This window comes from Phyllostomus hastatus, unplaced genomic scaffold (genome assembly GCF_019186645.2).
Source record: "Phyllostomus hastatus isolate PE091 unplaced genomic scaffold, TTU_PhHast_1.1 phas_contig_948, whole genome shotgun sequence".
In the NCBI taxonomy this organism is placed as follows: Eukaryota; Metazoa; Chordata; class Mammalia; order Chiroptera; family Phyllostomidae; genus Phyllostomus; species Phyllostomus hastatus.
The window spans coordinates 1-226,271 of record NW_025333993.1 but is presented as its reverse complement, the minus strand read 5'-3'; the positions used below and the strand labels follow the sequence as shown (position 1 = coordinate 226,271).

At 46.9% G+C, this 226,271-nt stretch overlaps 5 protein-coding genes, 1 long non-coding RNA gene and 2 pseudogenes across 13 annotated transcripts; 4 read left to right on the top strand and 4 right to left on the bottom strand.

The window, feature by feature from the left end:
* The first annotated feature begins 245 nt into the window (after positions 1-245).
* On the top strand, positions 246-104,462 carry DIP2A (disco interacting protein 2 homolog A). Of its 6 annotated transcripts, XM_045852468.1 has the most exons (39): positions 246-639; positions 27,145-27,216; positions 32,583-32,702; positions 42,285-42,404; positions 43,804-44,013; positions 47,205-47,336; positions 53,059-53,178; positions 55,179-55,376; positions 61,892-61,983; positions 65,203-65,313; positions 66,730-66,853; positions 67,117-67,226; positions 67,658-67,760; positions 69,275-69,339; positions 69,589-69,682; positions 70,872-70,991; positions 72,614-72,728; positions 73,727-73,866; positions 76,308-76,444; positions 76,944-77,024; positions 77,492-77,619; positions 80,018-80,132; positions 85,673-85,874; positions 86,811-86,920; positions 87,002-87,082; positions 87,187-87,310; positions 89,784-89,905; positions 90,080-90,191; positions 91,236-91,345; positions 91,833-91,963; positions 92,954-93,122; positions 93,800-93,970; positions 95,262-95,291; positions 96,036-96,097; positions 96,768-96,825; positions 98,953-99,027; positions 100,513-100,687; positions 101,383-101,506; positions 102,130-104,462. In XM_045852468.1, exons 1-39 carry the CDS (start codon positions 549-551, stop codon positions 102,380-102,382), a joined length of 4,707 nt encoding a protein of 1,568 aa, XP_045708424.1. In that variant the 5' UTR covers positions 246-548; the 3' UTR covers positions 102,383-104,462. The 6 variants fall into 6 exon arrangements, 5 of the variants coding, with proteins under 5 accessions (XP_045708424.1, XP_045708420.1, XP_045708422.1 ...); XM_045852464.1 differs by lacking the exon at positions 95,262-95,291; XM_045852466.1 differs by lacking the exons at positions 32,583-32,702; positions 95,262-95,291.
* Positions 104,463-111,598: 7,136 nt separating this feature from the next.
* LOC123828070 lies at positions 111,599-114,065 on the top strand. The gene is made up of 2 exons (XR_006787413.1): positions 111,599-111,775; positions 113,601-114,065. It is a non-coding gene; the product is annotated as an uncharacterized LOC123828070 (long non-coding RNA).
* On the bottom strand, positions 111,816-118,630 carry S100B (S100 calcium binding protein B). 2 transcript variants are annotated; one of them, XM_045852637.1, is made up of 3 exons: positions 118,475-118,630; positions 115,492-115,630; positions 111,816-113,074 (listed from the first exon to the last, which is right to left on the bottom strand). In XM_045852637.1, exons 2-3 carry the CDS (start codon positions 115,627-115,629, stop codon positions 112,934-112,936), a joined length of 279 nt encoding a protein of 92 aa, XP_045708593.1. In that variant the 5' UTR covers position 115,630; positions 118,475-118,630; the 3' UTR covers positions 111,816-112,933. The 2 variants fall into 2 exon arrangements, with proteins under 2 accessions (XP_045708593.1, XP_045708595.1); XM_045852639.1 differs by having other exon boundaries at positions 115,492-115,672; positions 118,475-118,544.
* A 10,351-nt stretch (positions 118,631-128,981) lies between these two features.
* On the top strand, positions 128,982-153,406 carry PRMT2 (protein arginine methyltransferase 2). 2 transcript variants are annotated; one of them, XM_045852741.1, is made up of 11 exons: positions 128,982-129,107; positions 130,568-130,669; positions 136,194-136,298; positions 136,968-137,150; positions 140,933-141,094; positions 142,018-142,182; positions 146,469-146,644; positions 148,891-149,020; positions 150,101-150,237; positions 151,764-151,935; positions 152,829-153,406. In XM_045852741.1, exons 2-11 carry the CDS (start codon positions 130,631-130,633, stop codon positions 152,859-152,861), a joined length of 1,302 nt encoding a protein of 433 aa, XP_045708697.1. In that variant the 5' UTR covers positions 128,982-129,107; positions 130,568-130,630; the 3' UTR covers positions 152,862-153,406. The 2 variants fall into 2 exon arrangements, with proteins under 2 accessions (XP_045708697.1, XP_045708698.1); XM_045852742.1 differs by having other exon boundaries at positions 129,015-129,184.
* Positions 153,407-163,819: 10,413 nt separating this feature from the next.
* LOC123827929 (vomeronasal type-1 receptor 3-like) lies at positions 163,820-173,299 on the bottom strand. The gene is made up of 5 exons (XM_045852374.1): positions 172,342-173,299; positions 166,912-167,009; positions 166,705-166,854; positions 165,413-165,595; positions 163,820-163,867 (listed from the first exon to the last, which is right to left on the bottom strand). Exons 1-5 carry the CDS (start codon positions 173,267-173,269, stop codon positions 163,820-163,822), a joined length of 1,407 nt encoding a protein of 468 aa, XP_045708330.1. The 5' UTR covers positions 173,270-173,299.
* Positions 173,300-184,799: 11,500 nt separating this feature from the next.
* On the top strand, positions 184,800-185,743 carry LOC123828124 (annotated as a pseudogene).
* A 14,339-nt stretch (positions 185,744-200,082) lies between these two features.
* Positions 200,083-200,177, bottom strand: LOC123828129 (annotated as a pseudogene).
* A 10,163-nt stretch (positions 200,178-210,340) lies between these two features.
* On the bottom strand, positions 210,341-219,748 carry LOC123827927 (vomeronasal type-1 receptor 3-like). The gene is given in 3 exon segments (XM_045852373.1): positions 210,341-210,366; positions 218,898-219,457; positions 219,459-219,748. Coding segments are annotated over 3 exon segments (846 nt in total). The 5' UTR covers positions 219,719-219,748.
* Between the last annotated feature and the right edge of the window lie 6,523 nt (positions 219,749-226,271).

The following is a 226,271-nucleotide window of genomic DNA, read 5'->3' as shown; positions in this document are numbered from 1 at the left end:
AAGATGCCCCGACCAGGACCTTTTGAGGAATCAGAACCCTAAGCAAACCGCACACGAGCGTAGAGCCTCTCGGAAGTGACGTTCTCCCGTTTCTCCAATGGGAGCTCGGAGCGACCTCGCCGCGATCTCTAGGCCAATGAGAGTGAGCCATCGGTGTTGCTGGGCGGTGCCGGGACTCCCAGCCCCGCCCGCGATCCGATGCGCACGCGCGCTCCCCTACCTCCCCTAAACCGCGCACGCGGGCCCTGTGTAGGGCTCTCGGAGCTGTCGGGGGCGCGCGGGCGGCGGTGGCGCTAGAGGAGCTGCCTGTGAACGTGCCAGTGCTCGTGCTCGCGGCCGCGCCGGTGCCGAGCCCCTCGGGCCGCGCCCCTACTTTGCCGTCTCTGCTGCCCGACGGCCCAATGCTGGTTCCCCAGGTGAGGGGAGCGACATAGCCGCTCCCCGCAACGCTGCTCGGACCCGGCCCCGCCCCTGACCCGGGACCCCGCCCGGGCTCGAGCCGGCCTGGCAGTAGCGGGGCGCGGCCCGAGCGAGCGAGCGAGCGGGCCATGGCGGCCCGCGGGTGCCCGCTGGAGCCGGTGTCACTGCCCGCCGAGGTGCGAGAGAGCCTGGCGGAGCTGGAGCTGGAGCTGTCGGAAGGTGAGCGGCCCGGCCTCGGGGCCCCGCCCGGCCCTCACCCCGGACCCGGGACCCCCGCCATGCTTCTCACACTCGGGAATCCTGCCCCGCCCCTCTCTTGGGACCCCCGCCTTGCCCGGCAGTCACCCGGGGAGCTAGCCTGGTCCCCCCTGCCAGGACCATTGGACCCTCGGGGCCCTTGCCGGCTTGCCGCAACCGCAGCGCTTTGGGTGCCCTGCCGGTTGACTGGGTGGGTAGTTCGACCTCAGGCGCGCAAACCCGGACGCGAGTGACCGCGTTGTCTCAGCTGTAGGCGGTGGTTGTCCCAGCCCGCGGCCGCAGGTATGGGCTTCACGAGTGTGGCTGTACCCAGGCAGCTGCCACCCACCTGGGGTGCGCATCTGTGAGCCCATCTTCGTCTGTGTGCCTCAGTTTCCCCCCCTGTGTGCGCAGTTTCCTTCCCTGTAAAACCGGGTTAAAACGGCACCTCCCTCTCTGGAGGCACTTAAAACGAGGTTGTTTAGCGCCTTGACGGAATTTTTAAAAATTAAAAATAAGTTCAATGAATGGTTCTTTGCTTGTTAGAAAATAGACGGGAGGGAGTCCGCTTGAGCGGTGGTGGGCGGCATGACCCATCTGGAGGTTATTGCTTCCGGAACCTGTGTCCTAATGCGCTGTTTGATGTCCTTGCTTGAAGAGAAAGTTCTTGCGCAGTATCCAGAAAAGCGTCTAATGTCTAACTTTGTGTCTGAAACTTAAGTGCATTTTCAGCTTTTACAATCCATCTTTTATAGTCTTCTTTAGGTTTCAGGTTGATATGTTTCGCTGTGATTGGAGTAGTGAATTCTTAACACCCATCTAATAAATATGCACTGGCTTGTACTAACTCATTTAATTCTCACCAGACTTGGGGACGTAGGTGCTGTTGTCTGTTTCACAGATAATGCATCTACTTGAAATTGTTTTGAATTCAACATGCAGATTTTTTTTAAATGTTCTGTGATAGGTGGCAAATTTTTTTTAAATGGAAGTGCGATAAGAAATGGGTGGATTTGAGAATTCTTGGTGATTAAATGCTTTTGGGAAGTCTAAAAACTCAAATTAGAAATGGTTCTAACAGGAACCACTGTCCTGAATTTGTTACAGCTTTTCATCCAGGGAAAATAATGCATTGCAGTTTTGATTTTATGCATTGAAATATGTTTTTGCAGATTGCTCCTAATTTCGGTGCCAGTGTATTTGTTATTCTCTATAGTTCTTGTTTCTTTGTGCTTGTATGTTTGAGTGCTTTCTAGGAGTTGATGGTTAAGGAAGATTAGATCCTTTCCTCAAAGCACTTCATAATTTGCATGACAGAACAAACACAAAGTCAAGTACTTCAGTGAAAGAAATACCTCTTATCTATTGAATGTTTATACTATCGTCATTTTAGACATATATGGAGGATTTACACATGAGATAAGGATATAAGATTATATGTAAGTGAAGAAGAACCTGGAAATGTAGCTTAAGCTGAGAAAGGGGGAGAACAATGTGTTAAAGGGAAGGGACAGCAGGGTGCAGCTGCCACCAAGGAGACAGAAGCCCTGGCTTCTGTCCCGGCCCTTAGGCTGACCTAAATAGGTCAGTGATTCCTTGGGCACAGTCACCCTTGGCCTTGCTCCCAGGGTGCTTCCACACCTTTGGTGCCGGCTTCTTCAGTTCAGGTTGTGATTCTTGTTGACGTGAGGCCTCCCCATTGTCCTGAGAGATGCTTTGAGATAGGGGCTGTGTCTTTGGCAGATTTTTGGCATCTTCACAGTGTCCCTGAATCTCCACTGAATCACAGCATCTCTGAACTTGGGTTTGGCCCGCTGTGAAAGGAGGTGAACACCTGCCTTATTGATGCCCTACCGTTCCAATGAAGATTCAGTCAGATAGCCTATGTGGAAGTGCTTTGAAAGCGCTTTTTATGTATATGATTAAAGAAGGACATTAACAAATCACAGCCCTAAGCAACTGAAGTTAGTTTCATTGTCATTATTTTAATATTTTGGTTAAGTAGAAGTAAAAGTGGAATTCCCTGTGTCCTGTGCCACTCCCTCCCCTCAATTTTGGAGGGGAGATAGATTTCCAATTCAGAATAAAGTAATGTTAAATAGGATGACTTCATAGTATTCACACTTGTCTGAATGAGACATTGCTTAAGAGTTAGAGTTGACACTATGCTAGGCAGGTTGGAGAAAGAGGAAACTTAACAGGCAAAATGCCGTTTTTATGGAAGGTGGTAGTAAGTGACAGGTCCCTGACCAGTCTGGAGAATCCTGCACTGTTTCTCCTCAGCCTGAACACCAGCAGTGGCTAGTTGCGAGTAGGCTCCTGCCTGTATTATAATTCATGTGTGGCCTTGTTCTCCAGCATCCTTTCTAGATTCTTGTCATCCACTGTTGTTAGTGGGGTTCGCCCTCAGGGAAGTGTCTGGTCTTAGAACGCACTGATGTCTACCAGTAGGGTGGCTTTGCTGACTTTTTGTTGTGGATTCTGGAGAAATGAAGCACAGCTGTGGTCTTACTCCCTAACCTTTTTGGCTGATTCACCCTTCTTGACTTAGGGGTCACCTTCAAATTAAGATGAGGATGAAGGGTGGGGCTGCACAGAACCCCCCTCAGCTCAGCCTCCCACCCCACTCCCACGCTCAGAAGAATTCACACATGCGGCTCTTCCAAGTGTGTCATAATGTCCCTGGGTGAAAATGAGGTATTAGAAGTATAACCTGGACTTAAAAAAAAAAAAAAAAGACTTCCCAGACACTGTGCTTTATCTATTATTGTATCAAGTTACCTTGGATATACCACAGCTGATTTGGGTACTGTACCATGTCTTGGGGCAATTGCTTCTGAACTGCTTTAAAAACGTGAACAATGGTGTAAGATTTGTTCTTTGTTTTAGTGGCCTGCACTGGTTTAGAGAGGAAATCCCACACAATAGGCTACATTTGTCCCATTCCTGTTTCTTTATTCTGATTAATACAGTTCTCCCCTAGCTTTAACTTTAGTTTTTTGTTTTCCTGCATTCTGATAATACAGGGGCCCCAGGATGGACGGTGTCAAAGGAAAAGGGGAAAAGCTCTGTTTGTGGGAAAGAAGGAAAGGGCTTCTTTCACAAAGTGTTCCGCCTGCCCCCCCATTTAAATCTTTTTTAAAAGATTATTTATTTTAGGGAGGGAGAGAGAGAAACAGAAACATCTATCCGTTATTATTCCACTCACCCATGCATTCACTGGTTGCTTCCCTTACGTGTCCAGCCGGAGATGCACCCACAGCCCTGGTGTACGGGCACTGTGCTCTGACCAGCTGAGCTGTCCTGCCAGGGCCTAATGTCTTCAGTTTCTAAAATCTGGGGTATAATTCTTAGTTTTCAAAATGACAGACTGATACTACCTTCACATCAGTAAACTTTTGTTGTTCTTCCTAAATATATTGTGGTAAATTAAAGTTTTCACGTCTAAATTCTATTCATCTGTAAAAACGATTAGCCCAAATGCCTTCTTTATATATTTTGAGCCTTTCCTGATCATCTCTGATGTGGCTACTTTCTTGAAATATTTCCCCACACTTGCATCCTCTCTTGGACTTTTTGCCACTTTCTTTTTTTTTTGCATTTTTTATTTATTCAGTGTATCTATTCATTCAGTAATGATTGTGTGCCTACTGGGTGCTAGGTAATGTTTTGGCTCGCAAAGGTCTGGTTTAGCTCTGTTTCTCCACTGATCATAAAGCTTTGCAAAATGTATTAAAAAAATAATGCAAGCCCTGGCTGGTGTGGCTCAGTGGATTGAGCTCCAGCCTGTGAACCAAAGGGTCACCAGTTCGATTCCTGGTCAGGGCATGTGCCTGGGTTGCAGGCCAGCTCCCTGGTAGCAGGCATGTGAGAGGCAACCACACATTGGTGTTTCTTTCCCTCTCTTTCTCCTTCCCTTCCCCTCTCTCTAAAAATAAATAAATAAAATCTAAAAAAAATAATACAGATATACATTGCAGAGAAATGAAACAATTTTAAGGAAAGGTAGGGAGGGTCCAGTGAGTCTACCCCTGGCCTCTCCCCGGAGGCGGCTTTTGGTATCCATTTCTTGTGTTTCTTTCCAGAAGTAATCTGTAGCAGTTCCCAGACCATAGTTCACAGACCTCTGGTGGCACCTGAGACCCTTTCTGGGGGCCTGTGAGGGAAGACTATTTTTGTAATAATTCTAAGATGTCATTTGTGTTTTCCCTGTGTTTGTGCTGATGGTGAAAAAGCAGTGATGGGTAAAGCTGCTGGTGCCTTAGCACAAACTGAAACAAGGGCCCGCAATCATACCGACAGTCACTGCCTTCTTAGACCCTTTCCACTTGCAGTAAAAATCAAAGGAGGGCGGTCCTTTTCACTTAAACATGTCCTACCTTGATGAAGCAATAAAAATTAATTTTCTTAAGTCTTGGCCCTTGAGTACTTACCCTTCTAATGCTGGGCTTGAGGAAACGGGCAGAGCGTTCCCGCCACACAGAGGCGCAGGGCTTGCGTACGGAGCAGCGGGTGTGCTGCTGGGGCTGCAAAGTGAACGAGCCCTTCTGTGGAGGAGTGCCGTTTCTACCTGAAAGATGGGTGGCAGAGAGACCGCAGTTATTCATACTAGGGTGTTTGGTGGATAGTGTCTGTAAAATAAGTGGAGAGCAACTGTCAGAATTTACGGGCAATGATAATATTTGTGCTTTTAAGCAAAAATTAAAAACTTGAAAACTTTGGTCTGCTACCATGAGCACGACAGCTTTCCAGTACTTAAAGATTTTCGGTGAGATCAGTGGCAATATTAATGAATGTGAGTTTTTTACATTATATAATGAAATGTGCCAGCATTTGGGAGATGTGCATAATTCTGTGAGCCACTGTTTTCCAAATGATCAGTGCATCCTGTTAAAAATTCTGGCATGGGTAAAAGATCCATTCCAAAGATAGACCATGCAACAGTGTAAACAATGCATTGCTGTGGTTTTGGAGTCTACCTTGCAGCTCTTTCTTAAGAAACTACTACTTAGAAACAATAACAACAACAACAACAAACTACCACTTACCTAATGTTGTTGCAGTAGCAAAGAACGTCCACAGTGATCCGAAGAAGCTATTGAAGTGCTATTGAAATACTCCTCCCTTCTCCAGCACATGTCTCTGTGAGGTTGGCTTTGCTTCATAAATTTTAACCAAAGCCACATATTGCAACATACCGAATGCTGAAGCAGATAAGAGAATCTAATTGTCCTCTATGAAGCCAGATATTAAAGACATTTGCAAAAGTAAAACAATACTGGTACTCAGCAGATGTTTTTGGCTTTGGAAATCTATTATTTTTTTTTTATAAAGAACATTTACCTTAACATGTAGATTTATTATTAAAATTTTTAAGTGAATTAAATATTTTACAAATTTCACAGCTCTAATTTTTAATGTGGTAAACATTGATAGATACAACACACTCAAAGAAAAGCTCTTTGGGGTCTTAGTAACTTTTAAGAGTGTGAAGGGGTCCTGAGTCCAGAACCTTTGAGAACTATGTGAAACAATAGCCTTTGCAACTAAAAGTTTTTCTGAAAGAAAGGGCTTATTGAGCCACATGCTGGCCAGAAAAAGGACCAGGTCCTGGGGCATGCGATCTGAACCCTCAGCAGCAGGGCAGGAAGCATGTTCACCGCCCTGGGGTTGATGGGCCTCTTAGTGAGGTGGGGAAGAAGGATGTAAGTTGTTCTGAGAGCATTTACATTGGCTGTAGGTAAAGGGGGTGCATAGTCTGGAACCACTACAGATTACTTCTGGGATAGGTGCGTAGTCTGGAAGGAAGTCTTTGCTCTTTTGGATTGGTCATGGGCAATTGTGCAGGAAGTTCTTGCTTAACGGTGGTCAGCTATTCAGTTAGTCTCTCTAGATTTTGGTGGAAATAGCTATCTGGAAGTTAATTCAAAGTTTCAACATACATTCAAGGATGTAAGCATCTTTTTTCCAACTGATGAACCTCTCGAGTCTCTTCCTCCTACCCTGTGGCTGCTGTGATTTGATGTAGGACATCTCAGATTTTTCTTGTCAGCCGCTAGGCCATGCAACTGCAGCAGAACTCTTTAAAGTTTTGTGGCATATACTTTGGTGTAATAAGGATTTTTGTTTACATATGTGAGGACAATCAGATGTTTCAATTTATAAAACATGTTTGAAAATCTTTAGCCCTGGCTGGTGTGGCTCAGTGGATTGAGCGCTGGCCTGCGAACTGAAAGGCTACTGGTTCAATTCCCAGTTAGGCCGCATGTGTGGGTTGCCGGCCAGGTCTCCAGTTGGGGGTGTGTGAGAGGCAACCACACTGATGTCTTTCTCCCTCCCTTCTCCTCTCTCTGAAAATAAATAAATACAGTTTTTAAAAAAAGGAAAATCTTTAAAATGTATTCTTACTGCTCGTTGCTTATATGTCCCACTTTAGCAAAATGCATCATTCATGATTGAAGAATATTCCCTTTACGCTGCCCCAGTAGCTCAGTTGACCATTTCACTTGAGTGAGGGGCCACTAGTTTTCCCGTTTCATGGGTTAAATGTTTTGGTTGCCTGCTATTCTGCTGTGGCATCTCATGGAAGATCCCACGGAAGCAAAACATAGGACAGACAGATCCTTTGTGCTGCTACTGGATACAAGTTTCTGTCCCCCAGATTGAAAGTGTTTCAAGGAAGTAGGAATCTTTCTTTGAATGTTACGGGCAGCCCGCTTACTGTACCTGGAGAAACTTGGAGTGACCATACTTACATTAAAAAGTTGGAGAAGCCAGTAAAATAGAAGCAGTGCAGTGGGTTGATTTCATCTCCCCAGTTATGTACTTCCCAGTGGCACACCCAGTGTTCTTGACGTCAGAGAGCATCATTTTTTTTTAGCAGCCCCTTCCTCTATGAGAGTTATTTTATTCGTAATCATTATATGACATGGACACTAAAAATAATGGAAGAAAAGATTCCCTTTAGATTTTTTCTTTTCACAGTGAATCGTCCTAGTGCAATTGTCTCTTCACAAAATTTTGATTTGTAAGTTTTTAAAAATAATTAATACTATGATTTCAATTTTAATGTACTAAAATTTGCATACTGTTCATTGCTACTAATTTTGTACATGCTGAATTCCTGCTTTTGTTGTAAGACTTAAGTTTAAGCTTCACTTTATCTTTGGAGCTGCACCTTTTATTAAGAATATCCCACTCCCCAGAGCTGGGTGCCGTCAGTTCCGGGTCCCTTTAGTGCTCATTGTGTCACTTTTGTAGGATTTATCACAATATTGTATATGTTTGCTTGTCTGCTTTGCCATTTCATAGGAAGCATTTTATTCTTTATTTTTTAAAGATTTTATTTCTTTATATTTAGAGAGACAGGAAGGGAGGGAGAAAGAGAGGGAGAGAAACATTGATGGTAGAAACATCCATCGGTTGCCTCTCATACATGCCCTGACCCTACGGGGCCCTGACCTGGGATGGAACCTGCAACCCAGGCACGTGCCCTGACCAGGAATCCAACTGGTGACCTTTTGCTTTGTGGAGTGATGCCCAGCCAACAGAGCCACGCCAGTCAAGGCCACAGGAAACATTTTAAAAGGAAATGTTGATCTGTTCCTTTTTATAGCCTCAATATGTAGTACATTTGAGGCATTTTAATGAATGTTTATTGAATGAATAAAAGTAAAAATTACATGCGGTGTTTATTCTCAGTTTTAAATCAAGAATTCTCTGTAATTGGTTGGTACTTAGCCTTTTGACAACACTTTTTCAAACTCAGTGAAGCCATCCACACGGCAGATCTGTGCCTCGGAGCTACTGAACCAGGAGGTGGTGGTTGTTGCTTTACGTTACCAGGGAAAACAGACTGAGATGCGTGTGCTGCGGAGTCTCAGCTGAGTGGGAGAGGGCCCACTGGGTGAGCTCGAAGATCACGTCTAGTCTAGCGGGTGGTTCTGATCCCGCGTGGTTGTGATCTGCCTGTGGCCTTCCCTGCCGGGCTCTGGGCCCACACCGCCTTCACCCTGAGGCCATGCTTCCTACTGCAGGGATGCAAAAGCAGGCTTGTTCCGTGGAGGCTGTGACTCTGGAGGGGACTTTGGCTCAGGGACTCCACATGGGCTTGAAAGTTCCTTAGAGCTGCCCTGAGTTTGGGGCTTTCTGCCCTGCCTGCCTTCCCTTCCCCTCCTTTCCACAAGAATCCACCTGTATCACCTCACACGGCTCTCCAGCCTCCTCTGCCTCCCTCCACACTGTTCCCATGTGAATCTCTCACGGGCCTAACTTTGTCATAGCATCTGCTTCTCAGAGGCCCTGAATGTGGGGTCTGTGGTTTAGATGCACGTTGGAAGGGCCGTTTTATCTGTGCTGTTGGTTTAAGCGTCTTCTCCCTTATCGATGACCTGCTCACTGAGGTGGTACCTGACACAGAGTTTTTGGTCATGTGCACTGAACTGCTTATTTGCTCTCCTCCGGACACTGGCGGTGGCTGACTCTGGTTTGGCTGTCCACTGTGATGCTGTATGAGAGCAGGGGCCTAGGCAGTGCGTGTGTCGTCCGTGTCCACTGACCTGTTACATACACCCCCAGGCTCTGCAGTAAAGAAAGGCACTGTTTGCTCTGTCCACCTGCTTTCTTTTAACAGCTGCTCAAGGGAGGGAGGTTGGGACTGTGGGGAGGTGACTTGAGGCTGGTGGTCAGAAAATACCTGTGAGCAGGTGAACTACCCAGTGACAAGAGGAGCCTTTTATGTGCTTTGGGAACGAACAGCCCAAGCAGTTGGGCTAGCTGGGCCAGGGCCACAGGAGGAGTGGGCTTGGCGAGTCTGGTGATGAGAGAGGGTGGGCGAGTTGTAGGAGACAGGCTGGAAGGCCACCTGAGCTGGGTTAGGCGTGGAGGATCTTTGGTTCTATTTTAAGTGTGAAGAGGATCTGTTGGAGCTTTTGCTGGTTTGACCATTTATGTCCTTAAAGACTCTCTAGTTGGTGTGAAGAATGGATGGGAGGAAGACAGGAGTGAACCCAGCAAGACCAGTCAGCAGGCAGACGCCGCTGGGTGAGAAGTGGTGGCTGGATCTAGGGTGGTGGTGGGGGCGGGGGTGAGAGGGATGGCTTTGAGGGGGTCTGAGGGACCCCAGGGAATGCCGATGGCCTCGATGCCTTGAGAGGAAGACGTGGAGAGATGCACGTGTGCGGGGGTGGGATGGGGAAGAGAAGGGGATGGCGCGGTACGTTTATTCAAGGAAGGGCTTGTCTGAACACTTTGTGATATGTATGCGGTCACCGTGTGGAGGTGCTGAGTCAGCGATGTGAGATGCAAGTCTGGAATTTGGGGGCGATAGAGATGGACAGTTCATTCATCGTCGCTTTCAAATATGTGTTGAGGAATTGTAGTTGTACACAGAAATGTCTGCTGCCACAGACACGCATTCTAGTGGGGGAATTAGATTAGATGAACTAAAATACATGGAATATTAGGCTGTGACAAGTACTACTAAGAAGAATAAAGAGGGGAGAGGAATAGGAAGCACGCACGTGTACATTTGGGTGGTGAGGCTGCCATGCTCACGAGGGTGACCGAGGAAGGCCTCCCTGAGAGGGGACATTGGCATCTAAGACGAGAAACTGGATTTCTGGAGGTTCATCTGGGTGGAGGGCCCTGCAGGTGGAGAGGCCCCAGGTAGATGACTCCTATACGAGGAGCCTCATAGAGGTCTGTGTTGGCGGGGCACAGGGGCCAAAGGGGGGTGGGGGTGGACCAGATCCCATAGGGCCATATACGCCTTCCCAGAATCCAAGTTTGTGTCTGCGGAGAGGGAGCCACGGGGGAGGGCCGTGGCCTGACAGGCGTAGGTGCTGGGTACAGGTGCTGTATCCCCATAATGAGACGGTGTGCAGGGCTAGGCCGGAGGTAGACAGTGAGGTGATGAGCACGGATGGCGGTACCAGCGAGTTGCCTCAGTCATTAGCTGTTTCGGGATGACTTTGAGGAATGCATCTTCTGTACTTAGTAAAGGCTTATTAGATGCTTCGTGTATGTAACAGGTACCATGAACATCATGAATTTACTATCCTAATGTTATGTCACCTTCCCGGTTAGTTTAACAGGTTTTTATGGCCTAACCTGAGTCCTGACTGCTTATTTCAGAGCTATTTCTATTGAGAATGACTTGTGTACTAAAACTGACCCCCTCCCCCCGACTTCCCCAGCCCACCGGAGCTCCCTCATGTGACTCATTTTCCTTTAGGAACACTTAGTGTAAGGAGGTACTTTGAGACAGTCTTATCTCATGTTTGTCTCCCCTACCCAGCAGCCATGAGGACCTTGAGGAGAGTGATACTGTCATCCAGCTTGGCACTGGCCGGGTCTGAAGTGGCCCCTTCCTCGGCTGGGCAGCTGGCTCCTGTAAACTGCCTTGAGTTCTCACACTAGGCCCTTTTGGCAGCAAGTAAGGAATGTGCTGTCTCAAGGGCTCCCTTCTTGAGGGAGAGCCACCTGGCCCTTATCCCCTGGGCAGGCGCTCTGCCATGGTGTAGGTCAGAGTCCTGCACTCTGAGGCAGCTGCTAGTGGCCCTTCAGTTCCCTTCTCTCCTTTGACCTTCCGTCTCACAAGGAGGGGTGAATAGACATCCAGGACTTAGATGTTTGAGAGAGACGCAGGGGTGGGACGCTGGTCTCCGGAGTGAAGAGCTTCTGTCCGGTGAAGCATCCTCATGGAGTGGAGGCAGGCGCACGCCCGACGCCTGGATGTCAGCTGGTGTGTGGTTGCCGTGGCCCTTCTCTCATCGTCAGGTGCAGGATGGATGCTCCATCTTTTTGTTTTTTTTATTTAAGTTTTTTTAAATTGAAAAGTACTAACGTGATGTAATTTTTGAAAACACGTAAACACATTTTAATTTCACCTTTTAGTACATTTATTTTCCCTGACGTGATATACAACATTGAATATAAAAATGAGTTCATATGAAGTACCTGATCACTACGCAATGATATAACTAAAGAAATGGTGAAAATGAAATAAGGTTAACGGGAAACGTACTTTGTTCCTGTTCTGCCAGTAAATCTTTTAAAACTAATTCTTGGTGTAACATTTTGTTTGCAGCAGGCTTGTTCTGAGTAAGACTAACATAACCCTTGTGGATCAGTCTTTGGATCCTTATATTGTCTAACATTTGTATATTGTACTTATGAGGTCTGTCTGGAAAAACTCCAGCCGTTGTTAATATAATGAGAATGGTTTGCCTGACATCAGTGTAACCTGGCAGCCAAGGAGAGTGGACTGGAATGTGCACGTGTGAACAAGGACAACTTCACTGTACTCGTCAGTGGTGGCGGTAGGTGCCATTGAGTGAGCATGTGTGCTGTGTGGCCATCACATTCAAAGTGACTGAGTGAGTAGAGCAGTGAATCTGCATCATATTTTGTGTTAAGCTTGAACATTCCTCTGTGGAAACTATTTGGATGATTCAGAAGGCTGCAGTTATGGGCAGCCAGTGATTGGCAGCTTCATCACATCAATGTGCCCGCTCATGCATGATGTCTCCTGCAAAGTTTTTGGTGAAACATCAAACCACCCAGGTGACTCAGCCCCGCTGCAGCCCAGATTTGGTGCCCTGTGACTTCTGGCTTTTCCCGAAACTAAAATCACCTTTGAAAGGGAAGAGATTTCAGACCATCAGTGAGATTTAGGAAAATATGATGGGGCAGCTGATGGTGATTGGGAGAACTGTGTGAGGACCCAAGGTGCCTACTTTGAAGGAGACTGAGGTGTCATTGTCCTGTGTGCAGTGTTTCTTGTATCGTCTTCAGTAAATGTCTCTGTTTTTTATATTACATGGCTGGATGCCTTCTGGACAGACCTTGTATATATTTAAAAGACTGGGAAATTATACACTACTTGGCAAAGAAAAGCCAGTATAGTGTAGTATGTGAAAGATACAGTATCTAAAAATAGTTACTGCTATCATTTTTTTGTTGATAAAATGTTACTGGGAGTGATGTACCCAAGGGCCCCTTTCCCTTTCTCACGTAGGAAGTGAGTGGTCTCTGTTCTTAAGATTTCCTGGATTCTTGAGGCAGCGCCTCAGGTAGTCCCTGAGGGACAGTCATCATCCAGGGGTCTCATTTCAGACTTGGGCTTTGTGTTACTCAGCTCTAAGGAAAAGACAGATATCCTGTTTCTTCAGTATGCACTGATTTCATTATTTGAGAGCACCATTTGGAAGTAGCAGAGATAGAACTTTTATTCCAGTTCTGGTTTAAGAACTTTTTCTATAGGATCTTTGGTAAAGAGCCTTTAAATTGAGTATCTGAAACTTAAAAGGGGTCACTGTTGCTTGTCGAAAGCAGGTGAATAACTCCAAAGAACATGTCACAGTAAGTTCCCACATGACTTTGTTTCCTGATGTTATCTCCGAAGATGAAGCAGACTCAGGATTAGCCTTTTCAGGAAACAACTGGGAAACACTAAAATTAGGAACATTTTGAGGTAAAGATTATAGAAATGAGAGATTCTAGTCTTGTTATTAGATAATTTTGGTGTTAGGGACTGAATTGTGTCCTCCCCAGATTCATATGTTGAAACTCTCACCCCTCTCCACACCCCCTCCCATGTGACTGAATATATTTAGAGGTAGGTCATTTAAGGGGGTGATTAAGGTTAAATGAGGTCCTAAGGGTGGGGTCCTAATGCAGGAGGACGGGCAGTGAGAGGAAGAAGCACCAGGAGTGCCAGCAGAGGGACCGCGTGCAGACCAGAGAGAATGAAGCCCTGTGCAAGCAAACCAGCGAGAGAGGTCAGCAGAAGCCAGGCCTGCAGACGCCTCCTCTCAGACTCCTTGCCTCCAGAGCTGAGAGAAGATACATTTCTGTTGTTTAAACTGCTCGCGGTATTTTGCTAGGACAGACTGAGCAGACTGAGACACTTGATGTGTCATTCTGTCATTTGGCAACATTCAACAGACAAGAAGCCTAGTGTGGGGGCTGAAAAACATGTCAACAGTGACAGTCTCGTGTAGCACCCCGTCGGCCCAAGGAGGGGGCAGTACTGGGCAAGTGGGGCCAGTAGAAGAAATGAATTTTTCTCCCAGCTGTGTTTGGAAAGCATATGCTTCAGGGTGGAGTGGGAGTGTAAGGAAGAGCATGCTAGACTAAGGAAGACGAGCCAGTGTTGAGTGGGTTGCAGGATTCTAGTGTTCCCCAGCAGACGGGTGGAGAGGACAGGTTTGGGACGGCAGGGGCCAGCTTATGGGAGGATTTACACATCCTAGTGAGGGCTTTGGACTGGAGTCTCCGGAGTTTAGACCAGTGTCAGAACCCACACAGATGCCTCCTGGCAGTCACGTGGATGTTGTGGATGTTCGAAGTGACTGGGAGTGAAGCAGGTACCTTTTGGCTCTAGAGAGGTACAGTCCACCTTTCTGTCCAGTAGAACTCTCCGTGGTGATAGAAATGTTTTGTGCTGTGCAGTATGGTAGCCACTAGCTAGCCACATGTGGCTATTAAACACTTGAATGTAGCTGGTGGGACTGGGGAACTGAATATTCAATTTAATTTCCTTTTAATTAATTGAAATTTAGTGGCTACTATATTGGACAACGTAGCATAATGTATGCTCTGCTTAAAGGCATTCTATTAAAAACAATAATGCCATTAAAATATATCTTATGCAATTTTCTTTTTTTCCCCTTTTTTAAAATTGTCATCTGAGTATATGTTTATTGATTTGAGGGGGGGGAGAAAGAGAGAGAGAAACATTAATTGGTTGCCTCCCTTATGTGCTCCGACCTGGGATCAAACCTACAACCTAGGTATGTGTCCTAACCAAGAATCGAACCCACAGCCTTTTGGTGTACAGGACGACGCTCCAACCAGCTGAGCCACCCAGCCAGGGCTCTTACACAGTTTTCTACCCATGCTCTTGACAGTGGGGAGGAAAAGGGAAGGATTTAAAATATGGTTCATGTGTGCATTCAACATTGGCCAATTTTCTGTTTTTAATAAAGGACTAGGGGGTGGTTATTCTTGGGTGCTTTATTTTAAGCAGATCTTCCTTAGTAAATGATGGAGCCAGCGGTTACTTTTTTTAAGGTATTAAGCAGCAGCTGAAATATTCCTGTCTCTGTTTTTCCTCTCTCTCTGATTTAGAATGAATTTTCTGGCAGCATGTAGAGAGTGCGTTGGAGGCGTATGAAATTGGGGGCACAAAATGAGATGAGAGAGCACATTGCAAGTAACGGGGGGCAGGAGAGGGCGATGGTCTGCATGGAAGCTGAGCCAGTGGGGGGGAGAGCGCGGTCTGAAATGGTATCGGCAGGCTTTGGGGTGGAGAGCTGGACATCGAAGGAGGGCTGCCAGGTTCCTGGGACGAGTGGGAGGTGACGGGGCTGTTAGTGAATGTGCGGGACACAGAAGAGCTCGTCTGCTTTGTCTGTCGAGTGTGCGGTGTCTCTGGGGGGGGTCTGAGTGCTGGGTCCAGGGACATGTGGTTCTGTAAGACATAATTCCTAGAAAGGGCTAGTGTAGAAATCGGAAGTTATTGGCACATAAATTGTAACTGAAGTAAGTACAATGATCCCATATGGAGAACTGAATAATGCAGAGAGGGCCTAGGACAAACCCTGAGGAACGGAAGCCCGTGAGGAATAGGCAGAGAAGGGTGACCACAGGGAGGACTGAGAGGGAGCAGCAAGAGAAACGAGTGAGGGCATCTGTGCAGCTGAGGCAGGAGAGGGTTCAGGACAAAAGGCATTTTAGGCAGTAGAGGATTTCTGGTTGATATTCATGACCAGTCATCAGATGAAGATGACTCTCCCTCCCCAGATCTCATTAAACTGATGGAAGTTTTAACAATTGAAATGAAATTCATAGCAGTCTAGATTTGAAGAACCAGAAAGGCAGATCAGAACCGCAAGCACTATCTAGGCAGGGAAGACAGAACCCAGCAATCAGTACAGAGGGACAGTGTACCCTTTGAACTGAGTTGGGGGAGAATAGGAGTGGGAGGCGGTGGTGAGGAGAGGATGTCGTTTTCACTGGTTTTCCAGAGCTGGCCTCGCCACTCTGGTAGAAGGGGTCTCCAGTTGTACGTGGGAGGCCGTGCCCAGGGGCAGGCCCCACCTCTGCCTTAGCCGGAGCAGCTTCTCCACTTTGACTCCTCAGAAGTTTACTTACGTGGAGGGTATGCAGCTGAAGAGTTGGAAAAACACTGGGTTGGATGGTGCTTGACCTCTCCTTCCAGCTTCAAGAGCTTTCTGAGTTCTAATCAGGAGTGTCTCATAAGAATCACACCATAGTGTGGCTTTATATCTCTCCAAGTGATGTGTGAAAGCATTCTTTCATTAAATGTCTGCTATTTTTAAAATGTTTATTCTCTATTTACACATTTATGTAATACAAATTTGTTAGCCAAGAGCCATATTTTATGGAAGAATCTTATTATCCTTCTCTTGTATATCCTAAGTGTATGCTCGGGCTCTTACTTAGTTAAGTGGGATAATTTAAATAAGCTCATGAGGATTGTAGAAAATATGGCAGATATTTGCATCAAGCAAGGACTCTCTCTCGTCCTTGAGAAGCACAACCTAGCCAGCTCCAGAATTCATTTAGAAACTGTCGCATGTGGATGCTTGCTCACTTAAAAGTTTTTTCTAATTGTGAAATGTTTCAAACACAGAAAACTTCTGAGAATCATTTGACACACACCCATGTACCTACCATTCAACTTTTTGAAAAAATAAAGAACTTTGCCACATTAGCTTCAGGTCTTTTTTCATAGAACCTTTACCAAGGGAGTTGAAACCACACTCACTCTGGGTCCCTTCCCCTTTTCCCAGCTTCCCTTCTGAACTTGGTGTTTTATCATTTTATTGCATATTCTTATATCCTTTATCTATAGTGCCATTTTGCATGTTTTAAAACAACATAAATGACCTACTCTATGACTCCTTCTGAAACTTGCTTTTTATCCTAACATTATGTTTTTTAATGTTAATACATGTAGCTCTGGCTTATTCTAACTGCTTTGCATATTGTCTCATATGATTATACCACAATGTATTAATTTTTTTCTCTGTGGAGTGTCTATTTTTTTAAATAAATAAACTACTTTATAGAGCAATTTTAGATTAACAGCAGAAATGAGTGTAAAGTACAGAGTTCCCATAAATCCTTGTTCCCAAACATGCCCAGCCTCCCCCACTGTGGGTAACCCCACAAAGCAGTATGAGTTACAGCCAGTGACCTACGCACGGACACTTCGTTGTCACCCAGGGCCCATAGATTGCCTCATGGTGCTATGCCTTCCGTGGGTTTTGACATGTCTGTAATGACATTTATCCACCATTTATTATACGGTCCAAAATGTGTTTTTTGAAACAAGTGGAGGATGAGCAACCCGCAGGGTTGGCACCAGCATCGCTCCACAGTCTGCTTGAAGAAGGTTGCAGCGGGTGGGGGAGGCGTCAGGGCCTCAGCCTGGGAGCTCAGGCACAAACTGGCATCGGAGGCGGGCTCAGGAAGAGAGGGAGGTGGAGAGAGCCTTCCTGCCCAGACGGTGGCTGATGGTAGGGAGCGGAGCGCCGGAGTCACGGTGGGCTCAGTATTGGAGGAAGCAGATCCACGGTGGGTCAAGGAAGGTTTGGGATGAATCTCACCAATGGCATATTCTGGCCACAGTTTCTCTCTTATTCTTTGGACTGATGTGACCTTGCTCGATCGTGGACATAACTAAAAACAGTCATTCCATTTATCTGTATAGCTGCTCTGTTAGGGTAAATCTGGCATAGTTGACCTGGAGGCGTTTGCCCTTCCTAACTAAGGTAACTCAAGGAATCGCATGTTCCTTTTCTGATAGTATAACAGTTGAAACTTTTAATGTCTAACTTTTATTAGTTGTCCACTGTAGTATACTTCTTGATAATCTCAAAGAAATCAGGCCCGAATCCAGGGAGGCTTTGAATGTTACCTTATTTGGAAAAAGGGTCTTTGCAGATGTGATTAAGTTATACATCTATTTTTTTTGTGTGTGTGAAAAGGAAAGGAAATGTTTATTTAAAGCTATACAGACTTAAAGTAGTGACCCAATGTTTTCATTAAAATATCAAAGTCCTTTAGGATATCCACAGACGCACACAGTCCTTCCTTCTCCCTCTGCCCTAATCTGGGGTACCGTATCTCAGGAAAAGAAGTAATTCAGGCTCCCGGCACCATCAGCTGTGTTGTTGGCCAGGATCAAGCCACGTGGTTCTCCTTGGCAAAGATGCGAGGGGGTCTCCACTCTGGCCAAAGCTACATGGTTCTCCCCTTAATGGCTGCCGTGTCTAAGTTATACATCTTGAGATGAGTTACCTGGATTTTTGGAGTGGACCTTCCATGCCATCTGCAGTGTCTCTGTAAGAGAGAAACAGACAAAGATGGGGGAGAGGCTGTGCTCATCAAGGCAGGGGTGGGAAGGATGGGCCACAGGCTGAGGAATGTTGCAGTTGTGAGCCACTAGAAGAGGCAAGGAGGGGACTCCCCCCAGGGCCCTCAGAGGGAGTGTGGCTCTGCCACCGTGATTTTGGTTCAGTGAAACTGATTTTGGATTTCTGGCTTCCAGAACTGCGTGAGAATAAATTTCTCTTGTTTTAAGACACCAAGTTTGTGATAATTTGTTATAGCAGCCACAGGAAACTAATCCACCTACCTCAAGATCTGCAACATGCTTAGAGGAGAAGGTATTTTTCTTTTCATTATTTGTTCTTTATTATCACTTTGTGAATTATATTGAAGGTCTGAAGTATTTTTGTTTTTTCCTTTATGCTTAGGGATCTTTGTATCCTGTTAAAGAGCTCTTTTCTTATTTCATGGTTGTGAAGATGTTCTGTATTGCTTTAAAAAATCTTTTATTGGCCTATTCTTTGCATTTAGATGCATAATCCACCTTGAGTTGAATTTTGTGCCCGTTGTGACAAAAAGTCGCTTCACTTCTATTTCATCCCCCAAGACTGGAGACACAGGTGAGTGGCTACAGGGAGCCACCGGAGAGACCCGTGCACAGAGATCACTGTGGGAACCAGTGCTGCGGCAGGGGGCAGGGAAGCCTGATTCCAGTAACCGAGGCATCGCTGGAGGTTCGCTGTGGACAACGCAGGCAGTTAGAAACTCCAGGAGGAGCCAGTCCTGAGGGAGGCCCCGCCAGTATTGTCAGATTTCCCTCTGGGAGCTTGACCCGGTTCCCACAGTAGATACGCAGAAAAATCCGCTGGGGTTTCTGGGGAGAAGGAACCATTTTGAGAAGGAACCATTTCTAATACTTTAGAGCAGGGGTGTCAACCTCATTTTCACCGGGGGCCACATCAGCCTGGCGGTTGCCTTCAAAGGGCCAAATGTAACTTTAGGACTCTATAAATGTAACTACTCCTTAACAGTTAAGCAAGAGCTTGGTGCTGCTGTTGGGTAGAAACAAGGTGCTGGGCTGGATGAAACAAGGTGGAGGGCCGGACTCGGCCTGCATTCGGCCTGCGGGCCTTGTGTTTGCCACCTGCGCTCAGGAGTGCTCTGTTTTCCTTATCAAGGCCTGCCCTCAGGGCCAGACTAGTTAACCAGAGGCAAACCTGCTAGGGTATTATCAGAATCTAACTGCGGTGGGAGAAAGGAAATACCAGCTCCAGCCCACTCTAGACATCCTGTGTCACCAAAAGGTGGGGGTGGCGGAGAAACCTTGTGAAGTCCCAGTTCAGAAATGGAGAATGCCTTTGATGAACTTACTGTTAGAATAGATACAGCGGAGGAAAGGATCTCTGAACTATAGGATATCAATAGAATCTTTGGAAACTGAACAGTAAGAGATCAAAGGCTGAAAAAGAAAACCAGAAGAGAATATTGTGGGACAAGCAGTCCTTGTATAACATACTGTAATGGGAATATGGAAGGATGAAAGAGAGGAACAGAAGAAATAATTGAAACAATAATGACTGAGAATTTATCAGTGTCAGGCACCAACCCACAGACCTAGGAAGCTCAGAGCATACCAAGCAAGATAGATAGCAAAAAAGGTATACCTGAAATTAATATCATGTTATATGTCAATTATATCCCAATAAAAAAAATTACCTAAGTTTCCGCCTTTGAAAACTAGGAAAGGAAGAGCAAATTAAATGCAAACTAAGTAGATTAGAGCAGAAATCAGTGACATTGAAACCCAAAAAGTAATGGTCCATGAAACCAAAAACTGGTTCTTTGAAAAGATTGGTAAAATTGATAAGCCTCTCACCAGGCTAAGAAAAGAAGACAGGACACAAATTACTTGCATCAAAAAATGAAAGGGGAAATCATACAGATCTTTTGGACATTAGAAAGGGTAATGAAGGAATACTGTGAACAACTCAGTGTCCCCAATTTTTAAAAATATTTTATTTACTTTTAGAGAGATGGGAAGGGAGGGAGAAAGGGAAGGAGAGAAGCATCTATCTGCTGTCTCTGGTCCCCTGATGGGGACTCAGCCCACAACCCAGACACGTGCCCTGACTGGGAATCTGACTGATGACTGTTCACTTTTGCAGGATGATGCCCAACCAGCTGAGCCACACCGGTCAGGGCTGTGCCCCCAAGTCTGATGAACTAGATGAAATGGGCCAATTCCTTGAAAGAGACAATTTGTCAAAACTTTGCCAACACGGGAAGAAACAGACAATCTGAATAGGCCTGTCTATCTAATAAATTGAATCCATAATTAATTACCTTCTAAAACAGAAAACTCCAGGCCCGCATAGGTTCACTGGTTAATTCTACCACAAGTTTGGGAAAGAAATTCCAATTCTCTACAGTCTCTTTCATAGAATAAATGCCGAAGGAATGTCTCCTAACTCACTTTGAGGCCTGCATTCTCCTGACACCAAAATCAGACAGCAACATTACAAGAAATCTGTAAACCACTGCTTCTCATAAACATAGATGCAAAGATCCTCAACAGTTTGGTGGTTTCTCATGAAACTAAACATGAGTACAGTCTTATCATAGAGTCCAGCAATCATGTTCCTTGGTATTTACCCAAAGGAGTTGAAAACATATGTCTACGCAAAAACCTGCACACAGATGTGACCTTTATTCATAATTGCCAACACTTGGAAACAACCAAGAGATCCTTGGTTAAATAAATTGTTCCATCCAGACAATGGAATGTTATTCAGCACTGAAAAGAATTAAGTTATCAGCCTAGGCTGGTTTTGCTCAGTTGGTTGGAATTTTGTCCTGTAATTGAAAGGTTGCAGGTTCCATTCTTGGTCAGGGCGCGATCCCTGGTCCAGGCCAGGTGTGTGCGGTCCTGGTGCGTTCGGTTTGGATGCGTAGGATCTGGGTCCAGGCAACATAGGATTCCTTGATCCAGGAGCGTATGGAAGGCAACCAGCCAATTGCTTCTCTCTCATATGGTTGTTTTTTTCTCTCTCCCTTCCTCTTTCCCTTCTTCTCTCTCTCTCTAAAAGGAATGGGGGAAAAAAAGTCCTTGAACGAGGATTTAAAAAATTGAGTTATCGACCCAAGAAAAGATGCGGAATAACCTTAAATACATATTACTAAGTGGCAGAAGTCAACCTGAAAAGGCCACTTTTCCAGCTACATGACATTCTGGAAAACCATGGATACAGAAAAAAGAAAAGTGATTGCCAGGGGCTGGGGTGTGGCGGGGGTGGGAATGGTTAAATAGGCAGAGCACAGAGGGTTTTTAGGGCAGTGGAACACTGTATGATGTCCTAATGATTGAGACATATCATATATTTGTCCAAACCCATAGAACGTACAGCACCAGGAGTGAGCCATATGGACTATGGGTGATTTTGATGTGTCATTTTAGTTCATCAATTATAACAAGTGTACGACTCCCGTGGGGAATGTTGATAATGGGCGAGACTATGCATGTTTAGTGGGAGGAGGTACATGGGAACTCTCTGTACCTTGCCCTCAATTTTGTTGTGAACTTTAAATCTCCCTTGTAAAGTCTTGATTTAAAAAAGTAAAGTAAAGCAAAAGAAAAAACTATCAACCTTCTGGAAAACCTGTAAGCCCAGATGGTTTCACTGACCAATTTTATCAAACATTTAAAAAAGAAATAAAGCTAATTTTATTTAGTCTTGCCTTTTTATTTTTTAACTTTCAATTTAGAATAATTTTAGTCTCATAGTTACAGAAATAGTGCATGGAATTCATTCAGTTTTCTGCAATAACATCTTATCTAACCATAGTACATTATCAAACCATCTTCCATCTTTTTCCTTTTTTTTTTTAAGTTGTTGTTCAAGTACAATTGTCTCAATTTTCCCCTCCTCACTCCCCCCTACCCCAGCCACCACCACCTCCCACCCTTTGGCTTTGTCCATGTGTCCCTTATGCGTGTTCATTGACACCCCTCCCCCCTTACCTCCTCCCACCTCCCCACTGGTTACTGTCAGTTTGTTCTTAATTTCAATGTCTCTGATTATATTTTGCCTGTTTGTTTGTTTTGTTGATTAGGTTCCACTTATAGATGAGATCATATGGTATTTGTCTTTCACTGCCTGGCTTTTTTCACTTAGCATAATGCTCTCCAGTTCCATCCATGTTGTCTCGAAGGGTAGGAGCTCCTTCTTTCTCTCTGCTGCAAAGTATTCCATTGTGTAAATGTAGCACAGTTTTTCATCCACTCATTTACTGATAGGCACTTAGGTTGAGCACTTGGCTATTGTAAATTGTGCTTCTATGAACATTGGGGTGCATAGGTTCTTTTGAGTTGGTGTTTCAGGATTTTTAGGGTATAATCCCAGCAGTGGAATTGCCAGGTCAAAAGTCAGTTGCATTTTTACTTTTCTGAGGAAGTTCCATACTGTTTTCTACAGTAGCTGTACCAGTCAGTCCGAAAATCCACCAACAGTGCACTAGGGTTCCCTTTTCTCCACAACCTCTCCAACACTTGTTGTTTGTTGATTTGATTAGGATGTCCATTCCGACCGGTGTGAGGTGATATCTCATTGTGGTTTTAATTTGCATCTCTCTGATAGCTAGTGATATTGAGCATCTTTTCATGTGTTTCTGGATCCTCTGTATGTCCTTCACTTTTCTTAATTACGAAGAATTACATAATTATTGTGCCAAAAATTTTAAAGAGTTCAGAAGTGTTTGAAGTAAAAACTGAAATCTGTCTCACACCCACCCAAAACCAGATAAACCACTCTCTGGGGTAACCACTATTAGTGATTTGTTGGGCATCCTTCCAGAATATTTTTTGCATACACAGATATACATACCTACATGCATGTAAATACAGTTTTATTTATTTTCACCGGTTAGATCATTGGTATATATATTGTTTTTCAACTTGTTTTTACTCAGTAGAATATCAATCCATGTGATACCCACATTCCCACTCCTCAGATACCATGGTATTTTTTTTTAGGGCCAACAGAATTCTGTATTAATCAGCATCTTCACTCCTTCCTTCCCTTTTTCCTTCCTATTATGGACAAAAGTTGTCTCCCCTGTTTGCTGTTACATACAATAGGTCCTTGTTTCTGTGAACCCGAGGAGTTGTTCAGTGCTGTCAAGAGTGGGTTTTTAGAAATTAGAATATGCTGCTGAGTTAGGGACTTGGTGATATTACAGTTGCCCCTTGGTATCCGTGGGGTACTGGACCCTTGAGGATAGCAGAAATCCCCAGTTGCTCAAGTCCGTTGTATAAAATGGTGCAGGATTTGCGTATAACCTATGCACATCCTCCCATATACTTGCAATCGTCTCTGGATTACTTGTAATACCTAATGCGATATAGATGCCGTGTACATACCTGCTACACTGTATCGTGTAAGGAATACTGACAAGGTGAAAAAAGTGTACATGTCCAGTACCGAGGCAACCGTCGTAGCCCTAACTACGCAGTGCACAGTAGCACCCACGTAGCTTTTTCTCTGATTATTTTCTGTCAGCTGCTGGTTGAATCTGCAGGTGTGGAATCTGTGGATGTGGAGGGCTGGCTGTATTTGGCATTTTGCATCTGTGGTCCTGAGCAACTTCGGTTTGTGGCAGTCGCTGCACATGGTACCCCTATCTGGAGCAGCGATTTTGAGCCTTTTTCATCTCATGGCACACATAAACTAATTACTGACATCCTGCAGCATGCCACAAAAATAAATTTTTGCAAATCTGACAGAAATTAGGTATACTTTTGATTCATTCACACCAGACCTCTATCGTGGTGTTGGCTGTTGTCATTTTTTTAATTTGACAGTCTAAGGAAGAAGAGGTATGTGCCTCGACCTCCTTCTTGTGGCACACCAGTGGAAAATCACTGACCTAGAGAGCTGGTGAGGACAGCTGCTATCTTTCAGACCACAAGAGAAGCTAGTTTTGGTTAACAAACTGTGATACATTTTTCCAAAGTTCCCCGTGTTCCTGGGTGCTCAGCCAAGGGGAGAGCTCCTCTCTGTCTGAGATTCCCTGGGGCTTTCAAGTCAGGGTTACCCCAGTTCCGTGCAGTATATGGGGGAGCTTGGCTCTCCTGAACTTGGGGTCAGAAAACTGAGATTCAAGTCCCTTTTCTATTCGCTCATCACAGTCATGTGCCGCTTAGCGGTGGGGACCCATTCCGAGCAGCGTTTGGTTAGGTGCTTCTCGTCCTTGCACAGTCATTACAGAGGGCACTAGCCCCGCCGCACCGAGGCTGTGTGTGCGGCTCCCTGCTCCTGGACTGTGCGCCCGTACAGCCCGTTAAACTCACACAAAGCATGCGGTTAGACACAAGAGAACATGATGCAGTTACGAGATGGTGGACACAAGATGTATGAGGCTGCTGTTGGTGTGACAAACTACTGCTTACAGCAAATTTTTTGTCAGTAGAAAGAGTACACTCAATGATAAAATGTATAGTATAGTAAACACGTAAACCAGTAACATCGTTATTTACTATCAGGTATTCTGTACTGTACATACTTGTATGTGCTGTACTTCTGTAAGACCAGCAGTGCAGATTTACTCACACGGGCATCATCACAAACATGGAAGTGTTGCCCTACGATGTCGTGATGTCACTCAGCGATAGGATTCTTTAAGCTCCATAGTAATCACTCACTGAAATGTCATTCTGCAGCCGTGACTGTAGTCTTGTGTCTGGGTTCTATGTTGGAATTCTAGTTTGCTCTTTGTGTGGGTGGAAGCTTTGCATTCAGTGGTGTGTTGAGTGAGTGTCTAAGTTGGATAATGAGAACGTGTGACTGGCTATGGTCAGTTGGTTCAGTAAAAAAAATGAGCCAGCTTTTGGGATATCACGAACATCCACCGGGGAGTTACAGCACGTTTTGCTTCTGAATGCTCTTTGGGTACATTCGTCATATAAATGTTCATTTGAAATGGGAATGTAAGCTATTTTTAGAAAGCGAATACTTAATTTTTAAATATCCTGGAAAAGCAAGTGCTCTGATTTTAAATAGTGATTTATCTGTTTTAGTTTGTGTAGCAATATTTAGTGTTCATGTAAAGTTATCTTAATTATATAAATACTTTTATATGTTCCAGAGGAAGCAATATTTTAGTAGATTGCTTTAAAAAATACTTGTGCTTTAAACTTGTTCACAACTTGAAACATAGTGAGATTACACAATTACATTCTGAATCCTATCAGGGTCTGTTAGTATCAAATGAGTGGGCAGGACAGGACGATGCACCCCAAGGGCCACCGCCGTCAGCAGTGGACGGTGTGCCCGTCGCACTGTGAATGGGTTGATGTTAAAATGGAGTGCTTGGAGAAAAATGCTGTAGGCAGTAGGGTGAGATTTATAATGTAATGCCATTTGGGTGAAAGTACATGGACACAAGGCAGTGTATATTCTGCAGAACATACTAAAATTAAAAGACACTAACTGCGATAGAATAGTTTCCTGTGGCAGGGACAGAATAGTGGGAGCAGAAGGATAAATAAAGGGAAGGATAGGTGAGACAACCGGAGGGACTGTCTGGGGAGGGCTGACGGAATGAATGAGCCGTTGTCAAAGCAGAGGATCTGTGTGAGATCGGTGGGGCCCAGCTGGCCCATCCCAGAGGAACTGCCTGCGCGGTGGGCAGGACCTGGTGCTTCCCTGACCTCAGACTCATCTTCTTGTAGGGCGGTGTATTAATGTCTGCCCAGAGGCTTTCAGTGAGGCTTAATAGATTGGCAGATGTTTAAAGGTGTCGGTCTTTTGATACAACAGATCCTATAGTCAAAAGTTTATGTAGCCCTGGCTGGGTGGCTCCGTTGGTTGGAGCGTCGTCCCATACACCAAAAGGTTGCAGGTTCGAAGCTTTGTCAGGACACATACCTAGGTTGCTGGTTTGGTCCCCAGGGGCTTTTACGGGAGGCAACTTATTGTTTCTTTCTCTCTCCCTCTCCCCCCCCTTCCCTCTCTCTCTAAAAATCAATAAACACATCCTTAGGTGAGGATTAAAAATAAAAGTTTACTTAAAGGAAATACTTGTAAAGCACTCAGTAAGTGATAGCAGCCTGGCAGCTTTGCTTGTTTGTTTGGAGTGAAGGGAGTGGAGCGCGGGGGCAAAGAGGGGGTGAGAGGAGGGCTTGCAGAACATAAAAGCTTTCTTTTCAAGATAGTTCACCCAAAGAACAAGCCACTAGTGGAAATTGTAACTTATATTTCTGGTCTAAATAAAGTCTCCCAAACATGACAGATCCGCTTTGAACACCCACTTCTGTCTGACAAAACATGTGGTGGTATTCTTAGATTGAAAAGTGTGTTTCCTCTCTTGTTCCTAGATGTTAATTCATTTTTAGGATGTTCTTCTTTATGACGTTATCAGAACAGCAGTTTTTTCCCCTGAATCCTCACGAGGAACCTTCCTGTGGTTGGGAAGGCTTGTTTCCTCTGAGTCCTTCACACCAGCGCTTCCACAGCTCGAGCCTGTGCAGCAATCTCTGGGCGAGGGGAGGGGCGGGAGGTGTTGGAGTGTCTTGGTAAAATGCAAGTTCGGATTCTGTTGGTCTGGGGCATGGCCTCTGCATTTCTGACCATCTGCTGGGGAGTGTTGAGTTATTATTTACATGCTGTAAAACTCACCCTTTCTTGTGAGCAGTTCTGTAAGTTGTTAATGAGCAAGGTCGTGGAACCACCACCATAATCAAAACAGAACAGTGGCATTGTCCCCCCAAATTCCCTAGTCCCTCTTCGTAGTCAGTCTTCCCCTCGCGCCATCCCCTGGCAACCACGGTCTGTTCTCTGTCTTTTTATAGTTTTATCTTTTCCAGAATGTCATGTAAATGGAAGAATTCTCTTACTTAGCAGAAGGTTTAGAGGAGCTATCTAAATTATTCTATGTATCAGTAACTTTTTCCTTTTTACTGCTGAATTTCATTCACTGCACATTTCATTGTGTGAATCATAGCTTGTTTACCAGTCACTAGTTGAAGGACATTTGTATTTCCAGTTTTTTCATTATGAATTAATCTTTAATTAAAAATTTTAGTAACTTTAGAAGAAACATAATTCTCTTTTACCGTTGTTGTTTTAGGTGACATCACTCAAAAAGGATATGAAAAGAAGAGGGCGAAGCTGCTTGCGCGCTACATACCGCTCCTTCAAGGTGAGGGCAGCACTCTGGAGTGCTCTGTAACAATTGTGTCATCCCATAGAACTTGATTGAAAAATTGATTTTAGAGCTTAACATGGGTATGTTTCCTGTTTTTCCTTTGTTTCCTATTAAGAAGGACTGGGCAAATAATGTCTCCAATGTTAAATAATAAAGTCCAAAGGCATAGATTATAATTTACAGCTCTGGTTTGGTATAGCTCTCATTCCCAAGTACAATTTATTGTATTTTAATTGACTATTGAACATGATTATTTTTATCATTATCGTAAGGAACGTTTTCTTACTTAGGTTTGAAACAAATATTGTAAAGACGCAGTTCTTCCCACCTGAGACTGATCTGTAGAGTCAGCACACTCGTCATCCCAGCAGGTTTTGTGTGTGTATGTGGCGTTTCACAATCTAATTGTAAATTCTATGTATAAGTTTAAGGGGCCAAGGGATTCAAAATATGCTCAAAAAAGAAGAATGAGATGGGAAGATTTGCCTTATCAGGGCATGAGGAACGAATGTCACGCTGTCATCAGTGAGGCAGCATGGCTTGACACGAGGGCGGGCTGCTGGGTGAGAGAGCAGAGCAGAGCGCGGGGCCCAGGCACAGGTGCGTGTCTGGCGGGGACTTGGCTTGTGGTGGAGACGGCGCTGCGGGTCGTGGTGCTGGCCCGCTTCCTCGCTCGCTTGTAAGACAGATGACGTTAGTCTAAATGTGAAGGGCAAATCCTGTAGCACCTTTAGAAGGTCATATAGGAAGTTGTCATCATCTTGAGAGAGGAAGGGTTTCTTAAGTCACTAAAGGCACAGAAAGCAGCAACTTTAAAGGAAAAGGTTAGTAAAATGGACTCTGTTAAAATTAAGAATTTTATGTCATCAGAAGTCACCAGGAAGAGAAAATATGGACAAGCTCCTGAGTGGGAGAAGAGAGTTGTAACAAAAATAACTAAGAGCATCACCATTCAGCAGAACTCTCTGGGATAATGAAAGTGCCCTGAGGGTGTAGTGTCCAGTGAACCACACACTAGCCACGTAGAGCTTTGAGCACTTGAAATAATGGCAAGTAGTGAAAGACCGAATCTTTAATTTAATTCAAATTAATTTAAACTCATAGCCAGAAAGCTTCCCAACATGGTTAAAACAGAAAAAGCCCAGAAGAAAAGTGAGCTGAACAGTTGAGGAAGCATTTCCTAAGAGGAAGCCCTCATGGCCAGCATGCAAATGGAAGGTGCCAAAGCTCAGCAGTGATCAGAGAAATGCTGATTACAGCCTACCCTGCCCCCGGTGGTTGGAGAGCGTTGGACGGTGCAGGTGAGGACAGTTAGTGTTACCTGATAAAGCTGAAGAGGTTAGAGGTGACCAGCAGTTCTCCTTCAGGTACACGGGGGCCCTCGAGAAACTTCGAATGTTTGCACTTGTGTTTGCTCCCACACAAGAGTGTGTATTGTATCCTTCAACTGTCAGTAACTGGAACACCAACCGACAGAGTTCATACAGGGGAGAGCCGAAGACCTGCATGTGTCAGCAAGGATGAAGCCCGTAAACATGTGGGTAGTGAAAGAAATAGTTGCAAAGGAATGGAGGTGGTTTAAGTGAAAAACATGCCACACTGTGCTATCTAGGAACCCTTATGTAGTCGGTAAAGAAAGACAGGGGAGTGGTCTTCACTCAAGTCAGCACAGCATTTTATCATGGAGCGAGACTGAGGGACCGCAGGGGGCTCCTGCAGCACTTGAGTCTTTGTTTTCTTAACCAGTATTGTTTTTACTTCCTTATAATAATTCTTAAACTGAAAACATGCTTTATGCTGCTTATATCAATGTGATATATTTTACAGTAGGCGACAGAAACAATAGTGAAGAGTCTCTTTATAGACTGACATTCATTCCTCCAAAATAAAGCAGCATCAACCTCTGAGTAAAACTGGAATTTAAGGAAATGACGGAAACATCTGGCAGCCCGTTTGCAAACATCCACAGCCAGCGGCACACTGTACGATCACACACGGCGGCATTTCCGTCCTGTGCAGGGGGAGACGGAGTGCTCGCTGTGCCCGCTCTTAGGTGGCCACTGTCAGTGTGATGTGATGGGAGACAAAGCAGGATGAACATCTTTAGTTACAGATGGTGTTATTTTATACCTTAAAAACCCAGGTGGCTACTTATTAACTATTAGAATTAGAGGTTTTGGTTTGATGTAAGACAAATATGCAAGCATCTATAGCTTTTCTATGGCAGAATTTATGTTAATGAAAAAACATTTATAGGGGCAGTAAACTGTCAGTTGCTTATTATATTTAGCAAGAAAGCCACAGAACTTTATTAGATTCATAAAATCGATTTGAAAGAAATAGCCAACACCCTAAAATAGAAGAAACTCCAAATTTCTAAATGGAAAAACATTGTATATAAAGAACTCACATGACTCCATACCAAGAAAACAAACAATCCAATTAAAAATGGACACAGGACCCGAACAGACACTTCTCCAAGGAGGACATACAGCTGGCCCAGAGACTTATGAAAGGATGCTCAGCATCACTAGCTGTCAGAGAGATACAAATTAAAACCACAATGAGATACCACCTTACACCTGTCAGAATGGCTATCATAACTAAATCAACAAATAACAAGTGCTGACAATGTTGTGAAGAAAAGGGAACCCAAGTCCACTGTTGGGAATGCAGACTGGTGCAGCCACTGTGGAAAACAGTATGGAATTTCCTCAAAAAACAAAAAAAATGGAACTGCCTTTTGATCTAGTAATTTCCACTGATGGGATGATGGAATTATATCCTAAGAATCCTGAAACACCAATTCAAAAGAACCTATGCACCCAATGTTCATAGCAGCGTTATTTATGATAGCCAGGTGCCTGGAAACAGCCTAAGTGCCCATCAGTAAATGAGTGGATCAAAAAACTGTGGTACATTTACACAATGAATTCTGTGCAGCAGAAAGAAAGAAGGAGCTCCTACCCTTCACGACAGCATGAATGGAACTGGAGAGCATTTTGCTAAGTGAAGTAAGCCAGGCAGTGAAAGATAAATACCATATGATCTCACCTATTAGTGTAACCTAATCAATATAACAAACAAATGAGCAAAATAGAACCAGAAACATAGAAATAAAGAACTGAGAGTAACCAGAGGGGAGGGGGAGGGGGATAACAGGTAAAAGAAGAGAAAGGGCCAAGTCAGGGATATGTATAAAGGACCCATGGACATGGACAATGGGGTGGAAATGGACTGTGGGAGTTGGGGGGTGGGGCAGAGGAGAGCAATGGGGAAAATTAGGATAACTAATTGAATAGCAACAGAAAAATTATTATAAAATAGGCAGTTTCAACATTAATGTGTGAACATAATATAATTCAGTCTGAATACCAGTGGCTGATTCTGCGCCCCACCCCCAAACTGGGATTGGAAAAAAATAACCCACTTGAAGGAGGCAAGATCTGAGAGTAGCCAATACAGTTTTGAAAAAGAATACTAGTGAGAAAGAGCTGGCCCTCAAGATGCTCAACCTGGCTGTGTACACTTGGTTGTTAGTCACAACAGGGGGTCTTGCATAGGGAATGGAAGAAAATGAGTGGAAGAGAAAGGGGTCTGGCAGTGACTGAGGAGCATTCAAAGGGCGGAGACAGAGCTGGGATCCTCTTCCTCTCCACTGTTAGTGAACAGAGACTTAAGGATCACAGCTCTAAAAAGGTTTGTAATTAAGAGATACTATGAAATTCAGGAGTACCTTTGAGTAACTCGTGAGTGGAGGTTACAAGATAGGAGACCCAGAAGTTAGGAAGGAAAAGAAAAACTGGTATTGGTTCCCTGGAAATGAACAGTTTTCAGAATGACTGAGCTGCCGGGCTGTACGGGCTGTACGTGAGGGACGCACCGGCCGGGCTGCAGATTAGGGAGGTGTGCTCAGTGCGGGGTCGTGTCCCCAGCAGACAAGGGCTTCCTGCAGTTGTTTTCGGGGGCTTATTTGCTTGGTAAAATGAATAAGCATTTGGAGAAGAAGAAATATGGATGGGCCATAAACATTATGTTCAACCCTAATGGTAGATGGGGAAACTCAAATTAAAGTGAACTATTTTTCTCCTATCAGCTTGGCAAAATTCTGAAACTTTATAACATCCTGTAACATCCAGTGCTGACAGGATGTGGGGAAATGGTACTTTTATACATGGCTTGTGAGTGCGAATTGCTGTAATCTTTTTGGAAAGTTACCCTTTGGTATGTGTTAAAGTTAAAAATATACCTTCTCTTTTATCCAGTAATTTCAAAATGGGGTTTGTGTCTTTGTTGAGTAAATGAATCTATCTCAAAGAATCAGAGTGCCCATATTTTGGAATGTGGGTATAGGGATGTCCATTGGTATGTACATCAGTTTGCATCACACCTATTTATAGTCCAAGGCACATCACATTGAGTACCAGGGTCCAAGGCAGGGATAAGCTGCCTTTTTTCCGGGACCGTTGAAGGCCAGAGGAGCAGTGGGTCTGGAGTCCTGCTGGCGATTTTTATGAGACGTTTTGAACCAAAGGCTAAATTAAGCCGATTATTTTGATGATGCACAACTGAAGGCTTTGCTTTATGCTGTTCCCAAATGTTAGCACATGGGGACTCAGACAACATCAGAGGCTTCGTTTAATGACCCCATTCCTTACTCACCACCCTGTATCCTGAGGGCCTGTGTGGTCAGGGTGGAGGACGTGAGCGCTGTGGGCCTGGCCACGAGTGTGGACAGGCATCAGTGGGTTGGGTGTGGAGACAGTGAGCAGTTGTCTCAGGTCAAGGCAGTTGGGCCCGAGTCTGAGCGTGGTAGTCTGCTGTCATCCTTACCGTCTGTGCTTTTCTCTGCTCTTTCTCCACCAGTCCACTCCTTTCCTGCCTGTGTCTGAGGGCGACTGGTGATGCCCTTGGGGTTGCTTAGAGGGCTGCTTCTCACTGCGTATGCCGACACCATGGGCAGTGCCAGAAAAAGTGACTCAGCTCCTTTCAGACTCAGGAAATGTTTATGGTGCAGAAACGCGCTTTCAGAGGACCTTCTCGGGAGAGTCTGCTTGAGCACCTGCGTGTGTGCTGCTCACAGGGCTCAGGCCTGGGCTCTGTGATGGTCGTCTTTCTTGCGAACAGTGGATGCCAGATGCAGGGTTGGGCTGGGGGCACTGTGGGGAGAGAGCTGGAAGTGGACATCGACAGCTCCCCCTTGACCTCCAGACTCGGGTCTTCGGGGTGCAAGGGCCAGCACAGGGCGCATGTGCTCAGATCATTGATTTTGGTACAGTGCGTGCTGTTTAAAGTGGGGTTTTCCACAGTTGGAAAAGTAAGTGTCTGACACAAGACATACCTATAAAATTGTGTTTCAGGAGTGGACCCATCCCTCCAAACAGAGCCTAGGACCCCCGGGCCCTCACAAACCACAGCTGCAGTGCCTAAGCAGCAGAAGGCGCGGCCCACCAACTCGCGGGACGAGCGCTTCCGGTCAGGTAGGGACCAGAGGCAGCAGGCCTCCACTCCTGGACTCTAAGTCTTTGGGTATTTTTTCCTTGCTAGAAATGTCTGCTGAAGAAATTATTTTCTTACTTGAATGATAATTTACCACATCATCATATTTTTTATTGATTTTTTTATTGTTGGAACTATTAGAGATATCCCCCATTTACTCCCCCCCTTTGCCCCCATCACCCAGCCCCCTCCCTGCCTTCCCTGTATTGTTGTCTGTGTCCATGCATATATGGATATGTGTCCTTTGGCTGATCTCTTCCAGTTCCCCCCACCTGCTCCCCTCTGAGATCTGCCAGTCTGTTCCATGTATCTGTACCTCTGGTTTTATATTGTTCATGAGAATCCACAGATGAGTGAGATCATATCGTATTTGTCTTTCTCTGGCTGACTGACTTATTTTGCTTAGCATAATTTAACCTTCACATAACTGCAGTATGTTTTAGGGTAGATAGTAGTATAAGTGCTCTCTTCTTAGTAGATGTTTCTAAAACTTACCCATTTGAAAAAATTCTTTAAACATTTTGTTGAGAAATCAAGTTAAAGGGAAGTCTGACAACTACAGAATTAAACCACATCCATTAAGACTGATAGGAGGGGCACAGTCACAGAATAAGCTGGTCCCATATCCACGTGCAGTGGATAAAAATTCAAGAGGGATATCTTGGAAGTGAAGAGTCCCACTCCCACAGCAGGGACCCCAGCAGGCCCCCAGCCCAGAGTTCCAGTGGTGGGAAAATAAGTCCCTATAACCTCTCTGCAAAAACCAGTGTGGATTGAGTTGGTGGAAGAAATTGCTGGAGTCCCAAACAGTTCTCTTAAAGAATCTACACACAGACTCACCTTCTCAGACTTACTTCTGAGTTGCAGCCCTGGGGTAGCAGCTTGAAATGCATCAGTGGCATACAGGGAGGAACTGAAGTGTCTGGCATCAGAGAGAGAGCTGGGGGACAGCTTTCTCCCAGACAGAACAGCAGGAAGAGGCCATTGCCTCCTTTCTGAGCCCTCTCACCACAGAACCGCAGAGCCTGCAGGCAAGTGTCATATTTGAGACTCCATCAACCTGGCTGACACTGTTTGCCCCACGCTGGAGATCCTGAGACTACATCCCAACCAACTTACGGGCCCACCCAAACTGTTGGGGTCGTGCAAGGGACAACCAATCCATGTTCCTCTCACACATCAGTGTTTCTCTCCCTCTCTTTGTCCTTCCCTTCCCCTCTTTCTGAAAATAAATAAAATTTTGAAAAAAGAAAGTATTTAAAAAGTAAATAAAAACTACTAGAACTGATAACTGAATTCATTACAGTAGCAGTATACAAAATACATATTCAGAAATTGTTTGCATTTTAATTTCTTTTTAATTTAACTTTATTTTTAAAAATTTTATTGATTTTAGAGTGAGGGAGAGAGAAATGTTGATTCATTGTTTCACTTCATTATGCATTTATTGATTGATTCTTGCATGTGCCCTGACTGGTGATTGAACTCGCAACCTTGGCACATTGGAACGATGCTCTTAACCAACTGAGCTACTTCGCCAGGGCTCAGTTGCAGTTTTATACACCAGTAATGAACTATCAGAAAGGGGAAAAAAAATCCCATTTACAATTGCACCAAAAAATAAAATACCCAGGAAAAAATTTAACCAAGGAGGTAAAATTGTAAGATACTGAGGAAAGAAATGGAAGAAGGTACAAATAAATGGAAGCATATACTGTGCTCATGAGTAGGAGGAATTAGCATCATTAAAATGTCCATCGTACCCAAAGCAGTTTGTAGATGCAACATGATTCCTATCAAAACACCAATGGCATATTTCACAGAAATAGAACAAATAATCCACAAATTTAAATGTAACCACAAAAGGCCTCAAATAGCTACAGCAATCTTAAGAAAAAAGAACAAAGTTAGAGGTGTCATGCTGCCTGAATAAAAATATTCTAAAAGGCCATGATAAACAAAACAGCATGGTACTGGCATAAAAACAGACATATAGATTAATGGAACAGAATAGCTAGCCCAGAAATAAACCCAGAAATACCCCCCCCCCCCCGATGGTCAATTAATATTTGACAAAGGGGACAAAAACAATGTGGTAAAAACAATCTATTCAATAAGTGGTATTGGGAAAATTGGACAGATACATACAAAAAATGAAACTAGACCAATTTCTTATATACAAGAATAAACTCAAAATGGATTAAAGACTTTAAATATAAGACTTGAAACCATAAAACTTTTAGAAGGAAACATAGGCAGTAAAATCTTGGACATTTCTTATAGCAACATTTTTTTCTGATCTATCTCCTGGGGCAAAGGAAAGAAAAGAAAAAATAAATGTGACTACGTGAAACGAGAAAGTTTTTGTGCCACAAAGGAAATCATTAACAAACGAAAAGACAACCTACTGAAAGGAAGATAAAACGGTTAATATCCATAATTTATAAAGAACTCATACAACTCAGTACTAAAAAAAAAAGTCCAATTTAAGAAATGGGTAGAGCCCTGGCTAGTGTGGTTCAGTGGATTGAATGCCAGCTTGCGACCTGAAAGTTCACTGGTTTGATTCCCAGTTGGGGCACATGCCTGGGTTGCAGGCCAGGTTCCTGGTTTGGGGTATGTGAGAAGCAACCACACATTGATGTTTCCTTCTTCCTCCTTTCCTTCCACTCTCTCTAAAAGCAAATAAATAAAATCTTAAAAACATAGAAAAGTTAAAAATGGGCAGAGGGCCCTGGCCAGTGTGGCTCAACCAGTTGGAGTGTCGTCCTATAAATGGAAAGGTCAAGGGTTCTATTCCTGGTTAGGGCACGTGCGTGGTTTTCGGGTTTGGTCCCAGTCGGGGTGTGTGCAAGATGCAACTTAGCAGTATTTCTCTCTCATTTCGGTGTTTCTCTCCCTCTTTCTCTCCCTCCCTTCCTTTTTCTCTAAAATCAATAAGCATGTCCTCATGTGAGGATGAAAAAAAATGGGCAGGGGACCTGTATAGAACCTTCTTCGAAGAGAGCATACAGGTGGTAAATATATGAAAAGATGCTCAATAGCACTGATTGTTAGAGAAGTGCAAATTAAAACCACAATGAGATATCCATTCACATCTGTCAAAATGGCCATCAATAAATCCACAAACAACAAGTGCTGGTGAGGATGTGGAGAAAAGGGAACTGTTGTGCATTTTTGGTAGGAATGCAGACTGGTGCAGCCACTGTGGAAAACAGTATGGAAGTTCCTCAAAAAATTAAAAATGGAATTTACCTTTTGACCCAATGATTCCACTCCTGGGTATATATCTGAAGAAACTCAAAATACTATTTCAACAGAATATATGCACCCTCGTGTTTGTGGTGGCGTTATTTACAATATCCAAGATGTGGAAGCAGTCCAAGTGCCCATTGATAAATGAGTGGATAAAGAAGTAGTAGTACATACAGGGTGGGGCAAAAGTGGATTTACAGATGTTCGTATGGAAATTAATATGGTAATTAATAAATAATAATACAGGAATAAACTGTTATGTGTACTCACAACTATAAATCTACTTTTGCCCCACCCTGTGTATACAAATGGACTATTGCTCAGCCATAAAAAAAGAATAAAATGTTACCACTTACAACAGTATGTTTGGACCTAGAGAGTATTATGCCAAGTGAAAGAAGCCAGAGAAAGAAAAATACCATATGATTTCACTTAATGTGGACTCTTAAGAACAGAATAAATTAACAAACACAATTGAAACAGACTAATAGACACAGAAACATAGTGATGATTGCTGGGGTGTGGCAGGACTGGGTGAAAAAGGTGAAGGAAGTAAGAAGTACAAATTGGTAGTTGTAAAGCAGTCACGGAGGTGTAAAGTACAGCATAGGGCATGTAGTCAGCATTGCTGTAATAACTATGTGTGGTGCCAGGTGGGTACTGGGAACACTCTGTAAAGTACGTTATTGTCTAACCAATATGCTGCACCCCTGAAACTAATGCAAAATAGTATTGAATGTAAATTGTAATGGAAAAATAAAATGTAAATTAAAAATAAAGAAATGGCCATTTTTGTTTTAAGAATACCTAGAAAAAACATCAAGATTTTAAATGTTATATCAACAGTGGATTGTGATGAAGAGATTTGAGAAATTTTCGATCAGGTAATTTCTTACCAATTTAATACACATTTAAAAAAACTTCATCACACTGATGATTTTTTTCTGTAATATAATTAATACATATAGTATAAAGTATTAAACCAAGTTTAAGACCAATAGTAAAAATCACCTGAAGTCCCTGAATCCCAAGCCAACCACCTTTAGTGTTTCGCTGAACACCTCTTCTTCAGCCCTGGAGGCTAATGCACACAGACACGTACGTGTCCCCAGTCCGTAAATGGGATCCCGTAAAGGGTCTCCTTCCTCTTCCCACCTTCCTTATTTCTCTGCCTCCATCCTCCTCACCATCCACTTCCATGTAACTGATATTAATAAATGGTTTTCTGTCCTTGTGAACTTTATTTTAGTTCTAATTCTTCTTTTTCCTGAATATAAGACCTTTATCATAAATGTGGTTTGCCAATATTTTCTCCTAGGCTTTGTCTTGTCTTTGCATTCTCTTAAAGTGTCTTTTGAAGAGCACAGATTTTTAATGTTAATGAAGTCCAACTTATCAATTCTTTTAAGTCAATAGTGCCTTTGTTCTTGTATCTTGTATCTTGTGCCTCAGTGTAGTTTTATGTTTCTTGTGCTTTGTTGAACTTCTTTGATCTGTTGGTTAATCTGTTTTTGTTTGTTTCTCAGACACCAAACAAGATTTTAAAGTGTTTCAGGGTATCTTGTTTTCTTCTTTGATCTCATTATTGACCCATTCATTATTTAATAACATGTAATTTAGCTTCCATGTCTTTGTGTGTTTTCAGTGTTCTTGCAACTGATTTCTAGTTTCATAGCATTGTGGTCAGAGAAGATGCTTGGTATGGTTTCAGTCTTCTTAAATTTATTGAGACTTGTTTTGTGTCCTAACATGTAGTCTATGCTAGAAAGCATTCCTCATGCACTTGAAAAGTATGCATATTCTGCTGCTTTGGATTGAAATGCTCTGAAGACATCAATTAAATCCATTTGACCTAGTGTGTCATTCAAGGCCGCTGTCTCCTTATTGATTTTCTGCCTGGAAGATCTATCCATCAAAATCAATAGGATGTTAAAGTCCCCAACTATGACTGTATTTCTGTTGTTCTCTCTCTTTATGTCCATTAAGATTTGCTTCACATATTTAGGTGCCCCTATGTTGGGTGTGTAAACGTTTACCAGGGTTATGTCCTCTCATTGGATTGTTCCCTTTGTCATTATCTAGTGTTGTTCCTTGTCTCTTACTATAGCTTTGGTTTTAAAGTCTGTTTTGTTGGATATGAGTATTGCTACCCCAGATTTCTTTTCCTTTCCATTTGCATGAAATATCTTTTCCGAATCCTTTACTTTTAGTCTGTGTATATCTTTCAACCACAAGTGGGTTTCTTGGAGGTAGCACTGAAAAACACACAAAGTCATGGAAGCTAAATAACATGTTATTAAACAGAGAATGGGTCAACAACAAGATCAAGGATGAAATCAAAAGCTACCTTTAAACAAATGAAAATGAGAACACAGCAATCCAAAATCTGTGAGACACAGGGAAAGCAATCCTAAGAGGGAAATTCATAGCATTACAGGCCTATCCCCCCAAAAACAAGAAGTTTAACTTCTTGTTTTAATTTAATCTAACTTTACACTTAAAGGAACTTGAAAAGAACAACAAGCAAAGCCCAAAGCGAATAGAAGGAAGGAAATAAAAAAGATTAGAGCAGAAATAAATGAAATAGTCTTAAAAAATGATACAAAAGATCAATGAATCCAAGACCTGGTTCTTTGAAAAGATAAACAAGATTGACAAACCTTTAACCAGACTCATCAAGAAAAAAAGAGAGAGGACCCAAATAAATGGAATCAGAAATGAAAGAGGAGAAATAACAACTGACACCAAAGAAATACAAAGGATTGTAAGAAAATATTGTGAACAACTAAATGCCAACAAACTGGACAACATGGACAAAATAGACAAATTCCTAGAAACACACAATTTTCCAAAACTAAATTTGGAAGAATCAGAGAGTCTGAATAGACAGATTACACCTAGTGAAATTGAAGCAGCAATCAAAACACTCCCAACAAACAAAAGCTCTGCACCGGATGGATTCATAGGTGAATTTTACCAAACATTGCTCCAAGAATTAACACTTCAAAGTATTTCAAAAAGTTCAAGGGTAGGAAGGACTTCCAAGTTCATTTTATGAAGCCAGCATTATCCTAATTCCAAAACCCAGTAAACACACTTCAAAAAAAAAAGAGAAGAAAATTATAGGCCAATATCCCTGATGAACATAGACACTCAAATTCTCAACAAAATATTAGCAAACTGAATACAGCAATGCATCAAAAGATTATACACCATGATCAAGTGGGATTTATTCCTGGAATGCAAGGTTGGTACAATATTTGCAAATCAATAAATGTGATTCACCACATAAACAAAATGAAGAATAAAAATCACATGCTCATATCAGTAGATATAGGAAAAACATTTAATAAATGTTTTTATTTTATTTTAGATTTATTTTAATAAATCTAATATTCATTTATGAGAAAAACTCAGAAAAGTAGGAATAGAGGGAACACACCTAAACATAATAAAGGCCATATATGACAAACCTACTGCCAGCATCCTACTCAATGGGTAAAAACTATAAGCGTCCCCCTTAAGAACAGGATCAAAACATGGATGTCCGCTTCCACCTCTCATATTTAACATAGTACTGGAAGTCCTAGCCACAGCAATTAGACAAGAAGAAATAAAAGGCATCCAAATTGGAAAGGAAGAAGTAAAACTCTCTTTTTGCAGATAACATGATACTGTACATAGAGAACCCCAAAGATCCCACTAAGAAAATACTAGAACTGATAAATGAATTCAGCAAAGTAGCAGGACACAAAATTAATATCTAGAAATCAGTTACATTTTTACATGCCAATAATGAACTAACAGAAAGGGAAATTAAGACACCACTCCCATTTATAATTGCTTCAAAAAGAATAAAATACCTAGGAATAGCTCTAACCAAGAATGTAAAAGACCTGTACTTGGAAAATTGTAAGGCACTGAGGAAAGAAAGTGAAGAAGATCCAAAAAAGTGGAAGCACATACCATGTTCATGGATAGGAAGAATTAACATCGTTAAAATTTCCATACCAGCCAAAGCAATCTATAGAGTCAGTGCAATTCCTATCAAGATTCCAATGATATATTTCACAAAGTAGAACAGATATTTCAAAAATGTATGTGGACCCACAAAAGGCCCCACATAGCAACAGTGGTCCTGAGAAAAGAAGAACCTTGGAGGTTGAAGGAATGAATCATGCTACCTAATACCAAACTATACTACAAGTCCACTGTAATCAAAACAGTCTGGTAGTGGCATAAGAATAGACATATACATCAGTGGAACAGAATGGAGAGCCCAGAAATAAAGCTACACCTTTATAGTCAATTAATATTAGACAGAGGGAGCAAGCACCTACAGTGGGCTAAAGATAGCTCATTCAGTTAATGGTGCTGGGGAAATTGGACAGATGTGTATAACAATGAAACTAGACTACCTTTTTACACCACACACGAATAAATTCAAAATATATTAAAGCCTTAAATGTTTGACCCGAAACCCTAAAAATAGTAGAGGAAAACATAGGCAGCAAAATCTTAGACATTTCTGGTAGCAATATTTTATTGGATATATTTCCCTAGGCAAGGGGGGCGGGGAAGGAACAAATGGGACTACATCAAACTAAAAAGGTTTTGCACAGCAAAGCCTTTGCCCAAAATCAAAAACAAAATAAAAAGCCTACAGATTGGGACAACATACTCACCAGTATATCTAATAAGGGGTTAATATCCAAAATTTATAAAAAAGTTTTATACAAAATCTTCTTTATACAAAAACTTACAGAAGTTTTTTACAAAACTCAACACCAAAAAACCAAACAACCCAATTAAGAAGATAGACAAAGGACCTGAATACACACTTCTTTAAAGAGGACATACAGATGGCCAACAGTCATTTGAAAAGATGCTTAGTATCACTAATCATCAAAGAAATGTGAATTAAAACCACAATGAGACATCATGTCACATCTGTTAGAATGGCTATAATAATAAATCAATATATAACAAGTGCTAGTGAGAATGTGGAAAAAAGAGAACCCCTTTGCACTGTTGGTGGGAATGCAGATTGGTGCAGCCGCTGTGGAAAGCAGTATGGAGATACCTCAAACAATTAAAAATTAGGTCAGCCTTGTGCCCCAGTGATCCCGCTCCTGGGAGTATATTTGAAGGAACCCGAACCACTAATTCAAGAGAACATAAGCACCCCTATGTTCATTGCAGCATTATTTACAATTGCTAAGTTATGGAAGCAGCTCTAGTGTCCACCAATAGATGAGTGGATAAAACAACTATGGGACATTTACAGAATGGAATACTACTTGGTTGGAAAAAAAGAAGAAAATTTTACCCTTTGTGACAGTATGGATGGACCTGGAAAACAATTATGCTAAGTCAAATAAGCCAGTCAGAGAAGCACAAATACTATATGATTTCAGTCATATGTGGAATCTCATGAACAAACTGAACTAACACACAAAATAGAGACAGACTCCTGCATAGAGAGCAGGATGACAGCTAAGGTGGGACGGAAGATTGACATGTGTACTTAGAGTCACTGCTCTATCTGTTGAAGGGGCTCCTGGGTTTGTCTCTCCTTTAAGCAGCTTCTTCCAAGAGTATTTCACTTCTATGTCTGGGTATATTTTTATTAGATCCTGGTGTTTAAATGATAATTTGGCTGGATATAAATTGTAGGTTCAAAACTTTTTCTTTGTTACTATGTTTCCTTCTTGCAGCTGGGTGGTTACTGTTGGGTCATGTTCCTCTATTTCTTGATCCTTCAAGATGGTTTACTCGCTCTCTGGAAGCTTTTAGAATTGTCTTGTTGCCTTTGATGTTTGTAAATTTTATTTCAGTACATGTAAGTGTGAATTTTTTATTTTTGTTGATTAGCAGTTTATCTGCCATTTCCTTGTAAGGTTTTTAAATGTTTTAAAAACATCTTGTTGGAGAAAAACTTTAATTGTACAGAAGTGGTCTTGTGCAATTTTTTTGTCCTTAGTAGGTTTTGCTAGAGGAGCAGGTTCAAGTCATTTGGAGTGGTTTATGATGACTGTTGGAGACACATTTATTTGTTTTATCTTATCTTCAATTTGGGGATTTTTAAAAATTTAGTTTTCATTTATGACTGTGAAAATATTCATGGTTCCAAAGTCAAATCTACAAACAAAGGAATATTTAAAGAAATCTTAGGGCCAAAATGTGGGATACGCAAGTAGGCACAGGGTGTGCTTGTGTTGCTTTTACACTCAATGAAAGCCATGAACCTTAATTTTGGTACTTCATAAACAATATTTTAAAGACTTTTTATTGATGTTCCTATGTAGATGTTCACACTGAAGCCGTGCAAGCAGCGTTGGCCAAATACAAAGAGAGGAAGGTGCCTCTGCCCTCGAAAAGGCGGTCTGTTCTCGTGCATTCATCTCTGGAAACCTGCACCCCCCCAGGTACTGGTGAAACTGGGTCAGGAATGTCCCAGAGGTGTTTCAGACGCTTGGTGTCGTAACTTTCTTTCCCGCTGGGTTGGAATATCCTTCTGACTTGTAGTAAAGAGTTGGAAAATGGAGATTGAAAATGTTTGTGTATGTGCAGTAGTGCTTACCTGAAAATTTGTGGTGCACACAGTATGCTTCTTACCCAAACAGATAATTGCTTTTTACAGACTTATTGTGTAAATTTTAGGTTTTTGTTTTTTCATTACCAAGATGCTATCTATGTGTTTTAAAGAAGAAAAGAACCTAAAATGAAAATTTAGTGGTATGCAAGTGTTCCCTGGATTAAAATTTGTTAAATTATTCGCTTATTTACTGTGTTGTTACCAGGCCTTAAATGGGAGAGGAGAAGGCTATCTAGAGGATTTTAAATTTTTACTTTGTTGTTTGTTGTTATTGTAATTAGAAATGAAACCTTTAAATGGAGTTTCTCTTTGTCAGTGATGTTTTGTAAGCTTCCTATTAAATTATCCCACGTGTTGGTTTAATGACTTTGTGTCCATGCACATCTGTTGCCTATCTTGTTATGTAAGTCATGAGACTGGCGACTGCAAGCCCGACACCAGATTCACAAAATAATTTAGTGTCCTGGTCATGCTTTCTTGCTAAAAAAGAAGAAAGTTCATACTATTGAAAAAAATCCAAGAAATGGCCTTCAAATTACTCTTTCTACCCAATTTTTAAGTACTCTAAAATAATTGTGAAACCTGTAATAAAATGCACAGTCATACAGACTTGATAGAACCTTAATCACAGTTAATTTTACTGACAGAAGCAGTTTTCTTGGGGAAGGAATTCTTTCCAGAGTCCATTCCTACATCCCCGAGGGAGAGGCAGGTGAATGGGGTGAGGGAGGCACATAGGCTACAGCCCCTGCAGCCCATGTGCTTTCTCGGGGGGCGAGCTGCTCCTTCCCTGCAGGGTTCTCAGCCACATGAAGGTGGTGTAGGGGTCGGAGTGAATGTTCTGTAGCAACACTGGACGTTCACAGAGCGTTCCCCAGTTGGAGTCTCCTTTGATATTTGGGGCCCCGCCAAGCAATGTTCCGCAGCCACGTTGGGAGCCTGTCTTCGCTCCCAGTGTGTAGTGTCCCAGGACTAAGGCCTCTGGGGGAAGCTGGGGTCATAGAGCCAGTTTTCCCGGCTAGGGTCCTTTGGATCTTCCAGTTGGTTGATGCAGGCCCTTCTAGATTGAGTGTGACCTTTGCCGTGACTCCTCAGCCACGTGCGGGTGCGGCTGTGCAGGCATACAGGGCAGCGCGGTGCAGGCTGGGAGGCCCGGGTGCCAGTGTGGGAATGGCCTTCCTCAGTGACCCATCCCTACATCACGCCTGTCGTCGTTATTTTAACCACAGACACGTCGTCTGCCTCAGAAGATGAGGGCTCTTTACGGCGACCCGGGCGACTCGCCTCCACTCCGCTCCAGAGCCATTCCAGCGTCGAGCCCTGGCTCGACCGGGTCATTCAGGGCTCGTCCACCTCATCCTCCGCATCTTCCACCTCATCTCACCCGGGAGGGAGACCTGCCGCCGCGCTCGCAGGCCCCGCGGCCCGCGCCCACATAGGTCAGTAACGGTTTCCGTGGCCTTTGTAGGACAGGGGTGCCTCTGCGCCCGTCGGAGCCTGTCTTCTCTTCTTCATCTGGAAAATGGCTTTTTGGGGACAAAAGTAGTCCTTGCTACTTCTGTGGTTTGACGATTCCGGGCGCTCTGGCATGTGGGCCTTCCCCGTGGGCAGAGAGAAGTGCGTGGTGTCTCTCGACGTGTGCTGCCCCTGCTCTGGAGGGCGGGCTGGCACAGGTGGCAGGTGCCGAGTGGGGTTCAGTTAGATGTGCCCGTAGTTGCCCCTGCTGGTCACCCTTGGCCCGCGGCCACGACATTGTCTCCGCCTTCGCTCGTGTGCACAGCTGTGGGTCCATCACTTTGCTCGGGAGGTCCAGGTTAAAGAGCTCCTCAGCCTGGGTGGGGATGACAGTCAGAGCTAAGTGCAGAGAAGCACAGACCTCTTCCAAATCATCCGATCTTTAAATTACATTACTGTTAGGGGAAAAGTACAAACCTTTTCATTACTTGAAATCACATTGTAAAAACAAACGGTAGCATCGTTAGCTGTGTGTAGCTAGCACACAGCACCCACATGGATTCTTGCATGAACACCTTAGAGTGTGATTGTGACCCCTCTGTTTTCTAGATGTGGAGGGAGGACAGAAAGGTCGATTGTCACTGACCTGAGATTGCACGCCTGGCTTAGCATCGAAGCCAGCCTGACGGTGTTCTTGCTTCCTGTTCGTTCTCTTTGCTGTTAGTTGCTGTTCTGCTCGCACTGAAGCCGTGCGTGGCTGGCGTTTTCCGTGGGGTCACAGCAGGCAGCCTCTGGGCTTGGGTGCTGAGCTGCGTCATGTAAAATCTTTGTCATTTGGCCGGGCTGGGACTATGGGTGTTTTAAGTGGCCAACGGCTTTAGTCTCACCATCCTCTGTGGGCACAGCACTGAGGTTCTTCGTTTTAAGTTTATTGCCTCAGTGCATGAAGCCCGTTTCTGTTGAGCACGTGTCTTCTACTGCGACGTGAGTCGTAGGTGAGAACTCCCGATGCTGTGCTCTGCTTCAGCGCCCAGAGACCATGGGTGGTGGGGGCAGCTCACCGTCGGGGCTCCCGAGGATAGCATGTTTCACAACAAAAGGCCCCTTTGGAAAAGAGCCCACCCAGATCACTTTGGTAGCTTTTCTGCATGTCCTGTGAATGGGCAGTGGTTAATGTCCCCCTTTCCTCAAGCAGGCTGACAGTGGATAGCTCGAAAAACAGTTTCTCCACTGATTTATTGAAAAACTGCCCACAGGTCAGAATGTTTAACCAGGTAGCCTTCGGCTTCCAGTGGTTGTGGGTCTTTTAACAAAGCACTTAACTGTAAGTGTGTTTGGGGAAGGGAAGGTGTTTTCATTCTCCGAAAGGCCCTGACAGTGAGGATTCACGAGTCGGGTGCATGACCTTTCGGTGAGGACTCTTGGTCTCCACGGGCGTAGCTGAGCCTGTCTGTCTCCCACCCCACTCGCCTGGCCTCACACACGCACTGTAATTAATTCCAGTAACGTCTAAAAACTTAACCTGGGCTCCGTGTGGTGCCCTACCGTGGGCTACCGTGGATGGTAGCCTTTGTGTACTCAGTGTTTGCTGAACACAGTGGCTTGAATTTCTGAACGTGAGAATACTCAATTTCTCTCTCTTCATTATAAAAACCATCCTTTGTCTTAGTTTTTAACAGTAGAGAGTTCCTCTGTTTGGGTTAAGAAAAGAAATACCAAAGAACAAGAATATTTAGGTAAAAATTTAGAGGTAGAACATATTATTAGGTAAAGGTCATCTTAAAAATTTATCATTTTCAACTTTAGATTAAGGAAATCAAATACATAAACATTTGCACACAAATATAAATATGTACATTTAAAAGTGGTACTTTTAGTTATAGTAATTAATTTTTATTTTGAAGGTGGTTTGCTTATTTTATTCAACTATTTTAAAAACTACTTTTAGTTATGATTACATTTATACCTTTTTCATGAATACTGTTAAAATCATTTATTCTTTTTGCTGAATTTGGAAAGATGGGCTATTTCTTTTTAAACTGAAAGAACGTTATGATGGGCCTACTTTAAAATGCTAATTTCATCAATGTCCAGCTTTTCCAGGGTTATGAAAACTCTGTAATTAAAGTTAGATTTTTCCAAATGGTATTTTCTGCTGTGTAGATAGTGAGTTTGTGTTTTGCTTCCATGTAATTTCATCTTTCTGTGTATTTTAAGTTTCTGCCTAGGTTGTGAAATAAATGATAGCCAAAAGTTCGGAGTGCAAGATACGAGTGTGCCGTCTGCGAGGGCAGGAGCATTCGTTAGACAATAAAACGGATTATAGTTGCCACTGACATAGGCTAATGTCCATCTCACAAGTGGATCAGTATCTGCCCTAGTGTCAGGGCAGGGCCCAGTTTCTGGTACTTGTACAGACAACGGTGCTTGTCCTAGTGGAAGACCCACCGTAACGATAATGTGAGAGCAGTTCACAGTCAGCCACGTTCCCAGCAGATCAGTGTGCCATATGATGAAAATCAACACAAAGATGGACATTTCAGACAGTGGAAGCGGGGGGAGTCTCTAAACATTTTCTGTCTCTAACTAGTTTGTCTTTAAAGGAATACATTCTGTTCTAGGAACTTGGTTGTAGTCTCTTAACAGTGAGTTGTGTTGAACTGGCCACAAGGGTAGTTTTCATCTTTGTAGGTTTATTCTGTGAAGACTGTATAGGTCTGGGTCTTCGGGATATCCAACATACTCTTTAGGAGAATACGGGGTAGTCTGTTTTTTGTTTTTTGTTTTTTTTCTCATAATATAATGAAAAGTGGTCCAATAATAATTGATTTAAAATGTGTTTCGGCTTCATTGAGGGAGATTTCTGAGTAAAATCTCATTGGGAGGCGAGTCTGCTTGTGCCTGTGTGTGTGCTGTGGTCAGTGGGGCTGGTCTGGGTCCCTGTGGGCACTGGACAGCCTTCCTGCACACAGGTCTGCATGCCGTGTTTGGGAGCTGAGGGTTCACTGGGTCCTTGGGGGCCTCGGTTGATCGGAAAAACAACGTTATCGGAATGCCATGCTCCTTGCTTAGAAAGCGCAGCTAGAGCAACTTGACTCAAATGGGTTTTAAACAGCAACGTAATGATCTTTTGAATTAACAACACTTTTGTTTTGGGTTTGTTTTTCAAAAGCAGATCTGCACTCTGCCCCTCCTGATGTCACCACTGGCCTTGTTGTGGAGCATTCGCACTGTGAGGGTCCACAGCCAGCCTCTGTGAGAGGCGTCCCTCGGGGGTGCGGTGGGCGCCTCCTGGACACAGCGGGTGGTGAGCATGTCTTCCTTTCTCCTTTTGCCACGGCCGAGCACAGGTGCTTCACAGGTACTGAGCATCCCTTAGTGTGCCCGTTATAGCAAACCTGAGCCAATCAGCAGTTACGACCCTTTAGTGCATGTTATCACAGAAAGCACCCTGTGCAGAAAAGATCAGAAATACCTGTGGAATTGGTCCAGTGGACCAAGGGGAATAGGGTGGAGAAAGCCTCCAAGTTTGAATTGGATGCAAAAGGAATTTGGATCTGCAATAGTGTAGGAAAATGAGGAGCGTGTAAGGTTTTTATTTGGTCGTAGTGTGGCCCGCACAGCAGGTCCCGCCTGACGCACAGCAGCCTTGTGCCTGCACGCCGTCCTCGGCAGCCTGTTGTGGAAGGGGCGCAGCAGCTGGCACGGTTCCTGATGTGCGAGCCCCGTGCTGCGAGTGCGACTTCAGTGTCCTGCTTAGTACCGTTTCCTCTTGAAACAGCTCTCTAAGTTCTGTCAAAGTCTCGTGACGTTTTCTTTCCCACGTGCCAGGTTTGAATGGCAGAAAACTCCAGAGGATCTCCTGTCTACGCTTTTAACATGTGTTTTGATCCTTCTAAGCAGTGGGTCAGATTTGTCGAAGTCTTTTAGTTCTTTGTCCAAATGCAAAAGGAAAATACTGACTTCACATGAAGCAGCCTTTCTATTCATGAGGTAGATTTGTGTCTGACTTATTACTCTTTATATTTGAACAAATTGAAGAACTTAGTTGAGCAATGATTGACATGTAATCAACCTCAATATTCAAAGTACGCAATTTTATATTTTCAGATGTGTGTCAACCCATGAAACCATCCATGCAGTCACGACAGTGAACACATCTGTTCTTCATAAAATTTTTTGTGCCCCTTTATCAGACCTCCTGTTGCCTTTTTTGACTCCTCCTCAGGAAACCACTGATTTACTTCTGACACTGTAGTTAGTTTGCATTTTCTAGAATTTTATATAAAAATAATCGTACTGTACTTACTTTTTATTGTCTGGGTTCTGCCACTCTACATACTTATTTTGAGGTTCATGTTCTCGCATGTATCATTAGTTTATTCCTTTTATTGGGGAGTAGATTTCATTGTGTGGCTGCACCAGTTTGTTTATCTGCTTCCCTGTCGATGTATGTTTTGTTTTTTTTTCTAGTTTTTGGCTATTCCAAATAGAGCTGCTTATTCATGTTTTTGTGTGGTCATGTACTTTCATTCCTTTTGGGTCAATCAGTACCAGGAGTGGAATGGTAGGTCTGCGATTTCCTTAGGAAATCGCCAGCTCATTCTCCTGGTGCCTGTATCTAATTTCCCATTCCCACCGTTAGTGGTGTGAGTTCGGTTCCTCCGCAGCCTTACCAGCCGTTGGTATCGTTGGTTTTTAAATGTGAACTGTCCTAATAGGTGTGTCAAGGTGTCTCATAGTTTGAATTTGCATCTCCCTAGTGATGGATGGTGTTGAGCATCTTCTAATGTGCTTATTTGCCATCTGCATGTCTTTTCAGAGGAGTCTGTTCGAACCTTCTGCTAATTTTTTAATGTGCTGATTGTTGTCTTACTAAGATTGAAGAGTTCTTTATGCATTCTGGATACAAGTTTTTTTAAAAAAATCGGGCTTATAATTTATATTTTTTCCCAGTCCGTGACTTGTGTTTTCATTCTCTTAATGCCTTTCAAAGAGTAGAAGTTAAATTTTTTTTCTAATTTTATTTTAATCATTGTTCAAGTACACAAGTTAAATTTTTGATGATGTCCAGTTTACCAAATTTTTCTTTTATGGATCCTACTTTTGTGTCCTAAGATATATTTTCCTAACTCAAGGTCATAAAGGTTTCCTATATTTTCTACTAAAATTTTATAGTTTTAGGTTTTACATTTAGGTGTATGATTCATCTGAGTTAATTTTAACATAGTGCAAGAAGTGCATCACACTTCATTTTCTTACATATGAATATCCAGTTGTTACAGCATCATCTATTTTAAAGACCATTCTGTCCCCACCAATCTTCTTTGGCATCTTGAATGACAGTCAGTGGGTCATGTGTGGGAGGAGTCTGTTCCCGGGCGCTGCGTGCGGTTCAGTTGCCGTATTTGTTCATCCTTATGCCGGTAGCGCTCTGTCATGATGATTGTGGTTTTATCTTGAAATTGCGTAGCTTGTCCTCAACTCTGCTTTCGATTTAAATTTTGCTTTGACTATTTCAGTTCTTCTGTGTTGTAACATTTTAAAATTAGCTTGTTAATTTTTACCAAAATTCCTGTCAGATGTTGATTGGTATTTCACTGACTCTCCAGATCAATTTGGAAATAATTGGCATCTTAACTATTGTATATTTCAGTTGATGAATACGGTATATTTTTTATTTAATTTTTATAAAAAATTTTAGCACTGTTTTATAGTTTTCAGTGCACAGGTATTGCACATATTTTGTTAAAATTATCCCAACATATGTTACATTTTTTTATACTAATGTAAATGATACTTAAATTTTTTTTCCAATCGTTTGTTGCTAGTCTATAGAAATATGGTTGATTTCTTTGATATGGACCTTATATTAGTTCTAGTAGTTTTTTTGATAGACTCCTTAAGATTTTCTGCATACATGCACGGTTGTATTATCTGTGAACAGAGTTTTACTTCTCTTTCCGAATTGTTTGTCTGCAGGGACGTCAGTATTTCCGGCTTCACTGCAGTGGATGGGACTTGCAGTTTTCGTTAGAAATGTTGAGAGGGGACATAACTTGTCTTATTGTTAATTGTTGGGGGAGAGTGTTCACTTTTTCATTTTTAATTGTGATGTTAGCTGTGGGTTTTTTATAGATGCTTATAATCAGGTTGAGGAAGTTCTCTTTTTTCCTCATTTCCTGAACATTTTTATCATGACTTTTGTTTCATGATCTTTTTGACCTGTCAAGCTCGTCATGTACCGTTTTTCTCTCATAGTTTGTTAAACACAGCTCAGGTGTGCGGCAGGCTGTGCCATACAGGTGCATGTGGTGCACTGTTACACCGCCGCACAGCAAAACCGCCTGATCATGCGTTTCTCAGAATGGATCCTCGTTGTTCTGTGATGTGTGACTGTGATTTTGAGATTTAGAGGTTTGTTAATGTTCTACATAATCAAAACATAAAATATGGGAAGAGTGGGGAGAATCTTAAAACTGAAATCAAGCAGAAATAATAAACAAACACGATTGTATTTCCAAGAAATACCATAGCCACACTCAAGGGGGTGATGGGGAGAGAGCAAATACAGGTAAGTTCTTAACACAGTATTGGATGGCACACCCTCCACTTTGGACACAGTTGGGTTGGAAGCACAGCAGATAAACTTTGAACTCTTGTTAGTAGGTTGTTTTTGTAGCGCTGTGCATGAAGCAATTTGAAATTATCCTACACACTTGATAGTGTTGAGCAAAGGCGTTGATGCTGTTGGGGGCAAGGTTCTCACTGTGGAAGAGGGACATCCAGCGGATAAGCTATAAAAGGCAAGAGAGAACTCTGTGGGGGAGACTGGGATTGAAGGTGTTGGTGTGGACTCACGATTTCTAAGATGCGAATCTGTCAGTTTACACTCATCTGTGCACACATGTGCATTGTCCTTGTAGGTGTGCATGTGTGTCTGTGAATACATGAATGTGTGTACACAGTGTACCTTTTAGCCCTGTCTGTTGAAAGGAGCATGGACACTGAGCACACCTGGTGACTAGATCTTGGTCTTTACTCCCTTCCCACTGAGGACAGCCTGGGCTGCTTGGGAAGATGTGTGATTTCAGGGCAGGGGAGTACAAGTGACTGAAATATCTCATAATGGAATGTAAGGAAGTGCTTAAAACACGGTGGGGCATGTCACAAGTCAACTTGTCAAGGGTCCTGCTGGCTAACTCAGGGACAGTTTGTGCATCAGATACAACCGTGATGATCTGTAACAACTGAGAAAATAGCCATCCATTAGTCCTCTGATAGTATTGTAGAGAGACAGACAGACAGATGGTAGATGACAGACAGACAGGTGATAGACAGGTGACAGACAGGATGCCAGGTGTGGACTGCTCAGTGTGAACTGAGTTGGGGAAGAACTGCAACCAGTGCCGTAAAAACCACTGCTGGCAGGAGGGATGCGTGACCGTCAAATGCAGGGAGAAGGTTCAGTGACGGTCAGCATATTCGTGTGTTGCTGAAGTGTCTCCTCACAGTCGCGTGTTAGCTGCACAAGAAACAACAGTAACGATGTAGCGGAGAGGCCGGGCAGTACCTTGGGTGATGAAGTCAGCCTCTCCGCGAGGGTGGGTGGGTGTCCATCCCAGGAATCTGGATGTGCTATCACGTAGCACTTCAGCCAGGAATGCAGCACTTGAATCGAATCACGAAAAACCTCATAAAACTCAAATTGAGGTATGTTCTACTTAAGAAAAAGAAAGGACTGCACTCTTTCAAAATGTCAGTGTTATAAAGGACAAAGAAATATTCCAGACTAGAGGAGACTGAAGAGACGTGATGGGTACATGCATTTCTTGGTGCTAGTTGGCCCCGGTGTTGGAGGCGGGGACGCGCTGCAGACAGGCACTGCGGTGTCAGCGGCCCTACTTGTGGTCAGGGGTGGGAGGTCGGGGCGTGCCGAGGCCGGGCCCTGCTTACTCCTGCTCTCAGCCATCTTTCCACGTGGGTTCTCCTTGGAGCGCCCACCGCCGTGTCAGGTGTCCGTGTCTGTTTGCAGGGGCACGTGTTGTTATCCAGCGGATGGTGGGCTGTTTAAGGGCAGGCTCTTCCTTACGTTTTTGCCCCCGGAACTGAGAACACCAAAGAGCTTTTAGTTTATTTGGATTGTAGCTCTCGATATTTTATAATTAGAAATTAAAACTAAAAATTTAAAAAAATATTTAAAAACAATAAACTGATTATAGCTTAACATAAATAACTCATATTTGAAAAATTTGCACAGTGAAATGAAAACTTAGAGGGGAAATGGGCTTGTTTTCTATTGTTGCCACTGGTCTCACGGTAGCATAATAGCGTCATCTGGTTCTGTGTCTCGTCCCCGTTCAGTCTGTTCTGCTCTGACATGACGTGTGGCCTCTGGGAGACCCCCCTGTGCTCTTGTGACAGGAGGAAAGTGCTAAGGGAAATGGTGTCTCAACATGACTGGGGAAGGCAGCTGGCCCGTGAATGGCGCGGGTGCTGACAGTCGAAAGTCAGTGTGTAACTGACTCCCTGAGAACGTCGTTGTCCCTTGGTGCCTGCAGGGGGTCGGTTGCAGGGCCTTCCCGCAGGTACCAGAGCGTGCAGTACTCAAGTTCCCCGTGTAAAATGGCACAGGGTGGTGCATATGTTGGGCCCGCCACGTCCACGGACTCCCAGCCTCAGACTGGAAAACAGTGCAGGTGTTGATTTCGAAGTCTGTGTACAGTGGACTTGTGCAGTGCGAACCTGTGTTGTTCAAGGGCCAGCTGTAGTTTGACCTCATGAACCTCCTGAAAGAGTCTCAGGCACTCCCAGGGGTCCCTGGACCACTTTGAAAACCACTAGCTTAGAACAAATTCTACTTCCTAAAAGGCATTCAGTAAGATTTTTTAATGACTTAATTCCAGAATGCCTGCCTGATGGGGCCAGCACTTTTTATTCATGTGGCCGGTCACTGGACCTCGTTTCCGCGTCCTGTTCTCCATAGGATGTGGCGTGTTCTAGCCTTAGCGCTCCTCTTCCCGTGACAGGTGTCCCTGTGAACAGCAGAGTGTCCTCCAAAATCCAGCAACTTCTGAACACCCTGAAGAGGCCAAAGCGCCCTCCGCTGAAGGAGTTCTTCGTGGACGACATTGAGGAGCTGTTGGAAGGTGGGCATCCTCAGACGTGGGTTTGCGTGTGGGGACTGGGTGGCCGTCACGTTTAAAGACTCAGGCAGATGTACACCCTCTGTGGGCTACTGCTGTGCTGTAACACAGTGAAGTGACGTTCTCTCTGCTGGCAGCCTCTGTGGTTCCCGTGTGTGGTGGTGAATTCAGCATCACCTGTGACTGCTGACTTTATCTGAACAGGTGGAAAATTCATTGCTTCATAGTTGAGATACTTAACATTTCTCTGTGCCTAGGATCCAGTGGCTAGTACTTTATAAGACTACTTCTAGGGTTGCATTTTACTTACATTATTAAAAATTTGTTTTTTATTTACCGATTTTAGGGAGAGAGAGAAAAACATCAATTTGTTGCTCTGTCTATTAATGCATTCATTGGAGTTTTTCTTGTGCGTACCCTGACCGGGAATCAAACCCGCAAATGTGTTGTAGCAGGACGGTGTTCCAGCCAACTGAGCTGCCTGTGCAGGACCTATTTAAATTTTATTTGAACTTTAAATCTTAAATATTCCTCTTACCATGGTTTTAAAGTATTACATCTTTAGCATAGTTTTGGCCCTTTTTCAGAATTTTAGCCTCTTATGTATGAGTGTGAGATACAACAAGGTCTGTCCATAAAGTATCCAGCCATGTAATAGGAAAAATAAAGACATTTACTGAAGAAGATAGAAGAAATACTGTCCATAGGACAAGGACGCCTCAGTCCCCTTCCAAATAGGCCTCTTAGGACCTCACACAGTTCTCCCCATCGCCATCAGTTGCCCTGTCATATTTTCCTGCATCTCATCAATGGCCTGAAATCTCTTCAGTTTTGGGAAAAGCTAGAAGTTGGCAGGGCACCAAATCTGAGCTGTAGGGGGTCTGAGTCACCTGGGTGATTCAGTGTTTTGCCAAAAAACCCTGCACTAGATGCGATGCATGAGCAGGCACATTGTCGTGATGAAGCTGCCAGTCACCAGTTGCCTATAGCTGCGGACTTCTGAATCATCCAAATAGTTTCCTCGGAGGAATGTTCAAGCTTACCAGAATTTGATGCAGATTCGTTGCTCTACTTAGGCAGTCATTTTGAATGTGACGGCCACACAGTGCACAGGCTCACTCAGTGGCATGTACCTCCCCCACTGACTGGTACAGTGAAGTCATCATTGCTCATGCGTGTGCATTCCAGTCCGCTCTCTTTGGCCGCCATGTCGTGCAGCCCGTTCTTGTTATGTTAACAATGGTTGGACTTTTTCTTGATAGACTTTGTATATTTAGAAGAAAGAATATAGATTTTTTAAAAATGCCAAGAAAAAGGAGTATAAACTTGTAAATAAGGAACAGAAATGAAGCCCGGTGGAAGGTACAAGAGTGTGAATGCGTGGAGCCCGGGGGCGCCCACCCGCAGCTCCTCACGCCTCTCCTGTGCACCTTTGCCGCTCCACCGGGGGTCAGCTCGGGTGTCCCCTTCTTAACTGAGGGTTGGACGCTGCTTTCAGGCATTGTCCCCCTTTATAGTCACATAACGCCTTTCAGGTTCAGAGTTCAATCGTGTGAGTGCTTTTTAGGGCAGTCTTTCTTCACCTGGGCAAATTTTGGTCGCATAGCCACTGAAAATATCATAGACTTTATTTTTCTTTTGAGTGCCCGAAGTGAAGTGGTGACTCTGTTAACTTTCATCTTTTGGAAGCGGGGACTGGTGCCTGCCCTCAGGTGTTGTCAGGGTTGGCCGTTCCCGTGAAGGCCTGGCTGGCTCCGCCCCCACCCTGGGGTTGGCGTGTGGGGTTGTGGTCACCAGGTTATCATCTGTGATTGAAGCTCCATCTGTCCTTTGGTCAGTTGGTCTGTGACTATTATAATGATAAAGAAATCTAAACAAATTATTGTCACCTTTTTATAATTGGTATTTTTAAAGAACAAAATTATAAACTATAAATGCTTAAAAATAGAATGTGTGCATGATACCATGAAATGTTGATTTTAAAATTTCAATTTTGCTTATAGTTCAGCAGCCAGATCCAAATCAGCCAAAGCCTGAGGGAAGCCAGATGGTAGTGCTGAAAGGAGAACCTCTGTCCGCGGGGATCTCCTGGCCGCCTTCGCTGCTGGCCGCCCTGCAACGCTGGGGCACCATGCAGCCCAAAGCCCCCTGCCTGACCGCCTTGGACACAACTGGGAAGGCCACCTACACCCTCACCTACGGCAAGTGTCACCAGAAGGCAGCCGGGCTCCGGCCTCGCTGCTCCTCGCTGCACCACACTGCACATGTCACACATACAGCACAGACACGTTCTTGGTGAGCACGACAGAACACATTCCTGAGACAGTAACACAGCTGCCTACCAAACAGAATGTCGCCTCACTGCAGGTGGCCCTCCTGGACTGCTGCCTCTTCCTCCCACCAGAGGGGACCCAGTCCCTGATGGAGGATGACCGGCCACTGCTGTGGTTTCAAGAGTTCACGTCTGTATATGCGTTTCTGAACAGTGGAGTTTAGTTTTGCCTGATTTTGAACTTTGTATAAATGGAACCATTCAGTATATACTTTTTGTGTTTGGAGCCTTTTGGTTTTGTATTGTGTTTTTATATAACACAGATCATAACATGTAGCTTAATGCATCTTCACAGAGTAAATACATTCAGCCGAGAAGCATGTTCAGGTCCCCGAGCCTCTCGTGTCCCCTCCGGCACTCTCATCCTTGCACACACAAAGGCAGACTGCTATGCTGACTGCTGACTCCTCTGGCTGTACCTGCCTCTGAGTTTTGAGTAGCTGGGATTGCACGAAAGGTGTTTGGGCTCTGCACTCTTTTGTGTGGCCTTGTTTGTGAGACTCATCCGTGATGTGCATGAAGTGTAGTGGTTTATTCTCGCTCATAGACGTTATTTCCCGCGGATGTGCCCGGGCTTATTTAAGCACACTGCGGTAGACGGGCATTTGGGTTGCTCCTGCTCTGGGGCTGTTGTGTGTAGTGCTGTTAGGAACGTTCTCCTGTGGTTCTGTGGGTGTGTGGAGGGGCTCGTGCAGCTGTGGATGCCGGGGTAGCATTATCTAGCTGTAGGTCGTTCTGCCAGGTAGTTTTCCAAGGGGCGGCGGCAGTCTGCTCTCCACCAGCGGTGTGTGCAGTCCCAGGTGCTCCACGTCCCCCCCAGCACTTGACGTCGCTTCATTGGAGCCCGTCCGCTAAGCGTGTTGTGGTGCAGGTTATGGCGTTATTGCATTTCCCTGATGACCGGTGATGCTTTCATATGCCTGTTGACTGTTTGAATATTCTTTTATGAACTATCCAAAATTTTGGCTTATTTTTCTATTCAGTTGCTAATGTTTTCTTCTTTGTGCATTTCAGAGACAAGTCTTTTCAGATACATGTTTTGCAGATATCTTTTTCCATTCTTTGTATTGCCTTTTAACACTTTTAATTGTGGCTTTAGGTGAATGAGAAGTCTTGACCTAATGTAGCCTAATTTAGCTGTTTTTTCCCTTTTCATGTACTTTTTTGTTCTGTTTAGGAAGTCTTTACCAAGCCTAAGGTCACAAAGATATCCTACTAACTGACCCTTTGCATCCCAAGTAGACTTTAGAATCAGCTTGTAGTTTCTGGAAAAAGTCCTACTGGGATAATGATTGCATTGCATCAAATCTGTAATTGAGTTTGAAGAGAACTGATTCATCATTAGAATATTTCCTCACTCTTTAAAACCTTTAATTTCTCTCAGTGATGTACTTTACTTTTGAATACAGAAGTTTTGAGCCTCTTTCATTATTTATCTCATTGGAATGATTAAAAATGTTTTCTACTCATTTGTTGTCTGTATATGTAAGTGCAATTAATTTTTTAAAATGATTTTGTATCTTGCTAAAGTAATGGATAAATTATTTTCTTGTTTATTAATTGTTTGCCCATGTGTCTTTTGCTTGTCTGGTGCATGAAATCAGCCTGCGGTGGACAGTGATGGTGCCGTCTATCCAGCCATCATGTTTCACTTATTTTATAGGTTGAATAGCCATACTATTGATAATATGTCTCTCCCCCACCCCCCCATCCCTGACTGCCTTTTTAATTAAAATTTCCTTTTCTTTGGCTTGCATCTGCCTTACCACGATATATTTAGGTGTGATGTTCTTTGAAATTTCCTGCTTGGCATTCATAGGGCTTCTTGAATCTATGAAATGGTGTCTTTCATAAGGTTGGGAAAATTGTAGCTATAATCTCTTGACATATCGGTGCATTTCCATTTTCTCTCCTCCTTCTGGGGCTCTGAACCTCTCTGAGTCCCACATGCCTTTAATGTTCTTCTTATACTTTGCATTTTCTCTTGTATGTATTTCAGATTGGAGATAGCCCTTTTTAAAATTTCTCTAACCCTGTCTTCTGAACTTTGTAGCCTACTGTGAAACTTCTGCTGAGTTCTTAATTTAGGATATAGTTTAGAAATGTTATTTCCCTGTTCTAATTCCTGCTCTGATTCTCTGCAGCAGCTCTTTGCCATTCCCTGTGTTTCCCTCCTCCTCCCCTCGACGGCCTGAGCGCACACCTTGCCCACAGTGGCTGGAGGCGTCACCAGGCCCAGTGTTGGTTGCCACGAGCTGGTCCTCTTGTCTGTGCTTTCTCTTGGCTTGGGTCTGGGGACTTAGTTTTGGGGGTGCCTAGTACCTTTCTTGACTGAATGCTGGACATTGTGTTTAAAAAATTACAGAGGCTCCGATGCTGTTACCTTCTGCAATAAAGTTCCCCCTTCCCTCCTCTAGGCAGGTGCTATCGTGGCTGGTCACTGCAGTCCAGTCCAGGCCAGCTCAGTCCACCTTTGGCCCCCAGGCACCTGGCTGTGCCTGGTGTATTCTCTGTGTCCCTTTCCTGTGGGTGAGTCCCCACCCATGGCTTTTGTCTCATCTGGCTGCATAAGGCCCCACATTGCTCTCAGGGGTGTTCCACGTGGGTTTCCAGGCTCCTGCTGCACACAGTCCCGAGGTCCAGCAGATTTTCTGGGAGGAAGCTGGCTGTGCTGTTGAGGCTCCCAGTCTCTGCTGAAGACTCTGCTGCGTCCTCTGTGCCCCTGTGGCAGCTCCGCGGTCATGGGGCTCAGACATACTCCTCCTCCTGCAGGCGCCCGCAATAGAAGGTCAGCTTATCTCCCCAAAGGTTTTCTCTCTGGAGTCTTAACTCCTCTGGTTGCCTTTGCTGCCTCCATCAGATAGTTTCTGCATTTTATCCAGTTTTAAAATGGTTTTAGGTGGGAGTGCTGGTCTGCCGCCAGACCTCTCTCCTACTTGGAAGCACAGTCTCTTACTTTATGCTTTTAAGACCCACTCATATTATTGTGTACAGCTGTTACTCATTAATTTCTGTTGAAAAAGAAACATTTCAGAAGCTGCATGTCCATATACTGCCAGCGGACATGGGGTCATTCCCATTGTCGGCAGTTCCTCTGCTGCTGGGAGTGTTCCAGTGTGTGCCACCTAGCACATAGCGTGCACTTCCGTTGGGCATGAACTTGGGATGGGAAACACCAGGTCTGAGACTGAGCTTATGTTCGTATTCATCAGATAATGCCAAATTCTGCCTGTTCATGCTTACCTGATCACGATGTGAGTTCCACCTGATCCCTGTCATTATCAGGGTTATTTGTTAGCTAACCCAGTGAGAATATGGTGGAATTTCATGGTGTATTCGTTTGTATTTTCCTGGTGATTAAGTATGTTGAGATCTTTTCCTGTTCTTTTAATTTTTGGTTTTTTCTGTTTTTAATTACTATTGAATCTTCTATACATCTTTTTTATCCTCACCCAAGAATATAGTTATTGATTTGAGAGAGAAACGTTGATCGGTTGCCTCTGGTACCTGTCCCAGCCAGGGATCTAACTCACTACGCAGGTCTGGGCCCTGACTGGGTTGTCACACCCTTAGCCTTTTGGTGCACAGGATGGCCTTCCAACAAATGGAGCCGCTGTCCGGGGCCGCACATTTTTTTGTGTAGGGTTATTTGCAGGAATTTGTATGTGTTCTGGCTATTTCTCTGGCCAGTGCCATGTGCTGCAAGTGTCTCCTCCTGTGGGACTTGGACATTTACAAAATGGCAGTTTAGTGAACAGAAGCTCCATCCAACTTCACCTTTTCTTTTTTGGCTCCTGCTTTGGATGTAAGACCAAGATCACGAAGCTCTTCTTTTACGTGGGGACAGCACTATTCACAGTTCACAGTTCCATCTGCCATCCACTGGAATTGGTTTTTGTGTGTGGCATGTGGGAGATGGGTTCCAGGACCGGTTTTTCAAGGAAGATAGCCAGTTGTCCCGTTCTCATGCCCATCGTGCCACATTGTTCTGCATTGCCAATTGCCACTGTGTCATAAAGGGAGCAGGGTATACAGAGGTTTTCTGTACTGTAGTTCTTTGTTTTATCCCATTGATTTGTTATTCCATCCTCATGCCAATACCATGCTCTCCTAATTACTGCACCTTTACAGTGTCTGACAAATGAGGAGGAGGTCTTCCGTCTTGGTTCCTTCTCCAGCAGTGTGTTGGCCATCCACGCCCATGTGTTTTTGTCAGTGTTAGAGTCGGCTTGTCAAGTGCCACAGGCACACCTTTTGAGCTCTGGGGTGTCATTGCTTTGAAAAGTTTGAGGAGGAGTAACAGCTTTGCGTTATTGAGTCTTCCAGGATGCAGATACAATGTATCTTCCCATTCACATCTTTCCACTCTATGCCAATAATGTTTTATCATCTTCTGTGGGAAGACTGCGTGCTTTTTTAACACTTATTTTTAGGTATTGGACATATTTATTTTAATCGTATTGTTAATAGTGTTATTTAAATTTTTAACTTATTATTTATTACTGGTATGTAGAAATCAAACAGTATTTGTATATTGTTACATCCGGAAGCCTTGCCACTTTCAATTTACAATGCACATAGTCATGTCATCTGCAGATGGTGGCAGTTTTATTTGTTCCCAGTTGTTTCAGGGACCCCGCCCCCAATTGCACTGGCAAAGACTGAGGAAAATGGCAGATGTTACTGGCTTGTGCTTTCATAGGGGAAGCTTTCAGTATCTGACCATTAATTATGATATCTCTGATAGGACTTTTTAAAAAGATTTTATTTATTTTTAGAGAGAGGGGAGAGAGGGAAGAGAGGGAGAGAAACATTGATGTGCGAGAGATACATCAATCAGTTGCCTCTTGTGCACCTCCGCAACTAGGGACCTGGCCCACACCCCAGACATGCGCCCTGACTGGGAATCAAACCAGCAACCTTTTGGTTCTTAGGCTGGCACTCAGTCCACAGAGACACACCAGCCAGGGCTCTGATGGGAATTTTAAAGATGGCCTTTAAAACTTGCATTAAGGAAGTTTTCTTTCACTCTCAACTTAAGAAGGATTTTTAAAATCTTTAATCATTGTTAAATTGTTTATTTCACCTTTATTTTGTTAATGTGACACATTATGTTGATTTTATGTTAAACCTCTGCTTTCTTGAGATAAAACTAACTTGGTCAAGATGCATTTTTTTTAATTTATTATGGCTGGATTCAGTTTAGAGATCTGTATGTATTAAAATTATTAAGATCTTGAGTTGACCATTTATGTAGACAAAAGCAACAGCATGTTGTGAGCTGAGTATTTTTTTCTCATTAATGTCTCCAGACCCACAGTACACTTATTTCACAATGTTGCGCCTGCATGTATTATTAAATTTGAGCATTTATTCAGAGGGATGGCTGCTCAGACTGCATGTGGTTGTGTCCCAGGAACTTGAGAAGGGCTGAATGAAGATGCTGGTGTTACTTGTCAGGTATACTTCATAGGGTAAAGGTTAAGGCTGCTCCAGTTGTTGGGGGTAGACTCAGGCTTTTCTGTCTTCCTGCCCCATTATCACCCCTGCCTCTGTCTACCTCCCCAGACCCCTGCAATCCTGTTTACTTTTCCTTAGCCTCTTCTCTCATCTCCCTTGGTGCAGCTCATCTTTGCTGAGCATTCACTAGTGCTGTGCTGGCTGCTGAATCTAGTAGAGACTGCATGCCAGGAGGGGAGACCTGTTGGGCAGGATCTCACAGGGCTAAGGGGTCTGGATCCTGAGGATCTGGATGCACCACCCCAGCAGCCGTGGCTCTGGGCAGTTGCTAACATCTCCCTGCTGGTCTTGTCTTGAGTGACAAGTGGAGACGAAGATAGGACCCACCTCATATAACCTGTAAAGGTTATATGAATTATAACCTGTAAAAGTTATATGAATTATAACCTGTAAAGGTTATATGAATTATAACCTGTAAAGGTTATATGAATTATAAGGGATGTAACTGAGAAAATGCATTCACAGTGCAATGTTGATTGAAGAAAGCAGGGTGGAGTGTGATCTCATTTCTAGAAAATCCCACATACATGTGTATATGTATGTGTGTGCATATGTATATATGTATTATATATATACATGCACAACAAAGAATGCTACATTTTTTTCTGCTGGCTTTCACATATTCTAAATTTTCTGTAACAAAGTCCTGTATTATTTTGGTGTTAAAAATGTAAATCTGTAAGATGTCTTTAAGAGAAAACCGTGAAGTTCATTACAGCATTGTGCAAAATAGTTACCACTTGGAAACTACCTGAATTTTCAGTAACTGAGTAATGGCACATTATGGGGTATTGTAATTGTTACATTAACATGTTAATTATTAGTTTAAGTTTCACGTTGCTCAGTATTTTTGTTTTATTTTAGGCAAACTTTGGAGTCGAAGTTTAAAACTAGCGTACACTCTCCTTAATAAACTGACTAGTAAGAATGAGCCACTACTTAAACCTGGAGACAGAGTAAGTAACTGGAATGTGACTTTATTGGAATGAGCAAAAACTGAGATTCTAAAAATCCGTTGCATCGAAATCAGTGTTTTATCAGCTGGTTAGACTTACAGCATTAATATAAGGGGTTTAAAGTCAGTATGAAGAAATATTAAATACGGGAAAAGGTTAAGACGAAGTAGATAAAATGATGGTTCTTTTTGTTCTTATTGCTTATCCACTGATGTTTAAACTTCTTTTATCTTTGACTTCATATATGTTGATTTTAATAAAAATATTAGTATCATATTAATAAATGTTCAATTTCCAAAGCTTAAGTTTTATGAGCAAACGACCTTAGTTTGAAATTCTGTGTGCCTGTTCCCTCTTACCCACCTGCCCAGATACAATGCAGAGGAGGCTGGCAACTCAGTTCCTTGTCCTACACGGCCCCAGTAGCCACATGTGGCTATTTAAATTAATCAGAATTAAATAAAATGAAAAATTTAGTTCCCTAGTCACATGAGCCACATTGCAGTGGCTCAGTAGGCGTATGTGGCTGCCGTATTTGATAGCTCATAAATAGAACATTTTCGTCATGTAGAAAGTTCTGTTGGGCAGCATTGTCCTCAGAAAGTGAGCCAGACTTGAGGCACCTGGTATACAGGAAGTTACAGGATGGAAAACTGGAGAACATGGTGAGAAATCAATATACCAGTGAAATCCCTTAGTGAAAAAAGTTTCCTAGGGTCAGATCACTCAACAATGAAACTGTAAGTTGACAAACTGACAGAGTTTCAAGGTAAAGAAATGAAAGAAAAAGGAAAGGGGAAGGGGGGTTGAAAGGAAGAGGAAACTTGGAGAAAAGCTAGATGTGGAAAACTAATGTTCAGAAAATTAGTATTAATATTTCTAGAGTCTATGATGAAGAAAAATAAATCAAGAAAAATATGCTAGTAGGAAAGACCAAGAGACGGAAGGAAAAATAGTGCAAAAATTGGAATTGATCAAGAAGGCCCAACATCTGACTGACAGCGGTTCCAGGAGAGAAAGGAGATAGAGTGTAGAAAATTTTCAGTGACAATAGTAATGCAAGACAATGTTTTGGAGCTGAGGAGCACAGGCTTCAAAGTGAAAGGACCCACGGTGAACATAGTAGCCCCACAGAATGCACGTGAACACGTAGTGACGTTACCGCACAAGGTCAGGGTGCAGAGCTGTGCAGGACAGAGGGATGTGTGCAGGGGGTCAGCAGTCAGACTGGAGAAGACAGCGTGGCACGTCAGAAGTTCAGAGGGATTCTCATGTTAACCTACAGTTCAATTCCTGAAGGTTCAACGAAGGTAAGGGTGGGGTAACCGTTTTCAGACACACAGGACTCAAAAAATACTGGACTCCCAAGCACACTTTCTTGGAAAGTTCCTAGAGGGTGTGCTTCAGCTGAACGAGTGAGTAGGGCTCCAACAGGAGGGCCACAGGGCAGTCCCTGGGCTACTGCTGGCAGCCAACCAGGGGCCGTCTAGCCAGGACTAGGATTACAGAGGATCCTGGGTGGGTGTGGGGCTGGTCTGCAGCTGCTAAAGCTCCTGAGTTCACTTGACTGGTTAGTTATTTGAAAATACTGCTGACAGATACTTACATATGTGGTGGGGTATTTCAGAGCACATTGGCCAGTGCCTGTGTAGAGAGCAGCGCCAGTAGGAATGCTGGTAGCTGACACCCCCAGAAAGAAAGGAGAGGCGTACCCGGCTGTGAGAGTGCGAACTGCACAAGAATGATACTTCATGATGCGTAGTGCTTTAAAGGGAGTCTGAAAGAACTCCTGATTTATGTGCTACTTTAAAATGAGTATAAGAATCACTAATTTATTTTTCTTGAAGGAAATTCCTGCAAGGACAAAGGATTCCAGATTTTCTTGACTTGCTAGAGAATCCATGTAATTAATTACAAAAAGATTGACATGGTCACAGTTACTTAGCAGAGATGGGGGGCAGATTTACCCTCCTGTATGTCAATAACATGCTTTGTACAAGTGGACAGACACAACCCTTTCACGACAGACTCTCTCCACCAAACATCTAGGCACAAGGCCACGTACGGGCCACAGCTCTGGGACGGTCACTGTTCACATCAACTTTAGAAGGAGAGCTTTGCCCTTTTCAACAGACTTGTTAGAACTTGATCAGGTTTACGGAATAAATACAGATACAGCTTACATTTTGCCTTGTGAAGTGGGCAGTTATTAGTTACCCACTGTTTTGTGTTCAGAGGCCTTTGTTAATAGTCTACTCAAATAATCTGATTTATCACTGTGGTTTCAATGCACACTCACTACACTATTTGGAACGTACAAAAATCTTATTCCTCAGATAGCTTTTCATGTAACCAGATTATTAAACGAAATGGAAATTGGGATGATGGGAGAAGAGAAAGGGTGGAAGAGGAGGGCTAGATACTCATCTGTAATAACGAAATAAAATTAGTACCTAAAATTTTCAAAAGATGGAACATAGCAGGGTAAGCATAATATTAGAAAATATGAAAGTTAGTAGCATAGGAAGATGTAAAATATTTTTAAGCTGTTTGCCTTGGGGAATGAGGAAGGGGAAAGCCTGGGGTGGGTATTGTTTTTCATTAGTACTCTTTTTGGTCATTTTAAATTCGATGTTTAAAAATTTTTGATAAAAGTGTAAGATAAAAGTAGAACATGTAATTTAAACAGTAGCAGCACGGTGACCAGGTGGGAAGAGGGACTCGGAGGGAGGGAGCAGCTATAGGGGTCTCCACTGAGGGTCTCTGCCCACCGCCCTTCCCTGTGGAGATCTGTTCAACTAAAACTTTGGTGTCAGGATCTTTTCTTTCAGAAGCTATTTTAGATATAATTTGGTTTCCTGTTCACTTTTCATGTTGATACAGGTGTTTTACACCTGGGCTGATCGATAGTGGGGGTGGGGTGGTCAGTCCCTGAGTTGCTGCTGCCCGTATGGTCAGAGTGGACGGGCACAGGCAGACCCGTGCTGGGCTGTCTTTACATTCAGAAGGTTATTTTGTTGTGTGTGGAGTAAAGACCTCAACATAAAAACGATTTAGTAAAAGTTAGATGGTTGAGGGAATTTAAGGACCAAGAGTTAACCCCAGGGCTATAAAATGACCTAAATTGTCTCAATTTCGTCCAATCAGCAGATACTCTAAAAGTGGAGATGGTGTAGGCATTCTCCCGGTGAGTCCTTGCTTGTTCTTTGTGCTGTGTAGGTAGCGCTGGTGTTTCCGAACAGTGACCCTGTGATGTTCATGGTTGCGTTTTATGGGTGTCTCCTGGCAGAGCTGGTTCCTGTCCCCATAGAAGTGCCACTAACAAGAAAGGTAAGGAGCTTGGCCTCGGCCATGGGCTCGGGTTCCACGGGGCTTTCTTATGGAGCTGACAGCAGTTCTGGGGTGCCTTACTTCTTCTTCATTCTAGGGAGTGGTCAGTAGATGTAATTTTGTTTACAGGTACTCTTTTTTAATGTAACTTGTTGGTGAGAAAGGCCACTTAGAACAGCTGTAGATCTAGCTATTATATCATCTGTTTGAAACTGAGCATTTTTTCTCTGATAAATATAATTTGCTACTTTTTTCAAAACCGTATGTCTGTTGATAGTAAGTTTCACTTCTTGGGGACAAGTCATCACAGTGGTGCATCACAGCTCACTTCTCCGTGGCAGTTTTGCATGGGTGGGACGGCGCCGTTCTCGAGTCTCTGCGTGCACAGCGGGCGGTGTTCGTGGCTGACAGACGACGACTGGGGGGGCTTCGGCGGTCTAGGCAGCTGTTAACACTTTATAGATAAAGGTTATTCACCTATTGAAAAATTACTTTAGGACTAGACTAAGCATGCATTTTAGAAAAATCAGAGTTTTCCATTATAACCCAGTGTTCAGGCAGTTGCTGGTGTGAACATTGTCAGCGACAAATATTCAAGAATCTCAAAAGCAAAGTTTGCAGATAAACCCAGTACGTTTGCACAGGTAATATATGATGACAGACACTTGAATACAAGGATTCCCAGGGAAAAACTAGAGATTGGTCAGATTTGTGAGAAGAAAATAGTAACATTTCACCGAGGGACGTAGGTAAAAATGACTGACTGAAAGGAAGTGTGCATTTCTGTGTGGAAATAGTGTTGTTAAGGTCGGGCCTCCTCAGATTAACCTGTAAATTTCAAATACAAATCCAGTGGAAAGTTCATTATTTTTGGAGTTTATTAAAATGCTGCTGTCATTTGCAAGAAAAAACTTTGAGAAACTAGTTCATTATCTGAACTTTATATTTTGCTGCAAAAATACATATCTTTTCAATTTAAAAACAGTTGTATTTTATTTTCATGAAAATACAGCATATAGCAGCGATTTTCAACCTTTTTTATCTCATGGCATCTATAAACGAATTCCTAAAATTCTGTAGCATACCAAAAAACGTATTTTTTGCCGATCCGACAAAAAAGTAGGGATAATTTTGATTCACTCACACCAGGTGGCTATTGCTGTATTGGCTATTGTCATTGTTTAATTTGACAGTTTAAGGGAAATGAGGTCAGTGCCCCTGGCTACGTTGTCAGGTACTGCATGTTGCGTAATTCCTGTGGTCCACACGTTGACAATCGCTGGCATCTAGAATTGAGTTGTTCCGGGAGTTTTACGAGGGGTGGGGAAAATCGCTCTGGGTCCTGTGCTTCGGCTGAGCAGTGAAGGCCCGTGCCGCCTAACCACCCCCCCGCCCCCCCCACTCTGTCTTGTGCAGGACGCCGGCAGCCAGCAGATCGGGTTCCTGCTGGGCAGCTGCGGCGTTGCCCTGGCCCTGACCACGGACGCCTGTCAGAAAGGCCTGCCCAAGGCACAGACGGGAGAGGTGGCAGCTTTCAAAGGTGGGCCCCTGGGGCAAGGGGAGTCTGTGCCCTGTGTTAAACTGTGTCCTCTAGTACTTTTCTGGCAGTTAAACTCACACAGGCTGAAGCGTCTTCAGCAAAGGTAAAGTCTTTGATTGAGGCCTTGGTGAATCTTGCTTCTTACCTGGTTCAGGGTCTAGATCTCTGCTGTTTAAGGTGAACTGAGTAAGAATTAAGGGAGACTGAAACGTCTGTTCCTCTGACACTCACCTGTGCTGTGTCCCCTGGCGGCCCCCTCACAGGCTGGCCCCCCCTCACCTGGCTGGTGATCGATGGGAAGCATCTGACTAAGCCCCCCAAGGACTGGCACCCGCTGGCCCAGGACGAAGGATCCCGGACTGCCTACATAGAGGTAACGACCTCCCCTAACAGAGAGTGCGCAGTTTAGGCCCGAGGGTGAGGTCTGGTTTTCACATGAACGTGAGCTCCTGAGTTTTTTTAGTTTAGGCTAAAACTTACGTTTTATGTTCAGCCTGGTGAAGTGTCATTTGGAAACTTCCTCAGGTCTTATCTCCCTGCGCTGGCTCTCCGGGGGTGTGGGCAGTTGTGAGGGAGCCTCACGCACTCTTGCCCTCAGCACCTGCCCAGAGCGAGTCCTGACTTCATCTGCGGCTGTCACCCTGAGGGTCAGGGCATACAGCGCTCTCTACTCCGATGGGCTGGTTAGTGAGGGAGAGACAGCCGACAGCTTCTTCTCTCTAAAATCTGTCAGCCTCCATTCCCTCTGTCCTGGCCTCCAGAACCATCACATAACGGCTTTTTTTCCCCCTTGAAATCTTTCAGTATAAAACCAGCAAAGAAGGCAGCACAGTGGGGATCACAGTGTCCCACGCGTCCCTGCTGGCGCAGTGTCGGGCTCTGACCCAGGCGTGTGGCTACTCAGAAGGTAAGGGAGTGTGGGACGGCTCTTCCAGCCGTGCTCGGGGCACGGCACCTGGGCACTGTGGCCGAGGGTGTCGGACCCACCCCTGTGTAGGGGCCGCTCTCTAACCCAGGTCATTCCGGGTGCCAGCATGCTCAGGCTCTGCTTGAGTTGGATGAGTGGGCCCTTTTCAATAAACGCACATGTGTATTGGTATATGGGGTGTGTATCGTTTCCCACCAGTCCATCAGTGCCCAGGGGGCTGGTTCAACCTGCAACGGAGCCGAGAGGCAGTGCCTTTTACATTTAAAAGAAGTGGAAAGCTGTCTTATTGGTACACACTTTTCTGTTTGCTGGTTTAAATGCCTGTGGTTTGCGGTTAAGCTGTCCTGCATACAAATATGCAGATGGAATCTGTGCGCATAGGTTCTCTCCTGGTAACGCCACATGTACTGTTAGATGTTAGATATTTAACTTGGAGAACTGTGATTCCCAAAACTATAAAAATGCGTGCATGGTAGTTTTCTTTGCATTAAGATACATGAACAAAACTAAAAAGCAAATTGTGTAGCATGTTTAAATATCTAAGATATGGGTGTTTAAATGCAAAGGGTAGTGGAGGGCACAGCTGAGACTTCAGTAGAGATTTGGAAGAGGATTTTAGATACGTTCAAGGGCCTGAATAATTTTTAAAAAATTAGACCTGTCACCCATGTCCCATGATTTTCTTCTTCAGACCCAGTGCTGACCTTATGTATGTCCCCTGTCATTGGCTCCTTGGCTGATCAGGAAGCCTCTGCAGCGTGCTTCTTCAGGACGCAGCAGAGTCCTGGCGCACGAGCCCCACTCTCCGTATTCACCAGGGGTATTTCTCCTGTCTGGCGCACTAGGGCTTGCTGTGGCCTTCCGTGTGCAGCCAGATTTGCCTCTTGCCCCAGGCTCTGTCCCCTGCCCCGTGCAAGGTCTGGGGCCAGCTCCCGCAGAGGACACGGCCAGGAGCACTGAGTTTAGGGCTGTGCTGGAAGGCCTGGGGACTCCTGTGCGCGCCTGCTCCCTACCAGTCACACCCTCTGGAGGAGAAAGTGGGCAGGAGACAAGGTGCAGCTTTCACAAGGGAAGAGACATGAGCTTCGTGTGACATTTCTCAGAGGTGCAGGGCAGTGTCCTTGGGGGCGAGAAAAGGGGGAACTGGACGTAAGGCTGAGCAGTCAGAGCGCCCGTGAGATCAGCCTCAGTCCGACTGACACGTGTGACAGCCTCGCTCAGCTTCTCAACCAGAGGCTGTTCCTTTGTTTTCACGTGGTGCCAGCACAGTCGTCTGCTGGAATCCAAAAATCGTATGACCCGCCTTTATGTTTTTTCAGTAATTTGAGTAGATAACCAAGATGGTTGGTGAATTAGTGCATGGTATTTGGAAATGCTGTATGTTTCCTAAAACTCTAATATGTCGATGATGTGCTCATCTCAGATTCTCTAAAAGTGCACGTGACTTGTGAAGAGGTTCACTCAGCAGTTTAACCATCTTTGTCCACTTTCAGCCGAAACACTAACAAATGTGCTGGATTTCAAAAGGGATGCTGGTCTGTGGCATGGAGTGTTAACAGTGAGTGTTGATGCTAAATGATCTAATTGTTGGCATGAGGGATTTCTGATGTTTCCCATCAATACGTGACACCATACCCTACCTTTTAGGTGATATAATTAATCCTCTAGTCCTGCTGATTCATGTGACCAATGTATCTGAACCGAAATAGTGTTGTGAGCACTGTTACCTTTGCTGCTTTTGACAAGGTTTAGTGCCTGCAGCCTGGACACGGGCGGGGCCTGCCCTGAGCACCTGTGTCTCTCATAGAGCGTCATGAACAAGATGCACGTGATCAGCATCCCGTACGCCCTGATGAAGGTGAACCCGCTCTCCTGGATTCAGAAAGTGTGTTTGTTTAAAGGTAAAGGAATTGGCATCATTTCTTGATTCGTCCTTCATGCGTCCTTCATGAAAGAAGTCTTTTTGAATTAATCTCTGGTGATTAAGAAAAAAAATAAACCCAACATGCATATTGCAGACATGGGCTAAGGAGCCCTGAGGGCCAGCCTGCACCGTGACCGGCTCTGAGACCCGTCTGTGTCACTCCTGACATGCCAGTGCTGGCTGCAGGCTGTCGTGACCTGTGTGTGCAAGGCCTGACCTGTGTGTGCAAGGCCTGGCCACCCTGCACAGAGAACTGTTCAGTGACAGCTCTTTCCTGAAGGGACCATAGGCTCCTAATTATATTTTCTTGGAATTTTCCTTATAATTGCATCAATTCTTAGTATTTGAGATGGTTTCCAGAGGGCTTGTCAAGCTACCAGCAACAGAGCTGTTTATTCAAGCAGAGATGTCCATGAGCTATCAGCGGGGCCCCGCCCCGCCCTCCACCTTCAGTCAGTCACCCACCCCTACGGTCTGGCCTCTCTGTGGCTCGGCTCTGACGGAGCTTTGGGACACCTTCACGGGACCCCCGAGCCTGGGCCGAGGGTCTTCGTTCACACTGAGCCGCCCTGGGTACGCTGCTTGCTTCTCTGCCTGTGCTGCCAGTGCTGTGTTACTGAGTGTGGATGTGGGGCGTGTGCGCTGAGGGACTGTCGTCAGGGCAGCCTCGAGGGGGTAGCCGTCTCTGTTCATCCTGCTTTACTGAGCAAGACTAAAGCGTGGAGTTCTGGGTGAGGCCATGGAAGCCACTGAAGCCGTGGGCAGGGGCTGCCCACTAGCTCGGCCAGGCTCGGAGGCTGAGTCTGCCTGCTCCAGCCCTCGTGTCCCGGAGGCTTCTGCTGGCCACGCAGCTACATGCAGTAGCTCCTGGGGGAGGGCAGGATGAGACAGAAGAGGCAGATATGGAAAGAGCAGGATAGAGCTTCTGAGGGAAAATCAAAATTGAAAATGGATCTGAGTTTATGTTGTCGGAACCAGACCTCAAAGTTGATTTTCAGTAAAACGGGTTAGAGTGGGTTAAAGTACGCACGGAACGCGGAGAGTGTGTGGCCTGCAGTGCAGGGTGTGTGTCTGTGCTCCTGTGTGTGCACCACGCCTGGCAGCAGGCACCGCAGTGGGTCTGTGGGATGTGGGGGCGTTGCCTTCACATCTGTGTCCCCCTGCAGCCCAGACAGCGGTGGTGAAGTCCCGTGACATGCACTGGTCTCTCCTGGCTCAGCGAGGCCAGCGGGACATCAGCCTCAGCTCCCTGCGCATGCTGATCGTGGCCGACGGCGCCAACCCATGTGAGTAAGCCCCGGACCAGGGCTGGGCCCATGGTGTCCCCAGAACAGTAAGAGTTAGTGTCTTACAATGGTCTCTCTCTACGATGTCGCCTCTTGTTGGTATGTCTTGTGCATGTTTTTTGGCCACTAAATTTGGAAACGATTTTAATGCAGTTGCAAGAATGGACATGTAAAAAGAGTCGTCTTTCTTAAGCAGCGACCAGAACATGGATGTGAGTTGGGAGCCTCCTGAGTCCTTTGGCCTAGTGCTCCCCCGCTGCCCACTACACTGGCTCAGCTGCCCCAGGTCCTCCTGGTGCAGACCCCTAGTGTGCTGCCATGCGCCCCAGCCTCTGTGGGGCCCAAGTGTGGCTACTTGTTGAGGGCCATCCAGGGCCAGACACAGGGCATCTTCCGGAGAGCCTCAGAGGACCTTGGCGGGGTTGTGCATAGAAATCCCTGTGCGTACACACAGAGCCTGTGACCAAAGTCCAGCCCATCACCTAATCCCTGTCCAGTGTAACCCTGACTCCCCTGAGCAGCTGCGCTCCTGGTTACCCTGTTGCTCAGGAAGGAGATTTATCTCACCTGCTAGTACCCTGCCTCTAGTTTCCTCCATCCACACCTGAGCTCAGTGGGGTCCCTGCGCCCTGCCTATGGAACACCTGGGTACTGCCCACTTCTCTGCTTCTTCGCCATGCCCCTGGCCAGGCTGCTTGTCCGCTTGAGTTCAAGTGTCCGAGTCATCAGATGACACTCTCCTGTGGCGCCTCAGCCTTGCCCCCATCTCCGTCTCCTCTGCGCCCTGCCCCATCAGGAAGCCCCTCCCAGGCCAGCACCCCCTGCACCCTCTGCAGACCTCAGCCCCGCCATACCGCACACCAGTCCCCCACAGCGCCCTGACTGCTCTGGATTGCCTGGCTTGTCCTCTGCTGTCTCCTGGTGCCCAGCACCAGGCTGCCCCTGAGGGCATCTGAAGATGGGTCCCTTCTTTTTCTCAGGCTTCTCTGCAGCAAAGGGCTGGAGGTTTGTGGTATAGCCTTGGGGTCCTGCACAAACAGCACCCAGCCTCCTGGGAACTCCGTTTGCATCTTGGTGGTACCCCAGACTGTCGCCAGGATGACACCAGGGGACAGAGTATAGGCCGCCTTGCCAGGAGAGGCATGGGAGTGTTAATGGGCAAGCACTTCCCTGCTCAGGGTGTGCACGTGCACCTGGGCCTGTGACGTGGAAGGTCCGACTTTGTAAACACTCCTCGGTCGCATCCCACTCTCCAGACCTTTGAGGCCATGGGGTGAGGCTGTGTGGAACAGGGAAGCAGGGCTGGCCCCGAGTTGGATCTGAGAACCAACACAGAAGTTAAAAATAGGTTTTCTATGAGAAATTTCCAACTTCTGTTGTTTTGAAAAGGTGTTGTGTTTCCATGGAAACAGCCCAGTCTTCCCAGCCCTTTGCCTTCCTGTGTTGTGACAGCAGCTCACATTATGGCCGTTTAAACATGAAATGGGTGGAAGGTCAGCTTGTGCAGTCTCCAGGCTTGTGGCCACGGTGCCCGTCCCTGAGAGCTTGTCTGCCCCGAGTACAGGTATGAGCCCCACTGTCAGCCTCGCGGTTACTCCCATGTCCCCCTCTGTTTCATGCAGGGTCCATATCCTCCTGTGATGCCTTCCTCAATGTCTTCCAGTCCAGAGGCCTGAGGCCGGAGGTCATCTGTCCTTGTGCCAGTTCTCCTGAGGCGCTAACGGTTGCCATCCGCAGGTAGCTTGATTGCTTGTGTCTTATAAAGACTGGGTTCTTCCTCTTAACTGCTGCATTCCTTTCAGCACCAAATGCAGTCCATTTGTCTCCAAGCTGTAGCCATCGTGAAGCAGTGCCCCATCCTGTGCCAGTGTCCCAAGCTGTTTGCACAGGAATGGGCACCCCAGCACCATCCTGGCGCAGAGGGCAGTGGTCTCACGGTCAAGGGCATCTTCAACTCCATTGTCAGGAAATTAGTCTCGATTGTAGTGCATCATTTATGCTCATATGTCCATAGCATGTGCTTTTATTGTACAAGCATTAAGTAATTCTAAAATGTTAATAACTTAGCATTAAAATAACGTTTTTATCCTTTACAAACTATGAAATATTCTTTCCTTTGTTCTGTGATTTCTTTTGCTTGTCAGTGTAGTTTTTTCCGCTGAGAAAAATAATGACCTTTGTTTCTCAGTGTTGCACTTACCAATGCTGCATGACAAATTACTCCCAACCGTGGTGGCTTAGAACAGCAACAGCCAGTTACTATTGCTCATGCTTTCTGCATCGGGGCTTTGGTGCTGCCTTGCAGTGGGATGCTGTCTGCACCGGGCCAGGGCGGGGGGAGCCACAGGCACGGCTTCCTGTGTGCAGTCTCAGGGCCTCTCCCACTGGTCATTCTGCTCACCTGGCGGCCCCGGGCTCCCAGTGAGTCTCCCAGGACAAGCAGGTGGAAGCTGAATTACCTTTTATGACCTCCCTTGGAGGTCAGTTAGCGTCACTTCCACCGTCCTCACAGGCCCACCAGCTGAAGGGAGGAGCATCGCCGTCCCACTGCAGAGAAGAGCGTGGGGTGGAGAGGTGGTGGCGTTTTTAGGAAGACAGTCCGCCAGGCGCAGCCCTGCAGCCAGTGTCTTCTCAGTGTGGTGCAGAGCAGGGCCAGTGCAGCGGCGTCCTCCTGCAGGCAAGGTGGGCCGCCGGCCCCATCTTCCTTTGTCCGTCAACGTAGTTTTGTTCCCTAGGCCGCCTGACCTGGGAGGACCTCCTCCGAGAAAAGCTGTGCTGTCCATGAACGGCCTCAGTTATGGCGTGATCCGAGTTGACACTGAAGAAAAGTTGTCAGTCCTTACTGTCCAGGATGTTGGCCAGGTGATGCCTGGAGGTAAGGGAGGCACCTGGAACGGGTCTTGTCCTTTGATTAACGTGACCGAGTGATGCCAGCCCCAGGCTTTGTAGGTGTGATCTGGGAGCACACAAGTAAAAGATTCATTAACAGGGTTTTCTGTGTAAAGTGGGATTTTAATTTGTAACATTTTTTCAGTTTTTGCCTCCTTTTGTATCAAGTTTAAGGTTAAGCTAAAATACGAGGGTGTGTTTATGGCCTGTGTGTTCTAGTCCTCGTATTTGGGGTAACGTGACAACAGCTCCCTCTGCCGTCAGGCGCAGTCTTCACACTTCACACTATGGAGGCGTAAACCCCACTGTCCCCATTGTGCCTGAGTAACTTGACAATTGGATTGTCTCAGCAAGTCATGAAAGTGCATGAGTGTTAGGAGTGTGACCTTATACTGAGGTTCACAGAAATCCCTGTGGGCTCCAGAAGGGCCATGGCAGCCACCTGGCAGGCACATCAGGCTCAGGGCCCGGCCAGAGCAGGAGCTGTCGGAGGCTGCCCTGCCGTCCCCGGGGCGGTGCGGCAAGGAGAGGGTGGTGGAGCCACCTTCCTGCGGCTCTTGAGGCCACATGGAGTGACACTGGTGCAAAGTTTCCCATGGACAATTGGGAGCAGAGCCAGGCTCAGCAGGACCCCCGATGACAGTTGTGAGAGGGAGGGTGCCCTGTTTGCGCCACTCCGAGGTCACCCCCCGTTGTAGCAGCCCTGCAGCTGCTCCAGTTCCCCTCCTTTCCTTGCCGTCTGTGGTTCACTGGCAGCTGTCCTGACCACCCCAGTGACTTCTGGAGGCAGGTTTCACCTCTCAGTCTGTCACTCCTGCTTCCCCCAGTGCCGCTGTGTCTGTGTTTGAGGCCGCAGGGTCTGCAGGCCGCCAGCACCCTGGGCCTCGTCTTTGCAGGTCTGCCTCCACAGGCGGCCTGTGCACGGGACGTGAGCCGTGGGCAGGTACCCGGGTGCTCCAGAGGGGGAGCCACAGTAGGGATGTCGGACCTTGCCTGTGCGGAGGAGTTGGGACTCTTAGAGCAGACTGGAAGTTCAAATTTTATTTCTAGTTACACTTCAGCAAGATGAAAGATGTTTTTTTCTTTCTATAATCGTACCATAAATGTGGTCCTATAGTAACTTGAACATGAGGATGAAACATTTTACAAAGGAAAGATTGGGAGTCTTACATATTTTTAGTAGTTATAAAGAGAGCAGTGGTAACTATTTAAAGATTGGTAAAATACAGTCTTGGTGATTTTTCTGAATGAAAAAAGGGACTTAGTAGCGTTTGTTTTTTACTAGTCAGGTATGGGACAAGATGGATTGTGTGTGCGCAGTGCTTCCCTGCATGGGTGTGTACACACAGTGCTTCCCTGCATGGGTGTGTGCATGGTGCTGCCCTGGGTGGGTGGGTGGGTGCATGGTGCTCCCCTGGGTGGGTGTGTGGGCGGTGCTTCCCTAGGGTGGGCGTGTGCTCGCAGCGTTTCCCTAGGGTGGCATCTTTTAGCCAGGATAGTTGAAGACTGATTGGTAGTTTTAGCAGATGTACAAAACTCATGATACAAAGTGAATTTTGATTTGTTGTGCCTTTCTGTGATTTAAATTGGGGTGTCTGTCCTCATGTGAGTGTCTGGATGTGAGCTGAGGGCCATCTGCCCAGTGAGATACATGAATTCCACGCCCTTTAATGAACATCCCCAATGTTTTCTCTGCGGTGGCTTTGGCTGCTTTGTGCACAAATGGAAATAAATGACTAATTGCCTTCCTGAGATTTTTTCTTGTTCCCCATCTTTGGAGGCGAGAATACATGAGAAAAAAAAGAAAAACTCAAGAAGGAGCAAAGGCAGGACAAAGCCCCGATGACTGCGGACTGTTTAATTCATACTGAGTGACTGTTTTGTTTGATGGAAGATTGCATGTCCTGGTGTGTGCCTTGCTCTTTTGTTGGAGGCTGTTTCTGGATGCCTGCTCTGTGGTAGGGTTGGGGGGCTGCAGTGACCGCACAGGCAAGGTCCCCAGTCCCCAGGGGCAGGAAGCAGCCGGGAGCATCAGGTAGAGTTGATGCGCAGTGAAAATGGAACAGGGGCGACTGGGCTGTGGGAGGCGCCGCACCGAGGCCTGCAGGGCAGGAAGAGCCCTGGTAAAAATGGGGCCCGTCGGGCTCTGGAGCAGGAGCCAGCCTCGGAGCAGACGTGCGCGGTGGTGCCTGCCACAGGGGAGGACACACTGAACCGCCGCGTCAGCTCGCCCTGGCGTGTGTCACACACAGAGATACGAACAAATGGAATGTGTCTGATACCGGTCAGCAAGCTCATTGTAAGGGCGTGCTGCACCTGTGATAGTTTGTTTCTGTGACTGCAGCCAGTGGCAGCAAGTAGATTTTTGCGGATGATCCACTTCAGTCAGCGTGTTTATGCTTTTGAGGTTTTTTTTTTTCCTTTTAGCTAATGTATGTGTTGTGAAGATAGACGGTGCCCCGTATCTTTGTAAAACTGATGAGGTTGGAGAAATATGTGTTGACTCCAGTGCCACAGGCACAGCGTACTACGGACTGCTTGGGATCACAAAGAGCGTCTTTGAGGTTTGTACTTTGTGCTGAATTCAGTTCCGAGAACACCCGTGGGGCACAGTGGGTGGTGGGCAGCCTCCTTGGTGCCCGCGCTGCTGGGTCAGCCCTGAGTCAGGGTGCCCCTGCAGCTCTGATGTGAATCGAGGCTGCTCGGGCAAGCCAGCACTCTTGTTTGCTGGCGTTGTGGGGGTGTCGGGAGAGCCCAGCGAGTGCCCCCTCCTCCAGGCCAGGCTCCGGGAGCACGGGGATGACGGGGCAACACAGCAACACAGGCCCGTGGGGGCCACGCTGTGCCCGGGGGCCTGGGGAGGATCTCGTCAGCCTCACAGACTCCTGCCCAGGGGAAGCCCCCGCCCTTCGGGGCGCAGGGGTGACAGCCCCGCCCGAGGAGCCGTACCCTGGCGTCAGGCAGCGAGAGGGCCGAGCTCTCCCGCCAGCCCACTGACTCCTGGACTGCTGGTTGATATCCGAGGACCTCTGCCTGACCGTTCCCCGCCCCCGCTCTGCACAGGCTGTCCCGGTCACTGCAGGAGGAGCTCCCGTCTCCGACAGGCCTTTCACCAGGACTGGGCTCCTGGGCTTCATCGGCCCTGTGAGTAGTCACGCCACCAGGACCCGGGTCCCCCATGGGCTCGCCACTCGGGAGGGGATGCTGCCAGAGTGTAGTGGGTGTCTAGAGTCCGGGATGCTGTGCTGCACCCCACAGTGCACAGGGCAACACCTGGCAGAGAACTCTCATCCCAAAATGTCACTGGTGCCGAGTTTGGGAGCCCTGCCTATAGTTCTGCAGCACTCAGAGTGCTCTACAAACTCATCCAGGACTGCGTGCCCACGTTTGGCCTTCCTTGTGCCAGCTCCCTCCCTGGATGCCCTTTGGTCCCCGCCTGAGCCCACCAGGCGGTAGGGCCCCTTCATCCCACAGTTGCCCCACCCCGGGTTGTGCCTGTCACCTTGAGCGTGGGGCCTTGGTTCCTGTGTGCTCTCAGCTCCTCATGGCAGGGTCTGACCCACGGGGCCTGCCTGTGTGTCCCACATCCTGACCAGCTTCATTGCCTTCAGGACAACCTGGTCTTCGTCGTGGGCAAGCTGGACGGGCTGATGGTGGTCGGGGTCCGCAGACACAATGCAGACGACATCGTGGCCACCGCGTTGGCTGTGGAGCCCATGAAGTTTGTCTACAGAGGCAGGTGATGCGCTGCGGGTCCCCGTGCTATGGCTCTAGGTCCTTCCTCCACTTAAGGTCGGAGAAGCCTCTTTACAATGGAAGGAAAGCTCAGGGCTTTGAACAGGCAAATCTAAAGATTTCTTTTCATCAGAGAAATCTCACAAGGAAAAGGAGGCACTTGCAGATCAAGGACAGCAGAGTTAGTGTCCTCACTGTCCCCAGACTTTCCAGTCCTGGTCCCCTTAAGATGATGCGGTCTGAAGGTGTGACTGGGCCCAGGGTCCAGCACCGACACCACAGAGGGACCGTGTGCATGACCTCACCCATGAAGACCAGAACACCCCGCCCATGTTCTCTGCGGGCGGCAGAGGCCAGTTCTTTTCCCCTGAGGTTTAACGGCACATGCAGAGACCCTGCCTTGTGCCTGGAGTAGAGTCAGTCCACGTTCCCGAACGTGTGAGGCGGCCCTTCAGAGATTTTCACTTCCAGGGAGCAAGTAAGTGGGCCTCTGACCGAGGCCCCGGGGGCTGGCGGCAAGGAGGGGAGATGCTGTCTAGCTCCTGAGCTGTGTGCTGTGGGAAGCAGCCCCTTCTCCTAGTTGGTCTGCTTGGCCGACTGCATTTTTAAATTTTATTCTTTTTGGGAGGCGCTTTTCTCACACTAGGGTGCCTGTGAGCCTGGCTAGATCCTGCCTTACGTATGCCTTGAAGAAATCATTAGGGAATTCCGCCAAATTGTGGGTCAGCGTGGGCTGCTGGCTGTCCCCAGGAAAGGATGATGGGCATGGGATGACCGCCCAGGACAGAGCAGCAGGTAGTCCTGTGGGCATATGCAGCCTGGAGCATCCCAGGATATCACTACCCATCGTCACAGCAGAGACTGGGTACACTGCTGCACAGGTGTCCACGGGTAACACCAGGGCAGCCCATACCTCTTCTGAGGTGGATGAGAGAGGCTGCCTCCTTGCATGGCCACCAGAACCTGATGGTATCTGGAGGCGAAGGCCCCCCTCTGAGCGGGTGCCTGATGAGGCGGTGCCAGCCTGGGTGATTGGCTGGAGTGTGGGGTGCTTGCTCTCCAAGCGGGCAGCATAGCTTGCCTGCCTGTCCCTGCCAGGCAAGAGCTTGAGGACCACAACCTTCTTGAAATAGAACTACAACTGATTGTGCTACTGAGATATTAGTAACGGGAAATGAGACCAAGAAACCGTAACAGTTGTGTGCACAAAGAATACCATAGATGGAGTAAATAATGGGATAGATACAGCTAGAGAAAGAACCGATGAACTGGAAAGTCGGAGTAAGAAACTACTACAGATGTAAGGAAATAGAAAGTTTTAAAGAAAAATTGGGTCGGGGGGAGAAGGGCTGGACATCCAGGTATCAGACTTGGGAGAGAAGGAGGGCGTGTCTGCAAAGCAGGAAGCTTGAATTCCCTGCACTTGAGAAGGGTCCACACGGTGGACTCGGCGATCTCTCAGCTGACACGGGACTAGGCAGAGAGCACCGGCCTTCCCAGCGCTGGGACTTTCCAGCACCGGGACTCGTGAGAGAGGAGGACAGTGCAATAATGTTTGCAAGTTTTGAAAAGGAATTTTTAACCTAGATTTTTTATTTATCCAAAGTGTCACTTAATAGTGCAGTTGAAATAAAAACATTCATGGGTCTGTGTGTTTCTGAAGCTTGGTCACCGAAAGATCATTTCCATGAAGATAGTTTCAGATGAGGTACTAAGAAACAAATTCAGGAAATGCTACAAGGGGTGTTTAATCCTGGGTAAAGTTTGTTGTATAAAAGAGTGTGTGTGCACACACGTGTGTGTGCGCGCACACCAGCCACAGGGGAGAACAGGAGGGTGTGTTCATACAGGCCCAGAATGAGAACCTCAGACGCGCTCGCTTGGTGGCGTGATGGGGAAATCAGCTTCGTGTCGTACAGGAAAAAGCTGTGTCATCTCAAGTCTAAAAGAAGGAAGAAAAGGAGAATGTATTGAAATGCTTAACAGTGAGATGGGAGAAACAAGTCCAGTAAACACAAGGAGATTAATTCAGTGAGCGACAGATTTAATCAGTTAGATTAAAAATATAGTCATAGAATATATAGACAAGGATTTTTGTACAAAGGAATCTATCAATTATTAGCATTACGTTATGGAAAATTTTGAACTGTGTGCCTGGTGGTTTTGCTTTGCACCAGGTGCTTTTAGGGAATTTTCCATCACATTTGAGGAGATTCGTGACTGGTTACTTTTTAAATTCTCAGCAAGGTTAGTGACTGGTTACTTTAAATTCTCAAGATCCGTGATGATGACTCTTTAAAGCCCCTGTTCGATTGACTTCTGCATCTTCAGGTGAGAAGAGGTGTCTGCTCCCCTTGGGCATCCTTCGCCGGATGGTCACTTTTGTCCTCGTCCTCCCCCAGGATTGCCGTGTTCTCCGTGACAGTGCTGCACGACGACCGGATCGTGCTCGTGGCTGAGCAGCGGCCGGACGCCTCCGAGGAGGACAGCTTCCAGTGGATGAGCCGCGTGCTGCAGGTGGGTGGGGCGCGCTCCCCTCCTGCCTGTCCGCTGGGCTGTGGTTCCAGCGAGTCCCCCTGTGTCCGGGCATCCCCCGTTTCATTCCTTCAGAGCAGGCGGTGAGTCTGTGCTCCTGCTCGGTGTTTGGGATGCCTTCACCTTTCTGGAACCATGCCGAGGAGGCCGCATGTCCAGGTGCCCCACGCCTACTTGTGGGGGTGATTTGTTGATACTCATGGCTTCTGGGACCCCTCTTTACCCTGAGCTGCCCCCACACAGCAGGCACTGAATGAATGTGACCTGTGAGGAGGAGGAGGAAACAGCATTTGAAACTGCGCGGTCTGTCCGAGGGCCGCAGTGTCCTTTGTTGTCTAGTAGCCAGAGCTGTTGTCCACTAGAACCACTTTAAATGAAAAGAGCTTCGGCCTGGGCTGACCCCCAGCGTGGACTGCGAAACACGAACACTTGTCTACTTCGGCACCAGTTACTTTCCAACATTTTATTCTGAAAATTTTCAAATGTCCAGCAAAGTTGAAAGAATGACACTGTGAATCCCTGTATTAGGAATTATGCTAATCAGGAATCCCTGCATTAGAACCCAGTCTGTAGGTTCTCCAGTGGTTGCAGGTTGTGACCGACAGTGCTGACCTGTACTTATGACCCCGAGCCCTCTGCCCGCTCCTCTGGACACGTCATATTGTCATGCATCACAGCCACCTTCCTCTCTGCACTAGGGCATCCATATTTTTGGGTATTGAACTGGAAATTAACATACTCTTATTTTTTTTTTAGGGGAAAGGGAGTAGAATTTACATTCAGTAAAGTGTGCAACTTCTCTTTTTTTTTAAGATTTAATTTATGTTTTAGATAGAGGGGAAGGGAAGGAGAAAGAGAGAAATATCAGTGTGTGTTTGCCTCTCACGTGCCCCCTACTGGGGACCTGGCTCACAACCCAGGCATCTGTCCTGACCAGGAATCGAACCAGGACCCTTAGGTTCACAGGCTGGCACTCAATCCACTGAGCTGCACCAGCCAGGGCTATGATAGAGTATTTCCAATACACCAAACATAAAAAGGAGAGTGTAACAACCCCTATGTTCTTACTGCCCTGCATCAACACTCGTCAACCCGATTAAGTCTGTCTGTCCCCCGCCCCCCATTTCTTCCTCAGGAGAGTTCCAAAGCAAATCCCAGACATCACGTCATTTTATCTGTATAGGTGTTGGTATTTATTTAAAAATAAATATCATTACCAATAATTTCTTTGTAAGTTTTATTTTGTTGAGGTATGATTGACATGTAACATCAGTCCAAGGTGGACAGCGTAATGATTTGGTATTTGTCCACATCGTGAAATTATCTCCACAGTTCAGGTTGGTTAGCATCACCGCACACAGTTACAGACTTTTTTCTCGTGACGAAAACTTTCAAGATCTGTCCTCTTAAGCAGCTTTCACACACACGCTGCTGTCACCGCGCTGCATGTTACGTGCCAGGACTGGTTGTAATTGGGAAAGTCGGTGCCTCTGGACACACTTGACCCATTCCCCTCCATCCATCACCTCCTGCCTCTGCCAGCCACCAGTCTGTTCTGCGCACCTGTGAACGCGGCTTGTTTTTGTCTTTGTTTTAGATTCCACATATACCTGAGATCACACTGAACGGTCTCTCTCTGTTTGACTGGTCTCACCTAGCCTGATGCCCTCCAGGTCCTTCCAGTCATGCAATTGCAAATGGCAAGATTTTATCGTTTGTAGTGGTTGGATAACATTCCATTGTATGTATACTCCACATTTTTTTTCCTTTTTAAAATTTTACTAGTTTTCTATTTCTGCAGTAACAGATATGGTTTCTGCAGTAACCATAGTGGCCTAAAACAATACAAGTGTGTTTTCACGCGTTTCTGGAGGTGAGCGTTCTGACACAGCTCTCCGTGGGCTAAGACCAGGGCACCAGCATGGCTGTGCTCCCTCCTGGAGGCTCCAGGACAGTGTCTGTTTCTTGCCTTTTTCAGCTCCTGAAGGCTGCCTCCTCGTCTTGGCATCTGGCTCTGACCTTCCATCTTCAGAGCCAGGAGCAAAGCCTCTCTCCACCGCTGCTTCCTCAGTCGCATCTTTCTCTGACCCTCCACGTTTCCTCTATCCGTTCATGTGTCGATGGACACTTGGGGTGTTTTCACTTACTAGCTGTTGTAAATAACCCTGCAATAAACGTGGGGTGCATGTTTCTTGCCCAGTTAGTGTTTATGTTTTCTTCAGATAAATACCTAAAAGTGGAGTTCCTGAGTCATATGGCAGTTCTATTTTTAATTTTTTGAGGAATTTCCATACTGTTTTCCGTAGCGGCTGCACCAATTTACAGTCTCACTGGCAGTGTAGGAGGGTTCCCTTTTCTCCGCATCCTCACCTTCGCTACTTTGTTGATCTATTGATGATTGCCATTCTGACAGATACAGTGTTAATTTGCATTTCCCCGACGATTAGGGACATTGTGCATCTTTTCATACATATCTGTTGGCCACCTGTATGTCCTCTTTGGAAAAATATCTATTCAGATCTCTGTCCACTTTTTAATTAGATTGTTTGAGGTTTTTTGTTTTGTTTCGTTGCTGTTTTGTCTGCTGTGCAGAAGCTTATTAGTTTCATCTAGCACCCCCACTTCTTTATTTTTTATGTTGTTGCCTTTGCTTTGGTGTCAAATCCAAAAAATTATTGCCAAGGCCTATATCAAGGAGTTTACACTGTTTTCTCTTTGGAGTTTTTTGGTTTCAGGTCTTATGTGGTTTCAGGTCTTTCATCCATTTGGAGTTTGTTCTTATATAAGACGGTGGTCTAGGTTCATTGTTTTATATGTGGATGTCCAGTTTTCCCCACACCATTTACTGAAGAAATGGTTCTCCATTGTATGTTTTTGGCTTCTGTGTTTTGAATTACTTGACCAAGTAAGTGTGAGTTTATTTCTGAGTTCTCCATTCTGTTCCATTGATCTGTGTGTCCGTTTCTGTGCCAGTATCATCCTGTGTGATCACTGTAGCTGTGTGGTATCGTTTGAAATCAGGGAGCGTGATGCTTCCAGCCTCGATCTTCTTCCTCATTTGCTGTGGCCATTAGGCTTGTTTGTGGTTCTGTACAAATTGTAGGATTGTTTTGTTTTTGTGAAAAATGCTCTTTAAATTTTGATTGGGATTACACTGAATCTGTCGATGACTTGGGGTAGTATGGACATTTTAGGAATATTCTTTTTTTCCATGAATTTGGAAAATCTTTCTGTTTATTTGGCTCTTGTTCAATTTCTTTCATCAGTGTTTTATAATTTGCAGTGTATATAGATGTCTTTTATCTCACTGGCTAAATTTATTCTTAGGTATTTTATTCTTTTTGATGTAATTGTAAATGGGATCATTTTCTTAATTTCTCTTTCTGGTAGCTCATCATTAGTGTTTAGCAATGCAACAGATTTTTATGTATTGCTTTTGCATCCTGAAACTTTACTGAATCAGTTTAATATTTCTAATTGTTTTTTTGGAGATGTCTTTAGGGTTTACTATATATGATATAATGGCACCTTCAAATAGAGGTGATTTTCTTTTTCCTTTTCAGTTTGGATGCCTTTTATTTCTTTTCTCCTAGCTCAGGCTAGGACTCGTAGTACTAGGTTGAATAAAAATGATAAGCATAGACATTCTTGTCTTGTTTCTTATGTTAGAAGAAAAATTTGCAGCTTCTCACTATTAGCTATATTACACCAGTGGGCTTGTCATGTATGGCCTTTATTAGGTTGAGGTATGTTCCCTCTATCCCCACTTTGTTAAGTTTTTATCCTAACAACATCTGATGTAGTGAAATATCTAGTCATTATTCAAATTTCGCACTAATGTTTTGTTTGTTTGTTAGCCTCAGAATCAAAGTGAGGGAAGGAATTGTGCTTGGCAGGGCAGGTCTTAAAGTCTTTTTCATCTGTAGACTTCTCTGCCATCTTCTCCCAGCTCGTTTACTGACAGAAGCAGGTCGTTTGTCCAGTGTGTTTCGCGAGCCTGAATTCCGAGGACTGCCCTTCCGTGGTGCCGTTTAACGTGCCCCTCTGTCCTGTCGCTCCTGCATGCTGGTGTGAGATCTAGACCCTCGGCCAGGCGCAGGTTCGGATTTCTGACAATGATCTTCTGTAGACGGTGGTACACGGTGCCGCGGTTTGGCATTGCTGTACCCACTGATGTGTCAGGACTTCACGGCGGTGCTGCTTTGATACCCGCATTCCTCCCTCATCGTTGCCTGGAGCAGCTTTAGGAGTTTCTTCTACAAAGTGCTGTCCTGTGGAATCCCCTGGGGCCTTGGAGGGCAGGTCATGCAGGAAAACAGACTCGGGGATTGATTTCAGAGTAAGGAGCTGGTTCCCTAGAATCCTATAAAAGTACCCACTGGGTTCTGTTTTTTTTATTTGTCCTATTGTGAACTAGTGGATTTAAACATACTGGATGTATTTTCGAAATGTTATAGTTACTTTTCAGTCATCAGTCAGAGCCTCTTCCGTCTGGCTAATGAGGCCGTTTGTAATACCTGTGATCCTTCGCGGCCGTACCAGAGAACAGGAAGCTCAGATGCCTGGGAGGCGGCGCCTTTCCCGTCTCTGACCTGTCAGGGCTGGGACCCTAGCTGCCTTCCAGGGGAGAGAGAATTTGGGACCACCATCTGGGCACTTGCTGTTGCCAGCTTAGTCACCGTCTCTGGGCTTTTTCCAGTGGACAGAGTAGGAAATGTCTGTCTGCAAGGTTACCTACATCAGGAGCTTACGTCGCTAATTTTAACTCAGTTCAAGACCGCAGGGCTCTCACCTGACCCACTGGTCTCCTTTCTCCCACACTGAACTGCTCCAGCAGACCCTGTCCTTGGCCTCAGGCCGCGCTACCCACCCTGCGGTTGCAGAACCACAGTCTGTGCCTGCCTCTGAGGCTGCGATCTGTGCGAGCAGCTGGAGAGGGTTTTTCCACTTGTTTTTTTTCTCCCACAGGGCCTATCCCACTTGGTGTGGACTCATCAAATAACCATGTTTAAAGTCGCTTTAAATAGACTCTCTCTGTGGGGCTGTGCCACCAACCTGATTCCAGTTCGGCGGGGTTCATTTGTTTTACTTTATTTTCAGTTGTTAGGGGTTGCTTTTAAATATTTTAAGTGTTTTGTATGTAAAATACGTATGTGGTTCTGAGGCAAGCAGAGTATACTCAGAGGAGCCCAGCTTCTGCCCCTGTGCGTTCCCTCCTCGCACAGGGGGTCATTTAACAGGGCTTTGGGGCTTCTCGGACTTCCTGTTTTTCAATTTAAGCGGTTACAGTTTTATGACCACGTGTATACAGACACTGTGTGTGTGTTAAATGATAGAAAGGATACGCATGTTCACCTTGTTTTCTCATTTAACAAAGTATCCTGAGGTCACTCTGTCTTCTTGACCTTTGGATTGGAATGTCCTCACCAGCCTTCATCTTCCTAGCAGCCTGCAGGTGGTCAGCATGTGCACTGTGTCGGGTCTCAGAAGAAGTCCCTCCTGTCCTGTGTCCCCCCTTGCAGGCCATTGACAGCATCCACCAGGTGGGCGTGTACTGTCTGGCTCTGGTTCCTGCCAACACCTTGCCCAAGGCTCCTCTTGGAGGGGTTCACGTCTCTGAAGCCAAACAGCGTTTTCTGGAGGGGACGCTGCACCCGTGCAATGTGCTAATGTGCCCGCACACCTGTGTCACCAACCTTCCCAAACCGCGCCAGAAACAGCCAGGTTAGTTGTGCATAACAGTCTTAGATGGGTGGCAGGCACCGTCATGGTTAAATAGTGCAAACCCGTTAGGGTTGGGAGCCAGAGTGAGTGGCACACCAGGCCAGTCACCAGCTTCTCCCTCCTTAGAACTGAGCCATGTAAGCGAGAACTTTACCACATCGCTGGTGTGGTCGCTTCCACCTGCCTGTTAGACCCGGCTTGGTGGCTAAATTCAAGCCTGACATTGTAGCTTGGATGGCAAGGCCCTGGCTCCCAGGGAGTGGACATGCTGCCCAAGAGCAGACCTGGAGCATGGGGACCTGAAGCACCTCTGTCAGCCGCTGCAGTGCTCACGGCAGGGCAGGGGGTGCGTGCTTCTCCCTGAGCCCTGTGACCCGCTGTGGCCAGGGGCTGGTGGGGCCTGGGGAGGCTCAGAAGGTGGTCAGTTTCCTTTCCCTGTTTAACTGTTATATATAGTTTTTCATTCTTTGGTTATGTGAATTTTTAGTAAATGGCTTTTTTTCCTGATTATGGAACACTAAAATATCATTAAGTAAAATACATTTAATAAGGGAAATTTAATTTCCTATTTTGTACATAAAATACAGTAGAACAATGAAACATATTAAGCGTTTAGCTGTGGCTAAGGTCAAATCATATTCCCCCACATCTGTGCCATTTGGTAAATTTCTCAGTCTGGTATTGCGTATGCTTAAGAGAGAGATTCTCTTTGTCATTTGGCATAAACCCTGTAGCTGAACATCAAGGAAACCCCTCGTTGCCTGGCATGGCATCACGGCGAATGCCTGCTGCATATTCACTGTGTTGCCGTGAACCATTCACTGGGCTGCCCGAACATCTGTGTCATAGTGAAGAGTCAGGTACCTAATTCAGATGAGAAGTGGACGTGCCAGCAGAGGTCATCAGCTTCTCATTTGGCACCCTCCCCTTTTCTAGAGGTGGGACCAGCCTCCATGATCGTGGGGAATCTGGTTGCTGGGAAGAGAATTGCACAGGCCTCTGGGCGGGAGCTGGCTCACCTGGAAGACAGCGACCAGGCCAGGAAGGTAACAGGCCAGTATCTGGGAGGGGGAGGAGGGCGCCTCTCGCGTGTCACTGAGGAGGACTGAGGTGGCCTCTCTGCGCAGTTCCTGTTCCTGCCCGATGTGCTGCAGTGGCGGGCCCACACCACTCCCGACCACCCGCTGTTTCTGCTGCTGAATGCCAAGGTCAGTCCGCCCAGCTGCCCTGTGGGGGCCAGTGGAGCGTACATGGTGTGTGCGAGGAGCGAACCCGCTGCTGCACAGCTCAGTGTGGCTCCATGATTTCCTAGGGCACGGTGACGAGCACTGCGACCTGTGTCCAGCTGCACAGAAAGGCTGAGAGGGTGGCCGCTGCTCTGATGGAGAAGGCAAGACTGAGCATTGGGGACCATGTGGCTTTGGTCTACCCCCCAGGTAAGCACACCAAGATGTCACAAAACTCACCCAGACGCCTCCTCCACAAGCACCCACGCCCCTCGGGTCTTCTCTTATGGGATAGTCCCGGGGTGCTGGTGTCACGGTCACCTTTGCCCATGGACTATTGTGGGGACTCTGGGGGCCTCCTGGCCTGCGGCCCTGCACCACTGCAACCATAGCAGTCCAGCTCCTGAGACCGCACATAGGGCCTTAGCGGTTACACTTAGCTTCTTGACACGTCTGTACCCCCTTGTAAATAACCGTAATCTAATTGTGGTTAGACTGAGACTTTTTAGCAGCATAGCCTCTGTTATCCTTCTGCTTTTCATCTGGCTGTACTTCCCCTGTCTCTCCGCCACATTTTATTAGTAGAAAGCAACACCCTTGTCACCACCAGCCAGGTCAAGAAATCGGTCTTTGTCAGGTACCCAGAAGTCCCTGTGCCTGCCTTCCCCAGCCGCAGCCTCTTGACTCGACCAAAAGCAGCCTCTTTCCTGGCTCCTGGGGCCGTCATTTCTTCCATTTCTTTATCATTTGATTCCTAAACGTACTTTAGTCTGCCAATTTTTCTTAAATCTGATAAATCTACTGAAGCCTCTTCCCCACTACCCTTACAATTTGTCTACCAAAGACCCAGCATGACCCAGCCAGTCAGCACGTTCCCGGGGCGCTGTGTTCCCTGCCGGGCTGTGGCACAGCCACCAGACCCCGGATCTGGAGCACAGGTCCGGGCTCCAGCGCAGATGCAGGCCCGGCCCCTCTCCGGGACTGGGACGGCACTGAGCTCTTTCCTCAGAAACCACATGTTGGTTGTCTCTCCTCTCGTGGTGCTCAGTGTTCTACATTCCGAATTCACTAGGGGTTAGTGAGATTCTCTTATTTCTTTTTCATTTTTTAGCCATAAAACTAATAAATAGGCCCTTTCCTTAAATGCTAAAGCACAGGGAGACAGACAGTGCAGTCCTGGTAATTGAGAATCTTAGTGATGAAAATGGCTGATACTTTTCTCTACTTTGGGGCATGTTTTACACTGTTCATAAAAAATGTTTAATGAAGAAAAGAAAAAGCATGATGAAGTTCTAAGTTTACATTTTAAACACTGAAGAGCAGATGGAGGGGCCCTGGCTGCTGTGGCTCAGTGGATTGAGCACTGGCCTGCGAACCAAAAGGTCACCGGTTTGACCCTGGTCGGGGCACATGCCTGGGCTGCAGGCCAGTATGCAAGAAGCAGCCACTCGATGTTTCTCTCACACACCGGTGTTTCTCTCCCTTCCTCCCTCCTTTTCCCCTTCTCTCTAAAAGTAAATAAATAAAATCTTTAAAAAAAGAAAAAGAGCAGGTGGAGAGTAGCCTGGCGGGAGGGCCCAGAAGTCCCAGTGGTGCAGGTGCTCTGCAGAGGCACAGGCCTGTGTGTTGTCCAATCCTTGGAGAATCCAAGCCTGTCTTCCAGTTCTCAAGGGCGTGTGTGACCCCAGCGATGAAGGAGCCACGCTTTCTGGAAGCAGCAGAAGGTGGGGCTGATGTGTTGCCGGCGACGCTGGGAGAAGAGGAAGGTCGCAGGGACAGTAGGAGCTGTGCCAGCTCACCAAACAAGTTCTCGCTGACCCCTCTTTATGTTCAGTTTGATCGTGTGTTTGTGGCGCATTGAGAGTGACGACACTGGGTGTGAGAATGCTCACGTGTGTTAGAAATGCTGTGTGCCAGTCCTCGGTGTGGCCCTCACTTGATCCTCGCCTGAGCTGGCCGCAAGCACAGAGCGCATGGGTGGTCGCCGGGCAGCAGTGGTAGGACCAGCCTGGACGAGTGGGCAGGCTCAGGCCCCTGCTAATTAGCATACTGAGCTGCCCCCGGCCCAGATGGTTACATTCCTAGTTAACTGGTGGGGCCTTGGGAGTTGTAATCTGGTGAAACCCACTAACTGGGTTAAACGCGGCACACTTGTGTTGACTCCGGAACTGGAACAGCCTGAGACTTTGATGTCTTGTGGCCTGAGGATGCCGGGTGGGGCCTTGGCTGATCTGAGGGCAGCGTCTAGAAGGGGCACAGGCCGTGAGGGCACAGGTGTTCTCAAGTTGTACTGAGTTCAAGAGAAAATGGATTTTAAGTGGTACATTTCCGAACGGGTGTTAATTACAGGGAGTTTTGAACGTATAGAAAAGATGAAGGGACACTCTGGTGGTCCTGCGTTACCGTGTGTGGTCGAGAACTAGGCAGGGACGTCCCAGCCTGTCTCCAGGGCTGCCGACCTCCCTGGCCATCTGGGCCTGCGGGGAGCCCACTGGCCGAGGGGAGCGCTTCTGCCCCTCCCTCGCAGGGCTGTGTTCGACACGGGTCTCATTAGTTGGGGAAGTAGCAGCTTTGCCAGGTGAAGCAGATTGTGTCCCTGTGTCTTTTTTGCCGTGGCATGACACTAGACACGGCGAGCTATGCTCAGCCCCCACGCTGAGCCTCTGACCTTGTGTCTCCCCAGGGGTGGACCTCATTGCTGCCTTCTACGGCTGCCTGTACTGCGGCTGCGTGCCGGTCACTGTGCGGCCCCCGCACCCCCAGAACCTCTCTACCACGCTTCCGACTGTCAAGATGATTGTGGAGGTGAGTGCACGCTGTGGCCCCGCAGGGCCGACCTCACTGTGGGCCTGCCTGTGTGCCCGTGGGCCCAAGGGTCTCTCCTCCCAGCGTCTGGTCATCTCTTCGGGGCCGTTCCTGTGTAGGGGTTTGCACCCGGGCGCCATGTCTCACTGGGCCTTTGGTCCCTGTGCCCTTCAGGTCAGCAAGTCTGCCTGCGTCCTCACCACGCAGGCCATCATGCGGCTGCTGAAGTCCAAGGAAGCGGCAGCCACCGTGGACGTCAGGACCTGGCCCACCATCCTAGATACAGGTACACGTCATCGCGCTGTTGGTGTGCATGCGGGTCCGCACCGGGCCGAACCTCCTCCCCTTCGTTGTGGTCGGGATTGCACTGTCGCCCCCCAGATGAGCCGAAGTGAATGGTGAGGGGCTGCCAAAGGGCGCCTGCTGCCTTGCTCCCGGCAGCTGTTTCCACCGCTGGGACTGGTCTCGTGGGATGGAGGGAGACGAGGTGCAGTTCACGTCACTCATGGTGGGGTCTGTACCGCCAGTGGGGAGCGAAGATCCCTGCCTGAGACTTGTGTGCCCGTGGCCCACGGCTGTCTGTCATGCCTGCACGGGGGTGGCAGTTGTGGGGACATGGACAGGCCCGCAGTATGTGTGCACGCATGCACATACACCCTTCCCTCGTTCCTGTCATTGGTGAATGCTGCCTCATCCCATGAAATGAAATGCTGCTTGTGGGACAGCTGAGAGGTCTGAAAGCCCCATCTCTCTGCCTTGGGTGGTCAGGTCAGCCGAGGGCTGAGAATGTCCCCCGAACCTCATCACGATGCCCCAGACAAGCAGTCCTGCACAGGCTCCTTTGGTGACTTGAGATATGCAGCCACATGGGTGCCAGGCAACGAGCAGACAGGACTCCTTTCTACCCCATCATACTCGTCTGCCCTGGCACTCCAGGGCACCACGTCTGAGAGGAGGCCACGGACTGTTCCCGGCACCCGCCAACAGGCACAGGAGTGTGCCTGCGGCTCCCTCACTGCCAGAGTTCTTGCTGACCCTGGCTGACCTCAGCTTCTGTGACCCTCCTACTGCTGACCGGAGGACTCCCCTGCAGCTCTGTGGCCCCTTTCCTCCCTTGCACGTTCGTCTCGCCCGCCGCCCCTCACCCACACCATCAGCACTGTCACGGTGGGTCCACACCATGCAGTGTTCCCTGGGGGGCTGAAGTGAGCTTCCCCACTCACGCACAGCCCGGCTCCCATAGCCCAGCACCTGTCCTGAGCATCCTCGCCAGGGCTCACCTCTCCCGTGCGAGCCTGAAGAAGTGTTAACAGGCGTCTCCCCTTCACAGATGACATACCAAAAAAGAAGGTGGCGAGTGTGTTCAGGCCGCCCTCCCCGGACATGCTGGCGTACCTGGACTTCAGTGTGTCGACTACAGGGATCTTAGCGGGTGTGAAGGTGGGTCCTTTGGGTGTAGCTCCTGCTGCCTCAGCCCCTCGCATAGCAGTGGGGAGAAAGGGTGTTGGGTGCAGGTGTGTGGGGGCCTTTCCTCTCACCCAGAGCCTGAAGCAACAGTGTAGTTCCTTCACGCTTGTCTTTGATGCCAGTGAAGTCCACAGTTGTGTTAGCCTCTGAGTAATACACATTCTGATGTTTTATGGTAATGTCTGAGCTTGTGGATTTATGGCTGACTGGCCTCAAGGAGCGTATGGCTTTCACGGCCCATCTCCTTACCAGGAGCTAAGTGCTTCATTAAGATTGTTTATCATCCTGAGATCTCATGAAGGAGATTTTTGATGTGCCATTTCCTGGGCATTATTGGGTTTGTGCGGGATTGTGAGCCAGCCGTCCTTTCAGGAGGTAGATGTGTGGTGGACGGCAGGCACTGTTGTCAGTCCCTGTCCTTCTGCGCATCACTGAGCAGACCGTGCATTTCCCCCCTAAGATGTCACATGCAGCCACAAGTGCCTTGTGCCGCTCCATAAAGCTGCAGTGTGAGCTGTACCCCTCCAGGCAGATCGCCATCTGTCTTGACCCCTACTGTGGCCTCGGCTTCGCCCTGTGGTGCCTGTGCAGGTGAGTGTGCGGGTAGAACATGCAGCTGAGTGGAGGTAGAGTATGCAGGTGAGTGTGCAGGTAGGGTGTGACTGGAAGTGGAGTTCGGGTAGTGCGCAGGTAGAGTGTGCATATAGCATGCATGTGAGTGGAGGGAGAGAGTATAGGTGAGGGTGCAGGTGAGGTGAGTGGAGATAAAGATTATAGGTGAATGTTCAGGTATAGTATGCAGGTAAGTGTGCAAGTAAGTGGAGGTAAAGAGAAAGAGTATGGGTGAGTGTACAGATTAATGCAGGAAAAGTGTATGGGTGAGTGTGCAGGTGCATACAGGAAGAATGTTCCAGTAAGTTTGCAGGTAGAGTGTGCAGGTAGAGTGTATAGGTGAGTATACAGGTAGAGTGTACAAGTGAGTGAGGGGGAAGAGTGTACAGGTGAGTGGAGGTATACTGTGCAGGTGAGAGCAGGTAAGAGTGGAGGGTGTGCATGTGAGTGTGCAGGTACTCCACCTGCTGGGTTGGCACTACGTGTAGTTCTTTAGAACTTTAACATTCTAAGATGCATTTTTGGTGCCAGAAAGTCAAAGATCCACGTGTGAGGGGGTTTCTTTGGGGGTGGGGTGGGTTTGAGTCTGGGTCTGAAATTGAGTAAAAGAGTGAAAATACGTTTCTTGTTAAGTGCAGACATTATCCATTACTGGTGATTGGGAAGGGACTACCAGCGGCAGGTCTTTGGAGTCAGAACACCGAGTCCCCAGCCAGCAGACCTTTCCCTAACTGTGGTGCTGGAGGGAAACCGGGACCCCCTGTGCATTGCCCCCCTGCCCCCACAGTGCTTTTTCCACGGAAACTCCCACTGGACGTTAGAGAGAGTTGTCCCCCTGTTCCATCCTTGAAAAAGGAAAGAGGCGCCACCTCGGGCGCATTGACACAGGCAGGCAGGGTATCTGGAATGCACAGGTGATGCACCTGGGCAGAGCGGCTGCAGCTGACTTGACTCTCTATGGCCCCACAGTGTCTACTCTGGACACCAGTCCGTGCTGGTGCCCCCGCTGGAGCTGGAAAGCAACGTGTCCCTGTGGCTGTCAGCTGTGAGCCAGTACAAGGCCCGCGTCACCTTCTGCTCCTACTCGGTCATGGAGATGTGCACCAAGGGCCTGGGCGCACAGACAGGTGTCCTCAGGGTGAGTGCACCTGTGCCCAGGGCTGCCCGTGCCCTGCTGTCCTGCGTCTCTCCTCAGGAAGTACCAAAGCCTGGGGTTCCCAGGTTAGCTCTTAACCGGGCCACTGGAACCTAAAAAAAAAGACCCCTAACATAGCTCTAAGCAGTTGTGGAAACAGAGCAAACCCTCACCAGGCACTGAACCACACTGGCTCCGTGTCACTTCATCCCAGCACCCCCCCTGCTGGCAACTCCTCACTCACCCCCCACCACACCTGTGCAGAGGGAAGTTGCTCCCTGCATCTGCGCACCCATGTGGCAGGAGACAAGGGCATGGGGTGGGCTGGGGTGTGGGGCTGGCTTGGGACAGGTACATGGTCAAGGGTATGGGGGAGCATGGGGAGGGAACAGGTCTGACACTAGCTCTGGGTGCATCTTGGAGGCCTCAGGACCCCTAAGGACCTGGGGCAGGAGCCAGGAGAGAGAGCCCTGTGGAGCTACAGCCAGGTGAGCGGGAGGGCTGGTGTGGATGTGGAGCAGGTGGGTAACCTCGAGCACTTCTGTACTTAGAGTTTTGTAGGCTGAGGCCAAGGCAGAGGAGGTGGGGTACACATTCAGGTCGCACATGGGTCCCCTCAGGAGCTTCCTAAAACAGTGCGGAGGGCCCGATCTCACCCTGCTTCTCCCCCACCCCCACAGATGAAGGGGGTGAACCTGTCGTGTGTGCGCACATGTATGGTGGTTGCTGAGGAGCGACCCCGGATCGCGCTGACACAGTCCTTCTCCAAGCTGTTCAAGGACCTGGGCCTGCCCGCGCGTGCCGTGAGCACCACGTTCGGGTGCAGGGTCAACGTGGCCATCTGCCTCCAGGTAAGGTGGCTGCACTGGGCGCCCCAGACGGACAGTGTTTGAACCTTTGCTCTTTGTTGTGCTGGCCATGTCCACCTCTCACCCTCTGAGCCTTTGCTGTTTCATTTCCAAATAGTTTATCTTGGAGACCTACGAGGGTTCTTTTAAAAGATACAGTGAAACCTCAGTTCTTGAACTTAATTCATTCTGGAAAACTGTTTGAGAAGCAATTTGCTCGAATACCGAATCTCCTTTGTCGCCCGAGAGACATGTGACTGGTCGTACAGGTATCAGCTGAAAGAAAGGGTTGTTGGGTAGGGAATCGAGACCAGAGTTTGCCCAGACACTGAGACGTTTTATCCTTGAACAACTTGGTCAAGAACCAGATTGTTTGAGAACCAAGACGCTCAAGAACCGAGGTTTGACTAGAATCCATGCTCTTCGTGAACAAGGCTTACTTGGAAAAAACAAATTGTTTTTGAACAGTGACTTTTTCTTACGTGGAAGAATCTAAGTTGGATACAATGTGCAGTGAACTTTTTAAAACAACAATAAGCATTGTTTTAAGACATCTAGCAGTTTTAAATTGAAACATCAGTGTGGTAATTCGTATTGCCTTGAATTCATACTTGAGACATTAAGGTGTTGTACTGGTGCTTCCTAAAAGGAAACATGAAGTTGCAGAGATTGAACAGTAACTGCAGAGCAGTTGGCAGCTTCTCAGGAGACTCTGGTTGTTTTCCCGATCCTGTACTACTATCTCAGTGTCACTTCTTTCTAAAGACGCTCTGGACGCCTGCCCACCCACACAGACGAGGCAGTTGTTAGAGGAAAGGCAGCACTGGACCCAGAGCAGGGAGGGCCCTGGGGTGGGGCTCGCTCTTGTTTCCAGAGCCTTGGCTCCGCTCGGCCTTCCTCCCAGAGCAGCCGAGTCCGGGCCAGCCGTGAGACTGTGCCGGCCACTCCAAGCCTCAGACGCTTGCCCTGGGCAGAGGGGGTGGGCTGGGGTGCCCCCCTCACGCCCTCCCTGTTGTAGGAGTGGGACCGAGCCCTGGGCTGCTGGTGGTGTAGTCAGCAGCTGCAGAGGAGTCGCGCCCCCTGACTTGGTGTTGGAAGGTCACCCCCTCTGTCTGTCGGCACACCGTGTGCGGGTGCGGAGTCTCACTGGGGTATTTGCATTTTCCCTTTGAGAGGCAGTGATGCGTTTTGCTGTCTCTTACCGTGTGTTTCTCACGTGGCCTGTTGCTTTCTGTTTGTCTCCTGTGGCTGTCTCCTCCTGTCTCGCTCTTCTGGCCTCCTTTGCCTCTGTCAGCCCAACAGGCTGGGAAAGCTGGCTGAGCAGGTACGACCTTGACCTCGACCTCGAGGTGCCTCTGTGCTTCCCCCATGAGTTCCTGTGGCCTTCTCCTCAACTCCAGACAAATACATGTTTCTTTTGCTGTCTGACTTTGCTCACAAGGGATATTATTTTACATATTGTAAAAGCTCCTTTGTAATCAAATTTAAGGGTAAAACTGTTTTCAAGAATTTAGCATTCAAGCATGACCTCTGGAGGAAAGGGCTGTTGGGTCTCAGTGAAGCAGTTTGGCTGTGTTGTCTGCGATCTTCAGAGAGAGATGTAGAGCAGAGTGTCCCTTTAACCCGCTGTTCCTTATCTAATAAAATGGGACGTAACTCACTTCACTCAGGGTCCCAGTGTCAGAGGTGAGGGAAGGGAGGCCATCACTCCGCCGACCCTGACCGAGCCTCTGCTGTGGCCAGCCCCCCACGGAATTAGGTCAGCTGGAGAGAGCCAGGCCTGGCCCGCGGCTGGGTGGAAATGCCCCCCAAACTCCTGAGGTGATGTTCTCACCACAACGTAGAGCCCAGCTGTTAGAACTGAAATGCACAGTCGTACAGTCGGGCATGTTCGTTCGGTGTTACTAGCTCTCACTCGATGTCACCAAGCCGCGCAGGTGTTTGGCTGGAAGGCAGCAGTGTCCCTGGGCAGACTCACCGCCGGAGCCGAGCTGCTGCCTTCCCGGCGGCGGGGAGGAGCTGTTGGGCGGCTGTGCGCGTAGATGCAGACGCGATGCTCTCCTTCCAGGGCACGGCCGGCCCGGACCCCACAACGGTCTACGTGGACATGAGGGCACTGCGCCACGACAGGTAACTGCCCTCGGCACCATGGGTGAGGTGGTGCGGCCAGGTCAGCCCTGACCAGACCCCCGGCGCCTGGCCAGCCATTGGCCAGTCTCTCCTGGGGGAGCCCGGGTCTCCCTCTCTGCATCCCTGTGTCCTTGAGGCTCAGTCAGTGTCCCTTTGTCTCTCATTCCCACAAGCAGAAGAGCCATGGGAGTGACCGAGCATTTGACATTTAGCTTTTTATGGGGCTGAGGACGAGTAAACCAACTGATAGCAAGGACGTTCTTACGCCATACCGTTTTGGGGTGGGACCTAGTGCTCCCACCAGTAAACGTGTGCTGCAGCTGCAGCCAGCCTGCAGGTGCGCGGCTCTCCCAGCCTTGAGGCCCGGGTGCAGGCCTGGGCCCTCAAACGGGGCCACAGTGCAGCTTGCAGACGCCCCCAGAGAAACCTGGAACAGGCTCCTGCCCTGAGCTGTGCCAGGCGAGCCAGGCAGGTAGAGTGCGTCCCCTGTGGCACCTGAAGGCACCAGTTGCGGTCACAACAAGGTCCTATGGAAGGCCAAAGTCTCAGGTGTTGTCAAAGGACTGAGTGTCACAGTGATAATTTCTGATTATCTTATGAGTTGCCTTTTTGGAGGTCACTACCTGTGTTGTAAATTGTATTCTGAAATTTTCCCCTTGTTAATTTTTAGGGTCCGTCTGGTAGAGCGAGGTTCTCCGCACAGTCTGCCGCTGACGGAGTCTGGAAAGGTAGTGGACGCTGCGTTTCTCCTGGTGGACACGGACGGCTGCGGGTGGGCCAGGCGGACACGGGAGGCCTCCCCTGCTGCAGACTCACGCAAGGGCTGGGTTAAGGCCTTACAGGCACGTCTGAGGTCAAAGCCAAGGACGGGCTTCAGGGGCGGGACCACAGAAGGAACTCCCACCAAGGGGCTCGAGGCCGTCGGCCTCCTCAGGTCAGGCCCAAGGTCTTCACACAGTCCCGGAGCAAGGGCCAGCACGACCCCACAGTTCAGCCCTTGGCCCAGGCGACAGCCAGGAAGGGGTCTCCAGCAGGGCCTTGGGCAGCAGGTGGAGTCCTAGACCCATGTTGCAATTTGCCATCGAAGCCAGTCCAGGCCTGCTGAGGCCCCGTGGGTGCATGGGGGTTGGGAGGTGTGTGGGGGGCTGGGGGGTGAGGGTGAGAACACCGGAGGTGCCCTGGTTAACACCGTGAGCACCGGGGAGGGGTCGGCAGGCCCAGGCCCCGGAGTACAGGGGTCTTCAGAACCAGGGGAGGCTGGGAGGAGGGAGGAAAGTCCACATGCCGATGAGGCCGTGTGATGAAGATGGTGTGACCTGGCAGCTGCCCTGTGCCATGGCCAGGGGACAGCAGGATAGTGGACAGGGCCACGTGTCCAGCATGGCCAGGAACAGACCACCCCCAACCCAGGCAGCCTGGAGGGCCGCCTGACTCTGCTTGCACACTGCTGTGGCCGCAGCTGCCTCAGGAGGCAGCAAGGTGCCTGGAGAGGAGCCCTTGTGTGTGCACTGGAGGGGGGGTGGGGGGGCAGGGGCAGCCCCAGGGCCTAGGGCAGAGGGCTCTCGGGAGGGAGACCAGCACCGCTGGAGCTGAGCTGGGGGAGGGGAGGCGGAGTGGGGGCACTCGTGGACCCCCGCACAGGTGCCGGCCTGTGGAAACATGCCTCCCTATGCCTGTCTTTAACGTGACTTGGGGGAGACCTTCTGAGAGGCGAATACGGGCAGTGACCTCCCCTTTCTGAGCACATTGCTGGAGCGCATGCCCAGTGGATGGCTCTGCTTCGCTCTCTTTGTAAACTTAGCTTATTTTTTCTGTGTCATTAAGTCTCAAAACAGTTCTTTTTTGTGTTTTGTAATTTGTCACTTAAGACAGTTCCATCGTTGTTTTAATCACCCCTCCTCCCGCTTTTGATGGAGTTTTTTCCCCTCCTCTTTTGCTTTTAGAATGATTTGTGCCTGATGAATTTGTCTTCTGGAAAGAGTTCTGGTGTCAGGGTTCAGGGCGCCCCATGGAGAGGGGTCAGAGGCCCCAGCATTGTCCAGGAAAACGGGACTGTCCCAGAGGACAGTGTGTGGCGAGGGCACAGTGACAGTGGGAGGAGGGCCTGGCCCTGATCGTGGGCAACGGCCTACACTCACGCCCCTCCTGTGACCCCTTGTCCCTGCTCATCTTCCCGGAGGACCTCACTGTCATTTCCCTTTTTATATGTGAGGAAACGCCACAGGACAGGTGACCACGCCTGGAGCAGCCACGTGGTCTGACCCGGGCCCAGCGAGGTCTCCCCAGGACTGGGCAGGGGTGGGGCCCCTGACCTGGACTGTTCTCCATGGCTCCTGGGTGAGAGCTGGTGCCTGTCTGTCCTCCATCGACACAGAGCAGGCGGCCCAGGGCTGGACCGACTCCAAGTCACGGTTAGCGCCCCGGCCCAGAACTAGGAGCTGGATGAAGCCGTGGACAGAGCGTTTGCATGCTGGGCTGGGGCACAGCTGAGTGGCGGGGCTGGACGGCCCTCCTGACTTGTGGGTTCCTGCGAGGGGGAGGTGGTCCTCGGTGGCCCTCCTGTTGAAAGACTCCAGGTAGAGCAGATGCGTATGGAGACCCTCTGTGCCCCTCAGTGACATTCAAAATAGGGTCTGGTCTTAGGAACGGAGGTAATTTCCCTAAGATTCTCATGTATTTTTATCTATTAAAGTGTTATTTCTGTTCACATTCAAGTTCACGTTGGCTTTAAACCTCCTGGTCACTCACATGTGCATGCCATGTCGTAGGGATCGGTTTCTGAGAGCTGTCGTTTCTGATGTCACCGAGTCAGGAGTCTTGTGTTGTCTTTGATGTGGGCGTGGTTCTCCTCCCAGATTCTCCCTGGAGTGAAGGTCATCATCGCGCACACTGAGACCAAGGGGCCCCTCGGAGACTCACACCTGGGAGAGGTGAGGCCGGGGAGTTGTGTTCTGGAGCCTCGTGCACCCCGGGAGCTGCTCCTCTCCCTCTTCCCATCTGCCCCAGAGTCGTGGGTTCTAAGCCCTTTGGGGTCACACATGCTTTTGGGAATCTGCCAAGCTCTTTGCCCTTCCCCACCCCAGGCACGTTTGTGGTCCTGTACCCAGAGCCTGGGTAGGATCTCGGGGTCCCCTGGGGTGAGTTCCCATTCCGGGTACCCTGCCAGCAGAGGGAAACCTTGAGTTTTGTAGGTTCTGAGAGGCTCCAGGAGCCACACCAGAGCCATCAGCATGGAGAAAGCAGAGGTCCGTTAAAATACGGTTCGTGCACCAAGCCAGGAGCCACAGCCCTGAGGGACAGGCTGGCACAGCGCAGGCGCCAGGGCTGGAGGCAGGGGTCCTCTGCTCCTGAGGACTTGCCCCCTGGCACGCCCGTGCTGTGCAGGAATCATCATGTCCATACACTTGGTTCATGCACGTGCGTCCAGAGTAGTCTGGGACAGTGGGACTACTGCCTGGAGGCGGGCTGGCAGGGAGCATGCAGATCTCAGCCCGAGTGCCCAGGTCGGACCTCCTGCCCCCAGCTCCGGGCTCTAGGGACGTGCCATGGAACCAGTGTCCTGGCACCAGGGGGGCACAAGGCCCCTGGTGGTCTCTGGTGTGGCCCGCCTCCAGGGTCCTGGTAGGTGGCACTTGGGTGGTCATCCAGACACTGCCCAGTCTCAGTCTCACTGAGACGAGGTGGGCGTGGGCCTGGGGCCTCCCGGGGCCGCTCAGTGTTCTCCTGGGAAGATGCGCCAGTCCGGCGGTGGGTGGGGTTGGCGTTGGTGTGGGGCCTCCCCTTCTGACGGGTGGGACCCAAGCCTATGAGGGCCACTTTGTGCCCCGAGATGGTCACAGAGGGTCTGTGCTGGGCTGGGACCCCACCTCTTGTGGCAGAAGGCCCTGTTGGCTGCCCTGTCTCCTCTTAGGGTGCTGCCTTATGGGGATGTCTGGAGCCGGTGCTCGGTCCGGGGAGCCGACTGTGGGTCCTAGAGGGGCCCTGTGTTTAGAGACATGTGGGGGCGGTGACACTGGGTCCTTCCTGCACGTGTGCACCCAGCGAGGGCACGTGGATGACACGTGTGTGGGTTCAGTCTGTGCGGTGCTCGCCCACTCAGCGAGCCTCACTTCACCGCGCGTCCCCCTGTGGGCGTGTCCGTCATTCCCTGTCCTTACTGACAGCAGTGGTTTGACGTGAGGAGCGGAAGTCGCCCCGTGAGCTCGTCCACTTTGCAGTCCTGGAGAGGAGCGCTCCATCTGGAGGAGAGAAAAGTTACTTGTTTGCTTTCTGTGCCTGTCACTTTAACTTGGTTCACAGGAAGAGAGACACTGAAAACACCCCTGCCTTTGTGTGGTGTTAATTCTTAAGTTCTCTTGGTGTGTGGATATCTCATGAGAGAACCTCAGCTCATTCTTGTCCTCCGGGCCCCACAGATCTGGGTTAGCAGCCCCCACAATGCCACAGGCTACTACACCGTCCACGGGGAGGAGGCGCTTCACGCTGACCACTTCAGTGCCCGGCTGAGCTTTGGAGACACCCAGACCATCTGGGCAAGGACTGGCTACTTGGGCTTCCTTCGGAGAACGGAGCTCACCGATGCCAGTGGAGGTGAGGGGCTAGGGTGACACCTGTGGCAGTGCTGTGGGTGGGGCGCCTGTCCACAGCCCCCGGGGTCTGCTGCTGCAGCTCAGGAGATGCCAGGCAGGTGCGGCGCCTCCGGGATTCCCGCTGGCGCACCGCGCCCCTGGGGGGAGCTTGCACCTGCGGGTGTGGACGAAGGGCACGCTCTGGCAGCAGTTGTCTCTGAAAATCACTGTTTGCCTCTGTGACTGTCCCCCACTTTCCCTGGGCCCTTGGCCTCTGTTGAGGATGTGGGGGTGACGGTGATGAGGTTGTCAGGTCCTCCCTAGGCAGAGCTCCCTGCGTATCTCACCAGTCATGTGTGGCGCCCTCCCCACACATGACTCCTCCAAGTGGCAGAGTCCTTGGGCTCCAAGAGGCCAGCCAGATGAAGCCTCAACTTTTGGTAGCCCCTGTAGGTGTCGTTTCGTTTACAGAAAGAGAAAGTGTTATTTTAAAACATCTGTTCACACGTTGATGTGAGTGTTCTGAATCGAGGGGATAGTCGGCACCCTCATTGGGGCCTGCTGCACGTCTCAGCTGGCAGGAGGCTCAGTTTTCAGGTGATGTGGGAGTAGCCGGCTCCCTGTCCCAGAGAGCCCAGCTCAGGCTGACAGAAACGCATGGAGGGTGCCCAGATGGCGCTGTGCCCCTCCGCAGTGTGCAAACTGTGCCCTTCACAGAGCGGCACGACGCACTGTACGTGGTTGGGTCCCTGGATGAAACGCTGGAGCTGAGAGGCATGCGGTACCACCCCATCGACATCGAGACGTCGGTGATCCGAGCACACCGGAGCATCGCCGAGTGGTAAGGGCCCAGAGGAGGAGGGTCCTGACCAGCGCCACCCCCTGGGGCAGGGGTGGGGCGGCAGGCCATCTTCCTGGCCACCCTGGTTCCAGCAGACTTGTCTGCCAGGCACACACTGGCAAAGCCCGCCTCTCCAGGAGCTGGGAGCTGGCCCTGGGCCTCGCCAGACTTGCTCTGGGAAACATGCACGGGAGACCCCTGGTGGCCCTTTGGGTTTGCTTGGTTTTTCCTCTTTTTCTCATTAGTTTTAAACCAAGAATCTGTCCCCGAATGCACAGGTAAAGTGTGAGCTCTCCACAGCTGTCCTGAAGTATTTCTGCATTGAATGTGAATTTTCTCATTTAAATGGATGTGACTCATAATTTCTTCACTTAGTGGGGAGCTTGCACTGGGACAGGTTCAACTTTCAACATCAAATAACGAATGCTCTTGACTTAGCAAGAACTTTAGTTAGAGTACGTAGTCCTAGCTTTTCAATTCTGGCCGAGGTTCAGCAGCAGCGCAGTGTCGGTGAATTTACACTTGTCTCTTCACCCTCTCCGCTGGGCACTCTTTCCCGTGTCTCTGTGGCCCCCAGAAGCTGCTATCCACACCCTGTGACGCTGTCTGTCTTCCCCCTGCAGCGCCGTGTTCACCTGGACCAACCTGCTGGTCGTGGTGGTGGAGCTGGACGGGCTGGAGCAGGATGCCCTGGACCTGGTGCCTCTGGTGACCAACGTGGTGTTGGAGGAGCACCACCTTGTTGTGGGCGTGGTGGTCATCGTCGACCCAGGCGTGATTCCCATCAACTCTCGGGGCGAGAAGCAACGCATGCACCTGCGCGACGGCTTCCTGGCTGATCAGCTGGACCCGATCTATGTCGCCTACAACATGTGAGCGCTGCTCACCGGCGCCGGGGTTCTGACCGGGCGGCCCAGGCTTCCGGGCACTGCGGCCACGGGAAGGCACTGGAGCGCGTGAGGCCACTGCTGTGTGCGTGCAGCCGCCAAGACGGAGGCTGCAGTCTTCCCGCAGTGCTGCGCCCCTCGCCCTGCTCACCAGACTCATCTTGAGTTCCCCGAATCTTATTTGAGAAGCCACTTCTAAATTATTTGAAGAAATTTACTAATCTTCGAGGACATTTACAAAAACAGAAACGTCAGTGCTTTCACAGATGGGGTGACGGGAACGGGAAGCGAAAGGCCGCCTGGAAGCGTGGGCACCACGAGGAGCTGATGTTATGTTACAGTAAACGGCAGGAGTGCCGTTCGTTCTCTGCTGGACTGCAGGTGTGCACTTTGTAGACTGAAAATGTAGTTCTTGACTTAAAAAATCCAATTATTTATTCCCACTTCAAACGACAAGTTTGTACACAGAAACTTAATCAAGCTAGAAAGAACCGGAGGCCCCAGCACAGCTGACTCACTTCCGTTTCATGGGGAGGAACGGAGCCCCAAACGGCTGATGCGAAGGGCGGCGGGTCCTGTCTGCCTCTCGGACCCCAGACCAGGCTCTCGAGTCGCATACTGTGCCTCCCTCTTCCAGTTTCTGTGCTGATGCTGGCATGCCTGATGGTCTGCACACGTCGTCCCTGACGGGCTGTGAGTGCCTGTGGGGCTGCCCAGGCCGGTGCAGATGCCCTGTCTCGGAGAGAGAAACCAGCATTTAGTTTTAACCCCTTTCCTGGGTTTGTAACTTACAGCTGTTTAGTCAATCGCTTGTTTTCATAACATCACAAAATACATTCTTCTCCACGCATGGAAGAGGGCTGAAGTACGTCCATTCTGAACCGGCGGGCTTTGGAGCGCCGGTGCCGGTGTCCGGGGTTTCCACGTCCTCAGTGCCGTCTGCAGCGCCGTCGAGCTGTGTAGAGAGCCGCGGTAGGTGGGCGTGCTCCCCTCGCCCTGGCTCTCCCCTCTGAGTCGTAGGCCTGTAAAACTCGGCCGGACCTCACTCAGTTACCACTGAACTGAGTGATCAAACGTTACAGTAAACCTAAGTGAAAGAGAATGTAAAATCCTTTAAAAATTTCTAAGAATCTCAAGTGAAGCTCAAATCTAAGAATATTTTTATATAGCTAATAAAGAGTATGTTACGAGGTTGTTGGGTTTCGGGGGAACTGAGGACGGGAAAGTAGGAATCATGCATGCCTCATAGAAACGACCAGGTGTTTCTGGAAATAGCCTGAATCAGTGCCTAACAAAGCTGTTTTTAATTCCTCACCATCTTCAACCCTCCACCAAGTAGGTCTGGCTAACCAGGCCGGCTGTCGCGTCCTACTCTTACCTGGCTACGAGTAGCAGGTGCGTTGTAGCTCGGTTTGCCTGCGGTGGTGGACTGCAGCGAGTATGTTGCAGCATACTGGAATTGTACTAACCTACTGTAATTATGTACATAATCTGTGTAATTTATTGTTCGACACACAGGTAGTGGATATTCCTTAGAATGGCCGGCAGGGGAAACAACTACCTAACCCTAATCTCAGTGTTGTAGTTTTGTAGCAGATACTGTAAAACTTTTGTATTGAAAGGTCAGTGGCAGTAAGACAAGTTGTCTTGTAAATTAAGACTTAAAGAAGCACATTAAAATGTTTTAAAGTTACTCTCTGGGAATTCTGTATATCACACTAAAATTTTTTATAACACTATGTTAATAAAAGTTATTGACTTTGTAATTTTGCATTTTGAAATGTGTGAAAAGGTTTTTAAAATTATCCCAAATAGGATGTATTTTATTATTCATTCCGTTTTTCTGAATATAGAAGTATTTATGTTTACAGCATACAACCTACAAAGCACATAAAAGTGTAAAGAAGAAAATCTATAATCCTACCTCTGAGTAATATAATAGCGTTAATGTTTGACATAAATCCTTCCAAGGATTTATTTTTCCTTTTAAAATTTTTTACAAAATTAGGCTCATATACTTTTATAATCAGCTTTTGTACTTAATAAATGACAGACTTTTAACTCTGTTACATATACTCTTTTACATGTTGTAATGAGTGTATCACGCAGGCATGCCGTGACTGCAGGGAGCTTGCCCTCAGTGGCTGTTGCCCACCGAGCTCTCCCGACAGTGCTGCAGCGGTCCTGCTCGCTGGCGTGTGGGCCCCTCCGCTCCCCGCGCTCCTACAGGTAGAGCGGGTGGGTCAGACCTCACGCCAGGTTCGAAGGCTTGGGTGCTCGCTGCCCCAGCTTCCCTGCGCCCAGCTCTGCCTTTCGGAATTGAAGAGGGACCCTATTTGCACGAGCCTGTGAGTTGTTCAGGAAAGACCCTGTGGCGTTGTCCAAGGGCAGTGGACAGTGAGAAACTGAGAGGTTGTCATTCGTTCCAAGTGCCAGCTAAGTATAGGGTACCTGATCACCCAGACTCCCAGTGACTGAAAGGGCCCAATGTCACGACGGGTCATTACAGACACCACTTCAAAGCAGAAACGGAAAAGGAACCATGAGGGACCAGATGCAGCTTTGATGGGGAGAGGGTGCTCAGGTGCACTGCCGCCCACTGCCAGTCCCGGCAGCAGTGAGCTGGACCTCCAGGTGTGTGCCCCAACGCTGCCGCGGCTCCAGGCGGAGAGCAGGGGGAGGCAGGCCATCCAGAAGCTGCTGTTGCACACCGAAGGAGTGGAGCACAAGTTCAGTGACGAGCAATGTTCAGCATTTACGTTCATATTGAAAAGTAGGGGAAGATCGTGACAGACTGAAAGCTCTGGGCATGCTAGCCAGTAAAACCGGTGAAAATTACTGTTAGAAAAACCAACCACTTAAACCTTTTGGAAATGGTCCTAAGGGCATACAGCAAATATAAAAAAGCATCTATGCATGGAAGTGCAGGAAAAAAGGCAAGAGTCTGTTATTTCAACCAAGATGGGTCTCCCGGAGCCCTCTTCCATCCAGCCTCCAGCCATGGAATGCAGCCTCTGCGTCCTGGATAAAATGCCACCGAGAATACAGGGGCGCTGGCTGCCCTTGCCCAGCTCTCTGAGTTGGTGGTTCCATGCCAGGAGATGCAAATTGAAAAGACCTCTGGCTACTGCCCCCCCGCAGCACATTAGGAGTGCTCGGCTCACAAAGCAGGGGTGTCACTCAGAGATGCCTGTGTCTCACAAGAGAGAAACAATGTGTCACTAGCAAGGAAACGCCAATAAATGGACAGCTGAATTCTTAGCAGCAATGATGGGAGCCAGAAGCCAGCGGGATAACACATTCAAAACACTTAAAAGTACTTTGAACAAAGAAGTGTATATTCAGCGATGCTATGTTTCAAAAAGTGGAGGCATGATATATTTCTAGGAGAAGACAGTGAATGTGTTGCCAGCTGATCTGCATTACCAGAAATACTGAAGTCCTGCAGGCTGAAAGCAGCTGACCTCAGATGGTTGCTTGAATTCACATTAAAGCACAAACAGCACTGGTAAAGATAAAGGTAATTAAAAGACTATATGAATGCATTTTTTTGCCTTAACTGAGTTACATATTATTGGTTGTATACGTACAGGAATGTGTGTGGAATATTTTTGCCAATAACAGCACAAAAGAAGGTGAGAGCAAAATTGTATTGAGCTAATTTACAGGTTGTAAAGCAATAATAACAAACATACCATTGGGTTTGTAACAGTAGATGCAATATGCATAATCATACCATAAAAAGGAGGAAAATGGAATAGAGGTATGTAGGAATAACATTTCTATTTCACTGGAATTAAACTAGTACATCTGATTCTGATAAGATATATGTAGTGAGCCCTAAAACAGCTGCTAAAAAACAGCTCAGAAAATAACATTCAAGAAATCTAAATGCTTTGTTAGAAAACGTTCACCTACTGCCAGAGACCGTGGTGAAGGAGTACGAGGGGCACAGAGACGTGAGGCACAGGGAACGGAAATGGCAGAGGTTAGTTGAGCTGTATCAGTGGTAACATTACATGTGAGTGGCTTAGTAACTCATTCAAAAGGCAAAGATTATCAGACTATGTATATGAAAGACCAAACTATATGCACATTTTATAATGATAGAAGGAGCAATCTATCAGGATGACCTAATAACCATATGTACATATCTAACTATAGAACACCAAAATGCAGCAAAACCTGACCGAAATGAAGGGGATGTGAATTGGAGACTTCAGTGTCCCACTGTCTGTAATGGGTAGAATCGCCAGGCAGAAGCACATCTGAAACTAATACACAATAATATTAAAGGTAAACTGTAATTGAAAATCAAAATTAAAAAAAAACTTGGCAGGAAATCAATACGGAAATAAGAGAACCTAAACAACACTATAAACCAAGTAGACGTAGCAGACATCTGTAAAACAATGCACCCCAAACAGTGTAACACCCATTTTTATCAAGTACCCATGGGACATTTTCTAGGCTAGACCACATGCTAAGCAATGAAACCTGAATGGATTTTATAAAAACAATACAAAGAACATTCTTCGCCACAGTAGAATAAAATTAGGAACCAGCAAAAAATATGAGAAACTAAGAAATGTGTGGGAATTGAGCAACATGTTCCCAAATAGCCAATGAATTAAGAACTCAAAAGGGAGACCATAACACACTTGGAGCTGAGTGAAAAGGAGGGACCGAGGAGAAAAGGACTCATCATGGACAACAGGGTGGCGACTGTGGGGGAGGGGATCTAAGGGGACCAAATGGTAGTGGAAAAGTAAAACAAAAATTTTTCAAAGTGAAGACAACATAAAAAACCTTATGAAATGTGTGCCTATATTAAGAAAGATTTCAAGTCAATAACCTAACTTTTCCACCTCAAGAGACTAGAAAACGAAGAGCAAACTAAGCCTAAAACAAGCAAAAGCAAGAAAATAATAAAAAGAGTGAACTCAGCGAACTAGATAATAGAAAACCAATAGAGAAAATGAATGAAACCAAAAACTTGTCCTTCGGAAAGATCAACAAAACTGACAAAACTTGTTTGCTAGGTTGACCAAGAAAAAAAAAAGACTCAATTACTAGACTCAGAATGAAGGAACATTACTACCAACTGTAAAAATAAAAACAAAAACATTATAAAGGAATACTGTGAATAACTGCATGCCCATAAATTAGATAAGGCGGATGAAATGGAAGAATTTCTAGAAAGACTAGAAAGCCCGACTCCAGAAGAAACGAATGATCCAAATAGACCTACAGCAAGTGCAGATACTGGATAATCAAAACCCACCCATCCAGGTGACTTCACTCCTGAATTGGACAAAACATTTAAAGACAATACCAATTCTTCACAAACCCTTCCTAAAAATAGGAGAGGGAACACTCGTTTAATGAGGTCGATGTTACCTTATACCGAAACCAGACGAAGATAAGCATAGAACACTACACACTGATAGCTTGTAGGAGTATGGATACAAAAATCCTCAGAAACTACTATCGAACCAAATCTACAACATACAAATGGGCTTTATCCAATGAAAGCAAGGTTGGTTTAAGATCTGAGAATTAAGATGATATACCACATCAATAAAATTTAAACACACACACATGATCACCCTCAATAAGTGCAGAAAAAGCTTTAGATAAAACAGTGCTCTAGGGATAGAAGGGAAGTTACTTCACCTGATAAAGGATTTCTCCAATGAACCCACAGCTAACATCATACTGAATGGTGAAAGACTGGATGCTTTCTTCCCAAGATCAGGAATATTTAGGGAGGGGGTCCATCATACAAGGTGTGCCCACCAGGAGGAAGGGGATATGGGGTGCCCAAAGGTATGCCCTTAGGGCATAGCCTCCACCCTGTCCCTGACCAAGGAAGCTGTAGTCAGGAGGGGCCTGGCCAAGGATGGTGATGTCCCTGCTCAGGAGTCCTCAGGTGTTGGGGATGGGGAGGTCTCCCCTGCCCACTGCCTTGCACACAGTGTAATCTTGAGTGAGAGGCTACCCTACAGGCAGGACAGACACAGTTCTTCTGGAAGGACCACCCAGGGGTGTCCAGCCCGCAGGCCACGTGCGGCCCAGGATGGCGATGAATGCAACCCAACACAAAGTTGTGAATTTACTTAAAACCTTTTTTTTTTTGTCCATCAGTTTTCGTTTGTGTTTGTGCATTTAATGTGTGGCCCAGAGACACCAAAAGGTCGGACGCCCGACAGTGCTGCCTCACCAACCTGATGTTTCTTAACTTCCCTGAGGATCAGAATCACCGTGGCCAGACACAGCCCCATCCCAGATCTGGGAGGCCTGGCGCCTAGGATATTCAACAGGCCCCCACTAGAGCTTTGTGTGGAAGGAGCTGTGGAGCCCATGTGACCCAGCATTCCCTCCCCAGTGTCGACTCCCAGCCCCTCACAGGGGAAAGTTTCAGGAGCAGCCCTCACAGGATGGAAGGTTCCCAGGGACCTGCATGCTAAATTCGAGGGCAGGGGTGGTGGTGGTGGTGGGACGGTGTTTTCAAGAGAGCCTGGGGACACCAGGGTCTGTTCTTGAGGAGGTTGCCAGCCTCAGCCCGGGCTCTTCTCATGTCCAGCCTGCACCCAAACCATCCTGCTTAGCCTCCTTCCTGCCAACCTGCTTGAATGATGTTTATTTTTCACATTCATAGGAAGAGGCCAGTCCTTTTCTCAGCAAACGCAGGGAAAGGAGGCTGTGCCAGGTTCTCATCTGGCCAGATCTATCTGCAGTGACAGGAACCCAAGCTGTGTCCGGAGCAGAGAGGGATGGAATCTCCAGATTTGAACATTCTGATCAAGAAAATCGCAACACTATGCAAACAATAAGAAATTGCACATGTAAACAGGCTACTGAGGCTCATGTAAGATTATAATTGTCATCTAAGCCCCGAAATTTAATCTTTAATGTTCACCAAAACTGCCTTTCATTGAATTTGAATAAATGTGATAAATTTGAACTAGAAATAAAAAGAAAAACCCTGAAATAACAGCAGTCAAACCCAGGAGCTTCATGGGACAGAGAGGGGGGCATTCCTAGAGTTTCCCAGGAAGAGGCTGCAAACAGTGTCCAGGGCCTCAGCTGGTGTGTGAGGGCAGAAGGGCCCCTTTTGCCTTGGAGACTCGGATGGGGCCTTGCAGAGTGGAGCTGCAGGGAGAAGCTCCCAGACTCACGGAACTCCATGGGGTGCCATGCTGTGGATTCAAACCACCTGCAAGGGAGACATCCAGAGTAGGGCCCCAGGGCAACGGAAAGCTAACTTCCCTTGGTGGCTGTGTAAAACAGGGTCTGCTTGGAACAGGGCCAATGGCAGGGAGAGGATCTAGAATGGTGGGTGAGAGTCAGCTGGCAGAGGCCCCTGGTGCTGACCCCAGGGCCAGAGAAAGTGAGGAGGGCAGGGGGAGCCCAGACCTGTCCAACCCCAACCCCACCCCCCCGACCCAGCGGGAAAAGGCCAGGGAGGAGGGAGAATGGCCCAGGGCTCAAGCATTCGGAGGTCTTCAGGGAGGCAAGGATGGGGCGTAGGGAATCAATGTGTGGGAACCTGAGGCCAAGGGTTCCCCTCCCACGGACATGAGATGAAGTTTCTTCCTCTCAGTGGCAGGAAAGTCTGTCAGTTGTGTTGCCCAGACTTGGGGCAGGGACAACAGTGAATGCTGCGGCGGTCCACTGTGGTTGAGGGTGGTGGTCCCTGCAGGCTCCAGAGCCTTCAACAGCAGTTGTAAGTGCTGGGCCATCAAATGGGATCCTCTGCTCTGCTTCAGTCTCTGCCCCGAGAGCCACGATGCTGCGGTCAGGGTCATCCTTTGGGCCACTGTGGTCCAGTGTTGTGGAATAAACTCATGAACAGATGGGGCACAGAATTCGGTGTGGCTGATCTGGGTCATGAGGGAAAACACAGCCTGGGATGACAGAGGTCATTTAAAACGCAGTCTCCTTTGCAGGGACCTGATTCTCCCTGGGGATGCCTGAGGCAGCACCCAGCAGGCCATGTGGGGACCATCACCACTCGTTCATGGAACTGGACAGTACCTCTCGGTAGGAGCAGGTCCCTCTCAGTTGAGGGCAGGTCAGAGGAGGAGGATGGACGTGTTACAACCTGGAGCTCACCATAGTTCCGTAGTCGGTGCAAGGAAGCCCCCAGGACTCTCTGAGGGTGGCTGTGCAGTGCTGAGGAACAGCGTCTCTCCCGAGGGTGTGAAGCGCCGGATGGTGGCCCCGGAGGTCTACTCACACTGGAGTCCTCCTGAACAGCTCCCAAACTGGCTCGCATCTCTCCACCCCTGACCCTCATCCTCCAGAGATGCCGTCTCCGCTCCCGCCCTCCTGCTGGAAAGCCCTGGAGCAACCCCTGCCCTAGTGGTTAGGCCGAGCTCCTTTGGCCCTTTACCCTCAGCTGCCCCAGCTTTGGGGGTCCCCACTCCCTGCTGTGCCCCCGCCCAGCACACCCCTGGCTGCGTCCCGTGCACACCGCGGTAGGCATCTCCCCAGGAACAGGCGCGAGGGGCTCCTCCCCCGCAGGGTTTGCATTTCCCCTAGGGTGCTGTGCTGCTGCACCTGTTGAGCCAGAGGCTGTCTGGGGGGCCCTAAGGGACAGATCAGCCCCGCGCGGGAACGCGGAGCTAGAGTTTTCCCGGAGGGGCAGCTCGCCCAGCCCAGCCACATTCCACAGGGGGGCGGGGGCGGTCTTCTGAAATGACAACCACCACCCAGCCTTCTCTGTTGAGTCTGAGGCCAGGATCCAGCGTCCAAAAGGGGCCACTGATAACGTGAGACCAGCTCGCTAGAGAGCAGTGACAACGCCCCCATATGTCCCGCAGGAACAACGCGGGGCCGGAGCCTGAGTGGGGCGGGGCCGAGCCTGCAGCGGAGCGGATCCCGGAGAGCTTAGTTCACTGCGGACCGAGGTCCTGGCCCGTCCGTTACCGTCACGAATCCGCTGGGACCAATAGCGACTTCCCTGCATGGCTATTGGTCCAGGGAAGGTTTCAGGACGCCAACCGGACCGGAAGTTCCTGACCTGAGCGGGCGGGCGGAAAAAGCGCAGGGAATGTCGTCCTACACCGCGCTTTCTTCCCGGGTCCGCTACTCCACGCTCCACCCCTCCCCTGCCCCGCCCCGCTCCGTCCACTACGCGCTTCTCATCCCGCCCCGCCCCTCCGCGCCCCCGCCCCGCCCCTCCGCGCTCCCCGCCCCGCCCCTCCGCGCTCCCACTCTGCTCCGTACCCAACAGGCTTCTCCTCCCGTCCAGTCCCTCCGTGCCCGGCCCTCATCCAAACGTTCCCCTCCCCCCGACCTTCGCACCCGCCCTGGCAACTGCAGCATTGAGGAAAGCCGGGCCCCCTGCACTTGACTCCTTTTCCCAGTTTTGCAGGTACGTATTTCACTTTTATTTCGCGTTTAACGGCTACGGAGACTTGTCACAGTACTTTTATTTAATGCAAATACAAGCGATCAGCGTTTTAATGAAGCTGTGTCCTTCAATAAAACAGAAAAAGAGGTGGGTAAGATTAATCTGCATTTTCCTGGAAGTGATTTTTAATATTAGTAAGTTGATTAATTGAGACTTGATTTATTTGAATCCGTGGATGCAAAAACATAACAGTTCAGCTTTCCAAATACACCGACTTTACGAGCAGCACAAACAAGTCAGGAACGACATTCGCCAACAGACCAGACACATCAGCAGTGACCCATCCTCTCACAGACAGGGAAGGAGACGGAAGAGACGAAGCTACTTGCAGTGCACTTGTCTCCAGAGAGGCTCATCTGAAACCTTGGTCCTGAACCCCACCATCCTCCTGCAAAACACACACATGTCCCACAGATCCATCACAACGTGAGCCCATCGCAATTCCACCGAATGTGGAATATGTAGAGCCTTGATTCTCCGTTTTGATTAGTCTCAGTACTGGCTGGCTTATGAGACATTTTTCCATTTGGAACGGTTAGCATTAAATATCTACTGAGTAATTACAGCTCACTGTAGCAAAAGGGATCTAAATGAGCCAGGCTCTACAGGCTAGTGGGCCAGCATTGTCACTCCATCCAGCTACGCTAGGTTCCACTTGCACTGATGATGAACGAATTAAAGAAACGGCAGCCTTTTCGAAGGGTGGACAGAGCTTTGTAGTTTCACATGTAGTGGAGACTTAAGGAAACCACAAATACCCGATCTTTTTTTGGTAGTCAGTTTTGCTTTTTCCAGGTTGGGATTCTGAGCAGCCGTAACAGCCAGTATAGTACAGGCTTTGTGGCTGAGAACTGACTTTCCTACGTGGTATTGCCAGGAGTCCCTGGGACCGGTCAGCTAGCACGTTATGCCTAACATAGCGGAAGTGATGATAGGGACCGGTAAAGACAGCCCTTGGAAAGAGGTTTTCAATTTTTCATTCACAAAGTAAATCAAGCTTCCTAATTGCTACAACAGGGCCAGAAAGCTCAGCTCCTACTAGCCTGCAAGCCCTTTCTCTCTGCTTCCTTGTGTGACCTTCGCCTCTGTTACAGGAACAGCTTGACTGCTTTCTCTAGTTCATTCGTGTTCAAAGAACTCATGGCAGGCAGTGGTAACCATGGCAATGAAGGCCACAAATTCCTGGAAGTCACATTCGCCATCTCCGTCGTTGTCCAGCGTCTCCATGACTTTGTCCACAGCCTCCTGCTCTTTGATTTCCTAAGAGAGATCAGTCACGCAGCTTGTTTTTAAATGAAATTTAAGGCCATCAAAACACGATTCAAAGTTGGTTGGTTTTAAAAATCTGTATCAGGAATCACCTAAGGTGTAAAATACCAAATACCAGAAAGACCTGCTGTGACCCGGGCGGGGACTGTTGGTGGGGGATCTGTGCTTTCTCTACCTTACTTTAGCTGCTTGTAAAGACTGAATGGAGCACCGAGATCTGAAAACCTGCAGTTGTCAGCACTACACTTTAAACAAAACACCCGGAAAACAAGAATAGCATCTCAGTCAGCCTCCGGAGAGTGTTATAGGCAAATGTCTTGAAAGAAAAAATGAACTTTTGCCCCCCCCTACATTTTTCAGTTTCTATGTGTGGAAGTCCCTAAAGTGAGGGCTTCCATAGACTTTTGTGGTTTGAAAATGGTTTGTTTGTTTGTTCGTTTGCTGAAGTAGCTCTTGGGAGCATGCCCTAAATTTGTTAACCCTGTGTGTTCTTTCTGCCACTCGAGTTGCTTTCTAGGTGTCATGGAACTTTTCCTGATGGTTCTGCCCCACCCAGAAGCTGGGTGAATGGTTACAAAGTTCTCTGCGGAACAAACATGGTTCAGGGCGCAAAAAATGTGGCAATGAACGCCAAAGAAGAGCATCAATGCGGGGTGTTTAGAGTAACTAGCCTCCAGAGCAGCATTGTGGGCCTGAAGACGTCCGTGGCTTCTGCAATCTAGAACACGTGGAAGACTGAGATTCCGGCGGGGGCGGGGGGGGGCACCTAAAGCATCGGCCAAAAGGTGGATGGCAGCAGTGTGTTACTGCAATTACATTATAGGTTTGCCTCCAAACCAAAATTACCCTGATAAAACCAGGCCAACAGATGTTCATGATACCTTGGTACACTACTGTTGAATTGCTTATCTTTTATAAGTTGGGGTTACCACATGGTAAGCTTTTTCTATCTTTTAAAATAATAATAGCAGTTACTGGTTAACTATATGAGCTTTCACTATATGTTAAGCACTTGAAAAACACTGTGTCATTTCATCTTTACAACAAGCCTTTTTACAGAAGTAACTGGGACTCTGTTAGGTTAGAAGGCAGAATTGGTGGGACTGGATAACTAACACGTGAGCGACGCAGCGGTCACGGGGACATGCATGCCTGGGAAGCCAGTCCCGGAATCAGACGGGATGCCTCCCCCACCCCACCTCAAGCCTGCAGATCACTTCTCTTGCTCTGCTGGTGCCACTCACAGCACTGGAGTGTTTGGTGGGAGTGGGACAGGGGAGCCCCCAGGAAACCGGCAGACAGTGGGCGCTGCCCTGCTGCTGGAGCCTGGGTCTCGCCCCGCACTGAGAGGCTCAGCCGGCTGGGAGGGCAGCTCCCTGTCACTGCCAGGGTGCTCTGGTATCCTCCTCGGAATTAGCTCCTGGTCACCCATTAGTGCACTGGTTCGTTGGCCGGCCTGTTCCCCTCTGTGTGATTAGTCACGGCAGTGACCTCGGTTCTGGGCGCTAAGGGAAGGGCAGGTACCAGGTAGACTGCAGTTCACTGCCTTGGGGGCACAAGACTGACGTGCAGTAGAGACGGTGGGTGGCTGATCCAAGGGCAGGCACCGATGGGTAGGGAAGTGAGTCCTGGGTGAGGCCTCGGCATCCGTTCACCACAGGCCAGAGCGGCCCCCGCTTGGGGAAGGAGAGCTCACCAGGAGCCTCAGGCAGCTTCCTCAGTTAGGGTCCTAACCTGCCCAGCGCCCCTTATTCCATGAAGCACCTGACAAGCCCCCTACCCCCCAGGCCTCCAATGGGGGCAGCGCCCTCACGCCCTTGGTCAGGAAGGCTGTGGCCCTTCAGTGATGGGCCGGCCTGGGTGCCTCAGGAGCAGAGAGGCCGTGTCCTCGGGCCTGTGTCTCCCGGTATTGAACTTAAGAGTGCTCAGGAGGTGTCTGCTGAGTGAGCAGAATCGTCATCACCATCGGGGATGTGAAACATCTAGCTAAGCTAAAGGGACCCTTTTCTCCAAAACAAAAGCTCATCTTTAACATCTTATAGCACCGTGGTCCCTGAAAAGTCATGAGTCTGTTTTCCATCCGTTCTGCCATCCCCGCTGTGGAGCCTTAGATTTCTCAGAGAAGAGCCAGCATTATTTGGGATGTGGACTTTTGCCTTTGAGAGAGCACTTTTTCCTTGATGCTCCTACTAGACACAGAACAAATGAAAAGGAAGACAGCGGGGCCCAGCTAAGCTGGCCTCCGTGGTGCGGGTTTGGTGATGCACACAAGTTCTCAGGAGCTGCCTAGGAGTCCTGGAACAGGCCTGGAATCGCCTTCCCGGCCGCTCAGAAGGGAAAGTGCACGGGTGGTTTTGTAAGTGGAGAGGAGAACGCATAAACAGTCCGTTTTAAAAAGCAGGACTCACCTCCAAAAAATGGGAAAGCTCGTTGTTGATGAGCTCCTTGAGTTCGGACTTCTTCAGCTTGTGCTTGTCGCCCTCCCTTCCGGAATACTGGTGGAAAACATCAATGAGGGCCACCACGGCCTTCTCCAGCTCAGACATCCTGGGGGTCCACAGAGGGGAGAGGCCTTCTCATGCTTTTTGCCTTGTGTTACACAGAACAGTTAACATGTTACCTGTGCAGACCTCCACCCGGAGGAGGGGGCTGGGCCAGCCTTGGGGCATCTCCCTTGTCTGGCTTAGAGCAGGGCATTCTGGGAACTTGCTGGGCTGTCACCGCTCTCTCATCCACCTTTTAGAGCGGATGCTCTTCCCCGGTCCCTTCTCTGTTCCTGTCTGCCACCTTGATGAGTTCCTAGGCCCTCTGGCTTCTCTGGTTGGGTTTGGCTAATGGGAAACTTCAGCAAAAATATGGAGGCAGGGCAGGAGGGAGTGCTGGGATTGACCCCTGCCTCCCCCTGGGGCCACCCTCTGCCCTGGCAGGGCTCCCAGGCAGTAACAGAACGGGCGAGCAGAGCGGCAGCTGCAAGCTGTTCGATTCAACAGGAAGAGGTAAGGTGACGAGCCAGAGGAGGGTACAAACATCAGTATTATCTTTGTACCCTCTTGATAAACAGCTGGAAGACGGGAGAGCCCCGTTCATACAGCAGCACGTACACGTTACTAAGAGTAAATTTAGTATGAGAAGTACAGCTCCTTCCAAAAGATTTTAAGGATCATAAAACAGGAATTTGCTTTCTTTTGAATTAATGTATAAATTTGACTCATTTTAAATACAAATCTTTACTGGAAAAATAAATATGGTAGAATTGCCACATTTTTTTTAAAAGAAGATCAATGAAAAGTACATTGATGAACCAGAAGCAAAAATGTATTTTCAGGTTATAAGTTAAGCTGGTTCCGCTATGGGAACAGGTGTGTAGGAGGCACCACCGCCAGGTGCTGACTCAGGCGAATGGGGGGTGTCGCTTCTTCACTCCCAGGTGTTCCCGTGCAGCCGTCAGGGTCAGAAACGGCCCACTCCCCTGCACGCACACCCGATACCAGGGCCTGTGTCCCGAACAAACACCTGCCCCGTCCCGGGGGTTAGGGCACATTTTACGAAGGGTAGTTTTCAATTGTTTCACAAAACTGAGACACAGGAGAAATTTACCAACTTTTGACCTTGAATTCTTATTAAAGAATGTTAGCACTATAATAGTTAAGAAAAAAAGACAAGAATTACATCAAATTGTTGAAAAATCATTCCCATGCTGAATGTCACATCTTAAAAATAACTTGAAGTAAAACATTTAAAATTGTATTTATTTCTGCCTTCCTAAGGGACAGAGAGTTCAGGATGTTTGTCTTGGCCTGGTCTTTGCTGGAGTCGTGCTGTTGATTATCAGTCCGCTTTGCTTTGCTCCGAAGTCCCTAATCATTGGATACATCAGATGTAGATAGAGCGATTCAGATGGATTAAAATCTTTAACATTTCCTACTTTCTTTTCCTTTGCACTCAAGTTTCAATTATTGATTTTTTTTTAAAGAAACAAAACAACCCTGGCCAGGTAGCTCAGCTGGTGACAGCATCATTCCGCTGTGCAGAGGGTGCCGGCTGATGCCAGGTCAGGGTAGAAACAAGAATCAACCAATAAATGCGTAAATAAGCAGAACGACAAATTAGTGTCTCCATCTTTTTCTTTCTGTCTCTGTCCTTTTCTCTCTCTAAACTCAATTTAAAAAAGAAACAAAAACCCCCAAAACTTTTACATTATCCTGATGCTTCTCAAAGTCCATGATGATTTGGGGAAGAGGAAGGAAAATTATTTACTTTTCGTGGAAAAATATGACCAGTGAGATTTTTAAGAAGGGAGACAAAACATTCTTCATATATTTTAAAATTCCATAAAACGTGGTTGTCTTCATAGCCATACTACAAGTTAATTAAAACAATTTTCCTGTTAAATTATTCCCTTTGACTAAGAAACAATTGATGGTTTAAAGCTTATCTTTTAAGAGAAATGGAAATGAAATATCCATGTTTCCTGTTCACTTCATTCTGTGAATGTTATTCCTGCATCAACTAGCCTCTTACTCCTGCATTACTCTCTATATGTCAAAACCAAGAGAGATTTTGGGCTTTTACTTCTTTTTTTTAAGATTTTATTTATTTATTTTTAGAGAGGGCAGGGAGGGAGAAAGAGACAGAGAGAAACATCAATGTGCGGTTGCTGGGGGCCGTGGCCTGCAACCCAGGCATGTGCCCTGACTGGGAATCAAACCAACAACCCTTTGGTTCGCAGCCTGCGCTCAGTCCACTGAGCTACGCCAGCCGGGGCTGGCCTTTTACTTCTTAGAAGGACACATCACACATGATGTGATGGTCCCCTGAGAAATGATAAGACTGATGACAGTTAAACTCACCATAAACCCTGAATTCTTTGACTCGTTTATAATTTATTTGCAAAGCCCTCTCAGTTCCCGTGGGAGTTCAGACTGGTGCCCAGAGGACCCTGACATCCCCCTTTGAGAGGAACGGGAACAGTGAGAGGCAGTCCTGGCCCGGGGCCAAGACAGGCGCAAGGAAGAGAGAAAATCTGTATCTGTAAGATAGAGCTACATAGCATCAGGTTGCCGCCACCCTCAGTCCTGAAGAAGCAAAACCCTCCTCTTCAAAGAGGGAAGAGTCAATATTTGCGGCACTTCTGGGGAAATGTCAGCAATCACCTCTGAGCCCCAGACGGCGGTTCTCTGATGTATGGTAACAAAAAACACGGGCAAAGGGACCCTCCAGCTGCCACGGGCTAAGGCGGTCGTGTCCCCTACGCAGCAGTAAGATCCATTGTAGCACTTTAGAAATGCTGCAATGATCCTGAAGGATCTTTTTAAACTACCGCCCAGCTCTCCAACCCACCCTCCGAGTCCCCTGCCCCCTCCCCCCAAAAAGCAGGGTGCCCCCCCTCACGTTGTGATCTCGGTCGCTGGCTCTTCGTGGTCACCTCCTGGCTGCAGCGTCCTGCGTGGCAGGAGAGGTGGGCAGGGGCAGCCTTTTATCCCTTCCTCTGGGCGTGGGCCCCTTGTGCAGTCCCACTGCAGGCCCAGGCGGCCAATGGGGGCTGAGGGCCGAGTGGGGAGGGGGGCTGGGGCAGCCAGGCCGGCACACAGGGCTGCATTGACCGAGCTGCCACCCGGGGCCTGCGCTGGGGCCAAGGAAGAAAACTGCCTGTGGGGCAGGAAGTGAGGAGTCAGCTTTTGTGCTATTTTTAATTTATACATGAATATTAATGGTCTTCTAAAAGCAAGGTTGGGGGTGGGAAGAGTAGAGAGCCGGATTAATTGATTCAAACAAAGCAAATGTTCAGCCAAGAACGCGGAGCGTCCAAGTGCAGGCTGGCCCACGCTGTTTTCCAGTGCAGAGGCCTCCGAGCTCCCTCCTGCCGCCAGCTCCCCCAGCGTGGCCCCCAGCAGCAGGCAGCATGCCTGCGGACATCTGCACCCCGAGCTGAGCAGGGCTGCCTCGAGGAGCCGCCGCGCCCGGCACCTGCAAGGACTGAACTGCCTGGTAAAAAACTACCTGATGCATTTCGGGGGAAATCCTTGTTTAATGTGGTTGAGGGCACCAGCCGGGCATTCTGCAAGGACGAATGCTTGCGGACTTTCAGACCCGGACAGTGCCCTGAGACCCGGCCTGTCCGAGCACCCTTCTCCGCAGAGCCACAGGTTCTGGGCCTCACCGAGACTGAGGCCGCACAGCAGCCACGGGAAAGCCAGGCCCAGCCACCCTGTCGCTCGTCTTCTGTGGCACCTTACCTGGGATATTTCCAAGCAGAAACCCAAAAGGCAGGCACTCCTTCAGACAATTATCCAACAGACATCAGCTCCAAAGTCATCAGAAGGTGCCGGGACCCGAATCAGGGCCTTCTGACTCAGGTTCACGGTGGCCATGGAAGGACCCAATGGCACAAAGATGCCTGTGGACGCAGTGGCTTTGTTGTCATCTGTTTTACCAGGGACTTCTTGTCTGTTCAACACCCAGAGTGTGGCCTGGAACGGCACGGGGCTGTTAGCCTCGGGACCTGAGTGGTCCCAGCCTGGACCCCCGGCCTGGCTCTTACCACCATCAACTGTGGGAGGGAAAACGTGAGCCCGGTTTACACGTGGGCCTGCAGGCGGTGCCGGCGCCTGCCCCGACGGACAGAGGCAGCACTGCGGCCCCGCTGAAGGTGACCCTGCCAACGTGGGGAAGGGAGGTCCTCTCGGGGGCTGAACTTCGGGCAGCACGCTGGGCTGTCCACTATGTCTGGAGTGGGAAGTGGCCAGTATATGGATGTGCATTCATTCTGGAGAGGCTCCTAGTATTTGGCCCACAACTTGGAAGGAACAGGGTTGGAAGCCTGGCTCTGGGAGAGGTGTGTAGACGGACCCCTGCATGAACACCATGTGCACACACTGTGTTCCCAGTGAAGCCCACCCACGGGCTCATGCTGCAGAAGAGGCCCTGGATGGTCAGGTGCACGGTGACAGACCCTCTGGGGCCAGACCCAGACATGTCTTGTCCACGTACTCTGTTCAGCCGGCTCTGGCTGCCACCAGTCCAGGGCTCGCTCCGAGTGTCCGTGAGGGAAGTGACCACGTGGCAGGCTTGGATGTGTACACGGGCCCAGCATCGTGGCCTTCCCTCACCAAAGCTGACCTGGCTGCTTGCTGCTGCCACTGCTCAGTGCCTGAGCTGCCAGCAGCCAAGACCAGCGTCGAGTCCTGTGGGGACCAGCCAGACGCCTGGTGGCAGGTTGGTTTCACCGGGCCTTTTCCATCATAGAAGGGGCAGAGATCTGTCCTCCTGGGAACAGGCATATATTCTGGGTATGGATTTGACTTCCCTATCTGTCCTGCTTCTGCTGGCACCGGCATCAGTGACATCACAAAAGCCTGGAATGGCCTTCTGGACAACGTGGCATGTGATCGGGAAACTCATTGCAAACAAAGGAAGTGCAGCAATGGACTCAGGCCCATGAAGTTACGTGGTTTTATCACACGTCCCAACACTCAGAAGTGGCAGGCCCACTTGACAGGCGGAATAGCTTCCTGAAGAGCCGGTGACAGTGCCCGGTGGGAGGCAGCCTCCTGAAGGCGCGGGGTTCTACATCACAGGATACAATACATGCTTCGAACCCGGGGCCATAGTGCGGGGTCGTGTCCCCACAGCCAGAATGCCCCTCTCACGGGTACACCTGCAGAAATCTCGTTTTTTGTCGGGGCACTTTGAGATGGTTTGGAGAGCTTGGTCTCCAGAGGTCAGTGCTTCCACCAGCTGTCACAGCTGTGGTTCCACTGAACTGCCACCTGGCCGCTTTGGGCTCCTTATGCCTCTGAATCAACAGGCAAAAAAAAAAAAAAAGGTGAATCTACTGGCTTGAGTGATGGATCCCAGTTACCAAGGGCGATGTTGGGTTTCTGCAACACAGTGGAGGCCAGGAGGGTTATGGTGCCCAATGGCATCTGGGAAATTGGGGCATCTCTTACTACTTTCATGACCAGTGGTAAAGGTTTATGATAAACAGCAGCAACCCAAAAATAGAAATACAGCAAGACTATTGAAAACTCGGGGCCTTCAGAAATTAAGCTTTGGGTGACTCTACTCACTAAGGGACTCAGAGTGGGATCTTGCTGAGAGGGCCAGGAAGCTTCGGGATGGACCAGCCATGATGTCGCTGACCTGCAGTCTTGCTGCCCGTCACGCAAACGAGGGCTGTCTGCACGTGCTCTGCTTGTTATCTGCATGTGTTGATTCACTAACCATTTTCTTCTCCCCAGTTTTTATTTCATAAACAAACTGTCGGAGGCTGGCATTTCAGTTTAATCTTCAGGTAACTGAATTTTCAGAGGAGTGGGTATAGCGGTGGGTGCGTGACTGCTGGGGCTGTGTGTCTCCTCACTTGGGGGCGAACTTCTTCACTTGTCACGAAGACAGCTGTGTCTTTTTAGGGAGAGACATAGCATTGTTTACTTGTTGCAAGGCAGTCCAAATGTGTGTAGAATGTTGCTCATGGATGCTGGGTGGCCAAAGGGTGGACAGTGCCCCCTGTAGATTCATTGCCTCTTGGGTCCGAATCTCTGCTTCAGCACCTGCATGGCGTTCACCGACTGGACTCTCTAATCGCAGATCCTGGCAGTGGCCGTGATGGGAAGTTTTGTAGTGAGGGCGTCAAAAGGGGCAAGGGGCTTCCTTCCATGGTTTGCCCCTTTGTCTCACTCCTCCTTCACAGTCCTGCACAGCATCCAGTGGTGCTCTGCACCAGCCACACGTCCAGCGAGGGCAGTGCTTGGTGACCTTGCAACCTGGCCTGGGTGGGCCCAGGGGCCATTTCACCCTGATTCTCCTGACATGGGCACAGCACGCTCCAGAACTTGCATTCACACCAGCTCCCCACGCTGTCGGCATGTCCACCCCCCAGCCACAGCCTGCCTGTGCCCTGGAGGGTGTTTCTCGTGACCTCCCTGGTATGGTCACTGCGAAGCCCAGGCTCCCCTTCACAGTGGCACCCCAGCCCCCTGCGTGCTCCGCCCCCAGCCTGGGCTCACCTGGCCTCTCCGGGGTTGTGTCAAGCACTGGGAAGGGCTGCACTTCTACGCTGCTTGCAAGCTAACCAGTCGGCCTGTTCTCGTTTCACCCATGCTGGCAGGAGGCATGAGGTTCCCGGGCCAGAGTTTACTCGCAGAAGAACTGGGGGTCAGAGCTGCTCTTTCGAGCTGGTTCCCCTAGTCCCCGGCTGCGGGGCAGATGGGCCTGGATGAGGGTGTGCACATGCGGGGCCTGTGTCCTAGGAGGGCTCGCTGAGCTGGGGGCGCTGCTGCCTCGTCCTCCTTCCTCAGGATCGTTCCCTGCCCCAGCCTGGAGAAAGCGCTGCAGAAAGCGCCTGCAGAAAGCGCTGGCCTGCAGAAAGCGCTGCAGGCGCCTGGCCTTCTCGGCGTCCACATTACTGGGCAGTACCGTGCAGGACGCCAGGGCCGTGGCAGCGGTCTGTCCCAGCAGGCCCTCCCACTGCACCCACCCGCGGACCAGCTCTGGCGCAGGCAGCCTGCGGACTTCTCCAACACGCTATGAAGCCCAGGCTTGGGAGGGGGGGTGGGGGGGGCGGGCTTCTAAGTCTGTTTCTTCCTTGGTTATTCTGTCTCATCCGCAGTCTACCCTTTAGGTTTGTCCGTGTAGTCACCATCCTGTCACAGTTTTGTAATTTTTTTATGTTACACTTGCCCTGGTCAAAGCGCTAGGGGGTTTCTGTCTCTTGATTGGACCCAGACTGACACATCAGGCAACAACAACAATAAAATAAAAGGGTTTATTAAGTTTTTACTATTCTTCTGTTGGTCTAAAATGATTTCAAAATAAAAAATTTAGCCCTGGTGGGCGGCTCGGTTGGCTCAGGCTGGAGCATCGTGCCGTACACCAACAGACTGCGGTTTCAATTCCCAGTCAGAGCCACCCCTGGATGGCGGGTTCGATCCCTGGCCCGGGCGCGCAGGGAAGCAGCCTATTAATGTTTCTCTCCCACACCAGTGCTTCCGTCTGTCTCTCCCTCCCTCTCTCTCTAAAACCAGTGATAAAATAAATATCCTTGGGTGAGGATTGAAAAATAAGAATAAATTAAAACATTTAAAAAATCTTATATGAAAAATGTCAACTTAGCAGCAGAAACAAAATGGAAGAAATCAAGAGTGCTGATGCTGAAATCAACAGTTACTTTTTGAATATATAAAATCCCCAAACTGATGTACTATGGTTTTTTTGTTTTTTATTTATTTTTATTATTATTTTTTTACCCAACAAACCACTCTGGACACCAAATGTGTGTTTTTTTTTTCTTTGCATCGACCGATTTTCCTGCACCAGCAGGCTGTGCTGCAATTCAGTGCAATCCTGATGTTCCTGGCTCGTACCTGGAGTTCCTGCCGCCCCCACAGGTTAGGGGCTCAGTCCCACAAGACCACCGCCCCCACTTCAGACGTCGGTTGCAAGTCCCAGGCCACATGTACTTCTGATTGATTGCCTGTAAATTGAGGCTTCCCATGACCCCCTCCTCAGGTTCAGTAATTTGCTAGAATGGCTCACAGAACTCAGGGAAACACCTAATTTACTGCTACTGGTTTATTATAAAGACTATCACTCAGGGACAGCCAAATGGAAGAGATGTGTGGGGTGGGGCATGGGGGATGGGGCGGAGCGTCCCTGCTCCCCCGGCGCATCACTCTCCCAGCGCCTCCACCCTGTGTTTGCCGACCTGGAAGCTGTCTGAACCCCAACCCTTGGGGGCTTTATGGAAGTTCCGTTACATGGGCACAACTGATTCAACCACTGGCCATCGTGAGTAACTCGCCTGCGTGGGGGTGGGGCTGAAAGGTCCAATCCCCTAATGGGAAGGTTGGTTTCCCTGGTAACCTGACCCCATTCTGAAGCTCTTTAGGGGTCCACAGAGTCACCCCATTAGTATAGTCCCAGGTGTGGTTGGAAGGGGCTCCCTGAGAGTAGCGGAAGGTGCTCCTCCACCCCACCACCCAGGGAGTCACAGGGCTTTAGAAGCCGTGTGCCAGGAGCCAGGACCAAGACAAATTATCTATTTCTTATTATATCACAATATCACACAATGTAATAAGCCATTGTAACTGTAAATAGCCCACCTAGAAAAGGCATATGTACTGTTGCCCAAATAATAAGCAACCGCAGGGAGACAGAAAACCAACAGAGGCTGGTGGTTGGGTAGCGATCGCCACCTGGCTGTGTGTGAGCCTTGAAGAAAGGTGTCTACTGTGAGTGACCCCGGACCGACCCCTCTGGCCTTGCCGTCTCTGCAGCCAAGAGCCATCTGCTTGGTCAGTGTTCACGGCACTACTGAGAAATGCCCAGCATTTCCGTCTGCAAAGCGGGATAACTGGGAGGAGGTGACGGAGGCTCAAACCCTCCCATGCCTAGGTCACAGTGGCTCGTGTGACCTCATGGTAAAGGTCCGCTGAGGGGCTGGCTCCAGGGAGGGGCTCAGCATTGGTCACGGTAGGGAAGGAGTCCACTTCCCAGGCAGGAGTGCTTTCTCCATCCAGGCACTGGGCACGAAGCTTCTGCCAAGTTCTTCTCCCGTCACTTAGAGGCTCCTTCTCTCTTCCGCCCATCCTGCATCCACTCAGCAAACCTGCAGCACCAATTAGTTCAGTTAGCCAACCAAGGCCTCCTCGCTGGGTCTGTTCATAGGGCGGGAAGAGTCATTCTGGCTTGAGTTTTCCAGAAGGAAAAGGCCTTGGGTAGCGACATTGTTCTCCGCATAAAAGACAGTGCCATCCGCCACCAAGCTGCTCACGAGGTTGGTTGCAGTGACCCATGCCCGTTGGGAGAAAAGGACGCCTGTGTTCTAAACGGACGTGGGAGAAGGAACAAAGACTTATGTTGTAGTAATTGCAAGGGTGGAGGCTATGAGAATTAATTGCCTTTCCTGATCTAAAGAAGGCTGCTACCAGCCACAGGTGGCCAGGGGCCAGGGCTCAAGGGTGGAGTCATGGGGCCGGGTTCAAATCCTGCCTCTGTGGGGAGAACGTTAGCAAATGACTTCACCTTTTTCAGCCTCAGTGACAGCAGAAAAGCAGTGCCCCTCAGAGGACTGTTGGAGGAGTAAACGAAGTTTTGCACATACACAACTGTGTACGAAGGGTGTGACACACGCAATTAGTGGTCATTATTGTCATGAAAGGTACTGTTCTCGTTTATCAGAGAATCTGGACCTGTCAGGTGAACTCCTGGGACAACAGACAGCCAAAGCCACGCCGAGGGCAGGACAGGGATTTCTCTCCGAGCGAGCATGTGAGGGGCCAGCGGTGCAGCACGAACTCACGGGGCTGCTTCAGAACACTCTGAGTCCAGCAGGCCCCCGTTTGGCAAGTTGTGGTAGCGTATCTGTATTTGGTGAGGATCATGTTTTATTATTTTTATATCACATCAAATTCCATGAATGCATTTGGTTTCTAAGCAGTCATTCCAAAAGCACTGCTCCCTTTCAGGAGGGCAGCCCAGCGTGAGCAGAGCTGCCGGGGTTTGCTTTGGATCCATGGCAACGTTAGGGCCAGTCGAAACAACAGGGCTTTTGTTTTTGTTTTTGAACTTTTCCTTCTTCTTTTTTTTTTTTTAATTTTGAGTCGGGACTGGAGCTGGGAGCACAGCGAGTGCACTCTCCTCAGCCTCGCTTTGTGTGTGTGAGGTTTCTTGCCCAGGGAACGGCGTCTCCACGAAATGGGAGAGGGAGTGTTGAACCGAAGCCAGGGAACGGCATCGGAAGGAAAGTCACGTTTTCCCCTCTGGGTGGAACTGTCGCAGGCGTTTATTTGAGTATATTTTTTCATAACTTTTAAGTACCCTTGGAAATTTGCCATAAAATCATGTCAGGTTTAAAGTTTAAAAGAATCAGTATATTAACCTCTTTGGTTTTTTACTCAGTGGGAATAATTTTTAATTTACTTTGTGGTCATCGCGCATTTTTATACCTTTGTCCCCTGGTGGGCCCAGGATAGTGTTCAACTGCGTTAAGCTAAAGGAACAACAAAAAAACCCTAATCGATTGATTGTTAAAATTATTTAACTAATAAGAATTTATACACCTTGATTTAAAAAATGTTTCTGTGAGACGGTACCATCTCCAACAAGAATTATCCAGGAGGTGGGAATGAGTTAGTTATTTTGAGGTTTAAATAATGTACCAGAGAAAATGGAGAACATGAAAGATAAGGACGTATAAACCGGAGCCAAACCCCTAGTAGTATATAATTTTGTGTCTTCCTTTCTGATAGTTATTCCTTGTATTTATTTATTGCCTTACTTGCCTCCTTGTGCTGCCCAGGATTTCCTGTTGTGTTTCCTATTGTTTGTTACGATTTCAAATCTACTTGTAATGGCTTAACTGATGTTGTTTTGATCCAAGGCAAATTTGTTTACATGGGGGGTGTTGCGTCAGGATGATGTCATCAAAATTACTGTACTGATTCATATGAACACAAGGTGGAGCAACTATGACGTAATGGCCATTTAAACTTGAACACCAACAGTCTGTGAGGACTTACCCAGAGTGTTCAGTCAGGCAAGGCTGATCTAAATAGCTCTCTGAAGCTAAAGGCTGATACTTTTTGCTGATCTAAATAGCTCTCTGAAGACCTTGGGCCAGGCTCCTCTCTGCCAGCAGTGATGAAAACTGTGCAGCGGCCCATGAAGGAGACCACCTTGTCCGTCAACACCGGCACCTTGGCTCCACTCGCATCGTGCTCTAGTGACAGGGGTCTTTCAGTAAGTGCTGGCAGCTGGACATTGGCTGCTGGTTGGCTGGCTAGCTGACTCTTCTGAGAACCAACTCAGCTCAGAATGGTCCACTTGACTAAATTTGGACTTAAATTTCTTTCATCTCCCCTTTGCCTGGAACAATAGCATAATTAATCTGTCATTGGTTTGGAGTATGCTTGTATTTCTGTATTGGCTTATTAAAAGATATTATCCTGTAGGACGTTGGCTTAGGAGATATTATTATGTTATTTCCAGCAGTGAACTTATGTTAAATAAATTACTGGCAAAGACACTCTCTGTCTCTGAGCATAATTTTGCTGTGAACAAACACCTATAAAATGTTGAATAGAAGTCGTGAAGGTGGATACGTATGCCTTGTTTCTAATATAATCTTTTTTTTTAAAAAGATTTTATTTAGAGAGTGGGGAAAGGGGAGAAAGAGGGAGAGAAACACCAGTGTGTGGTTACCTCTTGCACAACCCAGGCATGTGCCCTGACTGGAAACCCTTTGGCTCGCAGGCCCACACTCAGTCCACTGAGCTACACCAGCCAGGGCTCTGATATAAACTTTCAGTGTAACATCAAGTATGATTTTAGTGATAGGGTTTTTGATTGATGCCTTTTAACAGATAGGTGTTCTTGTCAAATCCTTTCTTCTTATTTATTGAAAATGATTACATTTTTCTCCTTTATTCTGTTAATATGGTGAATTATATTAATTTTCTCAGTATATATTGTTGGGATTGATTTACTAATGTTTTGTTAATGTAATGTTTAGGGTTTTTGCATGTTTTTATGAGAGATATTAGTCTGCAATTTTTTCTTGTATGTCAGGTATTTCTGTTAGAATTACGTTTGCCTCATAAAACAGACTGGGAAGTATCCATCCCCTTGCAATGACTTAAAATTTTATTTAATATTGGTATTATTTATTGCTTATACACTTGATGGAATTCACCACTGAAACCATTTGGGGCTAGCCTTTTCTGAGTTCCCCCCAAAAATAAATGTATTAAGTGATATTAACATATATAAATCACACTTGGTCATGATATATAATCACTTTATATTGTCATTGGATTGTTTTGCTAACATTTTATAGCAGTTTTACCCTGGCTGTGTAGAACCAATTAGGAAGCATTTCGCTTTTCTCTAGTTTCTGGAAGGATTTGTATAATGTTGGTATTATTTTTTATATGTTTGGGAGCATTTATTAGTGATGCCATCTGGGCCTTGAGTATTCTTCATAAGAAGGTTTTAAATGCTGAAATCCATTAACTATACAGATTTTCTAAATATTTTTTGTTTTGCTATTTGTGTTTTCCAAGAATTTTGTGGAACTTGTCAAATATTTTGACAAAGTTTTGTAATATGTTTATCCTTTAAAAATGTATAGAATCTACAGTGAATTTTTTCACTCCTCATATTGGTACTTCGTTTTCCTGTTCCCTTTTTTAATTTGGTAAAATGTAAGTACCATAAAGTACACCCTTTAACCATGTATAAATGTGCAGTTCAGTGTATTAAATATTCATATTGTTGTGCAACCATTGCCAACACCCATCTCCGTTAAACTGAAGCTCTGCCCGCTGAATCCTCGAGCTCCGCGCCCCCACCCCCGCACCCCGAGACCACTACACAGTCGCCATCACTAACGTCATCTATTTCGTTTAACTCCAGACTTCCTTTTGGTGAAATAAAAATATAACCACTCTGCTCCCATTTGTCAAGTGGGAAGAATGATAAATGATTCACACTTCATAGCGCAGAAGGCGAGACTAACTGAACTGGAGAACGGGGGTCCTGGCTCCAGAAATCTATGCTATTTCCGTCGTTCATTAACGGATCTGCATCCGCAGGCCCCGAACGTCCGCAGGTACCGCTTTCCCCGTGTCCGGTCGGGCTGGCAGCCCGGCGCTTCGGCTCTTCCAAGATACCAGGCCAGGAGGCACAGTAGAGGCGCAGCAACCCGGGTGCTCCGGGTTCGAGCAACCACCGGAGGCCCGACACATGAAATACGCCTGCGGGTGGCGAACAGCCCGAGGTAAAGCCATTTCACGAAGGGCCCGAGAGCACCGCGCCTGCGCGGGCCGAAGCCCTTGGCCCCACTTCTCCAGACAGCGGCGCGCGTACGGTGTGTGGATACGTGGGGCGGGGCCTTTTCCCCCGGACCGCTAGCGCGCAAAGCGCCTGCGCGGGCTAAGGGCGGTGGCTCCGGCTCCTGGTAGGAGCCGTCCGCCCCTCCGCACTGGCGGTGTGGACGCAGAACTCGGCGAAAGAACGTGGCTGGGTAGGTTTCACGCAGCTGAGGTAGGTTTCCCGTGGGCACCTCGGGCTGCTGGACCGCGCCTCGGCAGGACGTGCTAGGTGAGAGGCTTTAGTTCGGCGTGTGCGTCAGCGGGCGAGCTGAGGCCTGGGTCCACTTCCGAGACCACCCGGCACCTTTCCCGCTTCAGTGCTTCGAGCTGTGGCAGCTGATATTGAGCTCCGCACCCCGCCCTTTCCAAGGGGACCCGCCCACCACCACGCCTCTTTCCCAAAGCCACGCTCCTCGCAGTGGCACGCCCACTTTCCTTCAGTCCTTACCCCCTTGTCAGCCCCCACCCGCTCTGAGCCGCTAATTAGCTTTTCCTCTTACTCCTCCATCTGTTGCATCTACCCCCGCCCCGCCCCTCACTGCCCCATCTTTCATTCATCCCTTCGTTGGCTGCCTGCTCCTGACGATCCTAGGGCCACTCATCCAACAGCGCAGAGACTACGTTCCATTGCGGGCCTGGCCATCACCTGGCCCCCGCCCCACGCTTTGACCCTCGCCCCCCTTCTGGGTCCTCCACATCCATCAACCCGGCTGGCCCCGCCCTGGACCCACCCACCCGGGCCTATAGATCTCGTTCCGCCCCATCCGCCTGGTCAAGTCTAGGCCCCCTCTCTGCACCTTAACTTGGCCCCGCCCAGGCCCCGCCCCATCCCCTCAACCCGGCCCCACCCAGGCCCCGCCCCACCCCCCTCATCCCACTCAGGCCCCACCCACCCTCTCCTCGGCCTCACCGAAGCCCCGCCTCAACCTATCAGCCCGGCCCCGCCCAGGCCCCGCCCACTCCATTTACTTGTACTTGGCTTTGACCCACCCTGGTTTCCAATACAGTGTTTTCCAATGAAAACGCAACTTATATAAACCAGCACTTGTAATGATCAATGTCACAAAAATAATTATTAGGTCTTGATTGATGAGCGAAACACTCATTTGAAACAGAATTAAATTGAAAAAAGCACATCTCAGAGCTTAATACGGATTACACTGTCACTGGAAAAAAAAGAATTGAGAATGAGAAGGAAAAGCCTCTGAAAGATGCAGACCTTGGTTCCTGTTAGTGGAAACACTTTATAAAGCCCCAGGTAGGGAAGTTTAATTGGAATTAAAGCTAACACATTTCAAGACAAACTTGGACAGCGATATGTTGTAAATGAACCCAGTGATCTGACAGAAACCAACAGGCTTTGGCCAATGACTAGGGCTAACACCTGGCAGACTAGTGAAGAAAACACACTTCCTGAAAGTCATAACTCTTCAATGCTTTCAAATGTTTTTGTAAAGAATTGCATTTATAAATTTTATTTCTATTCCCTTCTTTACACATACATGTTTTACTTACATTTTGGTAGAGGACCTTTTCATGAACCTTAGAAGAGAAGTAACCTTAATTATTATGCAATGTAACAAAGCAACTTCTTATTCTCTCTCTTTTAAAGGAGAAATGGAGAGGAAAATGAAACATTAGAAGGGGCAGCTATGCGGCAGATCCTAAGAGAACTATGGCAACATCAGGTGACTGCCCCGGAAGTGAATCGCAGGTAATTTCAGTTTTGGTCTGTAAGAACCTGTACTTGAAGACCATGAACATTACAGAGAGCTGAGATCAGAGTGATAGCGCTTTCCTTGGACTAATGAAGGTGGCCACCAACCAGGGGATACCTAACTACAGGAAATGCACCCTGACTGGTGTGGCTCGGTTGGTTGGGGTGATGTCCCATGAAGCAAAAGGCCAGTGGAGGGTTTGGTTCCTGGTCAGGGCACATGCCTGGGCCGCAGCTTGGGCCCCCTGTCAGGGTATGTTGGAGGGATGTGTTCAGATCAATGTTTCTCTCCCGCTCTTTTCCCTTCCCTTCCCCTCTCTCTAAGAAAAAAATAAATTAAAAAAATTTAAATAAGGAAATGCAATGTTTGTAGGGGTTACAGATGACATTCTGCATTAGGCATTGTAAACATTTCCCAGGAATATTGGGTTCTATCTTTGGTGTCTGTGCTGGTCAAGCTAGCATATTTTCTTAGTCGTTTAATAAGGTCTCAGGCATAATGTGTTAAAAACAGGTTGGATACATCGGAAAAGATTTGTGTATTCGTACTGCTTTTTTGCCTGGGACACACTGTTTCATTTAAATTAACAATAAAAAAAAGTCACCTTAAATTTCAAGAAAATGTTGATTATATAAAATAAAAATTGAATGACAACTCGAATAACGAGTGTTTTTAAAAAATTAAACAATTTCATGTCTGTGATGTCAATTTTAACATTTCTTTTTTCCCCTTTTATTCTAATGATCTAATTTCATTTGAGGAATTTTATTTAAAGTTGGGTTATTTAATCTGTTTCTTAAAAATAATCATAAAATGTTCTAATTCCATGTATGTCTCATTTTTCTTTTGAGAAATACAAAAGATATCGGAACATTTACACAATAATTTTTCAAACATCAAGTACATATAATACAGAAGTGAAAATTTGTTAACATTTTGTGTTTGCTTCAGAATAAATACACACAGTATATAAAACAAAATCACAAATAAAGTTTCTTATCCAACCCCAGGTCCAATCTTCCTTTGTCTCCAGAGGCAAACACTACTATGAATTATGAATTGATTTTTGTGCTTCTGCACCATTGTTCATACTTTTTATAACTTATCTAGGCATCTTGAGAATTCACCTAAGTGGCAGCATGTTCTGTGTGCCACCTGCTCCTTGCCGTTTCCACTAATGTTATTTTGGGGGATCTGTCCTTAATGTGCACCTACAGCTAGTTCAATCTGAAGGATGCTCCTATAGTGTGTTCCTTATAAGAACATACCACGTTCATAGATAATGTGCATAGGTCTGTGTATATTAGGTTTGCACCACATTTTATTTATTTCCCTTTTGTTAGACACTTCCATTTTTCCAGTTTTCGTCTATTTCAAAAACTGCTGCAGTGAACATCTTTCTGCGTGTCTCCTTGTGCGCACGTGCTCTAGGGTTTGCACCCAAGTAGTGTAGTCACAGGGTGGAAGGGGTTGCAGGTTTGCAGTGTTGCCAGATAGCGAACAGGTGTTCTCCCAAGAGGCTTTACTGGTTCACGGGTCTGCCGGTGTCCACAGTGTTTGCTGATACTCAGCAGCATCAGACTTTTACCTTTTGGTCAGTTTGATGGGTCAGAAATGGTGTCTTGTTATTTTACTTTTCTGACTGCTTGTAAATCATGATTTGACTCCTTATTGAAATGTTATTGTCATTCAAGTCGGTATTGAAATTTTTTTCAGTAATATTTGTGTTCATCGTCATAATAGCACCCTCCGTTACAGGTACCTGATACCCACAATTTGTGTTTTGTCTCTTTCCCCCTTGATTAGTCTTTTTAGGGTTTTTTAGTTTTATCTTTTCAAAGAAACAGTTTGTCTTTGTTGACTTTCTCTTTATCCATTCATTGATTTTTGCTTTTTCTCCCCTTTACTCTGTTATATTTGAGTTTAATTTTTTCTTTTTATAACATCTTGAGGTGGGAACTAGGCACTGATTTTAAACCTTTCTTCTTTAATATGTCTTAAAGCTATAACTTTTAATCTCTGCCATAGTTGCCTCTTACACATTTAAATATGTTGTATTTCCATTATTGTTAATTAAAGTACTTTCTTATACATCGATGGAAATTAAAAAAATTCTGGGCTATTTAGAAATGTATTGTTTTATTTCCAAATGTTTGGGAAGTTTTACTTATCTCTTTGTTAGTTAATTTTAGTTTGATTATGTTTGATCAGAAAATATATTTTGTAAATTTCCTTTTTTTTGAAATTTATTCAGGTCTGCTTATGGCCTAGTCATGATGGGCTCTTTTGGCTAATGTTCCATATGCACTTGCAAAGAATACATATACTGCAGTTGCTAGGTGTGGCGTTCTACAAATGTCATTAAGGACAAATGGGTTATTAGTGGTGTTCACATCTCTGTATCCTTTCTGACTTTTTGTTCACTTGTTCTATCAGTTGCTAAGAGGGATGAGCTTTAAAAATCTCTGCTATGATTGTAGATTTGTCCGTGTGTGTGCTTATTTACCTTTGGGTCTATCACTTTTTGCTTTATATATTTTGAATGTGTTATTTGGTGCGTATGTTTGGGTTAGTATTTGTAGATTAATCGGCCCTTTTATTTTTATGAAATCTGTCTGTTTTTACCTGTGAATACTTCTTGCCTGTATGTCCTTTGTCTTATATCGATATTGTCGTATCAGCTTTCCCGTGGTTAGCGCTTCCAGGGCACATACACGAATATATGCCTGTGTTTTTAACCTGTCTAACTCCTTATGTTTAAAGTGTTTCTCTTATAAGGTACCTATGGCAGTATCTTTCTTTTTCTGTAGATAATTTCTGCCCTTTATTTGGAGTATTTAGTCCATTAACACTTAACATGATGACTGATTCTACCATCTTGCTATTTGTTTTCTTTGTGTTGCATTTTTTCCTTGTCCCTTTCTCCATTGTTGCCTTCTTGTGGATTAATAAAATATTCTCTGTTATTCTCTGTTATCTCTTCTGTTGGCTTTTTAGCTGTACCTTTAAAAAATTATTTTAGTGCTTACCCAAGAAATTGTCCTGTGAGTCCTTAATCTATTCCAGCCTTTTTTTGGACTATTTCACAATGTAACAAACCTCCAAATCAGTTCCCTTTATCAGCCCACATTTTTTGGTGCTGTTGTAACTATTTTCCTTTGATATATGTTGTAACTCCCATAATAAATTACTATTGTTTCTTTATACTCTCAAAAGTCTTTCAAATAAAGGAGAAGAGATAGCCTGTTTTCCCACATAGTACCTTTTCTGGGGTCTTTGCACCTACCATGCTGGGAAAAATAAAGACAGTGGCAATTCCTGTTGCTGCTGAGTATCAGGCAGAGGGTAAAGCATGCGTGCTGCTGGTGAAGTGAAAGGCAACTACCTTTGGAAAGGCAAATGACAAACATTTGACTGAAAACTATGCCTATTTTTCAGCTCTGGCAGTCCCATAAAAGTAGAGTGTCGTCACATGAGGATAAGTGTGCCCAGGTGTGTGTGGCGGCGTGTTTGCCGTGGTAGAGAACCGGACACCAAGGGAAGCCCGTCAGTCGGAGGGACTGATCGGTCAGGCCCAATCGCTACTGTGCAGTGTTATGTAGCCGTTGAAAGTTGTAAATGAGGGTTCTAACAGTTGGGCAGTTTTGTCCAGAGGGTCTTGTGAATAAAAAAGCAAAATCAAAAAAGAAGGGTCTGTGATGGCTTTACAAAAAATGACACCAAAAGGAAAACTAACCTGTGTGGGTGAGTGACACAAGCATGGAGACAGTATGGGAGGATCCACAGCAGGTGATAAGTGAGGATTGGGGGTGGTGGTGAGAAGGTGGCGTGCTGGGGGGCAGGGACAGGCCTGGAGGGCAGGCGTGGAAGAAGGTGACGCTGCTACACACGGCTACAACTGATGTTACTGTAATAGGAACAGGTGCAAAGGAGACAATCAGCAAAATAAAAAAGGTGACTAATAAGTACTCAAAAACCACGTGACCTCCCTGACAATCTAAGAGAGGAAGTAACAAACACAGGCAATCTCTTCCTCCCAGAGCAGCAGAGATTAAAGCGATGAATGTCCGTTGTTGGTAAGGGTGCAGGAAAACCTGTGGCTGACTCTCCTGTGCTAAGTCCTACTCTCCTGTCGCAGTTGAAGGAGCCACCTCTCCGTAGGGCATTTAGCAGTGGTGTCGGAACTCATGCAGGTGTGCGTTGTCTGGCTTGTCAGTTTCACATTCAGGAATTTATCCTGAGAAAAGAGGGAGAGACAAAATGATTTATGTTTAAGAAAGTTCATCCTAGCCCTGGCTGGTGTAGCTCAGTGGATTGAGCGCGGGCTGTGAACCAAAGGGTCGCTGGTTCGATTCCCCGTCAGGGCATATGCCTGGGTTGTGGGCCAGGTCCCCAGTGGGGGCCATGTGAGAGGCAACCACACATTGATCTTTCTCTCCCTCTCTTTCTCCTTCCCTTCCCCTCTCTCTAAAAAAGAAATAAAATATTAAAAAAAAAGAAAGTTCATCCTCACAGAATTTATAATAGTAAAAAAGTGAAAACAGTTTTAAGTGTTCAAAACTAGAAGATTGGATAAACTTTTCCTTCATAGAATATTGATATTAAAATAATTTAGAAGTGTATTTAATAATGGAGGAGAATATTCAGATTTAATAAGTGGAAAACATGATACAGGGCAGAATTTTATGATCCTAAAAAGTACCCTGTGGGCACGTGTTAAATGTACACTTTGGAAAAGAAGTCTGAAAGGATATGAATGTGTTAACTTACTATCTCTGACCACGGAGGGAGATTCCAGATGGTTATAATTTTCCAATGTGAACTCTTGTGCTTTCACAAAATTTCAGGGGAGTTACGTTTGTGTATAGGAAAGTTTGTCAAAATGTGCCAGTTGGGACAGGGTTGCCACAGTGTGAACTGGCGTGGTGCTTGGAGGTTCCACCACCTCCGGTGGCAGCGTCCAGGCCAGCCCCTTCTGGTGGGAGGTGGAGATGGGCAGCGCGCGGGGCCCCTAAGGAGGACGGGCCCTGAGCGGCACGTGTCAGTCGCAGCGTTGTCCAGGGAGGCCGCACGCCTGGTGCCAGGTCACCAGCTCCTCCCTAGGCCTCCAGCGAGGCCCATCCTGCTCTGTCTCCGCGTCTGATGCTCTGTCACCCAGGGAGACTCGGGACTTTTTTCTCCTGGGGCTGAGCATCACCCTCAGGAAGCGGCCATTAACATAAGCATTCATTAAGGGCTCATAGACACTAAAAGTGCTTCTTTCTTGTTTCTTTCTTTGCTGTTCTCTTGAGGTTGCAAATCATTTTGTACTAGAGATAAGAAGTAAAGGTGGAGTGTAGGTGAGACCCCCTCAATTCTGCTGGTGAGGATGACCCAATTGTTTGTATAATAAAAACTCGGTTGCTCCAATCTTCAAGAAACCATCCTGATAACCAGGAGCCAGGAAGGAAGGAAGGGAGGGAGGGGAGAAACAGAGAAGCCCCATAATCATTCCCATGTCCTCTCCTTGGCTTTGCGCAGGAGGGAGAGGAGCCCGTGGGACACTGTGAAGAGCACCTCGCAGAGGGGGTGCAGCCCGAGGAGTTTGTGGCCATCGCGGACTATTCTGCCACCGATGAGACGCAGGTAGCTGTGGACGTCGGGTCCATGTTCTGTGGACTCCAGCATGCCCGGTGACAGAATTAGGTGAAACTTTCCAGAAGTCATGCCGAAGTTGAAGTGTTGCTGTTTAGCCACGTGAGGCCTGTGGGGGGCCCATCCTTCCCTTCCCAGCTTGGCAGACTGGGGTCCTGAGCCTGCAGTGAAAGGTGCCCGGGTGAGGGCGCGGGGAGGAGGGCCCTGCTGCAGTTTCTGCTTGGCAGCCTTGATTAAGGACCTATTCTCGTTACTTAAAAGTAAGGCTATAAAATAAAAATATGTAGTCGAAGGAGGCTTTCTTTACTCTGTGTAACAGGAATTTCGTAGCCTACGCCTTCAGTCTCTGAATCGGCTGTCACATGGCTGAGTTATGGTGGAGCACTGTTGGGAGAGTTTGTCCTAAGCCATTAGAAAATGTTTACTCTTTCTTTTAAAAAATATCAATTAAGCCATGCTTTTCTTTCACGTAGATGTTCCACAGAAGTCTCTAAATCCTGGTACCCTTTTCATAAATCGTCACTTGCTATAATCACCCATTGACTTCTTTTTGAAATTGCTGTGATTTGGGCCCCAGTGATAGGGGATTTATCAGAGCTACAGTTGAAACGACAACCACGGGTTTTTCTGGAATTTTCACCCCTCTCTCTCTGTTTCCAGCTCAGTTTTCTGAGAGGAGAGAAAATCCTCATCCTGAGACAAACCACCGCCGACTGGTGGTGGGGTGAGCGTGCCGGCTGCTGTGGGTACATCCCAGCGAACCACCTGGGCAAGGACCTGGAGGAGTGTGACCCTGAGGACACGTGGCAGGACGAAGAGTACTTCGGCAGCTACGGAACCCTGGTACCGCTCTCAGATGCCCCGTTCGGCTGGCGGGCTGTGGTTTCTCCTCTCTGGCCTTAGGTTCTAACTTTCCCAAATTATGTCTGGGCTTCTCCTCCTTGCTTAGAGCTGAGCTCAGCAGGCCACTCCCTTCGATTTGCGGCTCCCCAGCTCTGCCCGTCGCAGCGTGAAAGCAGCCCCCGAGGCACGGCGAGGGGAGCGAGGCTGGGTTCCCAGAAAACCTCATCTATGATACCGAAATTAGAATTTCGTATAACTTTTATGTGTCATATTCTTCTTTTGATTTTTATAAGCTGTTTAAAAATGTAAAAGCCATCTTGATCTTGCAGGCAAGACAAAAGCAGGCGGTGGGCTGGATCGACTGATGGACTTGGTGTTAGTTGACCCCCAGGTTAGATAGAGTATCTGAGCGATGGGATTACGAATTTTGCTCAGTATTTTTAATAAGTGACAAATTTTACTTTAAAAAGAAAATACAAAAATGATATAAAGTGACACTAATAATACCTCTAAATAACTAGCTTATCAGTTTGGTTTTTTAAAATATGAAAGCAGACCTATAGTCCAATGGTCCAGACAACCCATTTATATTTTAAAACTCGATAAGGAGATATTTGCAGAGTGGATGTTACAAACCTAATATGGGGTGAAAGAAGCAAGACATCAAAGACTAGCGAGCGTTTGATTGCATAAATTAGAAGGCCCTGTGTGTGACGGGTGTGCACAAGTGGGGAAACTGAAGGAGACCAGGGACCTGCTTCCCCTGGGGTCAGGAGGGTGCTTGTGGGTAAGGGGGCTGTGACCGGCAGGGCCGAGTGGGAAGGCATGGGGTGCAGTGTTCTGGGGCTGGTTGCTCCCCAGCTGTATTTGGTGAACTGTCTGTTTTGACAGGTGTGTTCTGTTTCACAACTAGAAATGCTGAAGTCAGTGAGGAACTATTGATGTCTGTGCAGTGGTGCGGCACACGATGGCATTTTGGTCAGCGACGGGCCGTGTATGTGATGGCGGCGCACCGCGTGGCCGAGGTGTGCAGCGGGCTGTACTGTCTAGGTCTGCTAGACCTAGGTCTGCTCTGATGTGCGCACGGCAAAGTCGCCTAACGAGGCCTTGCTCACCAGGCATCCCTGTCATGAAAGGGCGCATGACTGCAGGGTTAGAGCGTTCAGTCTCTTAGACAGACGGAAGGAAGCCTGTCGCCCCCCTTCCCCGCTCCGCCCACCCCAGAGAGCCGCCCCTGGGCCTCGCCGTGCTTTCAGCAGCGGTGTTCACGCTTCTACCAGGTCTAAGCTGCGTGGGTTTTCCTTCTTCCATTTCTAGAAGAGGAGCGTTCCACACATTGTTTTCACCTTGCTCTTGTCACGTAGCTGTGTTATTTTGAAGGCCTGTTCTTCACCACAGCTGCAGAGCATTGTGTTGCTTTTGCAAGGACTGTGTTGGAGGGCCGTGCTTGTTGAACGGCTCTTCATCCTGGTGAGCAGCTCCGTGATGACGGACGTCCTCCTGCGTGAATCCTGCCTAACTCGGAGGGGGTGCTTTCACTTTGGTGGATCTTGCCCGTTTGCTGAGTGTGCACCGACCCGTGGCATGTGGATGCTTACGTCGCCACCGCAGGGCATCAAAGGGAAACAGATTTTCTGTCCGAAAGGTGAAATACGGCATCTCTTGATTCTGATTTCCATTTCAAAAAGTGAGAATGATCATCTTTTGTACTTTACTGGCCTCTTGTATTTCTTCCTTTTTGGGAAATCTTTCATACAGTTTTCCCATTTTTCTTTTTTTTAAGATTTTATTTATTTATTTTTAGAGAGGGAAGGAAGGGGGCGGGGGGGGGGAGAGAGAGGGGGAGAGAGAGAGAGAGAGGGAGGGAGTGAGAGAGAGAGAGGCATCAGTGTGCGGTTGTTGGGGGCCATGGCCTGCAACCCAGGCATGTGCCCTGACTGGGAATTGAACCTGCGATGCTTTGGTTCGCAGCCCGCGCTCAATCCATTGAGCTATGCCAGCCAGGGCCCATTTTTCTTTTAATTCTGTTGATTTAAATATTAAATAAGCAGTTTAGCCTCTATTTATATGTATTACACTTATCACTTGCTACCTTTTTTCCCATGAAACTTTTTATATAGTCTGTCTTTTTCACAGCAAGATTATACATACAAATATATAAAAAGCTTTCTTTTAGAACTTTTGTGATTTCATTTTTTTTACAATGAAATAGTTAAGTTGATGTGGAAGTTACTTGTAAAGAATAAGGTAAAACTCTGAGTTCCCCACAAATATCCATCCATCCCCAAATCGGTTATTGAACCTCTGTTCCTGCTAATGAAGAAATGCACATGTTTTGTACATTGAAGTTCTGGGATCTGTTTCTGGGATCTCTGTTCTGTGTCATTGGTTTATTTCTTCTGCAGTTCCAGACACTTTTCATTTCCGTAGCTTTTTAACTTCCGTGAGAGCGAGGCCTTGAGCAGCTCTTCCATTTTTCAGCATTTTCATGGCTAGTGTTGGCTGTTTGTATTTTAGACCCTAGTGTTATTGTCATGTGTTGTGTCCCCTCCTCCCCATGCCAAATTATTTGTCATTTTAATTGGTATTGCATGGAAAGTGTACATTACTTTAGGGAGAAGTGACATCTTTGTAATGTCTCGTTGCTTGTTTCCATTTCGTAAGTCTTATTTTGTATCTTTCAGAGTTTTAAGGTTTTGGTCTTGTTAAACCTGTTCCTAGGTACTTCCGTATGTGTTATGGTTGTAAGTGGGTGGGGGAGGTGTTCTGTAAATATCAGCGTGGCTGAGTTGTTTGAGAGTGTTCGAGTCTCTGTCCTTACTGATCGCTGTCCATGCCCATCAGTTACTGAGAGAAGCGTGCTGAAGTCTCTGACCAGGATCGCACGTTTGTCTGTCACTTGTTGCATCCTATCAGTCTTTGCTTTGTGTATTTGGAAGCTCTGGTATTAGGTACAGAAGTATTAGGATTATTAAGTCCTTTTGCCGAAGTGATTTCTGTATTATGAACGGACCTTCTTCATCTCTGGCAACATCCTTTGCTCTGAATGTGTTTTTTCCTGGTTCCCGTGCTGGCACCCCACTTCCTCCCCCTGGCGTCAGCGCACCCTCACATCCTCGCGCCGACTTTCTGACGAGGTGACCGCTGCGGGCAGCAGAGCTGGGTCTGGACTCCACGCCACTGGGCTCCCTGTGTCGGCCCCTGTGCTTTTCAGTCAGCGGTGTTTTCGTGAGGAGCCAAGGTGGGCTTGTGAAGGCCCCTTCAGACATCCCGTTTGTCAAGTCAGCAAGGGACAGATTTGTGTGTGAGAGCGCCTTTGGGGTCCTAAGTGAAGAGGATTCTGGGATGGAGCTCTGTGTGCCTCCTCAGGGTCTCTCCCGCTGGGTTGCCCGTGCTTGTCTCGGTGGCCACTCGGCCACGGCGTGTCTGGTCAGGAACACGGCAGTTCCTTCCGCCTGGGCGGGAACAGTGGTCAGGAGGGCCGCGTCTGCACCGCCTCCTGGTGGTCCACACCTGCTTCTCCGCTCACCTGGCTCTGGGGTAGGCTGCAGGGAGAAGCTGCAGGCATCCTCTGAGGCTGAGGGGTTCTGGAAACGTCCAGTTCATTCCTTCATTGTCTACTCTTTATTTTATCTGTTGGCATATTTTGGCCTTTTGATAATTCATGTTTTTAGGTGCGGGGTGGAGCAGCTTAACTCAGGCCCCCATCCCCCACCTTAAACCATAGCTTGGTGTAGCTCTCTAATTACAGACTGACTCATCTTAATGTGCTTTTCCTGTAGAAACTTCATTTGGAGATGCTGACAGACCAGCCACGCACAACTAAATACCACCACGTAATCCTGCAGAACAGGGAGTCCCTCAAAGACAAAGTAATTCTGGATGTCGGCTGCGGGACCGGGATCATCAGCCTCTTTTGTGCGCATTATGCGCAGCCCAGAGCGGTGAGTAGGGGGTGGCCGTCCTTTTAGCGGCTTCAGAGCTGAGTCTCAGTGACATGTCCTTTGTGTATGAGGCACCGTGATGGCAAAGCGGGCAGTGTGTCCTCCCAGGCTGAGCTGGTCAGAGGTCGTGACATTGGTTAATGAGCCACAAACAGCACAGAGTGGTCCACAAACAGGACAGAGAAAATGTTCCAGCGAGCTACATGTGATGGGTGGTCTTTGTGAAACATTTATTTCAGTTAAATGTAGAAACACATGCGTCCCCCTCTACAGGTCACCATCCAAGTGTCGCCCCTGCCCCAAGCAGTGACTGCCTGGCAGGGACCGGACAGACCTCACCTTCTTTCTTGAAAGCATGGCTGGCTGTGCGGAGTGGCAGCCCCTTGGCAGCCTCCACACAGGCAGATGCAGATCCCAGGTAACAGGTGAGGCTGCAGTGCAGGGAGCACCTGAGTCCAGGCCCTGCTGGAGCCTTCACATAGTGCTCCGGACCCTCCACTGAGGACCGGGGTTCGAAATCCTGTGAGAAGCTACTGGTATCCTGAACGCTGGACTGCCCTCGGATGAGTGCTGAGAACCCCCTTCGTCAGTTGGGGGTTGTTGCTGCGTGAACGGGAGCTGGGCCCGGGCCTTACCCAGCAGGCCTCGGGGTGGGCAGCCCGTGTGCGTGCAGAGGCTTCTGTCCACCTGCAGCCCCATGTCTGTTTTAGGTGGAAGGTGGGACTTAGGATTGGATTCATTTCCCTTCCCAGGGCTCTGTCTGGTCCAGGCAGCCTGCTGGCCCTGCCACTGTCGGCACGCTGCCTGCCCTTTGTCCCTGCCGTTTGCCATTTTCTCCGATGCCGGTTCTGACACAGCTGAGGTGACGACAGGCCGCTGTGCAGTTCCAGGGCGTGCACCAATGGTGCTTCTGCCGCACGCAGGTGTACGCAGTGGAGGCCAGCGAGATGGCCCAGCACACAGGGCAGCTGGTCATGCAGAATGGCTTCGCTGACGTCATCACCGTGTTCCAGCAGAAGGTGGAGGACGTGGTGTTGCCGGAGAAGGTGGACGTGCTGGTGTCCGAGTGGATGGGGACCTGCCTGCTGGTAAGGGCGGGGCAGCGGCTGGGTTGGTATCTGGACTCTTCACAAATCATGATTCATTCGGACATTTTTTCTAAGGTCAGGTATAATTGATTTTTTTATATGAACTTGACCCAGTGTCTTATTTTTATCTGATTAAAAAATGCTTTTATAAGAAATCTGGAACTCTTTCATGAGCGATTTACATAAACTGTTTTCTTTGGGAACCTGCGAATATCCAGCGCTTACTGCGCGGGGCTGAGTTTTGACGCAAGCAGAGCCTTTGTCTCTTTGCCCGGCCGGGGCCTCCCTCCTCCCAGCGGCCCCTTGTTTAGCATCAGGGAGACCCAGCCTGGTGCTCCCTGAGTCCCACGGCGGCGGGCGGTGGACAGTTTTCTGGTTATATGCCACCCCACCCTGCCCTGTGTGCTCACACGCTCTGAGCTTGGAGGCCAGTGAGAGGTGGGCGGGAGCTGGGCCTGCAGGTCCCCTTCTCCTCGGACCCTCTGGCCAGCCTCTGGCCAGCATCTAAGGCATTACAGTGAAACACCCCAGTCTGAAAGTCAGCATCTGTGAAAGCCCAGAGAAATACATCTGGGTGGACACGAGGGGAACATGGCTGGTGTTTCCAACGAGGGATCTGTTTAAATGAGTGTTGCCCCGGCTTCTTACAGAGCGCAAAGGTAGAGGGCAGTGGTAGCAAACGACATTGGGCCTTTAGCCCTGCTGAAATTGTCTGACGAGAAAGTGAAATAGACTCAACACCCATGACATAATTTGGCTTATTAATAACGTCTGTGGATTCCTAAGATTATACACAGGGAAAAAAGGGACCGACTGTACCATTAATCCATAAGGTGGGCATTGGCTTTTGCCCCCCAAACACCAGTGTTCATTCAGTAATGTTCATCGAGTTCCTTCTGGCCCTGGGGACATGGGGAGCCAGCCTGCGGTCGAGATGTGTATGTCCATTGCAGTCAGGGGGAGCCTGGCTGCCAAGGGTTCAGCTCTGCTCCTGGAGATGGGCAGTGTGGGGGGAGGGGAGAGAGGAGGCAGGCAAAGAGAGGGGGAGGAGAAGGGAAGGGGGAGCAGCATCAGGCAGGGACGGTGGCCTGGATTCAGTGTCCCTGTGATCCAGCGGGTGGGGGTAGAAGCTGGGTTTAGGTTCTTCGTGCTCCCAGGACTTTGTCATGTGTTAGGCAACCAGCGGCTGGGCCGTCCAGGACCTCCTAAGGGTAGAGCAGAGATCAGGCCATGTGTGGGAGCCCCACTGGGACCGCAGGGCAGGTGAGGCCTTCAGGGTCCGGGGTGGCACAATGGGAGAGGGCCTCTGGCCGGGGGCTGGGGGCGGTGGGAGGGGAACAGGGCCTGGTGGGTTCTCTGTCCCTTGGAAGGATGTCTGGGCTCCGTCCTTGGGTGGCACCACTGGTGGGCTGGCTGTCTCCTGGGCAGAGGAGGCTGGGTGGAGTCCCTGGACTTGCTGGAGGGGGTTGTGGGCTGAGGGAAGGAGTGGCTGGTGCAGCCGAGCAGGGAATCTGGGGTTTGCAGCTCCCTTCCACGCACAGGTTTGGGCGTGGATTCCAGGAAGGGGGTGTGGATTTGGGGGGAGGGGTGTGGGTGTGGGGATAGGAGCCTTGGACTCTGACAGCGCAGGGGTGAGGAAAAAATGAGTGGCACCAAATTCAGGACAAGGACCTTAGAGCAGGTGGTGAGTCCTGGGCAACCTGGCTGCTGTGTGCAGGTGCCTGGGACATCCTGTCAGAGGGGTCCCTGAAATCTCTGGACCTGGCCCAGAGTTGGTGAGACTGGACACAGGGAGGGTGTGAATTTGGGAGCTGTCGCATCTTCACCCATTTGGGTTGTGCCCATGTCCCTACGCAGAAGCCACTGTTTCCTGCAGCCGTGCTTTGTGCCCTCCCAGCATCCTCGTCGGGTGTCCCTGCCCGTTCTCAGGGCTCCTCAGACTTCAGGTCCCCAGTCTCTCCCGCCCACCTGCCCACCTTGTTGCTGACGTTTGGTAACGAGACAGAGAGATCGTGGGACAGGACAGAAAGCACAGAAACAGCCCTGAATACACACTTGTTTAGTTTATAATGAGGGGAGGTGTCCAGTCACTGAGGCAAGGATCTATAATTGCCCAAAGATGCTGAAATGATCGATTGTTTTGTAGAAAACGGTTAGGTCCTTCTTCGTGCTGCATGCTAAAATAAATTCCAGAGAGATTATAGAGTTAAGTAATTAAACCCCCCCGAAACAACTGGTATAAATTTATCTGATGTTAGGATGGGAAGGTCTTTCTAAGAACAAAGCCTGTAAAGAAACTGTACAACAAACTATTTGACTAAAGACGTACCCTTTATACATAACCAACCTGTGCATGTTTAAAAGTCAAGTGAAACTAAAGAATCGCAGCACATGTGACAAAGGGCTAATATCCTTACTTCTTGTAGAATTCCAGTAAGGCAGTGAGACAAGCACGCATTAAATAGCTCCAGGACAGTGGCAAGGGGCATGGACGGGCCCAAGACCAGTCACGCGCATGTTGTTTAACGTCACTGATAATCAAAGAAGGGACTTAAATATTTCTGAGTTACCACAGTGGCTGAGAAATGACCTACTATCTGATGATACCCAGTGTCACCGAGGTTCTGGGGAAACCGTCATACACTGTGCTTGACGGTGTAGATTGGCGTAGCCTCTGGACGGAAAACAGGGCAGAATATGTCAAGAAGCATTAAAAATAAATACTTGGTTGAAATAATCAGATTTTTACACAAATCTATGCTAAAACATGTACATGGCAATACCATTTAAAAGGGGAGAAAATTGGAAAAAGTCCAAATAGCTGTGGCAATCCATGCAAGAGACCACTCTGGCCATAAAAGATTGTGTTTTAGAAAGAATTCTCAATAAACTTAGAGAAAAATTGATGACAGTTTGTTGGTTTAATAAAAAACACAAAAAATAATTGCAGTATGATTCCCATTTTGTTTTTAAAACTCACGTGGCAATGACCCAGCTTCAGCTGCAGGTGGGCTGGAGCGAGCGTGTCCCACCCTGTCTCTCCCTGAGTGCGGCTGCTGACCCAGGACAGGGTGCAGGGGGAGGCTGCTTGAGAACTTTGGAAAATATATTTCTGAGTCGGTAGGTTGGGAAAGACCAGAATGTGAAGTACCACTGGCCTGGCCTTGAGTTTATCATTTATTCCTTCTCTGGTTCTGTCTCAGCATCTGTAACTTCAGAAATTTAGAGAAAAAGGACTGTTGACCTTAAAAACAAAAGCCAGTTATTTTACCAGCAAAAATCAATTTATTCAGGAACAGCAAAGAATTGAAATTTGGGACAATCAAGCTGTAGCGAAGTCATCGGCAAATCCAGCAAAGGAAAAGAACATTGTTTTATGGAGAAAAAGGAGGAAGTTGGGAGGGATTGGATTTACTGTGTGATAATTTAAGAATAAAATTAAAAATTGCACATATATAATTTTCACATTTGTATGTGCCTTTGAAGAAAAATTCTTGAAGGTAAACCTCTCAGTGGTAGGTCCCTTACTGGGTGCTGGGGTTAGTCATTATTTTTATCTGTACCTTTCTGAGTTTTCTAAAGTTTCCCATACCGAACGTGTGTTACTTTTATAATAAAACCTTCCCAAGGTTAAGGGAAACAAAACCCCCTGTGCCTCCTCACCTGCTGCGCTGCGGGATGAAGGGTCCCTGGCCCCGCCCTGCTCCCTGGCACACCCTGTGGTTCAGCCACGAAGCCGTGTTCTCGGTTGTAGGCGACACATGCCGCCCGTGTCTGGGGGCTTTCTGAGGGACACGAGGTGGCGTTTGGCTGCCCTTGTGACTTAAGTACCACGTAAACCTCCGTGGCGGTCCTGCTTGGGCCTGTCACATTTTTAAACAGCAGTTTCGGTCAACTGAAAGGGTTGTGACTATTCTGAGAATACCCCAAGTTGATTTCATTTGCAGTTAACACCCTGCAACACTTAGGGACTTTTAAAAATGGAGTAGTAACTACTGAGTGACTGGAGTAGGATGAGAAGGTTTATCCTGACCTTTAGCCGCGCCTCAGTTCTGAATCCAATGCGAAATGATGTGACTTAACCCCAGCTGTGATAGGAGGCCACCCAGTGTGGGTGGAAGATAAAGTCTCCAAGACGTGTTGTGTGGGCGGCACTTCCATGGCTGGTAATAATACTCTTGAGGGTGAAACTTGTAAAGATAGATCCCAGACCGGCTGAATGCCGCGGGAGGTCTGTGCGGCCTCTCAGTCACGCTGTCTCCCCTGCGTCTCTCCCTCCTGTGCAGTTTGAGTTCATGATCGAGTCCATCCTGTACGCCCGGGACGCGTGGCTGAAGGAGGGCGGGGTCATCTGGCCCACCACGGCGGCGCTGCACCTCGTGCCCTGCAGCGCCGACAAGGACTACCGCAGCAAGGTTCTCTTCTGGGACAACGCCTATGAGTTCAACCTCAGCGCTCTCAAGTGAGTGTCTGTGGCTCGGGCACACACACAGGCACTGGTGGCCTCCCGCAGAGTGAACTGCAGGCGTTTCTAAGTCAGAACAGTGTGCTCTGGTGTAGAACTTGCCATGGATCTAAATTTGTGTCACGTGTCTGAGAATTTCACACATCGCCTTCAGTGCCTTGAAACTGATAACGGCTGTGATAGGAACCAAAATGTGTTTTGCAGTTTGAGTTCCCAAATATAATGGGCCTTTAAAGTGAGGCCTTTAGAATTGTGGGGGCCATTGAATCATTGCACCCAGCCCAGATCCCAAAGGGAATGGAGAGGGAAGGTCCTGACAGGGTTGTTGTGTAGTTCTTATAGGAAAAAATGGGCAGGAAGGGCCGGGCAGGTTAGGAAAAGGCAGTTAGGGACTAAGGTCTGTGGTAGAGTCAGTGGATTGAAGCAGTTTGGTCCTCCATCCGGAAAAGGCAAATGAGCAGAGCAGGGCAGGAAGCTCCGATAGAACTGCAGCCTGGGAAAGGGGGGCGTGAGGGCTGAGGCAGCGAATTGTCCCGGGACGATCAGCCGGCCCCTTGGAGAGGGTTCTCTCCTCTCACACCACACATTCAAATTTAATTCCGTGTGGATTTAAGAGTTTTGTGTTAGAATTTTTGGGGGCCTGTGGATCAGATCCCAGATGGAAAGAAAGTCAACAGAAACAAAGAGAGAGGTGCTGGGCTTTGGCTTAAAAACCGACAGCATCTCTGTGTCAGAAAATGGCAAAAATGCAATGAAAAAGGCACCGACTCCTTAGAGAACGTTACTGGCTGACACATTTTAGGGTCAGTTAGAGACAGATGACTAGCCAAATGAAATTACAGTCAAGTCACAGAAATGGGCAAGTCATTCTCAAAAAAATATTAATCAGCGAATAGAAGGTGGGGCAAAAGGGGGTTTAGAGTTGTTCAAATAAAGAAAAATAAGACAAGAGTAAACTCTTTGTTTCTCATACTCACAACTGTAAACCTACATTTATCCCATCTTATATTTGAAAAACATTGCAACGCTATTAGTAATTAAAACAGATAAAATAAATGCCATCTTTGCCCACCAGATAAGCAAAGATTAAAGTAGCAGCCTGTGCTGCGTGAGCCACATGTATGATGGGAGAGGGATGGGCACCATCTGAACAGAGCTGTGGGTGTGGGGACCTTGCAAGCAGGCGTCCGGGGTGAGGGGAGGGGTACCTCCCATTGCTGTCAGAGCCTCCTGCTGTAGAATACTTGTCACAGGGTCAGGGTGCGCTTGTGTGCATGCAGAACACTGAAACAGTGGCCACCCTTGGGAACGTGGTTAAATTGCCGTATATCCAACTGGTGGGGTATTGTGCAGCTGTTTAAAAAACCCAAGTGATATCAGAGTTAAGAGTCAGTAGATGGTATTAGAGTTAAAGAGATAGTAAAACTGGTAGGACGCAAGCTGTCTGGAGTGGCTTCTATTCTGTACAAATATATGTATATCAGCGCCTGTGGAAGAGTGAGGTGACTAAATGTATCAAAATGCTAAGGTAGGAGTATGCTATACTTTCCAAATTCCTTATAAGTGCATAATTATTTTTATCAGAAAAAATTATTGAACTATACATGTAGTGGTGTCTTATTAAAACGTTTACTTTTATTTGCTACTTCTGAAGTTGCTGCTGTGCTCAGTTTTTGACGCACTTCTGTGGTCAGTCACTGATTACTCTGTGGCAGGCACAGGGCTCAGCCTTTGAAACCGAGTGTTAGGCAGCGGACGGCACGCGGAGGGCCGTGCAGGAGGCCCAGCTCTGTCTCCTGAGGGTCAGGCCCAAGTGCCTGCCTTTGGTCCTGCTGGTCCATTGAATTTATCACTGCATAACAGAACAGAAGTAGTTTTTCTTTGCTGTGATTGCACTAGGAGACCCATGGAAGGTACTTGGTGATGAAATAGATGACAAAAGTAGAGAAAACACACTGTGGCCCTGTGCGTTCTGGGTGTCTGGCAGAGGCCGGTTTCCCGTGTGTTTGGTCCCCCGGAAGAGGACCGGAGGGGAGGGCCCTGTTACTTGCACACTCGGGTTGCCTGTTGGCCCGGCTGGCCACAGGGAGGGTTGGAGGGGGGCCCTCAGGGCTGCAGACAGTGGTTTAGAGTTCCTGCTGACGCACAGAAGAGGAAAAGCGTGCCCTGTTGTCACACATGTGTGTGGCAGAGCCTGAGATATTGGTGGTGACTTTGAGTAATTCCTTTGACCTTTCCCCCAGATCTTTAGCAATTAAGGAGTTTTTTTCCAAGCCCAAGTATAACCACATTTTGAAACCAGAAGACTGTCTCTCTGAACCGTGCACTATATTACAGCTGGACATGAGGACGGTGCAGATCGCTGACCTGGAGGTGAGGCTGGGTCATCAGTGCGCACATGCGTGAGCCTTGTTCTTCAAGTAAACGAATTTATGTACTTGTTGCTATTGATTTTCCCCACAGTCTTTTTTCTTATGATCCATTCTGATTTTCTTTTATATTTTTACATCATTATATTACTAGTTAACCTCTTTAACCTCTTCTATTATTTTTAGATTTATGTTTAATATTAGCATCTTGAGATTCAGATTATGTCCAATTTCATGATGAAATTAAAAAAAAAAGATTTTATTTACTTATTTTTAGAGAGAGGGAGAGGGAGGGAGAAAGAAGAGAAACATCAATCTGTTGCCTCTCACACACTTCCAACTGGGGACCTGGCCCATGATGCAGGCGTGTGCCCTGGCTGGGAATCGAACTTGTGACCTTTCGGTTTGCAGGTCGGCGCTCAATCCACTGAGCCACATCATGCAGGGCCTTAGAGAAATTTGAATTAAAAATTTTTCTAAGTTTTTTTAGCTACCTTGGTGACGAACCTCTTAGTTCTTTCTTTCATTTACCCTCTCTCGCCACGAGGCAGCGTGTGTGGGTTCAGGATGGCCCCAGGCTACGGGCGCACTCTGAGACGGGGAGTTGGAGAGACAGTGTTGGAGAACCCCCACTGGAACTGTGGTGGGCAAAAGAGTGGGGAACTGAAGTTCTGAGGCTTTAGTATTTTCTAGCTACAGTTGTCAAGACGCAGACTTGAACTTTCTATTTATGCAAAGAACTGAGAAGAGAAAGTATTCACAAATTTTGGGGCAGAAAATCAGGCAAATAAGACCTTTTCTGATTATCTGCTGTGTTTTGAATGCACAACGCAAGTTTTAATATTTTACTTTCCCCAGAAGGCAATTCTATATGATCTTCGATGTGTTTAGCTAAACTAGCAAGTTCAGGGTTAATAGTTACTGAAGTGGGCAGTATAGGCTTTGGCTCAGTGCAGGGTTGCGGGTATGTGAGAGGCGGTCCTCGGAGGGAGCAGTTGCTGGGTCTCGCTCAGCCAGCACCTGAGACAGCCTCGTGCCACGTGCTCACAAACCCATGTCCGTTTTCTTGTTCGGCTGGACACAGACAATGAAGGGTGAACTGTGCTTTGATATCAAGAAAGCCGGCACTCTGCATGGATTCACGGCCTGGTTCAGCGTCCGTTTTCAGAACCTGGAGGAGGACGAGCCGCAGCTGGTGCTGAGCACAGGACCGTTCCACCCGTGAGTGTCAGCGCCTCCCCACGGGTACACCGGTGGCCCTCCGTGGAGTGTAAAGGGTTTGCCTTCAAGTTATTGGCATGAAAGAAAATCATGACGGAGTCACGAATGTAAAGATCTAGTAATATTGAAAGTTGACCTAAAATCTCTCTACACCAAGCTGACCCCCGGGCTAGGGAGCTGTGATGTGGAGCCAGGTATGCAGGTGGGTGGGCACTGGGGCCCAGGCCTTGCACCCCATTTGTCCCTGCACCCGGCTTGCTCAGGCTGCTCCTGGGCCCCCTAGATGGACAGACCCAGGCTTTGTTCATCTCAGCTTAGGGAGGAGCAGGCTTTGTCTTCTCAGTTGCCCTAAACACTGCTAACTTTTTTCATAGCAGCATTGTGGGGCTTTTCCTCCAACTTTTTTTGCGGATGGCAAGTGTTTCTTGAGACAGATGTTCTGTGCAACAGCGTTTCGTGGCTGCACACCTGTGCCCACACCGGGGAGCTGACGCTGTCTGTTCACGGAGCTGGACACGCAGCCCCTGGAAGCGCTGCCTTTGTGTGGGGCCTTCAGGCCCCTTTCAGTACCTGCCCTCCTGGACACTCCCCTCGGGCACGGGGGTCAGCCGGAAGGGAGCAGGGCGCCAGGGAGGGGTGCTGGTTGTGGCATCTGGGCCCGAAGGAGCCTGGCCGCCACTCTGTGAGAGCAGCTCCTCAGCTGCTTGCCCGGAATGACCTGTGGAGGTTGGGGGGCTGGGACTGTGGCTAGTGCTCCTCTGGGGCCACCTCGCAGGTGTGAGCGCTCCCCTTAGGAACGGATGGTGGGCGGTGTGTGCCTGGGCCGGCCTCCATCTGAGTGTCTGCAGGCGGGTTGTCCGCACACAGGCGGTATCAGGGACAGGGTCGGGGAAGGCGTGGCGCAGAGCCAAAGGATCCCTGCTCGGTGAAGGGCCAGGGAAAGAGACTCCCATGGTGGCTGAGGGGAGGTGGCCCGAGAGTCAGGGTGGGGAGAGGTAGCCAGTGCCTCAGCTGGGCAGGACCGTGGGGCTACACCAGGTGCCGGGGGAAGGCCATGTCAGGGCCACAGCCTACAGAACTTAGGATCCCAGAGTGTTACTGTTTCCCCCTAAATGTGTCAGTGGTCTGGTACACATGCAACTTAAGTTTTACGGGATTAATGTGTTTTGGACCCAGTTTCATCAGTGTACATTTCTCCTTAGCTGCAGAAACTAGAACTACAGGCATCAGTGGCTTAGAGAAGGAGCTGGGAGATTTGGGATGGACGCCCGCTGTGCCAGGATGCAGAGCTGGGTTGACGCTTTGAGGGCTGGGGAAGAAAGACCATACAGGAACCCTGAACTGGCCATGTGCCCCTGAGCACCCCAGTGTCCCCTGGGCCAGCAGGGTAAGCCACCCTTGCCCCTCCTGGACTCTGAGCAGTGTCCAGGAGCTGTGCCCTCACTGGGCCCTCTTTGCCCTACAGTACCCCTGAGAAGTTGGGCCCAGGGTGGGCGCTCCAGTAATGCCGCCCCCGTGTCTTGCAGCACCACCCACTGGAAGCAGGTGCTGTTTATGATGGACGAGCCCGTCCCCGTCTACATGGGGGACGTCCTCACAGGCTCGGTCGTGCTGCAGAGAAACCCAGTGTGGAGGAGGCACATGTCCGTCGCTCTGAGCTGGTCTGTCACTTCCGGACAAGACCCTGCGTCGCAGAGAGTAAGATATTTAGCGGTCAAGTCGTGTGCAGTGGGGCTGGTCTGGGGGATGGTGTGTGGTGGTCACAGTGTGAATGCGCTTCCCGCCCTGGCCCGACACCATGGCCACACCTTGCCTGCTTCCTTTTCCTAATCCTCATGAAGCGGAGTGGACGCTGTTATTTCCAGAACAGGAAGCGGAGGTGTGGGAAGGTCAGTGGTTTGTTCTGTGACACAGCTAGTCAGCAAGAGGAGACGCAGACCAGGCTGGGGGCCACCCCTTCTGCGCTCAGGAGCTCTGGGCAGAGGGAAGGGGCGGAGAAGGCAGACGCACACCCAGTGCCCGCAGGCATGAGGGGCAGGTTCTGACCAGGCGGCGGTTTGCGGACCGAAGAGCCCTCGTTCCCACAAGTGACGCCGTGTAGTTGGTGGGGTCCGTAGGCCCAGAGGCCACTGGAAAATGGATTCTTTTAATGTAGGATGGAAAAGAAAATCATCAAATGGTTTTCTGTTATTTTTTTTAAGGTTTTATTTATTTTTGGAGAGAGGGGAAGGCAGGGAGAAAGAGAGGGCAAGAAACATCAATGTGTAGTTGCCTCTTGTGCGCCACCTACTGGGGACCTGGCCCACAACCCAGGCATGTGCCCTGACTGGGAATAGAACCAGCGACCCTTTGGTTCACCGGCTGGCACTCAATCCACTGAGCCACACCAGCCAGGGTGGTTTTCTGTTATTTTTGATACCTGTTTGTGCGTTTGCTTTACAGTAATTTTGTAAGTTTGTCATTTAAAAAAAAATTCTGCACCTGAATGCCATTCTTTCGTCCAATGTTTAATTATTAGTAGGGAAAACTACATGTTAATCGAACTTCAGTGATTTATTATTTGCCTCATTGGTTTTCTTTGTCTCGTTCAGGTTGGAGAAAAAGTCTTTCCGATCTGGAGATGACAGCTGAAATGCCGCTCGGGAGGCAGTGCGAGCTGCTGGAGGGACGCACAGGAGCGAAGGAAGTCACGCCCTGGATGTCAACACTCGTTCCTGTGACAGCCTGCGAACGCTCGCTCTGCCTTGCAGGTGGCACCGCCCCTCCCTGTGTGCTCCGCAGACCAACACCCTTGGGCTGCCCTCGCCACTGTCACTGCCCGTGTCTGTACTCTAGAAGTAGGCTGTGTGTCCAGGTGTCCACCAGTTGTGTCCACAGTGCCGACCTCTGGGTGTTCCTAAGCTAGGTCTAGTTCTACACTCATAGGACACATGCGTCAACCTTGTACTCCTGTGAAAGTGACCGTCCGTGCATCACGTGTTAATGGTGTCCTTACTGCCCTCGGTTCGTCCCCTCGGCGTGCAGAGCGTGGGGCTGCACAGAGCCGTGCAGGACCCGGAGGTGGCAGTGCATGCGCCGGGGCTCTGCATGAGATAGTACAGTTGTAGGGACGTCTTCCAGATCCCCTGTGTTGGCACATAGTACATCTCAATAAATATTTTTAAACGAATGTTCGTGTAGATCTACTCTCTGCCTGTGCGCTCTTTGCATAAGCATGGGCTCGCACTACGAGCACCACTCCGTAACCATTCTCATCTAATGTTATGAAGGAACCTCCCACGCCAGTGGGGACACGTCCACGACTTTCTGTGTGTGGGATTTTGATTTTCAGTTAACTTTTTACTGAAATATAAAATCCATACTTCAAACTGCACAAGTTATGAGTGTGCAGGTGGATGAAATGTCACAGGATGGACATGCGTAACCGGTACGGTGGGCAAGACACTTCCACACACTCGAGGCCCCCAAGTGCCCCTTCTGCTCAGCAGCACCCCCCACCCCCAGGGTCATGCCTGGGTTCTAGCGCTACAGATTACTCCTGCCTGGTTTTGGACATTTTATGAATGGACTTAATGCATTTCGTTACAGACTGAATGTGTTCTAAAATTCATGTGTTAAATCCTAATCCCCCAGTGTGGTGGTATTTGTAGGCGGGGGCCTTTGGGAGGTGACAGGGTCATTAGGGTTATTGTCCATCACGATGGGATTAGTGCCCTCATGAAGGAGACCCCAGAGAGCCTGGCCCCTTGTGAGGACGCTGTGAGAAGGCAGGTGGTCCTCTATGAACCAGGAAGCAGGCTTTCACGGGACCCCAAATGAGCTGGTTTCTTGGTGTTGGACTTGAGCCTCCAGAGCTGTAGGAAATAAACGCTGTTTGAGCCACCCTGTCTGGTATTCTGGTATGCCTGCCACCCTGGGTGGTCTAAGACAGTCTTCTTTTGTGTCTGGCTGCCTTAGATCACACTGTGTGTGTGAGAACCGTCCACGAGTTCTGTGCAGTGAGCGTGGTTGCCCTCTCATCACTGTGCAGTGTTCTACTGTATGAATGCACCTTGGCTTATGTGTCTAACTCACTGGTGGTGGGCAGTTGGGTTGTTTCCAGTGTCTAGCCGTTCTGACTGGTGCAAATGTAAACATTTCTGTGTGTGTGTTTTGGTGCACGCTTCTGCTGAGTATACGCTAAGGAGCTCAGCTTTCCTAGAAATGATCAGACAGTTTTTCAAAGTCCACACCCTCATCAACAGCGACTGTCGTGTGTGTCTCATTTCGCCCGTTCTGGGGGAGGTGTGGGTGTGATCTCATTACCTCGACGGCTCATGCAGCTTCGTGTGTTCATTGGCCATTGGCTATCCTACTTTTGAAGTGCTTGTTCAAGACTTTGGCTCATTTTACTATTAGGGTTGGGTTTTTTTTCCAGCTAATTTTGCAGGGGTTCTTGATAGAATGTATGTAGGAGTCCTGTATCATATACAGTGGTACCTTGGGATCCATCGCTAATTTGTTCTGATGAGAGGCGAGCAAGCAATGACTGATAAAGCATTTTCTCTTGTGGGCTGGCGAGGTGACTCATACAGATGCTAGCGAGTGCACTGAGTGGTGAATGGCACTGAGGGCTGACACCTTTTTTATCACCAAAATGCCACGAGTACCAGGTTTGACAGGTTCTGAGGCTGGCGACTACTGAGGCACCGCTATGTTTATTTTGTGACTGGCTTCTACTCTGTGGCTTGTTTTTCACTTTCTTCAGAGTATTTTTTATAAACAGAAGTCCTTAAGTTTCATGTTGTCCAGTTTGCACGTTCTGTGTCTTGTTTAAGAAATTGGCCTGTTCCAAGACCATGAAGGTCTTCTGCATTCTCTGCTATAGCTTATACTGCCTGAGCCTTTGCGCTTGGACTGGTGTTCCCTCTGGAATGGATTTGTCATTCATGGGAGGGAGGGGTTGAGATTTATTTTCCTCTGTGAGGTAGAAACTTAGATCATGGATTTTCAACCATTCTCCTCTTCTAACACATGCATCAGAAACTGAATTTTCCTCTAGAATGGCTTTAGCTGCAACAACAATACATCGATATATTTTCAGTATCATGCAGTTGGGGATATTTTTACATTTTTGTTAGGATTTCTTCTTTGTGCTATGAGTTTTTCGGAGGTGTGTGGGTTAATTTCAAAAGGTGGGGTTTCTTAGTTATCTTTTCTTCTTGAGCTCTAGCTTCATTTCACTGTGGTCAGAGAACAGACGGAGTGATTTCGGTGCCTTGAAACCGTTGAATCCTGTTTTATGACTTGACAGTGGTCAGTTGTAATCATGTGCACTTGAAAAGAGGGCGTGTCCAACTGCCGTTGCATGTGTGCAGAACTCTAAACGTGCAATGCATCTCAGCTGTGTTAATTGTCTTGTTCAGAGAGTTGGCCCCTGACCGGTAATTTTGTCAGCTTGTTCTGTTGGCTTTGAGTCTCTCTGACTTAGTCAGTGGCTTCGTCTTGCTCAGGCTGCAAAATACCATATCAAATACCATAAGCTGAGTGGCTTAAACCAAAGAAGTTTCCCTCCCAGGGGTCTGGTTCTCGAGGCCGCGAGTCCGTGATAAAGGTGCTCGCCAGCTTGGCTCCTGGTGAGGGCCGTGTCCTGGCTCACAGACTGCCGCCACTCACGGTGTCTTCACGGGACAGAGAGCGGGAGCTCTCTGGCGTCTCTTCCTATAAGGACACTGGTCCTCTTGGATCAGGGCCCCACCCTTACAGCCTGTTTATTTTTAATTCCTTCCTTAAAGCCCCATCTCCAAAAACAGTTACACTGGGAGTTAAAGCTTTACTGTATACCGAATGTCTGTGTCTCCCCAACCCCCACATTCCTATGTTGAATCCTGATCCCCTGGTGATGGTAGTAGGAGGTGGGGCCTTCTGGGAGGTGGCTGGATCATGAGGGTGGTGGCCCTGCGATGGAATTAGCGCCCTTAGAAAAGAGATCCAGAGAGCTCGCTCTCTCTTCCCCCATGTGAGGCAACGTCGAAAAGATGCCGTCTGTGGACCAGGAAGGGACCCCTCACCAGATCCTGAATCTGCTGGTGACTTCATGCTGGGCTTTCAGCCTCCAGACTGTGAGATACAGGTTTCGGTTGTTTGTAAGCCTCCCAGTCTACAGTATTCTCTTAGAGAAGCCGGGACAGTCTAAGATAGGCCTCAACCCGTGGGTTTTGGAGGGACACAGTTGAGTCCCTAGCATTGTGTTTCCTAGCCCTCAAATTCATGTCCTCCTTCCATGCAACATGCGTTCATTCCATCCCGGCAGTCCCCAAAGTCTTCTCTCACTCCAGCATCAACTCTGAAGTCCAGTGTCACATCTGAATATCCAAACCAGGTCCGTGTGTGGCTCAGGCATGGTTCACCCCGAGGAAACACTCCCGTCCTGCTGGGAGCCTGTGGAACCAGGCGAGACAGGCGCTGGTAAAACACAACGGTGAGATGAAGAGGGTCAGACGTCTCCACTGCAGAGGGAGAGCTCAGAGTAAATGGGTGCCGGGGCCCAGTCCCATCCGGAACCTAGCAGGGCACATTCTGTTAGGGTGCGAGGCTGGGCAAGAATCCTCCGACCTGCTGCTCTCATGCCGAGCCCACCGGGCCTTCAGCTCGCTGCCCCCGAGCAGCTCTGTGAGGGTCCCCCTCCCACCTGCCACGACACACTCATGGTGGGGTCACCATTGTGCTGTGGTGAATGTGCATGTACGAGTCTTTGGGTGGACGTTTGTTTTCACTTCTCTTGGGTAGATAGTTAGGAGTGGAATTTCTGGGTCACATGGTAACTCTGTGTTCAACTTTTTGAGTACTTGAGAACTGTTTCCCACCGAGGCGGCACCGTTTTACACTCCCATCAACAATACCTGGGGATTCCAATTTCTCTGCCTCCTTTCCAGAATTTGTTTTTTCTTAAAAAGAAAAAAAAATATTCTGCTTGTCCTGGTGAGTGTGAAGTGGTATCTCATGGTGGGTTTGACTTGCATTTCCCTGATGGCTAATGATGTTGAGCATCTTTATGTGCTTATCGGCCATTCATGTATCTTCTTTGGAGGAATGTCTGTCTAGGCAGGTCCTTTGCCCATTTATTTATCTGTCCGCTATTGGGTTGTAAGAGTTTTTCGTATATGCCTGATACAAGTCCCTTATCAGACACACGATTTACAAATAGTTTTCCCATCCCATGGGTTGTTTTGCACTTTCCAGCTCAAATGTTTTTAATTTTGGTGCTATCCAGTTGACATGTTTTTTGGTCACTTGTATTTTTGGTATTTAAGAATCCATTGCTTAATCCAAGGTCATGAAGATTTACTCCTATGTTGTCATGAAAGACTTTAGTTTTAGTTCTCACATTTAGGCCTGGGACCCATTTTCAGGTAAGCTTTGTGTATGGCATAAAGAAGGTGCACAACTCCTCTCTTTTGCCTGTGGATTTCCAGTTGTCTCGCCACCATTTGTTGTCAAGACTGTTCTCTCCCCATTGAACTGTGTTGGTGCCCTTGCAGAGCACCCGCCCATCTCGCATAAAATGAAAAAGAACGACATGATGAAATGGTGAAACGAAAGAGAATAAAGATAAATGAAGCCACCATCAATTAAAAAATACACAAAGCAGGAAAAAGGTGTACAGAAAAATGAAAGCAGAAGTTAATTTAGGAAGACAATAAGAGATCGCTGGAAAATGCTCAAAAATTTGGAAAGGAGGAAGCATACGTCTAAATAACCTATGGCTCAAAGGATGAGAAATTAGAATGTTTTTTGAACTGAAAAAAAAAAAGAAAATATATAAAAATTTTTGGGCATGCATCTAAAGCAGTATTTAGGGGAAATTCATACCATTAAAAGTCCATATCATATACTCACTGGCAGTGAATGATACACTTAAAATGGCTAAAATGGCATGTTTTATATTGTGTACATTTTATCACAATTTAAAAAGTCTCCATTAGAAATGAGCCCTGGCTGGCGTACATAGCTCAGTGGATTGAACTCGGGCTGCAAACCAAAGCATCGTAGGTTCGATTCCCAGTCAGGGCACATGCCTGGGTTGCAGGCCACGGCCCCCAGCAACCACACATTGATGTTTCTCTCTCTCTCTTTCTCCCTCCCTTTCCTCTCTAAAAATAAATAAATAAAATCTTTAAAAAATTAAAAAAAAAAGAAGAAAGTTCTCCAATCGAGCTTCTACCTGAAGAAACTGAAAGAGCAGAATAAACTCAAAATTGAATAAAATATCTGATAAATATCAAAGGAGAAATCAATGACATAGAGAACAATAAAACAATACAGAAAATAAGTACAGCCACAACCGGTTCTTTGAGATAAAAATGGATAAACCTTCAGCCGCACGCAGGGAGCAGGGATTCCGCTGTCCCTTGAGACCATGGTCGCACTGTCCGCTCTGATCCGGCCTGCTGTTGGAGCCTGTCCTCACCTGTCCCAGGAGACTGACAGGCTGCCCCTGCCCCACGTGAATTCCGCCCAGGGAATGGGTGACCATCACGCAATTCGTAGAACATGTGACTTCCCGTTCACTGCTCTGTAACCACTGGGCCTACAAATGCTCACCTGGACACCCGCTGTTCTACGTCTGGGTCTAAAGACCTGTGACAGAGGTGAGCACTGTGTCTGGAGAGCCAAGCACTGTATGTCCCTGCTCTGGGCCGAGTCTCGGCAGGCCTTTGTGGAGGCTGGAGTGTGTGCATGTGTGCGTGTGCGAGTATATAGTGAGAACACGGGAAGCTCACATGCGTGTACCTGTGTGCATGTGTGCAGGAATGTGTGGGCCTGGCCCAGGTGTGGGAGCCAAGCCTCCTGCGAGTCCTCCCGCCTGCTGTGACACCTTTCATGCCCCGCTGGGCTCTGCACACCCACTGAACCCCTGGCAACAAATCTTTAGTCATTAATCCTCGAAAGACAGTGTTTATGGGGCAATTTTGATATTTTGTGGGCATCTTAAAAGTCAAACCTGCAGTGAGTGGCTCAGACAGCAACCCAGGTGGGGAAGGAGGCCCCTGGCCTGGGGGCTCAGGTGGGACAGGGGCTGCCATTGGCTGGTTCTGGGGGCTGCTCACTGGTTCTGGTTGGTGTTGGGTTAAGGTGACTTAGGTCCATGGTGCCGGCTGTGTGGTTTCTGTCCACTGAGTTCTTTACATCCTCGAGCTGACAGCTGTGATCGCTTGACCCCAGAGGCCACGAGCAATCTCAATATTGTGACAGGGAGGCCTCATCCGAGATGCACTTGGCTGGTTCATGTGCGTGGAGGTGCCCGGGTCTCCTTTCTCCAGAATTCAGCCGTGCCAGCTGCCTTTCGCACCTTGGGAGTTTGCTGATGTGTATAGAGCCGTGTGAGCTGAGATGAAACCCTCACAGCGGGAAACACCAGCCACCACGATCTCTGCGCACCCCCAGAGAGAAATCACCCGCACGGTTTCAGTGGCATGTTCCGGGCTCCACCCCACCTCGGGCACAGCTGGCCAGGGTGGCGGATGGGTCCTGCCTTTCAGGTTGTGCCTTCGTCTCGGTCGGTGCGCTCACGGTGGGTTCTCTGAGTGTGGATGGACAGGCTCAGCGGGGGATGTGTGGCCCTGCACCTTCCGTGCCCAGGGGGCCCTGAACCACAGTGTGAGAAGGAGCGGGTGCGGGAAGGCCCAGGGTGAGTGTTCAGGCCCGTGGGGCCGAGTCTAGAGGCACACTTATGAAACTTAGCAGAGAACATTTAAAATCGTCTTGCACTTTTTTCCAAATACAACCTGATACATAATATAGCTCTATAAAGAAAAGTCAGCTGGGTGTCCTGACCAGGTGGGCTCACTCCTGGGTGTGTCCTTATAACCCAGCGATTTCCAGCCTTCTTCGTCTCATGGCACACACACTAATTATCAAAATTCTGTGGCATACCAAAAATATTTTTTGTTGCTCTGACAAAAAATCAGTACAATTTTGATTCATTCACACCAGAGGACCATTGTTGTGTTGGCCAATGCTGTTTTTTAGTTGACAGTCTAAGGGAAAAGGGGTCAGGTATTGCATGCTTTAAAAATTCTTGCAGCACACTGGTCGAAAATCGCTGTTACGTCCTGTTTCATCCATACATGGCGTCATATCAGGAAACTCAGTCAGTGGGTTACAGCTCTGCAAAGCCCAGAGCAACAGCAGACATATACTGGCTTCAGAGCAAATAAGTAGTGGTTTTAGAAGAACAAAATTCCTTACTGGTTGCTTCTCTAGGACGCACAGCCAGCAAAAACCAAAAAAACAAAAAAAACAGATCGTAGTGAATTTGGTTTAAAACGCTTTTGCTGTTATGCTGTTAATTACTTATTCAGCCTAAGACACCAAATAAACAGCTTCACCCGCCAGCCCTGCAGCTTAGTAGCCCCAGCTCACTGCTGATGTGGGGGTGAGCCCACGGAAGACCAGCTGGAGAATCCCGGCTGACCCGGATGGGATTGCTGACCGATAAGTGACCTAATCCTGAGCTAACGAATGACCCTGTTTTGTGGACGATTAAGCATTGGAGAGGTTTGTTATGCAGCATAAGCTAAACGATACAGGACTCTGTTGGACCGACAGCACGGGCGAGCCTCTTTTCACCCCACCCTGCCCCACCGGATTTGGTGTGTCTTCACAACATGCCTTGTGAAAGTACTGGTTTAGTAGTTTCTTTAGTAATTAGAAGTATCCCTTCCCCACATCTGTCTTTGTCTCTCATCACTGAAATCATGAACCAAACTTTGTAAAAGAGCATCAGCCGCATGAAGGCAAGATAAGAAAGCGGCAGAGGCCTTTCCGAGGTTGTTTCTGTGTTCATGTGTGCTGTCCAGATGTGCTATGTTGCTAGTGGTATTTTGCACAGATGTGATTGCTTCGAGACACAGGTGCGATAGGTAGCAACCTGGTCATACAAAAGGCTATTTTCTCAGCCTGATTATATTAATACCAAAGGTTTTAGCCCTATCACGAGCTTATGAGATTTGCCCCAGAGCCAGATGCCCTCACTCTCAAGCCTGTGTGTGGGGGGTGATGTGTTTGTGTGAGTGTGTTACATGTGTGGTGTGTGTGGTGTGTGCGAATGTGTCTGCTCCCCTCTCCACTGATCACCATGTCAGGTGCCCTGACTTGCGCCCCGCTCCTGACACCAGCCTACTCAAACCTGGGCTGCCGCCCCTTTTGTCCATCTCACGTCCCTGCGGGGCTGTGGTTTTCTCCCTCCACCCAAATTCTACTTGCTTAGGTGTTTAAGGCCTGTAGCTTGAGAAGGAGTCGTGGACCTCTGCAGAGGAAGCCTGTGTCTTCTGCCGTCTCTAGGGGTTTTGGTTGGAGGGGCGGTACCTGGCTGGCTCAGGAGGGCTTCCGTGGAGCAGCGGAGCAGAGCGTTGTTCCGGTTACAGGACGTGAAATGCAGCACAGACCACGCTCGCTCTTGGGTACTTTGCGAACCCAGGTTCCCCCTGGGACACAGTCAGGGCCACAACAATGGCAGCTCCTGGATCCCACCCAGGGACCTCGTGCTGCGTGTTTTGTGGACGCGAGACAGTCTGTTTGTCTGTCCTCCTGCTGAGGGCCCTGCCCAGGAATCCTGTCCTCTGGGGATTGGTAGGGTCCGGTTACCATCTCGGTGTCCATGCGAGCCCCACCCCCCATCCCAGGAAACCCTCTGTGTGAGTCAGCACACCTAGTGATAACACAGAAGTGATATGAGATTGTTGGATAATTTTTAAGATGTGAATAAAGTGCAGCTCGTGGATGCAATTTTTCTGTTGAAACCCAGCTGTTACTGAGGTCACCCTGCTGTTTGGCCTTTTCATTGATTTTAGAGAGAGAGAGGGAGAGAGAAACACTGACCTGCTGTTCCACTTAGTTATGCACTTGTCAGTTGTATGTGCCCTGACTGGGGCCTGAATCCGCAACCCTGGTGTGTGGGACAGTGCTCTAACCAACTGGGCTACCCAGCCAGGGTTGAGATTTACTTGGACTTGGCTCAAAAAACTTATCTTAAGCTTCGGAGCTATCAAAGGGCCCCTTGGAAGTGCTGGCAACTACCAGGCACTCTGTCCTCTGCCTAGTGTTTTTTGGCTAAACATTCTCCTTTAAACGTCACCTTTTTGTGTCTGCCTCCATGTGACGGCACCGTCCCTGGTGTCAGGAGGGTGGGCCTGTGTGCATGTATGCGTGGGCGTGCGCAGTGGGCGTTCCTGGGGGCTGCGGGCAGCAGGGAGGCCCTCACAGCGACATGCACACCGCACAGTTGCTGCCCGGGCTGCCACGTTCCCTGTTGCGCGTGGGTCACTGGCCAGCAGTGACCACGGAACGCTGTGGATGGCTCGACGATAAACACGCGAGAAAAAACATGCACAGAGACAAACTAGTTTCTGTGGAGAAGTAGGGACGAAATGGCCACCCCTTCTAGTGAGGAGCGCGCCGATTTACAGTCCATACCTGCTTTTATTGGGCTCATTTTGCATAATAATTCAGGTAAAGTGCAGTACTCATTAGGGGAAGTAAGGAACCATAGAAAACAAAGAACTCTGCCGGTCTATTGAGTTGGGGGTCAAAGAGCTGTAAGACTGAGGAACAAAATAACTTCCTCCTAAGACCCTTCTCATTCAACTGAGAGCATTCTGAACAAACGAGGTTTCACAGTAATTTACATGTTCTTTCTTAGGCCTGATCACCCGGGGAATCCGCACTTCTCAGTACCGAGCTGCACCACCCTGTCATTGTTTCAGGCTTAGGTGGAGCAAGGGAACTAGGTAACCAAGAGATAAGGAGATTTTCTCCCAGACGCTGAGAACTCAGGCTATGTCAGAGCCGAGGAGCGAGGGTCCATCACCCCCTTTTGCTGCAGCCCCCCAAGTCCTTCTTTTGGGGGGCCTCCCAAAAGTGATCGTGCCTGTCTTAAGTCGTTCCCCCCATGGGGAATCTTACCCGTCTTTGGCTAACTGACCAAGCTTTTGGGGGTTCAGTCATGAATAAAGCAGCAGAAGCAGCATTCCTGCCAGGGAGACAAGCTTTTGTCTCCTTGCTGGCTCACGGTTCCAAGGGCGTTCCCTTAGCCTTAGCTAGGCGGGGGTTTCAGCCTCTGATACCAGTCAGGGCGGTTCCCAACAGTTCCCAGGAGCCCCTGCCTCAGCTGTGCCCCTCTCTTGGTCCCCACCCCGTTCCTGTCCTCTCCCACCCCAAGGTCGTGTCTGTTTATCGGACAAAGCTATCTCCATCTTTGTCTCTCCGATGCGCGCCGACACTTGGGAGCCATGCCTTTCACACCCAGAGCAGAGCATCAAGGCTTTTGTTTTTGGCTTCTTAATTTTTTTGCAACAGAGAAGACCGTCTTTTGCAGAGAATTAAATCACTCCTCCAGGGGACAGTTTCAGACCAAATTTTCTTCCCTCTACACAAGCACACACAACGCCTACAGCACACACAGCACACACAGTTTCAGACCACCCCTGCGTCTCAGTGCTGAGAGGCAGGTGGAGACCGCATCTCCCCGGACGCACAGGGGAATGCGCGTAAGGTTCCTCTCTGAGGTATGACTCGGTGAGAGCGAAGCACCGGGGTCCGCTCAGAGCCGGGTAGCCCGGCGCACCTCCCGGACGGAGCACTGCTGGGGCTGTAAAGAGACGGGAGTGTGTCTGCGGGCTGCCATGGCCCGATTCCCAGGGCATACTGTTACGTGAAAATGACAAGGAGCGAAAGAGTAAATACACGTGCTCCTTTTTGTGTAAGAAGAGAAAATATAAATATGTATGTATCTTTCCAAAAGAAACATGGAAGTAAACCAGAAACTAGGGAAAATGGTTATCTGCAAGGGGGCCCTTGGAGCCATACAAACACAGCAGCCCGTGGCATGCGTGAAGGTGACCTGTGCGGTGGTGGGACATGTGACTATTGGCGTGGTGGGACACGTGACCCATGGAATAGGCTAACACGACAGCCCTGCTTGTGTCCTTTGAGTCGACAGCGAAAATATACCAGCGACCTTAGTAAATTTGCATCTTTAAAGCCGTTACCTAAGAAGACAAGCCAAACCCAGTACCAGAGAGAAACAGGAGAGTTGGAGGCGTTCCCGTGAACTCTGAAAGGCACATCGTGTTCGCAAGCTTTTTTACGTTCTTCCCCTTTTTCCTTCTCCCCCACAGCTTCCCCGGAGGACCCGCTGAGTAACAACAGTGTCCCTTTCTGTATGAGCAGAGGGAGGCAGGTTCTCACGGAAGCTACAGCAACCACAGCCACAAAGACGCACAGGGTTATCGGGCCTCTTGCGGGTCATTTTCTGCCCTAGAATTCCCCGGACAGAGCGACCCAGTTCTCCGAGTCCTGGAGCTACTGCGGGAGCAGCGCCGGAGCTCAGCGACTCTCCAAGCTTTCCCGTCGTGCGCAGGGCAGGACGCTGGCCCCGTGGGGCTGGGGGAGGGAGGGTGGGCGGGGCTCCGTGGAGCACTGCTTGATTATGGTCACCTGGTCGGATTTTTAAATAGGTTTTCCTGTTATACGATCAAGTCCTTTCTCCTAAGGGCCACTTGGGAAATAGAGCGATGTCAGAGAAGAAGGAAATTCCCCACTGCCCGGGCCCCTGGAGACAGTCGCCTCCCACCTACATCCTATACGGTGTTCCAGGAAACCGGGGTTACCTCCATAGAGCAAGAATCCTCACCAACACTCAACACACACTTTCCCTTTGTCCCTCAAACTGAGGATTACAGGCCCGCCTGCTGGGGCAAGGCCGAGTTCTCTGACTCCGTGCAGGGCCTGCACAGGGTCTGTCGGCAGTACTTTTTATTTTCTCTCTGTTCACAGTAAACAGTTTAACCTCGGAACAGAGCGTGTGCGTGAACACTCCGCGGCCTGCTTTAATGTGCATAGCTGTCCTCTGATGGCATTTTCAACGGGTCCCAAGTGTTTGGAAAGCAGTCCACGGAAAGTGTGGACTCCTGGCACGTGCGCACCGTTAACACGCGCATCACACTCCTCCGTGTCGCTGCCCTGGGGACAGTCGTGCCACACAGTCAGCAACACAGTCAGCAACACAGCAAGACGGATCGCAAGAATCCATCTGGCGTTTCAGTCATCTTGCTGAGCAACAAACCACCCCGCACCTAGTGGATTAAACAACAATCAGCGGGTTGCTCGTGACTCTGCAGCCCCGCGGGCTTGCCGCTGTCACCGAGTGGCTGCGGTCACCTGAGCGTCCGCCGCGGGCTCGCTCCATGCCTGGCAGTTCGCCGGGTGTCCGCCAGGGCTCCTCAGCTCTCTCTGCGGCCACTGCAGGAAGGGGCCGGGACTTCTTGGCTGCAACCGTGCTCCACGAAGGCAAGCGCACGGGCAGGGGCTTATCAGGCTTCCGCGAGAACAGGTGGTCGAGCCACATCCCGTGGCCAAGCCCAGAATCAAAGTGGAGGTGTCTCGGGGATGTGACCCTGGGAGGGAGGCGCCATCCGAACGCGCTGACTGCCGTCCCGACACCGTTGGGAGCAGTCATCTCTAGGTGACCGGTGAGTGGCGTCCATCACATCCTTTTGAGTGTGAGTTGCCCAGAACCTGCCCCCCAAATGTCTTACAGGGACCAGTGGACACAAGTGTGTTTGACAGGTGCGAAGCTGAGCTGGTTGTTGGGGACAAAAAGCCCCATGGAGTAGGGGGTGGGGTAGGGGTGGGGGGTGGGGGGAGAAAGGCTCAGTCCTGTCTCCGGGCACCGGGTGATTTTCGGAAGAAACTTCAGTCGGGCTGAGCTTGGCATGGGGCGCCCCTACGCACCTCCTGTTGCCTCTGCCTCTTCCTTTCTCTGGAGCTCAGGGTCCCTCCTGCTGCCCCAAGCACTGCCACGCCCCTCACTGCCTCCCGCAAACATCAGGGTGAGAAATCGGGGGGAAGGAAGGCACTGGGTGAGCACCTAACTGAACGGACTCTACACAGCTTCCCTGAAGCGCTTACCTTTTCCTTTTCGCGATACCGTGTTATTGTGATTGTTCGTGATGCTTGACGGGTTGCTCCTCTGCGGGCACTTCTGCTGCAGCAAACACTTTTTCAATTTAGGTTCAGCTTTAGTATTACCAGTTCAACAGGTTGACAATTAGAGGCATTTCTTTTACTTTCCAGGAGGTGGCGCCATAGCACACACTTTTGTTTTCTTTTACCGGAGTTCACTCTGACTGCATTCCAGAGCCAGCGCTTTGCACCCTCCCCCACCTCTGCCAGAGTGTTTCGAGTGCCCGCTTCATCACTGCTAGTGCTTCCAGAGTCACCGGTGCTTTGCTGCTGTGGTGTTGCGGCAGTTGTGTTGCAGGCATTGTCACTGGGGTCACCAGGATAGTGGGTGCCCCTGCTGTGTCAGGGTCCTCTGGGCCACAGGCACTGCCACTGTGGCCAGGTATGATAGCGCAGGTGATGGGGAGCTGGTGTCATGGGTGCCTCTGCCACTTCTGGGGTTGTTGGGCTTGCAGGTACTACCCTGTGACTTGGGGCGCTGAGGTTGTGAGCCCTGCCGTCGCTGCTGTTTGCTTCCCCATGGCTGCTGGTGCTGCGGTGGCTGGGAGACCCGCAGCCTCCACTGCGGCTAATAGGTTCTCGGGCTCTCCGGCGGTGCGGGCACCACCGCAGCTGGGAGAGGGAGCCAGAGTCATTGGCACCACTGCTGCTGTTGCCCTATTTTTTCACCGGGGTCATTGTGGGGGGCGAGGCTGTGGGCCCCGCCTCCGCCACTGCCACCATGTCCGCCGGGGCCACCGGCACAGGGGTCATGGGCACAGGCACCACTGCAGGCAGACCAGGGTCAAAAGCACCGTTCCTGCTGTTTCTCCAGTTCCGCCTCCCCTGTGTGTCCCGATTCACCCGCCTTCAGAGGTGTAAACGCGCCGGTAACTGTGGCATCAGTGTGTCCAGCAGAACTGAGTTATGAATGTCCCACTAGTTGCAGACTGAAGGGGCGAGACAAAGGGAGTGCGTCCTGCTCTGCCGTGTTGCCCACGTCAGTCTGGTGAGCGTTTCGTGTTTATTTTCTCCGTGTGTCAGACTGCAGGGACTCAGTTAAGTATCTCGGTGTTTTGGTCCAAGGGTCCAAGATGGCAGAACTCCCACATACCAACCAGCACCCACGGCCAAGAGGCCTGGTGCTGTGGTTCCTTCCTGCCGTGTGCAGGTCAGGTGGTTCCTGGGAAGTGGTGGTGGACCTGGTGGTGGCATCGAAGGGTCCCCCCACTGGGCTCTGCACTAGGAAAGTTCTGTGGCATCCTTGTGCTTCAGTCATGTGGACTCTGACCAGCGGTGTCCGCCGTGTTGTGGATGCAACGAACAAGTTCACGTGGACTGCAGAAGTCCTGTGGAGAGAAAAGGACAGCATGGCCACTCTCAGAGAGAGAGAGAGAGAGAGAGAGAGAGAGAGAGAGAGAGCGAGTGCCTGGACCCTTGCCTGGACAAGCTTTTACTGCTTTCTAATAGCATACATCAAAGGAGGTTCTCATTCATTATGCTCGGGTTTGCTTTAGGTGCTTACTTTTACAAATTACAAAGGAAGGGATGTTACTGATTACTTCTTAGAGATTAACAAGGAAAAAATGCTGCAAATGCAAGGGAACGATAAGAGTGATTGGTCTGGTTACACTCAGTCCTTGGGAGAATTAATTAGCTCAGACTTCAGGCAGTTACTTTAGAGAGCTGCAGTAAGCATTTGCTGCCTGAACTCAGGGTGAGGGAGTTTTAGCAAAAGTAGGCCTCAAAGCAGCCTACGTGTACTGCAGGCCTGGTTTTGCACGGGAAAGCTGATCCGTGGGTTTGGCTCCTGTGTGCAGACTCACGCCTGTCGTTTTTCGGTTAGGGCTGGGCTACATTTGCCACGCCAAGTGGATCGGTTCCCTATACTTTAGTTCTGGGGTTTCTCCTGCATTTAATTCGTTTGTACAAACAACAGACATGCCGTATGCTGCTACTGTGTGCCTGGTTCTGGGTGACTGTGGCAGCAGGTCAGACAGTGGGGCCATACTTTGACATTGCAGCTCCTGAACAATGAGTTCTGTGGTTCGAAGCTGCCGGGGTAAGTGGACGTGCTACTGTGAACCTCAACCATTCTGAATCTTTGATGGGAGAAGCAGTAGCCACCCGGACCTTGCCAACCTCTCTTCTTTTGCCCTGCTGTGAGCCTGAGGCTCCACACCCCTCGTGTCTCAAGGGTGTCCCCGTGCCTTCCTCCAGACGGGACACCATTTCTCCTGCATGAGGTTCTGCAGAAGATCCCCTTCCCCTGTGCCCAAGGTACTGGGTGAAGGCCAAGCCCCATCCCGGAGTCCTGGCCAAAGGGCCACCTACCCATTCTCCGTATTCAGCTGTCAACTGTGCCGTCAGAACTGCACATCTGGTTGGCTCTGGTTACAACAGGTTGTCTGATGCTGAGCCTCAGCCTTGAGCTTGGAAACAGGGTTGCTGAAGCCCAGACCTCGGGGACTCCTTCCAGGCAAACACTGGGACGCGTCCAGGGGGTTGGATGCTCATTACGTCCCTTTTTAATTAATGTTTTTGTGGTTAAATTTCCTTTTAAGCAAAGAAGATAATTCTCTCTCTGCTTCTTGAATATATAGTGCCCAGAATGAAATTAGGTCAAAGACATATCTTTGGGGCCCAGAGAATAAGCTTTCAGATCTATGTGGGTGGACTGTCATTCATATATATATATATATATATACACACACATATATACATATATATACATATATATACACATATATATACACACATATATACATATATACATATATACATATATATATATATATATATATATATGACTTCCAGACTTCCAGTCAAGATGGCTGTATAGACAGACGTGGCTCACCTCTTCGCACAACCACATTGAAATTACCACTAAAATATAGAACAACCATCACTCAGGAACATCAGAATTTGAGCTGAATGGAGGTCTGACAGCTATAGAATTAAAGAATCCACATCCACCCGGATTGGTAGGAGGGATGCAGATGAAAACAGGCTGATCCCATATCCACGTGTGGTGGAAAAAAATTCGGGAGGGCTATCTCAGGAGCGAGGAGTCCCAGCCCCACACCAGGCCCCCAGCCCAGGGTTGCAGTGCCAGGAAGATAAGTCCCCACAACTTCTGACTGCAAAAACCAGTAGGGATTGAGTTGGTAGAAGAAACTTCTGGAGCCCCAAACAGTTCTTCTTTAAGAACCCACACATGGACTCATCTACTCAGACTCGCACCCTCTGAGCTTTAGCATTGGGGTAGCAGTTTGAAAGACACCAGTGGCATACAGGGAGAAACTGAGGTGTCTGGCTTAAGGGGAGCAGGGGCCAATTGTCCCTTTGCTAAAACCTCTCCCCACAGAGCTGGTAAGCTGGTGTCATATCTGAGACTCCATCAACTGGGCTAACACTGTTTGACCAGCCTTAGATTCTACCCCACCCAATTTACAGGCCCTCCCTAATTGCTTTTCCATAAGAATGGCTGGTCTGGGCTCCTAACTCCTATCAAACAATCAACAGCTGGCTTCAGTGAGCCCTAGCAACAGCCAGATTAGATTCACAGGTTGACTTCACCTGGGACCCACCCAGCAGAAGCATCAGCCATCTCAGATTACAGCTCAGGCAGGGTGCCCCAGGCAAAACACAGGTGGGGGCTGACCTTGACCTGTACCACCTGGGAAACCCCAGGGCAAGCACACCCAGTGGACAGCTACAGACCACATCAGAGTACCACCACCCTGCCCCTGCACAGCTGATCCTCCATGGAGGGTGGAAATTGGTGGTCAGTGGTCACAGTCCTTGCAGCTGACTGGCCTGGGTAAATCCCTCCCATTGATCTGCCAAGAGCAGCCAAGGCTCAACTACAAGAGGAGGGTGCACTGAACCCACACAAAGGGCACACCTTGAGTACCCAGCTTGGGTGATAGTGGAGGTTGTGCCTCTGGACCCTACAGGACACCTACTACATTAGGCCACACTACCAAGACACAGAGTCAAAGCAGCTCTACCCAATACATAGACACAAACACAGGGAGGCTGCCAAAACAAGGAGATAAAGAAACATGGCCCAAATGAGAGAACAGATCAAAACTCCAGAAAACTCAGATGCAGAGTTCAAAACAGTGGTTATAAGGATGCTCAAGGAACTTAGGACTTCAGCAGCATAAAAAAGATCCAGTCAGAAAAGAAGGATACACTAATTGAAATAAAGAACAATTTACAGGGAAACAACAGTAGAGTGGATGAAGCCGAGAATCAATTCAATGATTTGGAACATAAGGAAGCACAAAATGACCACGTAGAACAGGGGTGTCAAACTCATTTTCACTTGGGGCCACATCAGCCTCGAGGTTGCATTCAAAGGGTTGAATGTAACTTTAGGACTGTATAAATGTAACTACACCTTAACAGTTAAGTGAGACCTTGGTGCTTTTGTCAGGTAGAAACGAGGTGCCGGGCCAGATAAAACAAAGTGGAGGGCTGGATTCAGCCTATGGGCCTTGTGTTTGCCACCTGTGATCTACAGTCAACTATTTTTCACAAGGGCTTCAAGCACATTAATCAGGAAAAGAATGGACTTTTAAACATAGATGCTGGCACAAAGGGATGACCATTTCTTAAAAAAGAAATGATGCCCTGGCTGGTGTGGCTCAGAGGGTTGGGTATCATCTCACAGATTGAAAGGTGGCGGGTTCCGTTCTCAGTCAGGGCACATGCCTATGTAGCAGATTCGGTCAACAGTCAGGGCGTATTCCAGAGGGGATCAATCGACATTCCTCTCTCACATTGATGTCTCTCTCTCTCCCTCTCTCTCCCCTCCTCTCTCTCCCTCCCTCTCTCTCTCTTTGCCTCCCTCTCTCTCTGCCTCTCTCTCTCTCTGTCTCTCTATTCCCATCTCTCTAAAATCAATAAGCATGTCCTTGGGTGAAGATTAAAAAAAAAGAAAATTGGAACCTAACTTTAAAAGTAAAACAAAACATCTCAGATCCAAAGGTAAGAGCAAGTCTATAAAACTATATAACAAAACAGAAGAAAAACATAATAATCTTGAGAAAGCATTCTTGAGTTGGGAAAGCATTCTTTAACATGAAGTCAAAAGCACAAGCAAGAAAGAAATCAAACTCTACCTTAACCCAGACCCTAACACCAAACCCAACCATAAGCTCTAACATTAAGCCATATACTCAGCCCTAGCCTCAGCCCAAACCTGCACCCTCAACTCTAACCCTAACTCTGACCCTGGTCCCTACACTAACCCCAACTCTAATCCTAACCTGAATGCAAACCCCAAACTGGACTCTGACACTAACCTCAAACCTGAACCTGAACTTAAACTTGACCCCTCACCCCAAGCCCAAACGGACTGACACAGACACTGCCGCTATTCTGCATGCTTAGGATGCACCCCTTTGAGGAACAGGTAACACTGAGAAGCCCTTCTGTCTATCTCTGCCCAGAGGGGGGTCCCTACATCTCGAGCATGGACCTTTTGGTCCCTTTGTTCTTTTAATCTTGAATTTTCAAAGCCCCAGTTTGCCTGTGTGCTCAACAGTCCTCATGAAAAATGGTGTTTCTCTCTCAGTGTCCCTGCTCCACCTCATTGTAGGTAAATAATTATTGCAAGTTTGAAGGCATTTCTGAATTGATATATACATGTAAAGAATTTAGGTTTAAAAAACTAAACCAAAAGTATTTCTGACATACTAAAGTGCAGAGTACAATTTAACACACACACATATATTTCCTCACCTAACTTAGGGTTATAATGAACTTACACTCAAAAGAAAACACTGCACTTTAGTTGGTTTATCAATTTTTATAATTTCATGATTTTATAATGTTTCCAATATTACAAAACACCATACATTACATAAGTAATTGTTTTGAAGCTTAAATCATATATACCAGTGTTATTCTAAACACTAAACGATACATGTAATGTCTAAAAATTTTCATAAATGGACAATGGATTGATTTTACTTCCTGTTCACTCAGCACAATGGGGAGTAAACATATCCCTCAGGCCATTTATGACCTTGTGACTCTGGACACATATAAATGACACTTGTTGTGAAGACAAATGCTGAGGAGTGTTCATAGGATCATTTAATTTACTTTGATGAAAGAAAATTCTGCTCCTACTATTGATGAAATTCACTCTGGAAATCCTGTTCTCATTTTTCATCAGTACAAAAGGACAGATGGTCGGGTAACATGAAGAAATAAAGTTATTAATGTTCTCTAGTTGCCAATTCCTCTTATTTCCAAATTGTGAATAAGCAGTAAGAAAGCTGTTGGTCCAGTAAAAGAAAATGAAACAGCAAACCAGCATGAGGATGACGTGGGTGGCTCTGTGCTCAGGAGAGCTTCGTGAGGAGTGGACGCTACTGCGGATGAGCCGAGCTACTCTGTGGTGTCTGGAAAGGACGGTCACCATGTAGACACTACTGCACGCCATTAGGGAGAGAAAGAACACATCCTGAATGAGCACTGTACTGAGAAATATCATGGCCACCTGGTGATCATACGTATGGAGCTTGCAAACAGGACCATAATACCCAGATGTAACATCAGTGGTATTCCTGTTGGCCACAACTCTTAAGATAATCTCAGAATAGATGACCATACTGATGACCCAACAGGAAAATATGGAGGGTTGAATGAGTGTAGAGATGTTGTTCTTGAGCCAGGCCCATTTACGACCGCTTATGGCAATGGTCACCACCTGGAATGTGCTCTGGAGGGATGTTGTGTACAGAGAAATACTCCTGGTAACTCTGTGAGTGTAGAGAACTAGTTTACACCCAGTGTCACCTAGCTCAGGCCTCATTCCAAAGGAACTAATTATACTTGGAATCCCTCTGAATAGGAGGGTCAGGGCGTTAGCCAAAGTTAAGTGGGCAAGGATCCCATCAGCAGGCTTCTTCTTGCGGGGCAGAGCGAAGAAGGTGTGCATGTATAAAGCAAACAGCAAGGAGTTCCCCAGGAAACCAGTACCAGTCTGAATGCCGAGGAGGATCCCAAACAGGGTGTCTCTGGACATCACTGTGTGTCCGTCTCTCTTAGATATTCCAGCCAAGGACAGCACATGCTGCAGACAAATCATTTGACTATGAATGTAAACATAAAAACAATTAAGACTGAGAAGTAGTTTCAAGTTTCAGGGACATATAAATGTAAAGGGAATGTAATAACAAGCCCTGTGGGGAAGGAAGTTATTTGTCAGAAACATAATTTCAAATTCAGGTATGCAGAATGGATTAGGGTTTGCAAAAGAATTTATCCCAAAATATAGTAGATTTTTAAAAAAGATTGTATTAATTTATTTTAGAGAGGGGAAGGGAAGGAGAAAGAGAGGGAGAGAAACATCAGTGTGTGGTTGCCTCTCACGCACCCCTTCTTGGGGACCTGGCCTGGAACCCAGGCCTGTTCCTTCACTAAGATAGAACTGGTGACCCTTTGGTTTGCAGGCTGGGGTTCAATTAACTGAACCACACCAGCCTGGGCTAAAAGTAGTAGATTTAAGGATTTAAAAAAAATAAGAAAGAAAAAAGAACAACAATTATGCTCCTGTAAATGTGGACAGTAGCAAACATCTTAGAGACAGCAGAAATACTGTCAATAGCAGGAAAAAGGACTGGTATATGCCACAGACACAGGAAAATAGGACAATGAAGAAAATGACATAATTACTGGTAAGGAAAAGGATTACATGTATACGTGAAAGAAATAAAACACTGTTGAGTATTTAATCTAGGACTTGAAACCAAGTGAATACAACTGAACAGAACGTGCAGCCAAGAGAGAGAAGCAAGGATGGCAGACAGAAGCCTGCTGAGATGAGCCCTTGTGTGGGGAAGGGGCCCGGAGAGCTGGTCAGAGAGGGAGCCCGGGGTAGATCAGGGCACCAACACGTAATGGGTTTCAGTCTGCAGTCCCATGTGTGTGAGTGAAATAATAGACTCAGGAAAAATGTCTCAGTTCTATGTTGGGAGATTTTTAGAAATCAAGATAAAGAAGAAAACTGAAAATAACCATGAACACAAGCAGAAGTGTAAGAATGAGAAAAAGAAAACTTTAAAAAATGGGAAATTAACCAGCAAAAAAGAAAACAAAAAATGAACAACAAATTCTTGAAGCTGGTATTTCAAAGCAGCCTGATTGTGCACAAGAGCGAATACCAAGAAGGAAGCTGACACAGAGGGACACACAGCTGTAACACTGGGTTCACATTGGGAATGGCAAGAACAAAACCAGAGGCACAAACTCTGGAAAACACTCACCATCCCTTTGCCTCCCCGAGCCACTAGTCACAGCAGCATCCTCACCACAGCAGGTCTCTGTAGGCAGCTCCATGCAGGGGGGTTGCTCTCAGCTGTGCTGCAGGGCAGCAGCAGGAATCCGGGTTATGAGGAGGGGCTGAGTGACTTCATCTCCCTCTGGGCACCAGCCACTCTGTTATCCAAGCTGGAAATTGCCTTGTGGACAGTGACTCAGCCTGGCATGTCCACAGGAACCTAGCTGCTGTCCCCAGTGCACTGTGTCCCCTGTTGCGCTATTAGGATCATTACAACTCTGCCATCTCCTCCTGAGCTAACACATGGCCTCTGGGTGGAACTAAGTGCTCAATTACTCCTCGGGGTCCCAAAGCAATGACGGGAAGCTCATCAGAAGTTCATGCTCCCTCCCTGCTAACAGTGGTGATTTTCGGTGTGACACTGGCCACAGGGCAGCAGCCCTGAGCTGGGTGCTGACTGGCTGCTCAGGGCTAAATTGCAAGTTTCGGAGACGTTCAGACAGAACAAGCACAGTGCATTGTCTTCTTCTGTGACCAAAGCTGAGGTTTTATTTCAATTCCCAATCCATAGTCAATGATGTCACTTCAACACCTTTAAACAGCAGGAAAAATGACCATTTTGTTTAATTTAAGCTTCCATTTTGAAATGATTGTCCATTCACAGGAAAACATGAAGGTAGTACAGAGATCCCCACTCACCCTTCCTCCCCTTCCCCCAGTGGTGCATCTTTCATAATCACAGTCCCATCTGAGTGCGGTGACTGGGACATGTGCAGCTGTAGCCTCACGTCCTGTCACCACGGGGCACACTCATGTGACTGCCACCTCCATCCACACACAGGACTCTTCCGTCCCCGCCAAGGCTTCCCTCCTGCTGCCTCTTCATGCCCACACCCACCACAAGGCCATGGTCCTCTGTTCCTTCTCTGTCATTTTGCCTTTTCAAGAGTGCCATGTAGTCATATAATTACCCAGCTTATAATCTTTGGGATCAGCTTTATCATGGGCATTATTCTCTGATCCTCTCCTATTGTCCCATGTATCAATAGTTCAATCCTTTGTATTATCGAGTGAGATTACTCATGTGGATGCACCACACTCTGCTTAACATTCCCAACTGAAGGACGGTAGAGTTGTCTTGCAGTTTCGGTTGTTAGAAATAAAGAAGGGTGTCTATTACAAGCACAGCTGTGCTCAGGATTCAGGGTGAACAGAAGTTTTCATCTCTCTGAGATGAATGCCCAGGAGTGCAATGGTGGATTGCGTGATATGCATGTATTCCACTTTGAACAAAACTGAAACCTGTTTCCAGAGTGGCTATATCTCCTCACATTTCTACCAGCCATGTGTAAGAAGTCCAGTTTCTGTCTATCCTGTCCCACGTTCAGTGTTGTCATTATCTTTCTTAAACTGTGTGAATAACACATGACATAGAATTCACCATCTTAACTGTAAGTCCACAGTGCAGTGGGGTTTCCTATACTCACCGTGTTGTGCAACAGAGCTTCAAAACCTTCTCATCTTGCAAACCAAAAACTCCATCCCCATGAAACGAAACCCTTTCCCCTTTTCCCCACACATGGGTGACTACCATTCTCCACTCTGTTGCTATGAACTTGACTTCTTAAGATGCCTCATATAAGGGGACTCACTCAGTGTTTGTCTCTTGATGGCTGGTTGATTGCCCTTAGCTTAATGTCCACACTGTAATATGGGCTAGGATCTTTTTCTGTTTTAAGGTTCTTCCATTGTATGTGTGTACCACATGTGGTTTCATTCATCCATCCGTAGACACGTGCATGTCTCCTACCTCTTGGCTGTGCAGCGATGAACTTGGGCACGCAAATACGTATGTCTTCCTGACCTGCTTTCGATGCCTTTGAATTATACCTAGAAGTGAAGTTGCTGAATCATGTGGTAGTTCCATTTTAAATTTTTGAGTGATGGTAACACTGTTTTTCATAGTGGTTTTCCCTTTTAGGCATTCTCATCCACAGTGCACAGGGGTTCCAATTTCTCCACATCCTTGCCACCACTTCTAATTTTCTCAGTTTTCATAGTAGCCTTGTCTACAGCCCAAACACTTGGGTGGACACTGCAACACTGCCCCTTCACCCCATGCGGTCACAGAGCCACCGTGCTCGCTAGTGAGGCCCAAACATGTGGAGTGAAGCCGCGATGCGAGCCCGTCCCACTCCCACGATCCTCGCACTGCCCACCTGTGATCTGTTCAGTGATCAACATGAGGGCCTGGAGCACTGTCCTGGACAGGAGTCTGTGGGGCAAGATGTCCTGAGAGTTTGACGGCCACCCTCGTGACTCAGCCTCCTACAGCCTCCTACAGAAATGCCCCGACCAGCACGTGGCCAAACCGCATGAAGCCTTGTTTGACATTTAAGGCAGGGACCTCGACTAATACAGAGCCCAGGGGACAACAGGATGTGGACTTGTTCCTCAACTCCACTAACCCCTTTTGAGCTTGGAGAGATTGGACCATAGACAAACAAACCCTCCCTGTTCACAACTGGCAGTCTCTCTTGTGCCCTACCCCTCGGTCCCACACAACGTTTTGGAAGGTCCTCACCTGTTCAGCTCCCTCAGTCCCCTGTGGAGTCACCCTGACCAGCTCCACAGCATGGAGTGGTGAAGGGGCATCTTCCTACCTGCCCCCATTCATTCCCCAAACCTTCCTGTTGATGCCTTCAGTGCATGTAAAGACCACACAATCCCCAAAAAGGCTTTGGAGGGCAGAGAAAGGACACCAGTCTGGCCTTTTATTGTGGCTGGGGTGGGCCAGGGAGAGCATTCCTGCTGCAGCCGGGGTGTTCTCAGTCTGAACCCCCCACGCACCCAAGCAGGGAGCGCTGAGTGTTCTCACCAGCTCACCCAGACACGGGGCACGAAAGGCAGAGAGAGGTGAGCCTTGAAAGCTGTCACAGTCCAACACCCAATATCCAGCCACTCTTAGGTACAGTGTCTTTCCTCACTCCTTTGTTCTGGGGGCAGGAAAGCAGCCCACGCGATCAGACAGGCACCAGAAACATGAAAGTTTGGCCTGCTGTTCATGTACATGCCACAGCCTCCACTGCCCACCCTGAGGGCACTGCTCCCCACCACCCCGTATTCAACATCCCCGCCTGCCTGTCAGGGGACCGCACTTCAGTGTGCTGCCTCCCCACCCACTTCCCCGTGTCTTCTCTCCCAATCTGGGTGATGAGCCTCTGGTGTCGGTTAGAAGAGCTGACTGCAAGCCACAGAAAGGACTTCTGACTGCCCAAGCAAGTGGGGACTGGCTGCAGTGGGGAGCGTCCCTCCCGCTCTGTTGAAGGGAGAGCTGGCAGCCCAAAGGACAGAGACAAGTCTGATTTGGGAACTGTGGGTGCCACCAAATGGGTCCGTCATCTCTGCCTTTGGTCACCAGGTGTGTGTGTCTGCTCCAGATTCAAGTCCTGGGAAGAGAGAAACTGATTGTTCCCACCCAGGTAACATTCCTGCTCTTTCATCCAATGGCAGTGCCTGGTGGGCTGAAGTTCTGTTACTGGCCCAGCCCCCACGCCTGCCACTGGGAAGGGGGTGGAGAATTTGTCATCCACCATGTTCCAGGCCCTGTCCTCAGGAAGGGTGTAAGAGGACAGTGGGGCTCACAGCAGTTAAGTAAAATGCCAAGGTCACATCACAAGACAGTGGTGACCTCCTATTCTATTACATATTGCTGCTTTGATTTGCTAATATGTTGTGGGGGATTTTTGTGCCTGTGTTCATGAGGGAAACTGGCCTGTGATTTTCTATTCTTTAACATGCTTGTCTAGTTCGAGTTATGCTGAGCTCATAAAATGGATTGGGAAGTATTCCCTCCTCTATTTCTTAAAAGATTTTACACAATACTGACTTTAATTATTCTTTAAGTTCTTGATAGAATTAACCAAATAAAACCAATTAGGCCTGGTCCTTTCTCAGTGGGAAGTTATAAATTCAAATTTATACTTCTTAATCCCCTCAGCTCTTCACCCATTCTCCCCCTTCCCCCTCCCATCTGGAAACCTGCTGGTAACACACTTCTTTTCTCTGGCTCCTAAGAATTTCTCTCTCTCTTTAAGCCTTGGCCTTTTCATTATGACGTGTCTTGGAGTGGGCCTCTGAGCATCCATCATAACTGGGATTCTCTGTGCTTCCTGGACTTGCATGTCCATTTCCTTCACCAAATTAGGGAAGTTTTCTTTCCCCTTTCTTTTTCCAATAGATTTCAAATTTCTTGCTCTTTCTCTTCTCCTTCTGGCATTCTTATGATGTGAAAGTTGGGCCTCTGAAGTTGTCCCAGAGGCTGTTTACACTGTCCTTATGTTTGGGATCTTTTTTCTTCCTGTTGTTCTATATCACAGGTGGCAACCACAAGGCCCATGGCCTGAATCTGGCCCTCCACCTTGTTTTATGCAGCCCAGCACCTCGTTCTACCTGGAGGCAGCACCGAGCTCTCACTTAACTGTTAAGGAGTAATTACATTTATACAGTCCTACAAGTACATTCAGCCCTTTGAAGGCAACTGCAAGGCTGATGTGGTCCCTGGTGACAATGAGTTTGACACTCCTGCTGTAGATGTATGGGTTTATTTGGGATCCTCAATTCCATCCCATCAATCAACCATCTGCCTCTCTGCCAGAACCACACTGTCTTGATCCCTGTTCCTATGTGACATTACAGTCCCTGTTACCCACAGGGGACGTGTTCCAAGACCTCAGGTCAATGACTCAAACCATGGCTAGCACCAAACCCTATACATGCTGTTTTTTCCTATATATACACAAAGTTATATATATGTGATATATGATATCACATATATGATAAAGTTTAATTGATGAAATAGGCACGGTAAGAGGTTAACAAGTAAGAATAAAATGGAACAATTATAATAATTACTGTAGTAAGAGCTATGTGGACGTGGTTTCTCTGCCTCCAAGTATGTCACTGTACTGTGCTCCCTTTTGCTTATGTGATGATGTGAGACGGTGCGGCACCTCTGCAATGAGGTGGAGTGAGGTGCAGGCTTTGTGACACAGCATTTGGCTCCTTTAAGGGTCACTGGGACACAGTAGTGCAGTGCTGCAGTCCATCTGCTGACTGACACGGCCCCTGGGGGACTGAGGAGCAGGTAGAGTACACAGCGTAGCTACACTTGACCCAGGAAGGGTTCACTTCCCAGGAGGGGCAGTGTGGAATAGCACAGGATTTCATCATGTTATGCAGAATGGCATGCAACTCAAAACACATAAATTATTTCTGGAATGTTCCATTTATAATTTTGCACCAGGGTTGAGCATGTGCAACTGAGACTGTAGATCCAGCCTGCAGATAAGGCCTGGAAGGGCACTGTATTCCTTCTAATGGGAAGTAGAACTCTTTCTACCTCATTCTTCTTTCTCATGGTTTCTGTGGGCAATTCTAAGTCTCTTGAGATTTTACATAAATTTTGGAATCGGATTGCCAGTTTCTACAGAAAAGTGTTTAGGGATTCCAGGACCATTCCTGTTGATCCTGCACTTCATTTGGGGGCGTGTTCCCATCCAGCAGCGGTTAGCAGCCTGACATGTGAACACGGATGTCTCTCCACACACCTACATCTTTTGGTTCTCTCAACGGTATTTGTAGGTTTTAGAGTATAAGTTTTGCAGTTCTTTAGAAAACATTTCTCAGTATTGTATACTTTTTGATATTAGCTTGAATAAATTTGCTTTCTTCAATTTCCTTCCAAATTTTTTATTACAAGTTGTGTTAGGCAGCGCGAGCTGTTATAACAAAATGCTGTAGACCGGGTGGCTTAAACAATGGAAATGTATTTTCTCCCTGTTCTGGAGGCTGGAGAGTCTGAGATCAAGGATCCAGCAGAGTTCTAGTCCTGCTGAGACCTCTCCTCCTGCCTGGCAGATGGTTAGAGATTCAACATACAATATTTTGGTTTGAACAATTCATTTCAGAGTACAAATACAGACAGTAACGGTTGTGTTTTTTGCACATTGTTTTATTCTGCAACCATGCCAAACTTCTTCATTAATTCCAATTATTTGTAGTTGGTTCCTTAAGATTTTCTATGTATAGGATCGTATCATCTTTCAATAGAGAATTTTCCTTCTCCCTTTCCAATCCATGCTCCTTTCGTTTAACTTTTTTGTCTTATTTCTCCATGTAGCGCCTCCAGTACGGTGTTGAGAGAAAGGGCAAGACTGGTCATTCTCCTGTAGTCTCTGATCTGGGGAGAACATCCATTCTGTCTGAGTGGCTGTTAGCTGCGGTGTTCTGTAGATGCCTTTGATCACTCTGAGGAAGTTCCCTTGTCCCTGGTTTGCTGAGTGTTTTTCCGGAGTGCTGGGACAGAGGGGCAGGGGGACAGTGGCTAAGCACAGCTGAGCATCCTGGTCGTCGAAGACACAGTTCCAAAAACGAACCCCTCAGATGCTATGAAAAGTTCCTTCATCCCACTCAAATGCTCAATTAAAAAGAAACAAGTCAACTTAACAAAAAACTTAAAGTGTAGAAAAACAAACCATGAGACACTTTTTTCAGCCTTGAGGGTAAAAAGACACTTCCTGTAGAGAAAATGAAGGACTGACTGGAGTCTGGGCAAGGACAGAGGACAGGAAGTACAGGTCCAGGGGTCAGTGCCCTTCACTGATCACGCTGGCCCTGTTCTGTGGACTCCGTCTTTATCTCTAACATGAGGGGCCCTGACAAGGTGGTCTCTGAGTCCCTGCTAATCTTTCCTCAAAAAGTGCTCTTAAATATTCTGCTTCCTAATTCACTGGTAACTTCTTTCTTAGAATTGCTGGAGCTCAAATGATGATGTCATAATATCCCTGTCTGTCATGACACCCAGAGTCACTTCCCTGTGGAGATCTTAGAAAAACATAACCAGGACAATGTGGGGATGAAACTGAGCCCCTCTAGACGTTATAACAAGGGAACTTACTAATAATTAGATAATTAGGGTTTCAGTCTTCCTAAATGAACCAGGATGCAGGCTTTATTTTATGGTTGGATTAACGTGTGTCCTTCCCCTTCCATGTATCTGAAGCCCCAACTGATTTGCGGCTACACAGTGGTCTTACTCAGCAAGAGCACCGTGTGAGGGATCCAAGAACCCCTCGAGGAGCAGCCTCCATGGTCGGAGAGTGCTGGCTGTGCACTGAGGCCATAAGTTCAAAGATCAATGTTAAAATGACCATGGGAGAGTATGACCATTCCCCCAAAATTAAAAATACAACTGCCACATGATTCAGTGATTTCACTTACAGGTCAATTTGCAAAGAATTGCAAGCAGCACTTCAAGGGATATTTGCACAATGACAGTCATAGCAGCACCAGGCATAATAGCCAAGAAATGGAAGAACACGTGTATTGAGATGGGTGAAGGATAAACCACGTGTGATGCATACATACAATGGAAGAGCATTAAAACAGAAGGAAATCCTAGCCCATGTGACAGTGTGGACATTAAGCTAAAGGTAATCAACCAGCCAAGAAGAGACGAACACTGAGTGAGCCCCTCATATGCGGCATCTCAGAAGTCAAGTTCATAGCAACACAGTGGAGAATGGTAGTCACCTGTGCACGGGGGAAAGGAGGAAAGTGTTTTTGTTTCATTGGAATAGAGTTTTCAGTTTGCAAGATGAGGTTTTTAAACTCTGTTGCACAAAACAGTGAGTATACGAAACCACACTGCACTGTGGACTTACAGTTAAGATGGTGAATTCTATGTCATGTGTTATTCACACAGTTTAACAAAGATAATGACAACATTGAATGTGGGTCAGGATGGACAGAAACTGGATCTCTCACACATGGCTGGTAGAATTGTGAGGAGATGTAGCCACTCTGGGAAACAGGTTTCAGTTTTGTACAAAATGGAATACATGCATATCATGCAATCCACCATTGCACTCCTGGGCATTCATCTCAGAGAGATGAAAACTTGTGTTCACCCCGAATCCTGAACACAGTTGTGCCTGTAATAGACACCCTTCTTTATTTCTAACAACCAAAACTGCAAGACAACTCTAACGTCCTTCAGTTGGGAATGTTAAGCAGAGTGTGGTGCATCCACATGAGTAATCTCACTGGATAATACAAATGATCGAGCTATTGATACATGGGACAATAGGAGAGGTTCAGAGAATAATGCCCATGATAAAGCTGATCCCAAAGATTATAAGCTGTGTAATTATATGACTATTAACACTCTTGAAAAAGCAAACTGACAAAGATGGAGCAGAGGAGCGTGGCCGTGGGGTGGGTGTGGGCATGAAGAGGCAGCAGGAGGGAAGCCTTGGTGGGGATGGAGGAGTCCTGTGTGTGGATGGAGGTGGCAGTCACATGAGTGTGCCCCGTGGTGACAGGACGTGAGGCTACAGTGGCACATGTCCCAGTCACCGCACTCAGATGGGACTGTGATTATGAAAGATGCACCACTGGGGGAAGGGGAGGAAGGGTGAGTGGGGATCTCTGTACTACCTTCATGTTTTCCTGTGAATGGACAATTATTTCAAAATGGAAGCTTAAATTAAACAAAATGGTCATTTTTCCTGCTGTTTAAAGGTGTTGAAGTGACATCATTGACTATGGATTGGGAATTGAAATAAAATCTCACCTTTGGTCACAGAAGAAGGCAATGCAATGTGCTTGTTTTGTGTGAACGTCTCCAAAACATGCAACTCAGCCCTGAGCAGCCAGTCAGCACCCAGCTCAGGGCTGCTGCCCTGTGGCCAGTGTCACACTGAAAATCACCACTGTTAGCAGGGAGGGAGCATGAACTTCTGATGAGCTTCCCGTGATTGCTCTGGGACCCCGAGGAGTAACTGAGCACTTAGTTCCACCCAGAGGCCATGTGTCAGCTCAGGAGGAGATGGCAGAGTTGTAACTGCTGATCCTAATAACCTAACAGGGGACACACTGCACTGGGGACAGCAGCTAGGTTCCTGTGGACATGCCAGGCTGAGTCACTGTCCACAAGGCAATTTCCAGCTTGGATAACAGAGTGGCTGGTGCCCAGAGGGAGATGAGGTCACTCAGCCCCTTCTCATAACCCGGATTCCTGCTGCTGCCCTTGCAGCACCCCTGAGAGCGTCCCCCTGCATGGGGCTGTTGTGGGAGACCTGCTGTGGTGAGAATGCTGCTGTGACTGGAGGCTCGGGGAGGCAAGGCGATGGTGAGTGTTTTCCAGAGTTTGTGCCTCTGGTTTTGTTCTTGCCATTCCCAGTGTGAACCCAGTGTTACAGCTGTGTGTCCCTCTGTGTCAGCTTCCTTCTTGGTACTTGCTCTTGTTCACAGTCAGGCTGCTTTGAAATACGAGCTTCAAGAATTTGTTGCTCATTTATTCTTTTCTTTTTTGCTGGTTAAGTCACCCCCTCTTTTTTAAACATGCAAAAATAAATACACCATTTTGTATAAATAAAGTTTTTGGGGGGTCCTACCTTGTATCTTAAAAAAATTTCTCCCTTTTTAAAGTTTTCTTTTCTCTTTTTACATTTCTGCTTGTGTTCATGGTTATTTTCAGTTTTCTTCTTTATCTTGATTTCTAAAAATCTCCCAACATAGAACTAAGACATTTTTCCTGAGTTTATTATTTCACTTACACACATGGGACTGCAGACTGAAACCCATTATGTGTTGGTGCCCTGATCTTCCCCAGGCTCCCTCTCTGACCAGCTCTCCAGGGCCCTTCCCCACACAAGGGCTCTTCTCAGCAGGCTCTGTCTGCCGTCTTTGCTTCTCTCCCTTGGCTGCAAGTTCTGTTTGGTTTGTATTCTCTTGTTTTCAGGGCCCAGTTTAAATACTCGACAGTGTTTATTTCTTTCATGTATACATGTAATCCTTTTCCTTACCAGTAATTATATGTCATTTTCTTCATTGTCCTATTTTCCTGCTTCTGTGGCATATACCAGTCCTTTTTCCTGCTATTGACAGTATTTCTGCCGTCTCTAAGATGTTTGCTACTGTCCTACATTTTCAGAAGTATAATTGTTGTTCTTTTTTCTTCCTCATTTTCCTTTTTTTATGCTTAAGTCTATTCACTTTAAGTCTAAATTCATTTGCAAACCCTAATCCATTCTGCATACCTGAATTTGAAGTTATGTTTCTGACAAATAACTTCCTTCCCCACAGGGCTTGTTATTACATCCCCTTTACATTTATATGTCCCTGAAACTTGAAACTACTTCTCAGTCTTAATTGTTTTTATGTTTACATTCATAGTCAAATGATTTGTCTGCAGGATGTGCTGTCCTTGGCTGGAATATCTAAGAGAGACAGACACACAGTGATGTCCAGGGACACCCTGTTTGGGATTCTCCTCTCCATTCAGACTGGTACTGGTTTCCTGGGGAACTCCTTGCTGTTTACTTTATACATGCACACCTTCTTCTCTCTGCCCCACAAGAAGAAGCCTGCTGATGGGATCCATGCCCACTTAACTTTGGCTAATGCCCTGACCCTCCTATTCAGAGGGGTTCCAAGTATAATTAGTTCCTTTGGAATGAAGCCCGATATAGGCAACACTTGATGTAAACTAGTTCTCTACACTCACAGAGTTACCCGGAGTATTTCTCTGTACACAACCTCGCTCCAGAGCATGTTCCAGGTAGTGACCATTGCCGTAAGCAGTCGTAAATGGGCCTGGCTCAGGAACAACATCTCTACACTCATTCAGCCCTCCATATTTTCCTGCTGGGTCATCAGCATGGTCATCTATTCTGAGATTATCTTAAAAAGCATGGCCAACAGGAATACCACTGATGTTACCTCTAGGTATTATGGTCCTTTTTGCAAGGTCAGTATGCATGATCACCAGGTGGAATGACATTTCTCAGTACAGTGCTCATTCAGGATGTGCTCTTTCCCTCCCTAATGGCGTGCAGTAGTGTCTACATGGTGACCGTCCTTTCCAGAAACCACAGAGTAGCTCGGCTCATCCGCAGTAGCGTCCACTCCTCACGAAGCTCTCCTGAGCACAGAGCCACCCACGTCATCCTTATGCTGGTTTGCTGTTTCATTTTCTTTTACTGGACCAACAGCTTTCTTACTGTTTATTCACAGTTTGGAAATAAGAGGAATTGGCAACTGGAGAACATTAATGCCTTTATTTCTTCATGTTACCCGACCATCTGTCCTTTTGTACTGATGAAAAATGATAACAGGTTTTCCAGATTGAATTTCATCAATAGTAGGAGGAGAATTTTTTTAATATATTTTATTGATTATGCTATTACAGTTGTCCCATTTCCCCCCTTTTCTCCCCTCCACCCTGTACCTCCTCTCCCACCCCACATTCCCTCCCTTTAGTTCATGTCCATGTGCCATACTTATAAGTTCTTTAGCTTCTACATTTCTTATACTATTCTTGCCCTCCCTCTATCTATTTTCAACCTATCATCTATGCTACTCAGTCTCTATACCTTTTCCCCCTCTCTCTTTCTCCCAACCTCTGTTGCTAACCCTCCATGTGACCTCCATTTCTGTGGTTCTGTTCCTGTTCTAGTTGTTTGCTTAGTTTCTTTTAGGTGTGGTTGTTAATAATTGTGAGTTTGCTGTCCTTTTACTATACATGTTTTTTCTTTATCTTCTTTTCTTAGATAAGTCCCTTTAGCATTTCATAAAATAAGGGCTTGATGATGATGAACTCCTTTAACTTGACCTTATCTGAGAAGCACTTTATCTGCCCTTCCATTCTAAATGAGAGCTTTGCTGGATAGAGCAATCTGGGATGTAGGTCCTTGAGTTTCTCAAGTTGGAATACTTCTTTCCAGCCCCTTCTTGCCTGTAAGTTCTCTTTTGAGAAATCAGCTGACAGTCTGATGGGAACTCCTTTGTAGGTTACTGTCCCCTTATCTCTTGCTGCTTCTAGGATTCTCTTGTTCGTTTTTACCTTGGCTAATGTAATTATGATGTGCCTTGGTGTGTTTCTTCTTGGGTCCAACTTCTTTGGGGCTCTCTGAGCTTCCTGGATTTCTTGGAAGACTATTTCCTTTGCCAGATTGGGGAGGTTCTCCTTTATTATTTGTTCAAATACGTGCTCAATTTGTTGCTTTTCCCCTTCCCCTTTTGGTACCCCTATAATTCGGATGTTGGAATGCTTAAAGATGTCCTGGATGCTCTTAAGCTTCTCCTCGTTTTTTTGAATTCTTATTTCATCATTCTTTCCTGCTTGGTTGATTCTATCTTCCTTCTGGTCCACTGTATTCTTTTGAGACCCAGTTTCCTTTCCTTCACTATTGGCTCTCCTCCGTGTGTCTTCCTGCATCCCTTTTATGGTAACCTGCATCTTTTCATCCAATTTGCGCCCAAAATCAACCAATTCTGTGAGCTTTCTGATCACCAGTGTTTTGAACTGTGCATCTGATAGATTGGCTATTTCTTTTTTTTTAAATATATTTTATTGATTATGCTATTACATTTGTCCCATTTCCCCCCTTCCCTCCCCTCCACCCTGTACCCCCTCTCCCACCCACGTTCCCCCTCTTTAGTTCACGTCCATGTGTCATTCTTATGAGTTCTTTAGCTTCTACCTTTCCCGTACTATTCTTGCCCTCCCCCTATCTATTTTCAACCTACATTCTATGCTACTTATTCTCTATACCTTTCCCCTCCCCCTCCCCCCACCTGCTGCTAGCCCTCCATGTGCCCTCCATTTCTGTGGTTCTGTTCCTGTTCTAGTTGTTTACTTAGTTTCTTTTGGTTTTGCTTTAGGTGTGGTTGTTAATAATTGTGAGTTTGCTGTCCTTTTACTATCCATGTCTTTTTCTTTATCTTCTTTTCTTAGATAAGTCCCTTTAGCATTTCATAAAATAAGGGCTTGGTGATGATGAACTCCTTTAATTTGACCTTATCTGAAAAACACTTTATCTTCCCTTCCATTCTAAATGAGAGGTTTGCTGGATAGAGCAATCTGGGATGTAGGTCCTTGTCTTTCATGACTTGGAATATTTCTTTCCAGCCCCTTCTTGCCTATAAGGTCTCTTTGGAGAAATCAGCTGACAGTCTGATGGGAACTCCTTTGTAGGTTACTGTCCCCTTATCTCTTGCTGCTTCTAGGATTCTCTTGTTCGTTTTTACCTTGGCTAATGTAATTATGATGTGCCTTGGTGTGTTTCTTCTTGGGTCCAACTTCTTTGGGGTTCTCTGAGCTTCTTGGATTTCTTGGAAGACTGTTCCCTTTGCCAGATTGGGGAAGTTCTCCTTTATTATTTGTTCAAATAACTTTTCCACTTGTTGCTCCTCCCCTTCTGGTACCCCTATAATTCGAACGTTGGAACATTTAAAGGTGTCCTGGATGTTCCCAAGGCTCTCCTTGATTTTTTGAATTCTTATTTCATCATGCTTTCCAGCTTGATTGATTCTATCTTCCTTCTTGTCCACTGTATTGTTTTGAGACTCAGATACCTTCCTGTCTCTATTGGCTCTCCTCCGGGTATCTTCCTGCATCTCTTTTATGGTAACCTGCATCCCTTCATCTAAATTGCTCCCAAAATCAACCAATTCTGTGAGCTTTCTGATCACCAGCATCTTGAACTGCGCATCTGATAGATTGGCTATTTCTTGGTCACTCAAAAGGATGAGTCCTGGGGGACTGATTTGTTCTTCTGTTGGAAACATGTCTCTCCCTGTCTCTCCTTTTTTTTCTTTTTCTTCCGGTCTGGTTGCTCTTGTTACAGTGGGAGGCAGAGCCTTAGGTGTTCACCAGGGCTGGGCACCTCAGTCGCTAGATTGTGACGTTATTTGTGGGGGCGGGGGCAGGGGTGGGGGCGGGGACGGGAGGAAACAATGGTGGTAGTTCCGTTCTCCTGGGATCTTAGTCCCTTCTCTGGGAACCTGGGCTGCAAGCTCTGCCCTGGTCCACAATCGCCGCCTCACTGGGTCCACCAGCCGCTGCTTGCATACTCAGGGACCACCGGTGTGTTCTTGTGCCCCGGATGGCTGTTGCGCAGATTTCGCGCCAAGTTTTCCCCAACCTCCGCGCGCTGCTGACCCACGCCCACCCGGCTCGTCCTCTCCTACAAGTCTGGACGTACGGGTCTACTTCAATTTCTTGGCTGTCCGACTTCCATTCAGAAAAATCCTCTATCAGTTCTGGGTGTTATTCTAGCTGTAAATTGTTGTTGTTCTAATCTTGGTTGTGTGAGGAGGTATGGTGTGTCCACCTATTTCTCCATCTTGCCGGAAGTCCAGAATTTTTATTCATTAAGGTAAATTAAATGATCCTTGAACATCCTCAGTATTTGTCTTCATGACAAGATTCATTTATATGGGTCCAGAGTCACAAGGTCATAAATGGCTTGAGTGTTATATTTAGTGCCCATTGTGCTGAGTGAACAGGAAGTAAAATCTATGCATTGTCCATTTATAAAAATTTTTAGAGAGTATATGTAATGTTTAGTGTTTAGAATAACACTGTTATATGTGATTTAAACTTTAAAACAATAACATATGTAATGTATGGTGTTTTGTAATATTGGAAACATTATAAAATCATAAAATTGTAAAATGTTTTTTTCTCCTATTGATTTGATGTTATTTTTAAAATATATTATATTGACTGTAGTATTACAGTTGTCACATTCTTTTTTCTCCCGTTTTTTCCCCTGTTTCATGCACAACCCTTCCCACCTGTATTCCCCCACCTTAGTTCATGTCCATGGGTTGTACATGTACGTTCTTCAGCTTTTCCATTTCCAATACTATTCTTAACCTCTCCCTGTCAATTCTCTACCTACCATTTATGCTTCTTATTCCCTGGACGTTTTCCTCCATTCTCCACCAACCCTCCCTTCTAATAACTGTCCATGTGATCTCTAGTTCTGTGATTCTGTTCCTGTTCTACTTGTTTGCTTAGTTATTGTTTATTTTTAGGCTCAGTTGTTAATGTTGGTGAGTTTCTTGTCATTTTAGTGTTTACATTTTTGATCTTCTTTTTCTTAGATAAGTCCCTTGAGCATTTCATGTAATAAGCGCTTGGTGATGATGAAGTCCTTTAACTTGACCTTATCTGAGAAGTACTTTATCTGCCCTTCCATTCTAAATGAAAGCTTTGCTGGATAGAGTTATCTTGGATGTAGATCCTTGCCTTTCATGACTTGGAATACTTCCTCCCAGCTCCTTTTTGCCTGCAGGGTTCCTTTTGAGAATCAGCTGAAAGTCTTATGGGAACTTCTTTGTAAATAACTTTCTCCTTTTCTCTTGGTGTTTCTAGGATTCTTTCCTTAATTTTTGTCTTGGCTAATGTAATTATGATGTGCTTTGGTGTGTTTCTTCTTGCGTCCAACTTTGGGACTCTCTGAGCTTCCTGGGTATTCCTGAAAATTTATTTCCTTTGCCAGATTGGGGAAGTTCTCTTTCATTATTTCTTCAAATAAGTTTTCCACTTCTTGTTCTTCCTCTTCTGGTAGCCCAATGATTGGGATGTTGGAATGTTTAAAGTTTTTCCAGAGGGTCCTCAGTCTCTCCTTATTTTTTTTTGTTTTGAATTCTTCTTTCTTCATTCTGCCCTGGTTGAATGTTTATTCCTTTCTTCTGCTCCAACTCCTTGATTGCATTCTGGTGTCCTTCCCTTCACTGATGGTTCCCTGTGTGTTCTGCTTTATTTCACTTTGTATAGCCTTCATTTCTTCCTTCATTTTGTGACTGAACTCAATCATTTCTGTGAACATCCTGATCCCCAGTGTTTTGAACTCTGCACCTGATAGGTGGGCTTTCTCTTCATCACTCAATTCTATTTTTGGAACTATGATCAGTTTTCCATTTGGGCCATATTTTTTTTTGTATCAGCAGGCTTGTTAGGTAATAAGGGGAGGATCTTTAGGTATTTGCAGGGGTGAGGAGTCTGAGAAGGAACAGTGCCTCTTGCTCTGCTCTCTGCTGGCTTTCAGTCACTTACCCTGCTACCCACAAGCAAACTGGGCCCTTCTGGTGCTGATTCCTGCGGGTGTGTGTGTGTGTACATTCTAGAACCCTGTGGGTCTCTCTAGTGAACTCTCCTGTGAGGCTGGGAGTTTCTCCCACCACCGCAACCCCCACAGGTGTTTTTAGTCAGAGGCGTTTGAAACTGTGTTTCCCCTGCAGTTGAGCCCTGGGTTGCATGGTTTGTCTGGCTCCCTAGTTGTTTCTCCTGGCTTGTCCACATTGAAATGTGGGAAATTCAGGCCGCTATCCAGTGCCTTGCCCACCCCAGTCCACTGTGGCCTTGCAGTGTGTCCTCTCAGCTCTGGCTGCCCAGCTCCACCCCTCCTACCAGTCTGGATGAATGCTTCTTCTTTAACTCCTTGGTTGTAGGACTTCTATGTAGTTCGATGTTCTGGCAGTTCTGGATATTTTTTGTTTTTAAATTTGTTGTCCTTCTTTTGGTTGTGCATGGAAGTAAAGTGTATGTACCCACACCTCTGTCTGGGCTGGAAGGAACTTTATATATTGAATCTAAAGAACAAAATAAACACAACACAAGCACTGAATACCAAAGTTGGGAACCACCGTGCCTGGTATCAGAAGCTGTAAGCCCCACCAAGGCTAAGGCTGAGGGAGCGACCTTGGACCATAGGCCACCAAGGAGACAAAAGGTTATCTCCCTGGCAGGAGTGCCACTTCTGCTCCTTTTACTTCAGCCTGCCTGGCCTCCAATGCTTGGTGGGTTAGCCAATGATGGGTAAGATTCCCCAAGGGGGGAACCATCTAGAAGAGGCAGGATCATGTGGCAGGCCCCCAAGGAAGGACTTTGGGGGCTGAAGGAAAAGGGGGTGATGCACCCCCGCCTCAGGGCTTTGACAAAACCTGAGTCCTCATCGTCTGCAAGAAAATCTCCTAATCTCTTGGCTGCCTTACTTCCCTTGCTCCACCTAAGCCTGAAACAATGACAGAGTGTGGTGCAGCCCTGTGCTGGAAAGGACGGGTTCCCTGGGCAATCAGGCCTAGGAAAGAATAGGTAAAATCCTGTGAAACCTGCTTTGTTTAGAATGCTCTCCTGCAGACTGGTACAACCACTATGGAAAGCAGTATGGAACTTCCTCAGAAAACTAAAAATGGATCTGCCTTTTGACCCAGCAATTCCACTGCTGGGACTATATCCTAAGAACACTAAAACACAAATACAAAAGAACCTCTGCACCCCGATGTTCATAGCAGCGTAATTAACAATAGCTAGGTGCTGGAAGCAACCAAGATGCCCATTAGTAAATGAATGGATCAAAAAACTATGGAACATTTACACAATGGAATTCTATGCAGCAGAAAGAAAGAAGGAGCTCCTACCCTTTGCAACAGCATGGATGGAGCTGGAAAGCATTATGCTAAGCGAAATAAGGCAGACACTGAAAGACATCAAATACCATATGATCTCACCTTTAACAGGAACCTAAACAAGAAATCAAAGAAACAAGCAAAATGTAACTAAAGACACTTAAACAGAGGATACGCTGACAGTGAACAGAGGGGAGAGAAGAGGGAATTTCAGGGGAGAATGGGTAGGGTTTACAGGAACAAATTTAATGAACACATGGATAAAACCTAGGGGGAGGGTGGTAATGGGAGGGAGGTGGGGAGGGTTGGGTGCGTGGGCTGGAATGGGAGTGAAAAGGAGAAAACTGTACTTTAACAATGACTAAAACAAAAAAAAAGAAAACAACAAGAATGCTCTCAATGAAATGGTAAGGGTCCAAGCAAGAAGTAAGTTTTTTCCTCAAAATTTTATAGCTCTTTAGTTATCTGAACTGGACTCAGAATAGGCCCTCAGATTTCTTTGTTATCTATTGTTTGATCCTTACTTCCTGGCAATGATTAATGAGCTTTACCTGAATTTCTATTTAAACGAACCCAATAAAAGCCTTCTCGGGCGAGAGAACAGGATGCTCTCCACTAGAGAGTGGCCGTTTTGTTCCTATTTCCCCTCAGGACTTGGTTGTCCCTGTGTATGTTTTTCTCCTGTTTCGACGAGCATCCGCTGATGTGATGGATACAGCTGGCCGGGTATCCTCCACATACCAACTGTAATTAGCAACTGAAAAATTGTTAACCCAGGCTCCTGAATCTGTGAGGAAGATTTTTACTTTGAAGACAAAGAGAGTAACTGCTTTTTATAATGGGAAATCAACTCTTCCAACCCGCCCCCTTCCCCCCTCCTTCAGCAATGCCAGCTGGTGCTATGTGTGTGAAACAGAGGGTACGTTCCATCCCTCCGCCCTCTCCTCTCTTATCCTTCTTTCCCATCTCTCTTTTGCCTCCCCCTTTCTCTCTCTTTTCTTTCTACTCTCTCTTCACATCTGCTCTATTTGCTCTGCACTCTCTTTGCTTTTTAAAAATATATTTCATTGATCATGCTATTACAGTTGTCCCATTTCCCCCCTTCACTTCCCTTCACCCTGCACACCCTCTCCCACACACATTCTCCCCCTTTAGTTCATGTCCATGTGTCATATTTATAAGTTCTTTAGCTTCTACATTTCTCATACTATTCTTACCCTCCCCCTATCTATTTTCAACCTACCATCTATGCTACTTATTCTCTGTACCTTTCCCCCTCTCTCCTCCTCCCACCCCCCTGTTGCTAACCCTCCATGTGATTTCCATTTCTGTGGTTCTGTTCCTATTCTTATTGTTTCCTTAGTTTCTTTTGGTTTTGCTTTAGGTGTGGTTGTTAATAATTGTGAGTTTGCTGTGCTTTTAATATACATGTTTTTTCTTTATCTTCTTTTCTTAGATAAGTCCCTTTAACATTTCATAAAATAAGGGCTTGGTGATGATGAACTCCTTTATCTTGGCCTTATCTGAGAAGCACTTTATCTGCCCTTCCATTGTAAAGGAAAGCTTTGCTGGATAGAGTAATCTGGGATATAGGTCCTTGAGTTTCATGAGCTGGAATATTTCTTTCCAGCCCCTTCTTGCCTGTAAGGGTTCCTTTGAGAAATCAGCTGAGAGTCTGATGGGAACTCCTTTGTAGGTTACTGTCCCCTTATCTCTTGCTGCTTCTAGGATTCTCTCGTTCGTTTTTACCTTGGCTAGTATAATTATGATGTGCCTTGGTATGTTTCTTCTTGGGTCCAACTTCTTTGGGACTCTCTGAGCTTCCTGGACTTCCTAGAAGTCTATTTCCTTTGTCAGAATGGGGAAGTTCTGCTTTATTATTCTGTTCAAGGACGTGTTCAATCTGTTGCTTTTCCTCCTCCCATTCTGGTACCCCTATAATTTAGATGTTGGAACGTTTAAAGATGCCCTGGAAGTTCCTAAGTTTCTCGTTTTTTTTTTTTAATTCTTATTTCTCCATTCTTTTCTGTTTGGTTGTTTCTTTCCTCCTTCTGGCCCACTCTATTGTTTTGAGTCCCATTTTCCTTCCCATCACTATTGGTTCCCTATGCATTTTCCTTCATCTCTTTCATGGTAACCTGCATTTGTTCATCTAATTTGTGCCCCAAGTCAACCAATTCTGTGAGCTTCCTGATCACCAGTGTTTTGAACTTTGCATCTTATATATTGGCTACTTCTCGGTAGCTTAAAATGATGAGTCCTGGGGCATTGATTTGTTCTGTTTGAGACTTCTCTCTTTCTCTCTCTTGTTCTGGTTCGCTCCTGTTACAGCGTGGGGTGGAGCCTTAGGTGTTCACCAGGGGTGGGCACCCCAGTTTCTAGATTGTGACATTGTATGTGGTGGCTGGGTTGGGAGGGAACAATGGTGGTAGCTCCGTTCTCCGTGGGACCTCAGTCCCTTCTCTGGGATCCTGCGTTGCGCACTCTGCCCTGCTCCACAATTGCTGCCTCACTGCATCTGCCAGCTGCCGCTTGCATACTCAGGGTCCACCCTCTGCGATCTTGTGTGTCCCAGATGCCTCACGTGCCCCCGGTTGCCTTATGCACCCAAGTTTATCTGGTCTCTTCACCGAGACCTGCGCCATGACCCGCGCCTGGCAGCTCCTCTCCGCCCCACCTACCAGTCTGGATGAAAGGGTCTACTTCAACTTCTTGGCTGTCCGACTTCCATTCAGATAAATTCTCTATCACTTCTGGGTGTTATTCTGCCTCTAAATTGTTGTTGTTCCAATCTTGGTTGTGTGTGGAGGTATGGTGTGTCCCCCTATGCCTCCATCTTGGCCGTGCACTCTCTTTTCTACTCACTTGTCTCTTTCTTTTTTTTCTTCTTTTTCTATTCTCTGTTCCTTTTTACTCAGGTACTCTTCCCCCTTCTGTAACTTTTCTTTTGTCTCATTTCTCTCTCTGTCCTCTTTCATCTCTCTCCTCTCTCCTTGTTCTTCTCCCTCTTTCCTGTCTTTTCCTTTCCTCCCGTCTCTCTCTTTTGTCTTCTTCCCCTCTTCCTAGTGTCTCTACACCCACTTTCCTCTCTCTTCTATTTCTCTTCTTTAGTTTTCTTCCTCCTTTTCTCTCCTCTCTCTCTGTTATCTATTGTTATTCTGAAGGAAGATATACAGGCCTGAAATCCAAGCTCAGTCAAGCACTAGCTAGGGAACTTTCAGCACGTTACTGTCTCAGAACCTCAGTTTCCTCTTCTGTAAGCTGATAGGGCTAATAATAGGGCCCACCCCACAGAGGCCAGAGATAACTGAATGTGTGAATATGGCAACAGTGATGAAGTGCACAGCACCCTGCCTGCCACACAGTAAGAGCCATGCAAGTGCCAGCTGTCCTGACTATATATATTATTGAAATACACTTGACTTTGTTCTATACATTTGTGGTATATATATGACATTTCTATTCCTTGTTGACATAGCTACAATGCATGCAGTTTTAGCTATTTTATTTTACTATTATTTGATAAAGTAGCAAATAAAATGTATCACTAGATTTGTATAAAGGAAGTGCAGGGCACTACTTCACAGCTGTCTCTGTTAGAAGATTGGGATGGGTTCCTCCTTCTGACAGTCTCCCTCCTTCCCTGTCTCCCTCTCTGCACTTCTGCTTATTTTCAGTAGCTTTTATTTATTTCCTGTAAGAAGACTCAACACTGAACATGAATCTATCCTCTTAATGAGTTTCCAGGGCACAATACAGTTTCGTTAACCATAGGTATGATGTTTCACAGCAGATATCTCCAACTCACTCATGTTGTACAACTGAAACATTATGGAATGTTTTCAATGAAGTAAACAGCTACAGTAGAGCATGCTGTTATGACAGACGTCCTGAAGGTGGCAGCAGAGGTGTAAGCTTTGGAGAATGCTCCTGGTTCTTACGGATGCAATGTAGGATCTGGAGGGGTGAGAAAGCTATCCCAGAGGTGTGTTTTTGCATTCTTTAATTTTCTTTCATTATTACTTGTGCTGGGAAGGGGTGTGCCATGGTGCTTCTGGAAGCTGTTCTAATGCAAATGATATCTGGGAAGAGGGAGCTAGCTATTATTCATGAAAACCTTGGGCAAAAGGAAAGCATGAATGCATTAATAGGACGCAAGTAAGCGCAAGCAGTGGTGGAGGTGAGGTAGAGGGGGAAGAGCGGGAAGAAACAGGTTTGGGTTTGCACATCCCTGGGCCCCAAGACTCCCTGATCTGTAGGTGGGGCACAGGCAGGGAATGTCAGAGAGCTGAACGTTCTACATAGGGGGTGTAGAACGTTCCCCAAAGCAGGTTCCCCTCTTGTCTGGGTCTAAGGCAGTGATGGCTGGGAAGGACCGCATCCACTTTCTAGGCTACACTGCCTATGTGTACAAGTCAGAGTCTGTTACAGATCAGGGGAGTAAAAAAATGAGAAAGAGGAGAAATGGAACATTTTGAAGGGTTGGGAGAACCCCTCTCCAACTGATATGAAATACTTTATATCAACCACCAGATGGCAGTATTGACCTACAAAAAGCTTACACCAAAAGGCTCAATCTGTTTTTTTAAAATATATTTTATTGATTATTCTATTACAGTGTTGCATTACCCCCCTGCATTCCCCTCCACCTTGCACACCCTGTCCAACCCTCACTCCCCCACTTTAGTTCATGTCCATGTGTCATAAGTTCTTAAGCTTCTACATTTCCCATATTATTCTTACCCTACCCATGCATTTTCTATCTACCATCTATGCTACTTATTCTCCATATCTTTTCCCCCTCTCTCCTCCTCCCACCCCCCCTTGCTAACCCTCCATGTGACCTCCATTTCTGTGGTTTTGTTCCTGTTCTAGTTGCTTCCTTAGTTTCTTTTTTTTTTTTTTTGTTTTAGGTGTGGTTGTTAATAATTGTGTTTGCTGTCCTTATACAATACATGTATTTTCTTTATCTTCTTTTCTTAGAGAAGTCCCTTGAACATTTCATAAAATAAGGGCTTGGTGATGATGAACTCCTTGAACTTGGCCTTGTCTGAGAAGCACTTTATCTGCCCTATTATGCTAAATGAAAGCTTTGCTGAATAGAGCAATCTTGGATGTGGGTCCTTGAGTTTCATGACTTGGAATACTTCTTCATAGCCCCTTCTTGCCTACAAGGTCTCTTTTGAGAAATCAGCTGACAGTCTGATGGGAACTCCTTTGTAGGTTACTGTCTCCTTATCTCTTGCTGCTTCTAGGATTCTCTCCTTCATTTTTACCTTGGCTAATGTAATTATGATGTGTCTTGGTGTGTTCCACCTTGGGTCCAACTTCTTTGGGACTCTCTGAGCTTTCTGGGTTTCCTGAAAGTCTATTTCCTTTGCCAGAATGGGAAAGTTCTCCTTTATTATTTGTTCAAATAGGTTTTCCACTGGTTGTTCTTCCTCTTCCCCTTCTGGTACCCCTATAATTCGAATGTTGCATCGTTTAAAGATGTCCTGGAGCTTCCTAAGCCTCTCCTCATTTTTTGAATTCTTATTTCTTCATTATTTTCTGGTTGTATGTTTTTTTCTTCCTTCTGGTCCACTCCATTGATGTGAGGCCCAGCTTTCATTCCATAACTATTGGTTCCCTGTGCATTTTTATTCATTTCACTTATTGTAGCTTTCATTTGTTCATCTAATTTGTGGCCAAAATCAACCAATTCTGTGAGCATTCTGATTATCAGTGCTTTGAACTGTGCATGTGATAGGCTGGCTATCTCTCGGTCACTTAAAAAAACTGGTTGCTGGGCTTTCAATTTTGTTTGAGCCATCTTCCCCCTCCCCTTTGGTCTGGTTGTGACTGTTATTTGTGAGGGGTGGAGCCTGAGGTATTCAACACGGCGGGCCACACCTGTTGCTGGGTTGTGATGCTGTACGTGGTGGTCGGGTCCGAGAGGGAACAATGGCGCTTGCTCCACCTTTCTCAGGGCCTCAGTCCATTCGGCTGCTTCCCCTGAGCAAACTGGACCCCTCTTGTGCCAATTCCCGTGTGGGTGGGCTTTTGCATGCTGTGTGACCCTCCAAGGACCTGTGCTGTGAGGCTGGGAGTCTCTCCCTGCACCTCAACCCCCACAGGTGTTTTCAGTCTGTGCCCTGAGGCTCTATTTCCCAGCACTGTGATTCTGGGTTGCGAGCAGTGCCTTGCTTCACAATCGGCACCTTGCTGGTTCTGCCGGTTGCCACCCCTTGGCTGGTGTCTGCCAGCTGCAGCTTGAGTGCCCGGGGTCCACCCAGTGAGGTCTTGCATGCCCCGAATGCCTTAGGCACCCTGGCCCAATGTTCTCTGCTCTCTGCACAGCGACCTGTGCCCAGCTTACCCACTCCGCCCCTCCTACCAATTTGGATGAACGTGTCTATTTTAACTTCTTCGCTGTCCAGCTTCCATTCAGATCAAGTTCCTGTCAGTTGTGGTTGTTATTTTGTTTCTAAGTTGTTGTTGTCTCTACCTTGGTTGTGTGAGGAGGCACAGTGTGTGTACATATGCCTTCATCTTGGTCAGAAGTCAGCTCGATCTTACTGTAAGCTAAAAACTACTACAATCACATGCATTCTCCTTTGTAGTAGTAAGTGGAATTATGGTTAAAACAAGCATTATCTTACATTTGCATTTGCCCCATAAATGAGTAATACATTTGTTGTAGTTGGGAATGTCTGCTTTAGGTCAACTTCAGTTACCTGAAGAAGACAGGAGTCTAAAAGTTGTATTGTCTGTGACTTCATGCATTTTATGTTTGAAATTATTAGTGTAAAAAAAACCTAAGCAGCATGTGAGTTGATGTACAATATCCCTGTGGCCAGAATATATCAACTTCATGACATTGCAAAAACAACATAAAATCCTTCAGTTCATAATTTACTCTTGCATTTTCAGTCTATGGATTTCTCCTAAAAGCATAAAATGTAAAAATGATTACACAATATGGTTTATAGGACTTACATATTTTATAACCATTTGTATAAATCAGTTCCCTGTTTAATGCATTTGCGTGAGTGAAACGTTTGCAAAGGTGACTATCAGATAAGACCATTTTTGTAAACTACCCCATGCATAGCAGGGATCAGAATAAATGGAGGCAATGGGTCCACTTGTTAAGAAGAAATGAGAGACCAGGCACTAAACACAATAGCCCTTGACTAGCAAGGCTCAGGAACGGCCAGGTAAGTAGCAGGCTGTTGCTTTAGGGGACCCCTCACAGGGTGCGCTGACTTCTAGGCCTGCCTTGCTGACCAAGTCAGGGCACAAAAACTCACCTGGGGCCCTACCCTTCAGTCAACACTCGGAGCCCAGCGTGTAGCAACCAACCATTAATTCCTTTTGAGAAGAGCAAATGTGTATTTTTCATTTTTGCTGTTTCGATCAAATCTGCAGTGTAAATGCACAAGAACACTTTTGAAGGCAGTTTTCTGTCCCCCGGGATCTGCCTAGGGGAGGGTTTCTTTATACACTCAGAGCAACAGAGCATCGGTAGTCTAGGTGCCATGTGGCCAGCTGCAAGACAGTGTTGGATGGTCCAGGGCATGCCAGGCACAGAGGAGTGGCCACACCTGCTGGGGTCACCCACATTTCAGCATCTTTTCCTGTTTTAGACTTCTTCCTCCTCCTGAAGTAGGCAGAGAGATAGGGTGAATTCCTTAATGAGGCAAGATCTTCTTTGGGCCAATTGGGACTCCAGTCATTTATCCAGCTTTTCTCTTCCTTCCTCCTCCCCGCCCTTTTCTTTCTTGGCATCCCAATGCCTCACTACTTACTCCATGCCATTCGTTTTAGGTCCAGACTTTAAAAGCAAGTAGTTTAATTTCTTAGCTCCTGTTATGAACCAAATAACATTGAATGTGAATACCAATGAACTGTATGAATGCTCTCTCCCATTCACACATTGAAGTGCTAACCCCAAGACCTCAGAATGTAACCATCTCTGGAGATTGGGCTTTTAAAAAGGTGATTAAGATTAAATGAATTCATTGGGCAGGGGGCCCTCATCTACTGACTGGTGTCCTTATGAAAAGAAATTAGGACACAGACAGATACAGAAGAAAGACTGTGTGCGGACACAGTGAGAGGGCAGGTCTCTTACAAGCCAAGGAGAAGACCCTGCAAAGAAATGACGCCGTTTACACCTTGATCTTGAACTTCCAACCCTCAGAGAGTGGGACAATACTTTTCTGTTGTTTAAGCTACGCAGTCTGTGGTACTTTGTTTCAGCAGCTGTAACAAACTAACACATCCCATTAGATTCTTTTCTTTCCTTTTTTTAAACTATGGGACACTTCAGGAATTTGTGCCTCCTCTTTGAACGGGGCTCGTGCTAATCTTATCTGTGTAGTTGTAATTTTAGTATATGTGGTACTTCCCTTGCAGTCTTTAACCTCCAAAGTTACTGAGGTTCTTTGTAAAAGTGTGTGTTCCTGGATTTCAGGGGCGCTCACCGCAGCCATTGCCCGAGTCCATCCCTGCAGCAGTGAGTTCCTGCTTCTGCCCGAGAGTGAGAGGGGGCGAGTCCCAGTATCACTGAACAGCTCCACGGAGCTCCCGGCAGCTATCGCACAGCTCAGATTCGTGATACTCTTTCGTGTCACTGCGTACACACGCATGATCAGAAAATGGAGCAAACTTAAAAACAGTGCTATGTTGGGTGGGGAGGAAAGAAGAATGTGACCAAAGAGATTCCCTCACTGTGCTGCTAGCAAAACGTCCCTTCCCTCCATAGTATGGCCCGGATCTATAGTGCTCATTCCAATGTCCGTGTTTGGGTGAAAACATTGAAATACTGTGGATGGGAGCCTGACATCACACAGGATTATTTTAGAGCAAAACCACTGTGTCATTGTCCCATTTTACTTTTTTCCCCCTCCTCTTTCTTTTTTTTTTTCCTTAGTGGGCAAGATACTGGAACTTTTTAAAAAATGATTATTTATGGTGAAAACTGTGAAAAGCAATTATGCCTGTCTTTTGAGTTCGCTCCCATGGCCTGTACTACAAAGCACCCATCAGCAACACCCCCTTGAAAAGCTGTAGGCAAATACTTTGTTATTTTAGCTACCCACTTGGAGAACCCCCAGCTTTAGATTGAAACATATTTTGAAATTAGATTGAGGAGGGCAGATGGTGGCTTTAGTCTAGGCAGCGTTTTTCTTGGCTCTTGTGAAGAGGGGGGAAACTCGCGGATCAGTGGAGAGGCAGAGCAAGTGGGCTGCGTTGCCGAATCACTTTTGAAAGCAGGACATCAGAAATTATTGCACTCACTGGAAAACCAGCCGGTCAGGAGTCTGATACAGGACAAAAGTGGCCCAGGGATCAGTTCGGGGTCTGGGGGTGCGCAGACCCCAGGCCTGCCTGGTGCTCCAGGGTCTGCCCCAGGGCTCCCGGGAGAGGGAAGTCGCTGTTCCCTCCCTCCCCTGAATACGGGGTTGAGCAACTCCAGGGGAGAACGGGTTGCTAGAAGGAACAGATTGGCCAGTTGGACTGAGAAAAAATCGCCCAGGGAATATGAACAGCCGCCCAGAGACCGGGGAGAAGTGAGAGCCTCTAGCCGACAGGACCAGGGGCATCTCTAGCCCGGTGGAAGTGCAGATTGGAGGAAAGTACGAGCCGGCCGAGCTCAGTTGGCGCCCCATAGGGAGGCCGGAATCGCGCGCTGTGATCCCGGAATCTCGAGCTGCAATCCCGGGAGGGATGTGGTGCTGGGTGCGTTCGTGCAGTGGTGGCTCAGAGATTTCCAGCCAGCCTGACTGGGGGAGCCGGGAAAGGCGCCAACACCTGGTCGGAGTGCGGTTCGGCGGGGGAACACAGAGCTGGAAAAGCCTGGTCTCACACACCGTTGTCGGGAAGACTGACTCTCGCGCGCCAGTGTGTTTGGGAGCTCCCAGGGTTCCTGACAGACTTGCTGAGATCTGGCTAGGAGAGAGAGAAGCATTTCAAAGGCCCCTCACCCAGCTGAAGCCAGCAAGATCAGAAAAACTGGTCTGGCCAGTTAGAAACCAACAAGAGGTTTTTTTTTTTTTGTTTGTTTGTTTTTTTTTTGGTTTTGTTTGGTTTCTCTGGCTGTTGTTGGTTGATTGATTTTATCTTGTGTTTTATGTGACTTTTTTTTCAATTCTTATTATTTTTATCTCGCAATCCCTTATGTTTCTCTTCCATTCAACCTAATATTATTCTTTCCACTCCAAATTTATCTCTCCTGCACTACATCTTCTGCTTGTCTTTCCTTTTTTTTTAATCTTGCAAGTTACTGTAAATTTGTATTATCTTTTTCTCACTTTTATGACATTTTTTATTTTAATAATATTTTGGTATCCTTTTTCTTTCTGTATGATCTTCTTTGCTTGGCTGGTTATACTGTCATTTGATAGGTTCCCCCTGGTATCTTAGTCACAAGGTATTGATAAGTTACTATCCTTCATCTGTGTTCCATTAATACACCTCTCAAGGTTCTATACTCTTTATTCTTATTATTTAGACCTCATCGATTCTGCCACAAGACTGTCACTTTACTATTGCTGCTAGTAAGACCTAGTCTATACAATTGTAAATGCTTCTCAATACCCCTACCTGATCTCAGCCCACTTTGCAATTTTCTGAATTATACTATTGTGGGGGTTGTCTCTATTCTTTTTTTTTTTAAATTTTAAGCATGAAGCATCTTTTTCTTTAATGAGGGAGTTTTTTTATATATATTTTATTTATTTATTTTTAGAGAGGGAAGGGAGCGAGAGAGAGAGAGAGAGAGAGAGAGAGAGAGAGAGAGAGAGAGAAACATCAATGTGTGGTTGCTGGGGGTTATGGCCTGCAACCCAGGAATGTACCCTGGCTGGGAATTGAACCTGGGACACTTTGGTTCCCAGCCCGCGCTCAGTCCACTGAGCTACGCCAGCCAGGGCTTGTCTCTATTCTTTTACTCACTACTCCTATATACTAATCTTTAGTCAAACTCTACCTTAGAAGCTGACCTCCCACAGCCTCACAGCTTTCTAGATCCAACTAACAATCCTCTTGGCCCCAATAAGAGTCTTACCTTCTTTCCATCCTTTCTAAAACGTGGATAGTGGGGTGGAGGATCATGGTTAACACTATAAGGAGCCAAAGGATAACCCATCTCTTCTCTACTGGCTGCTAAAGTAAATATCATAGTATACTGTATTGCTGTTTTAAACCATTTTGCCCTACTCCTCCAACTGATCCCCAAAAAGAGTAGGGGGAAGCTGTGAATACCAGGATACACAAAGGAGATTGCACCACTGAAACACACAAATATTCTACCACAGAAGTTCCCACCATAATTACAGGGAATCAGAACAGTTCAAATTAACAAACAAGAAGAAAAAAGAAGAAACTCATGAACAATGAGAAAACAAAGAAACAACCTCCAATTGAAGGGAAACAAGGAAGCCTCAGGAAAAATGCTAAATGAAATAGAGGCAACTCAACTATCAGATAGTGAGTTCAAAACAATGATTACCAGGAAGTTCAATGAACTCACAATGAGCTTTCAGAAATTAGAGGGAAACTACATCAATCTCACTGCAAACTATATAAACATGAAAAAGGAAATAGAAACTCTCAACAAATGTCAAGAGGAAATGAAGAACACAATTTCTGCACTGAAGAACACAGTAGAAGGAACGAAAAGCAGGATTGATGAAGCAGAAGATTGGATTAGCGAGCTGGAGGACAAAGTAGAAAACAGCATCCAGAAAGAGCAAGAAAAGGAACAGAGGATCAGAAAGAATGAAGAGGGATTAAGAGAAATGGAAGACAATATGAAACGTAATAATATCCGTATAATAGGGATACCAGAAGGAGAAGAAGAAGAGCAAGGGATCGAAAACCTAGTTGAACAAGTAATGAAGGAGAACTTCCCTAATTTGATGAGAGAAAAAAGTCACACAAATCCAGGAAATACAGAGAGTCCCAATCAAGAGGAACCCAAAGAGACCCACCCCAAGGCACATCATAATTAAAATGACAAAATTTCAAGACAAAGAGAGAATCTTAAAGGCAGCAAGGGAGAAAAAGGAAGTAACATACAAGGAGCCCCAATAAGGCTAACAGCTGACTTCTCAATGGAAACACTTCAAGCCAGAAGAGAATGGCAAGAAATACTCCAGGTAATGAGAGCCAGAGGTCTGCAACCAAGGCTACTATATCCAGCAAGGCTCTCGATCAAGATAGAAGGCCAAATAAGAAACTTCCCAGACAAAAGAAGTCTAAAAGAATACACCTTGACCAAACCAGCTCTGCAAGAGATTCTAAAAGGACTGCTTTAAGGAGGAGAGAAGAAAGAGAGGGAGAGAGAGAGAGGAACACATGTACATAAAAGACAATGAATAAGTACCTATCAATAATAACCTTAAATGAAAATAGATTAAATGCTCCAATCAAAAGACATAGAATAGCTGATTGGATGAGACAAAATGTCCCACATATCTGCTGTCTACAAGAGACCCACCTCAGGATAAACGACCTACTCAGGCTGAAAGTGAAGGGCTGGAAACAAATCTTCCAAGCAAATGGACAGGAAAAAAAAGCCGGGGTAGCAATACTCATATCAGACAAAATAGACTTCCAAAAAAGGTCCATAAAGAGAGACCCAGAAGGTCACTTCATAATACTCAAGGGAAGAATCTATCAAGAAGTCATAAATATTGTAAATATATATGCACCCAACATAGGAGCACCGAAATACATAAAGAAAATCTTAGAGGACTTCAAGAAAGATATGGACAACAACACAATTATAGTGGGAGATTTTAACACCCCACTATCAAAAATGGACAGATCTTCTAAACAAAATATCAACAAAGATATTGTGGCATTGAATAATACCCTTGATGAAATGGACTTTACTGATATATACAGAGCCCTCCATCCAAAAGAAGCTAAATATACATTCTTTTCAAATGTACACAGAACATTCTCAAAGATAGACCACATGATAGGACACAAAACAAGCCTCAACAATTTCAAGAAAATTGAAATCATACCAAGCATTTTCTCAGACCACAAGGGACTGAAGCTAGAAACCAACCCCAAAGAAAAAAACCAAAAGCACTCAAAAATCATGGAGATTAAATAGCATGCTATTAAACAATGAATGGGTCAAGAATGATAATAGGGAAGAAATCAAAAGGTTTCTGGAAACAAATGAAAACGAACTCACAACAACCCAAAACTTATGGGACACAGCCAAGGCAGTTCTGAGAGGGAAGTTAATAGCGATACAGGCCCACCTAAAAAGGTTAGAAACATTCCAAACAAACAACCTAACCCTACGTCTACAAGAACTTGAGGAACAACAACAAAGGCAGCCCAGAGCAAACAGAAGGAAGGAAATAACCAAGAGCAGAGCAGAATTAAATGACATAGAGACTAAAAGCACAATTCTAAGGATCAATGAATCCAAGAGCTGGTTCTTTGAAAAGATAAACAAAATCGACAAGCCTTTAAGCAGACTCATCAAGAAAAAAAGAGAGAAGATCCAAATAAACACAATCAGAAATGAAAGAGGAGAGATTACAACAGATACCACAGAAATACAAAGGATTGTAAGAAATTACTACAAAGAGCTGTATTCCAAGAAATTTGAAAACCTAGATGAAATGGACAACTTTCTAGAAAAAATATAATCTTCCAAAACTCAATGAAAAAGAAGCAGAAAGTCTGAACAGACCAATAACAACAAAAGAAATTGAAGCAGTAATCAAAAAAACTCCCAACACACAAAAGCCCGGGACCAGATGGTTTCACAGGAGAATTCTACAAAGCATTTAAGGGAGAGCTAACCCCTATCCTTCACAGACTATTCAAAAAAATCCAAAAAGATGGGAGTCTCCCAAACTCTTTTTATGAGGCCAACATCATCCTAATTCCAAAACCAAATAAAGACACAACAAAGAAAGAAAACTTCAGGCCAGTATCACTGATGAACATTGACGGTAAAATCCTCAATAAAATACTGGCAAACTGCATCCAACAATACATTAATAAGATTATGCACCATGACCAAGTGGGATTCATTCCAGGGATGCAAGGATGGTTCAATATTCGCAAGTCAGTAAATGTAATACATCACATAAACAAAAGCAAAGACAAAAACCACATGATTATATCAATTGATGCAGAAAAAGCATTTGATAAGGTACAGCACCCATTCACGATAAAAACACTCGGCAAAGTGGGAATAGAGGGAGCATTCCTCAACAAAGGCCATATATGAGAGACCTTCAGCCAACATCATTCTCAATGGGCAAAAATTAAAACCTTTTCCATTAAGATCAGGAACAAGACAAGGCTGTCCACTTTCACCACTTCTATTCAATATAGTACTGGAAATTTTAGCCAAAGCAATCAGACAAGAAAAAGAAATAAAAGGCATTCAAATCGGAAAGGAGGAAACAAAACTGTCACTGTTTGCAGATGACATGATAGTATACATAGAAAATCCTATAGACTCTACCAAAAAACTGCTTGACCTAATAAATGAATTTGGCAAAACAGCGGGATACAAAGTCAATATCCAGAAATCAAAGGCATTTCTGTACACCAACAATGAAACAGCAGAAGCAGAGATCAAGGAAAAAAAGCCCATTTGAAATAGCAAAAAAGAAAAAAATAAAATATCTAGGAATAAACCTAACCAAAGAGGTAGAAGACCTGTATTCAGAAAACTACACAACACTGAAGAAAGAAATCAAGGAAGACACAAACAAATGGAAACATATACCATGTTCATGGATTGGAAGAATTAATATCATCAAAATGTCCATACTACCCAAAGCAATATACACATTCAATGCAATTCTTATTAAAGTACCAATGGCGTATTTCACAGACATAGAACAAACACTTCAAAAATTTATATGGAATTATGAACGACCCTGAATAGCTGCTGCAATTTTGAAAAAGAAGAGTAAAGTAGGAGGGATCACAATACCCGACAATAAACTATACTACAAGGCTACTGTAATCAAAACAGCCTGGTACTGGCATAAAAACAGGCACATAGACCAATGGAACAGAACAGAGAGCCCAGAAATAAGCCCAAGTCTCTATGGTCAATTAATATTTGACAAAGGAGGCAGCAACATAAAATGGAATAAAAATAGCCTTTTCAACAAATGGTGTTGGGAGAACTGGACAGCCACGTGCAAAAAAATGAAACTTGAGCACCAACTTACACCATATACAAAAATAAATTCAAGGTGGATAAAAGACTTAAATATAAAACATGACACCATTAAAGTCCTAGAGGAGAACATAGGTAGGAAAATCTCAGATATTTCACGAAGAAACTTTTTTACTGACGTGTCCCCTAGAGCAAGGGACATAGAGGAAAGAATAAACAAATGGGACCTCATCAAAATTAAAAGCTTCTGCACAGCTAAAGAAAACAGTATCAAAATTAAAAGAGAACCAACTGTATGGGAAAACATATTTGCCAATGACACCTCAGACAAGGGTTTAATCTCCAAAATATACAAAGAACTTACACGACTGCACTCTAAGAAGACAAGGAATCCAATTAAAAAGTGGGCAAAGGACTTGAACAGACACTTCTCCAAGGAGGACATACAGAAAATCCAAAGACACATGAAATGATGTTCAATATCGCTAGCTATCAGAGAGATGCAAATTAAAACCACAATGAGATACCACTTCACACCAGACAGAATGGCCATCATAAACAAAGCAACAAACAACAAGTGTTGGAGAGGTTGTGGAGAAAAAGGGACCCTAGTGCACTGCTGGTGGGACTGCAGACTGGTACAACCACTATGGAAAGCAGTATGGAACTTCCTCAGAAAACTGAAAATAGATCTGCCTTTTGACCCTGCAATTCCACTGCTGGGACTATATCCTAAGAATACTAAAACACAAATTCAAAAGAACCTATGCATCCCAATGTTCATAGCAGCACAATTGACAATAGCTAGATGCTGGAAGCAACCAAGATGCCCATCAGTAAATGAATGGATCAAAAAACTATGGTACATTTACACAATGGAATTCTATGCAGCAGAAAGAAAGAAGGAGCTTCTACCCTTTGCAACAGCGTGGATGGAGCTGGAAAACATTATGCTAAGCGAAACAAGCCAGGCAGTGAAAGACAAATACCATATGATCTCACCTTGAACAAGAACCTAAATAACAAAACAAAGAAACAAGCAAAATATAACCAAAGACACTGAAATAGAGGACAGGCTGATGGTGACCAGAGGGGAGAGAAGAGGGAATTTAAGGGGACAGTGGGAAGGGTTCACAGGAACAAACTTAAAGGACACATGGTCATAGACTAAGGGGAGGGTGGGAGGGGGGACTGGATTGGGAGTAAAAAGGAGAAAACTGTATTTGAACAATGATTAAAAAAATAATAAAAAAGAGAAATTAAACCTCAGAGATGTTCCCAACCACCTTTCAAGTTCCTAAAGATAAGTTTACTAAATGTTAACAACAACAAGAAAAATTCTCAGAACTCAGGGCTACAGAGTAATGAGGCTGAGATCCGCATTTGAGGCCAAGGCAGACGCCTCCTCATTCTTTGTGACAGACATTCAGACACAGTTCAACTTTCCTCTGTTCATATTCTTATCGGAAAATACAATAGCTTCAGGGAATGCTGATAATGACTGTTCTCAGCAAAATCTGGAACTCTAGATCAGGGGTCAGCAAATGTTTTCTGTACAGGTGCACAGGGTCAATATTTTTATCTTTTTTTTGGTGGGTGGGGGGGACACGTGGTCTCTATGGCAACTTCTTCACTCTGCCCCTTGTTTCTGGTAAGCAGCTACAGGCAATAGGGACGCTAATGGGCATGGCTGTTTTCCAATAAAACTTTATTTACAAAGGCGGGCAGGCAGGCAGAGCTGGTGGTGGGCCATAGCTAGCCACGTCTGTTCTGAGCGGGGGCTTACTGTCCTTCTGAGAAAGACTTCACTGCCTTAGGTCTGAACTCCTCTGTGGATGTTTTGGCCAACCTTGCTTTTTCCCTTCTTCCCAAATGCTGCTATTTTCCACATATGTTTCTAGTAGGAGCTCATGTTACCTTTTTGGAAGGTGAAATGTGAGAATGGGTGGATTAGGGAACTGACTCTTGAACTTGATATTGGAGATGAGTCTAAGCATAATGTTGGCCCGGGCATGACTCCTTTGTTTCTTATTTCTCCCCATCACTTCCTGGCTGGGGCTTAACCGTAGGAATGAAGGGTTGGACTTGAGATTGTGCTTGGAACTGGCTAAGTAAGTATGAAGGTCATGGAGCAGATGCTTCTCAGGTACCTTGTGGGTACCCATGTGCCTGTTAAGGAACAACCATGTGGGGCATAAATGAGGTTGGTGATTATATTAGAGGGCTTATGGAGACGCATTTACGAGCAGCACCCTCCCTGAAGGTAACAGAATGCACTGAGCAGTTTTCAAAAAGGAGATGCACTTTGGGATAGGCGGGTCCCGCAGGGGCCAGGACCAAATGTGGCTCACTTGCCGGTGTCAGTCCACTTTCAGATTTTTTTTTTGTAAAGTTAAAAACAGAACAGCATATGGATTTTACAAAATCCAACAGATCAATTCCTACTGGTGGTTTTACCCTGGGACCTGGCATGCAGAGCAGTTCTAAGAGATATTTTTTAAAAAATCATTAGGTTCACCAGAATTCAAGCTGGCCCATGATATTTGGATTTCATCCATTTTAAGAAACCTAATACTTTTTCACATCCAGTGGTCTCTGACTTCTTATCCGGTTGTCTACACAGTGAATTTAGGAAAAAATAAACATGTATTTGTCCACTGGAGACATACTTAGAATTCTCTCTTATTCTTGGGTTTTGGGGCAAATATTTGGAAGTTCTTGAGTAGAAGAGAAAAGCACAGTTGATAAATTTCCCACCCTTTAGGGAGGCCCACGATTTTGAATAACCCCCCAGGTTCTGCTACCCTCCTCTCTGTTTCCTTTGGGCCTAACCTGGTGATATACGTATTTTCATATCTGCATTAGATTACATAGGGTAATCAAAAGTCACAGGTGATAATTATTAAAAAGGATTGCATTTTAGGAGACATCAAATTTTAATGTATAGTTAATATGTAGTATGCCTACACAGTTAATTTATAAAAATACCTGCCATCTAACTAGGGTACTGTGTTAGTTTCCTATGTTCCTGTGACAAATTTACACAAATTGAGTGTTTAAAACAACATCTTTTTTTCTACCCCACCGTTCTGGAGGTCTGAAGTCTGAAATGGGTCTTGCTGAGCTAGACATAAGGTGGCAGCAGGGCCGGCTCCTTCTGAAGACTGGGGTTGGGGCATGGGCGCGGTATCTGCTCTCTTGCCTTTCCTGGTTTCTGGATGTCATCCACACTCCGTGGCCCACAGCCCCACATCTCTCCAGTCTCTGCTTCCACCATCGTGTTCCCTTTGATTCAGACCTGCGTGCCTCCTTCTTTCACTCTTACCGCCCCTTGTGGTTCCACGGAGCTCCTGCAGCCAACCCAGGAAAACCTCCCTGACTCTAGGCCCTCATCGCTCTGCAAAGTCTCGGTTGCCTGCAAGAGGACGTACTCACAGGCTCCAGGCATGAGTTTGTGGGCATCTTCCTGGGCAGAGGGGGCATCAGTCTCCTCACCACGGGCGCTCTGGGAAGAAAGTTTATTTCGGTGTCATAATAGAAGAGAGTCCCAGTGTCTCTAGCTGAATATTGGTGTCAAGGGCAGGATGAGACAGTCCTTATTGTTATTGCTATTGTTTAGAAAAGAAATATCAAATTTATTGTTTTCTTTTACATTTCCAGGAAAAATCTTGGTAATTAAACTTCATCTGAGACCATTTTGGTGTGCCAACTTGCCCTACCATAGGAGGAATCCCTGTGAATTCTGTAAATAAACCGTTCAGCCAAGAAATCATTAGGAACCAACTGGTTAAGACCTCACGAAACCACTCGCCTTGCTGTGATGAAGCAGCAGCAGACCGGTGCAGATTATTACCATTGAGCACACACTCTGTGTGAAATAAAGGTCCATTTAACACCTTTCCAAATCTAATCCAATCACTGCAAAGTTGACACAGAGGCAAGACCTGTCACCCTGTTCTTTTGAGTTTATCCGCCTGTGGATTTTATTTAATTTTATGACATACTTTCTTTTTTTAATATATTTTATTGATTATGCTATTACAGTTGTCCCATTTCCCCCTTCAGTTCCCTCCACCCTGTATACCCTCTCCCACCCACATTCCCCCCTTTAGTTCATGTCCATGTGTCATACTTATAAGTTCTTTAGCTTCTACATTTCCCATACTATTCTTACCCTCCCCCTATCTATTTTCAGTCTACCATCTATGATACTTATTCTCTGAACCTTTTCCCCTTCTCTCCTCCTCCCACTCCCCTGTTGCTAACCCTCCATGTGATCTCCATTTCTGTGGTTCTGTTCCTGTTCTACTTGTTTGCTTAGTTTCTTTTGGTTCTGCTTTAGGTGTGGTTGTTAATAATTGTGAGTTTGCTGTCCTTTTACTATACATGTTTTTTCTTTATCTTCTTTTCTTAGATAAGTCCCTTTAACATTTCATATAATAAGGGCTTGGTGATGATGAACTCCTTTAACTTGACCTTATCTGAGAAGCACTTTATCTGCCCTTCCATTGTAAAGGAAAGCTTTGCTGGATAGAGTAATCTGGGATATAGGTCCTTGAGTTTCATGACTTGGAATACTTCTTTCCAGCCCCTTCTTGCCTTTAAGGTCTATTTGAGAAACCAGTTGACAGTCTGATGGGAACTCCTTTGTAGGTTACTGCCCCCTTATCTCTTGCTGCTTCTAGGATTCTCTCCTTCATTTTTACCTTGGGTAGTGTAATTATGATATGCCTTGGTGTGTTTCCTTTTGGGTCCAACTTCTTTGGGATTGTCTGAGCTTCCTGGACTTCCTGAAGGTCTATTTCCTTTGCTGGAATGGGGAAGTTCTCCTTTATTACTTGATCAAGTACGTGTTCAACCTGTTGCTTTTCCTCTTCCCCTTCTGGTACCCTTATAATTCTGATGTTGGAACGTTTAAAGATGTCCTGGAAGTTCCTAAGCTCCTCCTCATTTTTTTTGAATTCTTATTTCTCCATTCTTTTCTGTTTGGTTGTTTCTTTCTTTCTTCTGGTCCCCTCTATTGTTTTGAGTCCCAGTTTCCTTCCCATCACTATTGGTTCTTCGTGCATTTTCCTGCATCTCTTTTATGGTAACTTGCATTTGTTCATCTAATTTGCACCCAAATTCAACCAATTCTGTGAGCTTCCTGATCACCAGTGTTTTGAACTGTGCATCTTGATGGATTGGCTATCTCTCCGTCGCTTAAAATGATGAGTCCTGGGGCATTGATCTGTTCTTGTTTTTGAGACATGTCTCTCTCTCTCTTTTTTTCTTTTCTTTTCTTTTTTTTTGCTCTGGTCCTCCTGTTACAGTGAGGGGGGGAGCCTGAGGTGTTCACGAGGGCTGGGCACCCCAGTGGCTAGATTGTGGCATAGTACGTGGGTGCGGGGGTGGGAGAGAATAATGGTGGTAGCTACTTTCTCCTGGGTCCTCAGTCCCTTTTCTGGGATCCTGGGTTGCGCGCTCTGCCCTGGTTCACACTCTCCGCCTCACTGGGTCTGCCAGCTGCCCCTTGCGTACTCAGGGTCCACCCACTGCGATCTTGCGTACCCCAGATACCTTATGTGCCCCTGGTTGCTTTATGTGCCCAGTTCTCCCTGTTCTCCGCATGCCAAGACCTGTGCCTGGCTGTTTCTCTCTGACCCTCCTACCGGTCTGGATGAACGGGTCCACTTCAACTTCTTGGCTCTCCAACTTGCATTCAGATAAATTCTCTGTAAGTTCTGGGTGTTATTCTGCCTCTAAATTGTTGTTCTAATCTTGGTTGTGTGTGGAGGTACCGTGCATCCACCTATGCCTCCATCTTGCCGGAAGTCTCAATTTTCAGACATACTTTCAATGGCATAAAATCCACATGATCTGTGTTGGTTCTGCCTGAATGAACGTCAAGATCATTAAGGATGGCCATTGCAGGTGCTTCCCCTGTCCAGGCGTCTCCATGGATTCCTCACTGCCCCTTTAACTTTGACTGTGTTGTCTCCCCTTTGTCTGTTGTATGAACATCGACCAAACTGTTCTCTTCACTTTTTCCTGAATAGGGGTAATTTCTAGCACCTTTATTTTTGTCATCTTGTTGCCCTCTGCCTTGTCTTCTACGGGAATCTTGAGTCTCAACTGACAACCCAAATCAGATTATTTGCTTAATAATCTGGATTTGGTGAACCCTGTAACACTCAGAATGCAGGCTGTTGCTTGCTATTTTGAGCAGACTCTTTTAATTTGTGGCAAGGTGCAACTTTGAAATGTTAACTAATGTGCTATATTTTTTCTGGTAACTCTTTGCCCCGTTCCTTCTTTCCTTTTCAGACAGCAGGCAGAGCATTAGGGTTTCATGAACTTGTCCAAAGGATGATGATATAGCCAAACCAAGGAGTTAATTCTCAGTGTTCGGTTTTCAAAACGCTGGCCTTTGAAATTTCCAAGGCAAGGGTCAGAAGGACCCAGGGGTCACAGAGTCTACCAGTGCCAGTGAATTGTGAACAGGGTGTACGAGTGTGCATGACACCCTGAGGATTCAGGCTTCCCAAGGGGCTGTGCGGGGATGTGGGCAGTGTTAGCCTGTCGATTCCTCAAATTTTCTGTGTCCTCTTTTCTCGGGGGGATTGGTCTATACACACATTGACTCTGTGTAGGGTTTCTTCCTGTTTTCTTTTCACACTTGCCCTTTTCCCACTCCCCTCCCCCTTTATTCACTCCTGTGTTTGTTGTGAAGAAAGAATCCCTGGGTGTCCAACTAGGGGACTGTGGTTGGCCTCTGGTTGGGAAATGCTGATGTTGAGAAGGCAAACTGCTCTGATGACTGGCAAGCACGTGCTTTTACAGTTCAGACGGGTTTAATGCGTTGCTCCAAACCAAACTGAAGACCTACTCAGGATTACTCAAACCAACATGTGATGACAGACCTCTCAGCTATGTTTGGATGGAGTTAAAAAAGTCCAAAAAATTGAAATACATTGCTATAACAAAATCTATTCCATTTCCAGCTACACTTTATGTTTCTAAAAGCAAGTCTTAGTGTCAGTTTCTAAAATGAGGAATAACATTAATTATGGCCTCTGTCTCATCCTAGCAACAAGTATTACTCATTCATGAAGAGATGGACTAATTAGGAAAAACAAACTAATCCTGTCCATTTCATTAACAAATAATTTTCTGGTAGAATTTGTATGTTTAGCAAAATTTTAAATATACTGCATTTTTGATTAATTGTGTACAAAATGAGAAGTATGATGACATTTTATCTGAAGAAAATAAAAAATTTGAACTTGTATGGTCACAGGAAATTAAAAATTAATGCCAATTGACACGTTTTTTTCACTCAATCATGAGATAGGCTTATTTAGCAACATTGTTTCAGATATATTTTTTATATTAGGATAAAGTTCTCTGGGGACAATGAAATGAAAATACGACTTGAAGGAACATTTTGAAACAAGATACACGTGGGCATTTATGTCTTTGAATGGACCATGGTGAGTCCATTCAATTTCCTCTTGGATTTATATTTCCTTGGAAACATTTAAAAGAATGGAGTAACAATTTTATTTAGATTTTCAATATTTATAACTAGCTGGAAGTTCCATCTAGGAACTAAATTTTTGATAAAAAAATGTAGATGTCAACTTAAGTAGGGTGTGCACAGTCTTTTGAAACTATTTTAGGAAATAGGTGAGCAAAAAAGGTTGAAGACCAGATCGTAAGTATCACTCATAATGATTTAAAAGTGAGATTTCGAGTGAGATTAATTACCCATAGGCTGGGGTTGTGGACAACATTGTTAGGAAGAACAACTGACTTGTCCCTGATGGTAGATGGGGCTTGGGGCTGGGGATGATAGAATCTGCAGAGTGTGGTGTGAGAACTGGCAGAACCCAAGCCCCCACTCTAGTCCTCAGCACCTGGGAAGCAGGTGAGGCGTGTATGGCAGCAGGGGAGTAGAGTTGGCTGCTTGGGATTTTGTAAGGTTCTGTTCATGTGCTTCCTCCTACTGTTCCTTCTGGGTTTGAAGCCCAGTGGCACACAGCAATTACCTTTCTCCCCAGTACTGTTTAGGTTATCTGCCTTCCCTGACTCACTTTTCCCACTGTTCTAGTCAGGATTCCTGAGATCATCTCCCAAATAAAGTGCCTGCACTCCAATTCTATCTCTGGAGGTCTGCATTAGGGCCATCCAAACCCAGACAGGCACCAAAAGTTACTTTCTTGAACAAAATGAATTTAATTTCAATTCCCTTTAAAATGCACTTATTGAATGCATGCAAGGTTGGCTCTGGGGACACTCGATAACTATTTATTGATTGATTAATTAATTGTATGGATTGGCCAGGATTGTTATCTGATCTTTTTTTCTACTGAGTATATATAAAGAGATTTGGGTAAAACTGATGTGAAGAAATTAATCTTTACAAGTGACAATATGTGAGGTGAGAAGCTGATCTGTCAAAAGTCAGGAAGCAAGTGCATAAACAGAAAAAGTTGAGTATTTGATGCAATTCATTTGGAATAAGTGTAAATTTCCAGCAAACAATTTTTTCCTTCTTATGAAACTTGCTGCTGCTCCCTCATAGTAACTGGGAACCATAAAATAGCGCATCTGTAGTGTCTGTTTTTAAAACAGCAGTGAAGCTTTATTTGTAAGGGCAAAGAAGAACCACGTTCTATTCTGGAGTTAATAGGAAATAAGCAAGTTCCCTCCCCTAATGTTCATTGTGGCTCATGCAAATGCTGGTAATGCAGTTATGTAAATGTCTAGCTGAGGTGTGGAGTGCTGCCTTTACTATTTAACTGTAACATTATAAAATATCTCATTAGCACATTAATTTGTTTGTACTAGTGGTCTAAATGTTATAAACAAGGCTCTACAGAGAAAGGTTTAAAACAGAGACTTTGGCTGTGGGAATGAATATACAGCCTACTGAGTATTTGGCTTTGAGCTTTGAGCAGAGGGGTATGTTTATAAGTATAATTGGAAAACACCCAAATGAGAGAGAAATAGTGTGTTAGTAACTCTAGTAAGTTATTTACAAGTTTACAAGTAGAGCCAGAGGGCCTGGAGGGGGCCGAGTCTCAGACCTCTCTTGCTTGGTTCCTTCACATGTGTGGCCTTCAATGAGCTGTGTCCTCGTCTTTCCATCAGAGAAGATGGGGCCCACCCGTGACACTTAGAGTCATCACAGGGGTATTGGTGTCAGCTGGTTGGCTTTTTGATGCTCAAAAATGACTGGATCAGTTTTTTACTTCACCACAACATTGCAGCATTTTAATAAGGAACAGCTGGGGTCAGAAAGAAAAAGAAAATGATAAGGCAATGCTAGCTGCTTATGTCTGGGCTGGAAAGAAGCTCAAGTATCATCTAGCATTTAAAAACCATTATTGGGCTCTTACTGTGTGCTAGGCGTTGTGCTAGACACTTTAAAGGGATGACCTCACTCCATTGTGTCATCAGTCTGCAAGGCGGACAGAATGGTCTACATCTCATAGATGAAGGAGCAGGCTCCAGAGGTGGCCAGCGTTTTAGACAAGAAGTCAAACAGCAAAGATTTGTTATGATTTCTTTTGCTTAATTTTTATCAGATAACTTTATTAATTGATATATAGAACCAGTATGCATTTTGACCTTATTTTATTGTGGGAAGAACACTTAATAGCAGACTGACCTAGTGAAATTTTGAGTGTACAGTACAATGTTGTCCACCAGGTCTCTGGAACTTACTCATCTTGTTGATCTAAAACTCTGTGTCCTGAGATTAGTAACTCTTCATTTTTCCACCCCCTTCACCTCTGACAACCATTGTTCCTTCCACTCTGTTTCTGTGAATTTGGCTGTTTTAGGTACCTCACATAAATGGTCCAAAAGGCAGCATTTGTCTTTCTGTGAATGGCTTATTCCTCTTAAACTAATGTCCTCAAGGTTCAGCCATGTTTTCACAGGCTGTAGAATTTCCCTGTGTTTTAGGGCTGAATAATATTCCAGGGCACATATATGCTACATTTTCTTTATTCACATGTGTCTCATGGACACTTGGGTTGTTTTCACATCTTGGCTCTAGTGAACAGTGGTCCAGTGAGCATAGGGGTGCCGATAAAGTCAGTGGTCCTGACTTTAATTCTTTTGGATAAATACCCAGAAGTAGAATTGCTGGCCCATGTGGTGATTCTATTTTTAATTTTTAAGGAGTCTTCATACAGTTTTCTATAGTGACCACACAATTTTTCACTCCCAAGAACAGAATGCAAGAGTTTCAATATCTCCACATCTTTGCCAATATTGCTCTTTTTTTGATAACAGCCATCCCGACAGGTGCAAAATGATATCAAGTCTTGATTTGTATTTCTGTGATGATTAGTGGTGAGAGCATTTTTTTCTTATTCCTGTTGGCTATTCGTATGTCTTCTTTTGATAAATGTCTATTAAATCCTTAGTCTGTTTTAGAAAACAGGTTAGTTTTATATCATTGTGATATTGTGGCTCAGAGGGTTAGGCATAGGCCCACAGACTGAAAGGTGGCGAGTTCCATTCTCAGTCAGGGCACAAGCCTATGTAGCAGATACGGTCCACAGTCAGGGCGTTTTTCAGAGGGGATCAATCGACGTTCCTCTCTCACACTGATGTCTCTCTGTCTCTCTATCTCCCCTCCTCTCTCTCCCTCTCTCTCTCTCTCTCTCTCTCTCTCTCTCTCTCTCTCTCTCTCTCTCCCTCCCTCCTCCCTCTCTCTCTGCCTCTCTCTCTCTCTGTTTCCCTATTCCCATCTCTCTAAAATCAATAAGCATGTTCCTGGGTGAAGATTAAAAAGAAGAGAAAATTGGAACCTAACTTTAAAAGTAAAACAAAACATCTCAGAACCAAAGGTAGGAGCAAGTCCATAAAACTATATAACAAAACAGAAGTAAAACATAATAATCTTGATTTGTCAAAACCTTCTTAAACATGAAGTCAAAAGCACAACAAGAAAGAAATCAAACTCTACCTTAACCCAAACCCTAACACCAAACTCAACCATAAGCTCTAACATTAAGCCATACACTCAGCCCTAGCCCCAGCCCAAACCTGCACCCCCAACTCTAACCCTAACTCTGACCCTGGTCCCTACACTAACCCCAACTCTAATCCTAACCTGAATGCAAACCCCAAACTGGACTCTGACACTAACCTCAAACCTGAACCTGAACTTAAACTTGACCCCTCACCCAAAGACCAAAGGGACTGACACAGACACTGCCGCTACTCTGCATGTTAGGATGAGCCCCTTGGAGGAACAGGTAACACTGAGAAGTCCTTCCATCTGTCTCTGCCCAGAGGGGGTCCCTAGGTCTCGAGCATCGACCTTTTGGTCTCTTTATTCTTTTTATGTTGAATTTTCAATGCCCCAGTTCGACTGTATGCTCAACAGTCCTCATGAAAAATGGTGTTCATCTCTCAGTGTCCCTGCTCTACCTCACTCTAGGTAAATAATTACTACAAGTTTGAAGGCATTTCTGAATTGATATTTACATCTAAAGAATTTAGCTTTAAAAAACTAAACCAAAAATATTTCTGACATAGTAAAGGGTAGAGTACAATTTAACACACAGGTATATTTCACCACCTAACTTAGGGTTATAATGAACTTACACTCAAAACACTGCCCTTTGGTTGGTTTATCAATTTTTATGAATTTATGATTTTATAATGTTTCCAATATTACAAAACATCATACATTACATATGTTATTGTTTTAAAGCTTAAATCACGTATAACAGGGTTATTCTAAACACTAAATGTTACATGTAACATCTAAAAAGTTTCATAACTGGCCAAGGCATTGATTTTACTTCCTGTTAACTCGGCACAATGGGGACTAAATATATCCACGAGGTTCATCGATAACCTTGTGACTCTGGACACATATAAATGAATCATGTTGTGAAGACAAATGCTGAGGAGTGTTCATAGGATCATTTAATTTACTTTGACAAAAGAAATTTCTGGTCCTTCTATTCATGAAATTCACTCTGGAAATTCTCTTCTCATTTTTCATTAGTACAAAAGGACAGATGGTCGGGTAACAGCACACTAGCATGAGGATGAGGTGGGTGGCTCTGTGTTCTGGAGAGCTTCGTGAGGAGTCGACGCTACTGCGGACGAGCCGAGCTATTTTGTGGTGTCTGGAAAGAACGGTCACCATGTAGACGCTACTGCACACCATTAGGGAGAGAAAGAACACATCCTGAATGAGCACTGTACTGAGAAATATCATGGCCACCTGGTGATCATATGTACTGACCTTGCAAAAGGAACTATAATACCCAGATGTAATGTCAGTGGTATTCCTGTTGGCCACAACTTTTAAGATAATCTGAGAATAGATGACCATGCTGATGACCCAGCAAGAAAATATGGAGGGTTGAATGAGTGTAGAGATGTTGTTCTTCAGCCAGGTCCATTTACGACCACTGAGAGCAATGGTCACCACCTGGAATGTGCTCTGGAGGGAGGTTGTGTACAGAGAAATACTCCGGGTAACTCTGAATGTAGAGAACTACTTTACACCCAGTGTCGCCTATATCGGGCTTCATTCCAAAGGAACTAATTATACTTGGAACTCCTCTGAATAGGAGGGTCAGGGCGTTAGCCAAAGTTAAGTGGGCAAGGATCCCATCAGCAGGCTTCTTCTTGTGGGGCAGAGCGAAGAAGGTGTGCATGTATAAAGCAAACAGCAAGGAGTTCCCCAGGAAACCAGTACCAGTCTGAATGGCGAGGAGGATCCCAAACAGGGTGTCTCTGGACATCACTGTGTGTCTGTCTCTTTTAGATCTTCCAGCCAAGGACAGCACATCCTGCAGACAAATCATTTGACTATGAATGTAAACCTAAAAACAATTAAGACTGAGAAGTAGTTTCAAGTTTCAGGGACATTTAAATGTAAAGGGAATGTAATAACAAGCCCTGTGGGGAAGGGAGTTATTTGTCAGAAACATAACTTCAAATTCAGGTATGCAGAATGGATTAGGGCTTGCCAAATAATTTATCCCATAATATAGTAGATTTTTAAAAGAGATTTTATTAATTAATTTTAGAGAGGGGAAGGGAAAGAGAAAGAGAGGGAGAGAAACATCAGTGTGTTTCATGTGGCTCATGTGGCATGACTAGGATAGAACTGGTGACCATTTGGTTTGCAGGCTGGTATTCAATTCACTGAACCACACCAGCCAGAGCTAAAAGATAGTAGATAAGGGTTAGAAAAAAATGACGAAGGAAAAAGAATAACAATCATACTCCTGAAAATGTGGACAGTAGCAAACATCTTAAAGACAGCAGGGATACTGTAAATGGCAAGAAAAAGGAGTGGTATATGCATAGAAGCAGAAAAATAAGACAATGAAGAAAATGACGTATGATTACTGGTAAGGAAAAGCATTACATGTATATGTGAAAGAAATAAAACATTGTCGAGTATTTAAACTAGGCCCTGAAAACAAGTGAATACAAACCGAACAGAATGTGCAGCCAACAGAGAGAAGCAAGATGGCAGACAGAAGCCTGCTGAGATGAGCCCTTGTGTGGGGAAGGGCCCCGGAGGGCTGGTCAGAGAGGGAGCCCGGTGTAGATCAGGGCACCAATGTGTAATGGGTTTCAGTCGGCAGTCCCGTGTGTATGAGTGAAATAATAGACTCGGGAAAAATATTTCAGTTCTATGTTGGGAGATTTTTTGAAATCAAGGTAAAGAAGAAAACTGAAAATAACCATGAACACAACAGGAAAGGTATGAAAGAGAAGAAAACTTTTAAAAAATGGGAATTTTTTTTAAGATACAAGGGAGGACACCCAAAAAAGTTTATAAAACATGGTGTATTTATTTTTACATGTTTTAAAAAAAGGGGGGGTTAATCAATAAAAAAAGAAAAGAAAAAATGAACAACAAATTCTTGAAGCTCGTATTTCAAAGCAGTATGATTGTGCGTAATAGCGGATATGAAGAAAGAGGCTGACACAGAGGGACACACAGCTGTAAGACTGGGTTCACATTGGGAATGGAGAGAACAAAACCAGGGGCAGACACTCTGGAAAACACTCACCATCCCCTTGCCTCCCCAAGGCAGCAGTCACAGCAGCATCCTCACCACAGCAGGTCTCCGGCAGGCAGCCCCCTGCAGGGGGGTCGCTCTCAGCTGTGCTGCAGGGCAGCAGCAGGAATCCGGGTTATGAGGAGGGGCTGAGTGACTTCATCTCCCTCTGGGCACCAGCCACTCTGTTATCCAAGCTGGAAATTGGCTTGTGGACAGTGACTCAGCCTGCCATGTCCACAGGAACCTAGCTGCTGTCCCCAGTGCACTGTGTCCCCTGTTGCGCTATTAGGATCATTACAACTCTGCCATCTCCTCCTGAGCTAACACATGGCCTCTGGGTGGAACTAAGTGCTCAATTACTCCTCGGGGTCCCAAAGCAATGACGGGAAGCTCATCAGAAGTTCATGCTCCCTCCCTGCTAACAGTGATGAGTTTCGGTGTGACACTGGCCACAGGGCAGCAGCCCTGAGCTGGGTGCTGACTGGCTGCTCAGGGCTAAATTGCAAGTTTCGGAGACGTTCAGACAGAACAAGCACATTGCATTGTCTTCTTCTGTGACAAAAACTGAAGTTTTATTTCAATTCCCATACATAGTCAATGATGTCACTTCAACACCTTTAAACAGCAGGAAAAATGACCATTTTGTTTAATTTAAGCTTCCATTTTGAAATGATTGTCCATTCACAGGAAAACATGAAGGTAGTAGAGAGATCAGCACTCACCCTTCCTCCGCTTCCCCCAATGGTGCATCTTTCAAAATCACAGTGCCATCTGAGTACAGTGACTGGGAGATGTGCAGCTGTAGCCTCACACCCTGTCACCACGGGGCTCACTCATGTGACCGCCACCTCCATCCACACACAGGACTCTTCCATCCCCCCAAGGCTTCCCTCCTGCTGCCTCTTCATGCCCACACCCACCCCACGGCCACGCTCCTCTGCTCCATCTTTGTCAGTTTGCTTTTTCAAGACTGTTAATAGTCATATAATTACACAGCTTATAATCTTTGGGATCAGCTTTATCATGGACATTATTCTCTGAACTTCTCCTATTGTCCCATGTATCAATAGCTCGATCATTCCTATTGTCCAGTGAGGTTCCTCATGTGGATGCACCACACTCTGCTTAACATTCCCAACTGAAGGACGTTAGAGTTGTCTTGCAGTTTTGGTTGTTAGAAATAAACAAGTGTGTCTATTACAGGCACAACTGTGTTCAGGATTCGGGGTGAACATAAGTTTTCAACTCTCTGAGATAAATGCTCAGTATCTTTCTTCTGACCTACTTTTGATGCCTTTGAATTATATCTAGAAGTGAAGTTGCCGAATCATGTGGTAGTTCCATTTTTAATTGTGGAGTGATGGTGATACTGTTTTTCATAATGGTTTTCCCTTTTAGGCATCTCATCCACAGTGCACAGGGGTTCCAATTTCTCCACGTCCTTGCCAACACTTGTAATTTTCTCAGTTTTCATAGTAGCCTTCTCCACAGCCCAAATATTTGGGTGGACACTGCAACACTGCCCCTTCACCCCATGCGGTCACAGAGCTACATGCTTGCTTTTGAGGCCGAAACATGTGGAGGGAAGCCGTGATGCGAGCCCGTCCCACTCCCAGGATCCTTGCACTGCCCACGTGTGATCTGCTCAGTGATCAACATGAGGGCCTGGAAGCACTGTCCTGGACAGGAGTCTGTGTGGCAAGATGTCCTGAAAGCTTGACGCCCACCTTGTGACTCAGCCTCCTACAGCCTCCTACAGAACCGCCCCAACCTGCATGTGGCCAAACCTCACGAAGCCTTGTTTGACATTTGAGAAAGGGACCTCGACTAATACAGAGCCCAGGGGAAAATGGGATGTGGACGTCGTTCCTCAACTCCACTAACCCCTTTTGAGCTTGGTGGGATTGGACAATAGACAAACAAACCCTCCCCCTCCACCAGTGGCAGTCTATTTTGTGCCCCACCCCTTGGTCCCACACAACCTTTTGGAAGGTCCTCACCTGTTCGGCTCCATCAGTCCCCTGTGGAGTCACCCTGACCAGCTCCACAGCATGGAGTGGTGAAGGGGCATCTTCCTACCTGCCCCCATTCATTCCCCAATCCTTCCTGTTGATGCCTTCAGTGCATGTAAAGACCATGCAGTCCCCAAAACGCCTTTGGAGGGCAGAGAAAGGACACCAGTCTGACCTTTTATTGTGGCTGAGGTGGGCTAGGGAGAGAATTTCTGCTGCAGTAGGGGTGTTCTTGGTCTGAACCCCCCACACACCCAAGCAGGGAGCGCTGAGTGTTCTCACCAGCTCACCCAGACTCGGGGCAAGAAAGGCAGAGAGAGGTGAGCCTTGAAAGCTGTCACAGTCTAACATCCAATACCCAGTTACTCTTAGGTACAGTGTCTTTCCTCACTCATTTGTTCTGGGGGCAGGAAAGCAGCCCATGCGATCAGACAGGCATCAGAAACATGAAAGTTTGGCCTGCTGTTCATGTACATGCCACAGCCTCCACTGCCCACCCCGAGGGCACTGCTCCCCACCACCCTGGATTCAACATCCCCTCCTGCCTGTCAGGGGACCGCACCTCAGTGTGCTGCCTCCCCACCCACTTCCCCGTGTCTTCTCTCCCAATTCGGTTGATGAGCCTCTGGTGTCGGTTAGAAGAGCTGACTGCAAGCCACAGAAAGGACTTCTGACTGCCCAAGCAAATGGGGACTGGCTGCAGTGGGGAGCGACCCTCCTGCTCTGTTGAAGGGAGAGCTGGCAGCCTGAAGGACAGGGATGAGTCTGATTTGGGAACTGCGGGTGCCGCCAACATGGTCCGTCATCTCAGCCTTTGGTCACCAGGTGTGTGTGTCTGCTCCAGATTCAAGTCCTGGGAAGAGAGAAACTGATTGTTCCCACCCAGGTAACATTCCTGCTCTTTCATCCAATGGCCGTGCCTGGTGGGCTGAAGTTCTGTTACTGGCCCAACCCCCACGCCTGCCACTGAGAAGGGGCGGAGAATTTGTCATCCACCATGTTCCAGGCCCTGTCCTCAGGAAGGGTGTAAGAGGACAGTGGGGCTCAGAGCAGTTAAGTAAAATGCCAAGGTCATGTCACAACAGTGGGGACTTCCTATTTATTACATATTGCTGCTTCAATTTGCTAATATTTGGGGGGGGGGCGGATTTTTGTGCCTGTGTTCATGAGGGATACTGCCCTGTGATTTTCTATCATTTAATATCCTTGTCTAGTTTGAGTTATGCTGAGCTCATAAAATAAATTGGGAAGTATTTCCTCCTCTATTTCCTAAAAGATTTTACACAATACTGACTTTAATTATTCTTTAAGTTCTTGATAGAATTAACCAAGTAAAACCAATTAGGCCTGGCCCTTTCTCATTGGGAAGTTATAAATTCGATCTTTCTTATCATTTTGAAACAATCCCAAAGAAAATCTGGATATAGCTTTGTGAGAAAATTGCTTTCCTGATACCTCTTCATCCCTGGATATTTTCCTGTGCATATTTTACAAACAAGACTTCCCACATAGTCACAACGTGTCCCTGGAAGCCAGGATGTTCACGTTGATATCGGGCTGTCATCTATTCCCCTGGCCCTGCTCAGTTTCCCCAGTCACCCCAGTGCTGCATTTTAATTTTTATTACATTTTATTGATTATGCTATTACAGTTATCCCCATTTTTTCTCCTTTGCCTCCCTCCTTCCAGCACACCCCCCACTCCCTTCAGCTATTCCCCCACCATTGTTCATGTCCATGGGTCACGCACGTAAGTTCTTTGGCTGCTCCATTTCCTATATTGTATTTTATATCCCAGTGGCTATTCTCTAGCTACCTGTTTGTACTTCTTAATCTCCTCAGCTCTTCACCCATTCTCCCCCTTCCCCCTCCCATCTGGCAACCTGCTGGTAACACACTTCTTTTCTCTGGCTCCTAAGAGTCTCTCTTTATCTTTAACCTTTCACCTTTTAATTATGATGTGTGTTGGAATGCGCTTCTGAGCATCCATCATAACTGGGACTCTCTGTGCTTCCTGGACTTGCATGTCTATTTCCTTCACCAAATTAGGGAATTTTTCTTTCCCTTTGGGATGTATGGGTTTATTTTGGATCCTCAATTCCATTCCATCAATCAGCCATCTGTCTCTCTGCCAGAACAATGCTGTCTTGATCCCTGTTCCTTTGTGACACTACAGTCCCCATTACCCATGGGGGACACGTTCCAAGACCTGAGGTGGATGCCTCAAACCCTGGCTAGCACTGAACCCTATACATGCTTTTTTTTCCTATAAATACACACCTATGATAAAGTTTAATTGATGAAATAGGCACAGTAAGAGGTGAACAACAACAAGTAAGAATAAAATGGAACAATTATGATAATTACTGAAGTAAAAGTTATGTGGACGTGGTTTCTCTGCCTCCAAGTATCTCACTGTACTGTGCTCCCTTTTGCTTATGTGATGATGTGAGATGGTGCGGCACCTCTGCAATGAGGTGGAGTGAGGTGCAGGCTTTGTGACACAGCATTTGGCTCCTGTAAGAGTCACTGGGACACAGCAGTGCAGTGCTGCAGTCCATCTGCCGACTGACACGGCCCCTGGGGGACTGAGGTAGAGTACACAGCTTAGAGTACACAGCGTAGCTACACTTGACCCAGGAAGGATTCACCTCCCAGGAGGGACAGCGTGGAACAGCACAGGATTTCACCATGTTATGCAGAATGGCATGCAATTTAAAACACATAAATTGTTTATTTCTGGAATTTTTCATTTATAATTTTCCACCAGAGTTGAGCATGGGCAACTGAGACTGTGGGTGGAGCCTGCCGATAAGGGGTGGGAGGGCACCGTATTCCTTCTATGGGGAAGTAGAACTCTTCCTACCTCATTCTTCTTTCTCATGGTTTCTGTGGGCAATTCTAGGTCTATTGCCATTTTATATAAATTTTGGAATCAGATTGCCAGTTTCTACAGAAAAGTGTTTTCGGATTCCAGGAACATTCCTATTGATCCTGCACATTGTTTGGGGGCTTGTTCCCATCCAGCAGCAGTAAGCAACCTCACATGTGAACATGGATGTCTCTCCACACACCTACATCTGTCGGTTCTTTCAATGGTTATTTGTAGTTTTTAGAGTATAGGTTTTGCAGTTCTTTAGAAAACATTTCTCAGTATTGTATTCTTTTTGATGTTAGCTTGAATAAATGTGCTTTCTTCAATTTACTTCCAATTTCTTTATTACAAGTTGTGTTAGGCAGCTCACAGTGTTATAACAAAATACT

What these genes read in the sequence shown, in the direction of transcription:
- DIP2A (XM_045852468.1), top strand. Translation starts at nt 549, where the DNA reads ATGGCGGCCCGCGGGTGCCCGCTGGAGCCGGTGTCACTGCCCGCCGAG. An exon ending in CTAACGGTTGCCATCCGCAG is followed by an intron (nt 72,729 to 73,726) that starts GTAGCTTGATTG and finishes TTTGTTCCCTAG; the next exon opens with GCCGCCTGACCTGGGAGGAC. An exon ending in ACGTGGCCATCTGCCTCCAG is followed by an intron (nt 93,971 to 95,261) that starts GTAAGGTGGCTG and finishes TGCCTCTGTCAG; the next exon opens with CCCAACAGGCTGGGAAAGCT.
- S100B (XM_045852637.1), bottom strand. Translation starts at nt 115,629, where the DNA reads ATGTCTGAGCTGGAGAAGGCCGTGGTGGCCCTCATTGATGTTTTCCAC. An exon ending in AGCTTTCCCATTTTTTGGAG is followed by an intron (nt 113,075 to 115,491) that starts GTGAGTCCTGCT and finishes GATCTCTCTTAG; the next exon opens with GAAATCAAAGAGCAGGAGGC.
- PRMT2 (XM_045852741.1), top strand. Translation starts at nt 130,631, where the DNA reads ATGGCAACATCAGGTGACTGCCCCGGAAGTGAATCGCAG. An exon ending in ATTATGCGCAGCCCAGAGCG is followed by an intron (nt 141,095 to 142,017) that starts GTGAGTAGGGGG and finishes TGCCGCACGCAG; the next exon opens with GTGTACGCAGTGGAGGCCAG. An exon ending in TTCAACCTCAGCGCTCTCAA is followed by an intron (nt 146,645 to 148,890) that starts GTGAGTGTCTGT and finishes CCTTTCCCCCAG; the next exon opens with ATCTTTAGCAATTAAGGAGT.
- LOC123827929 (XM_045852374.1), bottom strand. Translation starts at nt 173,269, where the DNA reads ATGTCCAGAGACACCCTGTTTGGGATCCTCCTCGGCATTCAGACTGGT. An exon ending in TCAGCGCCCCAAGTCACAGG is followed by an intron (nt 165,596 to 166,704) that starts GTAGTACCTGCA and finishes TTCTCGCGGAAG; the next exon opens with CCTGATAAGCCCCTGCCCGT. An exon ending in GCAGCCACTCGGTGACAGCG is followed by an intron (nt 163,868 to 165,412) that starts GCAAGCCCGCGG and finishes GTCTCTTTACAG; the next exon opens with CCCCAGCAGTGCTCCGTCCG.